Source organism: Stegodyphus dumicola, chromosome 4 (assembly GCF_044657685.1).
Source record: "Stegodyphus dumicola isolate Sdum_Otavi_A_Nest chromosome 4, ASM4465768v1".
NCBI lineage: Eukaryota > Metazoa > Arthropoda > Arachnida > Araneae > Eresidae > Stegodyphus > Stegodyphus dumicola.
The window spans coordinates 43347554-43589163 of record NC_140771.1 but is presented as its reverse complement, the minus strand read 5'-3'; the positions used below and the strand labels follow the sequence as shown (position 1 = coordinate 43589163).

Below are 241610 nucleotides of genomic sequence, written 5' to 3'. Positions count from 1 at the left end.
TGTTTCTTTTAAGTCAGTATAAATACATGAAGGTGTCTTATAATTTTTTATTTTTAATAAGGTGTTACCTATTTCAGCCATCTGTCTATTTAATGCTAAAATGCTTATCAGTTTTACATTAAAAAGGCTAGCAAATGATTCTAAAATGCCTAATTGCCTTCCAGCATGTGGCATGCAGCTGCTAAAGCAGATGAGTAGGATGATATTCAGGCGTTTCAAGCTCTGCAGGGATAATTTTTGCACACATACAGACATTTCAGACAAATAACAGTAGGTTTTATTAGTTACATGAAATAATTGAATATGTAAAGGGACTTTCTAGCCCCCCTGTAATTGCTGATGCATAGTAGTGGGTTTGATGGGGTGGCGAGTTATTAACAATTCGTTAAAATATGTAATTTTGTCTTTATTATGCACTTTATTCAGATGTTTCAAATAACTAGGAGGTAGATATATCTCAAAATTTATAAATGCAGTCAAATAAAAAATTAAATATTTTAATAAACACAATGGCTCAATAAAACGGACTATATTTACAAAAACACATTATAACGAGAATGTGATGTGTAAAGAGGCGAAAGCGAAGTCTTGGATTTGAAAGTATGGAATTTCAAGATATCTGGGCATCTTAAAGACGACATAATGTGACATCTTTGCAACATCATGTGTGACAAGATTACTGCATCATTACAATGTCTTCATGACTCAACGTCATTTGAGTCTATTCGTGCGAGCAGTGGGGGCCTAAGCAGGTACAGCATAAAGTAAGTTAGGCAGAATGGCTTGTGAATGTAATAAATGTTTAGTGCTTAAAATTTAAGTTTAAACTTTAAATTTAAGTGCTTAAAATTTAAAACATAGATCGGCATAAATGCTTTCAGTGCTTTGTTGCGAACTAAGCTCACATGATACTTGAAATGTAATCTTTCTCTTTAAATAGATGCATATCCATTTGATGTATGGTTCTTTTTTGATAATAGTGGCATTCATGGTAATTTCTTCTAGATCTTCACGGAGTACTTTTTTAATGAAGTCTACAACTGACTTCTGAGAATTTCTTTGCACTTTCCACCCTTGAAACCAGGGATAAATTTAATTTATTGCATTTTGTAAGCTTTTAATAGCAAGGTGAGGATTCAAAGATTTAAATAAAATGGTGATATCTCCCGTTCTACTGAGCTGATTGACAAAATTCAAATTGCGTTCTTCATGTCTCAAAAGCACGACTTAGGATATATATTAGATTTATATATAGCACTATTCTAACATAGGTATTTTGACACAAAATCGGACTTTTTCTGAAATAACATACCAATTTTTTTACATATTTCGATTCTACAACTCAAATTGCGCTTAAATATGAAATATTGTAAAATTTGGAGCGAAATTTACGGAGAAATTCACAAATTTATGTTGGCACTTTTTTTTTCAGTTTGCGCCAAGAATAGTTCACTTGGCGAACTTCTTAATATATGGCAACCTAGTTTCCTTTCCCGTGAGAGGAAAAAAATTCACCATCGTTCCTTTTTTCCCAATAATATTCTTTAGATTATATTTTTAATCATGACTGTTATTATTTTAAGTAATTTTTTCTTTTTCGAATTTCATTTTAATTGTTTAAGCTGCATAGGTTTTTTAGAATAACTGTTTTAAAAATTTCTATTTACCTATTCGAACTGCTTAAATAAAGGTGCAGTGTTTATTTTTTTAATAGGTTTCTTTATATGTATTTTTTGTTATAGTTATTACTCGTATTTTAGGTAATTTTTAAAATTTTATACTTTTATTTTAATTGTTTGTGTTGCATTGTCTCTTCAGATAATTGTTTTAAAATTTTCTATTTATTCCTTCGAAATGAGCATTTTAAATATATTTATTAATATAAATTTTCCAGAATTTGATTTTATTTATTTGAATTGTGTTTCTTTCGGAAGAATACTTTGCAACCCAGACTACGACGTGTATGAAAACTGCATACATTAAAAGAGAAAATACAGTAAAGCACAGTTAACAGGCCTTTCAATGTTCCGTTCAGAAAAGATATATATAAATAAGAGAGATGTATAACCGACATTTTAACTTAGGATGACTTGCATACACTACTTTAAACAGTTTTATCATTGTGCCCATTGCTTTACACAGTTTTATCCTACATTTGGTTTCTTAAAATTTTATTCATATTTTAGTCAAATATTTTATTTTTGAAATCGCAAGAATCAAATATCATAACATTGAAAAGTTTTAAATTAAAAAAAAATGCAAATACTAAATTTTACGAAAAAATTTATTTTTCTTCTCTTTTTCTTTAGCTATTCTGCAAGTATATTAAAAAGCATCCAACTTTTCAAAATATCTTGGTATTTCTGACAATAATTTTAAATAAAGTTATCGCCTTCCATTTCATAAAGACCCACAAACGGCCGACCGGTAAAGTCGCTGAACACTGGTAGTTCACTCCGGGGTTCGAACCCCGGTAAACGGGCTGGTTGCATGGACGTTTTCGTGGATTTTCTCATGTGTACCGTGTATGCCAGCTGGTTTCCCTTAGAAAGTTCTTCACAAAGTATTTGGTCAGAGCCTTTATCAGTCTTTAGAGGCTAAACATTTTGAAGGTATGAGATGAAAGAAAAGACTGGTTTCATCAAGAGGTTTTGGTTTATTTAATTACGACAAAGCACACTAGAGCTATCTGCCTAAGGGAAGGGATGCTTTCGTGGAGGACTTTCTAGAGGAAACTGGCTCGCATACACGTTACACATAAGGAAAACAATGAAAACGCCCGTTCAGCCAGCCCGCTCACGGGATTCGAACCTCGGACCGAACTACCAGTGTTCAGCAACTTTACCGCTCGGCCGCTGTTTCATCAGGAGGAAAACAAAAACATTTTTAGGTGAAATCCACATACATCACTGGATAAACTCCTGAATCTTAAAATAATTCGACTGAGAAAATCATGGGATTCTCCATTTATGATACGATATGATGTTCCGTAACAAAAAATTTATACAACCATATAGTCTAAAACCAGTCGCTCTTCACTTTAATCTGCAATGATATCATTTTTGTCTTTTCTGTTAACCACAAGCTCAATTGATGGTATTTGCTGGTGTTTTTGCGAAAAATTTTAACATTGACTTTAAGTGAGCTGCAATCACAGTGGTCCAGCTGTCGACTGCTCATCAGAGAAAAATGGTTTAGTTGTAAAACTAGCTGTCATTCAAAACTAAATGGTGAGGAATGACTGCTGTGCAATCGAATGCAGTGGGAGAATGCAATGGAAGTAAATAGATAACATGAGGGATTTCTTTGGCCCAAATCGATTAAAAGCGTTTTAAATCAGTATCTTCATTTTGAAGGTATGAGATGAAAGGAAAGACTGGTTTCACCAAGAGGTTTTATAAAGCCGAATTCAGGCTTCAAAAATTACACATTAGCGATCTGTAAGAAAACGATTTCCAGATTGTACGCACTTGTGAGAGTGATTTGCGATCTCACATTTTCTAATCGCTAATTCGTGGTTTTCACGGACGAATTTCTCACTTACACGGACGGCGCACTCGACGTTTATCGAATTTAACGCCTTTAAATTGTAATTTGCTTACTTCAAAGTTTCTTAAGGGTATACAACATATTAAACCCATGTAACAAAAGTGTTAAGTTAGATTCCGACGCATATTTCGTTTAACAATATTGCATACAGCACCATTTCCCTCCTGGTGGTGAGGTTTCAAACTTCCTTTTTTTTTTTCGGGGAAAATAAATTCCCATGACCTCCTTTACACGATTACCAAGTTTGATAACATTTGATAAAGGAGTTTTCCTTTTATGACCGTTTCAATGTGGAACTTTAATTATAACCATTCTGAATATTATTAAATTTTAATTTGAAGCAATGCGTTATATCTATACCATACGTAAATTTTTCGCTTTTATGGAAAAATACAGAATCGAAGCAAATATACTTAGGATAATGGACCAAAACTGAAAAAATGTCCCCTCCCTCCGAAAATCAAATATTAAAACTTCAACCTTGAATTTATTGGGTTATTGAAATATTTAATTTGACTTAATCTTCTAAGTCCTAGTTCCGACAACAATTCCGTCAAAAACTCCGAATTACTTAAGCTGAAGTAAAAGATTTAGTATATATTCACTATATGTTAATAAAGTAATCAGAGTGTAATAAAAATAGATTATAGAATTTACGCTGATGCAACTTTTTGTCTGACTGCACAACATGTAATGGAAGAAAAGGCTTGTAGAGATCTGTTTTGGACATGCCTCTAAAAGTAGATGTCATACTCCTTTTCTCTCTTCAATGTCGAAAAACTTTCCTTTGAGAGGCAACTTTAGTTTTTGGGAAAGAAAAAAAATCACAAGAAGACAAATTTGAAGAATATGCAGGACGACAGAGTACACATATTTATTTTCGGAACACAAGCGGTTCTCCGACTGGTTATTGAATAATAAAAAGATGCATTGTCATGCAATACAAAAAATTTGGAATAAGTTTTCTGACTGAAAACGTAAGATTAAAAGTCATCTGCTTAATTCACAGCCATTTACAAGTCAACTCTCGGGCAATTGCAGAATCATTTTGATCCTGAGCTTGTAAGACAAACCTAATATCACTGGATTTAAACACTTCTTTAATCTTCCGAGAACGTTCCTTCTTTAGCTCATATTCCAAGAATATTAAGTGAATACAATTATTGCAAAAGAAATTGAATACTCATTTGCACTACGGTTTGGTAGTTTACTAACAAGTTAACAAAACTTAAATTCTGCTTTTTGTGTCTAAGAGTACAACAATATTTTAAATATTTACAAATAAAATATTAAATTGGAGATTTAATTGGAGCCTCACCTGTTGCCTAGCATTTGAAGTTTGTTAAATACTAATTGTTTGTTCCGAAGTCTAACCCTGACTGCATGGTTGGTTTTCGTAGTTTTCTAGATTCTCTTCACAAAGGTTCTCTATGAAAGCATCTTAATCAAATATCTTCCATGTTCTTTCTATGTTCAAATAACCAACTAACCTAGTTTAAGCACGATTTCCAAGTGAAGTTATTAGCAAAACCCGAATACTCATTAAAAATCATGTAGCTTGCCAATCGGGAGTAACATGAAAGATACGGCGGCAATAATTGAATTGCTGTTACGCTAAGCTGTTTCTAAACTTAGATGGTCATTCCTTAATTAAATAGCCCACCAGCGGCCGAGCGGTAAAGACGCTGAACACTGGTAGTTGGGTCTGAGGTTTGAATCCAGAGAACGGGCTGGCTGCATGGGCGTTTTCGTGGTTTTCCCCATTTGTAACGTGTATACGAGCCAGTTTCCCTTAGAAAGTCCTCCACGAAGGCATCGCTCCCTTTAGGCAGATAGCCCTCGCGTGCTTTGCCATAAATAAATAATCCAATCCAATCCTTAATTAAATATAATTGATTTGTAACTTCTACTGGAGCTGACGGTAAGAATTGAAGTGTAAATAAATAATATCATGTGCAATCTTGATTAATATAAAATTTAAAATATTTGCGTAGAAAAATATTTGCATTCAGACAGAAAGTTTTTTAAATATTTGCAATTAAATACTTTATAAGAAGGATTTATTAATAACCGTAATAATTATTTATTATATTACTGATGCATAGGATTCAGTTCTTGACAATTACATTCTAAATTAGAATTTTAAGGATATAATGAAAATATGCTACGCTTCAAAATACATTTTAGGATAAAAAATCAGTCGATTTTTTATATTTAAAAACTTCTTAAATTCATTTAATAAACATCGTGTCCTCGTTGTTAATTCAATCCAGAATGTTGGGTGTCATTTATATAATTATTCTTACTTGTCCACAGAACCTGCTAACTTATTCAGCCATTAAGTAGCTGCAGATCATTTCTACATAACCATTAACTTCCATTAATTCAGTCTCTAGAGAGCTGTATTTTTATATCATAATTTGACTTTTATAAAAATGATTATTCTAAATCTTATGTTTCTATAAAAATGTACTGTGCTTTAAAAATATGTAGATAGTATCAGCCGCTCTTTCAGCCACTTCATAAGCAACAGTTTGTTTAGAAATAAATTATGCAGTTAATGTCATAAAATATTTTCATAAAATTCAAATAAACATCAAACGAAAATTCTCAGTTTTAGACAATTCGATTTAAACGAAGTTAAAGTAGCAAACGATAAAACGCCGAAAGTAAAAATTTACTCTTACTTTTTTAAAAAAAAAGGAAGAAAGAGAGAAATTAAAAAAATAGTTAAAAAATTGAATAATATCATCTATAATTTTAAAAAAATAGCTTTTCATATAGTGTTAATAAATATTTATTACGCATCATTGAGGGAAAAAATTTCATATAATTAATTCTCCGTAAAATTTTACTTGAAATTTAAGGTTAAAAATAGCTGTGGCAATTCACTGTAACAAAAATCCATAAACCATATTTGGCGTTATTATCGCTCCAAAAAAAGATGCCAAATTTCAAAACGCGAAAATATGTAAATTCGTGTATATCTTAGAAAATTTTGAGTAAAAAAGTCTAATTTTTTGCAGATTTGCTTAAAAATACACCTACTTTAAGATGATGGTAAAAATTTTATAGGTTATAATTCAAAATTTTTTTCGAAAAATTTATAAAAATTATTTAAAAATAGAAATTTAAAAAATAAAAAACAAAAAATGGGTAAATTTTATTTGGAAGGAACCTAAATTTCGAAATGTGAAAGGAAAAATAATAAAAAGTTTAATAAAAAAAAAGATATTAGTAAATATTTATCAAATTCAATTAACATTGAGAAGCTAAAATTTTGAGAGATAATATTTTAAAACAAGATATATTTACTACTCGTACGATTTTTACAAAACTTGATATTCTGGCATAATTTGAGTCGTAGAATCGAAATATGGAAAAATATTGATATGTTATTTCAGAAAAAGTCGGATTTTGTGTCAAAATACCTATGTTAGAATAGCGCTATATATAAATCTAATATATATCCTAAGTCGTGCTTTCGAGACATGAAAAACGAAGTTTGAATTTTGTCAATCAGCCCAGTAGAACGGGAGATATAGCACTGTCCCCCCCCCCTTTTTTTTTTTTTTTTTTTTTTTTTTTAAGCAGTGTACATGTGCAGTGCATGTTGAACAAAAGTAAATTCCCCCATTCTGGTATAAAACAAAATCTTTTCTTCTTTCTTAAATACCTTATTTGTCATTTTTCAAAAAAATAAAAAAAATAATAATAATCGATCATCTATTCTAACCATTTAACATATCGATATTCGTCAGTATACCGCCGATTTTTGTAATTCAAATTTTAATTCTTGTCTTAAGTAATTAATTTTATTTTAATTTTATTCGTTTCATTTAATGTATCTTCCTTCTAAATTTATTTATTATTAGTTCATAATTATTTCAAATTTCAGGCGAGTAATTCTAGCAGTAATATGCCATATCATCTTGAAAGTTAGGGTACGTATTTTTTATTTATGTCACGGGGTGCTGAGTGCAACAATTAATATCTATAGAGGCTTGGCTAGGCTCCACTGTATGATGGATTAACACACATAGAATAGGCTGATTTTGAATAATAAACATTTATTTACATGAATTATCACATAACTATTCATTCGTTAACATTGAAGATATTTTCATTCGAGGATAAATGCGACGCCGACAGAGTGTGAAGTGATTTTAGCCGTCACCACCGGTGGTGACGGGGGTTTTTCCGGTGGTGACGTTTTAGCGCGTCCCGAAAATCTCCGTTACAATTACACCTAGAGATTCAGACACGTGGTTGGCGAGTAACAAAAACAAGTTCCTTTAGTATCGCCACAGTACTCCCCCCCCCTCCAGTGTCAGCGATATTAAAGGTACTGACGGTTAAATCGGACCCTACGTCTAGAACGTGTATGCTGAGGAACATTTTGCTTCTGGAATCCAGGCACAGGTAATAATGTATGGGGTTGAAGGTGTAGGTGGCTTTGAAGGAGGTGTGATTGAAGTATTAGTCTTGACAGTTTCTGGTACAAAAATAAAGGCCGGTTTAAGACGATCAATGCTCACCACTGTTGCTTTGTTACCAATTAGTATACTATAGGTCTTGGATGTGCAACATAGAACCAGATGTGGGCCCATATAAGTAGGCTCCAAAGACTTATGCATCACACTTTAAAAACACAGGCAATGATTTAGCGAGCTCTTTGGGAATAAACACAGGTATTGAAGAATGTAATCTTGCTGGTGTAGGAGCTAATACAGCCATGGTTTCGTGCAATTGTCTGAGAAACACATCAGGCTCTACACTGATTGATTTTATGGAAGGTTTATAAAATCTACAGGTAAACGTAAATTGACACCATAGACCATTTCAGCGCTAGGAGAACCCAGGTTCTCTTTAAAAGCTGTTCTTAATTCTAACAACATTGTGGGAAGAATATCAACCCAGTGAGGAGAAATAGGGCCTGTTTCAGAAAGCGATGAAACCTCTCAACGAGTGTATTGGAATTCGGATAGTACGGTGATGTGCGGATCTTTCTAGTTTCCAAGAATTTCGTTAATGCAGTAAACAACTGAGACTCGAACTGCCGTTCCCAGTCCATGGTAATGCAATCGGGTACTCCAAACTGTGAGATCCACGGGGAAAAAAATTTTTTAGATATAGTGTCAGCTGACATATCCACAATAGGCAATGGCGTAAATAAAGGTATGCAAAGAATTCCATTACATAGGGGCCTGATGGCTTAGGGGGCCCTTGAATGTCCTGTTATATGTTTAAACTTAAACGACGGTGGATTCTTTTGTAAATACTATATACTATATACAAGCATATACATAATATAATATATGTATAATAGAATCCCTCTTCTTTTAAGTTTCCAGGGGCCCTCTGCATCAAATGACACAGTTCGGGGGTCATTTGGAAGCAGATAAAGAAGGTGAATTCAATGTTATGTACACCAAAACTTTAACTGAATACAAAGCAGAAAAGCTATATACTTTTATTTTGATTCCCTTCTAGAGGAAACATTTCGCCGCCCAACCGATATAGTTGTTAGCGTCGCTGACTGCCGTGCCAATGAGACCCGGTTCGAATCCGTGAGATGGGAATGCATGGATGTTTGTAAACGTATAATGTCGTTGCGGCACCAAATATGCGGCGATCCGGTCCTCTCATGTGATTTGGTGGAAGGGGAGAGGGGTTTTCAAGTGACACTTGGGAAGACTGTTTCTCAGGTTTATTGTGAGAAGAAGTCCTAAAAAAGGCCAGCATGTGACAAAGAAAGCAAAAATGAAGGACTCTTGAAGTCCACTTTTTAGAAACGAGTAAATAAATTATTTAAAATAATGTTTAAATTGGAAATGAACGTAAAGCAAAATGTGAAATAAATTGCTTATAATTTTAAGAAACGATACAGAATATACTGTTTTAAAGTAGGTATAAAATACTGAATGGTACTATTAAACTTTTCTTCTAATTTTATTAAATGATTTACTCTGTGCATTTTTATTTATAAACTAGAACATTCAAAAAATCTTACAACATGGAGAAGAAAGCTTTAAATGGGGCGTAAAAAAGAAAGAAGAAAAAAGAATTATGCGATGCTTTTAAATGGGCAATGAAAAAAATTAAAACTGGTGATCATTATTTCCGAGTTGAAAATTCTAGTCAAGAAGAATATCAGGCATCTACTATGAGCTAACAAGAACAGCCATCAGACTGCTCGAATATAATTTTAAGAATTAAAAATGTACCAGAAAATATTTCGACTGAAATCACTGAAGAAGGCGAACTATCAGAAAATATTTCAGCTACAACCATAAACAGTGATGAAAGGTCCGACAATTTTCCAACCGCTTTTAGAGATGTAAAAAATGAAAGATATTTATCTGATTTTGGTCATTATCCAAAAATTTTTATAAAGGGTAAGTAAGAAAGGATTTATTTTAAATTTTAGCCTTTGTAGAGCTAAAGATACCGATTTCCCCCAAAATAAAGACAGCGGATAATTTTCTTCTGTTTATTATACAATGATTAATAACTCCGTTTTAGACACAGATTTTGCTTTGTTATTCACTTGAACTTAACAAAGACTGTTGCTAACTATGTTGGTTAATTTCAAATAAAGACAGATGTGGTTGACAGGAATACAGGACTAGCAAACATTACTCATAAGAAAAAAGTGCGAGAGACGTTCTCATCATAATCGGATGCTGTAGAAAAATTGGGAAACAAATAACTGTATTCATCAAATGTGGAAAAAATCTGTAAAAGATGAAATCAATTTCAGTTAATTTTAGGGAGATTAAATCCAGGTAACTTTAGCAAAAAATAACAATGGTTGCATACATACCTAATTTTTTATCTGATGTAACATTATTGGAGGAATATGACATTGTGATGAATGACATTATAAAAATGCTTTCAAGCGCTGTTAAATATTTGAGCAACATAAAATGAGTTAATTGATTAAGTAGTATTTGTTTGAAAACAAAGCTTTTGGATGAAATTAAAGTTCTTATTTCATTTGGACGAATATCGCGGACAAAGTAATCGTAATCGCAAAAAAATTTCGGTTATCATACTTCAATGGAAATATTCATTTTGACCGTTCCCGGGGTTTTATCTGGGGCTCACCAGCGGCCGAGCGGTAAAGTCGCTGAACACTGGTAGTTCGGTCTGAGGCTTGAATCTCCCGAACGGCCTGGCTCCATGGCCTTCGCAGTTTTCCCCATGTGTAACGTGTATACGAACCAGTTCCCTTAGGATTAGGTTTAGGAACGGGGAACGTGGGCACCATTCCCTTAGAAAGACCTCCACTAAGGCATCCCTTTCCCTAGGAAGATAGCCCTCTACACTTTGCGTAAACCAAACCGAACCCTTTTGACATTTGGCGGGGTGTAACGCCTGTACGTACAGAGGAACTAATGGTTTCTTTTTTCAAAAAAAGGTTTGTAAAATGGATTCAAAAGAGATTTTTTCTCGAGATTTGTATGTTCGCATGTACGTACTTACATATGCACATATATATACATATATGCATCGCATAATTCAAAAACGATTAGCCGTAGAGCATTGAAATTTTGCACATGGGGCTGCTATAATATCCATTTGTAAACTTTTTTTTAATTGCAACTGGCAGTGTACATATACATATATAAATAACCCCCTTACCCGTCCTTTATTTTCACAATCGTTGGTCGTAGTCATATTTTCCCATTACAGAAGTGTTTTAAAGGTGAAAAATGTTTTGGCTATATCAAATTTTAAAAAACATAATTGTCGACAAATAACGAAATTTAACTTTTCATTCGGTCTCCCGGTTCCTATACTTGGAAATGTTTTGTACTCGTTATGAAAAAATAAATTAGAAGAAGTTTGTCTCCCGTACGACAAAACTGGCCGGGATATTTAATTCAAAATTTGCAGTTTTTGATGTCATTTTCATCTTGAGAGATCGGATAATTAAGTTAATTATTCGAGGAAATAACTTTAAACGAAGTGCAGCAGAAAAAAATTGTATAATTTAAGAGATGATACAAGGAAGCCATGTCAGATTTTTAACTTTTAAATCTGGTCTGATAAAAATCATTATCAAAATGTTGGTTCCTTGGAAACCTCGATTTTGGGGAGGGGGTAGTACTGTAAATTTATTGGGGAGGGCCAAGAACTTTTTTTGCATAGGGAGCTCTAGATTTCTAGCTACGCCACTCATAATAGGAAAAGCCTCTGGCCAACGTGTGTACCTGTCGATACACGTAAGGAGTTATGTACACTGCTCCAAAAAAAAAAAAAAAAAAAAAAGGGACAGTGCTATATCTTCCGTTCTACTGGGGCGATTGACAAAATTCAAACTACGTTTTTCATGTCTCGAAAGCGCGACTTAGGATATATATTAGATTTATATATAGTACTATTCTAACATAGGTATTTTGACACAAAATCGGACTTTTTCTGAAATAACATACCAATTTTTTTACATATTTCGATTCTACGACTCAAATTATGCCAGAATACCAAGTTTTGTAAAAATCGTACGAATAGTTTTTAAAATATTAGCTATTAGCTCTCAAAATTTTAGCTCCTCAATGTTAATTGAATTTGGCAAATATTTATTAATATCTCTTTTTTTATTAAACTTTTTGATTTTTTCTCTCGCATTTCGAAATTTTGGTTCATTCCAAATAAAATTTACCAATTTTTTGCGATTTATTTTTTAAATTTTTATTTTTAAATAATTTCTATAGATTATTCGAAAAACATTTTGAATTATAACCTATAAAATTTTTACCATCATCTTAAAGTAGGTGTATTTTTAAGCATATCTGCAAAAAATTAGACTTTTTTACTCAAAATTTTCTAAGATATACACGAATTTACATAATTTCGCGTTTTGAAATTTGGCACCTTTTTTTTTTTTTTTTTTTTTTTTTGAGCGATAATAACGCCAAATGTGGTGTATGGATTTTTGTTACACTGAATTGCCACAGCTATTTTTAACCTTAAACTTCAAGTAAAATTTTACGGAGAATTAATTATATGACATTTTTTCCCTCAATGATGCGTAATAAGTATTTATTAATACTATATGAAAGGCTATTTTTTTAAATTATAGATGATATTATTCAAATTTTTAACTATTTTTTTTTAAATTTCTGTCGTATCTTTTCTTTTTTTAAAAAATTTGAGAGTAAGTTTTTGTAAGAGTAAATTTTTACCTTCGGCGTTTTATCGTCTGCTACTTTACTTCGTTTAAATCGAATTGTCTAAAACTGAGAATTTTCGTTTGATATTTATTTGAATTTTATGACATTAACTGCATAATTTATTTCTAAACAAACTGTTGCTTTTGAAGTGGCTGAAAGAGCGGCTGATACTATTATCCATATTTTTAAAGCACAATATATTTTTATAGAAACATAATATTTAGAATAATCATTTTTTATAAAAGTCAAATTATGATATAAACATACAACCCTCTAGAGACTGAATTAATGGGAGTTCAATGGTTGTGTAGAAATGATCTGCAGCTACTTAATGGCTGGATAAGTCAGCAGATTCTGTGGACAAGTAAGAATAATTATATAAACGACACCAACATTCTGGATTCAATAAACAACGAGGATACGATGTTTACTAAATGAATTTAAGAAGTTTTAAAACATAAAAAATCGACTCATTTTTTTCCTAAAATGTATTTTTGTGCGTAGCGTATTTTCATTATATCCTTAAAATTCTAATTTAGAATGTAATTGTCAAGAACTGAATCCTAATCATCAGTAATATAATAAGTAATTATTACTGTTATTAATAAATCCTTCTTATAAAGTAATTGCAAATATTTCAAAAAACTTTCTATCTGAATGTAAACATTTTTCTATGCAAATATTTTTAATTTTATATTAATCAAGATTGCACACCATATTACTTATTTCCACTTCAATTCTTACCGTCAGTTCTAGTAGAATTTACAAATCAATTATATTTAATTAAGGATTGAATTGGATTATTTAATTATGGCAAAGCACACGAGGGCTATCTGCCTAAAGGGAGGGATGCCTTCGTGGAGGACTTTCTAAGGAAAACTGGCTCGTATACACGTTACACATGGGGAAAACCACGAAACCGCCCATGCGGCCAGCCCGTTCGCGGGATTCGAAACTCGAACCGAACTACCAGTGTTCAGCGTCTTTACCGCTCGGCCGTTGGTGGGCTATTTAATTAAGTAATGACCATCTAAGTTAAGAAACAGCGTACCGTAACAACATTTCAATTATTGGTTCCGTATCTTTCATGTTACTCCCGATTGGCTAGGTACATGATTTTTAATGAGTATTCGGATTTTACTAGTAACTTCACTTGGAAATCGCGCTTAAACTAGGTTAGTTGGTTATTTGAACATAGAAAGAACATGGGAGCTATTTGATTAAGATGCTTTCATAGAGAATCTTTGTAAAGAGAACCTAAAATACTACGAAAACCAACCATGCAGCCTGGGTTAGACTGAGCAGCAAACAATTAGTATTTAACAATCTTTTCTTTTTCAAATGCTAGGCGACTGATGAGGCTCCAATTAAATCTCCAATTTAATATTTTATTTGTAAATATTTAAAATATTGTTGTATTCTTTGACACAAAAAGCAGAATTTAAGTTTTGTAAACTCGTTAGTAAACTACCAAGCCGTAGTGCAAATGAATTATCAATTTCTTTGGCAATAATTGTATTCACTTAATATTCTTGGAATATGAGCTAAAGAAGGAACCTTCTCGGAAGATTAAAGAAGTGTTTAAATCCAGTGATATTAGGTTTGTCTTACAAGCTCAGGATCAAAACGATTCTGCAATTGCCCGAGTAGTTGACTTGTAAATGGATGTGAATTAAGCAGATGACTTTTAATCTTACGTTATTCAGCCAGAAAACTTATTCCAAATTTTTTGTATTGCATGACAATGCATCTTTTCATTATTCAATAAGCAGTCGGAGAACCGCCCGCTTGTGTTCGGAAAATAAATATGTATATTCAATCGTCCTGCATGTTCTTCAAATTTGTCTTCTTGTGATTTTTTTTCTTTCTCAAAAACTAAAGTTGCCTCTCAAAGGAAAGTTTTTTGACATTGAAGAGACAAAATTAATATTACATCTACTTTTAGAGGCATGTGAAAAACAGATCTCTACAAACCTTCTCTTCCATTACATGTTGTGGAGTCAGACAAAAAGTTACATCAGCGTAAATTCTATAATCTATTTTTATTACACTCTGATTACTTTATTAACATACAGTGAATATATACTAACTCTTTAACTTTAGCTTAAGTAATTCGGAATTTTTGACGGAATTGTTGTCGGAACTAGGACTTAGAAGATAAGTCAAATTAAATATTTCGATAACCCAGTAAATTCAAGTTCGAAATTTCAATATTTTATTTTCGGAGGGAGGGCAAATGTTTTCAGTTTTGGTCCATTATACTAAGTATATTTGCTTCGATTTTTTTATTTTTCCATAAAAGCGAAAATTTTACGCATGGTATACATATAACGCATAGCTTCAAATTAAAATTTAATAATATACAGAGTGGTTATAATTAAAGTTCCACATTGAAACGGTCATAAAAGGAAAACTACTGGATCAAATGTTATCAAACTTGGAAAATGGTGTAAAGGAGGTCATGGGAATTTATTTTCCGCGAAAAAAAGGAAGTTCGAGACATCACCACTAGGGGGGAAATGGCGCTGTATGCAATATTGTTAAACGAAATATGAGTCGGAATCTAACTTAACCTTTTGTTAAACGGGTTTAATATGTTGTATACCCTTAAGAAACTTTGAAGTAGGCAAATTATTATTTAAAGACGTTAAATTCGATAAATGTCGAGTGCGCCATCCCTGTAAGTGAGAATTTCGTCCGTGAAAACCACGAATTAGCGATTAGAAAATGTGAGATCGCAAATCACTCTCACAAGTGCGTACAATCTGGAAATCGTTTTCTTACAGATCGCTAATTTGTAATTTTTTAAGCCTGAATTTGGCACTAAAACATGAAGATACTGATTCAAAACGCTTTTAACCGATTTGGGCCAAAGAAATCTCTCATGTTATCTATCTAGTTCCATTGCATTCTCCTACTGCATTCGATTGCATAACAGTCATTTCACACCGTTTACTGTTGAATGACAGCTAGTTTTATAACTGAACCATTTTTTTCTGAAGAGCAGTCGACAGCTGGACCACTGCGATTGCAGCTCACTTAGAGCCAATATTAAAATGTTTCGTGATACATGAACTGCAGTAACGTGGCATTTTAGATACTACGATTTTTATGCAGGGCTGGGCACCACCTCAAGTGTGTCGCATAGTTACTTAGGCAACATTTCACGAATGAACATCTTATAGGCCAACACTTCCCCTCTTCCCAACAGACCTTAACCTCTGTGACTTTTGTCTATGAGGTTATCTCAAAAGCACTGTTTATGGTGATAATCTATACAATTTGGCAGAAATGAAAAATGTGATACACTGATAACATTCCTCCTGATATGCTATGTGTAACGTGTATACGAGCCAGTTTCCCTTAAAAAGTCCTCCACGAAGGCATCCCTCCCTTAAGGCAGATAGCCCTCGAGTGCTTTGCGATATTCTAAGAGCTGCTGTTGAGAATGCAGTAACATGATTTAACTTGCTTTCGGAAAATGCTGGACGCTACATTGAACATGCTTTGTAACACGTTTCGGAAAATATTAAACACATTTTAAACAGATGTTTTCGTGTCTTATTTCATTTAACAATATTGTATACAGCGCCATTTTTCCCCTGATGGTGATTTTTTGAACTCTTTTTTTTTCCGCCGAAAATAAATTCTCATAACCTCCTTTACACGATTCCCAAATTTGATAACATTTGGTCCGGTAGTTTTCCTTTTATGACCATTTCAAAGTGGAACTTTAATAATAACCACCATGTAAAATAAGCTTTAAAAGTCTGACAGTTTGGTTCAAGTCCCAACTTTAAAAAATATATATATAAATATAAATTTTTATATTAATTCTCTTAGAAAGCATGTTTTAAGAAGCTAATTTTTCTCTCGCGTTATAGATTGTATAAAAAAAACATGATCTTTAATATGATTTAGATTGTTTCAGCCGATATAAGAATCGGGTTACTCTGTGGTACAGAATAAACCCTGCTGGACTGTTTTATTTCTTTGTCATTTAGCAAAAATCTTTTAATTAAAATATTTATCCTTTGGACTTCGCTTTAAACTTTATTTATAGCTAAAATTACTAGAAAATGAAAAGCTGTCTTTAGCTGAAACGCAATTCATATAATTGATAGTTTAAAAAATTGACAAGAATGCAAAATGTATAGAAGTCTAGCAGTCGAAAAATCTTAATTTTCTTGTGTGAGCACTGAAAATAACTGTAGAAGGAAAGAAGAAAATTAGGGAGAAAAGTAAGCAAAAATTTGCAGGGAAATTTGGCTGTCAGACGTACCAAGATGTTCAAAAAGTTGGACGCTTTCGAATATACTTTCAGGATACTTCAAAGAATTTAGGTGTTCAAAGAGAAAACACTTGGACGAGTACACCAGCAAATACCATCAATTGAGCTTGTGTTAACAGAAAAGACAAAACGATATCATTGCAGATTAAAGTGAAGAGCGACTGGTTTTAAACTATATGGTTGTGTAAATTACGTTATAGAACATCATATCGTATCATAAATGGTGAATCCCATGATTTCCTCAGTCGAATTATTTGAAGATTCAGGAGTTTATCCAGTGATGTTTGTGGATGTCACTTAAAGATGTTTTTTTCCCTTCCTGATGAAACAGCGGCCGAGCGGTAAAGTCGCTGAACACTGGTAGTTCGGTCCGAGGTTCGAAGCCCGTGAACGGGCTGGCTGCATGGGCGTTTTCGTGGTTTTCCCCATGTGTAACGTGTATGCGAGCCAGTTTCCCTTAGAAAGTCCTCCAGGAAGGCAGTCCCTCCCCTTAGGCAGATAGCCGTAGTGTGCTTTGTCATAATAAAATAAACCAAAACCTTTTGATGAAACCAGTCTTTCCTTTCATCTAATAGCTTCAAAATGTTTAGCCTCTAAAGACTGATAAAGGCTCTGACGAAATACTTCGTGAAGAACTTTCTAAGGGAAACCAGCTGTCATACGCGGTACACATGAGAAAATCCACGAAAACGCCCATGCAACCAGCCCGTTTACGGGGGTTCGAACCCCGGAGTGAACTACCAGTGTTCAGCAACTTTACCGCTCGACTGTTTGTGGGCCTTTATGAAATGGAAGGCGATAACTTTATTTAAAATGATTGTCAGAAATACCAAAATGTTTCGAAAAGTTGGATACTTTTCAATATACTTTCAGAATGCTTAAAGAAACAGAGAAGAAAAATAAATTTTTTCGTAAAATTTAGTATTCGTATTTTTTTTAATTTAAAACTTTTCAATCTTATGATATTTGATTCTTGCGATTTCAAAAATAAAATATTTGACTAAAATATGAATAAAATTTTAAGAAACCAAATGTAGGATAAAATTGTGTAAAGCAATGGGCACAATGATAAAACTGTTTAAAGCAGTGTATGCAAGTCATCCTAAGTTAAAATATCGGTTATACATCTCTCTTATTTATATATATCTTTTCTGAACGGAACATTGAAAGGCGTGTAAAACTGTGTTTTACTGTATTTTCTCTTTTAATATAGTATGCAGTTTTCAAACTCATCGTAGTCAGGGTTACAAAGTATTCTTCCGAATTTTGGCGCCAAACAAGCAGTTCGCGAGTTACGACGCTGAACATCTGAATTTTTCCCGCTTAAGCGAGTATTGTTTGTTTGGGATTTGATATGGATCCTGACGTAAAACGCAGAAAAGTTTTGTTTACTAAATTCCATGTTATTGGAAATTTTTATTTCTGCTTATGAACTGCGAAAGTAAAGTATGCTAACAATTTTTAGGTAAGTAAGGTTATAATGCATATTATGAACATCACTAATTCCATAGAAGCTGAAGTAAATTTTTTAAAAAAAAATTGCGTTTCTAGAAGCCTTAAATATTAATGAAATAATATATATATTATTAAAACTAAAATGTACTGCTAGTGAAAAAATAAACAAATAAATAAATAAAATAGAAAAGTTAAAGGAATTAAAAAATAGTTGGTACTTTAAAAATACAGAGCAACTGTAAAGAAAGGTTCACAATATTTACACAAAATTTGCTATGCTTGTATACCGCTGACTTCAGGGTCATAGCTGGATAATTTATTAGAAATCTCGTTTGTTTTAAAATGCACTATGGGCAGTTATATTTTATGCATAATCCATAAAATATTATTTTTAATTTAAACATTTTTAATTCATATCTCTTTTTATAGAAGATGTTATAAAAATAAGATTTTTCTCTTTATATATACACACATTAGGTAAAGAAAATGGAAATATTTAATTAATTAATTCCTGCGCCTCTGCTGGAGAGGACTGAACTTAAAAGCAATTATTATAGTAATTTTTCGTTAAAAAAATGTTTAGGGCATTAATACTGTCTCATGTTAATTGGAATGAAAGTTTAGAGTCGTAAACATCCCAAAGTCTGAGCACATGTATATACATTCACATAAAAGTGAAACGAATATATATATATATATCTACAGGGTATCAAAATAAATTAAATTTAAATAATTCTTTTGCACCATTGCGGCAAGGAATGAAATTTGAATTTAACAAACATTTTCTTTTCGTAAAAAGCAAATTTAAAGTTAATTAAATTTAAATGAAATTTAATGCAAACCAATAAATGATTAATTATTGCTGCGAACTAATACACAATATCATTTAAATTCTGAGAGCATATGTAAATCAAGTGCAAGTATCAAAATCCATGAATAAATATCTAATTCCAAAAATTTATTTATCCTATTATTGACTTATGCATTTTTATAAATTTTTTAGGATTAAATCTATCCTATTATTCACTTATGCATTTTTATAATTTTTTAAGATTATTAAATTTTTGGAATTATAGTATATTTATTCATGGATTTTGATACTTGCACTTGATTTACATATGCTCTCAGAATTTAAATGATATTGTAGATTAGTTCGTAGTAATAATTAATCATTTATATATTTGCATTAAATTTCATTTAAATTTGCTTTTTACAAATAGAGAATGTTTGTTAAATTCAAATATATATATGTACAGGGTATACTTTAAATTAGTATTATATAATTTTCAAACTTTTTTGCGGAGGGAAATTTAAATAAATAAGAGCATAAATACAACAATATATTTAACTCATATAATAATAGAAATAAATTATAAAACACGAATATAGATCAAATGGGAGCAAAAAGCTGAGAAAGTTGCAGACAGGGTGCAAAACGTGTATGGGATTCGAACTCCCGACCCCCAAAAGTAAACATTAGTCCCGTCAGCTTTACCACTAAACTAGCATCACACAGTAGTCGCATGCATATTTTTGCTTATATACACCATCAAGTAAATCAATTCTTAAAACTAAATTTTTCTGTTTTGTTTCAGTGTCGTTTGAAAAATTCAGCTTCTAGTACATTTTTTTACAAAAGACGTTATCTTTTAAAGTGGCATTCCTATTGAAGTTAAACGGTCTGCGAAAAATATATTTCATGTGCTTACAAATATATGTTAGCCAAAAAGATATATTTATAAAAGGAAATACAAATTTAACATACTCTTTAATGCAGTGGAATATTTAAAAGGCTATCAAATTTAATTTATAATTAACGTTTTTAGTTTTTACCTGTTTCAAAAGAAAAAAACAACAAATCTTTTAATCATATCTAATTTGCTATAGTCAGACATTCATTTTCATTAAAGGTAAATGAGTATGCAGAACTAGGAAATAATTGTCAGGACAAATTTTGCTATTTCATGGACTTGGAATTATAATTTTTGCCGCTGATTTTCTTGAACGCCTGATTTTATCTGCGAACAAGTACTGTAGTTGCAGTTATCTTTTTTTTTTTTTTTTTTTTTTAACTAAATTCAGCTGATTGCTGTCTTTTTCAGCACGCAGATTTCTCGCTATAATGCTAATTCAGAAATAAGTATTTTTTAGCAAAACATTCTTTCCCTAAGCAAGCGTTCATCGCTACTTCTGCCGCCATTAATTTTTGGTGACTACACCTGATTGCTCCTTTTTTACCACGTGACCCCAACGCATCCGCAGACATACGGATAGAAGTTGAACATTGTTGAACTCCATCCGTACGTCATCCGTCACCGCACACCGACCGGATTGCAGATGTCAATTAAAGTGAATTCGCTCGCTGATTGGAGAAACGCATACGCACCGCAACTCATACGCAGCAGTGGAAACGCGGCTTAACATTATTGAGGCTCTGATGCCAGGATGGGATAAATTGCGAAGTTTGCAAAATCTACAATGTCTAAATTTATGGGGAATATATGGCCTCACTACATTGTCCTGCACATCACAGTACAGTGAAAGATTTGGTTCCAGCTGCATAGGTAATAAATTAAGTCCATGTGAAGCTTTGGCAGACAAAAGTTTTGTAATTCTGAATCTTGTTTCTGACACTCTGCAATGGCGGAGAAATCTGTGTTTGAAGGAAATTGAACCTCTCCAATTCTGGACAGAGTATCAGCAACCGTATTTTGAGAGCCTTCAACATGCCTAATATCAGTTGTAAACTGCGCTATTTAATCGAGGTGACGCATTTGCCTGAGGGATCCCTGTCAGGCTTTTGTTGGAAGGCAAAAATCAGAGGCCTTGTGGTCGGTATAGATATAAAACACTCGACCCTCCACCATGTGACGAAAATGTTTAACCGCCTCATACGCACTAAGAAGTTCGCTATCGGGACGTGCTGTATTTTGATTGTGCTGCAGAAAATTATTTTGAGAAGAAATGCTTAGAAGGGTAGCTAAGAGCTATTGCCGACACTAGGTCCTCCTCACATTTTGATCAGAATTGCCAATTTTATCTGAGTGAACCAATAATTTGCATTGTAAATAATCATGCATGTGTTTGTATTTTCTATCGAATGTATATGTAGCACATGGTGCAAAGATGATTACGAAGCTACAATATATATGTATCTTGCAATTCGATTAAGTTTCAATAAAGAACGCTTATCTGCTTTGCACGTCTCAGCTGTGGCGGTAGCTAATATGGTAGATTCTTCAACTGATCGGGCACTATTCCGTTTGGAGGTTACTTTGCAATTACCTTAGGTTTGAAGCCCGCATCAGTGGTGCCATGTATAAAGGCTGTGCGAGATTCGGCAGACCAAATAACTGGCCGCGTGTCTTTCTTTTCGCTGCCGATCAAATATGTATTCAAAGGCGCCTTCTTTACAGCGGCATGAGGGAGGATGCGATGATAAAAGTTCAACATCGCCAGAAAACGGCGGAACTCCTGGACAGTTTTGGGTTCTGGGAAATTTTGAATTACAGTAACTCTATCATTAAGCGGGCGAACAGCTTCCGAGGAAACCTCATTACCAAGGAATGGCACTTGCAATTTTCCGAAAACTTATTTTGATGGATTGACAACTACACCATAGGATTGAAATCGGTCAAGAACTAAACGAAAGTGTTCAGTGTACTCATTTTCGTTTGTTGAAGCTACAAGAATACCATTGAAATATGGCACACAAAAATCTTAAGTCATGAAGGACTTCATTTATGGAATGTTTGCGCGTTTTTACACAGCCCAAAAGTCATAACAGGAAATTCAAACAATCCAAAAGAAGTTATGGCAGCAGTTTTTGGTATATCAGGTGGACTGACTGGAATCTGATGATAAGCACGAGTTCAATCTAGCGAAGAAAAAAGATTTTTACCTTCTAAGACTTGTATGTAGTCCTGATTATGAGAAACTAGATATCTGTCATGGAAAGTAACTGCATTAAGTTGGTAGACCCCACACGGATGTCAGTCGCCGTTGCAGTGGACTGGCACATGAACTTTTTGAGGGTCGACAAATTCCCTGTTCCAGAAGTCGTGTTATTTAAGTCCTAATGCGATGTTGTTATCATTACCCGGGTCTTTAGCTTCAATTCTCTTTGGCAAAAAATTCCATTGTCACTTCTGCGAAAATCCTGCCAAAAGCAGCAACCGGCAATTATGACATTAGTGCTACGGTCCAGTGCTACGGTGAGCGCTATCTATTTTCAAGGGGCTGCGTTCATGTTTCTCAAAACTTACTTTTAAAGTTATGCCAAAATGTTATTGTGTTAGACATTTGTTAATTTGTTGAATTGCATACGTTCCACATTTGTAGTAGACATTTTGTATTACATATTTTAATACAAAATAATCTTTTGATTTAGTGATCTTTGATAATCAAAATAATCTTTTGATGATTTGAACTACTAGCAGTATGCCATTTAAAATTCAATTTTTATCTTAAAAATTTACACTCTCGCTTGAAGCATATTTCGTGCATAAAATATAAATTTAGATTCAGCAGCAGATTTTGAAAATCATTTGCAAGAAATTATTACAAATTATATCTGGAACTTTTAGATACTAGACGAATCTATAACATATAAAATTTTAGCCCTTTTTTAATTGATATTTTCTCCTCTTAAATTCTATTTTATTTTAAATATTTTTCAATATGGCATCGTTATCAGTTTCTTCCCATGAACCTTCATTCTACTGGTTTGCCCAAAATCTTCCTGACGTCACTTCGTAAAATGTTGTAGTGCTATGCGTAGGTCAGTTGCCTACGGTTCTTAAAACATTTGATTTTTGTGATTTGAAAACTGCTCATATTACTCTAGTAACATTTATATAACTGCAATATGGCTAGTGCAAGCAGTTCATCAAGATCTGAGTTTATTGTGGGAGTGAAGTATCGATTAGTGCGTAAAATAGGAAGTGGGTCCTTTGGTGATATATATTTGGGTATTAACGTCACAAATGGCGAGGTGGGTAGTGTTCTATATAAATAAATTTACTTTTAAAATTGTATTTTAAAAATACATTTTCAGTTCAGTGTTTTCCATTTTAGTGACTGTTTGTTAAATGAAGAAACTGCTTGTAATCATTGAAATATGTCTGTTAAATGTTCAGTTATTAAATAACCCATTGTTTACTTTTGTTCTGTTGTGTTAAGTATGTGATCTAGCAGAAACATTATTGACGAATTTATAGTCCCTTGTTGTTTTGAGTACTAATGAGGAATTGTGACAAAATTTATAGACTGATACTGATTTATATCTAATCAATACTGTCATTGTTATCACTTTTCAATGTGATCTATGTTGAAAGTTATTTTTCTAAAATAATGAATTTTATACATTCAGTAATAGGTTAGGAAACAAAGAATCAAACGACTTTCTTTCATTATTCTTCCTCAAATGTGGAAAGTTTATAATTTAGTGGAATAAGATTATTATTTTTCAATCTTTAGAAGAGGCCTTAAATTGCATTAAACTGATTGATGTTTAAACTCACTGGTGTGATGCAACTAGATGTTTCTTTTCTCTGATAAAAAATATAATTTAAAAAATATTTTAAAATTAATTTTTAAGTTATGTAATTTTAGTGTATTTCTAAAATGAACCATAATTGTTGTAACAATGGGTGGAAATAAAAGTGTTGAATGTAAATATTAGAGCATTTAAGTTTAAAAGTTTTATGAATTTTTTGCATTTTTGATATTTGTAAACTTTTTATATTCCTTCGCATTACTATATTATCTTTTTACGTACTTCATGTTTAGAAAGGTCAGTTAAAAGGGCTTTTACTTAAAAAAAATTACTATCAGAATTTTGTTTAAATGGAAAATGAGATTTTTATTTTACAAATGCTGAATGATTTGCTGAAAGCATCTTGAAAATAAATTTTATATTTTTGAAAATTTTGTAAAATGCAATGCATTTAATTTTTTCTACAATTGTCTAATTGAGCAAATAAATAATGATAGCATTTACAGTATTATTATTACTGTAGCATTGTTTTAGAGTGTGGGTGTGAATAAATCATACTTTTCTTAGAACTAAGTCTTTATTTGTAAATTGTACTGTCTGTTTTGTACCAATACATTTACCTTGTTTTAAAGAATACCATTCATATAATTATTAATAGTACAGAATATTTTGGATACTGTTCTGTTATCAGGGCCGGATTCAGAAATGTAGACACATACATGCATTTCTGAATCTGGTCTCAATAACAGAAGAGTGAGTACCTTATTTTATAAAGATACAGTCATGATATAATAGAATGTTGTTTGTGATTACTGCTTAACTATTTAACTGAAATGAGTTTGCACATAAAATATCTAAAAAACAGATCTTTAAAAATAATCGTCCTAAACATTCTTTTTTTTTTTTTTTTAATTAAATTTTTGAGTTAAAAAAAATATGACATGAAATTCTTAGTAATAATGGGATGAATATTCATTTTCATGTTTATTAATTTTTGAAAAGATTGAATAAATAAGATTCTTCGTATAGCAAAATGCCTGTAAAACACTTTGGATGTCTGTGTAAATGCTCGCATATTGTGACTTACTACTTTTAAAAAAGGCATTTAGCTGTAAAAAGCCTTTCCTCATAGCTATTGTTTCAGCTTGTAAAATAGTACTGGCACCATTTAATCTAACTTTTTGTCATATTATAACTTATTTATCTTTATAAGCTATAAATGCAGCTTCAGTTTTATCGTAGATCTTTGATGCATGTGTAAAAGTTTGTTTGCTTTTCTTTGGGGACACTTACATGCCATATGGTTGGTGTGGATCGAGCTTGTTCTAGATGTGGCGAGAGCTTTTGACCACGTTTGGCATGAGGGGCTAATTTGCAAATTGATGGATCTTGATTTTGAAAGAACTCATTCTTGTGCTGCTTTCTTTCATATGAAATAGGAATTTTTAAAGTTTCCGTTGGAAACTTCCTCTCTACTAAAAGAATCACGCCAAGTGGTATTCCTCAGGGATCGGTTTTAGGTCCGATACTCTACTTATACTACGTCACAGATTTCCCCAAAATCCTCTGCAATAATAATGCAATACTTGCATGCTATGCTGGGGACACTGCTGTTCGGTGAAGTCAGCGAATGTTAATCATGCAATCAAAAAACTACAGGAAAACGTCCCTTACATGGAAAACTGTTGCAAACGCTGGGAAGTCCGGATTTATGTACAGAAATCGCAACTCGTCATTGTCAGAAAAAGAAAGAAGAATGCCCCCCTCCCTTAAAAAGGAACTGTTAATGTTTAACGAACCAGTGCCAATTGTTAATAAAGCAAAATGTCTTGGCATAACTACCTGCTGCTTACCTGATTAAGGAAAATCAAGACTTTCCCACTTAATTAGTGTCTATTAAATAATAATCACGATAGTATCTACTTTCAGTGACACCAAACTCAAGCAGCAAGCATCTGAGCCTTAACTTAACTTGGGTGGGTGACTACCCATGTGACTTAGGGGCTCATCTTCCCATGCCTCGTGTTTATCTCCTGACGGACTTGGACTAATATACATATGTAAATAATTTAGAAGACTGATTTATGAAATTATTTTTACTATTTCTACTTTCATATACGTTTTGTATTGTATTTAATTGCAATTTTAGTGAGGTATTCCTTAGAAGACTCGTAACCAATGGTAAGTCAGCTTGCAGCCTACGTGACAACTGGTCACGCCCCTCGCCATTAGCTCCTGCCCTTCTGGACTCGCATTTTGAACTCATTCTCTCTTCAGCGCCCACAGAGCAAACATCTGATGACAGCCAGAACACATCAAGCAGAATGCTTGGGCATAAGTAGAACTTGGAACTGGATGTTTACTCAATTTTGGGACTTCTACTATAGATCTTGGTATTAATTTATCTATAATGCAGTCCTCTTCAAAATGAAAGAGACAGAATAACTTTGATTTCTGTTCTGCCCTAATATCTAGTGAAAGCACAATAGCTAAAACTTGAAAAAGAGGTATTAGTGCAACTTATTTGTTGCTCTTGGCAAGATACTTTCTTCCATGATAATCTTGGTGGATTTTTAGCAGTTTTGAAGCCTTAGGAAATTATATCATTTTTGCTTTAGTGCTATTAAAACCAAGTTTGTGTTTATAACTTCATTTTTCTGTAGTCTGTAATTTTTTCATCAATTTTTCATTCCCAGTCTGTTCGAGTGTCACCATCGGGAATGATGGCGAAATCATTGGCATATGATTGAAGAGCGACATCATTATCTAAAATTTAATGTAGTATTAGCCATAATATTCCTCAAAACTAGACCTAATAGAAACTTCAGGTGAGAGCCTTGAGAAAATTAGATCTTCATAATTATTTTTGAAGACATTGACAAAACATCTCTTTTATATATGTCTTTTTTTATTTGTAGACACAGTTAATCATTTCTAGAGAAATTACACTAGTATGCCAATTTCAAGTATACATTTTTGGATAATATGACTGTATTGCCTAGTCACTGTTCCTCAGCTTGGGAAGGAAAATATATACCAAGCTATGCAGATGGAAAGAAGACTAGATATAATTTTCCTTTTCTTGCTGTACAAATGTAGACCAGACTTGTTATAATTTTTACTTGTTCTTAAATGCTAACTAATCCACTCACATAAATAAGAATTAATTACTCATAAACATCATGTCGTCGTTTTCAATAGTATATTTCATAATCTGTTGAACTGCACACTTCATATTACAGAATATAACTTTTGTTGGAATTTTTGTTGCAAATCCTGGCAGATGCTTTGGTCTAATGGTTGAAATTAATGAACACTGCCAAGTACAGTGCTTTACATTTGCTAGCTGTGCTGGTGTCTCAAGAATTGCTGGAAATAAGATAGAACTTTCTACGATTTGTTGCTGATTGTACTAGCATAAAATTTGTTTTTATTCCTGTTAGTGACACTTGTGAGAAGTATTCATGAGTTAATCTTCCTGTAAATACCTTATTGTATGTTCTTTGCCATTTTACTAAAACGTATTTAGAAATTTTATTCTTGACTGTAAGTCTTGAAATAAGAAAACGAATATCAATCGGATTTTGGCTAGACTGGAAATTACGGTCCAGTCGCCAAATGAAGTGAAATTGCGCCTATTTTTTGGGGTAAAGTGCGGAATGGCCCACTCATTTGTTTTGTTTTTCTTTTTTTACAAACGTAAGAAGAATTAGATTTTTGTCAATTTTCTTTGACTTTTTAAATGAAAATAGGTCGATGTGTACATGGATAAAGTCAAGGAGTGCACAATGCCATTTTTGTGCAATTCTGGGATGTTTTTTTCAGTGAAAATAGGTCAGTGTGTACATGGATACCGAGTATGTGCAATTCTTAAAAATGCCCCAAGCAGTGGGTGCTAATGTATCAGCAGCTTTACTTCCTGTATGTCCTCGCATCTGGTTTAGGTTAATGTGATGAATATACACTGAAGTGACAAAAGTCATGGGATAGCAATATGCAAATATACAGATGGCAGTAGTATCACGTAGAAAATATGTAAATGCGAAGTGCTTTGGCAGGGCTTTCATTTGTGTTCAAGTTATTCATGTGAAGAGGCTTTGACGTGATTTATGGCTGCACGACGAGAATTAACAGACTTTGAGCGCGGAATGGTAGTTGGAGCTAGACGCATGGGTCATTCCATTTCAGATATCGTTAGGGAATTCAACATTCTGAGATCCACAGTGTCAAGAGTGTACCGAGAGTCTCTAATTTCAGGCATAACATCCCACCATGGACAGCGCAGTGGCCGATCACCTGCACTTAACGACCGAGACCAGCGACATCTGCATAGAGTTGTCAATAACACTGCGTCAAATAACCGCAGAAATCAATGAGGGACGTGTCCGATAAAACAGTGCAGCAAAATTTGTCTTCCTTGGGCTATGCCAGCAGAAGACCGACTCGAATGCCTTTACTGACAGCACGACATCGCTTGCAGCGACTCTCGTGGGCTCGTGAGCATATCGGTTGGTTCCTAAACGAATGGAAAACCGTGGCTTGGTCAGATGAGTCACGATTTCAGTTTGTAAGAGCTGATGGTAGGGTTCGAGTGTGGCGCAGACCCCAAGCCATGGACACGAAGACACGACACACGAAGCCATGGATCCAAGTTGTCAACAAGGCACTGTTCAAGCTGGTGGTGGTTCCGTAATAGTCTGGACTGTTTTTACATGGCATGGACTCGGTCTTCTGGTGCAACTGAACCGATCATCGACTGAAAATGGATACCTTCAGCTACTTGGAGATCACTTACAGCCATTCATGGACTTTGCGTACTCAAACAACGATGGGATTTTTATGGATGACAATGCGCCACGTCACCGGGCCACAATTGTTCGTGATTGGTTAGAAGAACATTCTGGACAATTCCAGCGAATGATCTGGCCACCTAGATCGCCCGACATGAATCCCATTGAACATTTATGGGACATCATCGAGAGGTCAGTTCGTGCCCAAAAGCCTGCACCGTCAACACTTTCACAATTATGGACGTCTATAGAGGCAGCATGGCTCAATATTCCTGCAGGGAACTTCCAACTACTTGTTAAGTCCATGCCACGTCGAGTTGCTGCACTTCGCCGGACAAAAGGAGGACCGACAAAGTATTAAGAGATATCCCATGACTTTTGTCACTTCAGTGTATATTTCCATATGCATTATTTCTTGAAGGACATGAATAAGTAAAGATGTTTTCTTAGAACATTACACCTTTAAAAATCTTTGGTTGTCTGTGCAATTGCTTACATATTTTCAGTTGCACTACAACCTAACACAGGCCAAGGCCGTCTCAACAAGCTTCCTCCAACAGATCTGATTAGTCGCTACGGTCCACCAATGATTAATTTTTCTTATTCTTGAGATCTGCATCCATGCAGTCCATCATCTTGTGTGAAGTCTTCCTCTTTTCCTGGTACCCTATATATTTGTAAAAGTCACCCTTTTTAAGGGGGTTCAAACTGTCACATGTAAAAATATATCCAAGCCGCGTGGTGCGAAAAGATTTGATGACTTGGACAGTATTAGGCTGTTTCTATCTTCTGTATATTTCATGGTGTAACAAAATTCTCCATCTATTATTTTCTCCAATTGGGCCATATATTTTTTGCAGTATTTTTCTTTCAAAAACTGGAATTCTTCATCAGTTTTTTTGTTAATGGCCAACATTTAGTACCATGCAATATGATAGGTCTAATAAGAGTTTTATAAAGATTTATTTTTGTCTTGGAGTTTAATAATTTAGATACTAAAAAATTCCTTAAACCATGATAACATCTATTAGCTCTAAATAATCTACTATCAATTTTGAGTGTAATGTTATTGTTAGAGATGATAGTACTCAGATACGTAAACTGAGAAACAGCCTCGAAGTATAATACTTTATTTGCAGTGGGAGGGGATTATGTACTCTACTAGTTACTGCCATAAATTTTTGTTTTATACTCATTAATGATAACTCCAGTGTCTATGGCTGCAGATGCTAGAGAAATAAATCTCCACAATCGCCTGCTTACTTCTGCCAATAATTCAAGGACGATATTGAAAAACATGCATGCAAGGGCATCCATCACCCGGCCTCAACCCCCTTCAGTGTAAAATGCCTTTGATAGATCAAACATGATTTTAACTCTGCAATTTAATCTCCTTAAAGTCATAGATCAGGGGTCCCAAACCTTTTTGTCCCTAAGAGCGCATTCTAGAATATCTGTTGGGCGGCGGGCACCATTTACTTTTTCAAGGTGAATTTATAGTTGTATACTTAATACTAGATACACATTAAAAAAAAAAAAAAAAAAAAAAAAAAAAAAAGATCGATCGCATTTTACTTTGTACTGGTATGCTTTAATCTCGGCAATTTCTATTTCATTAAAAACGAGAAAAGTTTCCGAAGAATTTCATAGAAAAACCAAAACATTTTTATCATAATCACACAGCGGCGAGCACACTTTAAACGAACGGCGGCCGCCATGGTGCCCTCAGGCATGGGGTTGGGAACCCCTGTTCTAGATAGATTATCAATTTTCTATGAAATTCAAATTCCTGCGTAGCTTTAAACAGCTTTTCACAATATCTGCCATCAAAAGCAGCTTTCAAATCTATAAAAGGATGAAAGATATCAATATTATATTCAATAGTTTTTTCTAAAATTTTTCTAACAGAATGAATTTGATGAATGGTAGATTTTCCAGCTTGAAATCGACATTGGTAGCTACCAATAATTGTAGATGCATACAGCAATAAACTATTATATAGAAAATGGAAGAAAATTTTAAATGCCACATTTAAGAGGTGATACCTCGATAGTTATGACATTCAAGCCTTTTTTTTTTTTTTTAAATGGGACACACAGAGCCCTCTTTCCATTCAGTGGGCATCTGCTCCTCAGTCCAAACATTAAATATATTCTTATGAATAGCATCAATCAATTCAGATTGGTCAATATTAATAAGTTCTGCCTTAATACCATTTGGACTTGCAGCCTTGTTATTTAGATTTTCAATAGCTTTCCTCACTTCATATAAAGGATGGTGCATCAGGTTCCAGAGTTCGATCATTTTCAACAACATTCAGGTTGATCGTTAGATCAGCCTCCTCCCTTGGAGGATAAAGAACACTCTCTGTCACATCTAAGCTTGCCATCACCTTTTCTACAAGTAATAGTCCTTGAAAAGGCAAAGCGAGATAGAGTGCTGATTATCTGGTAAAATTTTCTGAACTCTAATTTTTCTATCTCTCTAAACTATTCCTACATATATGCTTTCTTTTTCATATGAAACAGGAAACAGTCTTTTTTCTTGTCTTCTCAACTCTCAGTAATTTTCCTCTGCTCCTCTAGTATAGTGTTTTTGAATCATAAGTTTACAAGCTTTGTTTTCTCCTCAGTAATTGCTGCACCATCATACCATCCATGCCGATTATTCCTTTTTCTGGTATAATGTCCCTTACAGTATCCTTAATTAGTGTTTCAATCTGTTTCCATTCTATAAATCATTACATTTCAGTAACCTTTCTTTTAATTTACTTCTCTTTGTCACAGGTTTGTGCTGTGAGTCAACATCCAAGAGTATATCTCTTTGTTTCCTAATCCAAAAGGTCTTACTTATCCTTATTATTAATACAAAATTAGTCATAATACAGTCAAAAGTCTTTAATCTGGACTCGTCGGTACTTCGGTGATTCCGGATTATCGGTTTTTCCAGATTATAGATCATTAGTTTAAATCTGGTAAGATGGCATGCAGAAATTATAAAATTAAAAATATGAAACCATAATTTATGAAATAAAGAGCAATTATGATCTAAAAGGATATCAAAATTTACAAAAAAAAAAAAAAAAAAAAACTTTACATTTATTTGTTTAATTAAGACACAATAACACGCCGAATAAATATTAATTCAGAAGTCAAACAACAAAAATCAGCGTTATATTTACCAAATTTTCACAGGACTAGTTTCGATGGTTTTACCGAACCACCATCTTCAGCTGCAAAACCGCAAATGAAAGCATTCATTTGCGGTTTTGCAGCTGAAGTTTTGCAGCGCAAATGATTCATTTGCGGTTTTGCAGCTGAAGATGGTGGTTCTCTAAAACCATCGAAACTAGTCCTGTGAAAATTTGGTAAATATAACGCTGATTTTTGTTGTTTGACTTCTGAATTAGTATTTATTTGTTTACTTTATGAAACATTTCTTTCAAAGCGCATGTGTAAAGCATACATTACGCATAGACGAATTTAGAAAATTGCAACTAGAAAACTATTTGATGTGTATTCCTGATATTTATAATGACAAGGAATTTGATTTAAATCATATCAAAGACGAAGTACATCGTGATGAAATACTACATTTAGTAAGGAATTATAAGCCGAATAAAATAAAAAAATCTGCCCGGAAGATAAGGATAGTGCTGACAGATCAACTTCTAGTTCATTGCGCATCGTGACGTTCACCTCCCCCCTTCCGCAGAGCAGCGTGAAATTGATAAACAGATTTTGGAATGGTTAGAGAAACAAATGACCTCTCTGTCACTTTCTTCATGCCTTTATCCATTTTTTGCAGCAGTTCCACTTTTTGTTTAATGGACATCGAAATGTGCTTTCGCTTTGCAGATTCTTTGGCAGCTCCAGCATTGGAAATTCTATTTGACATAATCGAAAGTTCAAGCTTACTTTTATAAAATTGCTCTGACAGTCTGCAAAAAATTATAAGCCGGATCTAATTCGAAGATTAAGTAACAACACAATCTGCAACATTAACTGAAATAGATAATTTTAGCTTAGCTTATACCGTCCGTTGTATATTAAATACGCATACGCACATGCCTATGCGTCAACGTGATGCATACGCAGAAAGTTTGTAGCTTTGAGGTCCGGATTATGGGTGTCCGGATTAACGACTTTTGACTGTATTCCACAAAAGTTGGACCTAAATTAGATTCTTGAAGTGCGTCTTTGTAATAATTTTTGAAGACATTGACACCCTCTCTTTTATAGATGACCTTTCTATTATGAAAATAGTTTTTCAGTAAATAGTAGGTATTTATTGGACATTTAAGACCTTGGAGAGTGGCAAGTAAACACAGCCACCGAAGATGAATAAAGGACCGTGGACAATGAAATTATTGGCATTTGGTTGAAGAGTGGCATTGTTTCCTAAGCCTAACTAACTTTCCTAAGACTAGTGTAGTATTAGCCATAATATTCCACAAAAATTGGACCTAAATTAGATTCTTGAAGTGCGTCTTTGTAATAATTTTTGAAGACATAGACACCCTCTCTTTTATAGATGACTTTTCTATTATGAAAATAGTTTTTCAGTAAATAGTAGGTATTTGTTGGACATTTAAGACCTTGGAGAGTGGCAAGTAAACCCAGCCACCAATATTAAATAAGGCAGACATCATATCTAGAGGAATTACAGAAGTGTGCCAATTTCATGTATAATTGGGCCTACCAACAGCTGAGTGGTAAAATTGCTGAACACTTGTAGTTAGGTCCGATGTTTAAATCCTGCCAACAGACTAGCTGCTGCATGGGCATTTTTGTGATTTTCCTCATGATTCCTTATGCCTGTAACTTGTATACGAGCCAGTTTCTCTTAGAAAGTCCTCCATGAAGGCATCCCTTCCCTTAGGCAGATAGCCCTCGAGTGCTTTGCCGTAATCAAATTAACCAAGAGAAGTAGAGTATAATTGTTTTTGATGATGGTTATTAGATTGTTTAGTGCATCTAATGTTAATTTATTCAGGGTAAATTCAAATTGGTACTGATATAATAGTTTATTATTCAAGAGAAAGTATTTGAGTCTCGGTGTTAGTTGTTTATTTAAAACTTTTCCCCATATAAAAAAAAAGGCAAATTGGTCGACAGGATTTAGGTATGTACATTAGCGTATACTTTCTTTCTCTTGGGTGTATTAAGTAAGAAAGTCTAAAAGTTTAAGCTGATTCCAGAAAGGGAAGTTAGAAATTAAATCATACAGTTCATGTTCTGTATAATATAATGAACTGTTTTAAGGAATGGTAGGAGTACAATTCTTTTGCCAACAAAGAAATGAAAAAACGTATGGTTGCAAACTTTACACAAAAAATTATGTGTATGTTATAATATATCTGTGCAGGATAAACAATAAGAAAATTTTTTCAAAAAGTATACTAATTTATTATGGGATTCAGCAATATCTACATTTATATAATGGCTGCACAGTATCAGAAGAGGGTAATGGGGTAAATATTGTGGTGATGGTGTATTCAGATTAAGGAAATGGTATAAGGAGCTTCTTCAGAAGCTGAAGTAGAGAAAAAAATGTAAGCCTCTCAAATTAGCATTTTATTTTCTCTGTCTGTATAAGATAGCTTTTATAGTATTCTTTGCTGCCCAGAATTATGATGAATTTTTTTGTTATTCTTCAACACTTCGTAAATTGAAGATTGATTCTTATCATAAATCCTGGTAATTTTCGCATAGGGCTTTTTCTATTATAGCCATAATTTTTACTTTACCACTAATTGCCAAGACATATCATCATTTCTCCCAAGCTTTAAAAGCACTAATTCTAGATTTCTGCTGTTATACTTATGAAATAAATTTACAAATAGTAAAGCTGCAATAAAATGTTGCTAAGGGGAGCAAAGGGAAGTAAAACATGGAAGGGGTGAAGTCATATGCCTCTATTAGCCAATGGTTCCAACCAGCACAGGGAGGAGATGAAGGATTATGAGGACATTGAGCCAGCAGAGACCAGCAGAGGTTCCAACCAGCTGAGGGAGGGATGAGGAAATCTGAGAATGCATGTTTTAAAGTTGACCATTTTCATTCCCCTGCCATTTAAAGCTTCACTCCTTATACAAGGCCTGCGTATAAGCATAGATATGCTAATTACAGCCATTGTCTAGTACAAGTTACATGTGATAGTTAGATATAATCATGGCAGTTATGTGAATATTATCTGAATTCATATTTACAGTACTTTTAACGAGATAATCAAAGTAAACTTGCAAATCAGTTACACATTGACTGGATTTCCTGTGTTATTTTTAACTGCTTTACAACATTATTTTTAACAAGTACATACAAAATGGGTATTAATAATTGTTGTAAACTGGTAGGGAGTTACGTGACTCAATTTTCTGGTGCCTTAGCGGAATTGCTTGGAAAAGTTGCAACTGCTATTAAAGTTGTAGTACCTATCAAGGGAGTATCTTTGTTACTGTTCAATTACTTGGATATTACTGCAAGAGACAACTAATCTGCTGTTCTGGTATCTGCAAGCTGTCAGCTTAGTGTACTCCACTTTTGTAAGGCCTCTCCCTGTCACTTTGATTTGCTATTGAAATTATGCTACAAAGATACAATTCTCAAGGGGGGAGGGGAGAATTTCTTAGTACCTTGCTGAGCATAGCTGATTGCCTCCTCTATCTTAGTTTTCGTCTGCTTGTTGCTGCAGGTATTTTCTGCCCATTGTGGCCAGTATTCACTGCTTCGTATTTTTAAATGCAATTAATCGGTGTGTGGGCAGCTGAAGAGGTAGTGATCTGCATCACCAACCATACCACATTCACACAATTCTGAGACTCGTTTGCCGAATCTCGTAAGATAATGTGGGAAGGGACCATGGCCAGTCTAGAATTGAGTTTATGCACCGCTATATGTTTTAATTGAGCATGTAACTTTTGGAAAGAACTTATAGGTTCTCCTGCTTGTGCTTTTCCTTTCCCATCTTTTCTGCCATTCTTGTAAAAGGCTATTGAGCATGATTTTTTTAAAATAAGACTGCCGCACACTTACTGCATTTTCCAGTCTACTGGAGTCATTGGCTGCAGATTTTAAAAGTCCGCCGCTTCGTTGCCAGTAGTACCCTCATGAGCTGGAACCCAGATCAGGTCAGGTGTGTCATCTGGTGGGATCTTTAGAAGAGTTTTCTGTATATCTTGCACCAAAGGACTCCTTGTCTTATGCCCTTGGATAGCCTTCAAACTTGAGGCAGAGTTGCTATATATATTGACCTTTGTTCCTAATTGATATTTTGCCAAATTGATGGCTGCTTTTAATGCAAGAAGCTTTGCCTGAAAGATAGTATTTTTGTCTTCCAGTCATCTTTTCCAAGTTTTAACTTCTCCTTGGAGTACACAATAGGCGCAGCCTGTGCCCTTCTCCGTCTTTTAGGCATTTGTATATATAGCTAATGTTTTCTCATCTGGCGGTGTGTATTGCAGGTGTACTATGTGCAATATGTCTGTATCTGCAGGATGTTCAAGCATAATCGGCTTGCGCATCTCATAGTCTGTGTGGTAGACTGTCTTTTATCACAGAGAGATGTTATTTTCCAGGTGCAATGCTCTTACTAATAATGATTCTCTCTCCACTAGAAGGTCCAGGGGAGAGATAAGAGTTGAGTTGTCATGAAAGTATAATTGTCGGTTACAATTAAGGAAAGTTATGGATATGAGTTCACTTGACATTAGAAATGTTGTAATAATGTACACTGCTCAAGAAAAAAAAAAGGGGTGGCAGTTCTGTATCTCCCATTCTACTGAGTCGATTGATAAAATTCAAATTGCGTTTTTCACGATTTAGCATATATATCAGATTTATATATAGCTCTGACATAAGTATTTTGACATAAAATCGGACTTTTTCTGAAATGACATGCCAGTTTTTCTCTATGACTCAAGTTAGGCCTAAATATTAAATTCTGTAAAAATTTGATGCAAAATTTAGGGAGAAATTCAAAAATTTATCTTTGCCTATTTTTTTCAGGTTGTGCCAAGAATAATTTACTTGGTGAACTTCTTAATTTATAGCAACCTAATTTTCCTTTCCTTTTTTGCATTGCAGATGAGTGGAAAAAAATCATCGTTCATACTTTCAAATAATTTTAACAAAGTGCATAAACCACATTTGACGTTATTATCGCTAAAAAAAAAAAAAAAAAAAAAAAAGATGCCAATATGTATTTTCATGTATATCTTAGAAAATTTTGAATAAAAAATTCTTAATTTTTTGCAGGCGTGCCTAGAAATAAATCTACTTTAAGAGGATGTTAAAAATTTTATGGGTTAGAATACAAAAATGTTTTTGAAAAATGTATAAAACATATTTAAAAGTATATATTTTAAAAATAAATGATAAAAAATGTACGAAATGTATTTGGATTAAGCCTAAATTTCGAATTCTGAAAGAAGGAATCAAATAAGTTTAATCTAAAAAGAGATATTAATAAATAAATATCAAATACAATAACATTGAGGAGCTAAATTTTTGACAACTAATTTTTTAAAAATTACTCAGATTTTTACAAAACTTGGCAGTTTGGCATAATTTGAGTCATAGATTCGAAATATGGAAAAAAATTAGCAGTTCATTTCATCAAAAGTCAGATTTTGTGTCAAAATACCTATGTTAGAATAATGCTATATATAAATCTAATACATATCCTAAGTTGCACTTTCGAGATACGAAAAACGCAAGTTGAATTTCATCAATTAACCCAGTTGAACGGAAGATATAGAACTGTCCCCCCCTTTTTTGGGGGGGGGGTGCTGTGTACATTAATACCATAACTGGTATGCCTGTCTTTGTGCATTCTTCAGATTTTTTGTCATTTGGTATATGTTATCAAAAATATTTAAAATAGTCATTTTTCTAATTTTTATAAACGATCTAGTTGTTTTTGTAATGGGTGAAACTACATGAAAACAGAGACTAAAATAATTATACAAATTTGGTCCCCTTCTCCCAAGACATGCTGCTTAAATTTTGTTCTTTATAAGCATATAAGGTATTTCTCCCGCTTTCCAAGCGTCCTTCGTGGTGTAGTGATTCTGCACACTGGCCCGGTATTCCAGAGGTCCGTGGTTCAATTCCCGGCGAAGGCGTTGTTAATTTTTCATCTCTCCGGCCTACAAAAAATATCCTAATGTCTCTACAAGCAGTTCGTTTTATTTTGTTCTTCATAAAAACTTGCTGACTAATTTCAGCCAAATAGTTATTATTATTTTTTTTAAAATTTATTAATTTCCTCATTGAAACCTTTTTAAAGTCTGTAATCTTGAAATGTAATTTTATATTTACAAAGTGTAATATTTAAATGGAGTTTTTATATTAAATGAAGTAAATGTAGTATTTATAACTCGGTAAATATTATATTGTGATCATTTAAAATTTTCAATAAGTTGGATATTTTTCACAAGCTTTTTTTGTTTCTATGGAAATTCTTTAATTAGAAATGTTTTAAAACTTGAGCTTTTTTCTGAATACCGAACAATACTAAAATTATTTTGTTTAAATTTCTCAGTAAGCCACTGGTGATTATTATTTCCTGACCTTAATCATGCTTTTATTTTTTTGTGTAAAATCCTTACTTACAAAAGGGATTTTCCAACAAGCAACAAACTCCTTGCAGTGATTCATGACTGTGGATTAAAGAAAATTTTTGCTTCAGAAATCTCTATTTTTATGCAAGATAAAACAAATCTGAGCAATTTGATTTTTAAAAACTTTATTCTGTTTTAAGAATTTCATGCATATAATTTTAGGTAATTAAAAGGCAGCATCTTTAAAATATTTTTAAGCTTATAGTAATATTAATGCAAAAATTAGAACATTTAGCATGTTAATATTATAGCATAATAGGCTTTTGAAAGGAGACAGCATATTAACTTTCCTTATTTTCAAATGGACATATACTGTCTACAATATTGAAACCGTCCATTTAACATTTTTCCGTCATGAGCTGTTGAGTTACTATCTTCAGTAACTCAGCAGCTCATGATGGGTCCTGGTCTTCTTTAGAATTTCATTCCAGATTATTCTACTCTTGGCCTTAAGTCTTCCAATTAATAGGAAACCTCAGATAAGCGGCACTTGGCACAATTTTTTCCGCCATCTTGAATTGCGAAAAATCGCCATATCCTTGGGAGGAATTTTTTGACATCAAGAGAGAAATGGCATCAAAAGGCACTTTCTAAAAATTCCCTCTTCAGCCCAATATTGGTAGAAAAGCTATGCTGGGCGAAAATCGCGTAAGACGAAGTGTAGTGTTTGCATTGAGATGGTAAACCATACACATAGAATAAATTGTAAACGATTAGTTATTGTTGTGATTAAGTAAATCTACGTATTTTTTTTTCATCTTAGTATTTTATATTATGGTATATATATATATATATATAGCTCCAGCATTATTAACTTTTATACTTATCTTTTTAAATTCTTTCCATTAATTTGATCAATTATCTGTAATAATGGTTATATATATTTGAAAACATGTTCTTTATGTAAATGCAGTAATGATCACGAAAATGCGATATATATCCCATAGTTAAAGATGCAAGTTTAAAAAAATAAAATATGCATGTGTTTTCACAATAATATTGCATGCTCGAAAATGTATTCCAGGCTATTCAATCATCCAGTCAGGTTTATATTTTATATTACGGATTCTTTCATGCGCACTATTAAGGTTAAAAGGGTTATTTTATTCTTTTTTTCTTGTTTAAGTGCAAAAATAGTTTTCATGTAGGTAATCAAAGAAATGCAATCCTGAATTGCATAACTGCAGGGAAACAAGATTTGTAACAAGCGCTTCTACGGCTTTTCGTAGTGTTATGCAATTGTTTAAATTTCAGAAAGAGACCAATCGAATAGGATAAAGTTATTTGAATTTGTCAATCTTTATTCCATGAAAAGTTTTAAATCCTAAAATATTTTTGTGCAATTTGAACATTATGTGTAACAGTGGTTTCAAACTCGCGGCCCCCGAAACAATTTGATGTGGTCAGTGAATGTATTTCAGTTATGCAAATACAATGATGCAAACATTTTTATGTTTTACTTATTTGAAATTTCAGTTTATTTTACATTCATTACTATTAAACATGAACATAAGTAACATGTCAGAAAAATCTATAAATATAAGTCTTATCCTATGATTTGAAGATACAAATTTGATTAACTTTAGTTCGCTTTTTGTGAAAAAATAAAGAAATGCTCATGTTTTGACTGATGGTTTAATAATATCCAACTTTTAATCCAAAAAATCCTCTATAAAGAAATCTGTAAAATATGCTTGACGTAGAAAAACAGCAGAGTAAGTAATGTTTAATATTTTATACTAACTTATTAGCATTTTGAAGTCTGGTTATCATTTTGTTGCATTTTTAATAATTATATTTGATAATAAATTTGATTATGAGGGGTTAAAAAACTGCTTTTATGATATAGGGTATCTTTCAGCAGCTGAAGGGTAAAATTGATGCGCACTGGTAGTTCGTCTCGGATTCAAGCCATGGCTAACAGTCTTCCCTCTCTTCAAGCAAATAGCCCAGGGGTGCTTTTGATATTCTAAATAATCCTAATCGCATTTATACATGGACATAATTAGAAAAAAGGCATTTGGTTAGATTAAACAAATGACTTCCATAAATTTAAAAAATATATATATTCGTATTAGAAGTACAATAAATTTATTTAGAAATTAATTCCTGTTTGTTATGGCCAAACTCGCATATGTTTAAATATTAAGTAGATAATTAAAAAAATTCATTCTAATTAGAAATTATCTTGAAAAACGAGTTAATACGTTAGAAAAAGAGTATATTTTATTCTATGAAAATAAAATTTATTTTATTCTGATTAGAAGTGTAATTAATTAATTTAAGTCTATAAATAAATTTTTTTAATTAATTTATTTAGAAATTAATTATATGAAAATATACATTGGATAATGTGAGCCCATAAGCATGAAAAAGGAGCATATTTTGTAATTTTCTTGTATAAAAATAAAATTATCTTATTCTAATTACAAGTGTAATTAATTTATTTAGAAAATAATTAAACAGTGAATTCAAAACTTCTACTCAAAGTCATGTAATCATCAGCACAAAGATTTATCTGCAAAGTCATGACACCCAATGCAAAGTATCAACCATATAGAAAGAAAATATCCCTTTCCATTTCCCTATCTCAGTTTAACATCTGGGCTAGCACCCTAAACACTCTTCCAACTGTTTGGGGCCTATCACCCAAGTTACTGAATGCGATTTCAGGAACCTCACCAAGTGCCGGTTATCTGAGTATCTCCCAATCAATGACCTTCGGGTTAGACGAGTCACTGCCCAGGCAGTCTAGCCCTGAGTTTTGGTTTCCCTCTCTTTCAAGTGCATATTGGCTTGTATGTGAATATTTTTTGTGCTTATGTATTATCCAATTGACGGAATAAGTAGTGCAATTTAGTGTCAATTATGGACTTTAGAATTCCGCAGTAACGATTGGCGCTATTGCCTAAATTTCTGGCAACAGTTGACACAAATTTCACCTACATCACATATTTTTATTTTGGTGATGATGCAACATACCAGCATTTTAAGCAGTTTCGATGATAAAACAACTTATTGTCAGAAAACGAATAAATCATTTAAAAAAATTTTTGTAAACATAAGAAATATAAACTAAAATAAGAAAATGTGATATTTGACAATTTATCAGTTGTGCCCGACTGACAGAAAAGTGCTTACTTTTTTCGTAGAATAGTGGATCTGTATATAAGGTGGAGCTTTAGACGAAGTTAAAAAAAAATTCTTGGCTTATACATTGTGTTATAAAATTAGTATTTATGCCTAGTTAAAAGAAGCTAAAAATAAAAATATCAAATACACTTTTCACTGAATTGTTTATTTTAGTATGAGAAAATGTTAAAAAATTTCGCTGCATTTTTTACCATGGGAACATGCAGTCATTGTTTTTACTGTTAAAACAAACAGTATAATGGAATCCCACAAGCTTGTCTCTTGATTACTTGACATTCCATATAACTCGACTTCCATCTGTAAAAATGTATAATGATTTCAGGCAGAACATTATTTTAAAATAGCATAATGGTTTATTAATAGCTAAATTGTAATATTTTATATAATAGCTTATTGTGCACAGTACCTACTGCTTATTAAACTCACTGGTTAATAAAATCAGCCACCTTTTTACATTCAAATTTTCAAGAACCAGAATAAATATATACTAGCCAATGGAAAAAAAGCACTTTATAATAAACTCAATCAATTATCGTTGCTGCTTATAGAACTCAGACCAGCAAAAGACATGATTCTTAGAGATCAGAATAGGCCTACTTAAACCTATGAAGCTTTAATTCATCCGTGTATCTTACTGTGAACTGTGGCTTATACATCTTTCATCAGGTATGAAGTGCTTCAGTGAAACAGGATTGAACGTAATTTTAGCTTCCACTGGTCCGTTATCAGTGGGACTAATTTTAAAGCTCTTTGTTCACATTGGAGCTTTAGAGAGCAGAATTTCCATATCTTAAGGTTAAAAATTATCCTATAGAATCTATGGGGGGGGGAACTGAAAGGTTTCAGATTTTAAATTATGTCCAAAGGGGCATTTTTAAAACATTTTGTGTTACCTTTATTTATTAAATATCATGTTCTTCGCACTTAAACTGTAAAATTCAGTTCAAGAGCAATATCGCAAAATTATTTTAAATTTAGCATATCTTTAGAATTTCCAAATACACAGTCTCACACACTGTAGATAAAAATGTTTTTTCTGTACAACATTGCCATTTTTTGCTTTGAAGTGCTTGAGTTTGTTAATCAAAAATTCGTTAAAGTTTTACAAAATATGAAATCAACAATAAAACAAATTTCAAATTTGGGCTTCTAGATGTCCATATTTGCAGTACGATTAGATCATAAAAATTTGATGGCTCTAGGTACCATTGTTTTATCACAATGTGAGAAACATACATATATTTATGCAGATTCTTCATTATTTAATTTCTTCAAATATAATACAGGGCAATAATATTTGGTGGTAACAGTTTGAAAAGTGAAATGGACATTCAGAGTGATTCAACGCAAAACGAAAATAATAGTCCTTCAGGGACAAAATCCCTTTGGACTAATAATATCTTCTGTGTACTGATAGTGGCATTATAAATGAATGCATGTTCCTTCCTGATTACTTGCTTATAGAAGGTAGAAATGCAACCTCTGCATCTCTAAGGTTTCTATGTTCAGACTACTCTCTTTGGAATACGCTCATTATATACACTGAGATTTCAAAAAAAAAAAAAAAAAAAAAAATTGGGGGGGAATTCCTAGCATTATCATACGTTAATAATACATTCAAAAGTCGTTAATCTGGACTCATCAGGACTTCGGCGATTCCGGATTATCGATTTTTTCGGATTATAGATCATCAGTTTAAATCTGGTAAGATGGCATGCAGAAATTCTAAAATTAAAAATATGAAACCATAATTTATGAAATAAAGAACAATTATGATCTAAAGGGTATCAAAATTTACAACAACAGCAACAAAAAAAAAAGCTTAATATTTATTTGTTTACTTTATTAAACAATTCCTTCAATGTAAGTTGTTTAAGTTGCTTCGTTTTATGTGATAATACTTTCTCTTTAATTCTATAAACAGTCATAATTTCTTGTTCAGTTACAAAGTTCCACTGTTCAAGTCCTATAATTGCTGTGTCGAGAATACCGACTAATTTGTCAATCGAAATTTTTTCATTTTCACTAACCTCTCTGTCACCTTCCTTTGAAGACATGAAGTCTTCATCCATTTAACCCCCCTCACAGAGCAGCATGAAATTCTAAAATTGCATAAGCAGTTTAATTCTAGCTTCAATTTTTAATTATTATTTTAGAACCCATTATTAGATTAATTGTTACTTATTATTTTACTAGATAAATTTAAAACTGATATCACAATTTGCAATATACAAATTACCATTTATTTAACTCAGTCACTGAATAAACTGAAATATGCTTGAAATGGAAGTGGTTTTAATAAGCAACGGTCACTGTAATTGTTTTACGAGGGCTATCCAGAAAGTAGATTACGTTTTGGAATAAAAAAATAAACAAAGTATAGGAAACAAATTTTATTATATACAGATGAAAGCCACACTCAAATACTACTTTTCTACATAGTCACCATACAAATTAAGGCATTTATCGTAGCGATGTACGAGCTTGGAAATTCCTTCGTCGAAAAATTCGGCCGCCTGCGCCTTCAACCACTTCGTTACCTCTTCTTGCAGCTGTGCGTCGTCATCAAAACGCATTGATTGCAATTTCGTTTCACAGTTCACATGTTTCACCCATGTTTCGTCACCAGTAACGATGCGATCGAGTAAAGAGTCACCATCCTTATGGTAAGCGTCCAAAAAGTTCAACGCTGCAGCCATTCGCTGATTTTTGTGGTCCTCTGTCAAGATTTTTGGAATCCATCTTGCACAAAACTTGTGGTAACCAAGCTTTTCGCTGATGATTTCGTGCAACAAACTTCGCGAAATTTGTGGAAAACTCAAAGAAAGTTCCGTTATTGTGAAATTTCGATTTTCACGGACTTTAGCATCGACTTTTTCGAGAAGTTCGGCGGTCACTATGCTGGGTCTCCCACTTCGATCTTCGTCGTGAACATTGGTTCGGCCATTTTGAAATCTTATGACCCACTGACGCACTCCACCTTCAGTGATAATGTTGTCCCCATACACTTCACGAAGCTGCCGATAGATTTCTATCGGTTTACAGTTTTTTGCTGTCAGAAACCTTATTACTGAGCGCACTTCGCAGCTCGCGGGATTTTCAATTAACGCAGACATTTCAAACCGTCACAGTATCTGAACGGAGCACAGCACGAACCTCTCACTAGCACGGCTAGATGCAGACTGAGCTGCGCAACGCTCTGACCCCAAGATGGCCGCGCTAGCCCCGCCCCTAGCGGACACAGACGGAAACGTAATCTACTTCCTGGATGGCCCTCGTATTATTGTAATTATAATGTATAACCTGTGTGAATGTCTGTCTATTTTCCTGTTCTGTTCAAAGATTTGTTATGGAATTTTAATTTTGACATTTTTGTCTCATTCACTTTCTGACTATTTCTTGGAACTTGTGTAGTGAATCCCTTGACAGGTTTTGATCTTTATATGAAAATTTCAGCCTACCGCATTCTTCTCAGTAACAAAGTGGGAGAAAAACAGGTAGCTGCTATTGATTACCAGTAACATTCCTTTCTGTTGCTACCTATTAGCAGGGTTGCCTGAAGATTTGTGCCTGTACCGTAAGTTAAATTTTCAGGTAATTTTAAGTAGAGTTTCTCAATTTAATCCAAGTTTACAAGTGCTGTGCTGCATTATCTATACAAGTGAAACTGTTGGACAAGAGGAAAAGAAAGCAAGTATTAACCTTTTCCTGGGAGTTTTTCATTGGTCGCAGGGGTAGGAATCGCAGCACTTGAGGCATGAAGACTACTTTGCGACACCCTGAAGAGAGTGTTCTGTAGTGGGATTCCGCTAATGGGAAGAATACGAATGTTGTTATGATGTCAGAAAAATAACAGGATATTAAAATTTTGTTTTTGGAAAAATATTAAGTTACAGTAAACGCCATTAACACAAACTCACTTAAGGCGAACACCATGGAAGCCATAAGTACAGTTGGCAGTGAAGATAACAGGCATATTCATTTCTGTCTGTGACAGCAAAATGTACAGGATTTTTTTTTCGCCGAAAAATGATCATCGTAGCTAATGTACCAGTGTACTGTTTTCTGTGACAACATATGTACCAGGGCTGTGGAGTCGGTAGCGAAAATGACCGACTCCGGCTCCTGGAATTTTAGACTCCGACTCCTTCATATATATGTAAACATATACATATGGGTTACAGCTTATTTTTTTTTAATATAAAAGAAGTATTACAGAAAAAAATTGATGCATAGCAAGTTTTTTATATTAGTTAGCATTTGTTATGAAATGGAAAAACCAGCATTAGTAAACATTAGTTAAAAAATTTTAAGAAACAGTATAAACTTCAGCAAGATCTTCTTTGTTAGAGGACCATAGATCCGATTTGATGAACTTCAGAACTGAGAAGAGTCTTTCCACACTGACTTGAGTAGGAGGGAGAGCTGTTATTGTTAGGGCTATTCCTTTTAACTTTTCGCGATAGATGTTTATAAATTCTAAAAAAGGTGTCTTGCAAGCGCAATCATATTTCTCTATTTCTTCAAAGGCCATGTAGAAATCTTGTTTGTATTTTTCATTTTTATATCTAAAGGCTCTTGGTTCTTTATTTTCATTTGCTTTGGGTTTTCAATATTAACCAAAAATATTTCTCAAAATCTAATTCATCACTGCAAGAGGATGCTAGAGACTCAGATGCAGTGTCTGCAGTTTGACTGTCCTGATTTGAATTCTGTTATTGTTCTGAGAATAATTTCATTCTTAATGAAAGTTTATGGATGGCTTTCTTTGCCTTTTTGTTTGTCATCCAAGAACATTCAGTGTTTCGGATCTACATATATTGAACCCAGCAAGATCTTATTGTCTAGCAAACTAGTTTATCTTTTCTTCATTGAAGAAATGATTCCTTCTGCAGTAAACCCTCCGTTTGAGAAAGAACAAACATCGCGCATTCTCGCCTCCTGTTAATTATTCAGATTGTAGCTTTATTGTGGTTGTATATGGTGTAGAAAGAAGAGTTTCTAATTCTGCAAAATCATTCCAGTCTTTGTTAGTGGAATATTAGGGTTATCTACATCTAACATTCTCACTTCCTGTTTCTTCAGATTGTAACTTTTTTGTGGCTATATACAGTGATGAAAGAAGTTTCCAATTCTGCAAGATCATTCCGCAATCTTTCTGTTAGTGAAACATTAGGGTTTTCTACATCTTCTGAAAAAGTTAATTCTAATACCCACCATATAATTAAATATGTACTTCTCCATTGCGTTGCTTGATCAATAATAGCTTCTTTTCCTTCTCACTTTCTATAAATGTCATTAATTTTGGAAATTCTAGCTGCTGTTGCTGCTTACCTGAATTTAACAATGAGATTTGTAACTAAATGAATCAGTTCAATCAATAATGGCAAATATCACTTCCATTCTGCTCCCTTATGTTTATTAATATGTCAATAAAATTGAAAATAACTATTTATTAATGTATATAGTTCATAAATAAAAATATTAACTCAGTTTATTAAATTTTTTTAAAATTCACTTTAATTTCATTTTAAATTCAAACTGGCGAACAAAACTTGCCCGGAGTCGACGTGTTTTTAGCGACTCCTTTTACCCAAAAAGCTACCTAACTTCGATTCCGACTCCACAGCCCTGATACTTACTACGCTTGTACATACTGTGTCTAAGTGTAGGAAGAAGTATTCCAAAAATGAAATTTGAGCTCTCTTTTAACACAAATTGTTTTAACATCAACGCTTGATTTTCAGATCTGTTGGGATTCATGTTGATGAGGGTTTACATTCAGTCTTGTATGTTTTAAATTATCTTTGCTTTCATTTTCGCAGTTTTCCAATATCTTGATTCCGAAATTTATACAAGATGTTAAATTTTGTAAAACAGAGTTTCTCGATTTCTTAGTAAAAGAAAAAAGCCTTCTGTGGTTACATAAAATTACATAAAACTAATTTCATACATCTAATTTTTTATGATTAATGCTTTTCCTATATAATTGTTTTAAAATCTTCAGCTATTTGCTAGTTTTCCTTCTAAAACTCGTGTTTTGTTTTTTTCTAAATTGTTTAAAAAAATTTTCTGATTTTTTACACATACTAAGTTGGCAGGTATTTGAATGTTTAAAAGTTCAAAAAAGCCCATGACAAATTGAAAAATGTATTACTGGTATAATACAAAATAGTGTGTTTTTCAGTAGATTATGATGAGTCTCTCGTATGTAGTAGAGAATTTTGGAAAAAACAGTGAAGACTAAGTTATTTGAATTTTCTACAGTAGTATTTTATTATTTTAGAACCTGCGTTATTCAAACAACATAACAAGCTCTCGTGCTAACTGTGACAAAGCGGCCACCCTATTCAGAGCTCTATTCATTTTCAGGCTGACTATAAGTATCCGTGGATAAGATGACCGATCATTTGATTATGGTTCTAAGAACTGCAAGTAGGTTTGTGCCTTTAGTGCAAAGAACAAGAAGCCTCACAACAGCATTAAAAAATTGGGTGTTGTAATATTAAATAAATATATTTTCCACTTTTAATACCAAATGTCTTTCTCGCGATGCAATTCTATTTCCTTTATTTTTGTGATTTTTCCCTATTAAAAAAAATGGAAAATTGTGAAAGTGATTTTGCAATTTTCCATATGATCAGGCATCTGCAGTATTATCAGACATCTGCAGAAAGGAATTTCTTCTATAGTAAAGATATTAAAAATTGACAATTTACCCTATATATTTGAAGATATATTATTTCAGGTAGCAGTTTTTTATATTATATATAAAAAATAGTATATTTTTTAATTAAATCCAAAAACTTAGATGAAGGAAAAAAAATTGTCGCGGGAAACAATTGATTACATAAAGTAAAAAGAAGTTTTTTCTTCAAATGGGTAGGGCTGAAGATGCTAACAAATTAAGAAATACTTTAGAAGATGGTTCATAAACGAATAAGGACATTGATTCGTTTACTGAAGTAACTGAACTTAGAAAAGTAGATGTTCTGTTGTTATTGATAAAACTCGTGAAAGTTCACAAAGCAGAAATAGAACTATACTAAAAGAGTGGATAGAACCTACTATATGAAGGCATTGAAAGGGTTGTGACTGTCCCCCCCCCCGCACCCAGTTATTGAAAATAGAATGGACAAAACTGTTCTTCAAGTAATTGGTTATTTGGAACAAATGATGGTGTTTTTTCTATCTCTGACTCTTCTTTTTTTTAAAAAAAATGTAATAATCTAGATCTTTGAAAACCCAGGGGAATTAATTTTTCATGAACTACATAAAATATTTTCTTTTCCAGGAGGTTGCTGTTAAATTGGAATCTACTAAAGCTCGCCATCCACAGCTATTATATGAAAGTAAATTATATAAAATTCTTCAAGGTGGTGTAGGGATACCACATGTTAGGTAAGTAAATGTATTAATTGCATGGAAAAATAGCATTAAAAGTAATTACATGTTGAAAATCTTGGCATTTGTGTGTATTTTGGAATAAAAATGCTGCCTTTTTACTTCCTTGTACGAAGAAAAAAGGAAGTATTGTAATCGTGAAAAGCTTCAGGCAGCATATTTCAACGAAAATATCCACTTGGACCGCTTTCGAATGCAATTTAACGTATTTTTTGCGTGATATCTGTACGTAAGGACAGAATAAAAGACTCTTTACCTCCAAAAAAACTAAAAAAATTGCTTGAAAATGAATTCTGAAGAGAATTTTTCGGGGCGTCTGTACAAACGTATGTACGTATCTCGCATAACTCAAAAACGAGTAGCCTCAGAACGTGGAAATTTTGTATATAGGACTACTATAACATGTAGATGTGCACCTCGTATTTTGGTTTCAATTGGCCATGCCAAACGTGTATAAATATATCTACTCTGTTACCCTTCTCAGTGATCTCAGGTTCTTTACTCTTATATGTTTGTAAATTGTACATTTTTTTCTTTAAAAATGATTGAATTATGGTGTTTTTATCTTCCGGTTAAGGGTTTTATGCCTTTAGTAAATCTGTATGCAATATTTTTAGAATTATCAACAATTTAAAAGTTGTTTAACCCCTTCGCGCTGACTGTCACGTATACGTGCCAGCAACGAACACACTTATCTACCGGCCGACACGCAGGCGTGCCAGAGCGTTGTTGCATTCTCTACTGACTGTCACGTATTTGTGCCAGTACCTTGGAACGTTTTTCAAACTATAATTTCTGCCACAAGATGGCACTGTATGTCCATATGGTTTCAGATACATGTGCATTAGACCTTCTACTTGAAATAAGAGAAGCATGACTCACATACACGTGTTTTTGATTATATAAACAAACGGAACTAAATGTTTCCGAATGGCGTGATTTATGACGTCTCTTTAAATCGCACTTTATTCGCAGGTGGTAGTTGTTTATTGTAAGTAGAAGTTTTATATGCGCTAAAGCGTTGAGTATTTCTGTTTACAGTTCAGTTTTTAGAAAATAATTAGATCTTGTTAGATGTGAATTCTTTCTGTTTTTACCATTTCAATGTCCAAGCGTCGAAAATGTTTAACAGAGCATGAAATAGCAGAAATGATGCAAAATATTTCAGATATTGATTCTGAAAGATTAACTGAAAGACATTTTCCAAAACTTTGTTCAGAAGGGACTGATAAGAAAATGAGACGACGAGGCTTCGTTTGTTCACATTCCCGGAAAAATCCTCCAAAACGGCAAATGAGTTATTACGAGTTCAAGAAATGTAACGTAGGACTGTGTGTAGATGCCTGTTTTAAAATTTTTCATACGAAAAGAGAATTTTAAGTAATATATTTAGTTTTCAGATTATAATGTTAAAAGTCATAAAATGGTGAGTAATTAAAATAAAATGTGTAAAATATGCATTTAAACAAGAAATAAGGTAATTAAAGTATATATATAAAAATATCTATAAAGCATAAGCCATTTAAATACTCTATAGAGCATTATTAAACAATGCGTTGATACTTCGGAAATTTCATGGATTTAGGCTTAGTAGCAAAAAAGCCCCCGGCCCTGGAGAGATGCTCGCGGAAGACACTGCTGGCCTCCGCGATAAGCGCGCGTTTTCGCTACCCGGCTCAAAGGGGTTAAGTGCCGCTAAGCCTATTCTGATGGCGGCCATTGCTTGTTTACATTTGAAACAGCTGAGTAGTGAATTTGTTGCCAATCTAGAGAAACGTAGCTTCGCAACAACAAAGATAAACGCCTTAATTTATTACTGCTATTTAAATCATGCTTGATCCTTTCTGGAATTTTTTCGAGGAAATAAGTGTTTAAGATTTACTTAATTTTTAATAATTAGTAATTTTTAGTAGAGATATTTTGAGTTTTTATGTATTTTTGCCTTGTCGCGAAGTGAGAACTGAATTAATTGAATGAGAAATATTCAATCGTCTGTGAAAAACTGTTTCTTTTTTGTTTGGTTTGCTAAATTTCTTTTATACATCGTTCTAGCTTTATTATAGTACTTGAATAGAACATGTGGCAATGATTAGATAATTCTTTAAATGATACAAATTTTGTGCATTCTGACTTATAATATGAACGAAATATAATACTGTTAAGTGAACCTAGTGCCAGAGTGTTGCTATGGTAAACAAATAGAGTGAATTTTAAAGAATGCACTTATTCAATTGTGGTTTATGCGTTGTCGGCGAAGTAGATATAATTAAATCCAATAAGTTTAAACAAAATGCAAGAAAAAATGCGTATAATTTAATATTCCGTACAAGGAAGTCGTGGTGTACACATCAGATTTTTTAAAAGTAGTATTAAAAGAGGACAACGATGAAAACTTTTTTGTATTAAGTCGGAAGTCTGGAAACTTAAGGTGGTCTCCTTGGAAATTTTTTTTAGGTTTGTGGTGTGATTATTATAATAAATCATCTTTATCTTAGTAGTTAAAATCTAAAGTATCTAAATTAAATGCAATAGATTTGACTAAATTCAACCATTTAGGTTGAAATATATGGAACGGATTTTTCGTCTGAGGCCAGAAACAAGTTGGTTTTCATTCTACACCTTTTCTTTTTATCAGCCTGTGTCCAGTTCCTCATTACAACGGGGTGTTATATTTTTGGTATTTTTTTAAATGATAAAATAGTTTGTTTCTTTGCTATATATTGGGTGTTCAGAAAATTTCCATGAGAAAAGTAAAGGGTTTAAGCTTCACAATGTATTGATTTTTGGTACTTTGTTATAGTGACTTCCAACCATATTTGGCAATTTTAGATTTGAGCAATTTTTGAACCAAGATCTCTGCTATAATTTTGCCAAGCTCATGAAGAGCAAATATTAAAACAAACATCACAATATATAACAATAATACTCACATGCCATTTCCTAAAAATTATTTTTAAGCATCGTTATCATTATTATTTTGCTGCATATAATTGTTCCGGTCACTGCAGCACTTTCACACATATTAAGCTGTTTGTTATACCATTTAATGGACGTAAACTCCTCTGCCCAAGAATACGTAAATTTAATATCAGTGATGAGTGATATTCTGGAATCACTGAACCAATTTCCATCACGGAGGCCCTTCCTCATTTTGCAATTTTTATCATTGAACCTCCAAATGTTTTAATCATTAACATAAAGTTTGATGTTGAGGTCATTTTTGTCGTCAGGTAAAAGACCCCTTTTTTGAAAAAATGATTTGGCATCCACCTCATTATTTACTTTTATTTATTAAATATTATGTTCTTCGCACGTAAACCATAAAATTCAGTTCAACAGCAGTATCACAGAGAGCATATCTTTAGAACTTCTGATACACAGTCTCGTGCGCTGGAGAAAATGCCCCCCCCCCTCTGTACAGTGTTGCTGTTGCTCACTTTGGAATTGTTGAGTTTGTTGATCAAACATTTGTTAAAAGTTTTACAAAATATGAAATAGAAAACAGATTTCAAATTTGGGCTTCCAGATGCCCATACCTGAGTCAAAATTTAATGTCTCTGGGTACCATTGTTCCTTCACAATGTGAGAAATGTAATACATTCATGGAGATTCTTCATTATTTAATGTCTCTAAATATAATGCAGGTCTCTGACATTTGGTGGTGGACTCCATGAGTGATTAGTACATTTATGAGGTTGCATAATACTGCATTTCTGAACTCAAAAACATATATATAAGTATAATTCATGGATAGCATAGAACAATTATGGTAGTGACGTATAGTTCTCATGACGTGAGGAACCTGCAAAGGAGGGTGTCTCTAGTTGAGAGTTTAAGAGCATCCTGGCGTGTTGTTCCAATTAAAACAAGCTGGAGACTGAATTAGCCAGGCCTCCTTAATTTTTCAGTAGTACTTTACATTTTCGGATTCATTGTATCTGAAATGATATCAGAGGGAAAACAAGATCATTGGTTCGTCAGCCTTTCTGAAATCAAGAAGCTGTGATGGCAAACACAGTGCAGAGCGCTAAAATCTCTTGACACTGTTGTGAAGCTATGTCTATTGTACTGTCATCTGGAATTAAATATTGCATCTACGATATCGGACCTTGTCGTGTGACATAAAAGCTTTAAAACGACTTGCGGGGACCACACACACAATTTTCTCATCTGGTGTGTAGTCTGCCGCAGTGGAAACAATTTGAAAAGTGAAACGCTATTTTAAAATAGCTATTTTTGGAAAGTGAAACCTGGGCAAATTGCCTTGTTTGGGCTTAAAAAAAACCCAGTGAATATATATATTTTTAAAATGGCTAGTGCATCATGCAGCTGCACCACAGGCCCAGGGTTCGATCCCAGGGCTGGGCAAGGTTGACTCAGCCCTTCATCTCCTGAATGGATCGATAAAATGAGTACCAATTTCACTTGTGAACTAAACACCAGGGGGAGGGGCTGCGACAAGCTGACCACTTGCCCATGGCATATGCCGATGTACTTCCAAGGTCAAGAAAGCAGATTTCAGGGCACTGCAGGCCGTGGTCCGCTAGGGCTGTTGTGCCACCGAATTTATTTTTAGAATATATTTTCAAATAAATAACGCAAATTAAAAAGTAAATAATATACACATGGTGAGAGCAAAAATGCAACAAGTTGCTAATATACTATTGCGTGGCGTGGTATAAGAATATGCGGCCAGCACTAATATATGATCCCGTGGCAAGGTACAAGAACCCACAGCCAGATTTTCGCAAGATATCTCGGTTAATCGGTGATTCAATCTTGGGGGCCAATATAACAAAGAAGTACTTTATTTATATACATAAAATAATTTATATTTTCCTTTCCATTCATGCTTTTTCTGCACTTTTTTTTTTTTTTTAAAATATTATATTAGAATTCTCAGGTGTGGTTGCTTTTGTATTGAAAATACCTGTTTACATTAGAAATATTCTGAATATAACGAATGTGATGTTATTTAAGTGTTTCATAACTTTTTCTTGGTGAGCGGAAAAAAATGCTTTAAGTTTTTTTTAGAAAGTGATATTTTTATGTAATATTTATGCACATTTTGCTGATGCTAGATGTAAACACGCGAAAAAAAAGAGGAGGAATAAAATATTTCCATTTATTAATAAGTGTTTTATAGAACAAGTTACATTTTGTACTAATGTGATTGTTTTCTCTGAGGTATTTTATTGTACTTCTTATTAACATTATTCGCAAATGGTCATCTGTGAATAATGTTCTGTATTATGAATTCATCATTTTCAAAAATATCTTTTCACATGGGTAAGTACTCCTAAATACAAATATCTGTGGATATGATTTTAATTGAGCTTATTTATCTTCCAAGAGATTTTTACAGAAATTAGTTGGATCCATTTTCTTTAAACTTAGTTTTTTAGCATTTTAGTCATTTCCATTAGAAGATTTTGAAATGTGCTCACATTTAAGATTTGATTAAATGGTATTTTAACTGTAAGTTCAGAAAATATATTTGCTGAAAAAAATTTGTTTGGGGGGGGGATAAGGATTTTTGCTAATATTTTTTTTTAAGTTTAAAAAGAGATCAAACTTGTTTAATGTGACATTAGAATGTCTGTAGCTAAAGCTTATTTCCATAGCATAGAACTTTTCCTTGCTCTCTGTCTGTTTGTGAACTGGTCTTGCAATGGAGGAAGGTTGTTCACAAATTTCCTATATTAGATGCAAAGCTTCAGGTAACTTCTCAGCTGATCAACATTTTCGGGCATCTCTATCTTTAACTGCTGACACTTTTCTTACACATAGCATCAGCACTTTCTTACACATAGCATCAGCAGAGATGACTTGTTTGAGGTAAGTCACTTCTTTTCAGAACAATTTATATTTTACAGGATTCAGATCAGCTTCCTTCAATTTCTGATGCACCTTCCTAATATTTTTTAAATACTCTTCAAAATGGTTACCTACGATGGTGATATTATCCAAGTACCCAGACAAACTTCAAAGGAAAGACCTCTCAATACATTCTCCATGAGGCTTTCGAATGTTGCCGATGCATTCATAATTTAAATGGCATCACTTTGAACTGCCAAAGTCCTAATCCAGTAGTTAATATCTTGGACAAAGACCCATCTTTTCTACCTGCTAATATTCACTCTTTAAATCAAGCATCAGAAACCACGCTATTCGAGAAAAAATATCCAGAATGTAGTCAGTTGTAGGAAGAGGGTTTCTGAGTTGCTTCATGATGTTACTCAAGTGGTAGTAGTCAGCGTAAAATCTAGATGAGCGATCTTCCTGACTGCCCAATGAGTTACCGAAAACTAATGTAACTTTCGTGCGCACTTTTTGACAATGGGTAGACATCTTGGATGTTGCTTGATTAATGGATGATCCTGCATATCAATTCTATGCTGTATCAAACTGGTTCATCCTATGTCAGATGTTCAGGGGAAAACTTGAAAATTCTTGAATGGCACGTTCTGCAGCACTTCTCTTAATCTCTTAGTTGTGCATTCTGAAATAACTCCAATGTTAGGCTCTCCAAAGCTGCAGAGACTGAAGGACTAATGATTCATTTAATGCTGGTCGCTGGAGTACATGCTGCAACCACTTCACATTACCTAATTAATTTTAGCTTTATCACTTATGTTGATAATATTTACTGGCATAGTTCTCGACAGGTTGATGAGTGCCGAGGCTATTAGTACTTGGGGCTGTTACATTTCTTAGGCTACTCCGTTATGCTGTACTGATGTCTGTTTTCAGCTATGGATCTAGGAAGTAAAAATTCCATTGCTGTTACTGTGATATCATCTTGAACTAGGATTTGGTGGACGATTCAACTCCTCCATCTTTAATTCCAAGCAGGATTATGTTCTCTGAGGCAGAATGCAGTTTGTTATGTTTAAAGTGCAAGCTGAAATTGTATATTCGTAATATCTGCCACATATGTCGTGTAATAGTAGGTGGCACATGCAAATATTTATGTTTAATTTTCCATCAATGTTGATTTTGTTCCCAAACACAGACTGGAGGGTAATGCAGGGAGGCGTGCAGAAGAGTTTACCTTCCAATTGTTAAGCCAGATCTTTTCTGATGACGGTAACATGACGGTAACAGCTGTATCGATGATCATATTGCAAGAAACTCCTTTGATATGTCTCATGATGAAGAGTCCACTGCTGCCACTCATTGCAAAAATCTGATGCACTTTAAAATGGGGCTTCTCAGTATCTTGCAACTGCCGATCTGCAAGAAGGCTACTAATTGTTTTTTGCCTCCTTGCTGGGGAGTGGTCTTAGCTTTCCTGACTTAGTGTTCTCCAATTCCTTCACCACCACAGTTCTACATTAGAATCAGTTTGCTGCCACTCGTATTCCACGTCATGGCATTATCTTGCGTAGTTAAGTCGTCTGCACGAGCAGTCATTTTATTTTCTGGCTGCTGGACAAAAGGAGCTTTGATTGGGTGGCAGTTTCTACGGATTGCTAGCTGGGATGCCTCTAATGTCATGCAGTATATTAAAGTGCTTTTTAGATCCTTGACATTCACAGGTTTTTCTCTGTCTCAGGATCCCGGATGCAATCGCTGAAGTACTGCAAAGATACCCCTGTTAATGTTGTGCAGTGCAAAAAAGTGAGATGAGATACCATTTCAACATTTGTGGTGAGCTCCTGTAGTATTTCCATACTCTTCTGTTGGATAGATTTCTGCTGAAACTTGTTGTAGTCTTTTAAACACTTCACGTCAAAAGGCAATTCCAGCATGTTGAATAGAGCTTGAAAATCTGGCTTCTAATTTTGGGGCAGAGTTTGAAGGATATCCTCTGCATCTGCTTTCAGAGAAACGTCAAGTTGGCACGTCTTAGCTTGAGAATGCCATCCATTTCTGTCCACTACTATACAGAACATACTTTTACTTGCCGGTATGTCTTTCCATCAGACCTTTATTGCTATAGAGTGGATCAGGAAAAGATAGGCACGAATTTAAGGGCATCAGAATTGTGCCAACTGTAGTTATCCATTTTTTTAAAGCTGTCAGCATTCTTGGCTACAGTCTCAGGAGATTTGTCATCAATTTGTTGTTTAAGAGTAGAAATTGTTTCTTCGATTTCTGCCACTTTATTTCAATTATGCTCATTCTGGCTTCCGATGACTCGAATTTGTTTCCTATTATGCTGTTAATTTCTCATTTCATTTACTCTTGATGTGTATCAGTCTTTTCTTGGACTCACTTGACAGCCTCTTCCAAATTTTCTTGGCATGCAGCAAAGGCTGTTAGCTGCTGTACTGTATTCTTCTTGTCACTGGCAATTAGTCCCACTTCCGACACCTTCATGCATATGGATGATAGTGGATTCAATGCACACAGAAGAGATGGTAGCTTGAAGAAATTTATTTTCCCAAAAGAAAAGCTTTACAGTTCTGGTACTTTTCACAAAAATATTTGTAGTTTTCAGTAGCACAGAGCACAAACAAATAGTAGTTACCACTTCTAATTCCTCAGAACATTAAACACAATGCAGTACAAAGTTGAAACCTATCAAAGCTCCAAACTCTGTATCTCTTGTCTTATATAGTTTTCCCTCGGCCCATGATAAATTTCCACCACTTTCGCACAGCATATACAATGGTGACCAAAATTGTGGACACTTTTGGAAATTTTTATGTTTTTGAACTTTGTATGCTTATAGAAAACGTTACATTTCACAAAATGCAAACTTGTATATATCATTTTAAAGAGAATTTATTACTGAATTCAATACAAAACACAAAATTCAATTAGTTGCAATACAAAAAAGTTAAACGATAATAGTTATTGATATACATTAGATAGTGATGATTGCAGTGAGTTATCAGTACTTAGTAGGGTACCTTTTATTTTTGATTACAGCTTCACATCGACGCTTCATTGAGCTGACAAGACTTTTAAGCTCTTCTTTCGTTATTACATGATGCCAGGAAACAATTATAGCCTCAATTAGTTTCCTTTTATTTGATGGGTGCCTCATTCGGACAAGAGTTTTCAAATGCTGCCACAAGTTTTCGATAGGATTGAGGTCAGGACTGTTTCCTGGCCATGACAACAATTTATGCTCTTTGTACAAAACCACTCTTTCGATATTTTGGCCGCGTGGCAAGGAGCAGAATACTGCTGAAAAATAAACGAAGCATTGTTGGGAAAGAGATCTCTGATGGAAGGTAGAAGTTTTGGTTCTAGAATAGTGTCAATGTATTTTCTGGCATTCAGTGTCCCATCGATGACAGGAAAGCGACTAATACCATCTGCTGACATGCATGACCAAAGCATAACTCTAACTGGGTTCTTCACAGTTGCTTGAATACAGTCAGGATGTAGCTTTTCTCCTATTCTACGTCTTACATATTTTCGCCCATCACTACCGAATAACGATATCTTAGTTTCATCACTCCATATAACTTGTGACCACTGATCATCTGTGCAATTAATGTGTTCCTTTGCCCACTGTAGTCTCTTTTTTCGTTGCTGAAAATTAAGATAAGGCTTTTTTTCGTGGAATTCTACCTCTCAGTCCAACATCTGTTAATCTTCTGATTGTTCTTGAACTGACAGAAACACCAGTATCATTCAGATCACTTCTGATGGCCGCTGATGACATTTTTCTATCTTGGAGACATAGTCGTTTTATTCTTCTGTCATCAATAGATGTGGTGCACCTTTTTCGGCCTTTTTCTTCTTTGTTTTTTATTGAATTTGTCTCCTGATATCGTAAATAAAACTTTCGGACTCCAGATGTAGTCACTGAATCACCCACATGTCTTGCAATTTCAGCATAGGAAAGACCACTTTCTCGTAACACAATAATATTACATCTCTTTCTAGGTGTCCAATCTACTCTTTTATTTGATGTCATTGCTTCTTGACTAAATATTAAAAATTTTTACAAAAATTTCTACTTGTAATTGCAGTGTATAAGAAACAGGTCCTCCTTCTACAGAACAAAGCAAAATAATGAATTGTTTCAAGTGTAAACATGATGTCAGCTTCTACTGGCAGTTACTAACATTTGATGGGTTCTCAGAACGAAAAGTGATTGGCCAGGAAAGCTAGACATTACAAACCACTTCATAACTGTGCTTTTTATTTATATTAAAGCACATATAACTTTTTTTGTATTGCAAATAGTTGAATTTTGTGTTTTGTATTGAATTCAGTAGTAAATTCTCTTTAAAATGATGTATACAAGTTTGCATTTTGCGAAACGTAACATTTTCTATAAGCATACAAAGTTCAAAAACATAAAAATTTCCAAAAGTGTCCACAATTTTGGCCACCACTGTATATACACATCTATACGAAATTCTTATTTATCCTGAAAAATCAATAAATGTATCTCTGTACAGGCAGCCTTATGTGGGCTGGTGAGACTTTCATTATGATCGCTTTAAGAATAATATTCAAAGCTTCAGTTTCTTATATTGCTGGCACATCCCTTGTGCATATTTTAAATTTGAAAAAAAATATCAAAATGACTATAGAAACTGCTGGAACTTGGAAAACTAAAGAAATGTTACTCACATGGTTGTGAGATGAAGTTATGTGCATGCTTCTAAAAATTTTACATTTTCTGCTTTAATAATATAATTAGCAATAATATCAGATTGTAACGAAAGTTTCCCGCCATCGCAATATCCTCTGTGCAAACAGTTTGTGTTGCCGAATCGTATTTTGTAGAATGCTGTGTTGTGAAATTTGTAAAAAAATATTTACAGCATGTCTGAAATGGAACTATCATGCTACCAGATTAAAACCATCATTTACTTCCAGTTGCGTTGCAAAAAGTCAGCTACAGGATGTTAAACTACCAAAACTACCAAAAACTAATTAAAACTACCAAAACTAATTAAAACTACCAAAACATTGGCAGAAAATCATAGATTTGGAAGCTGTTTGAGTACTGCCTTCTTTTTTTTTTTAACTTTATTATGAACATGTTTTGGCGGAAAACTTTTGTTATATTGAGATTTTTTTTTTTTTTTAAATTCCTGTGTGAAAAGAAGATAAGCTATTGTTTAATGACCCCTTTAATTTGTAAAAGTAGGAAAATTAAATTTTATTAATATGCAAGTTTTCGTTAGCATTGCAAATAAAATTTTTAATATTTAGAATTTGATATTTTTGATTCTTTGCTAAAAGGCAGAAATCATTTGATCTTTTATCATTTTAGCAATTCGGAGAGGGTACGGTGACAGTCGAAAGTCTTTAATCCGGACCTCAAAGCTACAAACTTTCTGCACAAACCTCAACGCATAATGCGTTAATGCATGCGCATAATACCTTTATGAATGCGCGTTTAACGAACAGTATAAGCTAAGCCAAAATTATCTAATTATCTATTTCAGTTAATGTTTTAGATTACGTTGTTCCTTAATCTTCGTATTGGATCCGGCTTATTATTTTTTGCAGACTGTTAGAGCAATTCTATAAAAGCAAGCTTGAACTTTCGATTATGTCAAAAAGATCTGCAAAGCGAAAGCATGTTCTGATGTATATCAAACAAAAAGTGGAATTGCCGCAAAAAATGGATAAAGGCATATCCTTTGATTCTCTAATCATTCCGAAATATGTTTATCAATTTCACACTGCTCTGCGGGGAAGGGAGAAACGTTGTGGCGCGCAATGAACTGGAAGTTGATCTGTCAGCACTATCCTTATCTTCAGTGCAGATGTTTTTATTTTTTCGGCTTATAATTCCTTACTAAATGTAATATTTCATCTCGATGTACTCCGTCTTTGATATGATTTAACTCAAATTCCTCGTCATTGTAAATATCATGAATACATATCAAATAATTTTCTGGTTGCAATTTTCTAATTTTGACTATGCGTAATGTATGCTTTACGCATGCGCACATTGAAACAAATGTTTAATAAAGTAGACAAAATAAATATTAAGCTTTTTTTTTTTGTAAATTTTGATACCCTTTAGATCATAATTGCTCTTTATTTCATAAATTACGGTTTCATATTTTTAATTTTATAATTTCTGCATGCCATCTTACCATATTTAAACTGATGATCTATAATCCGGAATCGCCGAAGTCCCGACGAGTCCGGATTAAAGACTGTCGACTGTATTTTCTGTCATTATAGCAGTATTTTATTGATCAAGAGAAATTCTAAAGGAGCAATTTTCAGACCTCTTTATGCTATTGAAGTATTAATTGTTAACTTTTTTATTGCACCTATTTAACTGTATAATGTCTTTACAATTTCTATTTAATAATGACGTTCTGCACTTGTCACAAACGGTAATAGATGAAACTTGCTAAGTTGTGAACCTTTTATTCTCCACAAACACATGTAATAAAATAGCTGACAAATACAAGTATTTTTTATGTAAAATAACTAAAAAGTACAAATGCATTCTTTCTGATCACAGAAATAAGTACCATCGTGGAATCTATACACATAAAGAAGAATGTTTACTCATGTTTATTCACGATTAACTAGGTCAGTCCGCGATTAGCTATAGCTATCGACCCAAAACTTTCTGCAATTCTGAGTCATCAATTTTTTCCCAAAATCAAACAGCGAAAATCAGTAATATTAATTAAAAACTCTGAAAACGCTAATTTGAGCTTCATTTTTTCTAGTGGCAACAGTCTCGCATTCCGGAGATAAAAATCTGTTTTATTTCGAGAAGTGTTGGCACTGCTTTCTTTCAAATCGTAGAGTTTAAATTTCTTTGAAGTTTTACAGTGGAGTATAAATAGCACTGCCAAACATTAAATACATTATTCCTGATTCCAAAAATTCGTGGGAAGCCATTCGACTGTTCCCATCTTTGTATGTCTTTAATCAGCTGAGATATTAATTAAAAACTTTGAAAACACTAATTTTCACAGTCATTTTTTCCGAGTGGCAACAGTCTTCTGTGTTGGAGATAAAAATGCTTTATTTAAAAAAGTGTTGGCTACTGCTAGCTAAATCGTAGAATTTATTAATAAAAAAATTTACAAAATCTATATAGAAGAATGTCTGTTTGTTTGTGTTATTGATGTTTGATCAATTATAATCAATTTTTTGCCACATTTAATTGACTAAAATTGAATACAGGTAAACTATTGAATGGAACTTGAACTTTTATTAGAAAGATGAAAATCATTAAAACCTGCATTCCATTGTTGCTGATATATATAGAAAGAATTAGTTTATTTTTCTATCAATTTTTATTTGGTTTCCATATCGCGTCAGACTGAAAAATGCATGACTATGAATCGTATTTTTTGCATCGTTATTAGAGAAATATTACAGCGGTATTGTTTTCTCTGTTGTTAGATACATTACTCTGAATCTAACTTAACTGACATTGGGTACTTCCGCATTAGTTTGATGTATTTATAAGATTTAGGATTTAAAAAGAATATTCATTAATACTTATGCTAATCAATGTACGGATAGGACTGGATGCCACATAAATTAAACACAAAATTGTTTTAAATATAGTTTATTTAAATACACTCCTTTGCAAATAAATCAAAGCACCATGAAGAAAGTGGTTGATTTGATGAAATTGAATAGATACACAGATAATAACAGATACACAGATAATAACATGATTAAAAAATCAAGGTCATAGTACCTGTTCATGGTTCTCAATCACTCATTGAATGTTCAAATTAGTAGTTGGTCGAACTGCCCCTGGCGACAATGCATGCTTGAATTTGTCGAGACAAGGAGTGGTAGAGGTTCCTAATGTCATCCTGCGACACATTTTGCCAGGCGTTCATCAGTTGTCGCTCCAGATTTGCGATATTTTGTGGTGCTAGAATCTGGCAGCCTACTATGCCCTAGACATACTAGATTCGTGAAAGGTCTGGTGACCTTGCTGGCCAAGACAGAGTATCATCCACACGGAGACAGTCCAGAGATATGTGAGCGGTATGATGCCTGGCATTATCTTGTTGGAAAATGGCTCCAGGATGATGTGCTATGAAGGGTAATGCAACCGGCCACAGGATGGTATCAATATATCATTGAAGCTGTTAAAGATGTATGCAGGATGACCTGCTGTCATAAGAAATAGCACCCCCACCATCACACCAGGAGTTATGTTTGTATGCCGTTGTAAAACAAAGGCTGATTGGGACCGCTGGCCCCGTCCTCTCCAGACAAGAATATGGTGGTCATCTGCTTCAAGAGTGAAGCGAGATTCATCATCAAACAATACGATGCCAGTCTGATGGCTGCGACACCTTTCCATACGACTCCGCCTATGTTGTGGGTTCAAAGGCAAATGTCTTAAAGGTGTCTTGTGAGTGTAACCATGGCCAAGTGGAAGAACATGGACTGGTTAGCTCCACAGTGACATCTCGAAAGGCGTCTGAGTCTTCCTGAATTTGCTTTAGGTTTGCATATGCGCGTTTCGTTAAATGTGTAGATTCTTTTGTTTTAAATAACGCATAGCAGTTAAATTTTCAGAGACTTAAGGAAAAGTTCATTTATTCATTTAATAGATAATATTGATAGCTTATAATAGGTATTATTTTAAGAAATATTCCATGAAATTTTCTACCCAATGTTTTGCGATATTTTGTACAATTATTTTTATACTTCATAGTAATAACATTTTAGGATTTGCTGAAAAACAAAATTTTAAAATAAATAAATAAAGATTGCTGTATATTAACATAAATAAATCTTTACAGTTTGATTGTTCTTACTTCCACTAAATACTAAAATGAAATTCTTTAATAAATACTGCGAAATATATAACTTGAATGAACGTTCAGTAATGTATCCAATGCTTTAAAACTATAAATACTTCAGATCTTTCAAAAAGTATGCAAATGTATTTTTTATTGATTTCAGTTCTTATGTAACAAAAGAACAGGAGATCAGACGTTGCAGAAAAATTAAAATTTTCTATAATTCACTTAGGATTTGCCTACATTAAATAAAGCAATTATGCAACATTACAGCAAGCAAATTATTGCTAATGCAATGATATCTTTATAATTTCATATAATAAAGGAGAAATCGTAAAAGGCTGAACAGATGTTGCTTCAATACTATTCTAAAAAAAGTCAATTATCCCCCCTCCTTTCTATGTCACCTTTTTCACTCGAACTTCATGAATATATTATTTCACGAATTGTTCATGTCCCAGTAATTTTTTAACTTTACCTTTTACATATTTGCAATTAGCTTCATTGTTCGTTGATACATCAAGCTTTTAACAGGCCTGAGCGCCGCCTGAGATAACCACTGACCTGACTTTGTTGTAAAAGTCTTACATTGTTAATAGTCATCCTGGCAGAAGGGAGTATTTCCTCCGTGTAAAAATATACATACAGTCAAAAGTCGTTAATTCGGACACCCATAATCCGGACCTCAAATCTAAAAACTTTCTGCGCATGCGCCGCGTTGGCACATGCGCACAGGCGTTTTACGCGTGCGCGTAAGACCTTGATTACTGCGCATATGTGTGTGCGCAAGTGCAGAATATGTTTTCGCCTGCGCGTTTAATGTATAACGGACGGTGTAAGCTAAAATTATCTAATTATCTATTTCAGTTAATGTTAATGATTGCGTTGTTCCTTAATCTTCGAATTGGATCGCGCTTATTATTTTTTGCAGACTGTAAGAGCAATTTTATAAAAGTAAACTTGAACTTTCGATTATGTCAAATAGAATTTCCGATGCTGGAACTTCCAAAGGATCTACAAAACGAAAGTATGTTTCGATGTCCAACAAACAAAAAGTGGAATTGCTGCAAAAAATGGATAAAGACATGAAGAATGTGACAGAGAGGTTAGTGAAAACGAAAAAATTTCGATTGACAAGTTAGTCGGTGTTCTCGGCACAGCAATTAACGGGACTTGAACAGCGGAACTTTGTAACTGAACAAGGAATTATGTCTGTTTATAGAATTAAAGAGAAAGTCTTATCACATAAAACGAAGCAACTTAAACAACTTACATTGAAAGAAATGTTTAATAAAGTAAATAAATATTAAGTTTTTTTTTTTTTTTTTTTTTTTTTTTTTTTTTTGTAAATTTTGATACCCTTAAGATCATAATTGTTCTTTATTTCATAAATTACGGTTTCATATTTTTAATTTTAGAATTTCTGCATGCCATCTTACGAAATTTAAACTGATGATCTATAATCCGTAAAAATCGATAATCCGGAATCGCCGAAGTCCCGACGAGTCCGGATTAACGACTTTTGACTGTATAAATATTACATGGGCATACAAGGCCTGTGTTGATACAAGTTACATGTGATAGATACATAAAATCATGACAGCTATGTGTACATTTAAACATTATATGAATTCATATTTACAATACTTTTACTGAGATAACCAAATTAAACTTGTAACACAATGTAATATCATTTAAACTGCTTTATAATATTATTTTTATCAAGTACATGCAAACTGGATAGTAATATGCTTACATTACAATGGTTTTGCTCTTACAGTCCTGTTATTATTCTACGGGGTGAGCTATTTTTCTGGTGTTGATTTTCAGTTTTTGTAGTATTTTAAATTGCTATTAAAATTATGCTGCGAAGATAAAATTCTCAAGGGAGGGGGAGAATTTCTTAGTACCTTGCTGAGCATAGCCTGATTACCTCCTCTATTTTAGTTTTCGTCTGCTTGTTGCCACAGGTATTGTCCGCCCATTGCGGCCAGTATTCACTGCTTGGCATTTTTAAATGCAGTTCATCGGTTTGTGGGCAGTTGAAGAGTAAGTGATCTGCATCATCTACTGCACCACATTCACGCAATTCTGATGCTCATATACCGAATCTCTTAAGATAATGTAGGAAGGGACCATGGCCAGTGTAGAATTGAGTTTGTGCTCCGCTGTATGTATTAACTGAGCACGTGACTTTCGGAAAGAACTTGTAGGTTCTCCTCCCTGTGCTTTCCCTTTCCCATCTTTTCTGCGATTCTTGTAAAAGGCTATTGAACGAGTTTTTTTTTTTTTTTTAAATAGGACTGTGGAACACTTACTGCATTTTTCAATCTACTGGCTTCATTGGCAGCAGATTTCGCAAGCACGTCCGCCGCTTCGTTGCCAGTAATACCCACAAGAATTGGAACCCAGATCAGGATAGGTCTGTCATCTGGTGGGATACTTAGAAGAATTTTCTGAATATCTTGCACCGAAGGACTCTTTGTCTTGTGCCCTCAGATGGACTCCAAACTTGAGGCAGAGTCGCTATATATGTTGACTTTTAATCTTAATTGATATTTTGCCAAATTGATGGCTACTTTTAATGCAAGAAGCTCTGCCTGAAAGTCATTGTTTTTGTCTGCCACTCGTCTTTCCCAAGTTTTAACCACTTCTCCTTGGAGTACACAGAAGGCGCAGCCTGTGCCTTTCTCCGTCTTTGAGCCATCTGTATAAATAGCAAATGCCTTCTCATTTGGCGGTATGTGTTGCATGTATATTGTGTGCAGTATCTGCAGAGTGTCCGGCTTGCGCTTCTTATAGTCTGTGTGGTAGAATGTCGTTTGCCACAGAGAGACGTTATTTTCTAGGCACAATGTCCTTACTACTAGTGATTCTCTCTCCACTAGAAGGTCCAGTGAAGGGATACCCGCCAGCACTTGCAGTGCTGCAGTTGGGGTTGAAACCTTTGCATATGATCAAAAGTTGTATTCTTTGTATGGTGAGAAGCTGCCTTTCCATATGGGCAGTAAGCTTCCTTTCCCATATGGCAGCCCCATATAATACGATCTTTTCTGAGATTGTTCTGTACCCACTTTTGAGCATAGTGATTGGAGTGCCCCAATGAGGTCCTGATGTTCAAACCATGGAATTACTAAGCTGATTTATTTTCTGCTTAAGCTCTTTAATATTTGGTACCCAGGAAAGCGTATTGTTAATTATAATACCTAGATATTTAAGGTCAGTGACCTTTTTATAGAGACTGCATTTAGCTTAATGTTGATAATCCTATTTCGTGCTCCATGCCTACATGTAAACAGTTGTTTAGTTTTATCTGCTCAGATATTTAATTTGTGCTGATTTGCCCAGCTTGCAAAAGTATTCATTGCGTTTTGTGCCTTTAACCTAATGTCCGTGCTACCAAAAATGACCAATAAAAAGTCGCCTGCGTACACCTGGATACCCACTCCTTGCTGTTGGTCATAGAGCGCAAAGGCTGTGTTCCCTACAAAATTCCAAAGTGTAGGTCCCAAGCAGGAACCCTGAGGGCAGCCTCTTTCCAACTTGACTTTGTCCGTTGTAACCTGTATCCAACGATCCTGCAAGTAGCTGCATATAAGATTCAGGATTTCCTTTGGGCATTTGATGATGTCTAGGCATTCGACTACGTCTGGCCACCACAATGAGTCGAATGCCCCTTTGATGTCCAACTAAATAACCAGTGTGTCCAAATTGTTGTCTTTGTTACGTCTCTACGTTAACTAGCAGTAGTTTTAAGGCATTGTCTGTGGACTTTCCTGCGCAGAAGCCATATTGTTTTTCGTTTATAGACTTGTTAATGCACATGTGAAAATTAAGACGTCGCAGAATTACTTTTTCTAAAATCTTACTGATTGAAGGCAGTAAGTTTATAGGCCTATAAGATGCCGGGTCTGACGGATCTTTGCCCTGCTTGTGGGCCGAGGATTTTTCACAGATGATCAATGCATGGAAGGCTGATTAGTTAACCTAGAGGCAACTATAACAAGCAGCTTACTTAATGTATAACAATTTTTTTTTTACTTGATTTCAATTTATTACAGCAAAACACACTAGGGCTATCTGTCTGAGGAATGCCTTTGTGGAGGACTTTCTAAGGGAAACTGGCTCATATATGCATTATACATGGGGAAAATAACGAAAATGCCTTTGCATCCAGCCCCTTTGCCTGGATTCGAACCCAAGTCGGAAGTACCAGTGTCAGCGAGTTTTACTCCTCGGTGGCTGGTGGGAGAATGTAATAACGAATAAGCAAAGACCAGTACCTTTTATCCATTTTACTTTTATTACACATCTTTATTTGTTCCAAAATAAAATGTTCTATTCCTCAAGTAACGTTATCAAGTGATTTTTATTCAACTTATGCTTCCTAGTTATATACTGGTAAATCATAGTTTGATTTTAACGTTTTTAGTTTGATATATTTCAAATGTTTTCAAATTCAGTCCATAAAGTAAGTTTAGTATTTCCATTTAATATATTTTAAATACTCCTATTTCAACAGTTTCTGATCCAAGAAACACTGCTCTGTATGAAGTTATACATAGATACTTTTCCCAATTTTAGGCACTAGATTAAAACTGAGCAATAAAATATAAATTTCCATCAGCAGATTTTATGTGAAATTAAATCTGAATCATCTGAAATGTTTAGTTTATTCCATAACGAAGAAGAGAAATATCCTCAAGAGATGCAATTTTGTCCTTTCAAAAATTCATTAAAAATATGTTTATCCATATTGGTTCCTTTTTCCTCTGTGCTCATCCTCGGAGATGTCAGATAACATTTTGGGCAGCTAGAAAAATGCATCGATAAGCATCGTTTATAATTCAGGGTTTCCTTTACAAACTTAAACCAACAATGCCTTTCATCTTTTGATAAAAATAATCATACCGAATGATATCTCAAAAATATTTCTCACATACAATGCTCACTTGGATTTTTTTTTTATCTAGAAATCTCGTATTAATGTATCTTTTGGAAACTTGAATACCTGTATATATTGGTTTTCTCATAATTTGCAGCCTAGACAGCAACTTCGTGCAGGTATGAAAGTAGAACACATTTTGGCTCTGCATAGAAGTAAATAAGTGTATTTAGTAACAAATACTAAAGAAATAAGTAAACTTAACTATCAGTGTGAATTTAAAAACCAAAACAGCATAACCAAAACTTTACTTAAATTACTTAACTCAAATTTAGTAACAAAAAATACATGAATAATGAAAAACCACAGTGCAACGTTAATGATAAAAATATGTTTATCCATATTGGTTCCTTTTTCCTCTGTGCTCATCCTCGGAGATGTCAGATAACATTTTGGGCAGCTAGAAAAATGCATCGATAAGCATCGTTTATAATTCAGGGTTTCCTTTACAAACTTAAACCAACAATGCCTTTCATCTTTTGATAAAAATAATCATACCGAATGATATTTCAAAAATATTTCTCACATACAATGCTCACTTGGATTTTTTTTTATCTAGAAATCTCGTATTAATGTATCTTTTGGAAACTTGAATACCTGTATATATTGGTTTTCTCATAATTTGCAGCCTAGACAGCAACTTCGTGCAGGTATGAAAGTAGAACACATTTTGGCTCTGCATAGAAGTAAATAAGTGTATTTAGTAACAAATACTAAAGAAATAAGTAAACTTAACTATCAGTGTGAATTTAAAAACCAAAACAGCATAACCAAAACTTTACTTAAATTACTTAACTCAAATTTAGTAACAAAAAATACATGAATAATGAAAAACCACAGTGCAACGTTAATGAATAACACACAAATTAACATAGGATTTCTTTGCTTCCACAGTGCAGCACGAAAGTTCGGACGCCTTTTGTGACGTCAAATCACGTGACTTTGATGCTGACCAGGCCATCTAAATTGACAAAGGTTATGGTGTAGCCCTGCCTCAGACAAGTGCCGTGAGATGGTGGACGGCAAGACGTGGCTGTAGTGCGTTGAATAGGTGAACAGTTGTCCTATCTTGCATTGCATTTGTGCTCTTTGGCCTTCCAGAGCCTTCATTTCGTCGGCAATTTCCTTGTAGCAACCATTGCTGCGAACATCTTTGCACAGCAGTGTTTGTATGCGGTTTATTTCTCGGTATGACCACCTAGCTACATTTAACTCTTCCTTTTCTTTAATTCCTAAAGCATCATCTGAACATCTGAAGTGGTTACACAAAAATTCGCTGAAACTGCAGTCTTAACATTTGGCTTGTAAACATCTGGACTTCTCTGTAAAGCAAACCCGAAAATCTTTGGCACGCAAGTAATTTCCTGGTTTATTTTTTCGAAAGCTGAAGCTTCAATAATCTGCCAAAACACATCTGCCCCAATTAATATCTCAATGGTTATATCACTGTCACAGCAGTTGGCTAAGACTAATCGGCGGGACTGCATAATATTTTGTACTTCTTCATTTGGAACAGAAACAGATGCCGCTGTAATAGTATCGGCCACTAGCACTTCAATTTCAATACACTGATTAGGGTTGTATCTACTATAATTTTAATTCTACTACTTCGTATAATTTAATTTCTCAGTAGGCTTTGCTGAGCCAAAGGAAAAAACTGACAACTTTTCCTTTCTAATTGATTTTAATTTTAAGCAATTGGCAAGGGCCTTCATATACCAGCTTCTTTCAGAGCCATTATCACATAATATGCGCATCATTTTATTCAATTTTGTTTTATCAACAGAGCTAACGTATACACTGCACGTGAGTAACAGCATAGATGATTTATGTATTCGACTTGACCTTGATACTGAAGCATTGCACCGAGTTTGTTCGGGGCCACTGTTCTCTACTTTGGAAAGAGGTTTATTTTGTTTATAAAAATGAATCATAGGATGATGAGCTTTCCCACAGAAACAATTTCTGGCTCTACATGTTTTCGCATTACACTGTGAAGAAAAACATTTGAAACAAAGGTTATTTTGCTTAATAATTTCAACACGCTCATTTACTGAAAGCCTTTTAAAATTAGGAGAATTTTGTAATGGGTGGTTTTGATTAGTTTTACACAAAATACATCTTTGATCTTTTGCTCCAGATACATATACATTAGAAATATTTTTGTAATTATAATTATGAAGTTTATTAACATTATTTCCATCGACTCTTTTATTATCGTTACCTGTAGATGATTTTGCAAAAAGGGATTCTGGTTTTTGTTTACATTTTGATGACAAATAAATATCGCATTCACGATCTAAAGTTTGGGGTTCGAACCATGTCTCTCCCTGTTTAACTGCTATATGGATCTTTAATTCACGATCAAGTTCACTGAATATTTTATCCGAAACCATAAGATCACATAACGATTTAAAATCTTTTACATTTCTTAATTGACAATAATATTCAAAATTTGCACTTAACCTTGATGCAAACTGTACAAAGTTCTCAGGTGGCAATTTTTGCGTAGAACGAAAATGATTTAAGTACTCTTGAGGGGTTGGTTGAAATTCCTTTAAAATCATGGACTTTATCGTAATTATTAATATCTTCTTCCTTCACATATACCATTAAATTAGTGACCTTCTCTCCCAAAATATTTAATAGGATTTCTGCTTTTAAATCTTCAGGTACTTGTTTTGTCCTAAAAGACCTTTCAATTGATTGAAAAAAGAGATTAAAGGATTCTGCTTTAGTAGGTACAGAAATTGTTAATGTTTTTATACTTTTAATTAAATTTTCCATATTTCGATTTGAGTTGTCCGTCTCAACATTTGGATTTTGTAGCACGTCTTTTCTTGTGTTAGCTAAAGCTAATTCCGCCTCTAACTGAGAAAGTTTTATTGTCTCTAACTTTAATCTAATTTCGTTTTCCGATTTTTGTTTCTCAATTTGTATTTTTTTTCCCTCTAGAATATAATCAATAACATTTTGCACAAACTTCTGAACTTTCTATTAAAGTTTTCAAAGTAACAATTTTCGCCCCGCTCGGAATTACTAATCCTAATTCCTCCGCGACGAGCGTCAACTCGTCTTTTTTTAATGACTTAAGCTACTTCAGACTCATCTTAATTCAAAGAAAAATACAACCTTGAATTGACAACTAGAACACAATGAGTACAAAAACGAACACAATCAAACTCAACACAGGCATTATCAACTCAAATTATCAAGTAGGAACACCTCAATACACAACACTAATAAACAGAATTTAACACTAAACATTATTACAACAAACCAAAATTACTCACCACAATCTACACAATGGAACATCTTCACTTTCGATTTCCGCACAACACATATTCCCATATCGCCACACTATTTTTCCACACAAAATTAGATGATACACATTATTACCATCACGTTCTCACCTAACTCCACTTCCTGACACCAAAAAATATGTTCACTCGTTTGTGAAGGGGGGCAGAAATTGAACTCCACACTCCTCAAAAGATCGACGCTACCTTTTAGGCAACACATTTATTCCTACTCACTAACATATACTATGATACCTAAAAACTAGCAAGATTAAACAGCACCCTCTTACGGCGGGCAATGGATGGCGTAACATATGTGTTCTCCACCTCTGACACCAATTTTCTACTTCTGTCATTTTTTGTTGTAACTGAAGGATTGCGTTGTCCGGTTTTCTTAAATTTTTGGATGAGCGCAGTGCCATCTGCGTAGCATGCGAACAGGAAATTGTGGTAACTGGAGAACTTTGGAAAGTCGTGCATGTAAATTAAGTAGTATATCAGACCTAAAATGGTTCCTTGAGGAATTCCAGGAAGTATGGGATGAGGATCCGAGCTGATATCACCTTGCCTCACTGAAAACGTTTGATGTTCCAGGCTTAGTAATGAGTATCAGTTCACGAGGAATTCGAAGTTTGATGAGCTTGTAAAACAAACCCTCATGCTAGACGTGGTCAAAAGCTTTTGCCACATCCAACATGAGGAGTGCAACACTGAGTTGGTTTCGCAAGGCAGAGCCAATAAACTCAGAAATCCCGATTAACTGATGCGTCGTAGAAAGACCCTTCCTGAAGCCGTATTGCTCATTTGGGAGAAATCCTAGATGTGCTAGTAGTCTGTTATAGATGAGATGTTCGAGAATCTTCTTTGCTTCCAGACTGATGGGAAATGTGAATTATTAAAACAGGCGTTGTAGCTGCTCGCAAGCTTGCAGATAGCACTGTGTGAGATGTTTTTCAGCAGTTTATTTGTAATGCTGTCGTTTCTGGGGGCTTTCCTGCTTTTAGAGTGCTTTGTAATTTCACAGACTTCTCTGGGAGTAGCAAGTTTAGTGATGTTGTGCGGAGTAAGAGTTGCAATCCAGTCGTTAACGAGACCAGTAATGGCGTCGATCAAGCCTTGATCGGAAGCAGTATCGTTCGGGACGAACTGAACTTGCGAAAACATCAGCTTTTTCTTAATTTGTGAAGGCAGGATGTTGTGTGAGGGTTTCTTGATTCTTCTTAGATGGTTTCAGAATGAACCGTCTTCTAGATTTAAATACTGCTGTGTTGTTCTGGGTATCTATTGCCGTGGCAATACTTCCCAGACATTCAAAGTAGAAAACCTAAGCAGTGTAAAAACCTGAATATTTTTCCTCTGAGGGGAAGATATGATGAATACGAGAGAAGATGGTGTATGTATGCTCGAACGCTGACTGGAGCCGGTGAGAAGATATATTATTAAATATTAAGCTTGCCTGATTAAATATGAAGCGTAGGGATAAATAAAGAAATCTAAAATGATTTCGTAATTCAGAACCTGGGCAAAGTTTGCAGTCTTGTTCGTCGCGGCTTTCTGGAAGAAGTTAAGGGTTGAGTTTATGTAAAAAGTCTCATATATTCAGTCTTGAGGTCCCTTTGTAGATTTTTGTTTCTAATAGAGTAAGGGGCGTTAGAAATTTATTTTGAAGAACCTGTAACTCATGGATGTCTCCTTTGTTTGCACCTGCTGAGGTCGGAGCAGCATAAATTATAATTGGCCTAATGATAGCTGTGTATATCCATCTCTTTTGAGTGAGGCTAAGGCCTGAGTCTTTTGCGAGTAGCGGATACAGTCTTTTTATTATAACATAACATATAAGCTTTTCCACACACATAACTTATATGGTTAGACCAAGTAAAACTCCAATTGAAGATAATGCTAGGTAATGTCGATATATTTGGCCTTCGTCACGATGGGAACTGGCTTCCCAAACATAGTGATTTCAAAGCTAAGCTGGTCTTTGGTATTGTATTTCTGGATAACTAGATATTTCTCGAGATTTATCTTCACCTTCCATCTCTTGCACCATTCTTCTGTTTCTGGAACTGCTTGCTGAAGTTTCTCTAGAGTGTGATTGGGGCGTCTTGATTTGGCGAAATCCGGTATAATCCGCGTAAATGCTAAGATGGTGTTTGTTTTATCTTTATAGTTAGGAAAGTCGTTAGCGTAGATTGTAGACAATAACGGTGAAAGAATACTGCCTTGTGGGACACCTGCGTGGATGTAATGAGGAATCGAAATATGGTCTCCTTGTTTTACTGAAAAAGTCTTGTCTTTAAGATAGGAGATGAGCATAAGAGTGATTCCCTGGGGGAGATTCATGTGCACGAGTTTGTAGATTAAACCCTTATGCCAGATGCGGTCGAAGGCCTTCGCCAAGGATGGCCAACTGTTTTTGTTGTGGATTGCCGCTCCGATGTATGCTGTAATCCTGATTAGTTGATGAGTGGTTGACCTTTACGGAAGCAATGCTGCTCAGGCAATGCAGTAGATATTTAAGCATTTTCTTGGTTATCTTGTTTCTTCCTGGAGCCTTTTTTGCATTTGGATGCTTGACAGTATCCTTAACTTTCTGAGGAGTAGTGAGTTGAATAATGTTACGTGGAGAAGGCGTGTCAAGCCAACATTGCACCTCATCATCAATTACTGATTCGTTACCAATTGAAATTTCGTTTTGCACAACTGTTCACTGAAATGTTTAGCGAAGGTATCAGATTTCTCTTGATTAGAATAGGCGAAACCGTTCTCTGTTTTAATTGGGCGAGGGTGATAAAAGCCCTTCTTGAGGTTTCGAGTGAGTTTCCAAAAAGAGCCGTCCTCCAAATTTAGATTATCAATTTTGTTGTTCCAGTTCTTTCTGATGCTCTCTGATAAGGCTTTTAATTTGATGTGTGAGCCTGTTAATGATCATTTTTGTGACTGGGTTCCAGTCTCTGCTATGTAGCTTTCTGAGTCTGTTTCTTTCAGAAATTACTGTTTTTATGTTAGCGGGCAGGGTGACGTCCGTGTGATTTGTGTTGACAGTAGAAGTAGCCTTTTGTAGGAAGTCCTGTAGCTGAGAAGTAAAATTTTGGATTGCTTCGTCGATGTCAATCTCGGATCGGAGCGGGCCTACATTGAAGGGTGAGGTGAGGCCAATGTTATAGAACAGATCCCAGTCTGTTGAAGTTTCCTGCTTAGTTTTAGTCTGCTGAATCCCATTTAGTCGAGCAATTACTGGAATGTGATCCGACGATAAATCAGTAACAGTCTCAAGAGACACGGGGATATTTTCGGTAGCCATGAAAAAGTCAAAAATGTCGTGTCTCCTTCCCGGGACAGTGGGGCAGTAAGTAGCTTGATCCAGAACAAAAAGGTAAACAGGATGGTTACTTATAGAGCTATGGATAATTTTTCCATTTTTGTTGGTGCTGTGACAGCCTCAATCTGTGTGTTTGGAATTCCAGAGTCCTCCAACTAAGCAGGGTTCTTAGCTGGCTAACGAGTAGTTCAGATTATTTTCAGACAAGGAGTTGTCCAGATTATACACAGTGCAAAAGTTTCCTTTCCCCAACTTCGGGAGTTGTACCTGCTCTTTTACCATCTCGTACGGTTTATAGTTGTCCATGTTTAGAAGGCAAGCATAGTAGGATTTTTTTCGCGATAATTCCCCTGTGGCGCCATCTATCTCATCTAAATGAAGTTTGGAATATTCAGATGTTTACTTGGGGTAGCGTGGGTTTCTGTAATCATACAGATGTCTACGTCCTCTCCTCTGACAAAATCTTGAAGCTCGTGGATTTTCGTGGTAAGATTTTATGCATTCCATAATAAAATTCTGATCAGAGTATGCAAGTTTCGAGAATGTCTATTCATCCTGGCTAGATGATGGCATGACTGAGTTTCCAGCATGTCTATTCATCCTGGCTAGATGATGGCCTAACTGAGTTTCCAGCTGTGTTGGGTATTTGGAGGTCTTTTAGCATAGTAAGTGCAACTGTGAGTTTAGCTATTATTTCGTTTGCCTCCGTGAGTTTGTGATTTAACTCGGAAATTTCTGAGGAATTTCTGGAGTCTATCCTATGGGCGCTGTTTGTCACAACATGTTCAGAAAAAAGTCTTATTTCCTTGTGGCTTGGTTTGCAGGAAGGCATTACAAGCTCTATAGCTTGCGACGTGTTCTAACCTGCAGTTAGCACACTTTGGAGGAGCGTCTCTGGATTCATGTCCTAGGCCGCATTTCACACAGCATGGAGGTAACTTGCAGATGCTCTGAGCATGATAGAAGCTCTGGCATCTATAACATTGCGTGGAGCCTCTACGTCCTTTGTAAGTTTCAACACTAACTCGGAGTCTCAAGGTTGTGCATATGCAACTTTTATCATTGCAAGGCATAAACAGGGGTGTAAGAGGGAATACTTCTGATGACGATTTTTAGTTTTTTTTCATCAGGTAAGACATGGTTGTAGTATTTGATACTTTTTTCATTTAAGTAAGCCGTGATTTTATGATGAGTGTCCGAGGAGAATACATTTATATCAAACTGATAGTCTCCAATCATTTTGGCATTGTAGTCCTCAAATTTTTTATCATCCAGTAGCTTAAAAAGTTGTTTCCAAGTTATGCTATCATCTTTTACCTTGATAGGAGGTTGTCGTTGACAGGAGTTTTTTCATTGGCTGAGAGTTTCCTGATTCGTTGCCAGGGTAACTTCGGCAGCTGAAGTCACAGTCACGGGGATGATCTCCTGTCCTTTCGGCTTAGGTGCATTATTGAATGAGATTACATCTTTCACACTTTCAGGAACCTAATGCATTTTAGATTTTTTCCCCCTATTCTGTTTTTTCTTTGGTTGCAAAGCGATTGCAGCGGAATTTTTGTCCAGTTTTGGGTTATAACTTTCCTCTAGAAGAACAGCAAATCGGTTCTTTCGCAGGTCCCGCGTGGTCTCGGTAGAGTCACTATGCGGACGCTTATTTGTAATCTGTTGAAATTCTATCTCTTCCTTGTCTTGTTTTGCCGGAGTCAATTCCAGAAGATCCTGGGAATGCAGCTGGGAGAACTGGAGAATCCACCATGATGAACATAAATCTTGTGAGCATTTTGATGGTGAGAGCTTCTTCAGGAATGAAGCTAGAGGTTTTTCACAGGTCTCTGAGTCTGGAAAATTCGGTCATCATTTGCACCAAAAAAGCCATGTCGAATACGTCAGCAACTGGGTGAAGAGATCAGGTTGTGAAAATTTTTCATTTTCACTTCCAAAGAAATTCATAAAAAGACTAAGCAGTACAGTACAAAATGCATGACGGCCGTTTTACAACATGATCAATCACTAAGACCTTTTGTGTGCAAGTGCATGTATTGAGAATGCGAAAACTGAAAAAGTGTCAGCAAGTGTATTATGGAGCGAGGGGACTATGCACCTTCATGCTCGAAGACTAGTGCCTTAGATTTAAATTTAGCGATGCAAGATATTTTATACATGAAGTAGACATGACGTCATCTCACGGCAGCCAAGCAGGTGTCGGCACGACCCAGCTTTCCAGATGATGTAACCTCGAGTTTCGTTTTTGCATATAAATTAGGCTGGAACAGTCTGTTCTTAATACAAACAGTGGCAGTGAAAACGAACTAGAAATAATTGCTATATCCCTTTAAAATAAAAACTAAACCTCATGTAAAAGTTAGAATTATTTCAAGGAGGAGAGATGATGCATAAAAGGGGTTACAATACATCATATTTGCAACACTTCTTTACATAATTACAATGGCAGCAAAAAAAAAAAAAAAAAAAAAAAAAAAAGAACTTTTACGTGTCTGTTATTGGTTTTACACTTTCAAATTGTGCTTTGATTGTAATTCCTGTTCATTTGCCTTGAAACTTTGATCATTTGCATGTTTGATCAAGATGTTTTTGCATACTAAATTTCGTCACGATCGCAAAAGTCCTTCTTGGTGCTTCAATTTTTTTGCAGAAGAGTAGTAAAATTTATGTAGTTTTTCTTTCTTTTTTGGGAGGTGGGGGTGGAATCCCTTCTTAGCTATCCCTTCTTAAAATTCGAAATCTTTATATTCAGTCATACAGCTACAGTACCTTCTGTATTGTTGCAGTATCTCATCATAAAGAAGATTGTGGTTTCATTTTCATTGTGTATCTGCTGTCTTTTTGAGTCACTTCGTCAATTTTTACTAATTCATGCAATTTTGCACTCTCTCTCTCTTTTTTTCCCCCCCATTTAGCGTTAAAAATGATACTATACTACAGGTCAACATAAGTAGAGAACACTGTATATACTATAAATTATATGCGTCCGCCGAAGAATATAGTTCTACCGTTTCGAGAAGTAATATTGTAAAAATAATGCTGTGAAAAATGAATACTTTAATCCGGACTTGTCGGGACTTCGCCGATTCCAGATTATTGGTTTTTCTGGATTATAGATCATCAGTTTAAATCTGGTAAGATGGCATGCAGAAATTATAAAAATGAAATCGTAATTTATGAAATAAAGAGCAATTGTGATCTAAAAGGTATCAAAATTTACAAAAAAAAAAGGCTTAATATTTATTTGTTTACTTTATTAAACATTTCTTTCAATGTGCGCATGCGTATATTACGCATAGTCGAAATTAAGAAATTGCAACGAGAAAACTATTTGTGTATTCGTGATATTTATAATGATGAGGAATTTGATTTAAATCATATCAAAGACGGAGTACATCGAGATGAAATACTACATTTAGTAAGGAATTATAAGTCAAATAAAATAAAAACATCTGCCCTGAAGATAAGGATAGTGCTGACAGATCAACTTCCAATTAATTGCGTGCTGCGACGCCCCCCCCCCCTCCCCGAGCAGCGTGAAATTGATAAACAGCTTTCGGAATGGTTAGAAAAACAAAGGATATGCCTTTATCCATTTTTTGCAGCAAAATTCCACTTTTTGTTTGATGGACATCGAAACATACTTTTGGTTTGTGATCCTTTGGCAGTATCCAGCATTGGAAATTCTATTTGACATAATCGAAAGTTCAAGCTTACTTTTATAAAATTGTTGTAACAGTCTGCAAAAAATAATAAGCCGGATCCAATTCGAGATAATTTTAGCTTAGCTTATACCGTCCGTTATACATTAAACGCACATTCGTAAACGTATTATGTGCATGCATAAAGGTATAATGCACCACGCATGCGCAGAAAGTTTGTAGCTTTGAGGTCCGGATTAAAGATCATTCTGGATTATGAACGTCCGGATTAAATACTTTTGACTGTACTGCTGAACAGAAAGAGAACGTAAGGGAAAAAATGTGTAAAACGATAAATTACTTTGCAGCCAACTTTTTAATTAAAAATTTGTAAATCATGTCAATCATTCAATGACCAGCAGGAAGACATTCCCCTTTTTTAGGCATTATTGGTGAAACTGCAAATTCCAGCAACCCCGACTTCACCCCACTCTCAATGAGAAAAGCAATTAAAGCATTCATTCATTCACTGACTGGGCGGAGAAAAAAAGCAATTGTCATGGTGTCTGCATCATCTTCGACATATGTGTTTAATTTTCAGCCTCATTAAAAGCTGCAAAAACCATTGTGCAGTGCCGCTAAGATTATCGTTATGAATGTTTTTGACAAATTACGGGAGCATTTTCCTAATAAATCTGATAATGATATTGTTCTTTTGCTGCTGATTTGACTGGCATTTCTGTAATAAGCATAAATCGCATGAAATCTGAATTGAAAGAAAATGGAGGATTTTCGACTTCAGGTATGAAGCGACCTCTGAAAATCAGTACACAAACCCGAATCAAACAATATGATGAGTTAACTTTAACAACAATACGAAGGAAAGTTCATGGTTTCTTTTTTACGAAAAGAAATTCCCACTGTGCAAAAAGTGGCTAAAGTTATAAATGATGAAGCTGATTTTCCAAATATGTCCATTCTTACAGTAGGACGAATTATGAATGATTTAGGATTTGCGTATAGAAAACGAAAACGCCAGTCAGTTTTGATTGAAGGTGACGATATTCAATGTTGGAGGCATAGATATCTAAGAGAGATAAAAAAGTATCATTGACAAGGCAGAACAATTTATTACACCAATGAAACGTGGGTAAAATTGGGGCATTCTAAAACCAAAATTTGGGAGGATACAAGTATAAAAAGTGCTAAGAGAGCCTTTTTGAGCGGTCTTTCAACAGGTTTAATTGCTCTCTTAGGAAAAGGCTCTCTGTGTATAGTTGTTCATGCTGGTAATGAAAACGGATTTATTCCTGAAGCATGTGATATATTTGTAGTTAAGAAAAAGAAAGGAGATTACCGCGGGAAAATGAATTCAGAATATTATGAAAACTGGTTTGAAAAAAAAATATTGCCTAACTTGCAACCGAACAGTGTAATTGTGTTGAATAATGCATCTTATCAGAGTGTTTTGTCTGAAAACATTCAAGTATACAAGGAAAGCAGACATTCAGCTCTGACATCCAGACAAGCAGACATCAGAAAAAAATATTCCTTGGGAAGCTGATATGTTAAAAGCAGAACTTTTAGTTCTTGTTTCTAAGTTTCGAAAACAATTTGAATTCCATCGTATAGATACTGTTTTGCGTTTAGCACCATATCATTGTGAACTGAACCCAATTGAACTCATATGGAGCAGTGTGAAAGGGTATGTAGCATCTGAAAACAGAACTTTTAAAAAGGACGAAGTCTGTTAATTGATTGAGAAAGGAATTGATTTGGTGACTCCTATGCAATGGGCTAAATGCTTGAGGCATGTAATAGAAGAGGAAAAGAAAATGTGGAAATTAGATTGTCTGGTGGAAAACACTGTTGAATGCGTGCAATTTAATATTGATGAGTCGGATAGCTCAGATTCTTCAAACGATAATGTTAGCGGGATTGAATACTTAATTTAAAAAAAAGACCCTTTTCAGGGCCACAAATTAAAAATACAAGGGCCGTTTTCAAGGCCACAAATTAAAAAAAAAAAGGCAGAGCTATAAACAGTTATAAATAACACTATAAATACAAGCTAACATCCATTAGAAAATATAATATGAAAGTGTCTCACCAGTAGCCGAATGTTTAAGATCGCTGAATACTGGGAGTTTGACATTGAATGCAAGCGAACGGGCTAGATTCATGGTCAATTTTCATGGTTTTTCCCATGTATAACATGAATACGAGCCAATTTCCTTTAGAAAGTCCTTAACGAATATATCTTACCCGTTAGTCAGATAGCTCTCGTGTGCTTTGCCATATTCAAATCGCCTAGCCTAACCAATACAGAAAACAAGGATTTCTGTCTAAAGGGGCCCACCAGCGGCCGAGCAGTAAAGTCGCTGAACACTGGTAGTTCGGTCCGAATCCAGCGAACGGGCTGGCTGCATGGGTGTTTTCGTGGTTTTCCCCATGTGTAACGTGTATATGAGCCATTTCCCTTAGAAAGTCCTCCACAAAGGCATCCTTCCCCTTAGGCAGATAGCTCTCGAGGCTTTGTCGTAATTAAATAACCTAACCTATTCTGTCTAAAGGATGATATGTCTTCATGGAGACTTTATAAGGGTAAAGGACTTGATTTATATAATACACTGAGATACTCCAATGCAGAGCTTACAGTCATTACATTACAGTTTAATTTTTTTTTATAATTTTGTAGTTTATATGAACATTTTTGCTAACAAAAGACATTTGTAATGTTATATTTTTAACTGATTGATACAAACTAATTGGTATAAGATCATTTACATCTTAATTTTTGTTTTACAATGTTACAGCTTTTAATATTTTTCTAATATCTTGAAATTTTTAATGGTAAACTCTTTAGTCGTTAAAAAAAAGGCCCTTTTCAGGGCCGCAAATTTAAAAAAACGCAGAGCTATAAACACATCCGAAGATCTCAATTTCCAGTATTTTTATTAATTTTATTCTTGATTTTAAACGGTAATAAAAAGAGATAGGATAAGACGTACTGTAGGAAAGTGATTGTCTGGGCATGACTGGAAGAGTATGTGTCTTAGGAGACAATACAATACAGGATATAATTTTTATTGATGTCTGTTATAAAATATAATTGCAGTTTTTAAATAATCGGAAATTAAAATCAAATTAACATCTTGGGAAAAAAAAAAAGGCATTTTTCTCTGGTTCACTGTTTCAGAAGCAACAAATTTCGTTATTTCTAAAAATTAAGAGAAAATAACTTCTACTAGATTTTCTAAATTTATATATTTTACTTTTAACTAAGTGAACGGTCTTGGGAAAAAATTTAACCAAACTACAAGGAATACATTGTTAGCTCTTCCGTTTCAAGTTTTAAGTAATGTTTCAGGTTTTAAATGTCATCAAATTCGTATGCGTCATATTTAGATTATAATGAAAAATTTCATATAAATTAAGACAATAACATGTCCTACATTTTACACTACAATGAACTAAGAATTTCAACTTCGGCATCATCACATAAAAAGGTTGTTACTTAAAAATACGCTAGATTTGGCAAGAAGTCGCCAAATGTGTAGCGAATTGCAGGAATTAAAATTTCCGCGGGCGGTTTGGTGTGTATGGATAACTTGAAGAACAGGGTGAAAAGGTCGTTCTAGCCTTGTATGTGTTCTCAGGTTAGCTTGTCATGAAATATAGTTTGGCAGTTTATTGCCAAATAGATAAACTCTCACTTTTGTCAGATTTTGGGGTTACAGTGTGTGATTTGGTCTCGTTAATTGCATCAAAAATGGTTCTCTCTCTCTCTTTTTTTTAATTTACTTTTTCTTTCAGCAGCTACAAAATTTGTGATATGCTGATTTGCGAAATTTATGTAATTTTAAAAATAAGTATAAGAATGCTAATGATTGAAGCGAAGTGTATAGATTTCGAATTAGAGTAAAATATGCGGTAATAATTTGACTGAATGTTTTTGCTGTTGAAGAGGTGTACTATTCTTCCCAGAATGGATAGTTTTTATATCAAGCTAATATCAAAATAAGGCTGTACTTTTCCTGAGTTTTTAATGCAAGTTTCATTAAAGCAACGACAGTTAAAATTATGTGATGTTTGAACAAGATGTTATCTTTTCACAAAAGGAATATAAAACAGAACGAAGTAACATAGTTGCCAACTCTCCCGATTTTCGACCGCTCTCCCGCCAACCTGATTTACAACATATTTCTCCCGACTTTTTCTATTCTTAATATTTCTCACGATTTTTATGGAACTTGGCGTAATACTTCGTTATATGAACGAAAAAAAAATGATTTTGGACGTCTGAAAGCAACTGAATTTTTTCTAGATTATATATAAAATAAAACCTTGCGAATCAGATGAGAATTTCTGCTTTGTGAGTGACAGCATACGTATCCAGAAACGTCGTTCTCCAGTTCTCCAATGGGCATCGAGCTCCACTGCGTGTCATCTGGCATATATTAGCCAATGAGCACAAAGCAAGCTCAAGGCCGTTGCAAAGAAGATTCTTTGGCCGTTGGGCCGTTATTTGGATGTTCTTTCGTTATTTCGTTCATCTTGTCCTGAGTTGTGTGAGTACACGTTCCTTTGGGAAATAGTTTTAGAAATTATCGTCTTTTGTTATGTCTGCGAGAAAGGTGAAATACTCGTGCACGTTTCAAAAATCGCACACAGTTGACTTTCCTTCCATTATTTCTTCAAGGAAATGTAATAAATTTGCGATGTGTACCATCTGTCGTTGCGATTTTTCGATTTCGCATAGTGGAAGGCAGATGTTCTCAAACATGTGCGTACACAAAAACAACATGAGTTGTTTTGAAAAAAAAAACGAAAAATTAAATTTTTCTTCGGAAACAAAAGACCAAAAAGTGATTAATGCAGAATGTCTGTTCTCTGCCTTTTTACTGGAGCACAACCTGCCACTGAATGCATCGGATCACGCTGTAGCCTTATTTAGAAGCATGTTTCCCGATAATGAAATCGCTAAGAAATACTCAAGTGCAAGGACCAAAACAGGTGCAATTGTTAAAGAAATGGGTTTGAAAAATAAATCTTCAGTTATTGATTGCATTAAAACAGCTCCGTTCTGCCTCTCTACGGATGGAAGCAATAATACCGATTCAAAACTGTATCCAATTGTTGTTTCTTTTTTTAATCCAGAGTCTTCAGAAATTGAGTGCAGTTTACTTTCTGTCCCCACTTTAGAAGAACATTCGACAGGCTTTAATATAGCACAGCTAATTATTAAAACTTTAAAAGAAAATGCAGTCCCTCTGGATAATTGCTTAGCACTTGGTGCCGATAATGCACCAGTAACGGTAGGCTTGAAGACTGGTGTTGCAGGCATCTTAAGAAAGGCAAATTCAGATTTGCAGATAATGAGGTGCACCTGTCACCTCTTAAATTTAGCAGCTGAAAAAGGGGCAGCTTCTTTACCATTAAATGTGGATGAACACATTGTTGATATTTATTATTATCTTGAAAGAAGTTCTAAAAGAAAGGAAAAATTGAAACAGTTCCAACAGCTGCATAATACTGAAATAAGAAAAATTTTGAAACATGTGTGTACACGCTGGCTGTCTTTAAAGAAATGCTTATCTAGAATCCTCGATCAATGGAACTCACTTCTTGCATTTTTTAAAGAAGAAGTAAATGCTTCGAGAGTTAAGATTAAAGGCTCTATTGAAAGTTATAAAGTACCTAAAGTAAATGGAGATGTAGTTACTACTTCCATTGTTAAAAATAGGTTTGAGAAAAATAAAGTAATTTCTGCATCATTCAGCAATTCAACTGGCAGTTCTCAAAATAATACTGCAAAATATAAGCGTAAAGCTGATACAAATTTCTCTCAAAATAAAAAAATTGCTCAAAACACGAAACATTTTCCGATTACTGTAAGTTTATCTTGTGAAGAACGAATATTTATGTTTTTTTCTTCGGACCTTAACAAAGCTTTTTGCTTTTTTTTACAATTCATTTTGCCATCATTCGATGTTCTTAACACAATTCTACAAAGCAGAATTCCATTAATTCATGTTTTGCAATCAATGATTTATGATCTGTTTAAAGACATTTTATCAAAGTTTGTAAAACCAGTCTGTGTTTTGTCTTGTAATTCTATATATGATGTGATTTATGGTGAAACAGAAAATCAGAAGAAAGATGAAAATTTGGTAATAGGAGCTGCAACTACAAAAGTAGTGGAAGAACTTTCAGAAGAAGACAAAAATAAGTTTTATCTTCATGTTAGAAGTTACTTCTGTCGAGTATGTGATTGCATACTACATAAATTCCCAGTCAACGATGAACTGATTTTGCATGCAAGTTGCTGATGTTTCTGCTCTAGCAAATGCATCTTATTCTGATATAAGGTACTTTTTGAACAGATTTCCTGTGTTACTTCGTTTAGTCATGAAAGATGACGATACTGATGTTGCTACTGATATACTGCAGTCGCAATTTTGCAGTTTACAATTAGAAAACTTGGATGAAGTTATAAAATCAGCTAGGATTGACACCCAGTGGAGTTTAATTGGAAAATTGAAAGGTGCTGATGGAATTTTAAAATATAGTGAACTCTCTAGAATTATGTTGGCCATCTTGACAGTTCCCCATAGTAATGCGGACTGTGAAAGGATTTTTAGTGTTGTTGCGAAAACGAGGACTAAATTTAGATCTAATATTAGTGATGACACATTAGAAAAACTTTTATTAGCGAAAGCAGGCCTATGTGGCAATTGCTATGAACAAAATTATGAAGTTTCTTTCTTAACGAAAGGAAAATCTGCCACTGTCCATAACATTTGTATGAAAACTGATTAAAGTGTCTTTTTTTTTTTTTTTTTTTTTTTTTAACGATGCAAGTAATAAAACTGTTTTTTATGTCTAAGGTATTTGTTTTGCTTGCATTTAAGACTTAGTAACTATTTAAAGTTAATTCATCTTTAAAAACTATATTTTTATCATTTAAAAAGTATTTTTAACATTGTGAAAAATCTCCTGATTTTTGAGTGTCATAGGTTGGCAAGTATGAAGTAAATATATAAAATTTTTAAAAAGATTTTGTTATGATATTTAAAAATGCCTATATCTTTACGTAAAAAGGAACTATTGTAATTGCAAAAAGTTTCAGGCAGCATATTTCAACGAAAATATCCATTTTGACCACTATCGAATGAAATTTAACCATGTTTTTGCGTGATATCTGTACGTAAGGACAGAATAAAAGACTCTTTTTCCTCCAAAAAAATTATAAAACTGCTTTAAAATGAATTCTGAAGATAATTTTTCGTGGCGTCTGTACGAACATATCTCACATAACTCAAAAACGAGTAGCCTCAGAACATTAAAATTTTGTATATAGGACTACTATAACATGTAGATGTGCACCTCGTATTTTGGTTTCAATTGGCCATGCCAAACGTATATAAATATATATATAAATATATCCACTCTGTTACCCTTCTCAGTGGTCTCAGGTTCTTTACTCTTATATGTTTGTAAATTGTACATTTTTTTTCTTTAAAAATGATTGAATTATGTTGTTTTTATCTTCCGGTTAAGGGTTTTATGCCTTTAGTAAATCTGTATGCAATATTTTTAGAATTATCAATAATTTAAAAGTTGTTTAAGTGCCGCTAAGCCTATTCTGATGGCGGCCATTGCTTGTTTACATTTGAAGCAGCTGAGTAGTGAATTTGTTGCCAATCTAGAGAAACTTAGCTTCGCAACAACAAAGATAACGCCTTCATTTATTATTGGAAATTAAATCATGCTTAATCCTTTCTGGAATTTTTTCGAGGAAATAAGTGTTTAAGATTTACTTCGTAATTTTTAATACATATATTTTGACTTTTTATGTATTTTTGCCTTATCGCGAAGTGACAACTAAATTAATTGAATGAGAAGTACTCAATCATCTGTGAAAAACTGTTTCTTTTTTGTTTTGTTTGCTTAACTTCTTTTATACATCCTTCTAGCTTTATTATAGTATTTGAATAGAACATGTGTCAACAATTAGATAATATTTTTAGATAATAGTTATGTGGTGTACACATCAGATTTTTGAGTATTTAAGTAAGAAAAGGGTTTGATCTAATTAAAATCTATAATCATAATCTTTATCCTCACTCACTAATATTCAAGCATTCAAAATATTAATTACCGTAATTTCAAAGAGGCTGGATGCTATTAATACTTCGTATCTAGAAAACTCCTGTTATAACCAAAACTACCATAAACAAAAGACTCGCTTGATCTTTTTAAATAGTTTTAATTAAAAAACACAATAAAGATAAAACATTACAATTAAGGGCATTATAATTACAGATTTAAGTTACAAAGTAAATCTCCGGGAAACAGCATTCTTAGTGTTTTGAGTCCAGCGCATCGACCGACTGCTGTAGTCTTTGTTGGCCCTTGTTTTTGTCCTGTTTTGTTTTGTCCCTGCTAGGAGGCGCTCATTGAGCCGTGGGGTTACAGACTCCCCCTCTGGCTCGTATGACGTCTCAGCGAAGAGCCAGAAATATGTTGGGTTGGTCTGCCTCGTCTCCTATACTCTATCGCCTGGTTCGTAAGATGTTGGTGACCATAATATATTTTTGTGCTTTTCATACTCTGCATTAAATCGGGATGATTCATCAGCAACATAGAATCTGGATGATTCCCTTCGAGCTGCATTGATCAGGATGATTCATGAATGAAGGTATAGCATAGAATCAGGATGATAGTCTTCAAACTTCAATAAATCAGGATGATTCATAGAATCAGATTATCCTTTTCATATTGAGTCAGGTCAAACTTCATTCAATCGCATGATTCTTTTCAAACCTCATTGAATCGGGATGATTCATCGCAAAGCATAGAATCAGGATGATTCTCTTCATGCTTCATGGAATCGGGATGATTCACTCAAAACTACATAGAATCAGGATGATTCTCTTCATACTTCATTGAAATGGGATGATTCACTCTAAACTTCTTGAATCGGGATGATTCACTTCAAACTTCGGAACAGCTTCAGTATAACCCACCTTTAAAGTTTGGCGAATTTGCTTTGGTGCCAAAGCACATGAAATACGTTGTTTTGAAAAATGGTTGCCATCCAGATTTTCGAAGAAACTCTGTGTTTCAAAAATGGCTGCCAACTTGATTTCACCAGAAATCGTGGATAATAGAAATAAATTTACGACAATTATACACGATTTTAAAAGAAAGAAATATTAAAAACAATGCCGGAAAATCTTACCTTTGCTTGGCTTTTACAAATGTAAGATACCTTTGCATGGTATCTTACATTTTTCACAACAAGTTTTATCCTTCAATAATCCACAATCCATCAAAAATCCTCTAAAATGTTCATACTCTCTTGTTAATTCATACATAAAATATCTGTTTGGAATGCCTGGCTTTCCCAAACATTTACGCTTGTTTGAAAACTCCCACCTTAAATGTTCCTTTAAAATTTCTTGATAATTAATTACAACATCACTAGCAGCAGGTTTAGAGCAATCCATAACTAAATACAAAAATATGCTCCAAAACAGTTATTCTCCACAATATATGAGCGTTAAACAATCGCCGAAAACAGTGTTACGAATTTTGTGTAGATAGTTAATTTTAGTACAATTCTAATTAAAAAATGTATTTCCCCGTACAATACAGCACGAGATAAATTTTAAGAGAAGCTATGCCGGAAAAGTAAGAATACATTGGCATGTGCATTTAACTATGAGTAAATGGATATCTCGGTAATTTGTATTGAAATTGAATAAATGTAACTAACTATTATATTAGCTGTAACCGTAATTCCATCCTTTTGTTTACATTGAGTTTGGCGTATAGTATGGGTTACCACATCATATCATTTATCGCTGCTCTTGGCAATATTTTTTAGTTAAAATTCTGGGTGGGCTATACTGAAGCTGTGCCCAAACTTCATTGAATCGGGATGATTCACTTCAAACTTCATTGAATCATGACGATTCATCACACAACATAGAATCAGGATGATTCTCTTCATAATTCATGGAATTGTGATGATTCACTCTAAACTTTACAGAATCAGGATGACTCTTTTCAAACTTTCACTACCATCCGGTTGGATCTCCCCCTGGTTTCAAGCAGTTCTCTTGAATTTTTGCAATAAGCGATTTAGTTGATTACACCGTTTTGTATGTAGATGTTTACCTTTGTCACTTCGAAGATTCATTCAATTGGATGTTTCAAAACTTTAACTTAATTGGAAATTTATGGATTTTCTTTTGTCTACATGTAAGTAGCACTTTGAATTGAATCACTTTCAAATTATCTGAAACGGGCAGACCCAGTTCTGTGGCTAAAATTTGTAGGTCCTTTTTCCTGGCTAGTCCAAAAAATGCCATATTATCGTACTTTCAGGCCGTTGAAAAGTTCAGTATTTGTTTGAAGATATGTTATCTATTCAGAAATTTTATGAATTTCTTAATTACCCCTAATAATTAATTACATAACATTTAAAACATATCATCGAACAAAATCTGAGATTACTTCGACAACGAAACTAACATTTAACAAGGATTATTACACTTGCGGATAGACAATAAATGCATAAATTTGGTAAACATAAAAATCCAAAATATAAAATTTAACTTTCATAAATCTATTAGTTACGGCTGTGATGTCTACAAAATCCTAAATGCTCTAAGAAATTAATTTTCGACTATAGTTCTCTTTGAAAAACACAATTAGATATATTTCTCAAATATTACAAAATAATAATTTAAAGTTTATAAAAAATTCACAATTCGAAAATACAGCAAATATTAGAATGCCCTTTCAGAATAACGGTAAATAAAACATTAATTCAAAAAAAGTATTCGTCTTGCATACAAACAAAAAACATTAGTGGCACAGTTTAAATAATATACTAGATAAAACTCTTTTCACTTTTAAATAATTTCTATTCTCAAAGAGGATAAGAAAATATCTGTTAATATTATTCATCAACTAAAATAAAACAAAACATACAACTCATTCATTGATAGCAATACAGTCATATAAATACATAAAGAAGTATCCACACCGGAAACATTTATCACTCAAAAAAAAAAAAAAAAAAAATTTGTTACGTAAACACTTTTCGTTCAGAACCGAAACGAAATTTTACTTGTGTTGACTTGCAATGAAAACAAGATTAATCTTCATTTAGAACATAGAATTAAAACACAGGAAATTCAAATAAAAACCAATTATTTAAACAATGTAAGGCAATATAAATTCTTAAAGTGCAACTTAGATAAAAAGAAATGCCTAGAGATTACATATACTTTCGTTTTCAACGACACATTTTATTCCATATTATTAAAGTATTAACGACGTTATAGTTAGAATTTTATGTTACCTATTAAGTAAAAATCTATTATCTTATTAAATACTTATTAAGTAAAAATATCTTATCTGTTATCTTCGAGTGATGATGAAACCATGCAATATCCAAAATAACCTTCGGGTGAAGATAAAACGATACTTCGTTGTGCAGTTTCCAAATAATCTTCGCTGGTGGAAGCAGTATACCTAAAACCTGGAAAAGAATATGAGTCGATGTCCTGGAATCTTGAACATGGTTTTTTCTCAACAGGATAAATCATTCGAGCCCCACGTTAAGCGCCAACTATAACCAAACCTACCATAAACAAAAGACTCACTTGGTCTTTTAGTTTTAATTAAAAAAGCACAATAAAGATAAAGCAATTAAGGGCGTTATAATTACACATTTTAAGTTACAAAGTAAATCTCGGGAAAACAGCATTCTTAGCGTTTTCAGTCCAGCACATCGACTGACTGCTGTAGTCTTTGTTGGCTGGTGTTTTTGTCCGCTAGGTGGCGCTCGTTGAGCCGTGGGGTTACACTGTTTCATTACTTTTTCCATGTATGAATTGGTTTTCTTAAGGCACTTTTAATTTCATTCCAAGCCTAGATTTAGTTCCTGAAATGATAGTCACAGCTTTTTCATCTTTTCCAAATATTATAGTGTGTGTCTCTTCCAAATATAATAGTTTTCAAGATCTTTATGACCATCCTCTCATTTATGATGGATTAAGGTTTTGCTCCAGGAAACCCACTACCACCACCACTACTAATTTGTGATGGTAATTTGTGTCGCCGTTACAACGCAGAAAAGATGAAGGATTTTAGCAAACTGAAGAACTTGCTATCTTCTGCAGCGGTCGTTGCCATAGTATTTTAGCCAGAATGGTAATATGACCTAAAAGTGCCTATTTTAAAGCAACAGATGGGATTTTAAGTCCCGGATCATAAACTGTAGTGCTATGTAATTCAGATGATCTTCTTTTAACTATCTGTATTTTGCGAAACGGCATTGTGCTTCAACGCTCTTTCCTTGCAAAATCTAGCAGACCATCAGGTGCATGATGTTTATTAGTATGTATATCATCTAAATTATTTCTTGGTCGCTAACATGTCTTCAGCAGTGCAAGAAGAGGAAGTACTACCATAAACTTACCGCTCTTTTTATGCTCTAAAGCACTTAAAACTTATCAGTTTCCTATCCGCGACAGTATTTTTTCAAGCGATTTATTTATGTCTTAAGGAATTTTACGGGTTATTTTTTTAAATCATATTTGTAATTTTCGTTTTATATGTAGAATAAGTCATATTGAACGGTTTTCGTTTTTTATTTGAAAAGTGTCCGTAAATGTGCTTTTTAATTAAACAAGAAAAAGTATTGAAAACCAAAACTTAAGTACCAAAACTTAAATAAAAGTGGTTTTTTTCACATTCATAAACAGAAATTAAATACTTTTAACAGCTCAATAAAAGGTTGACCGCTTTCCCTCCTTGAAACTATGGCATTTTCTCCAGAGGGGAACTCCCTCCTGGTTGAGAACCATTGGTCTGGATTCTAAGACGACTACATTTTATTTGGGGGGGGGGGCACATTTAAGCCGCATTGTTTGTTTCTGTGCCATCCGAAACATGTAGAAAAAACTGTAGACCTTTTAAAATTGAAATTCTTTTTTATATTGTTATTCTACTTTCAAGATATCGTCTTATGACTTGGTAACAGTAGATATTTTTTATTATTTTAAAATTATGGTAAATTCTTGGAGATGTAGTAATCTAGTCTCAAGTTTCAGGTTGCGTTCCTCCCCTTCAAATGTTTTTAGCATATGATTTGAAGTTATTCTCCTTTTATCCTGCTCTACCTGTTGCTAGAGCATTACGCCATTTCTCCATGCCTTCATTAGCATTTCAGGTTCATTTCATCAATTCACTTGATACAGTGCGTTTGTGTATCTTTAATTTTATTCACCGTTTGTCTGGCGCATAATAACCCTCGAGGTTTTGTGCCATTAAAAAATCAACCGACCAACCCCCTCCAAACGGTAGCCATTGATAAGAAACGCCCAGAATTTTAAAACATGAATGATACTGTCATATTTTTAAGAAAATCGAATACTGAGGAGCCTGGCTGTAAATTAAATTAAGAAGGAATACAAATAAATTTGCATTAAAATGCTGAAAAAAAAGTAATTAAATATTTAACGATGTTACGATGGCGAGTAACCATAGTAGACATGTATCATCTGACAGACTGACCAAGTAAGGAAATGAATAGAAATATTCCCTGTGAATAAGAACCCCGTACCCTTGCATTTCCTTCTCTTTTCAGGAAATTCTTGAAAGATTATTGAAAAGGTAGTTAATACTTCGCGTGCTACATATTTGTGCTCTACTTGTCTCTGTGGCTAGCATAAGGGCGAAAAGACGACTGCCAACTATCATAAACAAAATTAGTTGTACCTAATTATGCATTATAATGAGTTTGGCATACAATAAAAAATAATTCTGTAACGAGATTGGGGGCGAATGTGTGTGTGGGGGGCATCTAGTTCTTTCACTAGAAAATCATTTGTTTCCAAAAATAGAATTTCGGTGAGACAGGTTTGAAGCTGAGATTTCATTTCTCCTCCCTCCCCTTGCTAATTTGAACTAGAAGGCGAACATTTCTTGTGTATGTAAAGCATAATGAGATGTAGTTATCTTTAATCTTTCCTATTTCCAAGTAGTAATATATTTTGAAGCTGCCAAATCAGAGAATAATACTAAATTCGTTAATGTCTTGACAGAAAATTACTTGTATGTAAGACAAACGCCTTTTAGAGTCATTTTTTAAGGCATATTGATAAAAATTTCGTGGCGCTCAATTAACACTATTTTCTTTGCATTCAGATAATCCGAGCGCTGAACGCTGGTAATTCGTTTAGGATTCAATTCCTGATAAATTAACTAGCTGCATGGGTTTTCTTGATTTTATGTCTTGTGTAGCATGGATATACGATTTCCCAAGTCCCTCCAAAAGTTAACCAATTAAAGGCGGAGAATTGAAAAATGTGAAGTGCGTTTTGTTTTTATCTGGGTAGCCGTTCGTGTTTTGTCTCCGTGAGGGGTTTCAGCATTCCGATTTTTGACTGTAATCCTTTAGTCCGATTTACAACAGATTTCCCGGGCTTCTTTTGCCGAAAATTTCTGTTGCTTTTATATAGTTCGGCTTTAATTTCGCTAAAAAACGAGAGAACAAGGGTCAAAATCGCATTTATATCTGAAAAACATCAACCTTTATTTCTCCTAGGAGCATCAAATGCCGTTGTCGGTTGTTTAACATTATTAACCATTTCGCGCATTGTGAATTTTTTTTATCTTTAAATGATGTGAGTTTCACATTCTTCGAGAAATTGTTTAAAAAATAGTAATCCTTTATCTTAAGTTGTGCCCACAAAAAAGGAAAATATTTTCGTGCTTTTTCAAGAATCGTATTCAGAGGATTTTCTGTGTGTTATTTTATCAATGAAAAGTAATATTTCCCCGATGTGTATCATTTGTTATAACAATTTTTTGATTTTGTACGGTAAAAGGGCCGATATTCTTAAAGATATAGGTAGTTCGAACGGGTTTCAAATCTCAACGAATGATTTTCTGCTTTTATTCTTGCATAAAGTTCCATGTTTCTTCATGTGGTATGAGAGAGAAAATTCCCGAAACGCAGCATTTTTAAGAATCTTTGTTTCCAGGAATGTTAAGTAATTAGATACATAGGTGTCTCTTATAATACCTTCTTTCTTATTTATTGAACTCCATGTAGTGGCTGAGTGGTTAAGACCGCTGAATGTGGTAGTTTGACTTGGGTTCGAACCTAGGCGATCGGGCTGGCTGATGGTTTGGTTTTCCCTACGTGTAACTTGTATATGAGTAGATTTCCTTTGAAAGACCTCCGCGAAGGGCATGCCTAAGGCAAATAGCCTAGAGTCATCTAAACTATCTGAATCCTGATAGCGTTCAAAGAACGAAACATTCTAATTACGTATGAAAAGAAATAACAGTGTAAGACATAAATTTTGCAGTTGTCGCCTAATTTTGAGAAATGTTGTCAATTAATTTTTGTGCCGTAAAAAATTATTGGCTCCCTTTTTAATGTTTGTGTTCAGCAGTAACTAATATAGTAAAATAACTAGTTTTTTTTTAAAGTTTTTATCTCGTTTCAGCTGTTACCCTTGGTAAAGCTCATAGCTGCGAGCAAAAATATGCAGCTGATTGCTCGAGACGTTAACAAATAATGAGGGCCAACAACCTGTTACGGGTGGCTTGAGTTCTTCAGTTCATATTCCGTACTATTTTCTGTTTCCTCCCCATCTAGCCTTATGTTCCCACAATTCCCTTGTATAGGGAGTGGCGAGACACTATGGCTTTTATTTTCATTCCCATTTTTTTCCTTCCCCCCCCCCTCTTCCCCGTAATGTGTTTCACTTGAGCATCTTTTTCTTTGGAAATATTCTCATATGTTAGAAATATTTTCTGAACATTTTGAAGTCTGTCTGAAGCGTTCTTGTGTATACCTTCTAGTTCCTAAAATAGAAACAGCATGATTAACGTATTACACGTATGTATACAATTTTTTTTTACATCAGTTCATTATTTCCGATAGAAGGCTTACGCCTTAAAGTCTGCAGTTAGTTATATTAATAATAAATTCGTTTCAGCTTATAACAAGTTAGAAAGACTTATATATATATATATATATTAATATTATATATAACTCACGCGCTTTCAGATAGCCTCTTTTGCAGCAAACAACATCTAGATGTTAAGGATAATAGGATGCGTGTCATGCAAGATATTCATGCATGCCAGTACATCCATTTGCATAAAAATCTTTGCGATAGACTTTAAGGACTAATCTGATAGTATATATTTAAATATAGTTATATCTATATTTAAACATCGACCTTTAAAGGGTGTAATATATATATATATACTTATCGCTTTTGTTTAGTTTTAAATAAAGTATTCAGTATGTTGCAAAATAGATCCCGAGTTATCGAATATGGCTTCATGAACGAATTCAACGAATGAAGTTCTTGGTTTCTTCCATTTTTTTATGCACATAATGTTATTTGTGTATATAGCTATACGAAACTCCAGAAGTATGAAAATCGGACGTAACAAACTTTACGATGTCTTCGATTGATTTTTAGCCCAAAGGGGCTATTAATTTCGTTTTGGCATTTTGCATTGATTCACTATAAACGGCGAATCACCTTTTAAATTGTTTAGAGCCCTGTATTATATTTATAGAAATTAAATAATGAAGAATCTTCATAAATGTATGTATGTTTCTCGCATTGTGATAAAACAACGTAATCTAGAACCATCAAATTTTGAATAACGTATGTCTCCACCCGAATATGGGCATCTGGAAGCCCACATTTGGAATTTGATTTATTGTTATATTTTGTAAAGCATTTATGAGTTTTTGATTAAGAAACTTAACGATTTCAAAGCGAGCAATGGCAACCCTGTCCCGGAGGGGGGCGTTCGGACCCTCGAGGAAAAATGTTCAGAACCGACCGCGTAGCGGCAGGAGACCTGGCGTTTGATCTAAGGCCCGAACGCCGGTTCCTGACCCGGGGGCGGATGTCCGGAACCGGCTGAAAACCACTGTAGGCTAATGCACTGAGCAAACCAACCCCAGGGGATCAACTGCTGGGAATTTCCGGAACCGAGCATTTATGGGAGGAGACCCGGGGTTCTCCCAGACCACTGGCTGGACTTGTGTCCTGCCAGCTTCGATTTGTTGGGTATATAATCAGACTTTACAGGACTAGAACCATAGCTCCATCCTATGGGTGGCGCACTAGCGTCTACATCCCAAAACGGCAGCCTATGAGAGAGGCGATTCTATTATTTTCATCGGGGAGTAGGGGAGTTGAATGGTTTTCTGAGGAATGCAACGGCAGTTGACTATATGTTTGCTTACATCTGGAAGTTCAAAAAATTGCTAAGGTGGATTGCCTTAGTTTCTACGGTTACTTACAGGGAAATAGGCAGTTTTTTCGGTTTCTTGACAGAGGGCAAATAGACAATTTACCTTTATAATCTGCGTTTATCTATTTAAACTTCAGAATATTTAAGATGAAGCGAATATATTTAACACAATGGAACACAATCTTAAGACTTATAAATCTTTTAAAAGACAACAGCAAATTTTTAAACATTACTGTAAAAAATATCTTCTCTTCTAATTATAATAAATAATGAGATAATGCATGGATGAATTGTTAATTATAACTATGTATTTATAAAAAGTTTTTAATAATGAACTATAAATAATATTTTTAATTATCGATGTATTGTTTTTTAAAAGATTTACAAGTCTTAAGCTTGCGTGCCGTTGTGTTAAATATATTCACTTCATCTTAAATCTTCTGAAGTTTAAACAGATAAACGCGGATTTATAAAGGTAAATTATCTATTTGCCCTCTATCAGCAAACCAAAAAATCTGCCTAATATTTCCCTGAAAGTAATCGCAGAAACTAAGGCAATCCACCTTTGAAATTTTCTGAACTTCCTAATGTAAGCAAACATCGTGCACTGCCGTTGGCATTCCTCAGAAAACCATTCTAACTTCCCTACTCCCCGATGAAAATAATAGAATCGCCTCTCTCATAGGCTGCCGTTTTGGGATGTAGACGCTAGTTGGGAGGCGCGGGCTTGGCAGGGACCGTACTGGTACTGTCGCGTCCGTTGCCTTTGCTGTGGGTACGCTCTCATGTAGATATTAAGCGCTGTGCCGGGGCGGGGACGGCTCCCCGCGCAGCCTTCAGTGTTATGGATTGTGGCGATGAACATGAGAAGTCCCTGCGGCCTGTTCGGTGGGTTGGCGCCCCGCTGGCACAGTCGTCTGAGGAAGGCTGTTGAATCATGTTAAGGCGCTCTAGAAGCTGCCAGGTAATGTAGCCCTGTCCCGGGGGGGGGATATTTTTTATCTCCAGGTCGCGAGACTGTGTATCGGAAATTCTAAAAATATGCTCATTTTAAAATTGTTTTGTGATATTGCTGTTGAATTGAATTTTATGGTTTAAGTGCAAAGAACAAAATAGTCAATAAATAAAAGGAAACCCACAAAACGTTTAAGGGAAAAAAAAAAAAAAAAAAAAAAAAAAAAAAAAAACACCTTAGGACTTTATGTAAAATCTGAAAGCTTCAGTTTTTATTTATTTATTTTTAAAGATTGTTTCCAGAATTTCTGCTAGCGAAAAAAAATGGTAACCCTGAAATTATCTTTGTTTAGAATGAATGTTAAGACCTGTGCTCCATTCGTGTAATGTAGCAGGAAACATTCGTCTTTCATTTTTACCCCCTCAACCTCTTTGTGTTCGTAAACAAACACTGTACGTAGCACATTGTGACACGGTTTTCTCTTCTCAGTGAGTGCCGTCTCAGAGGCATATAAGCAAAATGTACACTGGTAGGACCAAGGAACTTCTATTCTTTGGTAGGACAACGGCTTGAGTTTGGCCAATGACAGTCCAGATGAGGGTCACCATTAACTCCGCCCACATGAGTGATCTCATATTTCTGACGTTTGTTTACATTCTGTTGGGTGTTACGAAGTACGTTCTTTGAATGAACATTTTTACTCTGCAATATAAATTTGCTCTAGTGATGCTATTTTTAAAATTTTTCTTTAAAGTATTATTTCCTTACTGTTCAAAAAGGAATAAAAATTTCTGTCTCAAACTTTACAAAATTTCTGTCTGTATGTGTGTGTATATATACACACACACACATATATATATATATATGCACACATACATATATTTTCAGTATATAATCATATGTGAAATATATGTATCAATATCTATATGTGTGGGTGTATGCATATATATATGTGTGTGTATGTCTCTCTCTCTCTCTCTCTATATATATATATATATGTCATAATAAAAGCACAAAGAAAAGGAAAAGACAGAACACTGTAGATGCGTGATGAGACCCATATTGAAGAAGATTTTGATTGCGTAGTATGCTAGTAATGCTAACTTGGTAATATCTAAAGAACTTGGCAGTCGAAGCAGTTTTAATTCCATTTTTATTTCCAATCGATATTTGTGGCCACAATCACTTGGCACTCTAGTCATGCCTTCCACAGAAGATTTACATTTTTGATATTGTTGGGATAGAAAGCAAGCCAGCGAAATCACATCTTAGCACAGTAGCGAGCAAAAGCTGAAGTGCGTCGTTATGAAAGATGGAAGCACGCGAAGAGAAAAGTTTCGGTTTGCAATTTGGTGATTGGTCGAGAGGGGTCTGCATTAACGGTTACGTAAGATCGCATGATTAATTTGAATGACGCAATGCAGATAAGTTATTACGATTTTAGAATAAAGAGGAAGAATTAATGTTTATAGTTTAATCTAAAATTTTGATTCATATATTTTTATCTTACATATTCCCCCCTTCAAAAAGAAAAAGGCGTAGCGACAGAGAAGCCTTTTTAAAGAGGAAGAGTTTAAGTACTAGCAAATGTTGAATAATAATTAAAAAAAAAAAAAAAAAATCATAAAATTTTTGTTCTGTAAAGTATAATTTATAAAGATCAATTTTTTAAATAAATTTTTAATTTTTAAGAGTCCTATTGAATTTTTCAGCATTTCGGTCCAAAAGTCTTTTTGTTTGAGAATTCACATAATCATAATTCTTCGGGGAAGGTTCTTGTTATCCCAGAATATCACAAAATAAACTTTTACATAACCATTACTTATAATTAAATGTAATGCACATAAATATTTATGATACTTATTTCCATACTGATTAATTATAATTTAACATCGTAAATAATAGGATTAAGATTTTCAGAATTTATGGTTTCACCGTTATCATCTTTCATTTACAATTCCTTTATTTTTCCATACTGGAAGCCTGGCAATACTTCTAAACAAACATATCCATCAATAGGGCTGTCCTCTTGAGCTAACCAGTGTGTTCTCTGCACTGGTGGCCCAGGGTGCCTAGACAGTTACTTGAAAAGGCCTCCGTTCCTTGCATTAAGGTAACTGGCCTTTGAGAACTGTACTAATACATTCCATAATAAAAAAATATAATAATAATATAAAAAAATTACAAACACTCATAAAATGAGAGCCTCCAACATTATCTTGCATGAAGAGGGTAACATAAGGAACAACTGTACAGAGGTAATTACAGGCCTCTGTTGAAGGAACCAGTACACCCTCATCATACTATACTTCACAATAACCCATAAATTTTAACATGCATTTACCATAATTTCATATTACGTATCTGTAATAATTTTACTTATTTTTAACATCTTTATTTTTAGAATAATTATAAAATTCGTATTTAAAATTCTCAACAAAATTTCAAAAACATAAAAACTTATCTTAATATCCTTCCCTATGAATAATTTAAGTAGCTTAAATTTCGTTACTTAATTATGTGTGAGCAAATTACAATGAAAAATTAGAAAAATTAATGAACAAGAATTTCAGATTTTCTCAAAACAAATTGCAGAAATTTTAACCAAAGTTGAAATGAAAACTATAGAATCCGCAGCACATTAAATAATTTAGTTCCTGAGCTAAATTCACACGAATGTAATACATTTTGAGCTGTTGAAAAAGCGGAAGTGCAAATAATTTTCTGTCGCACATACTTGCAAACACTAATTCAGATCGACCTTGAACTCGCTGTAATGCTGAATTCCTAAACGGTAATACACTGATGATTTAAAACACTTTTTTTCTAAATATTGTAGAGATCGGCGAAGCAAATTCAATATTCCTTTTCACTAGGCATTCGAACTTCTCAATTTATCCAGAGATTACTTTCAATCTGTAAACACTACACGAGATTATTTTTTGAAGCACTTGCAAAACACCACAGCAGAAGAATGATCTGTTATTTTTTAAACACTGAAAAAACAAACTTTATGATTCACTTCTGATCTGTTATTTTTTAAACACTGAAAAAACAAATTTGATGATTCACTTCTTTCACATTATCTTGGATTTATCACAAAACGATGATTTGAAGAGCTGAACTAAATTTTCCATTGAGGTTTCAGGCTGCAGGAAACTATCCTGCCGGCTTAATTGTCATAATAAAAGCACAAAGAAAAGAAAATGGCAGAACACTGTAGATGCGTGATGAGACCCATATTGAAGAAGATTTTGATTGCGTAGTATGCTAGTAATGCTAACTTGGTAATATCTAAAGAACTTGGCAGTCGAAGCAGTTTTAATTCCATTTTTATTTCCAATTGATGGCTAAATCGCAGAATAGGCTGCATCAGTCGATGCTGTGTTTACTTCTCTTATGCTTGGACACGCCTTTTTATGACGTAATATTGGTTACGCCTCTTCTTAAAAACAAGTTATAAGTATGCTATAGCTTCGTATTTAAAGAAAAATTATATTTTAACTGAGTTGAAATGGTAGGTTTATAATGTTCTGCGCGAGATTTTTTTAATTATAAATCTACTGTTGGCGCATTTTACGCCAACGAATCTCGCCAAATTATTGCCTCCTACGATTGAGGCAGCAGACTTGAAGAAGAAATCTAAATGGTCTGACGTGAGCAATTACTTGTAACCGAAGCTCACAATTAAATTGTATTTTGCTTCACTGTAAATATTTGTATATGATGTTTTTCTAAATAAAATAATTAAAAACGAAGCAGTGAAGCTGGTCCGTCGATAAAAAATAACCTTTAAAACAAAATAAGTTTATTCATCTGGCTCCGTCGACCCTGGAGCCTACTTCAGCGGTATGGATATATTAATGAAAAGCAAAGCATCCCTAAAGGGGAAAATAACTAGATTCGAAACTTTTGTGCAAACTGCAAATAATGATGTGGACTTAGTTGAACTTAAAGTTAAACTAAAAAACATTCAAGCTCTTCAAAAGAAAGTTGATGAACTACGAAGTGCGTGCTACGCACAAATTGAAATGAAAGATGATGATCTGACCAAAATTGATGACGACTTAAACCAATGTGATGATCGTCTGGAAAAATTGGAGGTAAGAATTGAAATTCTCATTAATTCTTACAATAAGTTAAATTCTGCAAAAGCAGTAAATGTTACTGAAAGTAATGTAGATGAAAATTTTCAAATCAAAACTAAAATCCCAGCGTTAGTTTTGCCTGAATTTTCAGGAAAATATGAAGAATTTAGTTCATTTAAAACTCAATTTGATGATTTAATTACAAATAATGTTCAGCTGAGTCATTCACAGAAATTGTATTATCTAAGATCTTGTCTTACTAATGATGCTAAGCATTTAGGTAGTAACTTTGATAATTTTGAATCTTTGTACAATGCTTTAGAATCTCGCTATGATAATGAACGTCTGATTGTTGACATTCATGTGCAGAATATTTTAAATTTTGAAAAGATTCAATCCGAAAATGCGAAAGATATCAGAAGTATGATTGATTGTATACAAAAGAATTTACGCGCTTTGAAAGTATTAAAATATGAACAGAACAAGTTATGTGATGTTTTTCTAATAAATATTCTTCTTCAAAAACTAGATAAAGAATCTAGAAAAAATTTTGAATTATCTCACAAATCGAAAGTAGTTCCACCATTTGACGAGTTTATTAGATTTTTGGAACAGCGTGAATCAGTTTTGTTATCTATAAATAGAAATATTACACCCGGAAGTAGGGTTAATATAAACAAGAATTCCACTCCTTCCCATAAATCGAAGGTTCTTTTGACAAATGTAAATAAAAATAAAAACTGTGTTGTGTGTAGGAGCTATCATCCTATTTTCCTTTGCGATACATTCTTAAAGTTAAGTGTTCATGAAAGATTAAAATTAATTCGTTCACATAAACTCTGCGAATTATGTCTAAAGCAAAATCATAAGAAAAGTCAGTGTCTCTCGAAATTTAAATGCGCTTGCGGGGAAAAACACAATAAATTAATATGCATGGATAATGAAGGTCATTCGAAGACTCCTTGTCGCTCGGTGACGCCACTTAGACAAAACAAAAGTGAGCTCGATGCCGCCGCTGGAAAAGGTGACTCAGAATTGAAAGCGTTGAGTGTTTTAAGTAACAAGAATAAACAAAAAAGAAAAAGTGTACTTTTTTCTACTGCAGAGATTTATGTCCGTGACGCCAATAATCGAAGAATAAAAATCCGTGCGCTTTTAGACAGCGCATCTAATATATGTGTTCTTACAGATAAAATAAGTGAATGCTTAGGAATAAAAAGGGAGAAAATTAAAATGCCTGTTACAGGTCTTAATGGATCAATTCAAAATATTAAATGGAAAGTGAATACATTTATTTCAAATGAAGAATGTACCTTTAATGAACCAGTTGAATTCTTAATTGTAAATAAGATAACAGGACTAACTCCGTGTACTACATTAGATATTTCGAAAGTAGAAATTCCACAATTTTTAAATTTAGCTGATAAATCATTTTATGAAGCTTCAGAGGTACATGCCCTTATAAGTGCTGATTTATTTTTTAAGGTTTTGAAAAATAATACGTATAAAATAAATGATGATTTATTGTTTAAAGAGTCTGAATTCGGATGGATCGCATGCGGGGGAAGCTTAACGAAATACAACCTTCTTATCAGGGACATTGTTTTCTTGTGCAAAATGACTCTCTTCAAAATACTTTAAAACTTTTCTTTGATTTAGAGGGACTTGGTATTCGCGATGATCCAGTTTTGCATGAAAAGGATCAGGCAATGGAAATTTTTAATGACACCGTTGAATTTAAAAATGGACGTTATATAGTACAACTACCTTTTAGGAAACATTATGAAGAATTATCTGATAATTATTCCTTGGCGCGGCAGCATTTTCTGAATTTGTGGAGAAGATTTAGTCATGATCCTGAGTTACATCAACAATATCGTGAAATTATTTGTGATTATTTAAAAGAAGGCATAATCAGCATTGTAAATCCTGATACAAAAGAAAATCCTTTAAATAGGCCTATATATTATTTGCCTCACCAGGCTGTGCGGAAAGAAAGTAGTTTAACGTTGAAAACTAGGATCGTCTTTGATGCGGGTAGTCATCAAAATAATGAACTTTCTTTAAATGACTGCTTGTGGCCAGGGGTTAACTTAAATCCAAATCTTTTGGATTTACTAATTAATTTCAGATTGAACAAAATTGCATTTTGAACAAAATTGCATTTTGTTCAGATGTTAAACAAGCTTTTCTGCAGATATGCCTCTCTGATGAACATAAGGATGCAGTTCGTTTTCTTTGGAGTAGTGATGATCCAAGTGTTGATAAAAGGCTCAATTTACAGATTTACCGTTTCAATCGAGTAAATTTCGGGGTCAGTTCGAGCCCATTCCTGTTAGCAGCTACTATTAGACATCATATTAAAAAATACAAGGAAGATTTTCCCGAAACAGTTGAAATTTTAAACCAGTGTTTTTATGTAGATGATCTCATTTCTGGAAGCGAGGATTTTGAACAAGCACTTGAAGTATCTAAAAATGCCAAGAAAATTATGGAAGAGGCTGGAATGGTCCTCAGGAAGTGGATTAGCAATAATGCTGAATTAATGGAGCAATGGAAGAATGAAGAATTCGATACCTATCCTGCAGACGCTACTCTCAGCTTGGGCGCACACCAAACTAAAATCTTGGGACTTTCTTGGAAGACGCACAAAGATTATTTAACTATGGATACTAAAAATCTTTTGGAATTTCTTTCTATGGACAAAAATACGAAACGCTTCTTACTTCAAGCAATAGGGAAGATATTTGATCCTTTAGGATTAATTTCGCCTTTCACCATTCGAGTTAAATGCCTCATCCAAGATCTCTGGAATGAAAAAATTCAGTGGGATGAACCTTTATCAAACGAAATTGAAAAGGAATGGAAGAAGTGGTGTGCTGAACTTCATCACTTAGAAAATTTGAAAATACCTAGGTTGGTTAATGATTCTGCATCAAAGGAAGATACTGTTGAAATACACAGTTTTTGCGACGCAAGTAAAAAGGCATATGGCGCTGCCATATATTTGAAGGTGAAGACACTCAGTGGAATATCGGTGAAACTCCTAACTTCAAAAAGTCGTGTGGCTCCGTTAAACGGTGTAACCTTACCAAGATTAGAACTATTGGGTGCTCTAGTTGCAGCTCGTCTTAGTTCTAAGGTAAAGAGAATCGTGAATCTGAAAAGATCTTCTGTTGAATACCATTGGACAGATTCCAAGATTGCACTTTTTTGGATAAAGGGTGCAAAAACCCGATGGAAGCAATTTGTGGCAAACCGAGTGAACGAAATCACCAGCTTGACAGATCTCAACTCTTGGCATCACTGTGCAGGTAAAGAAAATCCCGCCGATCTTCTCTCACGTGGAATGAATGCTGATTCCTTGGTGACAGATTCTAGATGGTGGACAGGTCCAGAATTCTTGATGCAGCCTGACAATTTCAAGAACTTGCAACCATTTATTCCTGAGATTGAAACCATCGAACAAGTCGAAAAAGAAACTTTGCGGCGAGAAAGGAAAATTCCTTTTGAAGATGAGACTTGTAAAGAGACAGCCCTGCTAAATGACAACTCTCAACATTTTATTGTGGACGACCTCGTAGAACTTTCAAACAATTATTATAAAATTAACCATGTTTTGTCTTATATTTTCAGGTTTATTTCCAATTGCAGGAATAAGGTAAAAAACACAGGACCACTGTCAGTGGAGGAGGTAAGAGAAGCTGAAGAAGTGTTGATTAAGCATGAACAACGAGTTCTCCTTGAAGGAAAGAAACTGCCAAGTAATATTTCGAATTTATTTCCGTTTTTTGATGACAAAGGAATAGTAGGTGTAGGAGGAAGGCTGAAGAATGCTTCAGTGCCATATTCTCAAAGACATCCTCCTATTTTACGTAAGGGTTCAAGATTAAGTAAAATTTATTTTGAAAGTTTACACAGGAAGTTATTTCATGTTGGACCACAAGGTCTGCTAAATGCAGTGCGCTTGAAATTTTGGCCTTTAGGTGGCCGTAGTCTCGCACGTAAAACAGTACATCAATGTGTAACGTGCTTTAAATGTAAGCCCACTCTTTCTTCACAAATTATGGGTAATTTGCCTAGTGAAAGAGTTAATGTTTCAGCTCCATTTTCTATTACAGGTATTGATTTATGTGGCCCTTATTTAGTGAAATTTAAAAATCAACGTAAAGGTATTCTGAATAAATTGTATATTTGTATTTTTATATGTTTCGCAACAAAAGCCATCCATCTTGAGACATTAACAGATTTGACTTCTGATGCTTTAATTGCAACACTCAAACGTTTTACAAGTAGACGTGGCAAATGTTTCAAAATTTATACTGACAATGCTACTAACATTGTTGGAGCGAATTCAAAATTGAAAAAATTTTATAAGCTCATTAATTTCCCAGACAAAGAATTAGCTAATCATTTTTCGGAAGAAAATATAGATTGGAATTTTATTCCACCCAAATCGCCTCACTTCGGTGGACTTTGGGAAGCTGGGATAAAATTGGTGAAGTACCATCTTAAACGTACGATTGGCAATTTTCATTTCACTTACGAAGAATTCGAAACGATTGTCATTCAGATAGAAGGAATATTAAATTCGCGACCGCTTACTCCTCTTTCTAGTGATTCAGAAAGTTTCGAAGTTCTGACGCCAGGTCATTTCTTGATAGGGCGACCTATAACAGCAATTTCTGAGCCGTTTTTAACGGATTTAAAGGAAAACCGCTTAAGTCGTTGGCAAAAAACTACAAAAACTATACAACTTATTTGGAAAAGATGGAAGTCTGATTACTTGAATACTTTACAATCTCGATCAAAATGGATGGTTGAAAAAAATTATCTGATGATCGGCCAAATGGTTTTGATTAAAGAAGATTTTCTGCCAATTAACAATTGGCTTTTAGGGCGAATAACATCATTGTACCACGGTTCTGATGGAAAAGTCCGTGTTGTAAAAGTTCGTACCAAAACAGGGGACTTTAAAAGGACAATTAATAAAATAGCTGTATTGCCTATTGAAGTTTAGCAAGTTGTGAATTATGTTACTCAGTTGTTAGTAATTATATTGAAAATTATTTTTCTCAATAATTTTGTATTCATGTTTTGTTTACTTATTTTATATTTTTCTATACATATTTTATTGTTTACATGAATAACTGAAACTTTAATACTGGTATTTCATAATTAAATTTATGTTAAGTTCTTGCATGTGAACATAGCAAGGCCGGACGGGATGTTGGCGCATTTTACGCCAACGAATCTCGCCAAATTATTGCCTCCTACGATTGAGGCAGCAGACTTGAAGAAGAAATCTAACTGGTCTGACGTGAGCAATTACTTGTAACCGAAGCTCACAATTAAATTGTATTTTGCTTCACTGTAAATATTTGTATATGATGTTTTTCTAAATAAAATAATTAAAAACGAAGCAGTGAAGCTGGTCCGTCGATAAAAAATAACCTTTAAAAAAAATAAGTTTATTCATCTACTTTTATGTGTTGTGTGGTAGTGTTAGCATTTAAAGCAACGAATTATCTCTCACAAATGTATTAAGATACCAAACGATTGAAAACGATCATTAGCAAACGACTGAAAATATTGAATGCATGAATTAATTATAACCGTAACTTCTGAAAATACAGAAAAGAATTCTTTTGCTTAAAGAATGTTTTGATTATTGATGAGTGTGTTAAAATCGGTGCTTACTGCAGAATGGATGAGTATCTGAATCTGGACTTTTTTAATCAGTTGGAGCGAAGAAGCAAAAAGAGCGTTATTGAGCGGTGTATGGAGAAAAGTTTGATTGCAATATCGTATAAGTACCCAATTTGTGGAACAAATATGAAACTAGTAGAGAGATGGTTTTGAGACGTATAGACGATTTTGAGTGGTGCGCAGTGCCGAGTTTGTTCAACTCTGAGATGTTTTTCAGTGAAAATTGATCGATGTGCACATGGGCAAAGCCAATGCTGTGCGCGATCATGAGTTTGTGCAATTCTGGGATGTTTTTTTTTAAAGTGAAAATAGATCAATGTGTACATGGGCAAAGCCAATGTGGTGCGCAATGCCGAGGTTGTGCAATTCTGGGATGTTTTTTGAAGTGCAAATAGATCGATGTGCACATGGGCAAGCCAATATGGTGCGCAATGCCGAGGTTATGTGCGATGCCGAGTTTGTGCAACTCTGGGATATTTTCAAGTGAAAAAAGATCGATGTGTACATGGGCCAAGTCAATGTGGTGCGCAATGCCGAGGTTGTGCGCGATGCCGAGTTTGTGCAGTTCAGGGATTTAAGTGAAAATATGTTTTTTTAAGTGAAAATAGATCGATGTGCACATGGGCAAGCCAGTGTGGTGCGCAATGCCGAGTTTGTGCAATTCTGGGATTTTTTTTAAGTGAAAATAGATCGAGGTGCACATTTGCAAAGCCAATGTGTTGCGTAATGCCGAGGTTGTACAATTCTGGGATTTTTTTAAGTGAAAATAGATCGATGTGTACATGGGCAAAGCCAATGTGGTGCGCAATGCCGAGTTTGTGCAATTCTGGGATGTTTTTAAGTGAAAATAGATCGATGTGCACATGGTCAAAGTCAATATGGTGCGCAATGCCGAGTTTGAGCAATTCTCTGATTTTTCTTTAAGTGAAAATAGATGGATGAGCACATGGACACCGAGTTTGTGGAATTCTTTGATGTTTTTCGAGCGAATACTGATCGTTGTGAAGAAGAGAAAACGAGGGGTTGTGTGATGCCGAGCAGTAATGTAATTTTATTTATGTGCAATGTTTAACATATCGTTAGTGTATTTTAAATTTGTATTGTTGTTTTAATTGTGAATTATATTTAAGACGTCATTTTTCATTTAAATTGTATTTTTAATTTTTTGGCTTTGATATGTTTATAACGCTTTCCGACTTACGACATATATCGATAGGCCGACGATCTACTCAACAGTAGCAAAATTGTTAACTTTAACTCTTGACGTAACGTTTACCTCATATTTTAATACGTAGTGTTTGGTATAGTAATTGCACTTGATAATAGGAGTTCATTGATAATATGTGTGTGTGCGTATGTGAAGCATTGCTTAATGTTCCAAGTTTGTAGTATTTATTTTATTATATTATTTTCTTTCATTCTGAGAAATTAGATTTTTTTATTTATTAATGTGTAGAATTCTAGCATGCCTACACAGAATATGGCGTGATTTAGGAATTTTAGAAACTGATATGAAATCCGTGTAATGATGTTCATATGCAATAAAAAATATTCTTCTTTTTTTATTAATGTAAAGTTTAAAATTTTTAGAAATAATGAAAATTGTCTAATTATTGGTATGTAAGGAATTATGTCGTTACGTAGCAAGAAGGTAATTTGTAAAAATGATAAAATTGAAATGTTCCACAATATGAATTTAAATTTAAAAGAAATATTTTATTTGTGTAAATAAAAAAATTAATAAAAATAATAAAAATAAAAATAATAATAATAATTTAATAAAAATCTTTGAAAATATTGAAGCTCTACAAGTATTAGAGACTCCGACGTGGTTTATCGTTTTAATAATTGGTAGAATTCGCTCACTGTATCATGGTAATTTTAAATATAAACAATTTATTATACTTATTATCAGTAACGCCTATGCTTAAATGTTATAAATGTAAATTAAAAGTAAAGAATTTGATATTAACTTACAATAATAAACAATTTATTATTGTTATTTTTAAGAGAAAAGTAGTAGAAAGTACACGTAGTGTAAATGCGAGACTACATTGTGACGTCATAAGCTTAGTCCCACCCATTTATGGACGTCACACAGCTCCTCCTACTGAACTTTGTTGATGCAGCCTATTCTGCGCTTTTACCCAATTGATATTTGTGGCCACAATCACTTGGCACTCTAGTCGTGCCTTCCACAGAAGATTTACATTTTTGATATTGTTGGGATAGAAAGCAAGCCAGCGAAATCACATCTTAGCACAGTAGCGAGCAAAAGCTGAAGTGCGTCGTTATGAAAGATGGAAGCACGCGAAGAGAAAAGTTTCGGTTTGCAATTTGGTGATTGGTCGAGAGGGGTCTGCATTAACGGTTACGTAAGATCGCATGATTAAATTATTAATTATTTTATTGAAATATTAATATATTTCCTTTAACATTGATGTTTATTTGTATAAATGTTATACAATGATGGACTTTATTTGTATAAATGTTATACAATGATGGACATAAGTGAAAGCTGACTTTGTATTTTATCAAAAAATTGGAGGAAGAAAAATTTTAAAACTGATTTTTAATAGAAACAGATAATATTTATGTAATCTTTAGAATATTATAAAGATAATTTCAAAATGTTGAACTTAAATTCAAATTAACTTACAGAAATAAATAAGATCTTTCAACCGATCAAAATGAACAACAAACATGAAAATAGTGATGAGATTTATGCAAAGTAAGTTATGTCATTCTGTATCCAAGTCACAGTGAGATAAAGTAGTTAATGGTTTTATTTATCTGTAGTAGTGCTGAAAGCTTGACTATGTCTGCTTAGTTTGTTTAAATTTTGAAATGGCTAGTAAACGTGGAAACTACAGTCGAAGAAAGAAAAATAATCATCTGTTTAGCTAATCAAGGACAAATCCCTGAAAGAAATCAGTTAAATAGTGAATAAAAATCAGTACACAGCAAAAACTGCAATAAAAGATTTCTAGTCTCTGATAGTGTGTTAAAGCACTAGAAATGACTGCCCTCCCAAAAAGAAATTGACTTGCGCAAAAGTTGTCAATATTGGTAAAGACTTTAACAAAGTAATTCATCCCAAAACTTGTGTATACAAGCCAATTTTCCTTAGAAAGTCCTCCATGAAGATATCCCTCCCCTTAGGCAAATAGCCGTGGTATGCTTTGCCATAATACAGTCAAAAGTCGTTAATTCGGACACCCATAATCCGGAATGATCTATAATCCGGACCTCAAAGCTAAAAACTTTCTGCGCATGCGCCGCATTGACACATGCGCATAGACGTTTACGCGGGCGCGTAAGAGGCATTTGTGTGTGCGCAAGTGCAGAATACGTTTTCGCGTGCACGTTTTATGTATAAAGGACGGTATAATCTAAAATTATCTAATTATCTATTTCAGTTAATGTTGATGATTGCGTTGTTCCTTAATCTTCAAATTGGATCCGGCTTATTATTTTTTGCAGACTGTAAGAGCAATTTTATAAAAGTAAACTTGAACTTTCGATTATGTCAAATAGAATTTCCGAATCTGGAGCTCCCAAAGGATCGTACAAAACGAAAGTATGTTTCGATGTCCATCAAACAAAAAGTGGAATTGCTACAAAAAATGGATAAAGACATGAAGAATGTGACAGAGAGGTTAGTGAAAACGAAAAAATTTCGATCGACAAGTTAGTCGGTATTCTCGGCACAGCAATTAACGCGACTTGAACAGCGGAACTTTGTAACTGAGCAAAAAATTATGTCTGTTTATAGAATTAAAGAGAAAGTATTATCACATAAAACGAAGCAACTTAAACAACTTACATTGAAAGAAATGTTTAATAAAGTAAACAAATAAATATTAAGCTTTTTTTTTTGTAAATTTTGATACCCTTTAGATCATAATTGTTCTTTATTTCATAAATTACGGTTTCATATTTTTAATTTTAGAATTTCTGCATGCCATCTTACGCGATTTAAACTGATGATCTATAATCCGGAAAAATCGGTAATCCGGAATCGCCGAAGTCCCGACGAGTCCGGATTAACGACTTTTGACTGTACACTAAATCAAACCATCCCAAAATTATTTGCAGAATTCTTCACTGGGCTGGTTACAAATCTAGAATAGCCAAACCGTATATCAAGAAAATATTAAGTGAAAGGTTTGCTTTTGCCAAGGAGCATTTTAATAAAGGTAGTGAGTGCATCCTGCTTGAATGTATTTAGCCAGAAACTAAGCTTTGAGAAAAGCATATTCAAGCAAAAGGAAATTGTGGGGACAGAAGTATGATGGTGTATGAGGCTGCTTGTTGTATGTAGATGTTGGCAGTCTTGAGTTCACTGATGCATTAGGGACCAGCATGTCTATTTAAATATCTTTAAATGTAAAGGTCCATAAGCTTAATTTATGCAACATCTACTTCTAGTAGGATAGTGATCCCAAATACAGTCAAAAGTCTTTAATCCAGACTCGTTGAGACTTCGACAATTCCAGATTATCGATTTTTCTGGATTATGGATGATCAGTTTAAATCTGGTAAGATGGCATGCAGAAATTATACAACTAAAAATACGAAATCGTAATTTATGAAATAAAGAGCAATTGTGATCTAAAGGGTATCAAAATTTACAAAAAAAAAAAAAAAAAAAAAAGGCTTAATATTTATTTGTTTACTTTATTAAACATTTCTTTCAACGTGCGCATGCGTAAAGCGTGTATTACGCATAGTCGAAATTAGAAAATTGCAACAAGAAAACTATTTGATGTGTATTCATGATATTTATAATGCCGAGAAATTTGATTTAAATCATATCAAAGACGGAGTACAAGTCGAATAAAATAAAAACATCTGCCCTGAAAATAAGGATAGTGCTGACAGATCAACTTCCAATTCAATGTGTGCTGCCTGCGACGCCTTTTCCCCCGCTGAGCAGCGGGAAATTGATAAACAGATTTCGGAATGGTTAGAAAAACAAAGGATATTGTTGGAAAACATTTTAAACCTTTTACTGCGTCATCTCTCGTCCTTGAAATGTTTATTTAGTTTAGTTCTTATTTTAAAGTAATATAGTAGTTACTTCTACTTCTTTTTCTTGCTGCCACTGTTTGTATTGAGAACGGACTGTTTCAACCTAATTGAGATGCAAAAACGAAACGTGATGTTATGTCATCAGAAAAGTCGATTCGTGCCGATAGCTGAGCCGTGAGATGACGTCATTCCTACTTCTGCTGTAAGTACCTCTTTTCGATCGAGTGTGGCATGCTGGCTTACTTCATAAGCTATCTAACTTCCTTTTACCAAACAGCTTTATTAAGCTTATGCATTCTTATTTTAAACATCGTACTTTTCAAGTGCGCTGTGGTGAAGCAATCTCTTCAAAAAAAGTGATTTACAGTGGAGTAGCTCAAGGCAGTGTTTTAGGACCGAAGCTTTTTACAATATTCATAAATGATATGCCTCTACCTTTTCATTCTAATATACTCAAATATGCCGACGACACAGTCATCCTCGCCAGTTCACTAAGTCCAAATAATGCTTTAGAGAAACTTCAGCTTCAAGTCAACATTATTAACAAATTTTGTCAAGACTGGAAAATCAAACTAAATACTGATAAATGCTGCATAGTTCTCTTTCGCAGATACAGAAAAAATATCCCAGTGAATATAAATATCCGACTCAATAACCAAGATATTCCTGTTGCCAACTCCTATAAATACTTAGGTGTCTATATTGACAAAACCCTAAATTTCAAAGATCATATTCAATATGTTACAAATAAGGCTAACGCTGCTTTCATTGCTCTCTACTCATTAATTGGAAGAAACTCTAAGTTAAACCTTCGTACCAAGAAAAATATCTACATCTCACTTATTCGACCAATAATCCTCTATGCAGTTCCAGCCTGGGCTACTCCCCGAAAAATAGACAGACAAAAATTAAATGTACTTCAAAACAAAATCTTACGTAGCATAGTGAACGCACCCTGGTTCGTGAGAAATTCTCAAATTCACAAAGACCTGGATATCAATCCAATTCACGACCAAATCCTAATTTCTGCACACAACTTCTTTGAAGATATGAGAAATTCTCCTTATGAAGCTATTAAATCGCTTACAGACTATGGCCCTACTATTGAGAACGTAGTGAAAAGACCTTGAATGATCCACCACAATTCTAAGTGGTGGTAGTGTATATAATGTGGGAAAAAAAAAAAAAATTACTATTCCTTTGCAGTTACTATTCAAGAAAGATGAACTTTGCAAAATTAGGACTTTATTTTTCATCGATGAATTCTTCGTTTTACTACTTTATTTAACCAAGATTTTTACTTTTACTTTTTATTTTTACTATTTCATATCGTATGTTTTAAAATCAAAGTTCGTGGTAACACCAAGTGCTTACTCTCACTCATTAGCCCTAGTGAGCTACATGACCTCATTTTCGCCTTTTACAGTTTCCTATTCATTTAATGATTATATCGCAAGTTTAGAAGATTTTCAAGTGTTTCAAAAGACATAGGACTCTTAAATTCACAAATAGATGTTGCTTTTACTATGTTCGAACTTTATTTATTGCCAAAAACTTCATTTTTCGAACTCTGACTCCTCGACCAATCTAATTGCCGGACGCTGATCACGTGTTTCTGCTCTTCTTGACTCATGCAGAAGCTTAGACTTTCATTTCGCTTCTCGCCACCATTTACGTATATAATCACCCATGCTATGCCATGATATGCAATTTAGCAAAACTTATTTTATGAGTTCTCTCATTTATTGATCTCGCCTTCGGGCGCGGTGTATTTTAAATACACCTCTTAAATTTTAAACTTTATGGCCTATGGTAAAATGATAATATACTGTTAAGAGCTCCTAGTAGCTAAAGCCAGCAGTAAAGATATGATCCAATATCCAAGGCTCAACCCTTCTAGTTCCTGCTTTCCCGGCACTTGAGTGAGCGGTTTCCAGCCCCTTCAGAATGATGCATGCAGTCCGGTGAATAAAGTGCTTTGGTTCCGGTTTGCGGGATGATTGTTCCGGAAAAAGTTCCTTGGTTCCAGAGGCTACCATGTGAGTGACTGCCGTGGGCGGCATCCATGTTCTTCAATAAAGGCGGCAATTAAAATACGTGAGTGGCGATTCCTTGTGCAAACGGAGTTAGGCCGGTTTTAAGTGTTTTCAAGAACTTGATTTAAATTTTCGGGTGTTTTTCTTGACCATTGATCGTGAACTTATTGAATGTGTAGCCAGCTTTATTTTTAGGCCGCATAATTACTGTGTAGGACATTTTTGTTTGTATAGAATGCCAAATTCTCAAAGTGTTTTGGAGACCAGGTAAAAATGTTATTTGATGAATGATGGTTATATTATATTTTTCCTAAGACTCTGATATTGTTGAAATTTATTTTCTATGTTTTTATTCTTTATTATATTGTTAATAAATTGGTTAAGTTCAAAATCTTTTATTGTCTTCAATGTCTGGACAACATATCTCAGGGAGCTTTTATTGCTACTACTGCTGAATGTTTAATTTTGTTCAAACTTTAAACTTTGCTTTAGCATCAGATATGCCTTTATCCATTTTTTGCAGCAAAATTCCACTTTTTGTTTGATGGACATCGAAACATGCTTTCGGTTTGTAGATCCTTTGGCAGTATCCAGCATCGGAAATTCTATTTGACATAATCGAAAGTTCAAGCTTACTTTTATAAAATTGCTGTAACAGTCTGCAAAAAATAATAAGCGGGATCCAATTCGAGATAATTTTAGCTTAGCTTATACCGTGCTTTACCTAGCTTAGCTTATTTAGCTTATACCTAATATATATTTAGCTTCCAATTAATTGCGCGCCCGTGGTGTCCCCCCTCCCAGAGCAGCCTGAAATTTATAAACAGATTTCGGAATGGTTAGAGAAACAAAGGATATGCCTTTATCCACTCTTTTGTTTAATGGATTTCGAAACATACTTTCGTTTTGTAGATCCTTTACATATTAGTAAATATATATCGAAAATGATTGATGATTCATTCATCATCAAGGAATGATTTAGAAATGACTGAATGCAGAGAAGTTATTACGATTTTTAGAATAGAGAGGGAGAATTATAAAGAGTTACCCGTTAGTTTAAATTATATTTTTGATTTAAATATTTTTTATCTATCTATATATATATAAGATGTAACAAAATATGATAGCTGTTTGAAAAAAAATATTTGGCAGCCTCAAAATTAACATTCTAAATTTGGTGATCTACCCCTAAATTCATTTCTTCTCACATGGTCCAGATTTTTCATCTTACGTAACGTTTTAATGCAGATGCCTCTTGTCCAATCAAATTAATTGTAAACCAAAACTCTGAACTGAAAATTTCCCACTCCCAACCTTCTTCCTCTGAAAGTACTATAACATTCCCCCTTTTTCCGCGTTAGCTCTTCTGCCGGCAAGACACTTTTAATGTATGCTGCTGCCGCTTACTTGCTTAAATGATGTCGTATTTCCAAATGCAACTTGCTGTATTCAAATATAATTAGGAAACATCTTATCTGAAAAAGGATGATTTGATATGCATAAAAAAAATAAGGATTGTTATTTTTCGAGATACGTTGTGCTAAAGTGCGTTATCAAGCTTTCCACTTTGCCACACTATGGTCTTCTCAGTCATCTACGCAGTATCGTAAGCTGTTAAAGTTCCAGTGCCTTCATCTACACATTTTAAAGTCATTACATATATCTAAAGGGTCTTTTAGACTGAGGTTTATCTGAGCTAACGGAGACAATTGACTTTGCCGACCCATCTCCAAAACCAGTTTTTCCCCATAAAGCAGCGAGTTGAAAAATCAGAAGTGCATGCATAGCGGAGCTAGTCGATACATGGAACTAACTCTGTTATCTCAGATAAACCCCAATCTGAACGGCCCTTCGTAGAGTCGTAGAAGCAGTCAACAAATCCACATAGATTGGAGAAGTTTATTGCATAGGTAGAATGATGAAACTTACAAACAAACACAGCCGTAGATAAATAATTTATTGCTGGACAATTAGATCTTGAGATATATATTCTGATTACATCATCATAGGCAGAATATGCATTTTAGACAGGGGACAATATGGAGAAGCAAGCAGTAATGTGTTGGTTTTAAGCAAAGAAGCAGAAAAATGTATGATGTATTCAGAAGAACTGTGGGGGAGATAAAAAAAAAATGTTTTGGCTTGAATAGAAATCTTACTCAGTGAGCAAATAAGCAGTATCTGTTTGTAAGATCTTATGACGTGGATTAATTTTGAAATAAAGCAGTTTAGATTGATATGATATAAACACTTGCTACTTTTAGGATAAAAAGAGGGGAGTACTCAAATTAAAATGAAGGAATGAAGAAATTTTAATTTAGGTAATTACCTTTTCTGTCGTGAAAATAACTATTTATAATATCGATTTAGACTGCGTCATTTCAAAATTAATCCACATCATAAAACCTTATGTAATGCTACAGTGCAAACACTTTTTATCCTTACACCTCTATCTCTCAGGCGACAATATTTCAGAGTAAATAGCTACTGAATAGTCACATTTTTGTATCAGTTCAGTTTCTTAAGTGTGAATTTTATAATGAGGTCTCCCTCCCCCCCAAAAAAATCTTATTATGTCTCCAAAAAAATCAAATTAATCTTATTATGTACGTGAGGAAGTTTGATGTAATATCCCATCTTCCGGCCATTTGTTTTGATTCTGCAAAAATGATTTCAGATTCGTTTCATAGTTTTTTTTTTTTTTTTTATGGAGGCATTATATAAACATTGCATAACTTTATTAGACATATATTAGCTTTCTGTAAAATTTTTTAAACTAATTTATTTCATTTAATATTTTCTTTATCTTCATTATTCTTCATTACACATATACAGTCAAAAGTCTTTAATCTGGACGTCCCTAAACTGGAATGATCTATAATCCGGACCTCAAAGCTACAAACTTTCTGCGCATGCGCATAAGACCTTTACGCATGCGTGTTTAATGTATAACGGACGGTATAAGCTAAGCTAAAATTATCTAATTCAGTTAATGTTGCAGATTGCGTTGTTCCTTAGTCTTCTAATTGGATCCGGCTTATTAGTTTTTGCAGACTGTTAGAGCAATTTTATAAAAGTAAGCTTGAACTTTCGGTTATGTCAAAAAGAATTTCTGACTCTGGAACTGCCAAAGGATCTACAAAGCGAAGGCATGTTTCGAAGTCCATCAAACAAAAAGTGGAATTGCTGCAAAAAATGGATAAAATTTCTCTAACCATTCCGAAATATGTTTATCAATTTCACGCTGCTCTGCGGAGGGGGGGGGGGGGTGACGTCGTGGCGCGTAATGAACTGGAAGTTGATCTGTCAGTACTATCTTTATCTTCAGAGCAGATGTTTTTATTTTATTTGGCTTATAAATTCCTTACTAAATGTAGTACAGTAGACTCCCGATTATCCGCGGGGCGAATTATCTGCGCCTGCCGCAGAAAGTTTTTTTTTTTTTTTTTGGAGTTGATAAGAAGACAATGAAGATGTAGACACACCCACGGCAACTCTTGCCGATATGGTGAAAACAGTTCCGGGTGGCGAGAATGTCGATGCTGAAAACATTAACGAGTGGTTGGAGTGTGACATCAACGAACCTGGCTTCGAACGCTTGACAGATCACGAAATTGTGAAGAAAGCAAGAGGAGAGATCGAGAATGAAGGAAAGCGAAGTGAAAGCAAAGAAGAGCCCACTGTGCAGATGCGGAAGACTCGCGAAGCGGTGGCCCACCAGCGGCAGAGTCACTGAACACTGGTAGTTCAGTTCGAATCCCGTGAATGGGCTGGCTGCATGGGAGTTTTCGTGGTTTTACCCATGTGTAACGTGTATACGAGCCAGTTCCCCTTAGAAAGTCTTCCACGAAGGTACCCCTCCCCTTAGGCAGATAGCCATCAAGGCTTTGCCATAATCACATACACACGAAGCGGCTTTGCTACAAGTCGACGGACTGCTGAGCTATTTGGAAGAACAAGATGACGCTGAGTTGGCCGAGAAACTTATGCTATGAAAAATGCAATCTCGGATCAAGAGAAAATGCTTCCAAAGCAAGAAGCAATGACTGATTTCTTCAAAAAGGTGTAGTTTTACAGTTATGTTTTGTAATTACATAATACATTACAGTATTAAAACAGTACATATGTATTAATTTTTCTGTGTATCCTTGTTGCCTCTTGTAAGTACAAAGCACTTTTCTGTTTTCATTAACAAAATGCATTTTAGGTTAGTTTTGAGTGATATACTAAAATATTAAGCGTTAGTTAAACATTTTCTGCTGTTTATTTTACGTTATATTGTACATAAATCGATTTTTCAAAGTTGGAATGACTGTTTTCTTTTTTGCTATACCCGTTTTTAGCTTTTTTCGGATTATCCGCGATTTTTGTTATCCGCAGCAGCCGCGCCACCCAATTCCGCGGATAATCGGGAGTGTACTGTATTTCATCTCGATGTACTCCATCTTTGATATGATTTAAATCAAATTCCTCGTCATTATAAATATCACAAATACACATCAAAAAGTTTTCTGGTTGCAATTTTCTAATTTTGACTAAGCGTAATGTATGCTTTACGCAAGCGCGCATTGAAAGAAATGTTTAATGAAGTAAACAAATAAATATTAAGCTTTTTTTTTTTTGTAAATATTGATAGCCTTTAGATCATAATTCTCTTTGTTTCATAAATTACGGTTTAATATTTTTAATTTTATAATTTCTGCATGCCATCTTACCAGATTTAAACTCGATCTATAATCCAGAATCGCCGAAGTCCCAACGAGTATGGATTAAAGACTTTTGACTGTATTAGACATTATACATTACTGAAACTTTCCAATTGGTACAAAACTTGAAAATAAATAATGACAACTTATTTTCGTTTTTTTATTTATTAATTTTTTCATGTATACGTAAAAAGTATATGTAAATAATTATAAACTTCTTTATTTCTAACTACAACATGTCATCACATTTCGAATTTGATAAAGTTTGTAGCCTTGGAGAAAAATTACTAGACACTATCTTCATGTTGAATTGTAAATGTTCATCTGTCAATCTGGTACCTTATTTAATCTTATTAATTTTTATTGCGGAGGGGAAAATATTGTTTACAGATAAATGCATTCCCAAACAAAGCCATTATTCTTATTGCAGAAAGTATTTATCTTTTGGCAAGTACAAAAAAAAAAAAAAAAAAAAAAAAAGTCCATCAAATTTTGTATCTTCAAATCTTTGAACATCATTTATATATAGTGCGTACCACTTAATATGATCATGTCCGTTCCAACCTGATTTGATTTTTTGAAGTGGTTGAGTTTTATATGCGGTACTGGGCGGCACACAGGATTTTCTATTTACTTTCATTAAGAATAAAATTGGATATTTTGGGGGGTATATCAAAATAAAATGTTTAAAAATAGATATGTAAGATTTCAGTAATATTTATGAATGAATGCACATGCTTGAACCTCTGTCCTTGCATGTGGCCATGCTGTTGAGATTAATCTCCTGTTTCAATATGCTGTTTATTATGCAAGTTACATACATGTTTTTTTTTTAAATAATACTTTCATTATTTTTTCGTGGATGACAAAAGTCATCTTAATTCAGAAAAATTGTAATTATTTCAATATGTTACACAGATCAGCACAATATTTGAGCCTATCAAACATTTAAAAATTTATCCATTCAAGTTTCTTGCATATTTCTTGTTAATAGCTTTTCAACAGTGGTCTCCAAAACACGATATTGCTTGTAACTTTCTATATCTCTACCTTTAAGGGTGGGCATTCTCAGAATTAATAATGCTTGTCGAGGCTCTGCAGCAGTTGGTGCAGGATCGGGATTTTCATCGTCAGACGCGATTTCATTTTCACCAATTCCTTTGTTTTCTCTGATAACTTTGATGATCTCTGTATCACTCTTTTTGTAACAAGTTTGGATATTTTCATTGATTTCCAAATATGTGAGGAAATCCATCATGCATTTCTTCATCACCACCCTTGTCTTCTGGCATAGAGAGTTTCCATGAATTTGCTTTGGATGGAAGCTGACTTTATAAAACAGTTTAAAATTGTTTGTAAAATTACTTCATCCCACACATTTAAAATTACATGCATGGCATCTAAGAGAGAAATCAGCCTAACAATTTTCTTAGAAGAACAAACTGCATCAGTCGTATCATTTTCATTAGTAATATTTTGAACCACTTCTTTTCTGTAGTGACTCTTGAATGCTTTTATAATACCCTGATCTAATAATAGCTAAAGAATGAAAGTTGAGTTAGGATGAAGGAAAACTAGTTTTGTGTTCTTCAACAAGAGATCATTTGGATGGGCAGCTGTATAAAAAAGAGATAGAGGGCGCTGCGCCGCCCGTATGTTTAGCTAATGAAGAGTTTCGGCAGAGAAGGTTGAGAGGTTGATGAGAGTGGTTGAGAGTGACATAAACTAGATACTCTGTAATCTGTATATAATATTTGTACATAGTCTTCTCTTCATTAAATAGATTTAGTTAAAGGAAAGTGTCATTGTTTGGCCAATAGAACACAAGAACCACCGATAAAGAAGATGTAAGTAAGTTATTACATACATCAAGTTTTGGTGCATCGGCCGGGAAAGTGAGTCATTTCATTTTATCTGCATGCAATTTATCTTTGATAATGAGTTTTGAAGAAACTGTCGAGAGAAATAGAAAAATTAGAGGTTCGGTTCGTACCAGTGTAACAAAATTAATAAGGAAATTAGATGAGGAATTCCAAAGCGAGAATCCGAACCTAGAAGTGTTGCAGGAATCACTTTCAGTGTTAATCGAGAGAGAAACTAGCTTGTTAAAATATGATGAAGTTATTAATGCTCAAAGCACTGTTCAGGAATTAGAGACAGAAGTAGAACATTGTTTAGAATACAGCGAATCCATCATTAGATGTAAATCTAAAGTCAATAGATATATTCAAAATGTGGGTAAAACCGGAACAACTTCACAAGTTTCGGAAATCAAAACTAATTATAATACTAAATTGCCTCGCATTACCTTAGAAACTTTCAGCGGCGATTTATGTAAATTTACTGAATTTTGGGCTCAGTATAAAGCTGCCATTCACGAAAACAATACGCTTCAAGATGTTGAGAAGTTTAACTATTTAAGATCTTTACTCACCGGTTCAGCTGCAAAAGCTATAAGCGGATTGCCATTAATAGGAGAAAACTATATAAAGGCCATCGAAATCTTAACTGACAGATTTGGGAAAAAAGAAATATTAGTTAGCGCGCATATGAACGTTCTCCTAGCTTTAGAGCCAGTACGCCGATCAAGTGATGTATCCAGTTTAAGATATGATGAAATAACAGTTCAAACAAGAAGTTTAGAGACATTAGATATTAATTTTAATTCTTATGACAATCTATTACTTCCTATTTTATGTAAGTGTATACCGCAAGATTTAGTGTTACAGTTTAGTAGGGAGCAAAAGGTCGACACAGAGTCAACAGTGTCAGATTTATTGTTGTTTCTAAAGAGAGAAGTAGAAGCGCGCGAAAAGTCACTAACTCTGGGTCTTAAACAACAAACACTTTCGATAACCAGTGAAAGAAATACCAACAACTATCGTAAGAGTGTTGCTCCAATTAAAAAGAAAATGGTATCAGCGGCGACGCTTAATACATCAGTCGAAAATTATATGTGCGACTTTTGTCTTAAATCTCACCTTTCTAAAGACTGCGACTTAAGTATTTCAGAGAAACACAAAGCATTATACGATCAATTTAAGTGCAAGCGCTGTTTAAAAAAGGGTCACAAAAAACCATTTTGTAAGGCAAAATGGGTTAAATGTAATATTTGCAAATCTTTGTCGCATTTAGAGAGCCTGTGTGATGCAGAAGGGCAAGAAAATAAATCCATTAAAAATACTGCGAGCGCAGCAAAAGAGACAAACGTTAGTTCACTATTCCTCGAAACACTGAGCAAGCAAATTCCTAATGACGTGATTTATTATCAAACATTGAGAGGTCAACTGGTAGGAAATAATTCCACATTTAACGTTAGGTTGTTATGCGATTCAGCTTCCGAAAGATCTTATGTTTGTCAGTCTATTTCCAGAAAAGCAAGTTTACCAACTATTGGTAAAGAAAGATTAAGAATTCATACATTTGCATCTTCGAATCCTCCAGTGCGAGAATTTAAAAAAAAAAAGACTTTCTCTAAAAAATAAGACAGGGTTCACTCTAATCATCGAAGCACTCGAAGTAAAACCCATATGTTCCAGTGCATCACCCACGCCATCTGCAGAAATTATAAACAATCTTCGCCAACAAGGATTTCACTTATCCGACAGCTGCGATAGTGAAGTGGCAGAGGTACAGATTTTAATTGGGAATGATTACTTGAACTGCATCTTAACGGGGAAAACACATCGGTTAACAGAATATTTAGTACTACATGAAAGCATATTCGGTTGGACATTGAGTGGTAGAGTGGGGGGAGAGAGTAAGAAGTTAAGTTCAGGGTCAGACTCCACCGGCTTGTTTATACACATCGATTCGGAAGAAGAATTAAAAATATCGGAACAGATTCGTCAGCTTTGGGAGATTGAAAGTCTAGGAATCTCTGAGTGCGCGTCGGAAAGGGGTTCTGGCGATGAGCGAATAATTAAACAATTTCAAGAGGATTTGAAATATGTAGACGGGAGGTATGAGGCTCGCTTGTTGTGGAGTAGGAGTCCAGAGCATTTGGAAAATAATTTTGGTTTAGCGAAAAGGCAGTTCGAAAGGGTGCAGCGAGAGTTAAAAAGTAACAGCTTTGTGAGGGAACAGTTTATGGAAATAATTAAATTTCAGACACAAAACAGCATTATTCAAGAGTGAGGATACGAGAGAGGCGTACTTTATGCCATTCCGAGCAGTGGTCCGTAAAGATAAAAAAAGCACTCAAGTTCGAATGGTATTTAATTGCAGCAGTTGCGAAAGAGGAAAGCTATCGTTAAACGATTGCTTAGAAAAGGGCCAAAACCTAAATCCGAATATTTTGGATATCATTCTTTCCTTTCGAAAATTTAAAATTGGATTCTGCGGTGACATAGAAAAGGCGTTTTTGATGATTGGGATAGCAAGGGAAGATAGGCAATATTTAAAATTTCTCTGGTATCCTGATAATGACAGTGAGGACTTTAAAATTATGCAAATGAACAGAGTATTATTTGGATGTAATTGTTCACCGTTTTTATTGAATGCAACGATCAAACATCATTTAAAGACATATGCGGAAACAAACAAAAACTGTGTTGAGATGCTAAATAGCTCACTGTATGCAGACGATTTGTGTTATGGAGGGGAAAGTGTAGAATCAGCTTTCAGTCTTTCATCAGAGGCGCTATCTATTTTGAGAGAGCGAGTTTTAATTTGAGAAAGCTAAACACTAATTCTAAAGAGCTGTGTGACTTGTGGGTTCAGGAAGGGTTGTGTGAAGAAAGTAGGTCTGAGACAGATAGTAAGTTGAAAGTGTTAGGCTTGGTGTGGAACTTAGAAGAGGATGGTTTGAGAGTAGACGTTACATCGTTGTTGAGTAGTTTAGAATCGTTGAGAAATAGTAAAAGATCGGTGTTAAGCACAGCAGTTAAGGTGTTTGACCCAGTCAGATTTATTTCTCCATTTGCGGTGCGAGTTAAGAGACTGATGCAGGAAATATGGGAGAGAGGTGAGTGGGATGCAGAGTTGCCAAAGGAATTACGGTGCAAATGGATAAAGTGGTGCGCTGAAATTGAGGAATTAAACGCGTTGAAAATAGAGAGGTACTACTTTACAGAAGTTCTAAGTGTAAAGGTCAGTCGGTTGAAATTCATATTTTCAGTGATGCGTCAGTAGTGGCATATGGAGCGGTGGCATATTTTAGATATAAGAATGAGAGAGGAGTGGTATGTACGTCGTTTATAATGTCGAAGAGTAGGATAGCTCCGTTAAAAAAGTTGTCCCTCCCTAGGTTGGAATTGATGGGGCTGTAGTTGCAGCTAGGTTAGGAAAATATTTCAGGATTTGGTAGGTAGGTTAGTTCTGTGGACGGACTCCGAAATTTGCTTGTGGTGGATAAAGGGGTCAGCGAGTGAGTGGAAGCAGTTCGTGTCGAATAGAGTTGCAGAAATACAAGACTGTACCTCGCCTGATAAGTGGAAATATTGTCCAGGGTCGGAAAACCCAGCAGATAAATTAACTCGTGGTGAAACAGCAAATGCATTGGTGAAAGATAATAACTGGTGGCATGGTCCATCATGGTTGAAAGATTCTGAAGATCAATGGCCTGAGCAGAAGTTTAAAGTAGAAATTGATACTAAAAATTTGGAACGTTTAAGCACTTATGTTCAGGTGACTATTCCAGAAGAAGAAAATGTGTTAGACATTACCAAATTCAGCAGTCTCGAAAAATTGTTGAGAGTTACAGCTTGGGTAAAGCGGTTTGTCGCCAAGCTAAGAAAACGTGCCTGTGAAGAAGGTCCTCTTAATGTATTGGAGATCCAAGAAGCTGAGGAGTACTGGATAAAACAAGTACAGAGAGCGAATTACTTTTCGGATATTCAACAACTAGAGAGGAATAATCTAATAACACCAGATTCTAAGCTTTACAGTTTAGCACCATATCTGGACAGTAGAGGTATTTTGCGTGTCAGAGGTCGTTTGAAACAATCAGAATTAATAGATGACGAAAAACATCCCATTATTCTGCCCAAAACGAAGTTCACCGAACTAGTGATATTTAGTGAACACATAAAAGTATTCCATTCAGGAGTCATGGCAACATTGTCCAAAGTCAGGAATAAATTTTGGATACCTAAAGGAAGACAAGTAGTAAAGAAAGTTATTAACGCTTGCCTGGTGTGTAAAAAGTTTGCAGTGAAGCCCGCCAAACAGTTAACGGGTCAGTTACCCAGAGATCGTGTAGTCCAAAGTAATCCTTTCACAGTTGTAGGCATCGACTTAACGGGAGCAGTTACTATTAGAGAAAAAGCGGGTAACCACAAAAAGGTGTACATAGCCTTATTTACATGCGCCGTCACTCGTGCTGTACACATTGAAGTGGTTTCAGATATGTCAGCAAAAAGTTTCATTTTTTCATTACGACGTTTTTTAGCAAGAAGAGGGAGCTGCAAAGTGATTTATTCAGATAATGTAAAGAATTTCCGCAGCACATGTGAAATAATTAAAGGATTTAAAAGAATCAAAGCAGATCCAAGTGTGAGTGATTTCTTGACATCCAAAGAGGTAACATGGAAATTCATACCTGAGCGTTCCCCATGGTGGGGAGGGTTCTGGGAGCGTTTGATGAGAAGCATCAAGGAACCTCTGAAGAAAATCTTAGGGAGAGCATTACTGACATTCGAAGAGCTCTCTACAATATTAACTGAACTCGAGTGTGTGCTAAATAATAGACCTCTAACATACGAGAGCAACGAGCTGGGTGAACCTCGCCCGCTCACACCTTCACAGTTTTTATTGCCAGGACGTGGTACATTTAACTTTCCCGAGCATTTCTTGGAAATTTTTAACAAGGTATCCGATAAAGAGACTTTAACCAGGAAGAAGCTTTACCAATCTAAGCTCTTAAAATTAACATGGATCAAGTGGAAAGAGCAATATTTACTCCATCTTAGAAATGCGCATAATTTTGCTAATCCTAAAACTGAGCGGAACATTAAGACTGAAGACGTTGTGTTGGTAGAAGCACCAAAACAATCCAAACTACTTTGGGACATGGGTGTAATTGAAAACGTGATTATAGGAAGAGATGGACATGTTCGAGCGTGCCTCGTTCGCACGCCCAAAGGCCAATTCAGAAGATCGATCCAGATGTTATATCCTTTCGAGATTTAATTTAGAACTTTTGATATTATTGAGTTTTATTATATTATTAATTATTATGTTCATTTGTGGCTTTGATATATACTAGTATAGATTATTCTTTTATATTATTCATTTATATATGTCATACCATTTAGTATTAATCCATTATTAATTAATGTTGATATTGTTATGTAAGTAAGTTTGTGTACTCTTGTTAAAGAGTACAGGTGGGGAGTGATGTATAAAAAAGAGATAGAGGGCGCTGCGCCGCCCGTATGTTTAGCTAATGAAGAGTTTCGGCAGAGAGGGTTGAGAGGTTGATGAGAGTGGTTGAGAGTGACATAAACTAGATACTCTGTAATCTGTATATAATATTTGTACATAGTCTTCTCTTCATTAAATAGATTTAGTTAAAGGAAAGTGTCTTTGTTTGGCCAATAGAACACAAGAACCACCGATAAAGAAGATGTAAGTAAGTTATTACAGCAGCTCAGTTATCTAACAAGAGTGCCACTTTTTCTTGCTGAAGTTCTTTATCCCACTTCATAAGAAAATCACTTAAAATATCGCTCATCATCCAAGCATTTTTATTGTTGTAATAAGTCACCGGCAAATGCGTGACACCCTTCAAACAATGAAGGTTTTTGCTTGCACCATTGAATAACGGTGTCTTTTTAACTGTTCTGTCCTTATTACACATTAATAACGCTGTAACATGTTTCATTTTTATTTTTTTTAATAGCCAGCTGACGACTCACTTTAAAACATTAAAGTATGCTGAGGTAGGGCTCGATAATGAAGACTAGTCTCATCAGTGTTAAAATTGTGATGCAGTTTGTATTCTTTTCTATCCAATTATTGGTTTCCTTAGAGTCTACATCCTGTTCATGCAGTTTTCTGGAAAAAAAAATATATATATATATCGTTTCTTTCATTTCATCTTGTGAGCCATCCAACAGTTGGGATAAACTCCTTTCCCAGCATTTGACGAATTCTGTTTCCTTTTCATACAGGATTTCTCTTGACATTGTGGAATTTTTGTTCCTGCCATTTTGAAACCACTCTTAAGAGGGCAGTTTCTGCATCAGTAGGCTTTTCACTTCACTTTCGTTTCCTTGAGACATTTACACTTGTCGTAAGTTCGTCGGAAATTGAATCCCTTCTTTTCAACACCATACATAATGCAGAATGTGAAATTCCAAACTGGACAGAAGCTTTATGTTGGCTGCATTTTGGTAAAGTATCAAACTGCTTGAACAATCCTTTATCTATTAAGCATGTAGAGTCATTAGGTATTTTTTGAAGAAGGCAAGATGAAAAATGAGCAACGTTTTCACCGGGACTTGAACGACAGACCTCTGGAATGTGCATCGAGCATGCTGACCATTACACCACGCTCGATGTAAGGCGTGCTAAAAAGGCAGGAGAAATACCTTTTATACTCCCCCTTTTAAAGGCCAACTGGGGATTAGGGGACCTAATTGCCATATCCTCCACCACCTTTTTAGTTCGGGTGCCACTGTAGAAGGGACATTACATTATTTCAAAGCAGGAGACGGAAAAAATGAGCAGTGCTCTTTCCAGAAATCGAACCATGTACCCCTTGAATATGCATTGAGCGTGCTGACCGCCACACCATGAAGACATGCTAGGAAGGCGGGAGAAATACCTTCCATACTCCCCATTTTAAAGGGGGCCCCAGTCACCAAATTCTGGGGGGTTGAGAATCATCGTCCACAAACTTTTTAGTTTGGGTGCCACTGTAGAGACATTAAGTCATTTTGAAGCAGGAGACGTAAAAAATGAGCAATGCCCTCACCAGCAATGTAACCTCGGACCTCTCGAATATGCGTTGAGCGTGCTGACCACTACACCATGAAGGCACGCTAAGAAGGTGGGAGAAATACCCTTTCCTTTGGACATTTTAAGGCACGACCAAACAACCAAAAGCGCAGTGTGGTTTGGTGAAATGAACAAACTGTGTGAGCAAAGTAGGCAATTTTTATACAGATTCTCCTTAATTTTTGTCTTTTAACATTCCCCTCTGTTGCAACTAGTCAAAGTCAGTTCGAACAAACCTGTTGTAATTCACTATCACCGACAATTGGTCCAGATAAGAAAGCATTTATCTAGCATTTGCAGCTCCACATGTTAACATGAATCAACCTTGAAAGAAATCACTGACCTTGAAATACAAACTTGAGGGTTTTGACAGTTCGAGGTTAAAAAATTCTAGCATTTGCACCTCCATCTGCGAAAGTGAATCGAGTTTGAATAAAATCGCTAAACTTAAAACACAAACTTGGGGTTTTGAATTTACAATTTTAAAATAGGCGGTAACGTTGATTTTATTGAATGGTTTTTTATAATATTGTATTAATTTGATTTCATTCCTTGGGTTTTAATTTTAATAAGTGGTTGATTTTATTAAGCGGTACCCACTGTACAGTGTAATTTAGTTAGCTCTCTCTTTCTGGGGTATTACTCATGCTCATTTTCATTGGTGAAAGCAAAAAAGTAAAATTGTGCTTCTGGTTGCTAAGATGCTAAACCTTTCTTCAATTTCATAAATGATAATTAGTGTCATAATGATGCTAATTAATTTACAGGAACTGTATTTGCTTTGCTGGTTCCGAATGGGACATTCAGCATGCTGAAACCTCTGATGCCATCTTGAAAATCATTAATGAGTATTTTATGTAAGAAAAGAAATGATGCCACAGAATAAAATGGCACCATGTACCCCTTGAATATGCATTGAGCGTGCTGACCGCCACACCATGAAGACATGCTAGGAAGGCGGGAGAAATACCTTCCATACTCCCCATTTTAAAGGGGGCCCCAGTCAGATCAGAGAATGTTAGGGTACCTACTCCCTGCCATATACTAATAAGGTATAAACACCATAGAGCAGCGATTCCCAATTTTTTATTGCTTCATCTCCCCTCTTCTTGCCATGTATTAGAATGTCATTACGCTTAAGTTATTTTAAGTGATGCTTTGCAAATAATAAGGAGGATTGAAAACTTAATTGTAATAAGTATACTATAAATATATTTATAAATTTAGGTTTTTTATATTTAACAAGTATTCATTTTTGTGTATTTTTATTTAATATATAAAATAATATTTGATTTAATAAATATAAGCAAGAAAACATTCCTATTATGAAATTTCCTGCCTTTATTTCTCACGCGATTCTAACCAAATCTGAGCTATTTTTTGCCATGAACTTCTTATAATTTGAATCTTTCAGAATGAGGTTGAACTGTTTCCCTTCCCCAGGATCAAGGAATTTTCCCATTTGTGGGGAATTCTCCGCCATTGAGAATTGTAATACTGTTACGTGTGTCCGAGTTCGTAATCAAATCTGTGTACACAGAACTGATGACAACTTAATAAAAATTTATTTTTCCAAAAGAATCACTGTACAGTTCTAGAACTTTTTACAAAAGTACCCATACTGCTTTCCTCAGTATCACAGAGCAAATTAAGGAGTTAGCTTCAAAATACTAAGAACATTTAACACAACGCGATGCAAAACGATTGAAAAGGCAAAGCTGACGTGGAGTACTCCGAAGTCAGCTGTGAACTAAGAACTGAGAATTGATGCTGTCTGTGGTCTTATATATAGTTTTCCTCCAGCCGCCGAGAAATTTCTCGTACTTTTCATTTCTTGAAATCATATACTGTTTTAAGTTACTTATAAGGGCCGCATGTGGTTACAATTTCATATAGGGATCAATTACGTTTATTCACTTACAGTACCAACTGCAATTACAAAGAGACTAGACCAAATGGTGTTTTAAGTTACTTATAAGGGCCGCATGCGGCTACAATTGCATATAGGGATCAATTACATTTATTCACTTACAGTACCAACTGTAATTACAAAGAGACTAGACCAAATGGTCACCAAATTTGGCGAGTTAGTCATCGGAACCATCGCCAGCTGGGCGATATTTCGCCTATTTAGGGAGATAGCTATTTACCACAATGTTAAATACACTTACTTGCCCCTGTAATCTTATTTTTCGCAGAGCTTCTCTTTTCTTGAAGCCGTTCATGTTGCATTATACAAAATTCGTAACAATACAAATAGAATGACTACATTACATACCAATTTGAAAATAGAAACCATCAAAAATACATTTCTAAAACAGCTCACAATTTTTGCTACAGTAGTAAACGTTATGCCAATGTTATAATTTTAATTCAAAATTATAAATCATGATCCCAAGAAAAGTTCCCTAATCCAGCTGTGAGCAACGTATTTGTGGCAATACTGGTGACCAAGATCACTATCTGTTTGACTGCTCGCACACAGGGAATTCACATTTGAAAAGACCAACTGCAATCAATATGCCAGCATGGTTCAAGAACACAATTAAGAATAAATATGCGCTCAGCTGCATTAGAGACTGCACTACCATTGCTAAAAGCATTGCTGACAACCTGGAGTGACTTATTTCCTTGGACACCATGCCGTCAGCAGCCTGCTCTGTACATATATTAATTTACTTAATGTCTTGTGTTTTTTTCAGTTTGTTTTGCTATTTTTAATTATATTTAATATTATGACTAATCCAGAACTCATTTAATGTATTCCACAATTTGTAATGTATTTGGTCATCTTTACACGTACCTGATTTTTATAGCACATCCTTAATATAACTGTATGCCTAACATGTACGATAATAGTGAAAAGTGTTCCGCTTAGTCTCAGCAGTCCACACCATGCACTTTCTTTCCATGTTCTGGTCCTTACTTCAATGTTCCTCGTTTCGTGGCCAATCCCCGGAGGACACAGTACTAAGCTCTTTATTTATGTTTATTCATGTATTTTTTTAAATTCCATCCACGGGATCCAACAGGCTGAAAAGCACCTAACCCAGTGGGCCAGCTGTTGCGTCGATGGTGAAAAGAAAAGTATCATTTTAAGGCAACGTTGGTATATTTATGGAAAGAAAAATTCTGTTGTTCTTGAGGGACATCCCACTGATGATTATTACGCCTATCTGTTTCTATGTGCAGTGGAGTAGATGGGGCTGCATCGGGCGCATCAAAATACTATGTGCTCTTATAAATAACAACAAAAAGAGAGAGACTTAGTACTTCAAAATACTATGTGCTCTTATAATAATAATAATAATAATAAAGAGAGAGAGACTTAGTACCGTGAACTAAAGACACCTGTTTATCAAATGTAATTAATTCATTCAATCTAAAAACCACTCAGAAATCATATCATCTTAGTGCATATTTTTTTTGCCTTCTGTAAAATGGAATTCTCGGCAGATTAAATTTATATGTCAGTGATATGATATTTTAAAAAAGAAAATGAAAGAAGAATCGTAAATTCATCCATTTTATGCCATTTTCTATTTCTGTATGAAAAACTTGCTGCATCTTTTTTGTAATATATATATATATATATATATTTTCAAGTCTCTTTTGTGCGGGGCCAAATAAGGGGTAGTCAAACTAGTTTTTTGAGAGAGTCATTTATGTTCAAACATTGCGAGCGAGAGCGATAACAGGTCTTGACCTCCTAGAAAAGTGTAGGTGCATTTTACGTGTTTCTTTTGAACTTTTTTTATTATTTTTATTTTGTAGAATTCTTTCGCGTTTAGCAATACGGCCTTCTTTTTTTTGGGGGGGGGGCTAGCAGCAAAAATTTTTTGTCAGAAACAAGGTAGTAACATAAAAAAATAATATGTAATTATTATATTGAGCAGAATTAAACTTAAAATTAAAAAAAAAAAATCTGAAAGCAGGGTTCGTAGCGGTCCTTATAAGTGCTTATAAGTCCTTATATTTGAAAATAAAATATAAAGGCCCTTATAGGTGCTTACTTTTTCTTTAAAGCCCTTATTTTTTTGTTTTTAGTGCTTATTTTTTTGCTTTTAGTGTTTTTTTTTTTTTTTTTTTTTTTTTAAATGAACGCACTATTTTTTCCGGTACCAAAGCCGAAACTAAATAAACAACTTTTCTTCCTAATATGGGATGTCAGATGGTGAATCACACTCCCGGAAGCATATTTCACAAGTGCACATCTGTGTAGCCACCGAGGGAGTGGCTTCTTGGATGGACCAATGGGAATCTAGTAATATTTCTGTCATGTCACATGACCTTTCACGAGCTTTAAGATTCAAGCAAGATGGTTGAAAATATCTTGTCACGCAATTTTCTGTACAAAAGCATCGTCGATTTCTTCTGAAAAATTTCATTGCGAAGTTAGATCAAATATAAGCAATTGTGATGATTTCACTACCTGGTTGAGAGAATTTGAAATAAATACAAACACATGTTGGATACTCCGCAAAAGTATTCATGTGAAATATTATTTAATAAGTGGTAAATAAAATGAAGAAAGAAATATGTGATAAACATCTGAACCCAAATGCTATCTTTACATAAAAATATGCATGTGAGAAAAATATTTACACCAGTTATATATGTAAATAGAAGTCAACAATTTTTATTGCAGTCTATATGAAAAAGATGTTCTATAATAATAGCCAATGCAGAATTTTATTTAAAGTGAACTTTATTAATTTGCATTCGTGTTCATTTAGTGTGTTAAATTTCACATTTAATAACTACTCATTCTTAAATGTACTGTTTACACAAGAAATACTCATCAAACAGAATGAATTTATCTTATTCACAGCGAATATATTCAATTTATTCACATATAACTTTTAATGTTAACAATAAATATAATCAGATCAAACACAATTTGTATTCTGAATCTTACACTTTAAAAACCAAAAGAATGCAAGCACTGAAATAAGAAAACACTAGATTCATTGTAACACTTCCAGTCCTTCTTAGCTAAATTAAATATATATATATATATATACGCTTGAATTCTCTTAATCCACAAATGATAGTAAATGCATAATATTCGAGGCTAATTGTAGCTTGAGTCATTTTTTCGATGTAAAGAGCGATAATATGCCGTAAACATCAATCCAAATATTAATGCGTGATAAAAATCGCGAAAGTAAAATGTCAGCGATTAATTAAACTCATAAAAGCGAAAGAACTACGAGATTTTCTACTATTAAGCCATACATTTATAACTGGGAACCAACCAAATGCAAATTAAAACGTAACCTTACAATCCACATGCATGGAGTTTAGCGTCACAAGAGTGATAGAAGCTCATTGGTCTATTTTCGAAACCCCTCCCTCAGTGGCTACGCTGATGTGCACTTGTGAAATATGCCTCCCGGAAATAGCTTTTTCCCTTTCTCTGCAGTAACATAACCTTTGGTGTGCACGAAGAGTACAGACAGGTTCCCGTTGTTCTATTGGTCAAAGAAATGCGAAAGCACTAGAAAATCTCGGTACATTCGGCATTCTTTTCCTCCCACCCAAATACTACACACGTTTGAATTTCTATCAAGATCTTAATAATTTGCATTCTCGTTCCGCTTGGTCAGTTCATATTAGCGTTTATTATGATCGTTATGCTTATATTATGAGCATATGTATGAATGTTTATAATAACATATTTGCAGTAACTGCTGAAGTATAGTAAACTTTCAAAAATGGTTGTGTTTTAACACAGATTAGCTTTCTAAGGAATAATATTCGGAATGGCTTAAATAAAGGGAAAGTAATCGAATAGTCAAAATAATTTTATTTTTTAGGCCAATACATTATACAGTACGAAGAGTGGGAGGTTCTCCCCTTTCTCCGCAAAATCTCGAATATTGAAACTGTTACAGTTCGCTGCAAAACAAGCAACGGACTTTTTTTTTTTGGTCACTTTTCAATCTGGATTGAATAGGACTAAAAAGTTCTGCGGTCTACCGACCCAAGCGAAGAATGATTCTATTCCGGAAATTTAACGCCGTCTGTTGAAAATTAGAATGAAAAACACCCCAGTTATTTAGTTCTTTATTCTCTCAATACTGGCAGCTGTTGATTCCGATTGCGTAATATCACGTAGGGAAGATTCACGGCGCACGTATTGCGCAATAACGCTTGCGATATTTTGCAGAGATAATTAATTTTGATGTTTTGTCCGAGATTTGTTTATGAACACTTAAGAGAGTTTTACTGTGCTTGCTAAGCAGAATATTTTGCAGTTCCATTGGTTTATTTTTATATGATGCGCATATCGAAATGTCAAAAGCATTTATTTAGCGGAAAAATTTAAAGCGCGGATACAGTCTACCCCCCCTCCGCTCCTCATTTTCAAGTTACGCTCGACTGTCCGAATATTCGCCAATTTCCAAGTATGCGGGTTTAGTTAAGCTTTTACTGTTAAAGGATGACTGCATGAAGCAAATTTCTGTCTTCTGATTTCAGAAATGTTCCTCTTTTTTACTTAAATTACTTTGCTTGCAATATCTGTTAAGGGAAAACTGATATACAATGAAAATTTAGAAAATGTTCAGAATTTAGATTTAAATTATTTAAATATCAATATGAGTGAAAAAATAAAATTGTATTTATTATTAGGTTCCAAGTGAATACAATAAATATGCCTTATTATTATTTATTTTCTCTATTTTGAACTGAAATTTCATCATTAAATCTTCTAATATAGTTTAGTTCTGCATAGTTTTTTCCCCTCTCATTGTAAACTAGTTCTGTAAATTGAACTGTAATTTAAAATTAAAAAAAAAAAAAAAAGTAATTATTTTCCATGGTTGAGGTAATGCTTATTCTCTCTTAATAAATACTGCATTTCTCATATTTTAAATTACAAGTCTAATTTTTAAGGTTATGCAGTTGTGTATAATGTAATTAGACAGGTGCTTATTTTTTTCTTAAAATGTGCTTAAAAAGTGCTTATAGGTGCTTATTTTTTTAACTAAAATATGGCTATGAACCCTGTGAAAGCCTTTAGATGCCTGTTTTAACGTTTTGTGTGTTACCTTTACTTATTAAATATTGTGTTCTTCACACTTAAACCATAAAATTCATTTCAACCGCAATATCACAAAATAATTAAATGAGCATATCTTTGGAATTTCCGGTACAGTCTCGCGCGCTGGAGATAAAAATGTTTTTCCTTCCTTCCCCGTACAGTGTTGCCATTGCTGGCTTTGAAATCGTGTAGTTTCTTAATAAAAAACTCATAAATGATTTACGAAATATGAAATAGATAATAAAAAAAAAAATTTAAATTCCAAATTTGGACTTCAGATGCCCATATTCGTGTAGAGACTTAACGTTATTCAAGATTTGATGGCTCTAAGAACCGTTGTTTTATGACAATGCGAGAAACATACATACATTTATGCTGATTTTTCATTATTTAATTTCATTAAATATAATACAGGGCTCTAATATTTGGTGGCAACAATATAGAAAGTGATTCGTCGTTTATAGTGAATCAACACAAAATGCCAAAACGAAATTAACGACCCTTCTGGGCAAATTCCCCCTTTGGGAATTAAAATGTAACTATTAATGTTGAGCAGTTTTAAATCGAAACATGTACAAAATCAAATTATGGCATGTTCAACCCCGATATTTTAGATCTAGATTATTACTTTTATGTGGATAAGCTTATGCCGTGTATTGTACGTACATTGCTTTTACCCATTAAAATAGAGGATTCTAAATTTAGGTGGGGAAAGTCATTCCGTATGAAGCTTCAAAATCCTTGTTTGGATTTTTGAATAAGGTCACTTTGCTGTCAAATTTTCGCATAAATTCTAACGAAACGTAGTATTAAAATTATTTAAATATAAATAAAAATCTGCAAATAACAGGAAAGTTTTAATATTCTCAGAATTTTCCAGAATCTTCTAAAATACGCATAAATTCTGCTGCGATAAAATTATTACTTTGTGGATAAGTAGTGAATAAAGTTATTACGATTATATTTTATAAAATACTAATTTTTTGTTACGATTATATTTCATAAAATACTAATTTTTTCCTCATAAATTGCTTCAGCTGTCTCTTGAGGCCGATAGAAGTTAAAATTGCGATATTATTCTGACTGTACTAGTTAAGTATCAATTTAATGTTTTAATTATAAAATCTGTATTTTGAAGGCTTGAGTATGGAACCATTGCCCAAAGACTAGGTGAAGTCCTTTCCAGATAAAGATGTTGAATAGTTGTACAGTAACTATCTTGTTGCCTAGTTTTATGGTGCAACTAACGCAACCTTTTTGTTACGACTTCCATGGGTTATAGGATTTCCAAAATAATCTGGATGCATTGTCCATGTCCTGCATCTAAACCAGTATGAAAACATGTTTCTGAAATTCTCGTTCTTCGGAATGGCGGACTTGTTAGAGCACATGAAGAATAGTATAATATTTAAAATAACACTCGTATGAAATACAATCACTTTCGTTTCAGAATTTATATAAAAAATTATGAGGGCTGAATTTATCTGCGAATTTGATGAATTTATTAACTTATAGTGTATGGTTTTAATGAATATAGTCGCTTCAGTAAAAGATAATGGTAATTCTTCTAAAATGTGCATTTGTTGGGAAATACAGTTATTTATTTATTTATTTATTTTGTGTGTGTGTGTTTGTTTTAGAATTGTTTAGATTCATGAAAGCGTGTAACCTGACACCAACTCGTCTGGAAAGATTCATTGCATCTGTCCTTGGCCCGAATCTAGTCTTTCATGTTTTCGTATTCTCTAAGAAAAGTTCTACAGAATTGAATGTTTTCTTTTATTGGCAAAGTATTGTCTTCATACTTTTCATTTTTCATTTCTGCTTTTGCAAAGATTAACAAAGCCGGGTAAAAGGATGGAGGCACTATATAACAGTCTACCTTCGTCATTTTAGTTTAAAAAATCAGAGGTTGCTTTGGTGCTCTTGAAACAAAATACAGGCATATCTTAGTTGCAGTTCATTTAATTGCGTTTCGGAGATATTGTCCCTTTTTTCCTCCAAATTAAAAGTTTATGGTTATTTATGTGTTGATTTGGTCAGCATTATTTGTCGGCAATTCGTATTATATCTGGAACTCTTTGTTATTGAGATTAGGCAAAATAGTAATCATATATTTCTTCTGAACAAAAGTTTATGCAATTGAAACTGTAAATGTATAATTTAATTGCAATACAATATTGTAAGAATTTTCAACTATTTATTTAGTTATCATAAAATACTCTTTTCCTCTCTCTGTCTGCGCAAACAAACCTGTTAAGAGCTGTACCGCTGTGTTGTTGTTATGAGTTGTTCTTGCCCAGGTTCCTGCAGATATTCATTTTTTCGCATCAGTATGCTTGTTTAAAAAAAATTAAATATGGGAATAAGCAGCAAAAAATTATCATTTATAGCGCTTTAATTCAACCTCCAAACGGAGCGCATCTGTGGCGTAGAATCTTTAATTGATCATTCATGGTGGCCTGTGAAATTGTCACTTTTTTACTTCAGTAAAAATTAGCTTTTATGTTAATAATTATTATCCACTCTTCTTCAAATGTGTAGTGTAGGACTGAGTAAATTTCCAATTTCTCTGAATTGAATATTGAGATTTTTTAAAATTTATTTTAATGTTTAATGTCAGAACTTGTATGTTTTGAATAATGTTTAATGTCAGAACTTTCTAAACAATAACTTTATTTTACGTTGAAGTTTTCTAAATATTTGCATTAAGAATGGAATTGAGGGTTATTATAGGTAGAGAAACGAGAGAAGTTTTTTAATGCCTTTAAAAAGCTTTTCTTTTGAGTGCCGTTTACAGCGTTTTTTAAGACGTCTTAAACTTTTTTCTGATGTCTTAAAAATGCTTTAAAAATTATTTTTTGATTTTAATCGATAGGAGACGCAGTTTCATTACTGCTATTGTCTGTAACTGTTAAAAAATGTAAGAAAAGCTCCGAAGCGTTGATTATCAAATATAAAGTGTTGAAAATTTCTTATGCGTAGTTGCTTAACAATTAACTAATCAACTTTGAACACCTGGGTTCACATGTGTTCACATGTGTAACCTGAAAAACAAGTCAGTTTCTCTTAAAAAGTCTTCTATGAAGATATCCTTCTACATGAGTAGCAAGGCATAAAGTGGTATGTTATAATCAGTCAAAAAAACAGCAACTAATGATCGCGGCAAAATTTTAATCTTTACGCCGTCGAATAAATCGAAAAATAATCTTCCCAATGAAATTCTTCCGAAATTCTCACTTTAGAGAGTTATGAAAAATCCCGTCTCCCGTTGCAGTTATGTTGCTGCTGCCATTCTTAAAATCAGAAGATTTAATTTCAATCAGAAGACTATTATTAAACAAACAGATATTATTGACCAGGAACGTAATCCTGAAGTGTGATTTACATTAGTTTGACGCACGAGAAAAAACGAGCTTTCGAGTGCGTCGAGCTGTTTTTCATCAAGATTTGTGAAAGGTCAACAGCTTGTTTTTCACGCTCTACAGTCATTGCCATCAATTAGTTATCGTCTCAAAATAAATAGTAAATAAGCATGCAAATTATAAACAAGCCATACATCTTCCGAACCGCACATAGACAACCCGCCGTGAAAAAATTAAAAGCGTAGTTTAACAGGCAATGAAATGTATAAATCCAAATTTGAATTTATGGTGTAACCTCCCTAAGATGACCTTTGTGGTTCTAGACGATTTTGATCCTTTTACCATATTTCGAAATGTAGGTTGCTACACTGTGGCATACTTAAAAAATAAAATAAATAAACAAACAAATAACAGTAATGATGATGGTAATAATTATTATTAACTCAAAATATGCAATGTGCACTAATGGTATCGAATGCTGGACATTCTTAGATAGAAACAATAATTCCGTTTCTGTAATTTATTACTAATCCGGTATTTTTCGCACGCAGCCACGCATCGCTTGCGACTGTGTTAAACGACTTTACAGATATTTTGCAGCATATTTTTCAGTCAGTTATCTTATTTACAATTTTTTAGTCCAAAGGAGCTTTGTCTCTGAAGGCTTGTTAATTTAGTTTCGCGATTTTGCGTTGAAAAATTTAAAAGGCTGTATCATTTTTCAAATCGTTGCCGCCAAATATTATCGCCCTGTATTCTATTTGAAGAAATTAACCCTTTCCGGCACGCTACCTTTTAAAGTCGGAGCTTTGATTTAAAAAAAAAAAAAAGTAAAATTTTGTGAAGATAGCATTTATCGTTTTAATTCTGTGGGTGTGCTCGAAATGCCACATTGATTGAATAGAGCTTCGAAAAGAGTGTTGAAACGAGCATTGTTGTCAATAAACTGACCGATGAGACGCGGAGAAACAAAGAATACAGACTCTCAGTTGTCCTAGATTATGTGTGAGCCCGGCCTGGGGACACCAAGGTAAAAATTTAAAACTAATATAGAATAAGGAGATTAGCATACAGCCAAAAAAATAACAGTGAAATTTCTTTTCAAACAATTCCTTTTATACAAAAAGTCTGGAAGATTTCTTTGAAAAATGAGGGTCTTAAAAAACTAAACGTGGCAAAAATATATGGACTGGTTTGTGTTGAGCTGCCATCTACTATAAATAAAGAAGGTTCAGAGTAACCTATAAATCCTTTTTCATTCAATTTCCCTGTGCGTACAGAAGGAAATTTTTAAGTGTGTCCACACCGGACACACTGTGCCGCAAAGGGTTAAATAATAAGATTCTGCATAACTGTATGTATGTTTCTCGCATTGTGATAAAAACACGGTACCTAGAACCATCCAATTTTGAATGACGTATGCGAATATACTGAAAGTCCAAATAACGATTTAAAAGCGACCGTTGGCAACACTTGACGGGGGAGGGACCTTTTTATCTACAGCGCGCGGAACTGTGTATCGGAAATTCTAAAGATATGCTCATTTTAAAATTATTTTGCGACATTGCTGTTGAACTGAATTTTATATGATTTAAGTGCAAAGAACATGATATTTAATAAATAAAGGTAACACACAAAACGTTAAAAAAACGCCTTTGTGGACGTAATTTAATTTTTTTTTTTTTTTTTTTTTTTTTTTTTTTTGTGAGATGTTTTGAGAGGACGAGAGGAGTAATAATGAAACCTCTTTCTAATTCGAGTCACTCTTACATCGGTACATCAGTTGACATTCGCTAAATATTTCAAATGTGTATTCTAATTGAAATAACATGATCATTTTCTTCACAGGGGAAATTTTGAATGTCAGTTTCAATGTTCAGACGGGTATTCTTTTGTAATCGACATTTCGTAACGCAATAACAGTGACAGCTTTTTAAGACCACCATACATAAGCTCCAGACGATTTAAGTCTGCAGTGGAAGCCGTTGTCTTTCAGAACTTGGCTGTCGATGATGTTTATAACCTTCATTTTATGTTTTCTCAGAAAGGTGGTGTTCCATTTCGTCCATTCCTCTGCTCAAAATCATATATTGTTTCATTATCTCGCATACATCATTTCCTCAGTGACGTCTCTTGATAGGTAGATATTTTTTCTTTTCAGTTTTCGTTCTGTACAGAAGTCACTTTTAAAAGTGGGAACATTGTTTTTTCTGTTAATAATTTTAGGTGCATTGAAATTTCATTTATTGATAAACAACTAAATCAAATCGAAAGTGTATTTCTTGTGTCTTAAATCAGTCCATTGTCACGAACCCCTAATACGGTGTGCAGTTTGTCCATTGGCTTGTTACTTAAACCGACTAAACAATACGCTTTTCAAAATCCTCTTCGTCTTATTTCATTATCTAAATTTGCTTATTAATGTTTTTTGTGCATATCTCGCACGATATGAAACAGAACTTTATCAAAATAACATGGTCATCGTATGCTATTTTTCCAATAACAATCGAATACATTAAAAAATATGAAAAATAATAACGAATTTAACAAAACAAAGTAGAAATATAAATTTACCTGCAAAAAGTGACTCAAAAAATGAAACGCCATGTATTGAGCAGAGAAGGAAATAATGAAAAAAAAAGAATTCTTACAATACCGAGCTCTGAGAAATACTCGTCTGTTTTCAGAGATAGGTTACTATGAGATGTTTTATTGAATATACGTGTGGCATCAATTTACTCCAAGTACATTTAGTATTTTGCAAGAAAAGGTTAGTATTTTTATAAACACTTTGAAGGAAACCTCTTCAAACGTATTTATTGTTTTTAGCCAGCGGATTTGGAGCCAGCGGATTGGATAAACGTACTGCTGTTTTTGTATCTTATTCTTTGTGTGCCGCCAAATTTTGAAACCATTAAAAGTGTGCCGAAAAAATAAAATAAAGTAAAATAAAATTGAGAATCACTGATCTAGAATCAGCCACGTCTAGCCAAGACCACGTAATGTAACCTGGTCTTGTCATTTTAAGTTAAAAAATTTTATGTTCATGTTTTTATTCTCCAGCGCACAGATTTTTAATATTATAACTTTTTCAATTCAAAAATTGTTTGAGGTATTGAACGTATATTTGTATACCAGAATCTGATTGCCATTTTTTTTAAATCCTGTAATACATATATGTATATATATTTATTTTTAAGAACTTTTTAAAAGTTTAGTAATTTATTCTTTGTGGTGTTAAACTGTAAACTGAATTTTTTTTTAGCCCAAAGGGTGTTAGCCCAGAAGGGCTATTAATTTCACTATGGCATTTTGCGTTGCAGACTTTAAATATCGGTTTACTTTGTAAACTTTTGCCACCAAATATTACAGCCCTGTGTTATATTTCAAGAAATTAAATAACGAAGAATGTGCATATAGATTTTATGTAGATTTACTGTTTTTTACACTTAAAGATCATATTTATTGTAAGGCTCGTAGACAAACAATCCAGTGAAATAATTGCGCATCTAGAACAGTAATTCTCAACCACTGTGCCACGGCACTTTTGTGTGCCGCCAAATTTTAGAAATGCATATACTAAAAATTATAATGGTATTAATCCTAGTATACACATCAGAATTTGCAAAATTCGGTTTTTAAGACATTAATAAGCGCGTCAATTGTGGTATCCAAACCGATTTTGGTGCCGAAGACTTCTGTATTTGAATTAACTTTGAACGAAGAGAAAGAACCAATTTCGCTTTCTAATAATCGAGATTTAATTTTAAAACATTCGGAAGAATCAATTAATTTATTTTGGATTAAAATTAGATGCGACCATCCAGTGATAGCCAAAAAAGCTTTAAAAATATTATTACAGTTTTCCACATCTTATTTGTGAGAATTCGGATTTTCGGTATTAACCAACATAAAAACGAAAACAAGATCGAGACTGTTAAAGGTAGAAGACGATATGAGAATGCCATTTTTACCACCAAATTAAAAATTGCCATTTTTACCACCAAATATAAATGAAATTATCAAAAACATCAAGCTCCAATTTCTCAATAAAAGTATTCTCATTATTAACTTGTAATTAATCCCTTAATAAACGTACTGCTGTTTTTGTATCTTATTCTTTGTGTGCCGCCAAATTTTGAAACCATTAAAAGTGTGCCGAAAAAATAAAATAAAGTAAAATAAAATTGAGAATCACTGATCTAGAATCAGCCACGTCTAGCCAAGACCACGTAATGTAACCTGGTCTTGTCATTTTAAGTTAAAAAATTTTATGTTCATGTTTTTATTCTCCAGCGCACAGATTTTTAATATTATAACTTTTTCAATTCAAAAATTGTTTGAGGTATTGAACGTATATTTGTATACCAGAATCTGATTGCCATTTTTTTTAAATCCTGTAATACATATATGTATATATATTTATTTTTAAGAACTTTTTAAAAGTTTAGTAATTTATTCTTTGTGGTGTTAAACTGTAAACTGAATTTTTTTTTAGCCCAAAGGGTGTTAGCCCAGAAGGGCTATTAATTTCACTATGGCATTTTGCGTTGCAGACTTTAAATATCGGTTTACTTTGTAAACTTTTGCCACCAAATATTACAGCCCTGTGTTATATTTCAAGAAATTAAATAACGAAGAATGTGCATATAGATTTTATGTAGATTTTACTGTAAATGTTTTGTTTCTCGCATTGGGATAAAATGACGGTACCTAGAGCCATCAAATTTTGAATAACGTACTTTTCCACCCGAATATGGGCAGCTGGAAGCCCGAATTTGGAATTTGTTTTATTATCTATTTCATATTTTGTAAAACTTTAACGAATGTTTGATAAACTCAACGATTTCAAAGCGAGCAAGTAGCCACACTGTACGGGGGGGATCTCCCGTGCTCGAGATTGTGTATCGGAAATTCTAAAAATATGCTCATTTTAAAGCTACTTTGCGATATTGCTGTTAAACTGAATATTATGATTTAAGTGTGAAGAACATAATATTTAATAAATAAACGTAACTCACAAAACATTAAAAAAACACTCCTTTGAACGTAATGTAAAATCTAAAAGTTTTTTTTTTTTTTTTATTCTAACCCCGAAGGGGTTAGCCCAGAAGGTCTATTAATTTCGTTTTGGAATTTTGTGTTGAAAACTTTAAATGTTGGTTTACTTTTCAAACTGTTCTCACCAAATATTACAGCCCTGTATTATATTTAAAGAAATTAAATAACTAAGAATTTGCATAAATGTATTATGTTTCTCGCCATTGTGATAAAACGACGATACCTAGAGCCATCCAATTTTAAACGACGTAATCCTACTGCGAATATGGACATCTGAAAGCCCAAATTTGGAATTTGTTTATTATCGATTTCATATTTTGTAAAACTTTAACGAATTTTTTATAAAGAAATCCAACGATTTCAAAGCGAACAATGGCAGCACTGCACGGGGGGGGGGTGATGGGATCTTTTATCTCCAGCGCGTGGAAATTCTAAAAATACGCTCATTTTAAAATTATTTTTCGATATTGCTGTTGAACTGAATTTTATGGTTTAACTGCGAAGAGCGTAATATTTAATAATTAAAGGTAACTAATAAAACATTAAAAAAACGACCCTTTTGGGCGTAATGTAAAATGAGAAAGCTTTCAGATTATCGCTCTGTGTTATATTTAAAGAAATTAAATAATGAAGAATCTGCATAAATGTTTGTATGTTTCTCGAATTGTGATAAAACAACGATATCTGGCACCATCAAATTTTGAATAGTGTAATATTCCGTCGAATATGGGTATCTGGAAGCCCTAATTTGAAATTAATTTTATTATCGATTTCATATTTTGTAACACTTCAACGAGTTTTTGATTAACAAACTCAACGATTTCAAAACTAGCAAAGGCAGCACTGTATGGGGATTATTATTACCCGCCAGATTGTATCCGATATTCTAAAGATATGCTCATTTTAAAATTATTTTCCGATATTGCTCTTGAATTGAAGTTTATGGTTTAAGTGCAAAGAACATTTAATGAATAATGGTAACACACAAAAGATTCAAGTGTCCCTTTGGGTGTAATCTAAAATCTGAAAGCTTTCATATTTTTTTTTTTAGTCCAAAAGTGCAGTTTGCCCTGAAGAACTATTAATTTCGTTTTGGCATTTTGCATTGGTTCTTCATAAATGTCGGTTCACTTTTGAAATTGTTATCACTAAATATTATCGCCCTGTATTATATTTAAAGAAAGTAAATAATGAAGAATCTCTGTATATATATGTTTGTTTCTCGCATTGGAATAAAAGAACGGTACGGTACCTAGAGCCATCAAATTGTGAATAACGTAATCTAATACCGAATATGGTCCTCTGAAAGCCCAGATTTGGAATTTAAAATTTGTTTTATTGTCGATTTCATGTTTTGTAACACTTTAACGAATTTTTGACTAGCAAACTCAACGATTGCAAAGCCAGCAATGGCAACACTGTATTTTTTTTTTTTTTTTTTTTTCTAAAAACATAACCAGCGCGCGAGACTGTGTGTCGGAAATTTTAAAGCTTTGCTTATTTTAAAATTCTTTAGCGACATTGCTGTTGAATTGAATTTTATGGCTTAAGTGCAAACAACATATTTAATAAATAAAGGTAACACACAAATCGTTAAACTCCTCTTTGGGAGTAATGTAAAATCTGAAAGCTTTTAGATTTTCCCCCCTTCAAATTATTTTTTTAAAAATCTTTTGGGAAGGGAGGGTGAAAAATGTGATTTTCCCCCCTGTTATTATATTTGATTAAATGAGTGTGGATTAAATGAACAGAAAAAAAAAATAATAAATAAACATCTTTAAGCATTCAGATTTTACGTTACGCCCAAAGGGGCTTTTTAATGTTTTGTGTGTTAAAGTTTTACAAAATATGAAATAGCTATTAGAACAGATTTCAAATTTGGGCTTCCACATGCCCATATTCGGGTAAAAACGTACGTCATTCAAAATTTGATGGCTCTAGGTACCGTTGTTTTATCACAGTGCGAGAAACATATGTACGTTTATGCAGATTGTTCATTATTTAATTTCTTCAAATAGAATACATGGCTCTAATATTTGGTGTGAACAATTTGAAAAGTGAACCGGCATTTATAGCGAATCAACGGAAAATGCCAAAACGAAATTAATAGTCCATCTGAGAAAATTGTCCCTTTGTACTAATAAAAGGAAGCGTTAGCAGAAGGATCTTAATAGCTCTTTATATTGTTTTATTATCTTTATGTTAAAGTTAAATACGAAAAGATTTGATGTATATGCAACTTTACAATTCTGTACATTTTTCGCAATATCGTTAAGACCATTCCATGTAATTCATGTCAGAACGTAAAGTTGGATTTTTCAGTTCCGTTTTATTAATTAATTACCTATTACGATTTAGTTCTTTTCAGTACGTTTCATTCCAACAGACAACTTCTCTTTGTTTTACTTCGCGATATAGGCCTACTTTCTCCTTCTTCTGAATGGCAGTATTGTGCTTTCATCAGAATCAGAGCATCTTTTACATACTATTGCTCCAATAGTCACATTTGATGATATTTTGAAATCTGTGTTTCAGATGGGTAATTTTACCATAGTAAAAATGTGAAATATTTTTATTCCGCGTGACATTTTGAATGGAATAAATGTTGCTGTATAACGATTTTGCTATTTTTATTTTTGGAATATTCAGTGATAAATATGTTATAGTTTTGTTAATTCAAAATTTCGATTAATGCGAACCAAAGCTAAAATTTTGAAAGTCTATTAAGAAAAAAAAATGACTCTTTTTTTTTTTTTTTTTTTTTTTTTTTTTTTTGGAAATTTCAGTCTGAATTTAAAAAAAAATCTTATTCCCACATGTGTTGATATTAATGTAGGAATTAAAAATTAAATGGAAGTCGTATGTAAATTGCTTCTGAAATCACTAGATGAATGGTAAAACGTTTGAAAATGGAAAATTGCGAGGTAAAAGAAGATTGGGAGGACAACAGTGAAATTCATAAATTGATATAATTAGCAGTATTAATTAAATAGACTAAAACTTAATTTGCATTTTGTTCTCATTTCCATGGCAGTGTACCAAAGATTTAAGATCAAATTGTTCCATTGTTGGCTCTTGTGTAAATCGCCTCTTCCTGATATTTTAACGTGTTACGAAACTTCGCTTTGGCTATTTGTGTAGGACGGTGTTTCCCAGCTCTTCTTCACGGAACGTGTTTTGAATTCTAAAATATTAAAAGAACACTAGAGTAAATTTGGATTTTTATTAATTGTAAATGAAGACACAGATATATTAGATAAACAAACAAATAATAATAATAATAATAAATGAATGTTTATTCCAGCTTCCGCTATATGCCGAGAATAACATGCAATTTGCATGTTTTCATCCGGCTGTCGTAAGGCCACTGGAGCCGTTTGAGGTAGAATGAATGCTGGAGAGCTGCCTCCGTGAGGTCAGTATGGTGGGGCGAAGGGACGTGACCATTGTCACGTGTGCCGACTTCAACATCGGATGGATATTGACACCAATTTTTATATAATACATATAAAAGAAATTTTGTTAGGCACGTGAAGTAGAAAATTTATCGCAAAATAACAGATTTAGTATATTTCCATCGTAGCGGAAAAGTAGAATACTCATTTTTTAAAACGATTGTAACTTGGTGATAAAAAGTATTATTTATTACCTAGTATTAGTGAAAATTTTATTTTTACTTACCAGTTTTAAAAAGATTAAAAAAGTAAAAAGAAATCTCAAACTTTGGTACTTCTTAACACGAACAGAAAGAGTAACAAAAATGAATTCTATGTGTATTTCATTGGCAGTGTAAGCCATCTTGTGCCATACTATATTATTAAATTTATCACGTGCGCGATTAAAACCACTTTTTTATGTTTTAAAATTATTCAAAGAACTTACTTTGTGTTAAATACGTAAAAACAGACAATGTGTAGTTGTTCTCTAACCTTAGTTTCGTAATTTTTCATGGGCAGATAAACCTCGAATGTTTTGCCGTAATCAAATAAACCAAACCAAATAATAATTCTTCGCGGAATACAGCGCACCTCTCCCCCGAAAAAATAATAAAAAAATTAATAAATAAATAAAGAAGAATTCAGCGATGTTGAGTAGTGATTTTATTAGATATTTTATTGCTTATTCATAAATGTGTTTGAAATGTCAAGTCTCATACTTTCAGCTACTCCGTGGACGAAAAAATAGGTCCTAGCTGAATTTGACGTGCGTATTTCCTGTGCTGCGCAGTTTAAAATATTCTTTTCTGCTTTATCTGCCTCCTTCTAATTAAATTATATTAAAAATGGGTTATTATAAAATTTTAAGTAACAAATATGTCTTTGCTATCGATTAGTCTGACAGTTCCAGAGTCTTAAATTAAGTTGCGATTTTTTAATAGTTAATACTTAAAGCAGATGAATAAAAAGCAGATTTAAATTAAAGGGTAGTACAGCATCAGGGTTCGCAGAATAAAATTATCTTTTCATCTGTGAAAACTTTAGAAGAGTTTCATATTTTTTCAGAGCGAAAACACAAATGTGTAATTTCATTTTAAGGCAGAATAATTTTAGTATAATTAAAATCCCTGTGTTAAATTTACCTAAATGATAGTTATTGTTCTCGAAAATATTTGATTATCCGTTAACGTTTATGCAGATCTTCTTAAATGTGTACCGCTGCACACATTTAATTCTTGAAATGAGGGTTTTTATTTCCTTGACCAGAATTTCTTAAACTGTGGGTTGAGACACCAATTTGTGTCGCGGGACCTGCAATAGGGAGTCACCAAAAATTTTAGTAATTTTGGTATTTTTTTAACTTATGATAATAATTTTACAATTACCAAATATTTTTACATAATGTATCTGAAAACAGATCAAGTTAAGATAGTACAGACAAAGAGAAAAAAAAAAAAAAAAAAAAAAGAAACGTTTCGACGCATTGTTTTATAATAGAACCTTTTTTATTTTATTTTCAAAATTATAGTCTGCAATAGTATATTACAATACAAATGAAGAAACTGATAATTTCACTCACGCGTGTGTCGGATTTGTGCAATGCCCCCACACCAAAAAATTTAAGAAACATTATCCTTGACCCTAAAGAGAATGAGCTAGTCACAAACACTTGCACACGCCCCCCCCCAAAAAAAAAAATACGACGCATTGTTTTCCCGTGGAAATTGAAATTTGGTTTAAGTAAAAAACCAATGAATTCCTGGATACATAATGTCGTAGATTCTTATTAATTATCATCTTTTAATTTTCGCAATGGGTATTTGAATTAGTTCTGTATCTGTTAACGATTATCATTCTTCAATATAATTTTCATTTTATCGTACAGTAAATATGTGGATATGTCTGAAAGAAAAATATTTTAATATAAGAAATAGTGTGTAATATATTTCCTGTAATATCAGTGGTTCTTTGTTTAGATCATCGTTGAATGCCATATCTAACGGTGTGTCCGATAACTGTCCGACCTCAACCAAAATCAAAAGTGAAAGTTTTTTTTTAAAGAATCACTGTTGAAGGTTTCGTTCGGAAACAGTTTAACGGTTTTTTAACATTGTCTTGTTCCAGTTGAATAAACAGTTTGCATCTTAATGTTTGTTCTTATACTATAAAGATTTGATGAAGATTGGAAGTGGGTCATTCTCGAATGATGTTTTCTGTTTGACCCGATTTTGGATATCTTGATGATTTTATTTTCCTCTTTAAACGTCACACTTTGCCCTTTTCACACGTTGTCACGCTTCTGTGTGGTTTTAGCCAGTCATTTTCTCTTTTTATCTGTATAAGGTGTTTACACTGTTCGACATATGCCTTGCCGCACTTCAGATATCATCTCTATCTTTTTACATGTATTCCCTTTTATAACAGTTTAGCTTTTTTATTATGTACTTGTTACGAATTTATTTCAGCATATATATTTGTAATTTTGCTTGTACTAATATCTACACGCAGTTGTGATAGCTTCATGTTTCCCGATATCAATTTACCTAACTGTAAATATATTCCATTTTGCGAAAAGATTCTGTATTGTCTGATACTTCTTTCTCCTCTCATGTTCAATGGAAAATGTAAGCAGCTGCTTGATATTGATTACCGCAATGAATGATTCAGTTTGAACTGAGGCGGTAGATAGGTAACTGGACATTAGGGAGTGCAGACGTGCAGTTACTGAATATGCACCATAGCTGCACTGTACGAGAGTACACCGTGGTCTTTTAGACAGATGTATTAATTGTAAATAAGTGTTTAAACACTAATTATATATAGATATATACACATATACATTATAACGGCAATCAAGATATATATGTATATATCATATCTTGATTGCCGTTTTGAACAATTCATTTTAAAATATAAAATTTTATGTTATGTAACTTCGGGGAGGCTAATTTTTCTAGTATGTAATTGTACCGACTTTCTTAAAATTGTTTCTGATATTAAACTAAGATACCAAGATCAGTTTATTTTATTTATATTATTTCGCTTTGTGAAACTTTAAAGGTGGATTCTCTGAGGCATTATCTGACGTTTTTAGATTTTAGATAGCACGTTCTTTAATTAATTAAGTAATTCTAGCATGCAAAATTAGAATACGAAAATTTTTATAAGAATGTAAGCAATGTATTTCTTTAAAAAAGAGCGAACAGTTGAAAAATGTTATTAAAATAGATAGCATGTTTAATGGTTTTCTTAGTATGCCATTGGAAAAGAAATTGTAGCTTATGAGTGAAATTTTTCATTTGTAGCTGACCATATATACACTGGCATCACTAATATATAATAGAACATGGTCAAAGTCTTACGTTATTTCAACCGCTGTTCATGTATATTACTTTCTGGTTTAAAAAAAAAAAAAAAAAAAAAAAAAAAAAAATTGAGTTTCACTTGAAATGAAGTAATGAATAGTCTGACGTGTACCTTTAAAAATGAATTAATGAATAAAGAATCTGACGTGTTCCTTCAAAAATGAATTATATTTAGGAGAGAGAAAATGGCTAGGAATTGCTAAGAATCTGATAGAAAGAAGGAAAGTTGAGTGATTGATTTTTGTGGTTTAGTTACGGAAATCCAGAACAGCTGTAGTTTAAAATGCTTGCTTCTCATACAAGATAAAACGGAAATAAGGCTGTGTACTGGTGAATTTTTAATACATAAATTTTCGTTTTGTATTTAACAAAGTTGATTTATTTCGTTATATGATGGAACTCGTTGTGGTATCTACCATGGAACAAACTCCAAGAGTGATCAGTATTTCTAAGAACATAAATGGATATCGATATTGATCATTATTATACTCTTAAGAGGACGATCCCCTAAAAATCTGAGACCATCAACTATATTGTATGCTTACGGACTCGTAATAGATTGAATGCACACAGGTCCAATGATAGGTTGATAAAATTTATTTTGTTAAAAGTAACACTTCAGAGTTCTGGAACTTTCCATAGAAATACTCGAAAAATTGTTTACAGTATCAAAGTACTATCGGTAGTTGCATTTCAGACTACTGAGAAAGTTCGGAATTGACCGTCCTACGTTGCTCTAACTGTCGCCACGTGACCGGCAATGCCGAAGAAACAGGCTATAAAGTAAGAATTGGAGGCTTCCTTCAGCCCACCTGGACACGAGTGTCCCCATAGCTCAAAAGAAGGGGCCCCGTACAGGCTATAAAGTATCTCTCCTGCTTTCCTAGCATGCCTTCGTGGTGGTTCTGCACGCTGGGCCGGTATTCCAGAGGTCCGTGGTTCGATTCCCGGCAAAGGCGAATGCTAATTTTTCATCTTTCCTGCTTCCAAAAAATACCTAATGTCTCTACAGTGGCGCTCGAACTGAAAGGTTTGTGGATGATGACTCTCCACACCCAGGATTTGGTGATTGGGTCCCATAAAAACCCCAGTCGCCCTTTAAAAAGGGGAGTATATAAGGTATCTCTCCGGCTTTCCTAGCGTGCCTTCGCGGTGTAGTGGTTCTGCTCGCTGGGCCGTGGTTCGATTCCCGGCGAAGGCATTTGCTAATTTTTCATCTTTCCTGCTTCCAAAAAATACCTAATGTCTGTACAAGGCAATCATTTGCTTTGATGTGCTTCTTCCAGAAACAACTTTTGTTGAATTTGACTCGTCTTGAAGGACCATATAGTCGACAGTTGTTTTGTTTCGGGCTTATATGCATAGCTTCATGATTCGTCACCTGTGTAGATGTTATACACCTTAAACGTATTTTGATGCACCTTGAACGTATTTTTTCTACATTTCCCTGCACCAATCGACACGAGCCTTCTTTAGAGTGTTTTCAGATTATGCGGGATCTAACGCGAACAAATCTTTTTTTACGGTCAAATGTTCATGTAATATCTTATTGATGCTTGTCATACTAATGCCCAAAGATCCCTCAATCTCACGGTATGCCACATGACAATCTTGCTTTACCAGTTCACGCACAGCATAGATATTTTCTGGCACAGCAACCGATTTTGGACGATCTTCACAGAATTCGTTCTGGAGCGAACGTCGATCACGTTTGAATTCGTTATACCAGTTTTTTACAGTGTTGTAGGATGGTGCTTTATCACTGTATAAAGAATTAAGTTCATCGAAGCACTCTTGTCTTTATAATCCGCGTCGAATATTATGAAAAATGATCGCACGAAAATGTTCACGAGCCATTTTTTGCCCGAGGTGAATTTTTCAGTTTACTGTAAACAATACAAATCACGCTAAAATGGCAAAACTGTCTGGAGAAGTTACGGTTAAAAATATCAGACTTTCGATTGGAATCCTATGCGATCGCCTAGACCCACTTAACTATTACTATTGCCAAAGCCAGAAATATAAGTAGCAACCTTCGTAGATAGTGAAAGTGAATCCAGCCGATGTGATGTCATAGCCATGTCCGAATGACAAACTGTTCACGCCTCTTTGCCATCTTTTATTCTCTTGGACTTACTGTGATGCAGTGATTCTAGTACTTGAAGCGCCTTTGTATGGCACACGAAGTTCTGACAGCCGGAACACAGCGGAAGTTGAAGTTAGTGAACGTAAAAACAACAGTGATTCCGTAGAAGAGACAGAAAATTCAGAATGGGTAACATGCACAGAGTCTGAAGAAATACAGCAAAGAACACCGTTTTGTGTCCACCGAAACAGCCGCCGGATTGTAAGCATCTTCTGTTCAGGCGCGATGCAGACGCTGTGCTCGAGTACCCGCGATAATTTTCGCTTTCCCAGTATAACTTAATTTGAGATTTTAGAACACATAAAAGTTTCTAATTCGTTATGAGTACGGTGAAGTTCATGATCTTGGAATTAGCAATTATCCATATCATAAGTTGTAATTCACACGTCGTAGCTCATCAGAGATGATGTCAGGAACCGAAAAGAGACAGATGCACTATTCCTAGCTGCCGACAGTCCAAGTTAGGCAATGAGAAACTGGGAATATTCGTTTTTTGATGGTAGTGCGAAAGACCAGTGCAAAGCAGAGTATCCAAAAGAAATGCCAGTGATTGCGTAAAACCGTTGCATACAGTTCTTTTGTTGTTGAAAATAAACAATAACGTGTGGGGTGGGTTGGTATAATTAAAATACAAGATAATCAAATGCATTTAAACAGAGACGAAAAATTTAAGAAATATATCTTAGTAGGGCTTTCGGCCTTTTCCTGTTTCCCAAGCATTTTCAGACATAAAAGAACTATCAGATTTCTTTAAATTGTGTTTGAAACCATTTTAAGTTAGCTGTAAATTCACCAAATATGCGGAAAACCGTCTCGACTTGCTGTGTTTGCCTGAGCACTTTGTACCATTTTCACCGTATTCTTAAAGTTGAGTAATGACATCGGTGTTGGTCAGCACGATCAACTCCTTTCATGTAGTTAGTTATTAAATAACTCTGTGACTCAAATTATTTTCTTGTCCCCACTACCATTGTACGATTCTGTTACGCGATTATTCAAAATAGTAAGGAGAAAAATTCAATATTGTTTTGTTTAAACTTAATATAAAATTAGAAAATGCAAAAATATCGATTTTATATTACCTATGACGCACAAACACACATAACCTATGACGTACGCGTTATTGACGTATAAACACGCAAAACCTATGACGAACTTGAAATATTATGCTTTGGTCCTTATTTGCAATGGCCAATGAAAAAACATTCATTATCAAATTAGAAATGCATTTTCTAATTTTATATTAAGTTTAAACAAAACAATATTGAATTTTTCTCCTTACTATTTTGAATAATCGCGTAACAGAATCGTACAATGGTAGTGGGGACAAGAAAATAATTTGAGTCACAGAGTTATTTAATAACTAACTACATGAAAGGAGTTGATCGTGCTGACCAACACCGATGTCATTACTCAACTTTAAGAATACGGTGAAAATGGTACAAAGTGCTCAGGCAAACACAGCAAGTCGAGACGGTTTTCCGCATATTTGGTGAATTTATCATTTTGTATCTTATTCTTTAGTTTCTTAGTCATTTAGTATCATTTTACGTGTTACAGAAATGCAATATCAGTTGTTTAGCAATAGTAAAGAAACATTGCGTAAATGCAGTGCCATATTTTAAAGCGTTAATGTTGATGTACTATACTTGTTTTACATTCTGTATTTGTTTGTCTGTTACAGGATAGATAATTAATGCTTTAAAAAATAAATTGTTTGCGACTTCCGTTTTTTCCTTCCCTTGAAACTTCTTTCCTTGTTCTTCATCTTTATTTGGAGATGGAACCTGTGCAGGAAGCAAGACTTAATTCCTCCCCTCCCATTTTATTTTGTTTGAAACCTGTTTGAGGTGAAGACTTGTTTCACCCCATAAGAAAATAAAGGAAGGTTAACTAATGTGGGGAAGGAGTATTCGATATCTAGCATTTTTCTATGCATTGTCTCCTTTGAATTAAACTTCAATGTTGGTACGAGTTTCGGATTAATCTCAATTGGAAATATTAAATATAAACTGGAGATAAACACGGGTTCCAATAACAGTTTTCTCGTCTCAACATTATTAAATTACTGTAAAGAAGGAATAGGAATAGGCAAACCAGATTCCTTAAATTTGTTATAATATACTCGTACAAAGTGTTATTTTGATTTAATTGTTATCTAATACTCATTCAGAATTTTTGTAACCAAGTGGAAAGCTGGGAATTATTATTCACATGCGTTCATTATTGAAGCGATATCTCCTAATAATAAGCAAAAGAGGAAAAAAGTTTTTTTTTTTTTTTTTTTTTTTTTTTTTTTTTTTTTTTTTTTTTCCCCCCCGCCAAAATTTAATGACTTGGCGCTGTCTAATTTAATACGTTTTTTAGATACTGTAAATTTTATGTGTGCACTGGGAATCTCTATTTTGTCCGAACTTAAAAAAGAATGATTGATTTTTAAAATCAACAACATAGTTTAATTAATAGTATAATACTAGTTTGATCTTTTATGTCACTTTTATTAGACTTCTTTCATCAGTTTAATTATTTTTAATTCTCTTTTGTTAAATTGGATTCGTTATAGCATTAGTGCTTAATATTTTAATTTTGCAATAATGTTAATTAAAAATCATTTTGATCTAGATTTAATGAATCTTCAAAACAGTCGTAAAAGTACATTAAATAACAAACGCTAATAATTAACAAACTGTGTGCTCGTAACCACTGTAAACACCCCTGTAAAATATAAATCGAAAGATGGTTGTAAATACTTAGTAGTATATGAATGAAGTATTTAAAAATATATTTAACGTCGTAATTTAGGAAAGAAATTTTGCGTTATTCAGTGTTTATTACCAAGACTTTACCTCTGAATTTTTTATTTTTATATATTATAAATTGTAAAGATTATAAAAACAATCCTTTGTCTCTTTTTATTATTTATGTTGTCAAACATAAATAATAATAAACCGAAACTGAAAGATAAAATTTCGAGTGAACTAAAATTTGACTTTTTAGAAAAATTTCAAATTCTCTATGAACTTTCAGTTCTACTTGATGAAATTCTACTGTGCATGGACGTATAGAAGTTTTTCCGGTGAGAGAATAGTTAGTCTTCTGAAAGAAGATCTTGCCAAAACTCCTGTGTTTATATTTAGCACATTTTTTAAGAGACTCATTTCGAATGTTTTATAGTTTTTTGAAGCCCATAGTTGTAAATACATTGCAGGGTTATTGTTTCAAAAAAAACTATTTCTTATATCGTTCATGTTTTTTACCTTCTTGATCTATATTTAGCTTTTGTTCTCTCCCACCTTCATGGCGCTTCCAGGCAGTACTTAAGAAGAAGTTTTTCATTTTTAACTTTCAATATTTTACATCCTTTTAAAATTTATTTTTACCACTGAATGGAATATTTTAATTGAATGAGTTTTTTTTTTTTTTTTTTTTTTTTTTTTTTTTTTTTTTGTCTTATGATTAATTTTACCTGTGCCAAGATTTTTAAATCTTGTGAATGAGAGTTTTACTCGATTTCAAATGTAGCAAAATATTTACTTTGCATATACTGTCACTGGTAGTTGACGGCTGATTCTAAGTGATTTTGTGAATATTTGCCAAAAGAGCTCTCTCGCCAGTTGAATAAAAAACATAAATTCGGAATGAAGGCAAGCAAAATTTTATTGTTTTTAGTTAAGACAGGTTCTTTGAATTCTTCTAGATAGTGTATTTCAATTGCATTTGAAAATTCATGTGCTCCGAATGCTGCCTTCTGCCTTATAAAGGAACGAGTTTTGGGTAATAATGACTAACATTCAACTTGCATTTTGAAAAATGTAGAACTCTACGCAGAATTTTTTTTTTTTTGGGGGGGGGAGGTAGTTCCTTCCGGCACTTCTTTTATGTAACTGAACAACAATTTCAGTAGAAATCATCTGCTCTTGGAAAATTTTATTTTTTTGCAATAAAATTATATTAAAAATCTCATTAAATTTTAGTTTATCTCTTTACATTTTATTTAATTATTTAAATAAATAATAATTAATTATTATTTATTTTCTTAAATAATTACTAGTAATTGAATAATAATTGATAAATATTAATTAAACAATTATTAATTTGATAATGATTAACTATTTAGTTTTTTAATTATTAATGGTTTTAATAGTCATTTTATTTATTTATTTACTTTTGTTCCTCTTTGCTGACGGTCTTCCATAGGGCTCCCACACTTCTAATTTTAGAAATTAAGCCTTGGTCGTAGTAACGAAGTCGTTTTGGCTCCACCACTAACGGCAATTTAATTGAACTTAGTGATGAGGTGGAACGCTGTTTTTTCTTTAGATGTTGTCAGTGCTTTCTCTGTTTGTTACCCATCTGATATTACATAATATGATACATACAACTTAATAACATTAAAATTCATTTAATTTTTTTATGATTGTCAGTTTTTGTGACTAATGAGTACCACACGTGTATAAGAATGTTTAATTTTGTTCTCATTATACCACTGTGACCATATTTTTATTTTATGTCGGTTATGCTTTCATTTTTTAGGAAGTATATAAAGCACAAAAGGTTGAGCAACTCTGCCATAGTTTGTGTACCATCAATCAGCTGCGCTGCACGCTTTTTAGAACAGTGTTTCTCAACCGCCGGTCCGCGAAATATTTGTCCAAAATCCAAAGTGTCATCGGCCGACAACCGATATTAAAACAGCACCTACATTACAATAGCAATAGTTTACTAGTTTAGAAAATAATAGATGATGATTTATTTATGTGAAAAAATTGCGCCAATGGGTCGAATTATTAAACTTACCGGTCCACGAGAATCTACCGAAATTATTTTACCGGTCCTTGGAGTAAATCCAGTTGAGAAACACTGATTTAGAACATACCCTAGTTAATTAATTTGCACTCTGAAAAAATTATTTATTTGAAAATAAACTTCGCTATGATGAAATGAAATATAATGTGAAAATGTATGATAGCTTTTCGTGCTTCTTATTGCTTAAACTGGCTATATCCCTTGCAGCTCTTGGGCAGATATTTTTACGTTGCTGTTTTTGGCTCACAGCATATCATTCTGGAACTTAGTTTGTGATCAAAAAATCGCTTAAAATTTTGAGAAAGCATCCCCTTCCTCAGTTTTTAGATGACAGCTGGATGATAAGAAATAGCTATTAAGTAGATTTTTTGTGTTCCTCCTATTTCTTTCGAAATAGCAATCTGTATGCAGTGAAATCTGATTCCTATTCTATTGCTTTTTATGCTTGTTTTCTGAACCTCACTTTCATTTTAATGATTAGAGTATGTAATGTAAGTAGTTTTAATAGACGTTTAAATTTTGCACTTCCATTATGTATCCTGTTGTCATGATCGAATTTTGTATCGAAATAAGGTAACTGCAATACCTATGTGCGAAAAATTCTGTACTGTATCTGATTCTCTGTTGAATCCCTACTAACTGATATAACTGACTTGGGAACTGAAAAATCAGGGGTTTTCATCGCTTGGGTGTTCCTTTATCATGACAAACATACGAATTTACATTAGTAATTATTTGTAAGAAGGTTTTTGAAGAGTTTTTCCCATTTTTAAGAAGTGACAGAGCATTCTCTCCTTCCGTTTTTTTTTTTTTTTTTTTTTTTTTTTTTTTTTTTTTTTTGAGATATACATCTTGTTTTTTTAACTTAGAAGGTTGTTTATTTAATTTAAATATGTATTGTAGCTGTTAATACTTTAATGATATCAAGTGGTAATTAAAAGATAAATGCTAAATGAAAAGGAACAAAATGCTTCAGCAGCATCTCCAAACTAAATATATTTTAATTTTGCAATGTATGAACAGAAAGTCGTTGGAATTAATTTATAGTTATATAACTAAATAGCGGTTTTCTATGATAGTATCGTTAGCTGCAAGTTCAGCGTGCATATATATATATATATATATTGGATACTTTACTTTTAATTTTTAATATTTTTCTCGTTCAGTAGAATTAATTCGGGGATTTCACGAACTTCATCTAAGATAGGATAATTAACATTACCTTTGTTTTTGACACTAAATTTAGTATTCTTTCCCCTTTTTATCCTTCACTTTGAAATTGATCCACTTGAAAAGTCAACTAATTTCCGATCAATGACGATAGTTACTTGGTTTATTAAATGTCTTTTCCAAATTGTTATTCATGATTTAAATTCAAGTCCCCTTAAAAAGTTTTTTTCATGATTTGCATTCAAATTCCTTTTAAAAAACAATTTTTGGAATTAAACTTTCTACTTCTGTGTTCCCTCATTTTGTTATATTCTCCTAAATGTATATTAGGAGATAATATAATCAGTATTTCTTTAGTAAATAAATTATACATATATAATATATTAACTCAGAATACTGTAATGTATCTAAAAATGTAATTCCCGTTTTTGCAAATACTTTTCTCCCCCTTGTAATCATTAATTGCTGTGGCAGAATTATTTGGTATGTTTTTGCATAATTTCTTTATTTTTTCAGTAGAATATTTATCTATCTGTTATGCATGTGTTAATTTTCTGCAATCAGGCCGGCTTTCTCTATTTTGAAAAATATTACCCTTAAAAGAAAAAGTTCTTATCTCTAAAAGTTACTGAGGAGAACACTTCCCGTATCATGACTGATGTGAGCTTTTTCCGTTCTTACTTCATCTTCCTTATTTACAATCATATGTTTTGAATCTAGCCTCATTTATGGGTCTTTTCTAGGCCGGTCAACAAATGCCAGAGAACATTTCTCTATTTCCTACTTCGACGCCATTGTCCTCTTTGCTTGCGCACTATCGTTGTGCAATAAAGGTTGACTTATCTGTCTCTCAGAGCTTTGTAGTTTCATCGCTGTAGTGATGCGTAACAAATTGCTGTGCAATAGCGAACTTATCTCACCGGTTGCATTTTCTCTCAAACTACTTTCACAGAAGTCTTATCTCCATTTTGCTGATAGTTGTTGGCGCAGTATGCTACCAAATCAGTCAAGATCATAGATTCTCTTTCTGTGAAGCCCTTGTAAATATTTATAATGAACCATACTTCGAATATAGAAACCTTGAACAAAGATAAAACAAATTACGTCAAATGCCTAGCTTTCCCTAACATCAAATATGACGTATTTTCTTTTTATTTCGATTTATATTAAACATGTATTAAACTTTGGACTTGAGATTTTTTTTAATGGCGTACGCAAGTCTTCTGTTGCATTCAGTATTGTTAGGCACATGCTGAATAAATGTAAATGAATATGTATGAAATTCTAGTAAGTCGCCACCTGTGTGTAGTGATTCTCTTAGGTTGCCCGTACTGGACGTGAATTTTTGACAAGCGTGTCCGTGCTTGATGATGCACTTAAATTCTGTTGAGCCGAAAGTATTGTAGAGAGATTAATGATAACATATATATATATATATATTTTAAAAAAAAGTTCCAGGTTCTAGGATTCCATTCCCTTATGTGCTGTCGATGAAAATTGGGATGGCGATTATCCATGTGTTATATTTATTCTAAATTATGTCCTAAGTTATTGTACTTAACAAAATATATCCAATGTAATTCAAAATTTCTTCTATGTCTGTTAAATGAGAAGAAAATTCGAAGTCTTGTTTACTGTATTGTTGTAATAAAAGTAGTCAATTCATATGCTTCTGTAATGTATCAATTTTTTTTTTTTTTTTTTTTTTTTTTTAAGTACCGAACACTATAAATCATATCAGAAAAAAATAAAATAATAATAGAGTTTTCTGGGGGAAGGGAGTTGAAATTAATCTAACGACGTTTTGGCCGAGAAAAACTAGAAGAAAAATATTTTGTTTTCATCCTTCTTCGACGACATCTTTAATATGCTTTGAATTGTACTGGAATTTAAAATGCTTAATTGGAGAGAAAAATTCCATATGTGTTTCAGGTCACGCTGGCATGTATGTTTCATAAAGTATTTTCACGATCTTATCCATTTACTTGCTGCTTTAAAAATAAATAAATAAAAAAAAAAAAATTCTGAAATTTTTCAGATTTTAAATTACGTCCAAAGGGGCGTTTTTTTAACGTTTTGAGTGTTACCTTTATTTATTAAATATCATGTTCTTTGCACTTAAACCATAAAATTCAGTTCAAGAGCAATATCGCAAAATAATGTTAAATTAAGCATATCTTTAGAATTTCCGATATACACAGTCTCGCGAGCTGGAGATAAAAGTTTATATATATATATATATATATATATATATATATATAACGTTGCCATTTCTCGCTTTTAAAGCATTGAGTTTGTAAATCAAAAATTCGTTAAAGTTTTACAAAATATAAAATCTATAATAAAACAAATTCCAAATTTGGGATTTCAGATGCCCATATTCGCAGTAGGATTTCGTCATTCAAAATTCGATGGCTCTATGTACCATTGAAAAGTGAATCGACGTTTATGAGTCCGACGCAAAATGCCAAAACGAAAGCAATAGTCCTTCGGGACTGAAATCCCTTTGGACTAAAAAAATAAAAAAAAATCATTTTCACATCAACGTTGTTCTGTGTATAAGATCGGCTTAGATCAGACTAAAAGGCCAAAACTGTTTGTGGGAGGGAGAAGGGTAATCTCCATTTGTTTTGCGAATACAGTGCGGGCGACTGACATATGCTTGGTGTTTACGTAACTCAGGCGTCGGCGTTGTGGAACTTCTAGTTAGGCAGGGCCTCTGGCATGCATCGATGCGTGGAAATCAAGTCCATTTCTTTAGCTTTTTTTTCTGGTTTCTACGTTATCCTTTTCTAGCTGATGCGTTAATAGGTCGCAACGCCCTTACCACCTATTGTTCTTTCAATAACTTTCCTTGTGTGTTCGTATTTCGCTTTTCTGTTCGATAAGCTCATATAATTTAATAAATTTTCGCTCAGTGGCCTCCTTTCGTGCTATGAACTAGGAACAGTTTTTCTTTGTTTTTAAATTTCGCTGAAAATTTCTTCATGAATATCATTAAATTTGTTTTTGCATTTAAAGTATGCCTCTTTGCTTTCTTCTTTTCACTCTTCTGTTAATCGGGTAACACTTTTTACTTCCTTGTACGAAGTAAAAAGGAAATATTGTAATCTCGAAGAGTTTCAAGCAGCATATTTCAACGAAAATATCCATTTTGACCGCTATCGAATGCAATTTAATGTTTTTGCGTGATATCTGTACGTAAGGACAGAATAAAATACTCTTTTCCTTCAAAAAATTATAAAACTGCTTTAAAATTAATTCTGAAGAGAATTTTTCGTGGCGTCTGTACGAACGTATGTACGTACGTATCTCGCATAACTCAAAAACGAGTAGCCTCGGAACGTTGAAATTTTGTATATAGGACTGCTATAACATGTAGATGTGCACTTCGTATTTTGGTTGCAATCGGCCGCACGAAACGTATATAAATATATTTATATATATATTGTTTCATAAGAATAAATTGAGTTTAATTAAAAAAATTAAATTTAAATACATATTTAATTAAATATTCTTTGCGCCATTGCTGCAAGGAATGAAATTTAAATTTAAACTAATTTAAATTCTTAACAAATACGTATAAAGTAAAAAAGTGAAAAAGCAAATTTAAATTCTAAAAAAAGGAAAAAAGCCAGAATAATTTAAAATAATTTAAAAATGTGCAAACATGTAAAAGATTTAATTCTCGAACTAATCTACAATGTCATTTAAATTCAGAAGAATAAGCAAATCAAGTGCAAAATCTATCCATGAAAATAAATCTACTAATTTAATAAATTAAAATTAAATTAAACAATTTTTTTTTAAAAAATTGCATATGTGAATGATAAATTGAATCATTGGAGAGTTAGGTTTGGAGGCAACTTCCCCTTGATAAGTCTGTCTCCTGCCTACTCTACGATCATTCACATATGCAATTTTTAAAAAAAATTGTTTAATTTAATTTTAATTTATTAAATTAGTAGATTTATTTTCATGGATAGATTTTGCACTTGATTCGCTTATGCTTCTGAATTTAAATGACATTGTAGATTAGTTCGAGAATTAAATCTTTTACATGTTTGCATATTTTAAAATTATTTTAAATTATTTTGGCTTTTTTCCTTTTTTTAGAATTTAAATTTGCTTTTTTACTTTATATGTATTTGTTAAGAATTTAAATTAGTTTAAATTTAAATTATTTATATATATATATCCATTCTATTACCCGGCTCAGTGATCTCAGTTTCTTTACTCTTATATGTTTGTAAATTGTACATTTTTTTTCTTTAAAAATGATTGAATTATATTGTTTTTATCTTCCGGTTAAGGATTTTAGGCCTTTAGTAAATCTGTGTGCAATATTTTTAGAATTATCAGCAATTTTAAAGTTGTTTAATTGCCACTAAGCCCGTTTTTAATGGCGGCCATTGATGTTTACATTTGAAACAGGAGACTAGTGGATTTGTTGCCGATCTAGAGAAACTTAGCTTCGCAACAACAAAAATAACGCATTCATTTATTATTGCCAATTAAATCATGCTTAATTCTTTCTGGAATTTTTTCGAGAAAATAAGCGTTTGAGATTTACTTTGTAATTTCTAATATAGATATTTTGAGTTTTTATGTATTTTTGCCTTCTCGCGAAGTAAGAACTGAATTAATTAAATGAGAAATACTCAATCTTCTGTGAAAAACTGTTTCTTTCTTGTTTTATTTGCTTAATTTCTTTTATACATAGTTCTAGCTTTATTATAGTATTTGAATAGAACATGTGGCAACGATTAGATAATTCTTTAAATGATATACATTTTGTGCATTCTGAGTTATAATATGAATGAAATATAATACTGTTAAGTAAACCTAGCGCCAGAGTGTCACTATGGCAAACAAAGTGAATTTTAAAGAATGCATTTATTCTATTGTGGTTTATGCGCTGTCGGCGAAGTAGGTTTAATTCAATCTAATAAGTTTAAATAAAATGCGAGAAAAAATGTGTATAATTTACTATTCCGTACAAGGAAGTCGTGGTGTACACATCAGATTTTTTTTTTATATTTTTGTTTTCCCCTTTTGAAATTAAGACGCTTGTAATGTTAAAGTTAGCGAAAATGTATTTCAGGATCTGTGGGCTATGAACTCAGTTCTTAAAATTTTTAAATCTCTCACTCAAAATAGTATGTGGTATTAACAGTTCATGAAGTAACTACTTTTAGTTATGTCGTCAGTGTGGATAACTTTATTTTTTTCATTACTATGTGCTGTATATACATAGGCAGCTTAGGCACTGGGTGAAGTAAAGTGATTTCTGAGTTCACTTTTACATCACTTAAAATGTTGCTAAATTGCATAGAAAGTGTTTCCTCATAAAGTGGTTTATTCATAATAAATAGCTGCAAACTCTCTCAGTTATTTCGTGGTAGATCACAGAATCTCCTGTGTTTGTAATTTTTAGCCTTTATTAAAGAAAATGTTTCCCAGTAATAAGTAAAATTTGAAATTTAGTTGTGCTAATTCCATTTCCTGATCTTATTAAATTTTATTTGATATGTAATGTCTTAATCTACTGTAAACATTTGTAAATACTCGTCGAATTTTTTGTGCAAATTCAATCAGTGTTTCATCAATTAGTATTTATATTTAATTTTGTTTTACAACACTATGTGTTGCATTAGAACTTATTTATATAGCTATAACAGTTTTATGCTTATAACAGTTATATTGCAATTTCTTGATTATGTTTTGTATGATGGTATTTTAAACTGATTTTAGAACTAGAATTCTTGTTAGTTTTACATATATAGTATTACTGTGTTCTTTAATGTTAATTATTGGAAATATATAATATACAAGAATTGTTAATGTTTGCATTTCATTTAAAAAATTTCTTCAGGCATCAGTATTACTTAATGTTGTAGTTTTAAAAACTGCTATTTTAGCATTTTTTAGAATGCATGTTTGATGTTAATTATATCTTTTGTTTCAGATGGTATGGCCAAGAAAGAGATTATAATGTTCTTGTGATGGATTTATTAGGACCTAGCTTGGAAGACCTCTTTAACTTTTGCTCAAGACGTTTCACAATGAAAACTGTTTTGATGCTAGCAGATCAGGTATTGTAACATATTAGTTCTTGAATGCCTTTTTACTAAATTTGTTCTACTTTTTCTTTCTATCTTTCTTTTTCTTAACTTTTTCTTTTTATTTCAGATGATAGGAAGAATTGAGTATGTTCACAATAAAAATTTCATTCATAGAGACATTAAACCTGATAATTTTCTTATGGGTATAGGTCGTCATTGTAATAAAGTAAGCCTTTTTCTTTTTAGTTGTATTTTTATATTTAATTTCCTATTTATTTTTAGAGGGAGTGGATGCATTTTATGTAATTAAGTTTCAATATATATAATTTAATATTCTGTAAATTTTCATACTGGATATTTTTAATTTAAGGATAAATACTGATAATTCATCAGTGTTGTAGTATATAAAATATGATAGTGTATTTATATATATATATATATATATATATATATATATATATATATATATATATATAGATAGAAATTGTAGTAAGCTCGCCTAAAAGTTACCAGGAGCTGTTGCTCCATACTTTCTTCTGTACTGAGTGAACGGACATAGGTCAATTCTTTTGTAAAAAGGAATAATTCACAGACAGAGCTTGAAAAATTACCGCCCATTGGGATTCCCTGTACTTGTTTATAGATGCTGTTGTCAAATTGAATAAAATTATTGAAGAGCACTCTGGAGAGGAATAGTTGCCATTTTCCGTTGCTGAGAATGGTAGTAATTTGCGGAAATAAATCTGGAAGAGCTAGTAAACTTGTAAAAATTTCTTCAAGTGGTAGAGAAGTATAGAGGTTTTCAAAGTCGTAGCATTGGATATGGTCTATTTTAAGAGAATTCATAGTTTTAAGAACTAGTTCGTTACTAGAGATCATCTAGTTGCAATGCAGACCCTCAAAATCATAGTTATTAATTAGGTCACGTATCATACGAAGTTTTTGTGCAAAGAGATAATCTATTTCTTTGAGATAACTTTTAGTACTATTAGCTATGAACCTGAATTTTATTGGAGACTTATGAAATTTAGGTAAAGCATAGAGATTGGCAAACCTGTTGTTATAATTCTGGGGTTGTATTTTTAGTCTTTTATGGAGTGCTTTTCCAATTTCCTTTCTGAAATATCATACACATACATGCAATATATATACAGTCAAAAGTCGTTAATTCGGACACCCATAATCCGGACCTCAAAGCTACAAACATGCATTTCTTTGACGCATGCGCGTAAGACCTTTACGGCTGCGAATATGCGTTTGTGCATGTGCATAATACGTTTACGCATGCGCATTTAATGTATAACGGACGGTATAAGCTAAGCTAAAATTATCTAATTCGGCTAATGTTGCAGATTGCATTGTTCCTTAATCTTCGAATTGGATCCGGCTTATTATTTTTTGCAGACTGTTAGAGCAATTTTATAAAAGTAAGCTTGAACTTTCGATTATGTCAAATAGAATTTCCGATATATATTTACTAATATGTAAAGGATCTACAGAGCGAAAGTATGTTTCGAAGTCCATTAAACAAAAAGTGGAATTGCTGCAAAAAATGGATAAAGACATACCCTTCGTTTCTCTAACCATTCCAAAATCTGTTTATCAATTTCACGCTGCTCTGTGTGTGTGGGGGGGGGAACGCCACGGTGCGCAATGAATTGGAAGTTCATCTGTCAGCATTATCCTTATCTTCAGGGTAGGTGTTTTTATTTTATTTGGCTTGTAATTCCTTACTAAATGTAGTATTTCATCTCGATGTACTCCATCTTTGATATGATTTAAATCAAATTCCTTGTCATTATAATTCGCTTCCGATAGTGACACAGAGGTTATTGAAAACGAAAAAATTTCGATTGACAAATTAGGCGGTGTTCTCGACACAGCAATTATAGGACTTGAACAGCGGAACTTTGTAAGTGAAGAAGAAATTATGTCTGTTTATAGAATTAAAGAGAAAGTATTATCACATAAACGAAGCAACTTAAACAACTTACAATGAAAGAAATGTTTAATAAAGTAAACAAATAAATATTAAGCTTTTTTTTTTTTTTTTTTTTTTTTTGTAAACTTTGATACTCTTTAGATCATAATTGTTCTTTATTTCATAAATTACAGTTTCGTATTTTTAATTTTATAGTTTCTGCATGCCATCTTACCAGATTTAAACTGATGGTCTCTAATCCGGAATCGCCGAAGTCCCGACGAGTCCAGATTAACGACTTTTGACTGTACCGTATTTGACGGCATATAAGACACACCCTTATTTAGACGGCCACACACAAGGAAGAAAAGTTTCGATACAGTGGTTTCTTTTAGTTCTCATGTTTCGTAAAAGCCAAGTAAACAATTATTGAATGCAATTACCTTCATGTATAAGACTGTGTCCTTCACGTATAAGACGCAGGTAACTTTTTTGAGACCAAATTTAGGGGAAAAAGTGCGTCTTATATGCTGTCAAATATGGTAGGTAAAAATAATGATGAGAAATTTAGAAAGCCAAAAACTTGCGCTAAAGCTGCTAAGTAATAAATCAATAATTTATTATTAGGAAAGGTATTTATATATTATCTCCAAAGAAAAGAAATTTAATAAAAACTATGAATTATTGGAAAAACTTTAGTAAGTATGTTAGGTAGCTTTCCAAGTCAGTATCCAAAATTATCTAGATCTCTGTTGTAAAAATTAATTAAAATCTATATAGAAAAATTCCTTAAACATAAAGATTCCAGATATTAAATTCAAAATCCAAAGTACTGAAGCTATTGTCATTGATCACAGATTAATTGACTTGTAAGGGGAACAAACCAATCTTTTATCAATTAACAATACTCAGTTATTAGAGAAATATTAGTCTACTTAAGCCAAAAAGAATTTTTTCATAAACAAAATTTTAAATAATAAAAAGTAAGAAATTCTTCTTAATTTAAGGTGTTCATTAAGAATTGAATTAGACGAGATTTTTATTTTAGGAAAAAAGATTTCCTGACTCTCTCATAGTATTGTAAAAACAATAAAAAAACTGTCAATATTTCTGTAAATTAAAATATGTAAAAGAATACATTTACATGAAGAGTCGGGTGAGGGTGTGAAAAGTCCACAGTAAACTCGTAGAGTTGGTCAGGCATACAAAAACAAGCATTTTTTACAATGTAATATGACTTAAATGCAGTGGGTGACTGCTAGAGGTGGCTGTTGGTCAGTAGAAATAATAGGAAAAAATACCAAATGCATAATAAAAAAGATACTAAATTTAACAGAGATTTGTTGGAGTAGAAGTTTACAGTCATGACCAAACAAGAGTAATCCATGTCTTTAGTTATCAATACAATGACAAATAGTGTGCATTATCACTCTTGTGTACCAACAAAACTTTTTAGTGCTTTTAAGTAAATATGGCAAGAACTTGCCATCTGGAACAGTGCATCTTTTGCAACATCAAAATACACAACATCAGATCGTTGTGTATTTTCAAACATGCCAGGTCTGTCATAGATCGTTCAGCTGCTTCAGTAATTTTCCTGTCAGGTCTTCATCGGTAGCTTCGTTTGCAAGGTTTTTCATATAACTCCACTGAAAGAAATCAAAGGAGTTGAAATCCAAGAATCGTAGAGGCCACATAAATAGGACACCATGGCCTCTCTGTGTCCATAAATCACTTTTAAATTATACCACATAATTTGATTGAAATGTGCAGGTGCCCCATTGGGCTCAAACCATGTGTTACAATGAATGCTTGCCATAATGTCTTCAAGTAACATGTTTTCCAAAAATATTTGATATATTCTCCCATTGAACCATGTTGGGAGAAGGTGTGGGCCTAGCAGACAATCTCTCACAACTGCTGTGCAGACATTTATGGTAAATTGCTGTTGAGCACTACATGGCATTGTTACCTGTGGGTTCTCTATGTTCACATGTGCCATACATCACCATCCCTTGAAAATATAGCTTCATTTGTGAAAGATACCGGGTTGGAAAATAAGCCTACACTGCAGCTTCTTGCAAAAATTCATGTCAAGAAGCAAAAATCAAATTGCAGAATGCAATTTCTAGGGGTAGACCCCTACTGTAAGTCCAGGATGCTTTGAAAGTGTTGAGGTTTATAAAGACTCTTTATGCAATATGTGAAACACACTGGATTGAAAAATGCCTAGGTTACACAAAGTGATTTGCTTATGATCACTTTTTCCATGACAGATAAATAGGTTCTGTGTCTGTTATAATGCTTGTTTACTTGTCCCTGTTGTACAAGAGAAAGTCTTTTCTTTGGGTAACTGTGTTTTCGGCAAAATAGGATAACCAGAACAATAGTTCCATCTCATGCCATACAAGTACATCACAGCATTAGATCAACTATCAACAATTTTGAGTATGCAGGAAGATATATCATTAATAATCCAAAATTTCATCATAAAATCAACAATATAGTGAAATTCCTTTTGGAACAATGCCAAGATATATATTTGTGAGCAATAACTGTATGAAAAAAGTCTTTATATTGGTATACAAATTCTTCTGAATAATAACTGCATGAAAATGTTTTGGAAAGTTTGCATTGAGTTTCTGGCTTCTGTAGGATGCTTCACTGGATCAGTAGCATCACAGGACAGTACCTATATCAGCATATCATAATGTCCTGGTGTCCCACATGCTTATTCCCGTCCTGTCATGCCTTTGTTTTACATAATCATTGATACAAATGCTTAATTCTCTAATGATTGGGCATTTGTCAGTTTGTATAGCGTTGTTGACACAAACACTGTACTGCACGATCATTTTCTTTTCCTTTCCGATAAATGAAGTATGTGTCTTTCATCTTTGTGTAACTAAGTGCTCCATCTGACAATGGCTACAGTTGCACATTGAAATGATCCTGCAATGCTAGTCCTAGCTCTGCTAAAGAGTAAGCAAAGGACCATTGTGAGCGAGATTATCCGTTGTGTTTGTGACCCTAAGTTATATTGTAGAAATTCCTGACCTAACATAAAGTTTGCCCCAAAACTTTTAAAATCACTATATCCTTTCAAAATAATGTCCTTTGTATCTAATTGCATTTTTTATTGCATTATGTAAGCAATTCAGAAACATTCAGGCCGGCACCAAGCCTAATCGGCGCCGGCGTGCTAATGTCTAGTGAGCACCTTTATGTAGTGATGATATTAAAGGCACATTGCTTATGGTTAATATTTAAAGTAAAGAATTATTAGCATAATAATATGGGAGGAATTACTATTTATCTTCTGTCTAAATATGCAAACATTTTGTGCTTTGTTAAAATCCACACTCAAACATATTTATTGAAGAATTAATTATACATACATTTATGTTATAAAAAGCCGCCCAACTTGTATAGCAGTTAGCATTGCTGACTGCCGAGCTGAAGGGGCCGGGTTCGAATTCCGGAGAAGAACGTGGATGTTTGTAAATGTATAGTGTCCGTGTGGCATTAGGGGCACTCTAAATATGTGAGGCAAAAATCCTCTCGAAAGGTTGGTGGTAGGGGAAGAAACTTGGGAGATGCTCGGACCCGTCACCCCAGAGTGCTCTCTATCAAAATGGCAGGGACGAAACTGAGCTAAATTGCACTGTCACCTGTAAAGTGCTGAAGGCTGTTGCCAATAACAGGCATATCTTATGCTCCTTATGACGAGGAATTTTGTGGGTGAGTGCGCTTTGGCTGACTGTAGGTCACACAAGTGAGCATTAGTCAACAGCACGTTATAAAAAAGTAACACTGAAGCGAAGCGAAAGAATATACTAAATGCATTGGATACCAAACATATTGCTGAACATTATTTATTATCTTAAAATTAAAAAACAAATTAATATACATATCTAATAAGTTTTCACTGAATAAATTGTTGTACGCGACAAAGTTCACTTCAAGGTTCAAACTGTGACTATAACAGGGCACAAAAAATGCTCTAGGTCTGATATCTTAAGGATATACCCAAAATTCTTATCTGCACACCACTATGTTGCTGACAATGATATATAGTTGAGTTTCAACTGGCGATGCTACATTTCTTCCAAAAGTTTGCAAAAACTGCAGTTCATGCACAAGATCTATACTACTTATATCGCTTTGATTTTCATCAGTTAATGCTTTTTGCAGTTTCTGATGTAAGCTGAGCTGATCTTGTAAATATATGTGAACGAAAATACGTGATGCCTATGTAAGAGTACAGGGGGCACTGTAGACACATTCAACACATCCTTATTTTGTTATCTGTTGCAATCGTAGTAATTTGTGCAACATTTATCTTTTTTTGCGATTTTTTTTTTTTTTTTTGGTGACTGCTTGTTGTTATTGATATTCTACATTAAAAAAAAAAAAAAAAAAAAAAAAAAAAAGAAGGTAAGTGCAATTACATATTAGGTTAGCTTTTCAATTCAGAAAAGCGACGATTTGAGCATACTTCCTCGAAATTTTTTTTTACATGAACCATTTGTTTATTAAACTAAAAATTATTATCTTTCAAGAAGAAAGGATTGACATACTTATGGAGTACCACTGAATTTAAAATATACCTATTTGAGATTTAAAGTGAAGTAAAAATATAAAAGGTATTCCGAACTCCAAAATTGGCCATTTTCCGATTTTTAGCTATACAGAAAACCGAAGGAAAATGTTTCGTTATTTCATTACACCTTAAATACATACAACAGAGATATTACCAAAACCTGGTTCCCAGTTTCAGTTTCCCAAAAGACGGCAATGAACGTAAATTTTTTTAGATGTGTTTTTGTCGAATCTTACCAAATAACAAAAGAGTTAATTCAATTTCTTAGAACAATTATGAAAAAATAAAGCTGTTAATTCAGAATTTTAAATTTTATTTGGAAAAAAAAAGAAAGAGAGATTAAGTATTAGTGCAATGTTATTGAAAGAAATATCTATGCCATTCAGTTTTTAGGCAAACAAAACTTAGTCCTCCATGGTTTCAGTAACAAATTATTCAAAAGAAATAATAACTTTTTAAAGTATATAGAAATGATCACAAAATTTGATCCTATCATGTCTGTATATATTTATAAAATTAAAACTAAAAAAATCCTTCATTAGCTTGAAGATAAAATTCAAAATAAAACAATTAGCTTATTAGGGGATAATATAAAGCAAATTATTTTAAATAAGGTCAAACAGGCAAAGCATTTTTATATTTTACTTGATTCTATCCCTGATGCCAGCCATCAAAAGCAGATATCAATTTGTATGAGGTATCTTAATTTAGAAAATACACACATGATTATTCAAGAAATGTTTTTAGTATTTTGTATTACAACAGATACGACCATTGGAGGATCAACAATATTCTTATTAAAGACTTTAGAGGAAAATGGTTTAGATCAGGGGTAAGCAAACTTTTTTGGTCACAAGCCAAAAATTTGAAAAAAAATTTTTGGCGGGCCAAGATTTTTTTAAAAAAATTTTAAAAACAATATACCAGTATTCAACTTATGATGACAATATGTTAATGAGATGAATGAAATTACGATTTCATTCTTAAAAGTTCCTTATATTGAGGTTCGAAGTGAGATGTACTGATTCTAAGGAATGAGGCTAAATGCTCATCTGTCAGTCTACTTCTGAAATAATTCTTACTAAGGTTCATAGTTGAAAATACTTGTTCACATAAACATAGCACTGCTTTTCTGGACGTGGGATATTAAATTTGGGAAACTTACTTTCGATAATGATTTGTAAAACTAACTTTGGTGTATTTAGAAACAACTGCTTGAGAAGATCGTTAGATTGCAACTCAATCCAAGCTGCAAATATGACCTCTCTGCTTCACAATTTATGTTCAAAGGCATGGTAAAAATATCCAATTCTGTTTGAATGGCTTTCAAATCTTTAAATCTGCATGTGAACTCAAAATGTAGTTTTTTCAAGCCATCTTCAAAATTCTTAAGCTTCTCTTCATTTATTGAGAGTATTGAATTTAACCTCGGGGAATGAGACAAGTCGTTCTTAGCTAGCTGCTCAGCAAACAGATTACATTTTAGTGCAAAAGCTTTGAGATGGGCCAAGGCCATCTTGATAGGAGAAGGCTGAAGCTAATGTTTGGTGACGTCACAGCCAAGGGCGGTTAGCCAAAATGATCTTGGGTCAGTGCGCTTTCTTTTTCCCAAGTAGTAATGAGAAACAAATATATCCTTGTCTTCCTATAAGCAATATTTAAAAACTAAAGAATGGATTACTAATCTTTTATATTTAGACAATGGGATTGCATCTTAGGGGAGTTTCTCAAATAATATTAATTTTTGCTTGCTAATCGATAGCATGCTTTACAGTACTATATTCTTAGTTACATACCATTATATGCAGTTTAATAGCATTAAACATTGCAAAATCAAATAGTTTTAAACTAATTAAAATAAATATTATATCAAATTTTTAACTACAGTGTGACTAGCATTCAAAACTAAATATTTTCACTTATTTCCAAACACTACAAGAAACTATGTTTTTGCTGTCTCATATTTAAAAAAAAAAAAAAAAAATACCCAGAAATTCAAGAGTTGCAAATATTAATATGACACGTTAAAAGATTGATATTCAAGAGTTATACATCTCTTAGATGTATGATTTATCAGTATTTACATTTAATTGTTAATATCATAATTTTAAGATAAAAATATGTTACTTTTAAATTAATCTGAGAACATAGTGATATAATAGCATTCCATTTCTTCATTATTTGATTTACACATAGATTTTGACATATTGATTCTTTTTACATTTGTTATGCCTAGACACGTAGAAAGATGCTCAATGTACAGATTTGCAGCAATTAAGAAATACTCATTTTCATAACCAAACATTTGTTTCATAAATTTAAATACTCACCGAAATCTCTTCAACAAGATACTCCAAAGTGAGCTCGTAAATAAACTTAACTTTCGATACGTCTTTTTTTTTTTTTTTTTTTTTTTCCCTTCTTGTTTGATAAAAATTCAATTTACTATAGTTAAGGAATAGTTAATGCTAGATAACTTCTAGCTTAATCGTATGCTCTATTTATGCTTATACCATTTAAAGATGGTTTTAGTACGATCGCTCTCACTCATGATGTCACAGCAGGGGAGAACCCCTTTGGATTCGGCCTTCTCTCATCAAGATGGCCTTGGGTAGGCCTAGATATCGTCGATAAAATGATTTGTTTCGTGCATCTTGACATTCAAGTTGATCATATGGTAAAGAAGATCTGTAAAAAATGCAAAGTCTGAAAGCCAATCTGTGTCTTCTAACATTTCGCACTCTGCAGAATACTGTTTCTCATGGAAGAACAACACAATACTAATTCAGAAGTCAAACAACAAAAATCAGTGTTATATTTACAAAATTGTCGTCTTTCAGCTGCCAAACTCGCTCGAAAACACATCCTGCATTAAGTCATCTTACTTTCGTGTAATACAGTACATCAGAGTACTCAGATTGCACGGACTGAAGAAAATCTCAAAATTGCTTGTGAATAAGCTCATGAGATTGAATAGTATTTACAAGTTTCATGATTGCATCAAGCACGAGTTTCATATTCAATGCAGATTTACACAGAGCATCTTGATGGGTAACACAGTGTAGAAAAACAGCATAGTTCCTGGGATAGTTTTGATTAAAGAGTCCAAGAAATCCTGATTTTTTTCCCTGTCTTATTTGGTGCTCCATCGGTCGTAATATTTATGTATATTTGTTATAGGCACTTTCAAAGTTAAAAGCCCTTTCCTAAATTCACAAAAGATATCACATCCCATTGTAGTTCCCTTTAAAGAACGCATGCACGCCAGTTCCTTGTTAATTTCAAAGTACTCATCAACATCTGTTATAAATAATATTAATTGAGCAGTATCATTTATATCAGTGCTTTCATTCATTCTAAGGAGCAAAATTTAAACTGGCCAACTCTGACTCTAATTTGATGTCAAATTTGTATCAATGTCTTTGATTCTAGAAGTCACCGTTTTTCGAGATAAGCTTACAGTCTCAAAATTATTTTTCTTGTCTGTACAGAAAACATCACAAAGTTGCAACATGCATTGTTTAACAAACTCCCCATCACTGAGAGCTTTATTATTTTTAGCAATATTGTATGCTACAATATAACTTGCATGTGTAGCTGCTTCTTGGATACTGTTTACCTTCTTGAAAAAAATTTTGTCGGCCTGATAATTTTTTACGAAGACTTTGTGCATTTTGTTTTCTTTCATATTCGGACATTGCTTCGTAACTGGAATTCTTATGCTTAGATGTGAAATGACAGGAAATGATATATTCTTTGACGACTGCTACAGCTTCATTGCAGATGAGACACACTGATTTATCTTTTACAACTGTAAAAAATATTTCCAGGCCCATTCATCATTAAAAGCCGGCACTCTGAACCACCTTTACGTTTTTAGTAGCCATTTTTGGGTTGAAATATTTTATGAATAGCCCAAACAAGCACCAGCTATTTTATACTTTTAATAATTTCGCCACTATTCACAATGATGCTATATCTTCGCAATCTTTCAGTACACAATCAATAATATTGTTACGAATTTGGTATTTAAAAAGCTAATGTCAGTTCAATTATAAATTAAATGGTTTCATTTCCCGCGCAGTGCAGCGCGTGACGAATATTAAAAGAAGAAAGCTAAGCCGGGAAATTAAAAATACTAGAGCACGTGCATTTAAATAAATAAATATGTCTTTTTGATTTCGAGAAAGCACCAAAAAATTCTCGCACACGATTTTTAAAATCTTATAAAAGGAGGAAAACTTCTCAGTTTGTGGTAGTTGCCTAGTTTGTTGTTGTTTAGAAAACTGCTCTTGTTGATTGTAGCGAATTCACGGATTAGCTTTCTTTAGCTGTTTTGAATTAAGTTCTTTTGAACGTTTGAGTAGTTAAAAGATAACTACTGTGATATATTGTAATACTGCACGATTATTGGAGTACATTTAATCATATTTGTTGTGATAATAATAAATTTTTGTTCATTTTTCATCAGATTTGTGCATTTATTTTGTAACGAACCTGTACGCACGCATCAATATTATAACTTGTGCCAAAAGAAAAAGCCACTGGCTGGAGCTTTAAAAAAATACACAGTTTGTCACACGTGAGGTCTAATTCACCTATATTGAATTTCCCTATGTCTGCTCCCTGAGAAAGAAATAACACTTGTTGGCGCCAATCTACAGCTATATCTAAACAAAAACTTCTGCCTTTAACACATAATCAATTGAAAGCTGACTGTGCTTGCTATTTCTGTCAATTTATGTTTTGTAGAACAAAAATAGAGACAGTAAAAACATCATGAGTCTTTGAGGGGGGAAAGAAAAAATAATATTTAAACAAAATTAGAAAAGGAGATGAATATATATAATAACATATAAATAATACAGTCAAAAGTCATTAATCCGGACTCGTCGGGACTTCGGCGATTCCGCATTATAGATCATCAGTTTAAATCTGGTAAGATGGTATGCAGAAATTCTAAAATTAAAAATATGAAACCATAATTTATGAAATAAAGAACAATTATGATCTAAAGGGTATCAAAATTTATAAAAAAAAAGCTTAATATTTATTTGTTTACTTTATTAAACATTTCTTTCAGTGCAAGTTGTTTAAGTTGCTTCGTTTTATGTGATAATACTTTCTCTTTAATTCTATAAACAGACATAATTTCTTGTTCACTTACAAAGTTCCACTGTTCAAGTCTCTTAATTGCTGTGCCAAAAATCCCGACTAACTTGTCAATCAAAATTTTTTCGTTTTCACTAACATCTCTGTCACCTTCTTCATGTCTTTATCCATTTTTTGCAGCAATTCCACTTTTTGTTTGATGGACATCGAAACATACTTTCGTTTTGTAGATCCTTTGGGAGCTCCAGCATCGGAAATTCTATTTGACATAATCGAAAGTTCAAGTTTACTTTTATAAAATTGCTCTTACAGTCTGCAAAAAATAATAAGCCGGATCCACTTCGAAGATTAAGGAACAATGCAATCATCAACATTAACTGAAATAAGGTAATTTTAGCTTATATCGTCCGTTATACATTAAACGCGCATGCGAAAACGTATTCTGCGCTTGCGCACACGCATATGCGCCGTCTAAAGGTCTTATGCGCACGCGTAAACGCCTATGCGCATTGTGTCAACACAGCGCACGCGCAGAAAGTTTTTAGCTTCGAGGTCCGTATTATAGATCATTCCGGATTATGGGTGTCCGAATTAACGACTTTTGACTGTAGTTCAAATCTACTGTTGAAAATGTTTAGGTTTCTGTTTGCAAAACTTGTAATTTATTTATTTATTTATTTTTCTTTGCAGCTGTTCTTGATTGATTTTGGTCTAGCCAAAAAATATAGAGATAATAGAACGCGCACCCACATTCCATATCGTGAAGACAAAAATTTAACAGGCACAGCTCGTTATGCTAGCATCAATGCACATTTGGGTATTGAACAAAGGTAGGCTTTTATGATACTTTGAAATATTAATTTTCTTTATATAGCTTAACTTCTGTTACTAGATATTCTCCATTAATGGGGTTTTCTTGGAATCCTGAGATCCTCAAAAATTAGAAACCAGCATGTTGTTAAGACCAGTGAAAACTTTTGTCTCAGAAATGTTTTATGACAGGTTTGACTGTTAAAGTAGTATAGAAGTTGTTTTAAAAAGTGTTTTTTAGTGCTTTGTTGCATACATTTGTCAGACATGTTACTTTATTTGTAATAAAAATGGGTTTTAAAATTATTTACCTGGCTAGTGCCTTAATTTATTTATTAGAGTTCTGTGTATTAATCTAATGTGTTAAAGCTTTTCCTTCTCTGTGCTATTAATATATCAGTTACTTATAAAATAATGAGTAAGGCAACTCAAGATATGAATTGATATTTTATTATTGCAGCTATTCATGCTTTTTCTAGTGACAACAAACACACTTGGCTGAACATTGATTTTCTTTAAGCTCAGTTATTTGCACTTACATTTATTATTATTACTACAGTAGAAGTCCAGAAATCCGCAAAGCTTCCGACCAAAGGTTGTGCGAATTTTAGGATTTTGCGGATTTCAGGACAGAAATGATAAATTGTAATATTAAGACTAAAAGTGCAAAATAAATAAGGCGTATTAGATACATTTAATTAAATTATTATATACATTATTGCAATAACTTATTATATGCATTAAATTATTATTACATGTATAAATTGATTATATTATTCATTGTATTATCTGTACACAACATCGAGGTTTGCCGATTTCGCCTCATGAAAAGATTTCCGGTTTCGGAGTCCAGCGTTAGAATCACTGTTGCTGTAAAATTTCAACAGCTTTTCTTTATTTTTTCGTATATCTTATGTCGCAATTTCATAAGATTCTGCTCTAAAGTGAGGAGTAGCACCTGCCTTCATCTTTTGCAGAATTTGCACTTTTTGCATTACCGTCAATCCAATGTATTTACATTTTCAACGTTGCAAGTAGTAAAATCTTGGGTGTGTTTCTTATCTGGGGTTAAAAAGGGCTGAAATTTAAAATATTCTTAATAATTCTTAATATCCAGATAAAAAAAAAAAAAAAAAGGAAGCACTTTAATCCAGTGAAATAACAAAGCTCAGAAAAAACGTGAATCCTGAACTTGAAAGAAGAGTTGAGTGAATCATCTGCTTTTTTTACTTCAATGCAGATTAGAGGGGGGAAAAAACTGTTATCATAATGTCAATAATTTGGTATTTCCGTTATGACTCATTATTATTCGGTAATTATGACGTCATTATTTGGTAAGTATTTTTTCTTCGATATTTCGTAATCAATATTGTGGTTTCTGGAACCTATAAAAACTGACTGCTTATATTTTGAGAGGCAATGCAGATTTCAGGTCGGCGGATTTTCGGTATTTGACTGTATTAATGAATATTACACAATTGAACACCTTGAGATTTTGAATTTGTGGGGGAGGGGAGGAAAAAAAAATTCAGATAGAGGTTTTGAAACAATAATAGTTTAGTTTTTGATAAATTTTAGAGCAAGAAATTTCAGAGCATTCATGCAAAGTTAATAACATGAAACCACACATTAATAAAAATTTGAAATGTTGTTAATATGTAACTGTACACTAAAAGATCTTAATGACTAAAAACATTCTTAATGAAGGTTTACATGCAGCTGCTTAGTTAAATATAATAGAAACGTGAGTATGCTTATGGAAACAGAATATACACTGCCCGACATTGAAAATGCAAGGGGTGGTCAGAAATTTATGAAAATTTTAGAGTAGACGCGCGTCACTGAGTTATGCGAATGATGTGAAATGCGCAGCTCTCCAACGCACGTGAAGTAAGGTATAAGGGAAGGAACGTGCAGAATGGGCAATATTTGTGTCGTTTTTTCTGCCAGACGAATTATCGAAGAAAGTTGGTTTTTGTCCCAGAGGATATGTGTAATAGGAGAGAATGCCAGGCCGCTGTCAACGAAGGCACTTCCAGCGGATAGACGATTTCGCGAGGGGTATGGTGATGGACTGAGAATGGCAGGTTGGTCCTTACGTCAAATCGCAGCTGATACCCACATGGATGCGAGCATGGTGCATCGGCTATGGCGAACATGGTTGAAACAAGGAAATGTGGGAAGAAGGAGGGGTGCAGGTGCAGCCAGAGTGACGTCAGCATGCGTGGATCGACGCATCTGCCAACAAATTCCAGGTCACCTCTAGTTCGTATTCAGGGCACTATGATGGCCCAGCGATACTTAGATAATGTATTGTGGCCGGTGGAAATCCTCTACCTTCAGGGGCTGCCTAATGCAATTTTTCAGCAGGATAACGCCCGACCACACAGTGCTTGCATCTGCCAACATGCTTTGCAAGGTATGCAGATGCTTCCCTGGCCACCATACTCTCCTGACCTGTCACCAATCGAACATGTGTGGGATGTGATTGGACGCCGTTTGCATACTATGCCCCTGACTCGTTCAGAAGACTAACTGTGGCAATTGTTTGAAAGGGACTGGAGAGCCATCTCTCAGGACACCATCTGCACTCTTATTGACCAAATTTCGTCACTTTCTGACCACTCCTTCTTGGTGTTGCATTTTTAATGTCAAGAAGTGTACTTAGGGAAGATTATCCTTGAATAAAATCTGTAACCTTGTTATATCTTTTCTGGACTGCGCAAATCTCTTTAAAGCAGTAATTTAATGCAGATGATAAGAAGGATGATGGAAGGTAATTTAAGGCTTAAATTATTGATTTTTGTGGTGCAGAAATTAATAATTTTGTTAAGATATAGTCTAATAGTTAATGGGACAATACGCAAATCTTGGCTTGCTTACATCTCATTAATTTCACTGAAAGAGGAGGGCTGATTTGGATAATTATGGTATTAAGAACAAATTGAAATTTTGTGTTCTTTGTCTAGCCATTTTTTAATTGACATAAATTATGTATCTAAATCTGAAAATTTTGAGACATAACTGGTGGATTTTTTTAAAAGATAACAGCTTAAGCCTAAACGGCGTCATTCAAATTAATCATGCGATCTTACTTAACCCATAATGCAGATCCCTCTCGACCAATCACCAAATTGCAAACTGAAACTTTTCTCTTCGCATGCTTCCATCTTTCATAACTACGCACTTCAGCTTTTGCTCTCTACTGTGCTAAGATGTAATTTTGCTGGCTTGCTTTCTATCTCAACAATATCAAAAATGTAAATCTTCTGTGGAAAGGCACGACTAGAGTGCCAAGTGATTGTGGCCACAAATATCAATTGGAAATAAAAATGGAATTAAAACTGCCTTGACTGCCAAGTTCTTTAGATGTTACCAAGTTAGCATTACTAGCATACTGCGCAATCAAAATTCTTCTTCAGTATGGATCTAATCACGCATCGACACTGCTCCGGCTTTTCCTTTGCTCTTATTATGACATATATATATTTGGCTATTTTAGGGGGATTAAAAAATCTTATGAAACTAACCTTAACTGTATTTAGCGTGTGCTTTTTTAATTACTCACATCTTGAAGTATGTGTAAGGGAAATAAGATTTCTAGTAAAGAATAATTAAAATCTTTTTCAGACTTCATATTCCTTCTGAAGACAGCTTTAGAAAATGGGGCACCACATTCAGTGCTTGAGGAAGTGTTTCAAATTTCTCACCTTACATACGTAACCACAATCAATTCAAAGATTTTTCATTATATTTTTACATTTTAATCAGACTAGAATTTGGTCCCAGAATAGCAAAATTTTTGTAGATGTTATAAGGAAGAAGTTTTTTCTTAATTATTGTTATAGAATAACAATGCCATCTTATGCCTTGACTCTTTTTCTTAGGATATAGTGCCTTAATTGTTTGGAAACATTTCAGTATAAGACACAAGAAATACTAATTCTCAAACACCAGTTGGCAGAAATTTGGTAGGCAGTAGATCATGCAATGATGTTGCTCAAAAGGGTTATTTGGAATAGAAAATGTATGTGACAGGAATCAAATTCTGAAAAGAAATCATTTATATGATAGTTAGATTAGATTATTTTTAATATAGCAAAGCATACAAGAATTGTATGTGCCTAAGCAGAGGACTTTCCAAAAAAAAAAAAAAAACTATTTCTTAGTCATAATTAAACATGGGGAAAACCAACAATGCAGGTACCCATGGTCAAACTACCCAATTTCTTCTGGAGAAGGTAAAGGAATAATGCTTACTTTATAATTAAGAACCTTCTGAAAGATAAGATCACAACCAAGCAGTTGTATCTGAGTCAAGCTGGAATGAAGAGGGTTTCAGGTGAATGCCGAGTACTACTTTAGGAACATTCTAAAGAAATGGAAGATGTAAACTGTTTCAGAGAATTTTTGAAATCTAGATGAATCAAAATGCAAAAGGCATCAAAGGCAGAGTCATCTGTGTCCAGGGAAAAACTAGAAATATTCAGATTAATATTAAAAGCTGGGGGATTGTATAATGTATTCAGATATTTTTAATAGCTAATAAGCAAGTTCTAGAATTTTCATTTATGTTAGTGTGTAATATTCTGTGAAAGTTTTTAAGAACATTTCAGTAATTTGAAACAGGCTTGGGAGCAGATTAAACTTATTCGCATATTAACTGTAGGAAAGAGCTTCCTGCTTAACAGATGCTCACTTGGAATGAATTGTGTTTCTTATGCAATCTACATTTATTTTTATGTTTGTTGCTAATCATAATTACACGGGTTTTCTCTAATTAAGAAGGATTAAGCTACTTGTTGTGTGTGTGTACCTCATATGATATTGAAATTAACCAGTTTTTTGTTATTTTTGTCTTGCTTTCCAGTGATTCATGTTAATTGCATTGACTAGCAGAGTTTCTAAGTGCACATTTTGATGTTTGAAAAAAATATTTTCTTTAGATTATATCTAACATATTGTATTTTAATAGCCGACGAGATGATATGGAATCATTGGGATATGTTCTAATGTATTTCAATCGGGGAAGCTTACCTTGGCAAGGCCTGAAAGCTGCTACCAAAAAGCAGAAGTATGAGAAAATTAGTGAAAAGAAAATGTCAACAAACATTGAGGTTTTATGTAAAGTATGTAATTACTTACTTTTGAATATTTTTCTCTAATCATTTTCTCAAAGTGTTGTGTTTTTTAAGAAAAGTATTCAAGTATAATGTTTCTAATAGGATATATTTGTCAAATTCACATCCTAGTAAAGAAGGTTTTGTTTTAAATGGTAGTGAAAAATGTGATCTGCAGTGTTCAAATTTTAAAGTGTTTGTAAAGTTACCAAATTTTAAAATATGCTAGAATAATGTATATTAATATATTTCCATCTCAGGGCTTTCCTGCAGAATTCGCAATGTACCTCAATTATTGTCGAGGCCTCCGCTTTGAAGAAGGACCCGACTACATGTACCTTCGACAACTGTTCAGGATCTTGTTTCGAACTCTTAATCATCAATATGATTACACTTTTGATTGGACCATGCTAAAACAAAAAGCAGCTGCTTCTGCTGCAGCTGCTACCTCTCAAGTGGTTACCACCTCTGGTAAGATTTTCAAAATTGCTTACAATTCTTTTGAGTTCGATACTTTTATTCAAGTGTATGAGAATCAATTTAGATGTTTAATAACTGGTGTTTACTGCATTTGCTTTTCTGCCATTATAAAAGCTTATTAACTTTTAATTAAAAAACAGACTTTAGTACATTGAAGGAATAAAAATCAGTGCAAGGAATGTCAAATACTTGATGCTTGTAGGCATTTTTATGAATTCTTGCTTAAATTTGAGTGAGAAGTTTTGAAATTGTATTTTCTAGCATGTAAATGATTCAAAAGAATTAATGTACAGACTTGCTTCTTTTTGTTATTTCACAATTCGAAAATGCTTTTGCTATTTGTGTATTGCTTATGGCATTAGTCATAGTCTCAACAGTCTTACCATACTTCAGGGTTTCATTGAAAGAGTGCCTTTTATATTTTTTGTGTAAATACATGAATGTGGTACTTGGTTTGCTATCCCATTTGATAAATCTGTTTTGGGAATTCACTGCTGTATACTTTGAATTAATAATTACCAGACAGTTTCCTTTATTTATAAGTGTGAAATGTAGTACTTTTTTGTTTTTGCTGATAATGATACTTCTCTCCCCACATATGCATGCACTTTTTCCCCCACGAGTATAATTCATTTTCAATTTTGTTACATATTCAACTGTGATGTTAATGAAAGATATTAATAAATAATGTCCTATATTATTTAAATGGCAAAGTTATTGTAAAATTTTAATTAAGAAAAATTTAAGAATTTGTATAGTAAATATGTGTACTTCTCACTTAAACGTTTTATATCACTTGACTGACAATTTATTTTGCAAAAGTAAATAAATCACAACTCTGTTACAAATGTTACCCATTTGAACCCATGATCCATTGAACCAGTTGTCAGAATGTAAATTTTGTTTCATTCATAACTTTTCACACTGCCACTACTAACCCTTTGGTCATACAGTATTTTGTGGTCCTTCTTTTACATTAAGGAGAAAGTAAAATGCATCTTTCTTAAAAGAGTAATGTAACATTTTCCACAGCTCTAAGCAAATCAGAAGTATGACAGAAATACAGTAGCGTGTGATATAACATACTATAGAGGCCAGAGCTCTTCTTGTGACAGGTAACTTGTGTGTGATCAGGGTTAGAATTGCTGGCCCTTTTCTGGTATAAAATTTTATGCAAAAGTAGCTGAAAAGCTTTTAATTAAAGTGCAAAATCATTTTGTCCCATTATGTAAATTTTGCTAAAACGACATCTCTTTGTGCTTTCTACCATTTTCCAAAAGCATTTCATGAAGAATGTAAAAAATAATTCAACATTTATGTACTTTTGTGCAAGTATTATTGATGTAAATTAACATTCACTAATAAACCCAATCGATTGGCAAAATTTGGATTTGAGACTGTAGAAGATGTGATCTCTGTGGAGAATGCTGGTAGAAAAAGAAATCTCTTATGCTTCAAAGAGAGAAGGGCCCACCAGTGGCTGAGCAGTAAAGTCGCTGAACACTGGTAGTTCAATTTAAGTTCATTTCCAGCCGAATGGTCGTTTTTGTAGTTTTTTCCATGTGTAACTTGGATATGAGCCAATAGACTAATTTGGATCACATGTTGTTCTGCCTAGTCTTTCTTACTTACTTTTAATTCCGGTGATGCTGGGAAAACTTTGATCTTTTAAAGATAAGGATTCAGTGAAAAATTAGATAAAGAAAAGGATTCAGTGAAAAATTAGATAAAGAAAAGGATTCAGCTTAGAAATTTTATGTCAGATCTTAGCAGCAGATCTGATGATTTTCATCCCAAACTAAACATTGTAATCAAGAAGTGGTTTTAGCTAAGTGTGCATTCGTGAACCCATCTGAAATATGGTAACTAATCCTGCTGTTTCTCCTTGTTTAGCTCATTTGAGCATGATTGGAAGGAAGAGTTGAAGACAGATAAATATTTTCTGATTGTATCTGTAAGAGTTACATATTTGTTTTCAGATCTAACAGTTATCAGTATCAGTGATCCAGGTTTATAATGAAATTGCTAATCTAGACATGCCTATTTATTATAATTAGCAGCATTTATGCAGTTTATGTGTGTTATAATATCTGTGTGGTTTATGTAGTATTTAAACAGTATAATTATTTTAGATACAATAATAATTAAACGCCTTCCTCTCATTTTGAAATTTCATTTATTTTAATATCTAATAATTAGATAATATAACAATCAGATTTTGATTAGTAAGAATTCTAATTGTTAGACACTACCAAAATTTAGGACAAAGATATAGAAAAAATAGGGGGTCTTATGTTTGACTAAATATGGTACTATGGATGTGCAGTTTAATCATCTGTAGTAAAATTAACTTAAAAAACAATGAGGAGTAATAAATAAGACTATTAAACAGAAATCATTTGCAATGAAATGTTGAAATATGACAAAGAATTTGAATTTTGACAGGTATTTCTTTTTCGTTAAAGACAAGTAATTATCATTCTTTAAAGTGTTGAGGAAGCTCTGATAAATTTAAATAATGTTATGAATTTTGTACATAGACAGATGATTTTAGTGCATTTATATGTGAAATTTTTGCATTTTTTTGTATAATGTAACCTTAAAATTCTAGAGACACAATGCTATTCCAGAAAAGTAAGAATACAGGTGTAAGTGTATTTTACATCGAGTAAATGACTATGTTGCTGATATGGCGAGATGTCATGAAGCTGCTTTAACAGCTAATTGTGAAAAAACTTCCAAACTTGGCGACATTTTGGTCTGATCCCGGTATAACTGTAATGGGTATTGTAATTGAATAACTGTAATTGATGTACTGTAACCCTATTCAAGAAGCAGAAAGTGACCAAAATATCTTGTCAGCCAGGTGAAAACTATATAAGACCAGAGAGAGCATGGGCTTTCAGTTGTTAGTTCAGTGTGAGTTCGGAATAGTGAGATATCTCCAGATTAGCATTGCGTACAATTATTTCTGTGGAATGTTCCAGAACTCTTAAGTGTTTCTTTCGCTAAAACAAATTTAATCAATGATGTATTTCTTGCTTATAAAGTTTTAAATAATAAACAGATGTGGTATATATTGATGTCTTTATTAAAACATAGCATGTAACCTTCATACACACTTTCTTCATTTAATGTATTGATCTCTTTATTAATTCAATAAAATGAGTTTAATGCTTGGGTAGGTTAGAATTAAATGATGAATGATGTGTATGGTACATTGTTCCAAGTTTTTTAAGGATTAATTAAAAGAACTGGTAAAAATATTAATTCTGAAGATCCTCTAAAGGTACATTCTAATGAGGAAGCAAGGTTGATGCATTTATTAAAAGAATTTTATTGCTGAAATTAAAAAAATGATGACACTTTATGACAAAAAAATAATCTTACTAAAAGTAGCAGCCAGGTTGATTGTTTATAATGGTTTTAAAATTAACTAAATTGCAGATTTTTTTTTAAACTTAATTTTAAATAACAAGTATTTTACCTTTCTTTCTTCTCACATTTTATTTTTTTGGTAATGTATAATAATTCTGTATTTTGTATTTGTTTCCTTTGTACTGATTTTTATTTTCTTTTTCAGCTGGTCGCTAACTAGGTGGCCTTCCCAGACAAAGTGCTGGGAGATAGGAACAACCTTGATAGCCATTTAACATGGGAATAGCCTATGAATGTCATTTTATAATGGGGAGAGGTGGAGGTGAAGATTGAAAAAATTCATGAAGCATCTATGCTTAAAAGAAGTGAAATTCACTATATACTGAATGCAGATGATCAACATCAATGAATGCATTTTATTCTCATCATAATTTGTTGGAAATGTTTTCTGCATTGTATAGACTCTGCTAGTTTTTCATCAAAAGCATTTACCTCTCCCACTTCATATATATAGTATACTGTAAAGGTTTATGCAAGTCATGTCCAGTATCTTACATTTTGTGTTGCTGTTTCAAGATAACATTTTGTCCATACATGTTGCCATTAATTATGTCTCACTTGCATCATTGTGCATAAAGGAAATACAAAGAACATTTCATTTCAAATATTGACATTACATAAATTAACTAGTTTCCATTTTCAGTTGTTAAGAACAATGTGGTCTTCTTTATGCATGATCGTCATTTCTTTATATAAATTTCAGAGATCATCATAATAAAGAAAACTAATAAATCTGCAGTTTGAAGAAGCCCTTAGAGCTAGCTGTGAGAATAATTCATAAAAAATATGCAGGATATTGTGTGTGCCTTTTTGAAAAGTGTAAGTTAGCTCTGTACAAGAACAGTATTTCTGCAAAATATTGAATCTTCTTTTCATTAACAAAATAAACTGCTTCTGCATTTGATGAGATGATGACAAATACATTTTTTTTTTTTTTTTTTTTTTTTTTTCTTTTCATCTTTAGCAGTGGTCTTAGTCATTATTTCAAGTATATTGCAGCCAAGTTATTTGTGGTCAATATATTCATATATGTGTCTCTGTCTCTTTACATGTAACTGCCACATACTGTATTCATTGAGTTGAGGGGACTGATAACCTGATTCTGTGTAAAAAGTTCATATTGCTGTTTGTATAGTTAGACATCTTTTGTTGCTTGTTGCCGTCTCATTACTTATTGCATAAATGGTGTGACAACTGTGGAATTTTTTGTATGTTGTGCTTGATAGCACAACTTGTGCTTGAAAAAATTCTATGATAAAATTTAAAAATGTAATATAAGTATTGTGTGGTAGCAACATAAAAATAAATAAATAAGTAAAATAAAACGTTTAGTTCTTTTAAGAAATGGAAACTGTTTTAAGAAGGTGTAAAAAGAACATTTTTTGCTTCAATAAAGAAACTACAGATTATTTGAAGATTTCTTTCGGTAGTTTTTAACCAGCCTAGCAAAATGCTTTTAAGAAAGTTAAGGGAATATGTGTGTACGCAAGATCAATTTATTTATAAGTGATATAATAAATTAACATGTTCTTAATGGACAAAACAAATGCAAATATATACACTTAAAAAATTGCTAATTTCAGTAATTAAAGAAACAGTTCACATTGTCTACATAACAGTCATCTGAAATATCAATAACTTTGGGACCATCCACTTCCCATCAAGTCTGGAAGTCTCCTGCTGTATAGTTGATTATTGGATATCTGTAATTCTGGTACTCATTAGCTCTAAAAGACATCTTTTTCGTTCTTAATTTGAAATATAATGGCCACCTGCCTGAGTTGCATGGAGGTTTTGATGCCATAGACCAAGTGCCGGAAAACAGATGCAGTGTTACCACTCCCACAACTTGGCCTTTCCTTTATAGGCCTGTCCTCTGTTAAGGTTGTCTGAGATGTGAGGGCATCATTATCATCAGTGGTGAATCTGGAAAACACAAAAAAGATGCGAAGGAAAAGTGTCTGATTCTTTCGCATTTTGTAAAATGTCACCATAGCTTCATGAAGTTGGCCACAGTGGATATTTTATTGATCCTGTCATGGTATCTGACAGCATTTTCTCAACTTCGTATCCATCATTTATTTCACAGCTGTGACTTTGTAAGGACCATAAAATTTGAATCTCATTTTTAAAACTTTCCCGTACTGGGTTCTGTGAATAGCAACTAAGTGATTTATTTATCTTGTAAAGTTTAGGTTTCTTTCTCTTCTTTTTTAATTGCTTTTTATTTTCTTCATAAAACTTCAAATTGTGTGTTGTAGCAGCATTTCTCATGGCATCAAGTTCTACTATTAGTTGATTTTAATAATCTTCATTTAATGTCACATTGATCATAAAATCCTCTTTATTTTTTGTTTTCATACCACCAAGCAGTTCAAATGGCATATACTTTGTAAGAATTGTACCGATGCATTCGATCGATAAATTCATATCTTTTCGGTGTTTCGTTGGTGATCTTAATGTATTCTGTTCCTTCTTTATTGCAATAAGTTTCAAGCTGTTTTGATGTAAAAGGATTACCTTGTTAGAAAATATTCTGTAAGGCTCTCCAAACACCTTTGTTGGTCCTTAACTTATAACTTCCTGTGTGGATGGAGTTTTAATCAGGTAAATTTGGCGAACATGTCAACTACAGTAAAAATATGTTGGTATTGCTTATTTGTCAATGTAAGCAAGGTTCGTACGGTCCGTAAGAGTCCTTAAAAGTCCTTAAGTTTTTTGGAATCTATTTTTGGTCCTTCAAAGTCCTTAATTTCGACCAAAATTGGCAAAAGGTCCTTAATTTTAATCATGTGAAATTTCTGTCTGATTTTATGACTGCCATTTTGAGTGTGAATTAGCAATTTGGAGGTATATTTTTGGTGATTCACTGATAAATATGGTTATTTGAATGGATTATGATTTGTTCCTATTTCTAATGTAAATAGTGGGATAGTCAAGTTTCTGAGCAAGAAGTGAAACAAGTATTTTGACATTATTTCACTTTTTCTAATGAAGAGCTCTTAAACAACTTTCCGCTTTTGGGGATGTGATTTCTTTTATTTAAAGGCTATAAATTTGGCGACTTATTAACATTTTGGCTATTTTTAAGATCAGTTTCTATAGAAAATTTTTAATTCCAAGATCTGGAAATTTTTCGACGATTTTTTTTAAACATTGTAACATTGATAAATTTCATTAAAATAATGGTAATATATTGAAATTATATTTAAAAAATAACATATTAATTAAAAATATCTTCTTTTTTAATTTTTTCGTGATAAGAGTTTTCTCATGTAATTGTCTCAGAATATGCATCAGTCTTCTCTATAAATTTAATTTTACACTTTTTACGTTTTTCCCCCCCCCCCAAAAAAAATATTTCTGGCTGTTTGCTGTTACAAAATTGGTTGGTAGGGGTAATTTTCCTTCAGGACATTAGAAATTGCAACTTGAAGGATGCAACTTTGAAAATTTAGAAGGATTTGAAGGCAAGGATTATAGACCCACGTTTCCAGCAGATTCTATTTAGAAAAATGTGACAAAATGAAAAATGTCTATGACATTATCACGTAATGGATGTATTTAAGAGAAAGTTTGCAATGAATTTATTACTTTTTGGAGAACATCTGGAAGATCAATGGCAACATAATATTTGAGTGTTTTATTTCTGATACTAGAATCTTTTTCTTAACATGTTTATCTTCCCTTTATTTTATACTTTTCACTAGACACAAGCATGGAAAATATTAAAAATGCTTCTAATCTTATCACATGGACAGGTATTATAGACTGGAATTTTTTGATTAATAAAGAAATTGAAAACTGGCAATTTAAAAGATTCAACTAATATGTCTTAATGCATCATATACAGGTCTGACAGGCATTTTCCCACCTGGTGCAATCACATGGAATATTAAACTTATGTCTGTAAATTCTAAATTTTGCTGACTAGTGCCTTTCTAAATTCTGCTTCCAGTGCCTGCTCTAAATTTTAAGTTTTGCCATTTCTAGGTTTTGTTGCTCAGTGTGTCAATAAATTCTAAAAATTCTGTCACACCAGCTCTGCAACTGGCTCTTACCATATATATTTCATATTTCTTCCGATTGTTCATATTACCCAAGAAATAAAATTAGCAGCTTTTTCTATACATTCTTTTTATATGTAATTTCTTAGTTTTTTAGAATAACAGAAATCTTTAATTAAATTCAAAAATTCTAAAATGAAAAGGAAGCGTGTTGAAGAAAGAAACCAAATACATACAGAAAAAGAAAATTATTCTTCAAATATATATATATGGGTATTATTATGTAAATTACCCCAGTTGTTTATAATTTCAGCCTTTACTATAATTTCCCGTTTCTATTTCCTCCCCAGAAAGCAAATCACTTAGACAGTTTTTAGACTGACACTTGGTGTGTAAGACAGAATGTGTTTTTAATCTCCGCTTGTTCGCTGCATTAGTTCCTGTCAGCTCTGATAATTTGTAACTTTTTGTCTTTGCATTATTGTTGCTGACATTTGAATTTATTATGACAATAGAGTAACTGAGCCAGCTTAAATTAAAATTAAATTGTATAGTCTTTCACCACTAGTCCACATTTTTTTTATTTGAATTTGACTGTTCTTGTTTAATTATATCACCACAAACTGCAATTGATTTGGTTAGCATAAGAACATGCCTTTAAGTTCTTTTTAAATAAAAGAGGCGTATTTAAACCTTTGTCTGACTTTGTAGTTACTTTGAGACATAGCGATAACTTGCTTCATGTTGTCGGGGGTTTTGGGGCTACTTAACTCTTACCAGATCAAGTAAACCTTCATAGGTACATTGTGGAGAGGTCGACAACTTAGGAGATAAAGCACGCAGAAACTAGTGAGATTGAGACAACCCATAATGACTAAGGTTATCTAACTACCTAATTTATTTATTTATAATTAACTCTTACCCTTAAAAATTATCTCTGCATATTAAAGTGAGTTATTGCCTTTCATTAATCCTTAGCGTGGTACAAGATAAAACACGAAAATGTAAAAATTCATGTAAAACTAATTCTTCGTATCTAATGAGACCTAAAATAATACAAAACAACTTAGTGTTACCTCTGGTGTTTTAGTGCCTTATTGGAACCTTAAAGTATATTAACTGGGTTACAACCCTGGAACTCTACACGGAGCTATGACACTAACTCCAACAGACAGAGTCCAACTAACTTTCAAAACTTGTCAACCGGGCTCACATCAGGCCTTTCAGTTTTGTTCTGATCAGCAGGTCTCTCTCTAGGCAAGGAGCAGCGGTGACAACAGCCAGGCTTTTGTTATAAATCATTCTAATTATGATTTTACTTCTTATTTTAACCTATGACTCTTGACGTAATATCTACCTACTATTTACTAAACCTCTAGATTGAGCAAGTAATGAGACATAAAAAAAATCAACATGAAACTAACTATTAGTAAAACGTAAATAAAATGTCACTTATCTTCTTTCAAATATGCCGGAACTATCATAAGTGTAAAATATTTAATGCTATTTGATAAATTTCATAAAGTATAGTGTATCCTCAAACTTGTTATGTTAATTAAGTTATGTTTAATAAGAATGCATCCTAATTACGGATCTATTTTATTTTTTGGATGGTATTACATGAGTGAAATTCAGGCATAGATAATATTTTTAATTAAATTTATTAATTTGTTATTTGCTCATAGGTCCTTAATTTTTTCATTGATAGTCCTTAAAAGTCCTTAAAAGTACTTAATTTACCTGTGCAGAAATGTGTACGAACCCTGTGTAAGGGGTCCAACAAAATCAAGAACATAGTAAGTGCCTAATGGAATGTTTTCCTTTTATGTAGGTTTAAAAAAAAAAAAAAAAAACTTTTCCATAGTATTCTGTGCAATTTGCAGTCACTTTTTTTCAACTTCATTTCTTTGTTTCTCTATAGAGATCTAGAATTCTTATTCTAATATTGTGATGACTTCGGGGTTTAATAAGGCACCATTTAGCAAGACGAAACAAACATTTATTAAATATATAATTCAAAGCATAATATAATAGTTACTCAGAGCAGTACGTCGCTCCTACCGCATAGTACAATCTACTACCTTCCTCTTCCGAGGCTAACATGCAACTCCTAATAAATACATTAACCCTTCTCGAAGAAGAGCTACCTGCGCCAAGCATGCTCTGTTGATCGCCAAACAGTCGCCAGATATCACACCCCCATCGTAAGATTGTTGTTGATATTATTTACAAATGAATCAGCAATCTGGAAACTAAAATCTAGCAACTGTTTGCGATCAACATGAAAAAGAAAAAAAAAACTACATATACTTTTATACATTCTCTCCTAATTTTCAAATCTCAATTACTATAGACATACCTCAATTTACTACATAAACATAGATAACACATTTTTATATATAAACATAGATAAATCATTTTTAACTTCACTTGTTCCGAACCTTATTATTATTGTAACAATTTATCAATTCTTAATTCAAAGAAACCAAGTTGATATTTTCTTTTATAAACATGTTAAAATATACCCTAGTATTATTCCAATGATGACAGTAAAATTATTAAGTTTCTTATATATATATGAAATTATATTCTTAACATTCCTTTTAATTAATGATGCTGCAGCATAATTTAAATCCTTGGGAGACAAATATCTAAATTTACCACTTACCTCGAATATTTGTTATCCAATAATTTCTCTATCTATTTCAAATTACATAAACATCTTATTTGCACAAAATTGTAAAATGATTATGAAAAGCAAAGAAAACTATCTAATTATTAACTATACAAAATGTTCGTGAAGATGAACAGTAAATTAATGTTCAAAGTTCACAAGTGGGAAGTCTGGATAATGCATCCGCGTTTGACAGTTTTTTTCCAGGGCAATGTTCTATTTCGAGATTATATTTCTGCAAAGCTATGGCCCATCGTTGTAATTTGGACAATTGCGGAGCATTTCTCACTATAAAGGCTAGAGGATTATGATCAGTCACAATTTTCACCGATGAACCGAATATCCAAGGTTCAAACTTCTTCAATGCCCATACTATAGCATAAGCTTCACGCTGTATAGTCGGCCAGCTCTGTTGAGGTTTCGATAATTTCTTGCTCGCGTAGCAGATGGGAAATTGCTTCTCTCCCCTTTGCTGTGACAAACATGCACCTATTCCGATTTGGGATGCATCAGAATGAATGACAAACGGATCCTGCAGTGTTGGGGTGATCAGCTCCGTTGACATCGCTAATCGTTCCTTCAGTTGTTGAAATGTTGACTCATGAATTTCTTTCCATTCGAGTATTTCCGGTTGTTTATTTTTCGTGAGTTCTGTGAGTGGGTAGGCGATCTCTGCATACCCTGGGATATAATCGCGATAATAATTACATAGTCCTAACAGACTTTTAAGATCTCTTTTCGTTTTCGGCGTTTCCAGCTTCTTGATTGCCTCTATTTTCTCGGGATCTGGTTGATGTTTTCCTGATCCAATGATGTGTCCTAAATATTTAATTTGAGGTTTTGCAAACGAACATTTCTTCGAATTGATAGTAAATCCAAGTGATTCTAATTTGGTAAAAACTTTATCCAGATGTTGGAGATGAGTGTCGAAATCCGTGGAAAATATAGCTATGTCATCAATATAGGCTCTTGAAAATTGTTGAAATTCTTTCAGCGCGTTATTCATTACTCTCTGAAAAGTTGCTGCTGCGTTCCTTAATCCAAAGGGTAGCACTTTAAACTGATATTGACCTCGATGAGTTTGGAACGATGTGTACTCTTTACTTTGTTCCTCCATGGGAATTGCCCAATATCCTTTCAGCAAATCTAAAGTTGTTATGACGTTGGCTCTTCCTATACTGTACATTAAATCAATGGCATTTTGCATAGGAAAGTCATCTGGCTTCGTCACTGCATTCAAAGCTCGATAATCTAAGCACAATCTGATATCTCCATTTTTTTTGCTTACACAAACTACTGGATGAGCTATTTCTGCATTACTTTCTTCTATTAGTCCCGATTTCAATAATTCTTCTACTTCTTCATCGACCTTGGGTTTCAATGCTTCAGGAATCCTATAAATGTAAGGTTTCTTCCTCTCCATATTGGGTATTAATCTAATTTTATGAGCTTCAACTTTAGCTATTTTCAGCTTTCCGGTGAATAGTGCTCGGTGTTTGTTGATAAGAGCTATCAATTTTCTTCTCTGCTGCGGATTCAAATTTTCTAAATTCAGATTTGCATCTATTTTAAAATCTTCCAGGGGGGTCAAGAGATCTTTTCCTGGTAAAGTTATAATTTCTCCAAATTCTTCTTCATTTTCAAATATCACTCCAACTGCATTGACACTAGCTTGGAATTTTCTAATTTTATTTGCATGAACATGTTTGATCTTTCCATCAGGTAGTTTTACTTTATAGGAATGAGGTGGGCAATGATTCACGATTTCTCCTGGACCAGTCCATCGTGCATAGAGTTTGTTATTTGAATCTGGTATGAGTAAATAAACTTGTTCTCCGATTTTGAAATTTTTTGGTATTGATCTCCGATTAAAGTACTCAGCATATTTTTGTTGTTTATCACTTGCAATTAAATTGGCTTGTTCGGCGGCTTGTTCTAACCTTATTTTTAAAAGTTGTAAGTAATCCACTGCCGATTCACTTAGATTAGGTGGTATAGGTATTTCTCCTGACCATGAAGACTTCAGTACTGCTAAAGGACCTCTTGGTTGTCTTCCATACATCAGCTGAAATGGTGAGACACCCGTGGTGCAGTTTGGTACTTCTCTGTATGCAAAGAGCAGGTATGGGATGTGCTTATCCCAATTCGAAGGATCAGTCCTGATGACATGATGTAACATTTGCTTGAAGGACTTGTTCCATCTTTCTACTAATCCATTTGAAGCACTGTAAGCAGGTGTAGAGAACCTAGGGTGAGAACCTAGTCTTTTCTGGAATTCTTTAGTTAATTTTGAAACGAAGTTACTTCCGTTGTCACTAGCTATTGTATTAGGGATTCCTGTTCTCATGAAAATCTCCAAAAGCGCGTCGCAAGTGGCTTTTGCTGTCAAGCTTCTCAGTGGAATGGCTTCTGGCCATCGGGAATGTTGATCTACCAGACATAACACATATTTATGTTTCCTAGCAGAGGAAGGTTCAATAGGTCCAATAATGTCGATGTTAACTGTTTCGAAAGGTAATCCTGGCCTTCTGACCGGTGTGGTGGGAATCTTGTCAGATCGCTTTTCTGGACTTTTCAACTGACAATCTTTGCACGTTTTACAAAAGGTTTCAACATCTTGTGCTAATCCAGGCCAATAAAATGAATATCGTATTCGCTCCTTTGTTTTTCTTATCCCAAGATGTGCACCGAAAATGGAACTATGTGCTAATTCCAACACTTGTGCTCTTCTACTAAGTGGAAGCACTAACTGAAAAACATTCTGTCCTAATATTTTTTCTTGGTGATGTAAAAGATGATCAATAAATAAATAATTTCCTTTTTTTTCTATTGCTAGCTTCCATGCTTCTCTCAGCGAGGGACAGTTAACTTGCTCTTCGCGTAGGCGTTCAGCAGACGATAAGTCTGTGTTTACATAAACACTCGCCTTCTTCCCTTCCTCCTCTTTGTTTTTCTCCTCCATAAGCATTAGCGGGGGGGAATCGACGCTGTCGTTTGACTGTGCATTGGCGAAAAAAGTTTGTAAGTTTTCGCTTCCGTAATTATTTCTTTCTGGTGTTGGTGTATTTAATTATGGCAAAGCACACGAGGGCTATCTGCCTAAATTATTTCTTTCTGCATTTGGTTCTTCTGCCGCAGGATTAATCAACAGTTTGTATATTTCTGGAGTTATTAGGCAAGGCACATTTAGCTTATCAGTCACTGCAATTAATGTATCCACAAAATTAAATATATTGCTTCCATGATCTTTATGGTAAATAGGCACACGGCAAACTTTTGCTTCAATTGGTTGTCCGAAAGCAGGTGTTAGCAATATTTTACCTCCTTCTCTCTCCTCTAAATTTGGAATGAGCGATGAATGTACGATCGTTATCTGTGTTCCAGAGTCTACGACAAGGAGGTTAGAATACATGGAGATGGCGTCTCTGCTGTCGCAATACGAGGAGAGTGAAGCCGGGGAAAGCAAATAAGCCACGCCTCGTGAGGGCAAGAAAACGCTTCCCTTACTATGTGAAGTGAGGTTAAACGTCAGCTTGTTTGAAGTTTTGAGTGTGTTTTCTGATTTCTTATGTGAAGACGTGAGAGGGTTATAAGATACTGAATGGTTACATTGAAATAATGTCTACATTCTGGATTTCATTTCCATATAAAAGAATGTTTTTTTTAACATGCATAAATAAGTAGAATAATTGAAATGTGCGTTTGAAAAGCCGTCAGAAAAGAGTTTGAGTATTTTCTCGGTGTGACGTGCGCGAAGAAACATCTATAATTCTCAGATTTTTCTTCAATTAATGGTTTGAGTATTATACTCGTAATTAACTGAGTTGTAAAAGCAAAACGGTAAGTAAACAAGGGAAGGGGGAGTGGTCAGCTCATCGTGGAAAAGAAAACGCGTTATTTTAAAGGTGTGATCATATTACATTACAAGTCATATTTTATGTATTTAATTTTATTTTCTGTTCAAGTAAATATTTAATAACAGGATTTAATTTGGGGTGAAATTTGTGGGAGTTTTAAAAATAACAATGCAGGATTTAAATATTATTTTTTATCATTGTTCATGCAATTTAATATTTTTCAAAACGTAAGTAGTATTTCTAACGTGGAAAATTGAGAATTATACCTGTATATATTTAGAATAACTAAAATATAATCAATTAATGGTTTGATTATTTATTTATTTATTTTCACAATACCTTTATTGCTAGCATTCATTAATGACAGCATGTAATTACATAATGCATTTCTCATTTAACTCATTTTAATGGAATCAGTCCCTTTGTACATATATTTTCCCTCTGCATATCCTGATAATCATTAGAATTGATACAATTATCAGCACTTGCAGCCGTTTCCTTGGATATGTTTTAAACATGCACAGCAACTTTTTATCTAACTTTGAGCAAAGTATAATTAAATAAATGATAGTATATATGTTAAAAGAATATTTACCTGTGAAATGTAATACCGGATCCTGCTATTCTTCTATTTGTACAGCCGAAAGCGACGCAGGAATTTACCATTTTGGCAGGAATAAAAATTGCTTCTCGGAACAATATTGCAGCCGTCTACAAGATGATAGAAAATGTAGAAATAAAATGAAATGGCGGGAAAAAGTGAAGGAAAAAGCGCGCGAAGAATCCACGGTCTTTAATTTACGAAACTGGGTGTGGCTAGGTTCTGCCTCATTGGCTGAAGAGCTCGTCAATCTTTCTAAAGCCACGACTACTAAGGGCATGCTTTCCCCCACTTTTTGGCTTCACTTGGACTGCGCGCAGGGCATCTCCATGTATTCTAACCTCCTTGGTCTACGATAGCTTCGATTTTCTCAGAGTTAATAAAAATATCTACTTTTTGCAGTGGTTGAACGATGCGTTCTGCGAATTCAGATCGTAGATGGGATGAGTCTACTTTAGCTACGATGGCTTCTTCTTTTGATGTTCTGTTTGAATTTTTTTGAGTTTTGGAATCATCCTTTCCCTTCTTATTTACTGCAGTTTCGTTCTTTCTTCTTTTGTCTGGACAATCTCTCGCGATGTGTTGATAATTTCCACAAATATAACATTCTTTTCTTCTCGCGTGAAATCTTTCGTGTTTTGGATATTCTTTTCTCATGGGTGGTGGAATATATTTGTCGTGTGCACATGTTGTATCCAGGAATCTCGGTGATCGCTTAATTCCATTTCGAACTTTGTCGAAAGATTTTCCTTTGGCCGTGAAATAAATATCACATTCTGTAGCTAATTCTTGAGGCTTCAGCCATTTATTTCTTTGGCGTATTGCGACGTGTGCAGCTGTTTCTTCATCTAATGCTTGGAATAATTTATCGGAAATAATTAATTCCTTGAGTGTTTCGAAATCCTTTACTTCTCTTGACTTGCAGTAATAGTCCCATGTAGCTGTTAGTCTTGAAGCGAACTGGATATGCGTTTCGCCGGAATAACGTTTAGTTTTTCTGAAGTTTTCTAAACAGGTTTGAGGAGTAGGTTGATATTCCTTCAGAACAAGAGTTTTCACTTTTTCGTAATTTTGCAGATCTTCCTCCTTTATATAAACAAGAACATTTGAAGCTTTTTCTCCAATTAATTTCAATAATATTTCTGATTTGTATTCTTCAGGAACCTTCTTGTGCTTAAATGCTCTTTCGATAGAATCAAAAAATATATTCCATTCTTCTGCTCTCTTCGGTACTGGTATAGTCAGTGTTTCTACTCCTTTGATCAGCTTGTCCAGTGAAATTTCGGTTTCTCGTTCTGTGTTTTGGATTAAAGGTGTTGGACTTCTACTTCCTTCATTTTGAGTTGCTCGAATCTTCGCTAGTTCTATTTCGTGTTCTCTTTCTGTTCTTATTCTTTCTTCTTCCATTTGCATTCTTTCCATTTCTTCTTTTCTTTTTCTATTCTCCACTATAGTAATCAGAATTTCTTTCATGAAATCAGCATCTTCGATGTATTCCTTGCTATTCAGGAGTTTGTGTTTCAGTTCTACCAGCTTCAAATCTGGGGATGCTTCTTCGCCAATTTCCAATAGAACTGTTACTAAATCCTCTTTCTTTGCGTTTTTGAACATTTTCTTCTATTTTCCTTTAGAATCAAGCCTTTCAAACTCTCAATTAAATAATTCTCACGTTTTTACTCTCTTTTGCAAATGAACACTTCTTTCGTTAGTTAGGCTTAACTTTACGCCTCTTCCGTTTTCAACGCTCTAAGCTTCTAACCTCTCTGGTTTTCTCGTAAGAGAGCGTGTTGTGATGACTTCGTGGTTTAATAAGGCACCATTTAGCAAGACGAAACAAACATTTATTAAATATATAATTCAAAGCATAATATAATAGTTACTCAGAGCAGTACGTCGCTCCTACCGCATAGTACAATCTACTACCTTCCTCTTCCGAGGCTAACATGCAACTCCTAATAAATACATTAACCCTTCTCGAAGAAGAGCTACCTGCGCCAAGCATGCTCTGTTGATCGCCAAACAGTCGCCAGATATCACAAATATGTTTACTGCCTTTTCTGTGTCAGAATGACACTTATGCACCTTTTCTGTTATTTCACTCTGTAATATTTCTGATGCTACTAAAATATCTCTTTCCTTTCCAGATCTTTATAAAATATCATTTTGTAGAAAGTAACAATTTTCTTCACCCTTTTCAGCTAGTCTTTATTAATTTAAAATGTTTGTCTTTATTTTGTTATTGAGTGAATCGAATCCTGTCAGTTAACTCATCAGTGTGTGACGTCCAGCCTGCCGATGCATTGTAAAGCATTTCTTCACAAAGCTTTGTCATGCTGTATCTGATTTCTTGGCTGATGAACAATATCATAATCATACTCTTCAGTATACATTGCACATTAAGTGATTTTTGGATTGAGATCTTTTTTAAATACACTGCAGTCAGTTGAAAGTTTTCAGATTTTATATGACGCCCAAAGGGGCTTTTTTTAATGTTTTGTGTGTTACCTTTATTTATTAAATATCATGTTCTTCACACTTAAACCATAAAATTCAATTCAACGGCAATGTCGCGAGCAAATTTTAAAAGAGCATATCTTTCCAATACACAGTCTTGCATGCTGCATAATTTTTTACCCCCTTCACCGTACAGTGTTGCCATTGCTCACTTTGAAATTGTTGAGTTTCTTAATAAAAAACTCATAAATGCTTTGCACTATATGAAAAAGAGGACAAATTCCAGATTCTAATTTGGACTTCAATATGCTCATATTCAAGTGGAGGACTGTGTTATTCAAAATTTGTTGTCTCTAGGTACCGACATTTTTTCACAGTTCGAGAAACACAAATACATACATTCATGCAGATTCTTCATTATTTAATTTCTTTAAATATAATGCAGGTCTCTAATATTTGGTGGCAAAAATATGAAAACTGAACAAACGCAGAATACCAAAACGAAATTAATAGCCATTCTGGGCAAATTGCCTCTTTGGGCAAATAAGAAAATGTTTGAAATTTTTATGTACAGTGTGTTTGCCTTTAGGGAAATGTTTAGAATCTTCGACCAGTAGAACCATTTGCATTTAAGAATTATTAACTGAACTTTCAGATATTAATTAGTTACTATTTAAAATTAATTCATTGTGAAAAAATATGTTTTCTTACTGCGTATTTTTATCATTAAAAAATATTTTTGTCATTTAGAAAATTCTCCTTTTTTTACCGCGTTAGTTGGCAAGTATGTTGTCATAATGTGCTGTTACTTTTTCATAATTTTTCTAGTATCAGATTCAAAAATACCATCAATTATGTATTTAATAATACGGCTTCCACATTGTTACCCTGAAAACTTAGTTCTTTCATTATTAAAAAATATTCACCTGGAGATTCATTAGACATTAATTTATGATTTGACAACATTTCATGCAATTTGGGCAGACTAAAGGCTAAAATTAATTCACATTTCAAGAGCTCTTTTAATTTATACCAATCATTGTTTTTAATTTTGCTCTGAATGAAAAATTTTGCCTTTCCTTTTGTAAAGTTGCTGGACACTGGTTTGGTCCGGGTTCGAATCCCAGCAAATGGGCTGGTTGCATGGAGATTTTCATGGTTGTCCTCCACTGTAATGTGTATACAAGGTGGTTTTCCAATGAAAGTCCTCCACAATAGCATCTCTCCCTTTAGGCAGGTAGTCTCTTCCCTCCCCCATAGTCAAATAAATGAAATTAATTTTCTTTTATCAAAAACCAACTTATGTAAATTTTGAAGAATTTATTACATCTCCAAAATAGTCGATCCAGTTGTCATTTGTATATGAATTTCCACAAAATGGAATAATAATACTTTCAATGTCAGAAAAATTGATATAAGACTTTAAGAAAATTCTTGAATTGGAAACGCAATGCTTTTGCTTACGTTAATTGTCACTTTCATCATTGTTAAACGTTAATTTAAAGGTCTTGTCAAGATTACTAGTTTTGTGATCACTTTCCCTATTGTTTTCATTTTCAGGAATAATATTTTTACATAATGCACTTTTCATTTTCAGGAATACAATTTTACATATGTTGCTTCTATCACTCTCATCCTTAAAAATTTGTGAAAATTTTGGATTTTCAAACATTTTTCGTTTTTTTAAGTGACTTCCAATTATGGTATCTCAACCAATTTCATATTCAAAACAAAAAAAAAAAAAGTATTTGTACTTGCTAAATAAGTAGGATGATAATTGTGCAGTTTAAAAGCTGAGTGACAGTCCTTATATAAAAAAACACTTCCATCCCATGATCTTACACCAATTTGTTGTGAATTTCATATCGATTTCTGAACCTGATGCTATAAATTAACACTTTCTCGTCCAATAAGACATGAAATGAACGAAACATGCAAATACAAATGTATACACAGTTTAAAAAATGGCTAGGTTCAAATTCAGTTCATGTCAACCATCATTTGAAACATCAATAGCTTCTAAATCATGTTTTCCTATGAAGTCCCACCATAGTTGATCACTGCATGTATGCAAGTATCGGTATGTTTTAGCTGTAGGAGACATCTTTCTTTAACAGCCATCTGCTTTAGTTGTATGCAGAATATATCATTCTAGAAAAAAGGTCAAATAACAGATACAGTATATGTGATAAATTCAAACTCAGAAGCAAAGACCAGGAGCAGGAATTTGGATGGCATAATTATGTTGATCCATGATTAGGAAATTGGAGGCAAAGGCAAATTTATTTCAGCAAACTTTCGGCCACAAACGAGTTGGCACATTAAATGTGCCTATTTGAAAAAGTTTACATTTTCGATAACTTTGTAGCAAGAAAGCAGCAGCAGACAGACAGCAGTCCAGCTAAGGCAAAGTGTGGAAAGCAAGTGCGTAATCTTCAGGATGAAATCTTAAGTCAAAAAGTTAGTTTTGGTTCTCAAAGCATTTTGATTGGATATTTAATATTGGTGTAAAATTATTATTGGCTACCTGAGTTTTAGTTCAACTTACATCACCAGAATTACATAAGAGTCATATGGCATAGATTTTTCTCGAAATGACGCAGTGCAAATAAATTGCTATTTTTAGAATAGAGAAGTGAAATTAATTTACACTGCTCATTTAATCTTTTACATATTCTTTTTTTTCCCTTACATATTTATATATATATATCAGGCATGGCCAAACTGCAGCTGTCTGACACCTTAACTCTGCCTCTATGGGGAATTTTTGACATATATTTGAATAGAAATGAATTTGACAGACATTTTGAAATAGAAAGCGTGCAATGATGCATTTCTTTAGTAATTACTAATATGATTTCTTAAAATTATATTATGCATGTATCAATTTAATTGATTTCACAATTTCCTCTACTGGTTTATCATCAGAATAACAAACAGATTTGCAAATAGCTCCACTTCTGCCAATTACTATCACAGCCATGTATTTGTAGAGCAGATAATGGCCACCGGAATAGCATAAAATATACAAAACGGGGGGGGGGATTTAAAAGTAATGCTCTCCAATTTTTTCCCCCTCAGGTTAATTTTATTTTAAGCAGCTTTTGCTTACATTCTTTCTGTGGAAGCGCCTTGTTTCACAATGATAGTTTTGATCCAATGTCTTGCAAAATTTTCTATTTCTTCCAAGATAATAGTTTTATTCATTCCTTGAATAGCTTGGTAACTATTGTAAAAAACTTCCAGCAACGGAAATCGCTGTTCACGTGAAGGCTCTTTTAATTTGGGGAAGAATTTGAAATCTGAGGGTCTTATAGTTAGTCCTTTTACAGGTGTCCTTCGAAGTTAATTCCTAAGCCTTAAGTATTTCAGGTTGTTTTTATGCAATGTTTTCCACATACTTTTACAACTACTTATACTAAATGCAGCAGCGACACTTTTTGTACATAAAACATATTTATCTCAGGTTAATTTTCGCAATAATGCCTTATTTACAAACAATACAAACACCTTATTTAATTAGCAAAAAATTAATTGCTTCTTCTAAAATATTTTTCAATGTCAAATTCATATGATATATATATATATATGCCTGATGTGTATATATATATATATATAAGGGATATATATATATAAGGGAAAAAAAGGAATATGTAAAAGATTAAATGAGCAGTTAAATTAATTTCCATCGCAAGCCGCAACAAGCAGACCAAAACGTACTCTTTTGACTTCAGTTCACTTCTGATAAAAACTGACAACAATTATGAATGAAGAAGAAAGGAAGCCAAAAGAAAATGCTTGTTATTTACATAAAAGAAGAATGCTTAAATAAAATGTCTCAAATATATATTCAGTCAAAAGTCGTTAATCCGGACTCGTCGGGACTTCGGCGATTCCGGATATCGAAAGTAATGCTCTCCAATTTTTTTTTTCCTCAGGTTAATTTTATTTTAAGCAGCTTTTGCTTACATTCTTTCTGTGGAAGAGCCTTGTTTCACAATGATAGTTTTGATCCAATGTCTTGCAAGATTTTCTATTTCTTCCAAGATAATAGTTTTATTCATTCCTTGAATAGCTTGGTAACTACTGTAAAAAACTTCCAGCAAGGGAAATCGCTGTTCACGTGAAGGCTCTTTTAATTTGGGGAAGAATTTGAAATCTGAGGATCTTATAGTTAGTCCTTTTACAGGTGTCCTTCGAAGTTAATTCCTAAGCCTTAAGTATTTCAGGTTGTTTTTATGCAATGTTTTCCACATACTTTTACAACTACTTATACTAAATGCAGCAGCGACACTTTTTGTACATAAAATGTATTTTTTCACATCTTTCGCAATAATGCCTTATTTACACACAATACAAACACCTTATTTAATTAGCAAAAAATTAATTGCTTCTTCTAAAATATTTTTCAATGTCAAATTCATATGATATATATATATGCCTGATGTGTGTGTATATATATATATATATATATATATATATAAGGGAAAAAAAGGAATATGTAAAAGATTAAATGAGCAGTTAAATTAATTTCCATCGCAAGCCGCAACAAGCAGACCAAAACGTACTCTTTTGACTTCAGTTCACTTCTGATAAAAACTAACAACAATTATAAATGAAGAAGAAAGGAAGCCAAAAGAAAATGCTTGTTATTTACATAAAAGAAGAATGTTTAAATAAAATGTCTCAAATATGTATTCAGTCAAAAGTCGTTAAAGTTAATTAATAATTAATTAAGTTTAAATTTCGTCGGGACTTCGGCGATTCCGGATTATCGATTTTTTTCTGTTTATAGATCATCAGTTTAAATCTCGTAAGATGGCATGCAGAAATTCTAAAATTAAAAATATGAAACCTTAATTTATGAAATAAAGAACAATTATAATCTAAAGGGTATCAAAATTTACAAAAAAAAAAAAAAAAGCTTAATATTTATTTGTTTACTTTATTAAACATTTTTTTCAATGTAAGTTGTTTTAAGTTGCTTCATTTTAAGTGATAATACTTTCTCTTTAATTCTATAAACAGACACAATTTCTTGTTCAGTTACAAAGTTCCGCTGTTCAAGTCCCGTTAATTGTTGTGCCGAGAATACTGACTAGCTTGTCAAATCGAATAATTTTTCGTTTTCACTAACCTCTCCGTCACATTCTTCATGTCTTTATCCATTTTTTGCAGTAATTCCACTTTTTGTTTGATGGACATCGAAACATACTTTCGTTTTGTATGATCCTTTGGGAGCTCCAGCATCGGAAATTCTATTTGACATAATCGAAAGTTCAAGCTTACTTTTATAAAATTGCTCTAGCAGTCTGCAAAAAATAATAAGCGAGATCCAATTCGAAGATTAACGAACAACGCAATCATCAACGTTAACTGTAATAGATTATTAGATAATTTTAGGTTATACCGTCCGTTATACATAAAACGCGCACACGAAAATGTATTCTGCGCTTGCGCACACACATGCGTAGTGATGCTAAAGCAAAGTTTAAAGTTTAAAGAAATTAAACATTTAGCAGTAGTAGCAATGAAAGCTCCCTGAGATATGTTGTGCAGACATTGAAGACAACAAAAGATTTTGAACTTAACCAATTTATTAACAATATAATAAAGAATAAAAACACAAAAAATAAATGTCAACAATATTAGAGTATTAGGAAAAATATAATATAATCATTATTCATCAAATATTTTTACCTGGTCTCCAAAACACTGGCATTCTATACAAGCAAAAAATGTCCTAAACAGTGACTATGCGGTCTAAAAATAAAGCTGGCTACCCATTCAATAAGTCCATAATCAATGGTCAAGAAAAACACCTGAAAATTTAAATGAAGTTCTTGAAAACACTTAAAACCGGCCTAACTCCGTTTGCACAAGGAATCGCCGTTCACGTATTTTTAATTCTGCCTTCATTGAAGAACATGGATGCCACCCACGGCAGTCACTCGAATGGTAGCCTCTGGAACCATCATCTCGCAAACCGGAATCAAGGCATTTTTATTCACCGGACTGCATGCATCCTTTTGAAGGGGCTGGAAACCGCTCACTCACTTGCCGGGAAACCAGGAACTAGAAGGGTTGATCTTGGATCATATCTTTACTGCTGGCTTTAGCTACTAGGAGCTCTTACCAGTATATTATCATTTTACCATAGGCCATAAAGTTAAAAATTTAAGAGGTGTATTTAAAATACACCGCGCCCGAAGGCGAGATCAATAAATGAGAGAACTCATAAAATAAGTTTTGCTAAATTGCATAGCATGGGTGATTATATACGTAAATGGTGGCGAGAAGCGAAATGAAAGTCTAAGCTACTGCGTGAATCAAGAAGAGCAGAAACACGTGATCAGCGTTAGGCATTTAGATTGGTCGAGGAGTCAGAGTTCGAAAAATGAAGTTTTTGTAGTTTTTGGCAATAAATAAAGTTCGAACATAGTAAAAGCAACATCTATTTGTGAATTTAAGAGTCTTATGTCTTTTGAAACACTTGAAAATCTTCTAAACTTGCGATATAATCATTAAATGAATAGGAAACTGTAAAAGGCGAAAATGAGGTCATGTAGCTTACTAGGGCTAATGAGTGAGAGTAAGCACTTGGTGTTACCACGAACTTTGATTTTAAAACACACGATACGAAATAGTAAAAATAAAAAGTAAAAATCTTGGTTAAATAAGTAGTAAAACGAAGAACTCATCGATGAAAAATAAAGTCCTAATTTTGCAAAGTTCAATTTTCTTGAATAGTAACTGCAAAGGAATAGTAATTTTTTTTTTTTTTTAAATACATTATATACACTACCACCACTTAGAATTGTGGTGGATCGTTCGAGGTCTTTTCACTACGTTCTCAATAGTAGGGTCATAGTCTGTAAGCGATTTAATAGCTTCATAGGGAGAATTTCTCATATCTTCAAAGAAGTTGTGTGCAGAAATTAGGATTTGGTCGTGAATTGGATTGATATCCAGGTCTTTGTGAAATTGAGAATTTCTCACGAACCAGGGTGCGTTCACTATGCTACGTAAGATTTTGTTTTGAAGTACATTTAATTTTTGTCTGTCTATTTTTCGGGGAGTAGCCCAGGCTGGAACTGCATAGAGGATTATTGGTCGAATAAGTGAGATGTAGATATTTTTCTTGGTACGAAGGTTTAACTTAGAGTTTCTTCCAATTAATGAGTAGAGAGCAATGAAAGCAGCGTTAGCCTTATTTGTAACATATTGAATATGATCTTTGAAATTTAGGGTTTTGTCAATATAGACACCTAAATATTTATAGGAGTTGGCAACAGGAATATCTTGGTTATTGAGTCGGATATTTATATTCACTGGGATATTTTTTCTGTATCTGCGAAAGAGAACTACACAGCATTTATCAGTATTTAGTTTGATTTTCCAGTCTTGACAAAATTTGTTAATAATGTTGACTTGGAGCTGAAGTTTCTCTAAAGCATTATTTGGACTTCGTGAACTGGTGAGGATGACTGTGTCGTCGGCATATTTGAGTATATTAGAATGAAAAGGTAGAGGCATATCATTTATGAATATTGTAAAAAGCTTCGGTCCTAAAACACTGCCTTGAGCTACTCCACTGTAAATCACTTTTTTTGAAGAGATTGCTTCACCACAGCGCACTTGAAAAGTACGATGTTTAAAATAAGAATGCATAAGCTTAATAAAGCTGTTTGGTAAAAGGAAGTTAGATAGCTTATGAAGTAAGCCAGCATGCCACACTCGATCGAAAGCTTTTTCGAAATCGAGGAAGCATGCCGCTACTCCGTTCTTTTCTGTAAATTCTTGGGCAATAAATTCAACTAAATTTAATATTTGATGTGTGGTATTGTGGCCTTTGCGGAATCCAAATTGATGCTTGTCTATTAGATTAAGGCGTTCTAGATGATTGGTGAGCCGAGCACTAAGTACTCGTTCGAAAACGTTTCCAAGCGCAGGCAGAAGACTGATGGGTCTGTAATTTTTTGCTAGCTTTGGATCTTTTCCTGGTTTGGGGATTGTAACAATAATCGAATGTTTCCACTGCGATGGAAAGTAGCTGAGTCTAATACAAGCATTAAAAATATTTGTAATTAAGACTATGCATCTTCTAAGTAAAGCTTGCAACGCTTCATTAGAAATCATGTCATATCCTTTAGCTTTGCGCTTCTTTAATTTTTTAATAATTTGCTGAACTTCATTTGGAGATGCAGGCGTAAAAAAATTAATGCTGGGACTGTTGAGGATGCTATTGAGAGAGTAATTAATATCTTTTTCGTGATCATAATTTTTATTTTCATGTTGTTTAAAAATGTTTTCTAATTCTTTAGCATGAATTTTAGCTATGGAGTCTTCGGAGTGGTGAATTTTGCCCATGTGATACAGGGGGTGAATTTGATTGGGTGAAAGATTTCTGAGTGATTTAGCTACTTTCCAAACAGAGTTTGGGTAAAGATCCATGTTTTCTAGGAAATTATCCCACGAATTTGATCGATGGGTGGCGATGTCTTCTTTTATTTTTCTGTTTAAATAATTAATATGACGTTTTTCAGTAGGATTGCGAGTAATATGCCATCTTTTTCTAAGTCTATTTCTTTCTTGTATGAGGGATTTAATTTCTTCTGGGATGCCATAGGGATTTTTATTCTTGACTGTATAGGTAGCATTATTGACAGCGTTTTAAATTTTGGAGTTTAATCTGGTGATTTCCAGCTCAATATCGCAGTCATAACGAAGTGTGGCTCTGCTGTTAACAGAATTTAGCTGTTCGGTAACCATATACCAATTAACTTTTTGTATGAGCTTTAGGGAGAGGGGGATAAAATCCATAGAAGTTGAAGACTATAGGGAGATGATCAGACGAAAGTTCTGGAAGAACATCAAGATTAGGAATATTAGGAAGGTTTTTCATCAAAACTATATCTAAAATATCCCCTAGTCCGTAAGGGTTGAGCCAGAGCGACGCGAGATACTTATAGCAGAAGTAGGAATGACGTCATCTCACGGCAACCAATCAGCTATCGGCACGAATCGGCTTTTCAGATGACGTAACATCATGTTTCGTTTTTGCATCTCAATTAGGTTGAAACAGTCCGTTCTCAATGCAAACAGTGGCAGCAAGAAAAAGAAGTAGAAGTAACTACTATATTACATTAAAATAAGGACTAAACTAAATAAACATTTCAAGGAGGAGAGATGATGCAGTAAAAGGTTTAAAAATAAGCTATATTTTACAACAAATGCCCCCCACATCATCATCTCCGACCTGAAATAAAAACCGAATGCCAGTATCTTTACAAAATTAAAAACAAGAATAAATAAATATCAAAATTTTATTCAGAAATTTTTAAGAAAATTTTCCTTTGGGAAAATCTTATCCCATTATTAAAAAATTTTACCGTAGCAAGAAAGTCCAACATGTTACAGAACAATACAAAGACATATATGATCACACGCTCAATACTTTTACCCAGGGCCCTGGTCACTCATACAACATTCTACACTATACAATTTTACATTTACCTAATATCCATCATAATATGACTTATAACATATTTTCAAATTAACAAAACTCTTAATTTAAATACACACAAAAACAAATTTCGTAGGAAAATTGTTCCACAAAATCTTATCAGGTTATGCTTAGTCAGCGGTTTTGTCATGGGATGAGCCAGATTATCTTTACTTGGGACATATTTTAAATCAAAAATTTCCCTGTTCAATAGATCACGAATGAAAAATAGTTTCACATCTATATGTTTTGTCCTCGAGTTTTCAATGGGTGATTTTGTAAAACATATAGCAGCCATATTATCAGCAAACAATATTGGCCTCGAAACATAGTTACTTGCAATTTTAAACTGAATGCATTCATCCAAAATGTTTTTAAACCAAACTAATTCTTTTGCTGATTTAGTCATGGAGATAAATTCAGCGTCCATAGTAGATAAACTCACTCCCCTTTCTTTAAATGTACGCCAAGATACAGGTGATTCTCCCAACAAAGCTATTTGTCCACCAATAGACACCATATCATCCCTGCTTGAAGCAAAATCCGAATCTGAATATATATTGAGCTTCAGTTCCTTCCATACCAGCTTGAGTTTGTGCTATCTGGTATTGGAAACGTACCCTAAAAGTTTAAGTAATCCTTCCCAGTGAAAGTTACCAGGATTGCATTGGAACTGAGAAAATATATTAACAGCATAAGCTATATCCGGACGAGTACGATTGCAAAGAAACGAGAGACATCCCAAAACATTTCTATAAGGATAATTCATTTCAGTCGTTTCTTCTTGTGTACTGGGACTTTGAGACTTTGAGTATTTCACACCTTTAACTATTGGAAGGGAAGTAATTTGTAGTTTAAAAGACTTAAATCGATCAACTATGTCTTCTATATATAATTGCTGATGAATTAAAACACTATTTTTCTCATATTCAAACTCCACACCCAAAAGCTTTCTTGTTTTACCTAAAATTTTCAAATCAAAATGTGAACTCAGGACTTTTAATATCCTTTTGGCCTGAACTTCACTTTTCCCAAACACAACTATATCATCAACATAAACCAACAGAATGACAAAGTCTTTAAAACGATAGACACAATTACACCACTCAAACTTGATAAACCCTAGGTTACATAGTGTTCTATCCAACTCGTAGTACCATAATCGCCCACTCTGATGCAAACCATACAAGGCTCTATCTAAACGACACACAAAAGTTTCTTTATCTCGCTCCACAAAACCCTGAGGTTGGGACATGTAAATTTCCTCTGATAAAGGAGCGTAGAGATAGGCGCTTTTCACGTCACATTGTATATTTGCCCATCCAAGGTGTGCAACTAAAAGGGAGAAAAATAGCCTTATTACTGAAAAGTTGACTACAGGAGAGTAGGTTTCATCATAGGTATCGTATTTAATTTGCCGATAACCCCGAGCCACTAAACGAGCTTTAAAACGAACAATGTTTCCAAATTCGTCCCGTTTAATGTTCCACCTGCAACCTAGTGGAGTGTTGTCTTTAGGAAGTGGAACAAGATGCCATACCTTATGCTTTCGCATGTTGGCCATTTCCTCTTCCATTGCCTCTATCCATTTAAGCTTTTCTGCAAATTTCATTGCCTGGTTATAAGTGTTTGGAATTGAAACATCTAGTCAGCTATCTCGGGTATACGACGTTGAAGGAGTACCAGTTGGGTCGATTTCACCACTATAAGTATTGCTTCCCTTGAAATCAAACAAGGTAGGATCATACTGAATATTATGTTCAGTGCAATACCTTTCTACATCATTTGGTGATCGTAGTCTTTGATTAGACCCCCTCTCAAAATAATACACATCTGTACGAGTGCCGTCTGGCCTTGGAACAGGTTTACGAAGCCAAGTTACTTGTCTCAATGTAGATTGAGTGTCAGTGCCAATTGTAGAAGAAGGTATATTGGTATCGATTCTTTCTTCTATTTCAAGAAAATAGCCAACTGGAGTATCAGTGGATTGGAACTCTACTCTTTCTTCAGATTTCAAATCAGGAAGGGTGCCCAGTGCAGCTCCACTGCCACTTTTCTGCATTCCAATCGACTCTTTAAAAGTAGCACTTAGGGTTTCTACTACCTTTTGCTCATTTTCCAACCAAATCTTGTACCCTTTTGTTCGTACACTGTACCCAATCAATCGGCCCTTTGTTGCCTTTGGATCAAGTTTAGAATTTCTTTTAGACTTTGGAATTCCCACATAGGCAATTCTTCCAAATGCCTTAAGATGACGTACTGATGGTTTCCGCTTAGTGTATAATTCGAATGGGGTTCTGTCTTGGCCCTTATGACAGATTCTATTAAATGAATATGCAAAATACATTACTGCATCTGACCAAAATTCGGAACTCATTCCACTATCGTGTAAGATTGCACGTAATTATTTAGAGCTGTCTGATTAAATCTCTCACAAACTCCATTCTGTTCTGGAGTATAGACATCTGTAAATTCGTGCTTTACACCAATTTTATTACAATATGACCTGAATTGATCATTATCATATTCTCGCCCATTGTCAGTCCTAAAGTACTTCAATCTAAGGTTCAAAGATCTTTCCGCACGTGCTATATGCCTTTCAAATACTTCAAACACCTGACTTTTCTCCACAATGGGGTACACTACCACGGAACAAGAATATTCGTCAATAAAGGAAACAAAATAACGTTCACCATTCCTACCTGGAATGTTAATAGGTCCCCATACATCAGAGAAAACCCTTTCAAGTGGTCTCTTTACTTGAATACCTTCTAAGGGTCTATAGGAGATTCGTCTTTGCTTATTGATTTGGCAATGTTCACAAAACAAATTAGGTGAGTGCTTTAACACAGGAAGACCTTGAACTGAATGTCTCTTACTAGTCCTGACAATAGTATCATAATTTATATGACCAAACCGATCATGCCATAATTCACTATTATTATGCTGAACTGTGGATGCCTCAAATTTTACAGATTTGTCCCCCTTTTCGATTATTTTCGGGAACACATGATAGTTACTTCCTATCAACTTAGCCTTGTACAAAGTTGAATTCTCATCATCAGTAAATTTAATTTGCCAATTTTTTACCATAAAATCTTGCTCCATTGATATCCACCCTAGGTCCAGATATTAAATTTCGTCTCAGTTCAGGTGAATATAAGACATCTTTAAGCAAAATAACCGTATCCCCAAATTTCATTTTAACAGTACCCTTCCCATGAATTGGAAAAGTTACCCCATCAATAGCTACTAGCATATTCTCATTTTTCACAGGAGAAAAGGTATCAAACAATTCACGGTTTTTACAAAAATGATGAGATGCAGCCGTATCAAAAATCCAACTATCATCATTTTCTTCCACATTGTTAACATTGGCTTGAGCTATAAAATGGGACTGTGCATGGGAATTTTTACTTTTACTCAACTTGGGTTTATTCTTACACTTAGAAGATGTTTTATTACTACTAGATACAGCTGAGGAAACAGAAGAAGCAGGTGAGGGTGATCTGGAAAAGTTACCTCTCATTCTACCGTATTTTTGAACATGACCTGGACGGCCACATTTATAACACTTGAGCCCTTTAATCTGCTTACATTTGGGTTTACAGTGAGTACTTTGAACTTCTATAGTCTTACTGGAGTTTTCCCTATCTATCTCTCTTAAATTAAGACGTGTTTCCTCTGCTAGAATTTCAAGTTCAACATTTTTAAAAATGAACTTTTCATCTGGCCACCTCAAAATATTCTGAACTACTTGATCAAATTTATCTGAAAGGAACCTAAGAAACTGGAAACATATATATACGTCTCTTACAGCCTGATTAATATCAGCTAACTGTTCAGTTACGCGTTTTAATCTAGAAGAAAAGAAACTAATACTTTCATTTGGCTTAATTTTACAATTTAAGAACTCTGAAAACAGGGACATATGTCTTGACCGATAATCTGGCTGGAAATATTTGGCAAGCGTATTCCATGCCACTACCGGGTCATCAATTTCACATATCAAGTTTCTATACTCAGGGCTTACATTCATATAAATTAACGATAATGCCAATCGACTCCTATTTTGATAGTCGGCAATGATTTCTTTTGCAATACCCTTAACATCATCCAAATCAGGACATTTTTCAATACCTTTGACCAAAAGCCATGCATTTTTTTCATTCAAGACAAACTTCATATCTTTGGACCATGTAAAATAATTACATGCATCAAGTTTAGCAATATTATGCATGACACTAACAGTAGCCATATTTGAATTTTAACAAAAACCGCCCCCAATCTCTTAAGTCCTAAATTAACTTTAAACTTCAAAAGTCTGCACTAAAAATAACTCAGGAGCTGGTGGCCCATAACCAAAATGATGCTAAAGCAAAGTTTAAAGTTTAAAGAAATTAAATATTTAGCAGTAGTAGCAATGAAAGCTCCCTGAGATATGTTGTGCAGACATTGAAGACAATAAAAGATTTTGAACTTAACCAATTTATTAACGATATAATAAAGAATAAAAACACAAAAAATAAATGTCAACAATATTAGAGTATTAGGAAAAATATAATATAATCATCATTCATCAAATATTTTTACCTGGTCTCCAAAACACTGGCATTCTATACAAACAAAAAAATGTCCTAAACAGTGACTGTGCGGTCTAAAAATAAAGCTGGCTACCCATTCAATAAGTCCATAATCAATGGTCAAGAAAAACACCTGAAAATTTAAATGAAGTTCTTGAAAACACTTAAAACCGGCCTAACTCCGTTTGCACAAGGAATCGCCGTTCACGTATTTTTAATTCCGCCTTCATTGAAGAACATGGATGCCACCCACGGCAGTCACTCGAATGGTAGCCTCTGGAACCAAAGAACTTTATTCTGGAACCATCATCTCGCAAACTGGAATCAAGGCATTTTTATTCACCGGACTGCATGCATCCTTTTGAAGGGGCTGGAAACCGCTCACTCACTTGCCGGGAAACCAGGAACTAGAAGGGGTGAGCCAGAGCGACGCGAGATACTTATAGCAGAAGTAGGAATGACGTCATCTCACGGCAACCAATCAGCTATCGGCACGAATCGGCTTTTCAGATGACGTAACATCATGTTTCGTTTTTGCATCTCAATTAAGTTTTTAGCTTTGAGGTCCGGATTATAGATCATTCCGTATTATGGGTTTCCGAATTAACGACTTTTGACTGTAATTTGTTGTTTCTGTATACAAAGTAGGAGAAATAAAATGTATAATTTCTCTGCAAGCATAATAGTTGCATAAAATGCAAAGTTCTCATTAATTTACTTGACATATTCATTATTTTTTTAATATAAATATAGATTTGCATCTCTTGGAAAATCTTGCTGCGGCTGTCGAACTTTCTTGAAATCTACCATGCAGCTCTTATCATAGTGAAGTTTGGCCACATTTGATATATGTATACTAGACACATTTCTTTTAATATTGTGACTTTTTAGGAAGGAAGACTAAAACATAATTTATTATTTTATCTTTAAAATGTTGTTAGTTGTATATTTTTATCAGATTTAAATTTGCATTTAAAATTTGGGCATTCTTTAAACATTGAGGAGGGTTTATTATTAAATTGGTTGTTGATGTCTGGAGAAAGGTACTGCTCCACACATTAAACACAATATTATGAAAAAAATTTGATTGAAACAACTTTATACAGTAAATGCATTCTAAAAAAAAAAAAAAAAAGGATTTGATTTTAAAAGAATTACATATACATTATTATGGACATAAGAAGTTTAATAAATAACTTAATATCTTGCAATTACACAAGAGGTAGGACCTACAAAAAATGTATAATTCAGGGTGTGGCTTTTTTTTATTACTCCAGAACTTGTTCGGCAGTTTTCGATTGATCTTACAGCTTCATCCTAAAATTCCAATTGAGTAATAAATATCTTGTCATTTCCATCATGCATGGCTTTTTTCTTTCTGTTCTATTGTGCTTTAATATGTGTCGCAGGTTTGATGTTTTATTCCTTTCTCTTTTAGAAAAATACTCTCCAATTTCTTTGTGTTTTCACCTCCAATACCTGTTCTTAAGTTTTTTTACTTTCTAAATTTTTTCTTTGTTGTGGTTATAAATTGCTTTAGCTTAGAGACAGATTCATCTTTTGTAGCTGCCAAATATAGATCGTTGTGTATCTCGAATAATCGTCAGTAAATTTGTGAATTATTTCTTTCCTCGTAGTAATGTCTGGCCACTTGGTCCAAAAATCTCCGATTATATCAAGTCAAGAATTGATTTTTCTTTCTATTTGTTTAGCTTGGGATACGACAATTCAGACTTTTTGCTTCTGATGGACCATTCGCGTTCTTTATCTTTTCAATTTCTTGGTCGATTCTAATCCCGGTTGCCAGGACATCATTCTTCAGCTTCTTGATTGCTTTATTTTTTGTGTCCTAGTATTCTATACCAAAACCATGCTATTTTCACTTCTTTTTATGACTGTTATTTTGGCATTTCTCTTTTGCAATTCAATTATGTTATATAAATTTTCTTCTCTTTTAGTAGCTTTCCTATAGTTTTATTTTGCAAGCATCTTCATCAAATTCAACTGTAAATGCCATGCTTGCGATTTTTTATATGGATATCCTATCCAAGTTCAGGAACATATAAAACATTATGAGTTTCTTTTTTTTTTTTTTTTCTATTTTGTTATCATCATCGTCTATACAGTACATATATCTTTCTCTGATGCCTTCGGACTTCATCTGAGAACCATTAGCAATTCTTATTTGCTTCCATCGAATTTCATAAGAAAATTTATTTTATTTGTCATGTGATATTTGCCTTTTGATTCAACAATTTGCGTTTTAAAATTTTCTTTTCTTTTCTTTGTAACTTAGAATGTGGAATGTTCAGTCTTTTCCAATCCCCCCCCCCATTTCGTCTATCCTTGTTAAAGCAACTTTCCTTTATTTACTTGCTCTTCATTCTTGAAAAACGAATTACTTTCGTTTTTGTCCTTTCTCTGTAGTTATTTAAGTATCTACATTCTTCTTCTAAATGTCCTAAATTTTCGCAGCAATTGCATTTTCATGACTTGAAATGTTTGAATTTTGTGCTTAAGTATTTTTTCAAAGCAGTTGTCTCTTCAGTTCGCATGCTTTCTTTCCTTCCTGAGCATTCGTCGATCAGTTTCAGTTTTACATTTTCCGACATTAGTTTGGCTTGCTAGTGGCCGAGCGGTAAAGTCTCTGAACACTGGTAGCGGTGTTTGAGTCCCGGCAAACCGGTTGACTGTATGGATGTTTTCGTGATTTTCCTTGTATGTAACATGTATACAAGTCAGTTTCACTTAGAGAATCCTTCCTTAGATAGCCCTCGCGTGCTTTGCCATAACTAAATAAACCAAACCAACTTCTGTTCTTCTTAAGAGTGTGCTTCTAAAGCTGTAGCAATATTTTCGTTCTGCAATCTAACTGTCCTCTATTTTTTCACGGATTCCTCGCAGTTTGTCTACAATCTTGAATGTTTTGTTAATATGTTCTTCGAGGTTGTTTTCGTTTTCTGCTTTTAAAGTATGCAGTTTTCTGAGAAGGAAAAGTTTGCTTGAGAGTTTTTCTGCTTCGTGAATTTTCTTTAATTCGTTCCATATTTCTTTAGCTGTTGTTTTATTTCTTATATGCAAGATTTGGTTGTCTTCTACGAGTTAATGTCACCTTACAGTTAAATTTATCTCGTTTTATCCACTCAGAGGTGATTTCTTATGGGGTATCGTTTGCGATTCTATTCCAAAAATCTTCCATTTTCAGCATCATTTCTAGTGTGTATTTTCTACAGCTGATAGTTGTTATTGTTTAATTTCACAACTGACTACTTTTTTCAGAGCTAATAGCCGTTCTTCTTTCTCATTTTCAAATAACACAACACACTACAGTAGTTTTGTTTTAGAGGACAGGCTTGGCTTTTTCAGACTATCCAGTTGTAGTTTATAGCAAAGTTTCTTTTCTGTGCATTTTTATTATTAATAGCTTAAATCTTTATATGCTGTATGCATTCGGATGAAGTAAACATGCACTCATGATCGACTGCTGTAAATCAAAGCTCCTTTGTTACCTGAGTAAGGGATAACCCAAACTGCGAAGACGAGGATGTAGAAACATGTTTATTATTAGCTATAAGAAAGAAAAAAATATTGCGCAGTGATACAAGCATTATCACCTTCCCGCCATCAAAATGTAATAAGTTATGTGGGATAAAGCGTTTCTGTAGAGTCAAGTTTATGTTGCTCTCAAGTCGGATAAGCAGCTTCTGCTAATTTTAACCTTTTTACGTCTTCATTTGCTTCAGACTAAAGCGATAACTTGTTTCACAATTTGTAAGATCTGTAGGAGTTAAGCCTCTAAAACACAGGAAAACCGTACAGCCTCATTCCAGCTTAAAGTACTGTGAAAGGACCTATTTATGTGTTTCTGCCTATATTTTTAATTAGTTAAATTCCATTGCTGTTTTGAAAAGCTTCTTTTTCCATATCGTTTACTATAACAAAGTACTCGTGGACAAACCTGACCATATTAAGTGATGCTTAGTGTAGGTGCAAACCATAATAATAGACTTGATAATCTGAATCAATAAATCATCTAAATTTATATTTTGAAATTTTCCTATTTTTGATTTTACATGCTACTGTACATGTACACTGCTCAAAAAAAAAAAAAAAAAAAAAAAAAAAAAAAAAAAAAAAAAAAGGACAGTACTATATCTCCCGTTCTACTCGGGCGATTCACGAAATTCAAATTGCGTTCTTCATGTCTCGAAAGTGCGACTTAGGATATATATTAGATTTATATATAGCACTATTCTAACATAGGTATTTTGACACAAAATCGGACTTTTTCTGAAATAACATACCAATTTTTTTACATATTTCGATTCTACGACTCAAATTATGCCAGAATACCAAGTTTTGTAAAAATCATACGAGTAGTTTTTGAAATATTAGCTCACAAAATTTTAGCTCCTCAATGTTAATTGAATTTGGCAAATATTTATTTATATCTCTTTTTTTATTAAATTTTTTTGATTTTTTCTCTCACATTTCGAAATTTAGGTTCATTCCAAATAAAATTTACCCATTTTTTTGTGTTTTAGTTTTTAAATTTCTATTTTTAAATAATTTTTATAAATTTTTCGAAAAAAATTTTGTATTATAACCTATAAAATTTTTACCATCATCTTAAAGTAGGTATATTTTTAAGCATATCTGCAAAAAATTAGACTTTTTTATTCAAAATTTTCTAAGATATACACAAATTTACATATTTTCGCGTTTTGAAATTTGGCATCTTTTTTTTGAGCGATAATAACGCCAAATGTGGTCTATGGATTTTTGTTACACTGTATTGCCACAGCTATTTTTAACCTTAAATTTCAAGTAAAATTTTACGGAGAATTAATTATATGACATTTTTTCCTTCAATGATGCGTAATAAATATTTATTAATACTATATGAAAAGCTATTTTTTAAATATTTTTTTTTAATTTCTCTTTCTCTCTCTCTCTCTCTTTTTTTTTTTTTTTTTTTAATAAGAGTAAATTTTTCTAAGAGTAAATTTTTACCTTCGGCATTTATCGTCTGCTACTTTACTTCGTTTAAATCGAATTGTCTAAAACTGAGAATTTTTGTTTGATGTTTATTTGAATTTTATGACATTAACTGCACAATTTATTTCTAAACAAACTGATGCTTTTGAAGTGGCTGAAAGAGCGGCTGGTACTATCATCCATTTTAAAGCACAGTATATTTTTATAGAAACATAAGATTTAGAATAATCATTTTTATAAAAGTCAAATTATGATATAAATATACAACCCTCTAGAGACTGAATTAATGGAAGTTCAATGGTTATGTAGAAATGATCTGCAGCTACTTAATCGCTGGATTTCCGTGGACAAGTAAGAATAATTATATAAACGACACCCAACATTCTGAATTCAATTAACAACGAGGATACGATGTTTATTAAATGAATTCAAGGAGTTTTAAAACATAAAAAATCAATTCATTTTTTAACCTAAAATGTATTTTTGTGCGTAGCGTATTTTCATTATTCTAATTTAAAATTCTAATAATTCTTAAAATTCTAATTTAGAATGTAATTGTCAAGAACTGATTCCTAATCATCAGTAATATAATAAGTAATTATTACGGTTATTAATAAATCCTTCTTATAAAGTAATTGCAAATATTTCAAAAAACTTTCTGTCTGAAAGCAAATATTTTTAATTTTATATTAATCAAGATTGCACACGATATTATTTATTTGCACTTCAATTCTTAACGTCAGTTCTAGTAGAAGTTACAAATCAATTATATTTAATTAAGGATTCAATTGGATTGGATTGGATTATTTAATTATGGCAAAGCACACGAGGGCTATCTGCCTAAAGGGAGGGATGCCTTCGTGGAGGACTTTCTAAGGGAAACTGGCTCGTATACACGTTACACATCGGAAAAACCACGAAAACACCCATGCAACCACCCCGTTCGCGGGATTCGAACCTCGGACCGAACTACCAGTGATCAGCGTCTTTACCGCTCGGCCGTTTGTGGGCCTTAATGAAATGGAAGGCGATAACTTTATTTAAAATGATTGTCAGAAATACCAAAATGTTTCGAAAAGTTGGATACTTTTTAATATACTTTCAGAATGCTTAAAGAAAAAGAGAAGAAAAATAAATTTTTTCGTAAAATTTAGTATTTGCATTTTTTTTTTAATTTAAAACTTTTCAATGTTATGATATTTGATTCTTGCGATTTCAAAAATAAAATATTTGACTAAAATATGAATAACATTTTAAGAAACCAAATGTAGGATAAAATTGTGTAAAGCAATGGGCACAATGATAAAACTGTTTAAAGCAGTGTATGCAAGTCATCCTAAGTTAAAATATCGGTTATACATCTCTCTTATTTATATATATCTTTTCTGAAAGGAACATTGAAAGGCGTGCAAAACTGTGCTTTACTGTATTTTCTCTTTTAATATAGTATGCAGTTTTCAAACTCATCGTAGTCTGGGTTACAAAGTATTCTTCCGAAAGAAACGCAGTTTAAATAAAATCAAATTCTGGAAAATTAATATTAATAAATATATATAAAATGATCAGTTCGAAGGAATAAATAGAAAATTTTAAAACAATTATCTGAAGAGACAATGCAACACAAAAACAATTAAAATAAAAGTATAAAATTTTAAAAATTACCTAAAATAATAACTATGACGAAAAATATATATAAAGAAAACTATTTGAAAAAAACTAAACGCTGCACCTTTATTTACGCAGTTCGAATAGGTAAATAGAAATTTTTAAAACAGTTATTCGAAGAAAAAAAAAAAAAAAAGTGCAACTTAAACAATTAAAATGAAATTCGAAAAAGAAAAAATTACTTAAAATAATAAGTTATAATTAAAAATATAATATAAAGAATATTATTTGGAAAAAAGGAACGATGGTGACTTTTTTTCCTCTCACGGGAAAGGAAACTAGGTTGCCATATATTAAGAAGTTGGCCAAGTGAAGTATTCTTGGCGCAAACTGACAAAAAAGTGCCAATATAAATTTGTGAATTTCTCCGTAAATTTCGCTCCAAATTTTACAAAATTACATATTTAGGCGTAATTTGAGTCGTAGAATCGAAATATGTAAAAAAATTGGTATGTTATTTCAGAAAAAGTCCGATTTTGTGTCAAAATACCTATGTTAGAATAGTGCTATATATAAATCTAATATATATCCTAAGTCGCGCTTTCGAGACATGAAGAACGCAATTTGAATTTTGTCAATCGGCCCAGTAAATCGGGAGATATAGGACTGTCCCTTTTTTTTTTTTTTTTTTTTTTTTTTTGAGCAGTGTACATTTATCTTAACATTTAAAATTTTAGTTAATTTATCACAACTTAATGTTAAGAAAACCTTTTTTGAATGTTCACCAGTTCTAAAAAGATTTACAAACTTTATTACTCCTCTTTAGAGTCGAGGCGTGAAAAAATATGGATTTTTTTTCCTAAATTTAAATCAGATTTTCTACATAAATGGTTACCTCATACACTGAAGGTTTTGTAAGTAATTAATCCCGATTAGGTAATATAAGAAGCAAATTGTATATTTTTATACATAACTAATACAGTGAAAACGTCCGAAATTCAGACCTCTGAATCACCAATAACATTTTTCTTTTTACGCTTTACACTTGCACATTTGATACCTTTTCATAATAAAACATCTAGGGAATCTCAGTTCTCTTTGACACTGAGTCCAACCTGGAGAATCATTTAATTATTTTTTGCTTTCACCAACTCATTGATTATCAACATACTGCAGCTTCAAAAACAACTCACGCAGAGATGTCTAAATATATATTTTTTTACTGTTAGTAGCTGAATACCAAATATCATGGTAAAACTTCTATGTTAACATTACGCTTGGAGAGTGATTACAGGCTGCTCAGATAACGCTGCTGGGAAGTATTGAGTATATTGAGGAGGAGAAACTTAAGATTCTTTCCATATTTAAAAGAAAAAGATTTTGTAAATAATATTTTTGCGTTTTTCTCTTCCTTTTGACACCAGTTGTTATGTTATTTTCTTCCTTCACGTTCGTACAGGGTTCGTAGATTTGGAGTGAATAATGACGACACTTGATGAAGTATCGAAACACACTTAATTTAGCCAATATTAGTCAGTACAGCTCCGATAACACTTTTTACAGTCGTTGAAGATCTACTATAAACGCGATGGAACAATCAGCAGTACAGCAGTGTCGGGCAATAACAGTGGAGACAGCTTCCTGCAAAGCACCCGAATCTGCTTGGTCGTTCTCGGAACTCCACATACTCTCGAGACTCTCCACACTACAACTTGCGATGCAAACGAGCACAGCTCCCGACTCTTCGTTTAAGTCGTTCCCGGAGCTCAACACACTCTCTCAACGATACACTAACAGTCTCCTTCAGTGCGCTCGACGACCCACTCGGCACTCGCTGCCCGGTTGACAACTCGTTCGACTCCGCAGGGATTGACTCGCTAGACGAGACACTAACTCGCACTGTAGGACGAAGCACACACACTGACTGTGGACCAGCAGGGTTTATATAGCTTTTGACTTGTGTTCGAGAACATTCTGGGCTAAACCGGTAAGAATTCGTTCCACAAGGTTCTCCATCCGTCCATGGTATATCGACAGTTTTTTCACAAAATGTGGCAACCCTGCCTTCCCTTTCCATTTTATGGCAACCCTAAAACTGCTTTGCAGGGAAGCCATCTTACCGCGCTTGCACATTTCGTAACACTGCCCCCTCCGAAGGACTGCACGTGCTGGGCAATACAACCCTTGGTCAGAAGCCAAATTCGGTACAAACAGAATTTAATAAAACAAACAAATAACATAACTAAAGAAACAAATATTTACACTACATATCCCCCATAGCACAAAACATCCTCAGGATGTCCTATTTAAGTCGCAATATCCCGGGACATACTTAGGATGTCCTAAGGATGTTGATTCTCAGATGTCCTGAGATCGTAATTTAACAACCTGAGGATGTCTTATTTAAGTCGCTATGTCCCGGGATATGACAGGATGTCCTGAAGATGTTGATTCTCAGATGTCCTGAGGAGTTCACCAATTTCACATACTTAGGACATTCATTCTGCATTGTCCGGAGGACTTTCGTTGTCAAACATTTTGAGGATATTTGTTCTCAAATTTACCAGTTTTAATTTTTTGACATTGCACATCTGAAACTTGCACATTATTTTATTTTTCATATGTATTTTGTTTCTAAATGCTGTACATTAAAAATATTGATATGATTGATGATTTATTCTTGTTATTTTGTTATTAATTTTAACTGCTATTTTTTCTGACGTTTTTAAAAATTTATTTAGTCATGGAAAAGATTTTTTTCAATGGATTAGCATTTTCTAGAATATTTGCAAAATTCTAAATAACATATATATTTTTTATAAAAAATGTATAAATTACATGTATAATTACTTACAGATTACAAACCCTACTACAAATATAGGTAAAATTAGATATAGATATATTTAATTACGGAAACGAATTTTTATTTAATTACGGAAACGAATTTTTTTTTAAATTTGGATATAGAGACATTAGGTACTTTTTTGGAAGCAGGAAACATGAAAAATTAGCAACTGCCTTCGCCGGGAATCGAAGGACGGACCTCTGGAATACCGGCCCAGTGTGCAGAACCACTACATCACGAAGACACGCTAGGTGTGGTGGTGGTGTATTTAATTATGGTAAAGCACACTAGGGGTATCTGCCTAAGGGGAGGGATGTCTTCGTGGAGGACTTTCTAAGGGAAACTGGCTCGTATGCACATTACACGTGGGGAAAACCACGAAAACACCCATGCAGCCAGCCCGTTCGCGGGATTCGAATCTCGGATCGCACTACCAGGGTTCAGCGACTTTACCGCTCGGCCGCTGGTGGGCCGAAGACACGCTAGGAAAGCGGGAAAAATACCTTATATTACTTCACTTTTTAAAGGCCGACTTTTTTTTTAAGGGAATCCAATCACTAAATCCTGGGTGTGGATATACCTCATCCAACACCTTTTTAGTTCGGGCGCCACTGTAGAGACATTAGGATTTTTTTGGGAAGCCGTAGAGATGAAAAATTAGCAACCGCCTTCGCCGTGAATCGAACCACGGACCTCTGAAATACCGGCCCAGGGCAGAACTATTACACCACGAAGGCACGCTAGGAAAGCGGGAGAAATACCTCATAAGGAAAAATTTTTCCTCTAATTACAGGACAGAAAATGTTTTTCAATCGCGCGATCTCTTATTGATATTGAATTACAGTCGTGCGATGATTTCGCAGTAAAGATACATCTCTGATGACTATCCAAGATTCTAGAAACTTTGGTCTTATATAGAGATGGTCGTCTTATAGAAGTAATGCTTAATATCAATATTTATTTATAATCTCAGAACTATCGGTCACTTTCAGAAGTGGTCGTTTGAGAGGCGATATTCTATATATTTATTTACTGATACTCTCAGATTCCAAAATTTGTGTATATTCTCAGAAATATTGGACGGAAGGTGGTCATCCCATACATGCAAAATTTTACATTTCATTAAAAATGAATTCGGCATTATTTAACTATTTCCCTATTAATTAATTAATTATATAAAGAAAAAATTAGAAAATAGTACTGTTTATTACGGAATAATGTAGGAAGTTCTACAGAACTATATTCTTTCGCGTCATTGCACATTGTATCCGGCAAACTATTAGTTCCTCGTATTCTTCCGCAAATCCGTAAACATCTGTCTGATTTGAAACGAAATCCAAAATGGCTGCGCCATGTGGTTAACTTGTATGGATATTTTTTGTTGCATGAAAGGTAAGTTCAGTTGCAATACTTGTATGTTTACTTTTTTTGCTTTTCGAATTTATGTTATTTATGTCATTTTGACAGTTAAATGTTTCACAGCTTTATGAATTGTTACCATTCTTTCGTGAATTACGTGTATCTCAATGGCTGGCTGTCTTTTCAAATATCTAATTTGCCCTGCTATCCAAATGTTTATGACTGAATTTTTTTTAGTCTAGTTTATGCATTCAGTTTCAAAATAATATGTGTGATCAGATTGCTTATTATTTTACTGCAGCAATAAATTTATGTTAAATAGTTTGAACAATTGTATAAAAATAAGAGTTTGCATTGTTTTGTCCAAAATATGTATGGTTGAAACATTATCTTAATCTAGTTTGTAATTCAAGTTTTTTTGGGGGTACTGTTCTGTTATCGAAACCAGAATCGGAAATGTATGAACCTGTGTTCGTAAGTATGTGCATAGATGTGTATATGTAGACACACACACATACAAATATACAAGCATACATAAATACATTTCTGAACCCGGCCTGATAACAGAACAGTACCTTTTTTTAATCTTTTTTGAATATTTTATAAAAGGATTAAGCATTTTTCAAACTGCATATCATTTTAAGATTCGACTTGCAGGAAGACAAAATATGGTCATTCAATCAAATGCTTATGATTGCTTTTAACATTTTCTCATAAATATTGTTTGCATTTTTATTGTATTTTAGATACTTTAGTTATGTAAAGTGAACATGAGAATATTAGGAAAGCTGAAGAATATGAATAGCTACCATAATACATGTATTTTTTCATTGAGCCCATTGTTTTAGAAACCAATGCACCATTATTATATGCTGGCTTATTTTATAGTTATATGCAGTTTAATTTTATGTTCATGTTACTGTAGTATTGTCATTATAATAAAAGTATTGATAATTTTTGTTGAATCTTGCAAGTTGCCTAACATTCAGAATTATTACTACCGAATTTTACTGATAGGTTTTTTCGAGTTGACATAATCTGTCTGATAAATAAAATAAACTGGTGTTTAAATTATATGCATTTCTCTTAATGTTATGGAAATATAAATGCTATCCAGAAAAGTGAATTCTTTTTGCCTGAAATAACAAACTGTACTAAATGATTAATGTTTATATCATTTTAGAAATGTCAATATTAAAGTTTCTCCCCCTTCTCTTCTTTGATTTTGAAATAATTTATAATAAAATAATATATGCATAAGTGTAATTAATGTAAAGTGTCATTCAATAATATAATTTATTTTTACTGATATTTTTATATTTCTTATCTGGGTTTTCTTTTGGTGTTAGAAGGAGGAAAAGACTGTAATGTTTTAATTAAGATAATAATTAAAACTTTACAGTCTGTTAAATAACACAGTTACAGTAATGTTTATTGAAGCAATCAGTACTGTGTGATTGCCAGTGATTGAATAATGTTAAAATGCATTGTTCATAAGGAAATTTGCTTATCTTTGTGTTATAGATTTTATTTTGACACAAGCTGAAATTTGAATTATTGGAAGCACTTTGAAAACCCGAATTATTTCCTGAATCATTAATCAGGCCAATATATAACATACACATTTTTATACAAAATTATTTCTTTGAGCATATTATAAAGAGCTCATTTAATTTTATTATTTGTACAAATTTTAGACAAAAGTAGCATGTAACAGTTAAAGATTTATTGAAGCCTACTTGTTACTTGTGGTAACAAAGAAGTGTGAAAGATATTGCCACATTAGCGAACATGACGATCATTGATGCTTAGTTTAGTAATTTAATAATATATTGAGAAATGCTGGGAACTTTCAGAAGTAGACATTTCGGAAATGATGGGCTTAAATAAGAAATTTACATGGTTTTATTATTTATTCTTTAGTTAAGAATGGATTTTAGATGTTCATGTAAAAGAATTCTGTTTAATTATATGTGAAAGAATTGTTAAACTTTGGCATTTAAAAAAATGAATTAATAATATGCAATTATCTTTTTATTATACATATATTACTATATATTTCTAATGTGCTATGTAAATGTCAGTGCTAAACAATTGAGATACTATTGTCAGGGCAATCTTTTCTTATACATGAAAAATTCTGATACTTTCTTATCATCTGCCCTCACAGCTTCAACTTATGCTAAAACAGCAAGAGTATGTATGCACACGATAATAGCAAACTATGAATATGCATACCACACACATGTATTTACACGCTTTATATTTAATCTTTATTTCTGAATAGTATTCCATTGGAGGAAAAATATGTGAATATTGACCCAATGTATATATTTTTGTGTGTGTGTGCATCCTAAAATTTCTTGTTTCTTATAAAGTGTTTATTTGAATTACTACTTGTGAACAGAGCAGTAGATATGAACCATAAACTAACCATTTTGCTAATTTTCACAGCTTTGCAGATAGTCAGAAAGCACCAAAATTTGTAATAATGTTAATTTTAAATGATGTTCTATACTTTTGTGTTAATTTTTCTATTCTATTAATTTTATTACTGTGTTATCAAACTTTCTGCAGGAATTTCAACTGGTTAAGATGTTATTACCATGTGGAGAAGAATTTGGTTTTCAAGCGAGAAAAAATTGCAGCTGAAGGATTTTGTAGAAGGTCAGTCAAACTGGTTTTAGTTAATTATAATTTAATTTTGGGTGAAGAATTCTCAAATTTATTTATCATAACTGTCTAAAGGTCTTCTAAATTAAATTCTGCTTGTTTTTGAAATTTTTCATGACATTCATTCTTTGATTATTATTATTATTATTATTTTTTTAATTTACTAACTTATATCCAGGCACATAATGTTGCATTTAATGCCATACCTTAAATATTGTAAAATGTTAAAATAATACATTTCACTTAAAAATGTGGTTGTGACAGTAAATTTTCTGTTACATTTAATCATATCTATAAACATTAGTATACATCATTTTTCAATAATCTGTATATTATTTTTGCATTTCTTTTACATCTAAGATCTGGAATGACTTGCTTTTCAAACAGATAACATGGTGTAATAATGTAATCTAACGGTTAAAGTTTACTATGGAACAGGCCAAATTTAATAAATTATCCTTTGATAGAAATTTATTCATGTGTTCAGTGTGTCTCATCTCTTTAAATTGCTAAAGTAAATTTTATATGTACTTGCATTTAGGAATTTTGACTGTATCAGAGTAATTTTGTTTCAGGTATTATAACATGCAAGGGAAAAAATTCATTCATAGCTCCGTATTTAAAATTAGTTAATTAAAGTCCTTAATAAAGAGGGACGTTTTGTTGTTTTTAATGTCGATAGAGTTTAATTCAAAAATATGCCACATAAGGGTTACTTTTTAACCTAATTTAAAATTTTCATTACTTTAACATGTCCAATAATTGTTATTTTAACTCCGATATTGTAATAATATCAAAATTCCTTACTTTTTGATAGGTAATCCAAATGTTAAACAAGAAAAGAAAAAATTAAAATCTAGTATATTTATTTCATATCTCTAACAAATAAAAACAACACAAGCACTTTTTACTGTCTATTTGCATAGTGTGGCATGTCCCGTAAGACTGAGATTTGTATGGTCAAATCCATTTTCAGTTAAAGGAAAATGCATGCACAGTCTTCTGATTTTCCCTTCGATTAAGGATTCTATATATACTAGCATAAGAAATATATTAGTTAATGCAGTGTTATACATCAATATTTATAGGCAATTATTGTGGCTATGTTTATTATAATTTTGTTCACTGTAATGGCTTTAGTACTCAAAACTCAAATCTTCATCTCTGCATACTGCTCCACTAGTGTTTAAACCACTGAAATGGTGATTATGGTAGAACATCTTTGGTAAAAATTTACTCTACTGTAACCCTTGGCGAATCGTTTTATATATATATATATATATATATATATATATATATATATATATCAAGATCGTCACCTGAGAGGATCGACTCCAATTTCAAGGTGGCCGCTACACAAAACCAAAATAAGAAGTCAAAGACATACACAAACTCTGTGTCCATGTACACATCGACCTATTAAAACAGAGAACTGCACAAACTGGGCATTGTGCACTGCCTTAAATTTGTCCATGTAACACATTGATCTATTTTCACTTTAAGAAAATCAGAAAGTTAAAAATATCATAGTTACCAGAAAAAATTCGCCACTGTCTTAACACACAGACAACCAAAAATACACAAACAGAGAGGAATAATTACCAAAAATACATATTTCCTAACATAAAAACATTAAACAACAAATCTTCTAACAAAAATTAACACACAGAGACAAAAAAATAAATGAAACGTTATTTTTTTAACATACCTTTTTTTTCACATGCATATGTTTAGGCTTCCCACCACCATCCTCCAGGTAAGCAATTCAATTAAATTTTTCGTCTCTTAGTCACCTCAGACATACTCAAGCGATGGTACCCACACCAAAATAATAAATAGCATGTTCAAAATACAAGACCATGCCACTTCCGTGCAACCAAACACAGCAATTGAAAAGAATGGTAAGAACCAAAAACCTGGGACCGTACAAAAGGTTTACTATTAAAAAAAAGTAGCCCAAAACTAAATTTATCACAGCACGTTGGCAATATTTGCAGAAATAACTCCTTTTTATTGACAAAAAAAAAGTTTTTTTTTCCCCCAAAGGCTACTTTTGCCAACGTTATCAACATTAGGGTTACCGAAAAACTTATTTGACGCAATGGGCTTCCACATTTCACAAACAACCAATACCACTTTGCGATTTTTTTTCAGACAGAAACCAAGGTGTACCATACAGTAAAGATTAGCCACATCTTTATTTACTACTGTTACAAGTACTTCTTTGGTAAATTTCTGCAGTTAAATTCAAAAGTTTAAAATTGCATTAACATGATCAGATTCAGAGTCATAGCTAGGGTTTTCAGCGCTCAGGGACAACTGAAGATTTCGCGCCCCTACTGCTTGCCAAGGATGGAAAACATTTAATTCTAAAATGTTCTAACATCAGTTTGGCGCCCCTTGGATTCTGCACCCGGGGACAGATGACCCCTCTAGTTACGCTTCTGATCAGATTTTATTTTCTGCACATAGCTAACAATTACTTATGTGTTGTCAGATAAATGTTACCAGATACAGTTAATTATTTTTTACTTGCCAATCTCATGAGACAAGTTTTTTTTGCTCCTGCAAGACTTTACTTTGTGTTGCAAAATAAATTCATTCTCACTCTTTTTGGACTTGCCTACACATTAAATTTAAAATAGTTTTATGAATAGGTAAGATGTGATTATCATAATTTTGTTTCTCTCTTTATCTTGGCAACTTTATATGTTGATTCAGTATCCAGGTTACCTACCAGTGGCTGATTGATAAAACTGCTATGTTCAGTTGGTGGTTTGAATTTATTTTCTGACATAAAAAATTTTAAAAGGCATTCCCCATGTTTATTTTACTATAATCGAAAAATCAAATAATTGCTACTCTGTTTATAGGTACTAAATGTTAAAATATTTTAAATGCTTCCTTTAATTTGCATTCTAATAGTCATTTGTTTAAATTTAATTATGAATTATATTCACATATAGTAATTGTGAGTGTTTTTTTTATTTTAGGTGCTGTGAAAGGCAATGACAGAGATCCAATTTATCAAGAGTTCTTATAAGAATACATGGATATATACATGGATATACATAAGAATACATGGATTTTTCATGAATTCAAATAAAATGTGATAAATTGGATTAATAAAAACTATTTTGAATTTTGAAAAGTGTTTTTCCTCTGTTAATCATAATATAGTGCCATAAATTTCTGAATGTGTTTATTTTTCATCCAAATAAATAGGTTTACAAAAATTTGTCATATTAATAGATATTGCATAATTTAGCATTATTATACATATTTATTATAGCAGATTTAGCTGAACTACGTTTTTAGTCTCTTTGCAGATGAAGTCACAAAGGTAAGTGGTTAGATATTTTTCTGTATTCCCCATTAAGTAATTTTATCTGGTAAATTACCATTACTTATATACTAAAGGTGAAAGAATAAGCTTTCCTTGAAGATACAAAAATTTGCAGATATTTCAAAAAATTGGTATACGTAAAAAAGTTCTTAAATTGCCACATATGCGAAACTGAAAATGTTATATATGAAATAGTTCAGAAATATAAATATTTTCACTATTTTTTAACTATAATTCACTGCATTTGTTATATATAATCACAGTTTAAGGTAGCAGTGCTTTTCTCACTGTGATTTCTCATGTATTTTGATTCATAAATACACGTACATAAATCCACGTATTTTGATTTCTCTTATGAGACCGAATAAAAAATGAACTAAACATTCTGGTTGACATTGAGAGTTAAATAAAAGCTCACCTCAAAATAAAATGAATTAATAAATTTATGGAAAATTTTACATTGCATATATTGAGCAGAAAGAGTAAACTGAATATACTTAATGGAATTAATAATTGGTAGAGTTGATAGCAGAATAAAATGCCTTAATTGCATGGTAAACAGTAGATCTTTTGAAGTTTTTCTATGTTGCGTAAAATGCAGATTTAAATTTTTGATATTGATTATCATATAAATGGCAATTACTGTTTTATTTTGCTCTGAAATGAATGGTTAGTAATAAAATTCTGGATGAGACAACCTTTAACATGCGCTAGAATTTACAAAGTTTAATTTGGTGCTGATTTCAACGGGTAAATTTCATTTTACTGAATTTTGCGTAAAATAATACCAATGAACCATTGCAAATTATTTTCAGAACTTTTTTTTTTAAATCTAAAAGGGCTATTAGTTTTGAAATGTGACTTCATATCGTCAGTCGTAAACTTGTTTCGCTTTTCATTCAAGTCTTGCCATTTATTTAACATATTTACCTTTAAAATCTGATATATTATTGACTAACAAGCCAAGCTATTTAAAAGCATTACACACAGTTCTTAACAATGCTTTTTTTAATTTTTAATCTGATTGATTTAAAATGCATTTAATTCATGATATATTCTAATTGAAAACATTTTAATATTTCTACATAATTACATGATATATTTCTTCATTTTTCAAATATATAGAAGATATGTAACTTTCTGGTGTCAGTATCTTGTAAAATGTTTTACTATTTCCACTGCCCCATCTGTACTGATAATCTATGCATTCATAAACTTTTAGTCTCTTTGAGTGACTGCTAAAATCTGAGTCCTTTCAGATTTTTTTTTAATTGTGTGAGCAGAAAGATAGAATTTTAGAAGAGCTTCTTGAGTTACCTTTTGAATGATATAAAGAATTGTTAACATAATGTCAAATTTTTACAACTAAATATTAAATATATAAAAAAGCCTGCAGCATTCTCATGTTACGAAAACATATTTATTTATTCTGAGGCTAGGAATTGATTTAGTTTTAAAAATACAATTTATTCCTTTTAACAATTTTCCAACAGTGTCATCAAAACACTATAAATTCCTTACATGTTTTAAAGAAAGATGATTCATTTATGTAAAGATTATTAAATGGCTAATTTTATTATTCAATTTTTAATACAAATTAACTGAAATTAGAAACTGATTTTGTATAAAACAATTTAATTATGAATAATTCAATTTGGGGGCTATTGGATGTTTAAAAATGATCAAAAGATTTTTAATATCTTAAAAGCAAAATTTTCAGTTTTAATATTTTGTATTAATAATTCATTTTAATTTCCTTGCTCAGTTTTAATATATTCACAAATTCAGATTTAAAAACAAAATAAGTTGTATAAATATTTTCAACATTTCTGATTTTTCCATAGTAACCATAGGAGAACGATTTGAGACTGTGTAAAAAAAAGTAGGTTTTAGATCATCACACCTTCACATACTTTCACTGGAATTTTCCTCTGTATATATACTGGGATGTGACACTAAGCAGTTGAGAGTATGTATTTAAGAGGTTAAAGGGATACTGTAACTAGTGTTTCAAATCCTGATAACATCCCATACGCTGTCGGTGGGACGTAGATAGGATGTCCTAAGGATATACTGGGATGTGACATTAAGCGCTCAGGAGGATGAGTTTAGGAGGAAATTGGGATATTACGGGATGTCCTGAGGATGTAGTAAGTACTTTAAATCCTAATAACATCCCATATGCTGTCGATGGGACATAGATAGGATGTTTTTAGGATATAATGGGATGTGCTTAGGAGGTTTGTGGGATATCCCGAGATGTAGTAAGTAGTTCATATCCTAATAACATCCCGCACGCTGTCGATGGGACTTGGTTAGGATGTCCTGAGGATATCCCGGGATGTGACATTAAGCACTCGGGAGGAGGTGTTTAGGAGGTTCGCGGGATGTCCTGAGGATGTGCGCATATCCCGCGAGCAACATCCTTGGGATATCCCAAGGATGTTTTTGTGCTATGTGGGATACAAACTTTACACAGAAACTAGGTAAGAAAACTTATGCGCAAGAATTATGGGTACCCCTATAAATGAGAAGCAAATATTTACACTATGTACAAGTTATATACATAAATTAAACACATCACAATTTCAAATAATACAAATTAAAGTTCTGAATGAATTTCAGTCTCTGTCTTTTCATTAAAATATACCCGGGTCAAATACTTTTCCACTGCAGTTTTCAGATGTATTTCTGTTTTGCATATCACAATCTGGAGATTCAGTTCTTTCAGGCTTTTCATCTACAGGAAAATCTAAAAGAATTCGTACACCACTCTGTAGATCATACGCAGCATGCACATAGTTCACCTTGGTATCTTTAGCAGATGGTACATGCTTATTTACCTCTATTTCCTGAAAACCAGTTTCGATGTTTGCACCAGGGTCATGAATAGAATCCGATCCTTTACAAGCAGAAGTATCCGGGTTTAGAATCAAGTCCTTGTCTGCAAAACCTGCACTATGAGACGCACACATAGTTTGCAAAGTGGGTGAATTTTCTTGCAATACTGGAGTACACTGCTTAAGCTGCACATAGGCTTCTCCCATCTCTGCATCACATGCACTTTCAGATGTTTCAACACTTGCTGCCTGCGACTTCGTAACTTCACTATCAGTTTCGACGAACTTAACAATTGCATTTTCATGTTCATCCACTTCAGACACTTGACAATCAAAATCTTCTTTTCCGTCTTTTATTTCTTGGTGTTTTCATTCTTTTTCTTTAATCCTGTTAGATAATTCATCGTTAATTTCTGGGTCTTTCTCAGGCAGTTCATTAGCTACTTCTTTCATTTCTTCATCTTTGGATTCTCCAGATGCCACTACTGTCATTTTCGCATCATCTTTTATGGCTTCAGTTTCTTCTGCAAGCTCCACTTTCAGCGGTTGGAGTTGCTCTCGCATCTTTTCTTGGCCGACATTTATTTCTTCCCGCTAGGCTTCCTTATCTTCAAGTACGGGTTTCATTTCTTTCAGTCCGTCTTTGATCTCAGCTGTCATTTCTTTATATCTAGCTTTTATCTCATCATGTCTGGCTTTCATCTTTTCTTGGAATTCAGCAAAGGCAGTCACGAGCTGTCTTACTAGATCTTCCATTGGTCTTGTCACTGGCATTCACCCTCAAACCCCACTCCTGACACCAATTTTTACGTTTTTCTCTTCCTTCTGACACCAGTTTTACGTTATTTTCTTCCTTCACGTTTCGTACGGGGTTCGTAGATTTGGAGCGAATAACAACAACATTTGATGAAGTATCGAAACACACTTTATTTAGCCAATATTAATCAGGACAGCTCCAATAACACTTTTTATAGTTGTCGAAGATCTACTATAAGCACGCTGGAACAATCAGCGGTACAGCACTGTTAGGTAATAACGGTGGAGACAGCTTCCTGCAAAGCACCCAACTCTGCTTTCCGGAGTACGTCTGCCAACTTTGCTTGGTCCTTCTCGGAACTCCACGTACTATCGAGACTCTCCACGCTACAACTCACGATGAACTTGACGACACACGAGCACAGTTCCCGACTCTTCGGTTCAGTCATTCCCGGAGCTCGACACACTCTCTCGACGATACACTAACAGACTCCTTCAGTGCACTCGACGACCCACTCGGCACTCGCTGCCCGGCTGTCAACTCGATCGACTCCGCAGGGATTGACTCGCTAGACGAGACACCAACTCGATACTAACTAACTGCGGATCAGCAGGGTTTATATAGCTTTCGGCTTGTGTTCCAGAACATTCTGGACTAGTAAGAATTCGTTCCAGAAGGTTCTCCATCCGTCCATGGTATATTTCCAATTTTGTCACCAAATGGGCAATTTCTCATCATATGTGACAACCCTGCCTTCCCTTGCCAATTTATGGTAACCCTAAAATTGCTTTGCGGGGAAACCATCTTACCGCGCCTGGACATTTTGTAACAATATTCATAGGTCAAAATATTATATTTAGTGTTGCCTGAATTAAGAATAACTGATTTGTTATCCAGATGAGCCCATGAGCGGTTCCCATACTCTCATACTGTTTTTAATATTCTCTCTATTTGCATTAGTGATGCTGTTAATCATTTTACCTTCTTCTACTGGTATGCTAAAAAAAAAAAAAGACTGGTTTTTGTTTCTGTTATCTCTTGAAATAGTACGTTATAGCGTATATTCAGTGCTTAAATTCAGCCGGACCTCGCCTGAGCTATTTTTGAATGACACATTGTCCGGAGCCCTAAATAAGATGAGGTCCAATGTTTTATTTCTTTCATTTAACTATTTGCCATAAACTTTATAATTTATTAAATTTTAATAATATTTTTATATTTTATTGAATTTTAATTTAATTATTAGTTATTTTATTTATTTATTATATTTTTTCCATTCTTCCTGATGGTGTAATGAAGTTTTAAAGAATTCTCGCCATTTTTGAAGGAACAACAAACTTTTATTAGTCAAAACTTGCAAAATAAATGGAAAAACATTTTTTAAGCACGCATCGTCTGCGGTAATTTACATTTCTTAGTGGAATTTTGTTGGTAGCGTAGCAATGCGAATATGTTACAGTCTTAAATTCCTTCCCTCACGAGGAACTTTTCGAAGAAAAGTTTTTTTCTTTCAAATTGATGCAACTTTCAAGAAAATTGTCAGTTTCATTACAGTTCAGTACAGTTACGGTTCATTTCATTCAGTTCAATACATTATTTTTTTTAACAAGAGAAAGATGTTCAGTTTAAATAAACATATAAAATGTGATATTTTAATATTACAAAATTTTAAACAATGAAGTTTTAAACTTCCTAGAATGTATATTTTAGTTGTGAGATGTTTGTATACAGAGTCGTAGCTAGGGTTTTCAGTGCCCAGGGACAACTGAAGATTTCGCGCCCCTACTGCTTGCCAAGGATGGAAAACATTTAATTCTAAAATGTCGTAACATCAGTTTGGCGCCCCTCGGATTCTGCGCCTGGGGACAGATCCCCCCTTTAGCTACGCCCCTGTTTGTATACAACGACTTAAACTGTCAGCATTTTGATGGTGCTTCCTTTTTCTATGCGCAACTTCATAGTTAAAAGGTTGTAAAATCGTAAACCCATCGTAATAGTCTAGGATTAGTCCCAGTGTTTTTATCCAACCATACTAGAGGATTATGATCAGTCTGAATGATGAACTTATCCATCTAGGTAGAATTTTAACCTTTGTACTGCAAAGACGATGGCAGCACACTCCCTTTCCATTGTACTGTACTGCTGTTCAGTAGGTGAAAACTTTTTGCTAAGAGATATTATTGGATGCTCTTCCCCTTTAGCATTTATCTGTGATAATACAACGCCAATAACAGTATTCGAAGCGTCGCACTGAACGATAAATGGCTGAGAAAAGTTCGGACCGTATAAGACTGGATTTTGTGTTAACCATTTCTTGAGTTCTTCAAAAGCGTTTTGGCAATCATCAGTCCAATTTATGGTTGATTTACAACATTTTCCTTTTAACAAATCTGTCAGTGGTGCAGAAATCGCAGAAAATTCGGAAATATACTTTCGATAATACCCCATAAGTCCTAAAAATGACTGGACTTGTGTTTTCTTTGTAGGTTTAGGAAAGTCCTTTATGGCTTGGATTTTTATTTCTGCTGGTCTTCTTTGACCTTGTCCTACTACATGACCTAGATATTTAACGGTTGTATGAGCAAACTGACATTTCGAAGGCTTAATATGTAATTTAGCAATTTTCATCTTCTCCAAAATAATTTCTAAGTGCTTCAAATGTTCTTCCCAGGTTTGTGAGAATACTGCAACATCGTCAATATCGGGTACAGCAAATCCTTTACAATTTCTTAATAATCCTGCCATCAAGCGGCTAAAATCATTTGGTGTATTTTTTAGCCCGAAAGGTAACCTTAAGGGTTTAAATGTTTCAAAACTTTTCACAAACACGCTGGCTGGTTTAGTTATTGCAAGTTGTTCGTTTTCACCCAATCAGCTATCAGCTTCGAATGCTATCAGCTTGTTTGTAGTGGGGAACCAGTTTCCCCTGTGTTAATCCCAAAGCAATCTATGGTGATTGGCTGTTGTGACAAAGCAGAAAAATTCTCCCAAACAGTTGTTCTTCCGAAACAAACCGACGTGTGATAGCAGCTTAAGTTTCTGCCATGAATTAATTCTGCGGGTGAGAAACCGTTACTGTCGTGAATAGTCGTTCGAAGAGCAAATAAAGCCTGAGGTAAGATTTTATCCCAGTCCGGACCAGATTCTAGACATAGGACTCGAAGAATTCTTTTTAAAGTTCTATGCATCCTCTCTACAGGATTGCTTTGTGGGCGGTAAACAGAACTTCTTACAACTTCAATTCCGAATTTTTCTAGGAAATTCAATGTCAGCGCACTCGTAAAAGATGTAGCTTGGTCGGTTTGGATTTCCTTTGGAAATCCCATTCGACTAAAAATTTGAAGGAAAACATCAACAATCGTGGTTGAACGAAGATTTGTGAACCAGAGGTAATTTTCAAAGGTGCTTTCTTTTATTCTTGCGGCTTTCCAATTCTTTGACATTTGTCACAAGTTTTAACAAAATTCTCGACATCTTTGTAACCATTTGGCCAATAAAAATTTTTGAATAATGCATCTTTGGTCTTTGTTGCACCAAGATTAGCTGCCATTTCTTCATGACAAATAGTCAACAATTGTTTCCGATATTTTTCAGGAACAGTTTATGTTCAATCACAGTCTTCTTTTTTGAAAAAGAGCATTTGGCCTTTCAACATTGACCTCTTACTCTTAGAAGATTTTATTTTAGCTTCTTCATAAATCCGCTTCAATTCGACGCTCTCCTTCTGTCCTATAAATATTTCTGGAGAGGCCTTTATCAGATCTAATTCTGAATGCTCATATTCACAGGAGGCAAACTTTCATTTTCAGTCAATGTGTCTTTGTCGTTAAGTTCAGTTTCAGAATTTAACTCAATTGCTGAGACCAGATTTTCCCTTTTCTTTCAGTCGTCGCTGTTGAGCATGAGTTTGTATGGTGTTTATCATATGAATTTGAACTTCTTCAAGTTTTGCTATTTCAAATAATGCAGAGGTTTTGTTACCTAGAAGATACCTTCCTTAATCTAATGAATCTCTTAGACTGCAGCCTTTGTTATTATATGACCAAGATCACATTCAAGCTCTACTTCAGCCAAAGGTAAGCACACTGGATATTCTTCCAGAGATGTTTGTATCCACACGGTCTTGCTCGTATACGTGGAAAGCTGTACATACTTTTGGTAAATTAAATGCAAAGTTGCGCCAGTATCTCTATGTATGGCCATAATATCCTTAAAACTATTTTGGAAAAATTCATTTGATGGTACAGTTTCTAAACTTTTCTTGAGTTTATTACACTGAGGTCGAAGATGCAAGTAGGATCCGCATTCAGAACAACAAGGTTGTCTCTTTTTCAAATTCTTTTCATGAATTTTATTAGTACATGCTGTCCTAATTATAGGTTTAGGATTAAAATCTTTCGAGATTTCTTTAGAATTATGTCCAAGTTTCAAACCTTGTTTTCTAGGATTCTCCCTCTTAAAGCTCTGTTTAATACTGTCATACTAGTCTAATTTTTCTGCTAGCTCCTATGGATTTTTTAATTTCATCCACTGGTCGAGAAAATGATCTTTTACTTCCATGGAAACCCTATATTTAATTTGCTCGGTAACTATTAAATCTTTCAGATTCTCAAATGTCTTAATTTCTAAATCCGCAATCCACTCTAAAAAATAACTATAAAGTTCATGAGCATAATTTCTCCAAGATTTTTCAGGAGTATTTTGATGTCGATAAAATCACTGTTTTAGCTTTTCACTGTTAAGTTTATATCTTCTTAAGATTAGATTTTTCACATATTCGTACTTAGTCGCATCTTCAGATGGTTCTCTGGCTAACATATTAGAGATTTCGGTGGGTAAAACACCCAAAAGATAAGCCACCCAATCTTTCTTAGGAACCTGAGCCATTTCAGCTTTTCTCTCAAAATTTATAAAATATAGTCCCATTTCATCCCTTTTTTAGTCAAACTTTGGAGTAATTTGTGATGACTGGATTTTGTTGCTTGATTCTACTATATTCGCTGTTGATTCTCTAGCTCGAATTACTTGATTTTCAATTTCAAGCCGCTTTATTTCCAGTTCATATGCCCTTGCTTCTTGAGCTAGGCGTTCTGCTCTCGCTTTTTGAGCCAGGCGTTCTTCTTGAGATAGGCGTTCAGCAATTATTCGGTTTAGAATTAATTCATTCTTCCTCGGTGGTAAAACTCACTTACAGTGATTATCTTTTTAATTTCTGGGACCTTACTAGTTAGCGGCACTTCCTCGCCTAATTCTTCGGCTACTTCTATTAACACGTCAGCACACGCGCTGGGTTAAAATCTACCCCTCGTGTAGTGTTTTTTTAGAAAATAAGGTAAGGTCGTACGTGTACTTTCTAGTACTTTATGTACCTTTCAACTAATACTTTATGTAACTTTCTAGTACTTTATGTACTTTCTAGTACTTTATGTAACTTTCTAGTACTTTATGTACTTTCTAGTACTTTATGTACCTGGTCAACTTTCTAGTACTTTATGTACCTTTCAAGATCAAGGTTAGGAAAGGGTCGTCTAGAGGAATTTTTCTCGTGTTCTAGAGATTTTGTGTTTTCAGAGAAGTAATGTGCAATGGGATTGTAGCTACCCCGCACGTGTACTAACGTTTCACTTCTAGAGAGACATTCGTTGAGATGAGTTCGTACGAGCGAGAACAGTAACGACTGCAGGTTCTTCTCGCTAGTATTGAAACTGATAGCGAAATTAAAGATTCCAATTCTGAGTGGAAATTTGAAAAATCCAACTGAGTGTTTATTGAAAATTTTTGATGAAGAAATAATGGAAGATTTGGTGAAATCAACAAACATGTACATTTCATCAATAAGAAACAAATTCTCTAGAGAACGTGATGCACAAGAAACAAACATAGCTGAATTGAAGGCGTTGTTTTTCCTAATATATTACGCTGGAGTGCTGAAACTAGCACTTGTCAAAGCAAAGATTTGTGGTCAACTGTTTCTCAAATAACAATGTCTATCAATCGATTCTACTTCCTGTTGAGGTGTATTAGGTTTGATGACATAAATTTACGAGCAGAGCGAAAGATGACGGCTAGACTTGCACTTATTAGAACTCTTACTTCATATGCTCCAAAAAAGAGTAAATCGGTTCTTGTTCTATCATCCATGCATGAGGATAATCAAATCGATCCATTGTCTAAAGAGCAGCTCAAGCTCGAAATGATAACTTTTTGCAACTCTACGAAAGGTGTTTATACTGTTGATGAGTTATGTGGAACTTAGTCTGTTTCAAGAAAATACCGCCGCTGGCCTCTAACGGTAATTTTCGAACTAATGAATATTGCAGGTATAAATGCTTTTATTATTCATCGATCAAATAACGACCAAGTGAATATGAACCGAAGATCTTTTCTCAAAGATTTAGCATTGGAGCTTGTAAAAGAGCATGTCCTAAAAAGGACTGCAATTCTATCTCTCTCGAAAGAACTCAAAACTGGAGTAAAAAGGTTGGCAGGAATAGAAGATGCAGCAGACCTTCACCCTAAGAAATTGTTTGTAAAAATATGTTGTCACACTATGTGAGGATTGTTCAAAACTAGATTATTTGAATAATTAAACTCAGATAGGAGGGGGGGGGGGTCGGAAAAACCTATGTGTTACTTATATTTTTTAATATTCATATCTAGAATCTATTCTTTGATATGAATAATTGTATGACATTATATTGAGTTTTAAGGAAAAAAGCTAGTGAGAATGCAGCCTTTTCATATTCCTCTAGTGCTTTATCAAACCACTTTTTATAATAAACATTTATGTTTAAAAAATATGTACATATGAAAACTGATTTTTCTAATATAAGAAAGCATATATGTATCTTATATAAGTTAGTAATTTTGCATAAATTTCGATTTTTATGGCTTACTTTAGGTAACCAGTATGGAAATGTTTGTATAACTTAAAGTAAGATCATCTGGAATTAAAACTGGAAAAAAAGTTTTAACAGAATTCCCAAAGCTATTAGTCATTTATATTTTCATTTAAAACAAAGAAAATGCATTTATTTATATGTTGGGGGAGTGAACTTCGAAAAACAAACATTGGGGTCAAATTTGTCCCGCGCGTGTACTAACGTAGCGCAGTGATGCGCGTGTGCTGAAGGGTTAAATCCTGTTTTCTACCCTTGGCAAGAAATGACATGTTTAGAAATAGAAAAACTCTTCGAAAGCGTTTCCAAAATTAATTTTAAAAGGCTCAAAAATTCAAATCAACGTGCTCAATCTAGCCTTTTTTTACTAGAAATTCAAGTATAACACAACTTTTTTTTTTTTTTTTTTTCAAAAACACTTAATGCAATAAAACTTATGTGCTTTACGATAAACAAAAATCTGCGAAGCTTAATAAATTATACTAAAATAAATAAAAAACAATTCAAGCCTCTAACTTGATTCACACAACAAAATTCTTGATTTGCAACTCTAATACAAAAGCTCAAATTTTATAATAGAAATATTATAATATCAACGTAATAAATTTGCCAATCTAATACAAGAGCTCAAATTTTAAAAGAACGTTAAATATTTTGATGCTTTAATCGAAAAGCTTAAACATAGAATATCGTTCTATTAGTTGAATTCAATAATAAGATGCAATATTTTCATACAAAATGGCACACTATTCATTAAAACTTATACTCACAAGTATTGTTTTTCTTTTCTTTTAAATAACCACCGGTTTCACCTTTCTATCCCAGCGACCACCACCAGATATTTATTCTTGTATACGTCTGTAATGAAGTTTTAAAGAATTCTCGCCATTTTTGAACGAACAACAAACTTTATTAGTCAAAACTTGCAGAATAACTGGAAAAACATTTTTTAAGCGCGCGCATCGTCTGCGGATATTCTTTGCGGATAATCGTCTAAGGTAATTTACATTTCTTAGTGCAATTATGTTGGTAGCGTAGC

General features: G+C 33.4%; 1 protein-coding gene and 1 long non-coding RNA gene across 2 annotated transcripts; both read left to right on the top strand.

The window, feature by feature from the left end:
• The first annotated feature begins 23206 nt into the window (after window positions 1-23206).
• On the top strand, window positions 23207-186977 carry CkIalpha (Casein kinase Ialpha). Its single transcript, XM_035363084.2, has 8 exons — window positions 23207-23467; window positions 48831-48937; window positions 163988-164114; window positions 164212-164310; window positions 176411-176550; window positions 181506-181659; window positions 181911-182121; window positions 185714-186977. Exons 1-8 carry the CDS (start codon window positions 23342-23344, stop codon window positions 185722-185724), a joined length of 975 nt encoding a protein of 324 aa, XP_035218975.1. The 5' UTR covers window positions 23207-23341; the 3' UTR covers window positions 185725-186977.
• Window positions 186978-223726: 36749 nt separating this feature from the next.
• On the top strand, window positions 223727-229880 carry LOC146997530 (uncharacterized). Its single transcript, XR_015040486.1, has 3 exons — window positions 223727-224089; window positions 226634-226723; window positions 229723-229880. It is a non-coding gene; the product is annotated as an uncharacterized LOC146997530 (long non-coding RNA).
• Window positions 229881-241610: the final 11730 nt, after the last annotated feature.

Excerpts from the sequence above, each read along its gene's own strand:
- CkIalpha (XM_035363084.2), top strand. The coding sequence starts at position 23,342 with ATGGCTAGTGCAAGCAGTTCATCAAGATCTGAGTTTATTGTGGGAGTG. Across the intron at positions 23,468-48,830 it reads TTAACGTCACAAATGGCGAG|GAGGTTGCTGTTAAATTGGA; the intron begins GTGGGTAGTGTT and ends TTTCTTTTCCAG. Across the intron at positions 164,115-164,211 it reads TTTTGATGCTAGCAGATCAG|ATGATAGGAAGAATTGAGTA; the intron begins GTATTGTAACAT and ends TTTTTATTTCAG.